Source organism: Mauremys mutica, chromosome 1, assembly GCF_020497125.1.
Source record: "Mauremys mutica isolate MM-2020 ecotype Southern chromosome 1, ASM2049712v1, whole genome shotgun sequence".
Classification (NCBI taxonomy): domain Eukaryota; kingdom Metazoa; phylum Chordata; order Testudines; family Geoemydidae; genus Mauremys; species Mauremys mutica.
Genome location: NC_059072.1, coordinates 136,008,257 through 136,269,621, shown reverse-complemented (window position 1 = coordinate 136,269,621; position 261,365 = coordinate 136,008,257). Strand labels below are relative to the sequence as shown.

The 261,365-nt window shown below is 44.9% G+C and overlaps 1 protein-coding gene across 4 annotated transcripts; it reads right to left on the bottom strand.

Annotated features, from left to right (window-relative positions):
- Window positions 1–17,802: 17,802 nt before the first annotated feature.
- Window positions 17,803–181,817, bottom strand: TSPAN11 (tetraspanin 11). 4 transcript variants are annotated; one of them, XM_045001098.1, is made up of 11 exons: window positions 181,694–181,817; window positions 162,558–162,634; window positions 157,543–157,640; window positions 117,098–117,289; window positions 82,562–82,636; window positions 79,956–80,060; window positions 79,207–79,365; window positions 60,644–60,730; window positions 26,588–26,696; window positions 18,323–22,413; window positions 17,803–18,016 (listed from the first exon to the last, which is right to left on the bottom strand). In XM_045001098.1, exons 3-9 carry the CDS (start codon window positions 157,627–157,629, stop codon window positions 26,616–26,618), a joined length of 786 nt encoding a protein of 261 aa, XP_044857033.1. In that variant the 5' UTR covers window positions 157,630–157,640; window positions 162,558–162,634; window positions 181,694–181,817; the 3' UTR covers window positions 17,803–18,016; window positions 18,323–22,413; window positions 26,588–26,615. The 4 variants fall into 4 exon arrangements, with proteins under 4 accessions (XP_044857033.1, XP_044857032.1, XP_044857036.1 ...); XM_045001097.1 differs by lacking the exon at window positions 181,694–181,817 and adding an exon at window positions 165,939–166,375; XM_045001101.1 differs by lacking the exons at window positions 117,098–117,289; window positions 181,694–181,817 and adding an exon at window positions 165,939–166,375.
- Window positions 181,818–261,365: the final 79,548 nt, after the last annotated feature.

The window sequence follows — 261,365 nt, the reverse complement described above, 5'->3', positions numbered from 1 at the left end:
GAAATCAATTACAAATGCATTTACGTGTTCCCTAAAAGCAATAGCTATGTTATAAAACCAACAACCCTGTACAGTACTGTGTAGTTTAGAATATACTTAATAGTTTTTGCTAATAAAAATCATTTGGAGATAGCTCTATGATTAAAAATGTATGATACAACGGGTGCTAGCATGATGTAACATAATATTACATACAAAATCTACAGGAATGCAGTGTTAAGGGCTCTAAATCTAGGAAATTCAGCTGCTAAAGTTTCACATACAATTTTAATTTGATTCGTGCGTACGTGTTTTGATACTCTCCTTATGGGTCACATACTCTTTCTCTGTTAAAAGAATAGAAAATATTGCCATTTTTCCTGCACAGATGTATATAATAATAGAAATATAAAAATTTTGATGATAATTTATTGTGACAAAATATAACACTTCATATAATCTGTGTTGTCCCTGGATATGTAGCGCACACATTTAAAAAGAGATCATTTCCTTTGGCCACAGGTGCATTGAGGGATAGTCCTATATGGAGTTAAGTTAACATACTGTAATCTCTCATCATATGTTGATAAAATTAACAAATTTGTATTTTCAATGAGACACCATCTCAAATTGTCATAAATAATTGAAACTGTTACTTCCACAGTGTGTTGGCTGGGATTTCTATAAACGTAAATCTTCCCTTATAATCCTTTGGCTATTTGCTGTGGGTCAAATTTGTTCTTGAAGAGATTTGAAAGATAAAACAATATTTCCAACAGAACTCCTGTGTGGCTGTGTTTGTCAGCAGTAATATGTGCTCATTATCCAAGTGGACATCCTCAGCACAGCTCCTCAGCAGACAAACCACTGGGGAGAGTCCAAGGAGAAACATCAGGAAGGCTGCAGGACATCAAGAGTTGAGAAGCATTCGGCATCCACCAATCAACAGTTTGTTGTGGTGTGCTTATACTGAACTCTGAAAGGTACAATGCCAGGTGTTCATAGAGGTTGGAGCAGTCAGTAATATTTTTAGGATGAAGGGCTGATACTGGGATGGTCAAAATGAATCTGGTTAAGGCCCTCCCCCTACCAGTAAGCAGTCTCTCACAACCAATTAGTCCATCATCTGGGCCACTTGTGCCTAAGGGGAAGAGAAGGCTTTGCTAACATCAGTTTACCCTGACACCCTACTAACAGGATAGCAAAATATCCTATAGTATTTGGGTTAACAGTTGGGAACCTTTCTCCCCATCTTTTGCCATTCATGGTCATATGCTGGTACATTAAATGTAACTTCAGAGGCCTCAGCTAAGAAATGGGGCAACACATGAATAAGGATATTGTGGCTACCTGAACTGCAAGACTCACATAACACTGCCCATGAGGATTGGGTTAGTCTCTATGGCGTTATGAAGAGTGCACTCAGAAATATCTTGGTACCACCTCAGAGCATTGGTCCTGCTCGTCTGATGTCCTGACTCCAGCTTTGGACAACCCAGAATATGTCTTATCACCAACTGTGCATCAGGGATAAACATATTTTCCTATCCCCTGTAGGTGACTTGCTGAAGGTATGAAGCATGAGATTTGATTATAGTCATCATTGTCTCAATGCAGAAGTGAAAGTGTTCTGAGCATGCTGAGGGCAATGCAGGCAGACCTGTTCTCCCCATGGCCCGTGAAAGAAGTGGACGAACTGGGGGATTCACAGATGCTAAGGCCAGAAGGGAGCTTAGGTGCTATTAGTAATACAAGTAACGAGATGTTTGTTTACAGCATAGGCCAGATCCTTGACTGGTGTGAACCAGAGCAGCTCCATTGACTTCAGATGAGCTATGCTGATTTACACCAGCTGAGAAGCTGGCTCATGGTTGGCAGTACCCCTATAAAGATTGTATCATCCCAACCACAGGGAGTTAGGCAGAAACTTCCCCTATGGGCAGGGTTATCATGATTGGCCACTCTGAGATTTCACCCACTCACTGTGGTGCCCTCTAGTGGTGAGTGAGACACAGAGTTCATGAGGCTGCTATAGGCTAGGCTAACAGAGAAGGATCTTTTAGCTCAGGCACCAGAGGCGACTGCTTTCAGGTCCAAAGTTCACTCCTCACTGCTGGCGACTCACCCAGGGCTGCGAAAGCTGCTGGGTGATATCTCTTTACGGGCGCAGCAAACTTAATAACTGTTCATTGAGAGGGCTGGACACTATAGGGCAGATGGTTTGGGGGGCAATCTGGGACTGGGAGGGTGTTGGGGGTCATTCTGAGAAAGGAACAGGGTGCTGGAAGCCACGGTGGGACCTGCATGTGCGTGTGCTGGCTGCTGGTGCCATGGCTGTGAGCCACAATGGCACAGCATTTAATAGGCACACAGAGTTGCAGGGCAACACAGTGACACAACCCCTTAATGGCCCGAGTTGAACCCCAAAGCATCACACTGGCATTACACCTAGCCATTGGTCTGCAGCATGTGAGCATTGTCTGAGACAGGATACTGCACTAGATCGACCGCTGGGCTGGGCGGGTAATACTATGTAAAACACAATGAAGTCTAACATTTATTATTAAGCCTCTATCTTTCCCCTGAAAGATGCTCTACAAGTGCTATTACCTGTTACACTGAAATTGTAGGCAGGTGTACATATCAGAGGTTATGTCTTCCATTGCCTGCATACCCCATCACCATGCTGCTGCTGACTGTATGGCTTGTTGCTATAACCATACAACGGGCTCTATGCTGTAAAGGCAGTTCGCTATATATGAAGCCCCAATGGGGGGAGGGATGGATGGATGGATGGATGGCTGGCTCAGTGGTTTGAGCATTGGCCTGCTAAACCCCAGGGTTGTGAGTTCAATCCTTGAGGGGGCCATTTAGGGACCTGGGGCAAAAATTTGTCAGGGATGGTACTTGGTCCTGCTAGTGAAGGCAGGGGGCTGGACTTGATGACTTGTCAAGGTCCTTTCCAGTTCTATGAGACAGGTATATCTCCATATATTATATAACGCTGCTAGCTGCACTGTGGAGACAAACCACCTGTACCCCCCTCCATGGGGGGTAACACACAGATGAGGCTGTTCTGTGTTCCCATCTGTGCCTGATCCACTGGTGACGTGACTCTGTTACAGCTAAGCCTGGCTCTTGGGCGCAAGCTATAGACACTTACACTTTTAGCTGTTGAGGGCCCTGTCTCAATCCTTGGTTTTGGCCAAGAGAGAGGTCGTCACATGACCAGCATGCAGGATCAGGGCCTGGATGGTAGATGTTCCCATTTGCTGGCTAACGCTTTATCCCGTCTGCTGGTGGGTAACGATGAGTGCTGCTGCTCTGTGCTAACTGGCAAAATAGTAATGATCCCGTGTTACTTTTTAAAGCAACCGATGAATTTTTACACCTGGTTACAGATCAACCCCAGCAGCAGGTCATGTGTTTGTCTGACTGTCCCTGCCGACGCACCTCGGCACAAGGTAAGCTTCAAAAGGGAGAGCGAGCAAGCCAAGAGGTGTTTGTCTCTGGGGATGGAGGAGTTAGTGACTCACTTTGCTCCACTTTTCCAGCCACAGTTAATTGTTTGGTTTGGCTGCCTTGGAGGCTCTGTGTTTTCATAAGTTAAAATTGAAACCTGGGGAAAAAAAAAACCTCATTTAAAAAAAACCAACCCACTGCTCAATTAGCTGCTGAAAGTCACTGGCGAAATACCATCCAACATGGTATCACAGTGACTCAAAATTTCTGCACTGCGGCCTCAGGGATGCCAGACTATATTTGGTAATGATTTATATAGTGCCATAGATGCGCCTCTGGTTGTTTGGTAAATAAAAAACCATATGGGCCTCGCCCTGAGAAGCTGATTATGGAAATGAAATCAAGCACATAGGAAAGCTACCAGACCACAGTGGTCAGAAGCTGGGACAAGGGGCTTGGAAAGTAGATGCTATGAACTTTTTGGAGCTGTTATTTCCCCACAAACAACAGGTAATGTGCATCTTCTGTGCTGTAGGTTTCTCACAGTCATAGTTGGAATAATTTCTCACTCTGAAATATGCGTGTGTAGGATTAAGGTCTCCTGGGGTGCTGGGCCAGAGCAAGTGTTGGGGGAGGGCCTTCCCCACCCCTTCTGCCCGTGGTCCCGCCCCCCATTCTGCCCCTGTTTCACCCACAGTCCTGCTCATTCCGCTCCCCCACTGCAGCCCCACAATCTGTTCACTCCTTTCTGCGCGCCCCCTCCCCCTCCCCCCCCCGGGGGCAGCCCCAAGACTGGAGAAGCTCTGCCCTCCCCTCCCACCCCCATGGTCCAGGGTCTGCAGCAGGGAGCAAGAGCTCCTCCAACCCTGAGGCTGCAACAGGGAGCGAGAGCATGTCCAGTCTCGGGCCTGCAACTGGAGTCTGGGTGCTGGGGCTTCCCACGCTGCTCTGCGCTTCTGCCGGGGACTGGGGTCTGGGCACTAGGGCTTACCGTTCCTGCCTGGGACTTCCGCTGGAAATGGGATTGGGGCACTGGGGCTTCCCCTGCCTGCCTCACAGCTTCTGCAAGGGCTCTGGGCTTCTGCTGCCCCATGTTGTATTTCTGCTGGGGTACCCATTTTTCTGGGGCCTCCCAGTTGGCTGGGACCCCTGGGCACAGGCCCTATGGGCCTATTGTATAATCCACCACTGTGTATAACCAGGGCCAGCTCCAAGTGTTTTGCCACCCCAAGCAAAAAAATTTTCCCGCGCCCCCATGGTTGTGCCCCAACTCCGTCCCTTCCCCGCCCTCTTGCAACCCCTTCCCCAAATCTCCGGCCCCACCTCCTCCCCTGGGCATGCTGCATTTCCCCTCCTACCCCCCCCAGGCTTGCATGCTCGGGGGAGGAGGCTGGTGAGGTGAGCTGGTGGGAGGTGAGCTGGTGAGGATGGTTCCTGCGGCCCTTCCCATGTCCCCCACCCCTGCAGCTTACCTCCACTGCACCTGCTCCCCTGAGCACGCTGCCGCCGCTCCGCTTCTCTCCCCCCCCCCGACTTGCTGTGTGAATCGGCAGTTTTGTGGCAAGCCTGGGAAGGAGGGGGGGAGAAGTGGAGCAGCGGCGTGCTCGGGGGAGCAGGCGGCAGTGGAGCGGAGGTGAGCTGGGGGAAGTGGGAGCGGTTCCTCTGCCCCCCGCCCCAGGGTTACTTCCTGCGGCCCTCCCCGCGCCCCCCACTGCCGCAGCTCACCTCCACTCAGGGCCAGCTCCTGGCTTTTTGTGCCCCAAGCCAAAAAAAAAAAAAAAAAAAGGGAGCTGGAGTGCTGCCCTTTGGAAAGTGCCGCCCCAAGCAGATGCTTGGAGCGCTGATGCCTAGAGCCGGCCCTGTGTATAACCATGAGGGGAGCAGGTATAAACAACCCTAAGACTGATAGGATGGATAGATCTTTTACCTTCTGCTGCTGGGAAGGGAGAAAAGCAGGGGGAGGAGAGGAAAAAAAAAAGAAAAAAGACCCCCCCCCACACCCTAACCCCCCCCGAAAATTTATTTTCAGTTTCAAAAAACAAAAACTGTTCAGTTTTCAGTTTTTTTGTCAAAAAATTGGAAAAGTTTCAAGTTTTTCATGCACATTTTTGAGAACCCACATCATTACCAATTTTTTTGAGAATCATACTTACATTTTTTTAACCAACTCCAGGGAAGACTGATTTTTTTTAATATTAAGAGATGATGTTGAAAATGAGACACAGATTTTTTTTCTCCCCTTCTTTCTAATTCTGATGGGTTCAAAATGTCAAAGCTAAACAACATTGTGGCTGTAAACCTGGGCTCTGTCACTTGAACAACGTGTGTGGAGGGGAAAGCCGGTACCAATCATCTTTGTCTCAGTCCCTCCGTAAACCTTTCCTTTGCTGTGATACCTACCAACAAACCTGGCATCAGTTGAAGTTGCTAGTGAGCAAAGACCACTGCCTGTCATGGTGACCAATCTTGTCTCATTGTTTCCTTTTACTCCCACATCGATCTGTAGTCACCTATTTATCTCTTGTCTTACATTTAGATTATTAGCTCTTTGGGGCATGGGCTGCTTTTCGGTCTGTGTTTGTAGAGGGGCTAGCACAACGGGATGCTGCTCCACAGCTAGCACTTCGAGGCATTATGGTAGTAATAATAACAACAATAATGGTGAATTTCATGCTTTGTGGAGGTCTGTTGACAGCAGCTAACATCTGGCTAGCGAATCCACTTAGATAAAAGAAATCTCTTCCTATTTGACAGAAAACGAGAGAACTAGAGACAATCGATAACTGTCCTCCGAAGGGAGGTAATAGAGTTATGTAAAACCGGAGGTAACAGTGCTTAGATACAATTGCAGCCTTAGAAATGGAGTGAGTGAAAGAAACTGAACTTAACATGATTTCTAATTTGTAAGGGTGATGAAAGTAACTGATTCCTAGATTTAAACACCCTGAAAGCAACTTGTATGAAAATTAAGGCTGCCATGATCTTAAAGAATGCAAAGCTATATCATGCCATCAATTCTTAAGCAGAACACCCTCTTGATTTCAATAGGGAGCTTGTTTTAAAAGTCAATAGCATGATACTGCCCACGCTCAATCTTGCATCCCAGCAGAAACTGAGAGAGATCACAGGCTGCAAATTTCTCTTGACCAGCAGATGACTCCACACACTGCACTGCTAAGAAAATGGTCTTGGTTTTGATAGTGGAAAGACACAAAACAGATGTCACCATTTAGATCATTTAGACGATAGGAAAGGAAAAATGGGGACTCGCTATGTCTACAAAATGTTTTGCTGAGGACTCATGGACTATTGTGTCATGCTGGGGCTAAGCACAAATAGAACCACTGCAACAGCTGGCATCAGAAATTCCAAGATTTAAAGGAGAGCAATAAAACCTTGTTCAACATTCATTGCTTAGGCCACATTGCACCATTATGTGCTGCTGATCAGGGAGCTGGAACAATTTTTATAGTGGGGGAGCTAAAAGCCACTTACCTAACTGTATACCCTGTATACAATGGAAACCACTTCAAGTGGGGGGTGGGTCAGCACTGCCCACCCCCAGTTCCAGCACCTATGCTGCTGATGTATATGTGGTTTGACCATAAATTGTAGAGAAGTTATGCAATGATTTTCGCCACCATTTTGAAATAGCTGTAAGAGGATATGACTTTCTCAATTCAAAGCATTTGAAGAGGCCAAACACTCTGGTGGTTAAGTTTGCAAGATTGTGTTGACAGGGTAGTAAACCAATACAATGCATTTCTCAGCTAGAGCCACAGCATGGGAAGAAGCTGTTGATTTGTCTGATAACTGTTGAAAGAAACAACTGTAGAGCCCTTCTGGCAAAAAAAAAAAAAAGTCATTTCAATTTTTGAAAGCCACTCATCCTCTTTTAATACATTTCAAAGTGGTTCTCCAGTGCACAGTCGCAATCTGCCTGTATTGCAAACCAGAATGAGAATGCTAGAGAAATCTCTGGTGGCTCCTGTTATATTTCTCTGTACACAAGAGCAACAAAGACCATGAATCTAAATAACTTTCGTTTAGATTAAAGGAACAACAAATCAAAAAAGAACAAACCAAGAAAAAGTCCCCTGGAGAGAGAGAGAGCATCCACAACGAGTTGTGTCTCTCAGATCGTTAGCAGTCTGACCAGAACTGAACAAAAAATGGTTGCCAGCAACAGCATAGTATCACCTTAGAGATTGCAGTATCATCTTAGAGATTGCAGTATCACCAAGCACAAGCTTTGAGAAATCATGTGTCAGGCCCCCAGATCATGAGATTGGCTTAAAATCATGATTAAAAAAAAAATAAAGGTTGGGTTGTTTTCCTTTTCCTTCTGGTTTCTGAGCCTTTAGGGTGTACTTATTGCATATTTATTCTCTGTAACTCGGAGTGCTGAGAATAAATAAATAAAGCTGAGATTCTCATGAAATCTCATTCCAGCAGTCTGGGCTTTTATAAAACCCCTAAACATCATGGCTATTAGTCAAGATGATCCAGGGCGCAACTCCATGCTCTGGGTGTCCCCTAAGCAGCTGACTGCCAGAAGCTGGGACTGGATGACAGGGGATGAATCACTTGATATTTGCCCTGTTCTGTTCATTTTCTCTGAAGCATCTGGCACCAGTCACTGGTGGAAGAACAGATACTGGGCTAGATGGATCATTGGTCTGCCCCAGTTTGGCCATTCTTATGTTCTTGTGAGAATCATGATAAAAGCATGAGACTTAAGAGGTTTACTTACCTTTCCATAACTTGAGTTCTTTGAGATGTTTTGTCCCGATAGGTGCTCCACCATAGGATGTGCACATGCCTATGTTATCTTGATGAGAGATTTGAATCACCAACCTCATGTTCCAGAGTGAGGGTATATAGGGAGAAGCGGACCAAGCCACTCCAGTTTCTTCTCAAATACAGAGCCAAAAGACTCCACAGCAGAGAGGAAGACAGGCAGGAGGTGGAGCAGCTAGAGGGACAAAACACCTCAAAAACCTGAAGTTACTGAAAGGTAAGTAACCTCTCCTCCCTCTTTGAATATATGTCCCTGTGGGTGCTCCACTACAGAAGCCTGTCAAGCAATAACTCAATGTGGAGGTGGGTGCTGTGGAGGGAGATCCCTGGAAGTTTGGAGGACGGCATTGCCAAAGATCATGTGTATCCTGGATGCAGGTAGGATAGTGTAATGCTTGGAAAATGTCTGAACTGAGGACCAGGTTGCAGCCCTGCACATTGCCGCCATGAGAATGTCTTCAGAAGGGCTATAAAAATGGACGTCGCCATGGTGGAGTTGGCTGTCACCCTGGGGATGGGGGGAGCACTCCAGCTGTCTCTAGCAGGCTATAATGCAACACAAAACCCATTTCAATAGTCTGTGTGTGGAAATCCACTTTCCATTCATTCTTTCAGAGGAGACAAGCCGCCTGGGGTAAATCCTAAAGGTTCTTGTCTTGTCCAGAAGGCAAACTCCCTCAAAACACCTAAGGTGTGGAGCCTGGCTGCTTCGGTCGAGGAGTGAGGTTTGGGAAAAAACACTGGAAAATGGATATCTTGATTGATATGAAAATCTGATGACACCTTTGAAAGAAACTGAGGATGGGGGTGCAGCATGATTTTTTTCATGGTAGAAGGTACTATATGGCAGGTAAGCCATGGACACCCCAAGGTCTCCCACCCTTCTAGTTGAAGTGCTGGCTACCGGGAATGAAGTCTTAAGGGAGAGATATAGGAACGAACAGGCGATCCTAAGCTTGAACAGGGGGTTCCTTAAGGTGTTGAGGACCAAACTGCGGTCGCAAGGAGGTGTGGGGTTTTGGATATGAGGAAACAAATTAGATAAACCCTTATGGAATCTGGCTGTGGTATGATGGGCGAAGACTAAAAGGCCCTCAATAGACAAATGGAAGGTTGTAATGGCTGCCATGTGTACTTTAACAGAGCTCTTTGATAGTCCCTGTGTTTTCAATTCCAACAGGTAATCGAGGATTCTTAAGAGAGGAGCTCCAGAAGCGTACACAGAGTGACAGGAACACCATGAAAGGCAGCGTTTCCACTTTTGCAAGTAAGTGTTACATATGGTAGGCTTCCTACTATTCAGAAGTACAAACCGACCCTCAGCCAATCAGTCCAATTATAAATTCAAGAACCATCAAGGAGCCAGACCTTGAGGTTCAGAGATATGAGGCTGGGGAGGTTCATGGTGCCTGAGTTTTGTGTCAGAAGGTCCAAGCTAAATAGGAGGCATCAAGGCAATACTATAGAAAGGTGAAGAATATCTGAGTACCAGATCTGTCTGGGCCAAGAAGGTGCTATTAAGATGAAACTGTTCCTGCTCAGTTTGAGTAATGTTTTGAAGATGAGCACTGTTGGAAGATAGGCACAAAGGCGAGCACGGGGCAGGGAACTTGGGAGGGTGTCTCTTAAAGAACTGCAGCCTCATCCCCCCTGGGAACAGAAGATTTGGCATTTTGTATTGTTCGGGGTTGCAAATAGCTTTACCATGGTGAGGCTCCGTGCTTTCAAGACGCTGTGAAAGATCAGGTTGTTGAGCTCCCAGTCGTGGTCCTGATAGAAGTTTCTGCCACTGTGTTCTGGAGGCCTGGCAAGTAAACCATGGAGATCTCTGTGTGGGGGGGAAGTGTACCAGTTCCTATCGTTTTAGGGACTCTGCGCATAAAGACTAGGATCTTGCTCTCCCTTTACAATGTATACAGCACATCACTGCCCTGTGGCCTATCATTACTCTGACATCATGGCCCTGAATGTCATGGAGAAAGTGCTGGGAGCCGTAACGAATTGGTCTTAGTTCTGAGATGTTGATTTGAAGCAATGTTTCCTGTCGGGACCACTTGCACTGTGCAGCTGAACTTTGTAGTTGAGTCCCCCAGCCCAGAGGAGAGGAATCTGTTGTGATGGTGGTGGATGTGAGAGAGGGGCTCCCACACAGACCATCAGGGGGTCTCTCCACCAGCTGAGGGAGTCTAGTACCCATGGGAGTATGGAAACTCATTTGGCAAGGCTGTGTCTGTTTGGCATGTACATGGTTTTGAGACAGACTTGAAGACATCAGAGATGTAATCTCGCATGTGGTGTAACAAATGTCAAGGCCAACATGTGACCTAGGAGCTGGAGGCAGGTCCTTACTGTTGTCTGAGGACTCTCCTGTGTAAGAATGTAGGTGTTCAGCTTCCTGAGGTTTAAAATTGAATACCATTTCTTTTGGGAAACAGGAAATATTTGAAATAAAACTTTCTTCCCAACATTTCTAGGGGAAACCAGTTCTATTGCCTCCAGATGCAGAAGGGATCGAACCTCTTGCTTTAAAAGATCCTCATGAGAGGGGTCCCTGAAGAGGGAGAGGGGTTGGAGTATTTGTGTTCATAGAGTCTGGGGCATCTTCTGGGTACACCACAAGGGGTGTAGAATGGTATAGGGAAGGACCTTGCACTGAAATCTTAGAGTCTGAGGTGTCATCCCCAGAGTCCAAAGACAGGGCTCTAGGTATTGGTGCCAGGGTCAGTTCTGGGGGGCCAAGAAGGTGCTAGAGGAAGCAGAAGATGGGTCAATACTGGGATCCCAGCTTCTGCTGTCAGATGGAAGGAGGTGGTAAGTGTGGGACATAACAGTATCAATGAGGAGCTTCTCTAGGTGTCCCTTTAGAGGGGAGACTCTGATTCCTCTCAGATGAGCAGATCCTCCTGTGAGAAGAACCTGGAGAGTGCCAGAGGACTAAAGTAATAGACAACTGGGACCAGGGGTGGTACTGGAGCTTTAGCTGGGGATGGGAAGCAAGTTGAAGTTGACAACGCTGCTGAAGTGGCAGCAGAAATGGTATCTCTGTGCTCAAAGCACATGCAAACCAAGGATGATGGTACCGGTGAGAGCAGAGGCTAGAAAGGATTCTGTGTTGTTCTGAGAGGATGTGTGTACCACTGCCTTAGACTTTCTTGAGTCTTTAGATTCAGATGAGTCTTGATGCCTGGATGGTGCCTCTGAGCACTGTTTGCTGGCAGGTTGATCTTGGGATGTCTGCTTAGGCAGTACTGATGCCTTGGTCCCGATGTCTGTTGGAGCCTCGGAGGAGTTTCAATCTTACCGCCCTTTCTTTGAGAGACCTGCTTTTAAACCCAGTGCACTTGGACAGGATTTGAGTGTGTCCAAGCCACCTGAAACAGTCGAATGCCTGTCACTCCAGGGGAAAAATCTTCTGCAGGTCTGCCAAGGAATCAGTCCTGGAGAACAGGGAGGGTAAGAGTGAGAAACCCCCCTTGAGCAGAAACTTATGCAAAATTAAAAGAAGATGACGATGACCAACTACTGAAGGAGAATACAATAAATAAAACAACATGAAAAAAGCTTCTAAGAGGCAGCAGACATGGAGTTGCTCTGTTTCAAGGTGCAGGTGGTTGAGATGGAATTGGGATGGCGGGTTCGCTCCTTTACATTCCCTGGTTCTGGAGCACGAGGTTGTGTAGTGCACAGGCATGGACCAAAGATGTTGCTGATTCAAATCTCCGGTCAAGAGCCCAGGGGCGCGCGCAAACCCTACACTGGAGCACCTATAGGGCCATATACTCGAAGAAGTCTGTAACATTAAAACATGAGTAAGTTACAGAGCAGTTGTACAGTACATCATAAGCCTTACAGTCCGGGTATTAGCTCATATATTGGAAGAAGAGCTTTGACCATAATAATAAGCAGTGTTTCAATGCATCTGATGACATTTACTGTGGCTTTAGCTTGAGGTGGTAGAAGATTCATTAATGCAAAAAAAAAAAGGCATGCTTCTTGAGACTGTAAATTGTCTGTTATGTTAATGCGGTTGGTGCCATTACCAAGAGAATGCCAATAATCCTTCAGCATATGCAAGCAATCATGCAGTGCTCCCAGCTCATTAAGCTAGCAAGGTGTCTCTCGCTGCTAGCCCTGCATTCGCAGTCGGGTGACTCTGAGGCAGAGTTTATGTAATAGCCAAGGCTAGCACTAGATACTCTGGGGTGCACTGCTGCTGCTGCCTGGTAGAGTTGAGATGATGCCCATTGTGTTATTCCTAGGTGTATGACTTTACATTTGGCCACATTAAAATGCATATGGTTTGATTGCACCCGCCACTTTTACCTGCACCCCAAGTGTATTTATGACAGGGTGGATACCCTGCCTCTTTACTGGGAGGCTCACACCTGGCCACATGAACGGTCAGGTGTATTGTCCCCACCAGCTTTCTGAAGCTGGATCTCTCCTTGCCTGCAGGAAATGGGTGAAGGATCTCATCCACAGCATGGTCCCTCTCCTGGGGGCACTGTGAATGTCCTGCTGCTGGAGGTTCCTGACTCAGTGCTGTTTTGGAGGTGGGTGGAAAGGGCTAGAGCAGGGTACCACTGACCCCTAGGAAGGAGGAGGAGGGGATCGTTTTGCTAGACAGAGGGACAGGGCCATGCTGGTGGCTCCGGTCTCTGAACGCGACAATATCTTCAGGGCTGAGAGGCCACAGTGATCCAAACACCTTTCCATGGAGACGATGGTTTGTAGGTGAACCATGCTGTGATGAGGTATTCAAATCTCACATTGGGCCTAAAGGGTTAAAAGGCAATACTGGGCCAGGGTAGCCCCACCTCCTCCAGGCCTGCCAAGAATGCTCCCGCTGGAGGAGTGGGTCAAAAGGGGCTCAGAAGCCAGGCAAAGGGTGGTGGACAGGCTGCAGGAGAGAGGAAGCCAGATGAAAGGTTGAGCCTGCGAGGGGACCACAGAGCAGGTAAGATCCACAGGCAGAGCCTTCTCCTACCACCACCCCCTTTGAGAACCGGCAGGTCCTTCAGGGTCCTGATCCTTTGGACTCATTTGGTGTAAGGTGGTTGACTGTTTGGACTATAAGGGATACATCCTGAAGTGAAGGGATCTATAGGTAGGAAGTAACCCAGGGAAGCAAATTAGTCTCACATGGCAGACCCTGCTGGTGATGCCCACAGGGCCCTGGGCTGTGACTTGGTGGAGTGAGTGGCTCTGGGTCCCCCTACCACACTGCCTCAAGGGCCTAGATCCAGATGTGGGTGGAAAGCTGAAGATCCCCAGTTTAAGGTCAGGAACAGTTACTTCTATCACCTTGACCTAGGGCCAGAAGTTGGGTGCTCTAACCACAGGCCACCCAACCCTCTGAACTCCCTATCACACATGCAATTTCTCTGCCCACCTGTCCTGGGGGATTATTCCATCCAGGCCTTTAGAGCTCAGGAGCCAGATTCCCCTGCTGGTCACATGAAGACCATCCAGCAGAACGTTTGTTCTGCAAAGGGGCAGAGCAGTGCTCTGTGGTCCCAGGAGAGACTGTTACTCCGATTGTCACTTGCTGCCTCTACCACCCATTCCATAAAGAATTTAAACTGGTGTGTTAACTGTAAAGAAGATAGGACACTGGAGAAAATCAATTTCTCTGTGAAAAGGCTCTGATAGTCCTTAAATGGCTGAAGATTATAAATGCCTCCAGGTGCTCAGGCAAAGTTTTAGCACTTTCACCCCTCTCCATAAGACTATGAAAGTTTCCATGGCCAAAGGGATAAGACTGCATGTAATATGACAACTGGAGTGCACGTTTGCTCCAAGAAAACTCATATACTTAGGAATGCATGGATAATTTTTGTACTTAAGGCTGGCTTAGTGCCTTTAAGCAAATGCCAGCCATGCAAATAAAAGTACAGTTGATGGACATACACTGTACTCCACACCAGAAATGTGTAATAGCATCTAGAAACTTTTTGAACTGACCGTAATTTTGATGGGAACCAGACTGTCCTGTAGCAGAAATACATTGAGCACAACTGAGGTAAGGAAGGGAAACGTTTTTTAAAAATTGACCTTTTCTTGAAATCATAGAAATCAGTGATTACTGTGAAATATGTAAATAGGCTCTAGTGCCCCCTGGCACAGCCTACACACTAGTGTGTAAGGAAGGCATTCACAGTGTGCTTTTCTTGGAACCGTAGTGGTTAATACTAGAAGCACAAGCTCTGGCCTGATGAGGAGCATTTGATTGCATATAATAGCATTATGAGTTGCCTGGGAGATGCCAGGAGGTGTTTGAGCAAAAATGATACTCAGCGAATACTGAAGCTGCACAGCAATGCTTAGCTGCTACATAGCACTTGTCATCCCTAGATTTCAAAGCATTATGTAAAGGTCATTAGCCCTATTTTATAGATGGAAAAACTGAGGCACAGACAAGTTAAGGCCCCAGTCTTCTAATCCTGGGTGCCTCCAGTTCTGGGTGTCCAACTTCAGACACCGAGGATGAATCCTGGTCCTACTGAAGTCAATAGGAGTTTTGCTTCAGTGGGGTCAGGATTTCATCCCAAGAGCCTGATTTTTCAATTCCAACTATTGGTCAGAGCAGACAATGTTGAGCACCTCTGAAAATTAGAATTAGAAAAGAAGTGAATTGAAAACTCATGAATTTCAAATATTGGGGGGGGGATACATGTTTCATGAACATCTACTCAAAAATGTCCCTATTTATTTTAACCATGTCTAGTAAGTTTGAGGCTAATTGTCCCCTCACACCCATGTAAATCAAGAGTAAATCCATGGATTACAGTGGTGCTACCATTAGATTTTAGCAGTGTAACTGAGAAGAGACCCAGGTCCCATATGTCAAAAAGTTGCATGGGTGTAAAACTGGTGTAAGTGTGAGACTCCAGTCCGACAGGCACCTAAAGAACTTTATGTCCACCTGCTCTAGTGCCTAAGGGGAAGGTAGGCGCATACGTGACTTTCAAATGTGGGAATGGTGTGATAAGCATACACAGGACCTCTATGAAACCAGCATTAGCTGCACCCAAATTCTGAGCATTGTGGGTGGGCCCCAGGGACAAAGTGGGACTTTCAGTATGGACGGGTGGGGGAGAGCAGTGCTTGGCTAGACCTGGGCACCCTGGATTTTGGCATGATCAGGAGATGCCTAATGCATAAAGCACAATTGGAGGTGAACCCAGCATGCAGCACAGGAACAAAAGAGGCAGCAGCTGGGACAGGAAGACCTCCAGTCACCCTGAGAGAGAGAGGACAGGATGGATGGGGGAAGGGGAAGCTTAATGACAGGAAATGTGTGTCAGGCTCCCAGTGGGTTGGGGAGATAGAGAAGGGACACAGGCAGGGTTTGGATGGAGGAAGGAAGCAGGAGACTAGCTGGCCACAGGAAGGCGGGTTGGGTTAGGGACGAAGGGAGACTGGGGAGTTCTACATCCCTGAGGCAGCCGTGAGAGAGGCGTATGCTCTTCACCTTCTATCAGTGCACAGCAGTTATGGTTGTGTTTCCTGGGGCTCACCAAGCTGGAGGACAGACATAGAAACACAGGCTCCACTAGGATGGCATCCGAACCCTCTGTGGTGAGCTTAAAGACAACCTGGAGACCAGGAGCCAGCAGAACCCATAAATTATCCATGGCTGAGAATGTCACCATGGTCCTGGGCATCATGGCAACTGGTTCTTTGCAGTGAACAATTGGCCAGACTATGGCCATCAGCGAGTCTGTGGTCTCTAAGGGTAACGAGCTGCTTCAGTCATAAGCTGATGCTCACTTTCCTGTCTCTCATGAATTTTTTTGTTTCACTTCACAGCTAAACCCCATTTATCTCCTTTATTCTTTTATTGTTGGAGGAGGCAGTTTCCACTCCTGATAACACACTGAGCTGCCAGTCACCATGCAGTCACTAATATTTCCTTATCACAAAGCCATCACTGCTGTCTTGACAAATTACCCAGTGTATTTTGGATAAGCCTTGTTTTTTAAATAGATGCTGCTGGTAAAAAATACTATGGACTTAACTGGGCAGAAAATTGGGGTGTTGAGAGAAATGATTTGCAGCAGTAGCACCCAAAAAAATGAAACCACAAAAGTTTTAGTAGTAAGGCTCTTAAGCTGCAGTCCATTAGGAGTGGAACTTTCTTGAAAAAAAATCACTATGAAACACACTGTAGGCCACTTCGATAAGACACAGATTATCTGGGGAAAATCTGGTCACTGAACCCAACGAGGGAGAGCTTAAATTCTGGTTGATGGGCAGCTCTGCCTTCTGCACACTGGGAGGCTATTCCTGCCTTAAACTCAAAGTCAGTGCAAAGGGACCATTGCTGATTCTATTCTACTAGGTCTCAGCATTGCTAGTGTCTCACACTGAAGCGCTGTGCATCCCAGATGAATAAATGAAAGGTTCAGTGCTAAAGAAAAGGGGACCTGAAGGATATCCCTCAGGGAAGGGAACAGGCAGGACTAGAATTGGTTAGTTAAGCCCAACCAATTGTCCTCATGTACCATGACCAACATTTTTCAAATTGAGGTATCCCAAATCACAAACCTAAATTCCATATACAGTGTCACCTAAATAAGAAGCCTTTTTAAAAAAAAAAAAAAAAAGGTTTTTGCACAGCTGGAAATCAAGTCACTTTTAATAGATAGCTAAAAATATATTTACGAGCCTAACTTTAGGAACCTACACTTGAATATTTTGACCTATATGTTTTGAATGAAAGAATGGAAATGCAAATATATATATTAAAAACACAAAACTAACTAAGAAGCAATAGCAGCACCATAAAAATCAAAGTGTGCAGTGATTTCTTTTGCCTACACATCTGTCAAAGTGATATGTCTCCATGGACCTGTCTTAGCATCTCCATCACCATGTCAAACAGCAGATTGTTTCTAGTCAAGGAAACAAAATGAGACTGCACTGGAACAGATGTGCCATAAATCTACTTAGGGCTGGTAGTGTCCCCACAAAATGAGAAAGTGCTTAGGCAGAGAAATGAGGAATAGCGTATGTTACAACATCAGACACCCTGCCTGCAGCTACTTTAGGTGCACACTCTTGCTTTACTTATAGTACAATAAGCACAGAAAAAACATCTATTTGTTAATAATAGTTAGCTGCTTTTTAACTGACAGTTTTCAAAATACTGTACTCTGGTGAGTAATTAGCATTATCCCCATTTCCCAGAGAGGGGAAACTAAGGCACAGAGACGTAACATGCTCAACACTGCATAGTGAATTGGTGGCAAACCTGAGATTTTCCCATCTGCCAGTCCAACGCCCAATCCCCCAGACTTTGTTCTCAACCCTTAAAGTCCTTTAGCATTTAACAGAGATGAAATCATTAGAATTCTTTAGAAATTGCTGACTAACCTACTGATTTTAATAGAGTGAAGAGCCATACCACAGCAGGGATATAATTTCTATTAGATAAAATTCCATAGGATTTTTGATAAAGGAAATGTTTACCATCCAGGGACTAAAAAAAAACAAAACAAAAAAAACACATTGTTTCACTGAAATGAAATAAAATGTGCTTATGGGACTTAGTTCTGATTTACATTCTATGCCTTTATTCACTGAAAGATTATAGTACCACATAGAACAGCATAACAATCAGTCAAATATGGCAAGAAATAGGAACCATGAGATACATTAGGGTTGTTTGAGAAGGCAAAAGTTGGTGTAACAGCTGTTATACTGGAGTTCTGGACTCAGCTATTAACTTAATGCAGCATTTTTACGTTACTCTAACTCAGGGGTCGGCAACCTCTGGCATGCGGCTCGACAGGGTAAGTACCCTGGCGGGCCACACCTGTTTGTTTATCTGCTGCATCGGCAGGTTCAGCCGATTGTGGCTTCCACTGGCCAATGGGGGTGGTGGTGGGAAGCTGCAGCCAGCACATCCCGCAGTGCTTCCCACCGCCCCCATGGGCCTGGGACAGTGAACCGCGGCCAGTGGAATCCGTGATCGGCCGAACCTGCCGACGCGGCAGATAAACAAACTGGCATGGCCCGCTAGGGTGCTTACCCTGGCGAGCTGCATGCCAGAGGTTGCCGACCCCTGCTCTATAACTGATGGACTGTTTACATTACAATTCCAAACAAGCTGATAATGTGTATATTATAAAAGTACAATAGGGCAGAAGTGCTTTTCCTCCACTACATTTTATGTCTGACTGGAGGGCATATTTGTGTCCACTGCTTTAGACTGTATACAAGTTTGAGGCTTAGTTCTTTATATTGTTTAATATCCTCTCCAGCTGTACTTTCGATTGTGCAGTACCTTTTTGAGAGCTAGCGGGACTCTAACACAAAATGAAAGCCACTGTGCAAAGTTACATTTTCCACTTTGAATTTTTTTTAAAGCAGTCAGTTAATATCCTGATGAATTCTAAAACACCTTTACACAAAAGTTACTTTATCAACAGAAAAGCTAGTTGCTGTCTGTAAGCAGGTGATGTTCACAATTTGGCCTGGGCAGAGTATACTCACATTTTATAAAGTCCAAATTTAGGCCTCAATCCTACAATTGACAGTCTGTCCACATGATGTCAGTTCCCAGATCTGAGTCTTACCTCCTTCCTGGAATGTAACTTTATGGGTAACAAATATCAGTGAAAAACACACTTCAATCTATGCTGCTTTCATCCCCAAACTGGCTGTTCTTGGGGTTTGCCCTGCAGATCTCCTCTGTCTCATTCACTCATTTCTTCTATCTCAGGGAGAGGCTCCCACCCATCTTATATTTCTTGAATGGAGAGAGAGACTCAGTAAAAACATCTTGACAGATATATGTAGGGTCTAAGCATCTGAATCAAGATAATGCAGCAGAAAAGCCCTGGAATCTGTCACCCTATTATGTCTCCTTTCGTTAGCCCTTCCTTTGCAGCTGTCACATGATTTAGCATGGATAACATAGACAGTAGCCTATGACATAGCGGAAAGCTGCTTGAGTATCTGTTTGCACTGCTATAAAAGAAAACTAACAGGTTCTACTTACCATAGCAACAAACATACGCCTTCTCAGCCTAGCCCTTCCTATCATTTCTCAGTCAGCATCGAGATGTTGACTCCCACCGCCATTCAGCCCAGGATACCAGCCTCAATTGCTCACTTGTTACATTTTTGAACAAGCACCTTTGTGCTTTCTCCCATGCTGCCTCTCATGCTTTGGAGGCGCTCCCCATAAACATCCACCGAGCCAACTCCTTCTCCTCCTTCAAAACCCTCCTTAAATCTCTCCTTTGCTGAGATGACTATAAGAAACTTCACAACAGTTTAGGCTGCAGGTATGCTGAGATCACTTCCTATCATGCTGACCAGCATTGTCTCATTGTGTCCTTGTACTCCCCCATTGGTCTGTCTCTATCTGTTATCTCTTGTCTAGTACTTTCATTGTAAGCTCTTTGGGCAGGGATAGGATTTTTTTTCGTTTTGTTTTGGGTTTTTTTGTTCTGCATTTATATTGTGCCTAGCATAATGGGGTTCTGGTCCATGACTAGAGTGCTTAGGCCCTATGGTAATACAAATAATACAAAAATAGTAAGTTCAGGTCAAGTAATGGGTTGTATCAATAGAGTTTTATCTCAAGCAGGTTAAAAATAAAAGTAACCGGGACTCTTCAGCTCGTTGTGGATGGAGGTGCACACACAGGATCACCAAGTCATAAATGACTCTTTACCTCAAATGCATGCATTGCCTCCTGCCTTTCCCTCACCAGTGCTGTTTGGCAGTCCTAGCCTCAACCAGAAACTTACTGGTGTTAAACTGTAAAACAAGGAGGTGGTAACTAGCAAACAACTGCTGGTAAAAACCTGACAAGCTGAGTTAGAGACAGCCTGTGATTTAAAAGACCCCAAACGTAACTTGGGCTATGCCTACACTACATCATTTACAGGGGCACTGCTGTATCGATGCAGCTGTGCTGCTGTAGTGCTTCTGGTAAAGATGCTCTAAGCCGATGGGAGAGAGCTCTCCCCTCGGCATAATAACTCCTGCCTCCTTTAGAGGTGGTAGCTATGTCGGCAGGAGAAGTTCTCCTGTTGCCATAGTGCTGTCTACACCAGCACTTAGGTCGGTGTAAATTATGTTGCTAGGGGGTGTGGCTTATTCGCACCCCTGAGCGAGGTAAGTTATATTGAACTAATTTGAGGTGTAGACGTAGCCTCAGTGAAGTAGCTTACAAGGCTATGAGAATCTGAAAATCATTAATATTACACACAAAACAACACCTAGAGAGTTGTCCTTAAATAAAGTATCTTTTCTTACAGTTTCTCTTAAAACAAGTCTCAGAGGTATCACTGGCAATAGAAAAATGACCGTTCTTACACGTATTTAAGTAATAGTAATCAAGTGTTGAGTAACACACCTAAGTGTAATTTGTGAAACTATCTACTTTGGGTTCACTTGTATTTTGCAAAACTGTTGAATCTCTCATAAAATTACAAGTGTTTTTTTTTAATTATATATAAAGTGGGGGTTTCCTTCTATTTTGCAACTACGTAATCAAGAACTAACTATGTGGCAGCAGAATCATTTGTTACTGAAAGAATTTCACTGTCCTGAAAGAGAGGATCGGAAAGAAAATTGATTGCACCTCTAGCCATCCTGTTCCATTCTGTCTAGCCATCTGTTCCATCTAGGTACCCATTCCACCTATCTAATCATTTATCCATCCTGTGCTCGTCAAAGTGGTTTCTGAGCAATTTGGCAGTCACAGCAAAGTGACAGCAATTCAGATTTGTTTTTAATGCTATTTCTTTTTATTTGTTCTTAGTAACTGTAGGGCTCATTAGCAAAATAACCCTTATACCTAAGTGGAGTTAATATAATGCATTCTGATGACAGAAAACAGTTGAATGATGTAGTGTAGCATTTCAAAATCTTTTTAAAAAGAGGTTTTTCTCCTCTGAATCAGGATCCCTAAGCTGGGCACAAAATCTCCTCTTTGATCAGTTAGGTTTGTGCTGGTAGTGGGCAGTAAAGCTAAAAGTCCTAATGGAGGCACTTCAGATAAATATGGAACTGCACCAAGAGCAATGCAAAAGCGGATCCTCTCCCACTGTTGTCCCCTACTCACAATCTTCCCAGAGGCCCTAAATTATAATTGAACATACTTCTAAAGCAGGGTTTTTCACACTTCATTGCACCACGACCCCAATCTGATAACAAAAACTACTGCACGACCCCAGGTGGTGGGGCCGAAGCCCGAGCCCAAGCCCCACCACCCCAGGCGGGAGGACCAAAGCCAAATCCCGAGGGCTTGAGCCCCAGGCAGGGGGCCTGTAACCTGAGCCCCACCACCCAGGCTTCAGCCCCACCTCAGGCTTCAGCCCCAAGCCCCAGAAAGTCTAAGCCAGCCCTGGCAACCCCATAAAAACGAGGTCATGACCCACTCTGGGGTCCCAACCTCCAGTTTGAGAACCGCTGTTCTAAATCAAATCTAGCTGAAATGCATCCAGTCTACTCATAAAGTACCCTCTGCTGGGCTGTTCCTGGTGCAGCTCTGGCAGCAGGGCCAGTCTGTTACCCTCTGTCTGAAACAAAAGGTGCTGGGACTGAAGTGCAGCTTCAATTGGACCTGAGGGAGGGGGAGACAGACACAGATTGAAAAAAAATACTAAACAGAAAAAAGTTGACCTAGTTCTGAAATCTAAAAAATCCCTTCATTTAAAAAAATACAGCTAGTTGCTCGAGTTAAAATATCCTATAGTCATGGAGATATTTCTGTTAAACTAAGAAAATCTGGGATGAATATGCAGAGGATGCACTGTTACCGCACAATACAGATTGTGGAGCTACAAAAGAATGTCTTTACAAATCATACTGCATAAGAGTAGTAACGTTTTTACCAAAAAAAATCTTGTACAAAAAAAAATAGAAAATATTTTTCTCTTCTCAGTTAAGAATTATTTCAAGGTGGATTGGAAAGTGTTCCAGGCAGTGACCTTGCTAAAATTCATCTCAATTTAAGGCATATCAACATGAACAGAGAAGGAGGCTATAAATATGGCCCATTAAGCATCCACAGTAATACTGATACACGTTGAAATGTTGCTTCTCTAGATTGTGCATTAAGGAAAAGAGAGCGGAGACTTTTAGTCTTCAGTAAGAGTCCATTTTAATTCTTCTGTGTAGACAGCAGGTAAAAATCATCCCACAGCTCTGTGTTTAAAACAAAACAAAAATAAATTATTGTACCACGTCAGTAGTGGATGGAAAACACTAATGCATAGTTGCAGAGCTAATCCAATTTCATTGAACCAAAAGAAAATTTTTTAAAAGGCCTTTTTATTTGCATAGTAATCAAATTTCCATTCAGTCAGATATGGATTGTGTTTTTCCATTAATACCGTATTGACAAACAGAACTCTAAAAGGTCAACAACAAAGATTTCTTATACAGAACAACACAAGCTCTTATGATGCCTGATTTCTGTGCCCACCACAAGGGTGGACTTTAGGCCCAAGCTCACTGCACATCCAGGGGCCCTTCTTCCTGCTGCCAGACAATTGATGGCTCTGGTAAAGGTACGGCTTGTTGAGATGCACCCCTGCGAGGTGCCAAGCACATTCTGGGAGGCTCTGAACGCTACTACTCCCACTGAAGTCAGTAAGTCTGATCCTGCTGCCACTGGATGGTCCTGTTTGACCATCTGCTCTCCCAGCACTCTTAGGGCCATGTTCCCTTCTCAGCTTCTTCCCATCCATCTGCACTCGGGCTTGACACACTGTGCTGGAGACCAGCTCTTCCCCCTGCACTTTGCTCACTGCACTCTGCATTGGATCAGCCTTTGCCATTGCTTGGCAACTGGGGGAATATTGTTGGTGTACGGAGGCTAGGCGTCCAGTCACAGGTAGGATGAGGCTGGATGGTGTCCTGCCTGTCCTACTTTGCACAAAACATAGGTGCTGTCCTGCCCCCAACACATCATCATGTCAGCTATTTCCTTTCAAAGTGGGACCAGAGAAGCACCAACCACCTAATCCTTGTCCCTCAACATATGATTTCCATTGGTGTTGGGGGAGCAGGGGGAGGCTTGTGGGATCAGGCCCTGTCAAGGAGAGCCATGTTGACAGATCTCTCAAAGACAGCATCTGTGTCCTGACTGGAGTCCTTTGCATCCATCTCCTCAGCTGTTTTTTTTCTTATCTTTGTCTTGTTTGTTACAGTAGGTTAATTTCTGGCAGCTATTTTTCCATGCTCCAGAATGTTAATATCACCATTCTATTTATAGTTCCCGTGCTGACACTTGGTAATGAAAATATATTTTCATGACTTGTATGCGCTCCTCTGGCTTTCTCCTTTTCACCCCCCTGACCCTACTGCTTTCTTCTTGGATGACTGAGACTTTTCATGCTGCCGGGCAAAATTAGTTGAAAAGAGGAGTATTTCCAAAGTTGAAAATGATTTAACCCCCCCCAAAATCAGTCTCATTTAATTTATGAGAACAATCTGATTGTTCCTTGAGCACTGACCATATTGTCAGAACTCTGGATATCTCCAGAGATGTAGATTAATGAAGAACTGCAGAGATTAGGCAAACAAAATCCCGACTGGTTCAAATCAAGATCTTGCCTGTGTTTAGGCAGAACATATACAGAAGCCTAACCAGAGCTAGGTTAGGTAGTTGGAACGTCATTAAGAGGAAAGTAGAGGCAGAATCTTGCTCTTGGAGCTTGGCAAACAAGCAAAGGTGCAAATGACATTTTACGCTTTACTGCATTTCTGAGCTGTAAATCAGCCCAACGCAGAGGACCCAGGCCAGGCCACACCCACCACTTAAACCCATGGGGCCAAATCTTGATCCTGCTGACATCGATGACAAATTTTCATTGACTTTGAGAATGGGATTTGGTGCGAAAGCACAAATCCGGGTCCCAGCACCTGTTCTCTGCAGCTAGGCCAGGCACAGGGCAGATTTGGGATAGGGAAGAATATTCTTCCCCAAACTAAGGGGCAGTTGAGGAGATGCTCCACAAAAGTTGCTTCAGTCATGGTAGCCACCATTGGGCCTTATGCAGTCCTCTGTGGGGCAAAGGACGAGAGGACCTGACCTGGGTGGGACTTTCTGGCCAGCCCATGCCTCACCCCTTCCTGCCCGCTGCAGGTGGACCCTGCAGCGATGAGCACTGTGCTGAGCATGAAATCTGCTCCTCTGGCATGGCTCACTCTCCTAGTCCCTCCCTTCCCAACAGGACTCCATTAGTCCCACTGCATGTGGCCCAGATCTCTACTCCATTATGCAGCACTTCAGTGATGTGGGGGCCCTGAAGTGGCTGCCTCTGCTCTGGGGCAGATTTCATCTTGAATGCTAGAGAATCTCATCGAGTTTGCTCATTTGCTAAAGCAGGGCATTCACCCTCTGAATGTGCGTGCGGTGCATGTGGCTCTGCTGTCACGTCCATTTTCTGCCTCAGCTGCTTCTACTAATAAGGCTTTGATGCACTGGGTCACATCTTGACTTAATTGCAGTCAGACTCTCTTGGCAGGTCATTTAAACAGAACATCTCCATGAAGCTGAAGCAGGTGCTTGTTTTCCAGTTCCATGACAAGGGGGGCCTGTCAACAGAGCAAGGGAGGGAGCTGCAAAAGCTCTACCACCAACTCACAGACAAGACAGCTTATTACTAGTCTGACAGTGCACAGTAAACACACTGGGCCTCATTCTCATTTACACCAAAGCCACTTTATACAGCTCTAGGAGCGGAAAAGGGCCTTAGAGTGAGAGTAAATCTCATTTATTCCCCCTTTAAGGTCTCTCTGCGCTGCAGAGCAGCCTTCGTGTATATGAAAATCAGGCCCGCAAACCTGAAAGTGCTGCTGGACTCCACACAGAGGCTTGGCTCTAAACAGAAATAACAAAAAGACCTGTTTGTTGCAGGAGAGATTTCAGACTGAGGTCCAGTCCTGGCAATCAGAGATGGCTCCACTCACCGCTGGGTTGAAAAATAGCACACAACTGATTACTGCTGGTGCCATGGCTTTGTTGTTATTTGTGTTACTAAAACTCTTGTGTTGGGACAGGAGTCTTCTGAATTGGGTGGATTTTATTCTTTGAATACCTCACTTTTTTCCTTTCCTCCTCTGAGTTTTATGTATGATTCCTACCCATATTTCTAGTATCCCTGCCCAACTGATCAAGATCAATCAGTAGGATACAACACTTAGAATTATCTGAAAAATATCAAGCCATTATATTTATATTACTACTGACATTTCCAACTGGACCATGTCACTAAGGATGATTACAGGCCCTATTATTATTATTATTTACTCCCACTTTAAGGTCCTTTTACCCAGCCAGAGGGGTGTGAAGGGGCCTTAGTGTTAATAAAAATCAGGCCTTATGGCAATTGCATATAAAACAAATATTGAACTCCTAGTAAAAGTTAGACAATTCTAGAAAATCTATTCCAGTTCTACTGGCACCAATAACATTGTTTTGATCAAATTAATTTTGCTGTTAGTTGAAGAGATTTTGTCTTTGTTTAGGGCCTGATCCTGCAATGAGTAATCCCTACTTAAAAGAGTACAGTGGCCTTCAACATTTGTATGAACATAAGGTTGTGTCCAGACCCCACTGAAGTCAATGCGTGCTTTGTCTCTGACTTCAGTGGGATCAGGATTTCTCCCATATGAACTGGGATAGAAAATAAGACCAGTGGTGCATCTAGCCCAATATTCTGCCACTGACAGTAATTCCAAGGAAGATACAAGAAACTCTGTAAAGGACAATTAAGGAATAACCAGCCCATAGGGAAAATTTCTAAGCATGAAGGTTTATATCCCTTGTAATTTATTTTATCCTATCTAATGTAACTGTGGTTCTTCTCATTATCTGTATAAACATCCAATCCTTTTTTTGGAATCCTGCTAAGCTCTTGGCCTTTGCAATTAGGTAACTTTACTGCCGTATTCCCTATAGCAAAAGGAATACTTGGAGAATTCTACTAACATTGCTGTACTGTTAGTTAGCTACAAAAGCTATTAAAAAGTAAAAGGGAGCCACTGTAGACCCATTGACTTCAGTGGAACTGCTCATGTAAGGGTTGGTCTTGGAAGAGTGGGTTTGCAAGATTAGGCCCTATGTTATGTTTTACAAACATTTAATCATCCTGAGTGCTTATTTGCTCTTACACAACTCCACAAAGGCAGGCAAATCACATGCAAAGCCGCTGCAAGCCCACCTTTCAGTTACAGGTTGTGCTGTGCCGAAAGAGCTGACAGCTTTTTACCAAACACCCAAGAAAAAACAAAAAGAATCATGCAAGATGGTCACAAGCCACAAGAGCATTCCCAGGCATGCATTTAAAAGAATACCACACACACACCATACCATAGTAGGGGTAAAGAAGGCTAATCAGTCACATTACAGAATACGCATCTTCTTCCTCTTCCTTATAGAGAATATAGTTAAAATAGGCAGTCAGGCCTGCACCAAGCAGCTGGTACACCATAAACAAAAACAGTCAGGAAAACAAGTTAGATTGGCTTGAACAGATTAGCTCAGTACAATAATGTCGAAGGATTGAACTAGCTGCCCCCATTCATTCCAAATTAGCACATGACACAATCTCTAATTTCCTCATGACAAGAATTGGAGCTGACCACAGAAAAGTAACAATTTGGGCTTTTCCTTCACATATCTGTATGTTTGAAAACAGCGGGATTGTCTAAAGTTTTCACCCTCTGATGATAAAATAAGGAAATTAAAATAGTGAGCAGCTGTTTCTATAGTTTAAATCATTCAGTCTTCAAAATCAATACAAATTCATTTGCAGTACGGCAGAACCACACAAAGGTTCCCATCCAACAAAGCATTTGAACACACGCTTAACTTTAAGCACATGAATCACTGAATTGACTTCAATGGGACTGCTTGAGCAGTAAGCTGCTAGTCAATGTGAGTAAGGGTATCAGAGAGGCTGGTTCTAATTTGCACAAGTCAGTTATTCCCAACAGTGCAGTCATTGGCACAAATGAGCAAGGCTCTACTGCAGGGGTTCTTAAACCGGGGGTCAGGACCCCTCAGGCAGTAGTGAGGTTTTTACATGGGGGGGGGGTTTTGCAAGCTGTCAACCTCCACCCCAAACCCCGCTTTGCCTCCAGCATTTAAATATATTTAACACCGTTATAAAAGTGTTATTATTTTGTAAGGGGGGGGTCACACTCAGAGGCTTGCTGTGTGACAGGGATCACCAGTACAAACGTTTGAGTGGCCACTGCTCTACTGTAACTGGGTTTTTGAAGCTGTACAATATTATTTTCTTAAATCCTACTGCTTTCTCTGGAGATAAACTACTCCTCAGAGAGAACAGTGGGAACCTAAACTGCCTAGGAGTTTTCTCTCACTTGACTACCCAAGATACAACCTTTGGCTTCTTTCTGCCACTTGAAAAATTAAAAAAAAAAATCAATCAATTAAATTTTATTTAATATGAAGAAAATAATTCCCTACTTGAGCAGAAGCCAGACAATGTTGAGATTTATGAAATCAAGTGCTGTCTTTCTTGCAAGTTGTCTGGATAGAACCCATTTCTCCACCCCTCACTGGGTCTATTTAGTGCCACTTTTCATGGTTGCAATGCCTGCTATAGGTGAGGTAGGTATATAGGCCTCATTTGAAGCCCATCGTAATTGATGGAAGGACTCCTATTAACATCAGTGGACTATAATGAGGTACCATAGTGCATGCACCATTAAAGCAGCAACTGTCCTTGGAAAAGAGAGCTATGGTTGATTCATAAAAAATACCACACAAGTGCATTCACGTTCAGCTTTGGCATCAAATGAGGATAGAGCTTGTTTCTTCCACACGAAAAAACTCTTCCAGATTAATAGACTAGCGCTGTATTTAGGCAGCTGGAAAGAAAGCATGAGAAAACATCATGTGCTGCAAACCAAGTGTTTTGTGGGGACAAAGTGTAACCTTTTAAAATGAATATTAAAATTTCATGAGAATTAAAACAGCATGGAATGCACCATCCTCCTAAACGATTGTTAGACATGCAGAATAAAAGAAACGTGCACATCAGTGATGTAAGAGGACCTGCCTCCTTTTAAGCTACAGCCCTGATTTTGGATGTGAGCTTGAACTTGAGAGGTCAACAACAGGAAGGCAGAAGCAGAGTGACGCTGTATTATACAAGGCATTAAGCCTTTATTTAGACTTCGGTGGAGGCAAAAATAAGGGATAAGTAAAGGTCCTACTGAGCTTGATTGTGCTTTGTATGCTTCCTTGTCTGTTGTTCATTCTTATCAGTTTGAACACTCGTTTGTTGATTGGATTAGAAAAGCCATGGGAGTGCAGAGTGCATGGTAGCAGATATCAAGCTGTGAAAGACCTTATCCATGATGCGTGACAAATCAGAAGAGCTCCTGAAACTCCCTGGGTTGCTATCCATTGCCATTTCTGGATGATAAGCCACTGGAGGGCAAGAGTGAGGTGGTTGAACTGAATTAGAATAAGCGCTAGACTATGACTTTCCCATATAACTAGAGCGCTGCAAAATATTTGAAACAAGAAATGAGAAACATTAGCAGTTTACAGGGTTGGTTTTTTTTTTTAAAAAGAACTTGCTAGAAGTAGAGTGAGACTTATTTAATGGAGAAAAAGACAGTTTTTGAGGTTCACAATGAAGCAGTGGGAAATGGTGGCCAACGCTAACAACCAGTGTTTATACGGAGAATTTAAGCTATGCCTCTCACCCCAGTATGTGAGTAGAGCATATGCTCAGTGCAGCATATAATTGAGCATACAGGGCACATGCAGTAATACTTTGCCTGCACATATTCAGCACTGAAAAGTGAGCTTGGTTGCAAATCAGCTCAGAAGGTCTGCAACTTTGCCACTACGTGAATTTATTCTTTTGTTTTAGTCACACCTCTCACTGTGCATGTGCTGGGCCTAAGGCATGAGGACATTGTGGCGTCCTGGTAAGGAAGGGGCCAGATTTGCTGCTGTTGCAGATGCTCTTCTGTAAGTGCAATTGTGAATACACTTCCGCATCTGAACACTCACTGCTCTTTTACTCCGCCTGCTCCTGAGGTAAGCTCACCTCTTCTGATCTAGTCCCTGCTTGGCATAAACTCCATTGTAAACACTTCATGGCCTTCTTGCTTAAATGAAAAGTTGGTTAAAAACAAACAATGGCACTTGATTTATTGCTGTTCTCAATGGACACAGAACACAACTTGTTAAGGGCTCAACATGGCTATGCAAGCAAGTAAGGGGTGGTGGTGCATTTGGGTGGACTACCCATAGCACTAATTGAAGCATGAGAGGGCAATCAAACTTCACAGAATGGCTACCTCTCCCCCTGCACAGGTGGGTAAGAGGGGCTGGGGACTGTACATAGCTTTGGCTCTAATGCTAATGTGCTTGCCTGTGTAGCTGGCCAGCATGCCAAGTATAGGCCTGATGCAATGTCTTTCTTCCTCGAAGCAGAGGGGAGTCTGGGAGACAGATTGTGACTCTTTGAGTCATACTTTTTCCCAGGTTGCTTGTGGGGCAGCAGAATAATATGCTGCAGGTCATGAAGTGACAATCTAGCTCTAAATCTCAACAGGCATGTGGCCCAGGGGTCAAACCACTGGCTATTTATATATGAGCATTGCTGGGTCAGCTTTGACAGAAAAAACTTGGGGCAGAAGGAAGGGAGATGGGAGAGTCAGCAGTAGTAGCGCCGTATATTTCACTCTCTTTCCTGCCCTCTTCCCCCACTTACAATGTACAAAAGAAAAAAATCAGACAGCTACTATTCCACGGCTGCTGAAATTTCTGAGCATGCAAACCAGATGCTCAATATTTTGCAGAGAAATGAATTTTCAGTTACACAAAACTGCCTGTAATGAAAATGGTGAAATTTTTAAACCGAAGCACCCCACCCAACTCTACTTTTGCACAGCTCTAGTTATCACCAAGGAAGGTAGGAGAAAACGAAGTTTGCCTTAGTGTAACGGAGTAAGCAGGTGAATGGTACTGATTTTTTTTTTTTTGCCTCCAGTGCATAGCAGGAAGGGAAGCACCCATTAAAGCTGAAAATGAGTGGATGAGTTATATAGTGATAAACAGGAAGAAACGAGCACACAGATGGTCATACCGGAACAGATCCCAAATGGACTCCTATGTTAACAGGACTGATTCCTAAAAATAAAAGTAAATCCAAAACATAGGAGCATTAGCAGAGTGCTGTATTGACAGGAAACAATACACAAAAAGTGCAGCAAACACATATTCAGTCCAACTAATACCTGATGAGCCCAAAGAGATAATAAAGAAGGTACATATACAAGGTAAAAGTCTCAAAAGCACTTAAGTCAAAGTTCCATTTTTAAAAGTGACCTAGGGTATGTCTACACTGCAATTAAAAACCTGTGGCTGGCAAATGCCAGCTGACTTGAGCTCGTGAAGCTCAGGCTAAGGGGCTGTTTAATTGCAGGGTAGACATTTGGGCTTGGGCTGCAGACCAAGCTCTAGGACCCTGCAGCGTTAACCAAACCCTTTGCTCAAGCCCTGTGAGCCCGAGTGAGTTGGCACAGGCCAGCTGCGGGATTTTAATTGCAATTATCCCCATTTTACTGAGCAAACAGAGGACAGAGATGTTACGTGACTTGCCCAAAGTCACACAAGCACAACCGTGGCAGAGGCAGGGATGGAATTCTGGAGTTCCACTTCCTGCTTCTTTGCTCTAGCTGCCTATTAGCATGCTGCTGTATGTCAGGCACGCAAAAAAATACTTGTACAGAATGGACAGGACAGCTGACAGTGGAGAGGCATAAATAAGAAGAGGAAACAAAGGCAGTGTGAAAGGGTTAAGTGGAATGATCAGTATTTTAAATTATGGTGATTGGAAATCCCTCCAAGCTGCACACCCACTGAATTAAAAAGACTGAAGGCACTTCCTATGTGCAGGGCAGATTGTGGTTAGGCTGAGAGTGTGCAGAAGACTCTTCCATCCACATGTTCTAGCGTCTCCTCCCATTTGTCCCAGTGGCCTGTCTACAATCACCAAGAACACTGATGAAGCTGTGACAAGATGGCCAATGTAGTATGGTGGGTCCTGCGCTTTTCTTGGTGGGGGCTAAGATGCCACCCCTTGCCCCTGCTCTTGGGGTCCCAAGGGCCTCACTAGTGGCCCAGGAAGGTGGTAAAGGAGGGAAGCAGAAGAGGGGTCTGGGTTTACTCCTTACTCTGAGCCCCAGCCCCTCTCAACCCCTGTAGGTTCTTACCCTCTTCCCCCTTGGATGGGGTATCTTCAGTCCTTAAACACTGGGGCGAGGGAGTCTCCCTCCCCTGCTTGGGCAGGGTCTCCCTTACTCCAGTTTCCTGATCTTTCAAGTCTCACAATACACCTCCAAACTCTAGTCCTCTTTCCTTCTTCCCTGACCGCCTGAAGCAGGGGGGGTTTATTAGGTTGCTAACAGGGCCTTAATTGACTACAGGTGCACCAATTAACCTGTAGCAACCCTCCCTAGTTTACAGGGAACCACACCTTAATTAGCCTAGGGTTTATATACTTCCCCTCTACCACTGCTCCCTGGCCCTCCTGTATCACAGTGCACAGAGCTGAAGTTCAGAGGAAGCTCCTGGGGGAATTTCACTGCCTAATTGTGTCTGAAACCTAACTGTTTCAAAAGAAGAAAAACTAAAATTGGTTAATGGAGCAAGAACAAGATTGAGAACCACAATCTCCATCATGCTGGTCTCTTCCACCTGCATGTGGGAGACGGATGCCCCAGATCACACATTCAGCTGCTCCAACCAGGTTCAAGCTAAGGAAAGTAAGGAGACTTGTGAGTAAGACCCAGGAGTGGGACTCAGGAACGAGGCTGTCTGGAAAACGATTTCTGTTTCAGGGCACTCACTTAGGCTGTAGAGAACTCAGGTTGAAGCCCCTGCTCCAAATCAGGCAGAGTAGGGCATAAAGCCTGGGTCTCCCACATCGCAGGTGAGTTCAGGTACCAGCTCTGCCTGACTTGAACCTGGGCCCCTACATTCCAAGTGAGTGCCTTACCTATAGGTCCGAGGTTCCAAATTTTTTTCTTATCATGTTCCCTTTTCCAGATCTACAAGCTGCATGCATACTCCTACCCTTCTCATCATGATACTCTGGGTGTTCTTCTTAACACTACCTGCGTTTAGCCATTCGTCCATATTTCACTGTTACATACAGATATAATTACAGTGCAATGTATACAACCAACCCCCCCACCCCCGCTAAGTTCTGAGCTCAGTTAGACTGGACAGTTGGTGGGCAACCGAACCCACTCTGCATGGAGACTGGAGGTGAGGGCTCTCTACGTCAGCGTCTCTGTGTGTCTGTTTTCATTGGTACATCTTGACGTAAATGAACTACCATTTTTAAATAAGTAATTCCCACAGTTTTATAGCTTCATCGGAGTAGCCTATTATGAAAATGCAATAAATAAAATAATAAATAAAATCCACCATTACACAATTTTGCTTGCGTACCCCCCAGAGATGTCACGCACACTACAGTGTGGGAACCCCGTTAGGTTCTTCAGGGGTCTGTTTCCATCTCTCTTCTCCTCCATTCCCTCCATCTTTCTCCCTCCTTCTGCAGTCTGGACTTGAGACACCTTCCCAATGAAGTTTTCATCAAAACTTGTTTCCACGAAACAGTTTGGTTTAGACAAATTGGCAATTTTTGACAGAAAAAAGTTTTGCTGGACATTTTTCAACCAGCTCCACCCAAAAGAACAGGACTCTCTTTGTGGCTCTGGTCAAACGCCATGCTTCAGTTCCCCATCTGTAAAAGGAGGTGTGTGATGCTTCCCTTTCTCACAGAGGTGCTGTGGGGATAAATCCATTGTCTGTGAGGGGCTCCAAAACTGAACTGATGGGGCCACAGAAGCAGGTACACAGTAAGGAGCACTAGATCAAACATAGAGCCTCAGAGGGGCATAAGCAGCATTTTATTTAATAATGATTGATTCTTATTAGAAGGCCTCTGTAGTTAATGCATTGGAGTGTAAGGAGGTGCTGTGAGACGTGTCTCATGGAAATGGAATTGAAATAAGATCACATAATTAACCTTCCTCTTAATCATCACCCCCTAATGGACTACACCTGATAATGCTTTCTTGGCACAATACCACAGGCCCTGTCTGACTGAGTTAAGGTGTTTGTCAGCTGTAGGGCTATGCAGAGTGTAGCACAGCATGTCAAAGGCCCGCAGGCAGAGTCAGGGTTTATGTTATTTTATTTTTATCTGGGGTTAAAAGAAACCTGGGGAAATAATAAAGTAGCAATTTCAGCTTAAAGCGTTTATTTTTATTTTAAGATGTAAGCCTGGCCGTTAGCTGCCCAAATCCCATTGAAAGTCCTTTAGAAATCCCAAGGGATTTCAGTGGGATTTAGTCATCTCACTCATTTCAGTTCCTTTGAAAATCCCAGCCTCTGTATTCAGGGGTTTATGTGTAAACTGCTCAATACAAAGAATCTAGTAAATTCCTAGCTCCAAGGCCCATTGCATCATCAAAGCACGTTTCTTCACGCAGGGCCATGACCTTCCACGAAAACATTTATTTTCGAACCATGGATGAGAGCGCTCCAACCGCCCCTCCCTGTGAGGTGGCAGGAGCTCACATAGCTCCAATGGCTGTTTATTGCAAGTTAGCTGAGAGCCAGCCTTGAAATTTAAGCATCTAGCCTCCTGGTTAGTCAGTGGTGCACCATCACTTTCCAAAATGACAATATGGCACGTGTGTCATGGTGAGCACATGGAAAGTATCAGTGGGGTCGTGGCGTTAGGCACAAGAAGGGCTTGGCAGCCAGGGAGTAAGGGAAAGGGAAAAGGATGTGGCCATTCCTCCTTCACCTTACCCTGTGTATTTGACTCTGGGGGATGGGATTTTAAAAAGTGCTCAGCGTTGGCGTAACTCTTGCTCAATGGTAATCAATGAGAGCAGAGTTAGGCCAACACTGAGTGCTTTTAGAAAATCCCATACTACGTGTATCGGGAGGACTGACTTGAGAACTTGTGCAGAGTAACTGACTGGGAGGCATCATGGCAGGTGGGAATGGGAAGACGCCAACACATGACAGAGTTGGGGTGGAGTTTTTCTAATTTTAAAAGAAAAAAAGAAAACGTTAATAGGGAAGTGAAAATGTATGTCCAAGCAAAACACTGAAAGGCATGAGAAACTGATGTAAAGTCATGGTGGCTGGCCAGGAGCTTGAAAATTCTGAGTATGGGGCCACCCAGAGCAGAGGGATTATAGTAGCTAATCAAGAGTACAGAGATGTTCATGTTTCCACTATGGGAGAAAAATCTCCTCCAAATCTCTGATTGTCACCCAATCAGAGTGAAGGAATCTGCATACTGTAAAATGATGGAAATATAATTGTAAATGATTATGCAAAATCAGCTACATATACCAATGAGAGTGAAGGAAACTGCCTAACTGAGAAAAACAACAGCTGTGCATCCATAAATGTGTAAAATCCCTGAACTCTGACTGAGTCAATCCCATGTCAGTACCAGTTTTCATAATATATTTTTATGAAGAGAGAGTAATATGAGAGCTCTATGCAAATAAATGATAAAAAAGAGATAGAAAGGAGGGGTAAGTCTCAGTCTGAGAGTAACCACAACTGTATTATAAAAAGTAATGGCCTTTAGATAGAAAGGAACAAGTTTCACTTAGTGAGAAAAAAAAGCTCTCTGAAAAAGCAATTTGACAGTGGAACAGCTGCCATGAGAGGGCATTGAGGCTCCATCAGTGGAAATATTGAAAAACTGAACTCACTCTAGGCAACAGTGATACTAAAAAAGGGAGAGCTATATAAAATAGACTATATTGGTGAGTAAAATCAAATGTTGTAAGGGAAGCCAGTTATGTTCTTAAAAGAAGATAGTGCCCTGCAGTGCCTAGATGGTGCAACAAACTAGCAGAGGGAAGAGACAGTCTGCCTGTCTGTCTGTCTAAAGGCTTGTCTACATATGGAGTTATTCAGGAAGAGTGTAGACAAGTCCTAAGAAAGACTCTGTTGTCCAGGCTCTAGCACAGGGCTAGGCAACCTATGGTACGTGAGCCGAAGGCGGCACGCGAGCTGATTTTCAGTGGCACTCACACTGCCTGGGTCCTGGTCACCGGTCCAGGGGGCTCTGCATTTTAATTTAATTTTAAATGAAGCTTCTTAAACATTTTAAAAACCTTATTTACTTTACATACAACAATAGTTTAGTTATATATTATAGACTTAGAGAAAGAGACCATCTAAAAACATTAAAATGTATTACCGGCACGCGAAACCTTAAATTAGAGTGAATAAACGAAGACTCGGCACATCACTTTCTGAAAGGTTGCCGACCCCTGCTCTAGCATATCGATAAGGACCCATGTTCTTGTCAAGATATATAGAGATCTGACATTAAAGGGCAGCAAAACCCATCTGTCAGTCTTCTACGTTGCCTTACTGCTATTTATTATGAGATTTTATTACTTTGGGACCTGAAAACCTGTGGAGAGGGACTCGTGTGGATTCAGTGTAGTAGAAAAATTCCCAGTCCTTGTATTGGAAAGCCCTGTTGCAAAGCCGACATGCAAGAAGAAAGAATTAAAATTGTTTTGAGAATTCAGCCCCTTGACTTTTATACAACTAAATCCTCACCTTCTGTGGTGCAGTAACACAATATTTGTCTACAGTGACATTCCTTAAAAGGAAAATGGGGATTTGCATGAAACCACTTCATAAGCTGAGTGTCCCTGCATTGTCCCACCTGCTGCCTCTCAACTCTCCCAAGCCAGAGGAGCAGCTCCACCATCTTTTCTCCATAGCCTTGACCCTTCAGAAGCACCAGCAGCTCTCTCCTCCCCTTCACTCTGTTGCTTTACCCTTCCTGCAGCGACTAGAGGAAGGTGGAAAGTGTCCCGCCAATGTCCCTAAATGCTGTGAAAGCCACAAGGTTGACTTTTACAAGATGTCCCTCCGTAAGAACTGCACTTGCACATCTTGGAAAATGTTCATTCTCTTAGATGGAGGCAGCAACTGGCTAGATCGCCTCTCTCCACTGATTACAACTGTGATTACATCCATCCTTCCCAACTGTGAGACGCAAATGGCCAGTGGACTATGTGAAGGATAAGTTGGGGTAGATAACTTCTGATGAAGCACTCATAACCTACCTGAAAAGTGCTGAACTTAACAATGTAACCCACTTACATGGCAGGTGGAGGAAAACTTCACTCTGGGCCAAAATAATCATGCAGTTTTTAGTTAGGGAAAATGCCCATAAAAGTCAAGTCCTACTCATTATCCCCTTTGCACTTTTAGCAATGGAAGGATTTTAGATCCCAGTATCCTGGCTAAATTCTAGCATGGGTAATTGCATTCTGCCTATTGAAAATTCCCAATAGTTGCTTTTTCTTGGTAATGTAATCTTCATTTCTTATCTTAAAGCTTAGTTTATTACGTTGGAAATGCTAACTCCTGGTTGCAGAATTCCACCCCAGAGGAATTTGCAGTTTGGTGGTGGGTGAAGCAATGGCTACCTGTATATACAGATGGTTGCAATTCTGTAAAGTGCTTTGAGGCTTGTGACTCTTATAATAACAACATTCAGACATGGATTGGCTAAGAGGAAAATGAGCCCTTTCGATTTGAGGGAGGAGGGGAAGATCTCAACTAGCCAACATTACTAGTAAACAATCTATTAGTGCTAGGCAACGCCGACTGATTCTTTGGAACCACCTGTTTCCTCAGCTTGTACTTGTAAGAATACCCTCAGATAACCTGTTTTTGTTTGCAAGTCTCCAGAATTGACATATTTTTCATTATTAACTAATAAACTAAGAATTGAAATACTGAGCACTTTCATCCAAAGTGCTTCATAAACACCAATTAAGTGAAGCCCAGTCAGGACAGTGTTCACTTTACAGATCTGTAAACCAAGGTACTGAGAGGCTAAGAGACTTACCCAAGTCCATACAGTGAGACAGTGGCACAGCTCACGCTAGAACCCATGGTTAAGATATCCAGAAATGGTTACCTAGAGTTAGGCTCCTAAATCCTTTTCTCAGTGCCTAAATATCTTGCCTGATTATCCAAGAGGCAGAGCACCCAGCAGCTCCCACAGAATTCATGGAGGAGCTGTTGTGTTCAGCACTTCTGAAAAATCAGGCAAGATATTTAGGTAGTGAAAAATGGATGCAGGAGCCTAACTGGAGGTATTTTTTAAAGTCTTGCCCAGGTGTCTTGACTCAAAGTTTCCTTCTTATAACCACTAGACAACGTTCCCTCTTTTCATACATCTCCTCTGTGTTTACTGCACCAAAAGTCAGAAAGAACTCCTTTAAAGGAGCAATGACAAATCAATTCAATTTAGATGTGGGGGAAGATTATGAAGTAGCAATAGACTCCAATACAAGAAAAGCCATTTCACACAATTTGTTACCAAACTTACGGTTTCAGATTTATTTTTACAAGTAGAGAGTGGGATGACTTGAGAGAGCGAGTTAAAAATATCACATGGGGAAAAAATCACGTGGAGTGAGGAGATAAAGTGAAAATAAAATGCTGTTTTCTTTTTTTTAGCATCTGTGTGAAGTGTTTGTCTTTGGGTTACATGTTTATACGATTATATTGACATCTCCTGTCCTCCAGAATTGAATTTCAGGTTTAAATCTGTGAACCGTTCCCTCTATTACACAGCAAATCAGTGTCTGAAAAGTGTCTGTGAAGCACTTATAAAATACAAGATGTGCAACTTTCTGATCATTTGGATTATAATACACCTTGCTCTATAGGGTCTCATGCCCTAGCATGACAGGATTTGACCTGAGATGAACAACTAAATAGAACAGTGAATTCAATAAACCACATTAATGGAACATTACATTAGATTTCAAACACACAGGAGTCGGGCAACTGAGATTTAAGGTTCCTATGGCAACCCAAACTCTCCTCTGTGCATGTACCGTGTGCACTATGCTTGTCTTTTCTTACAAGACTGACCAACACAGGGCAATGGGACATATTACTAGGCAAACGTTAATAATGAAAAAAAACCGGTTACCTACCTTTCATAACCGTTGTTCTTCAAGGTGTGTTGCTCAGGTCCATTCCATTCTAAGTGTGCGTGCACCCACATGCGCGGCCATTGGAGATTTTTGCCTTAGCGGTACCTATAGGGTTGTCTGTGGCGCCCTCTGGAGTGCCGCATTCATGCTGCGGTATATCAGACGCCGCCAGCCCTGTGCCCTCTCAGTTCCTTCTTGCTGACAACTCCGACAGAGAGGTAGGAGGGCAGGTAATGGAATGGACATGATCAACACATCCTGAAGAACAACAGTTACGAAGGGTAGGTAATAGTTTTTTCTTCTTCGAATACTTGCTCATGTCAATTCCACTCTAGGTGACTCATAAGCAGAATCAATGGAGGTGGGCTTGGAGTTCACAGCCTCACAACTTGCAGCACTGCTCTGCCAAAGTCAGCATCATCTTGAGCCTGCTGGGTCAGCGCATAGTAGGACGTGAACGGGTGGACGGACGACCAGGTCGCAGCCCAACAGATCTCTTGGATTGGGACCTGTGCCAAGAAGGCAGCTGATGACACCTGCACCCTAGTTGAATGAGCCATCATGATCGCTGGCGAGGGCAACCATGCCAGCTCGTATCAGTAGCAGATGCAGGCCGTGATCCAAGACGAGATTCTCTGGGCTGACACTGGGAAACCTTTCATCCTGTCAGCTACAGCAATGAACAACTGTGTTGACTTACAGAAAGGCTTTGTTCTATCAATGTAGAAGGCCAGTGCCCATCTGACGTCCAAGGTATGCAGGTATGCCCCTCTGCGCCAGGCACCGTAGGTAAGAAAATTATGGTTCTGAAGCAGGGGTCCCCAAGCTGGCTGGGTGAGGTGAATTGCTTGGAGTTCCAGGAGGCTGATGCTGACACTGTGTTCCCAAGAGGAGCGGAAACCCTGGACGGGAAGATGACCATCCCAAGATACTAGCAATAATCAGGACACAGATTGGGTTGCAGGGAGGAAAAAGCTGCAACAGCTGTTGCAACATGGGGTGAATGGCACCACTATGCTTTCAATGCCAAGAGAAGGAATATTTGGCAGAAGAGAGGGAACTTTCTGGAGAGGATAGAGAGGTGTTGAAAGAGGACCCTGACTGGGACAGAGGAAGAAAAATGAGTCACAGCAAGTGATCCCTGAATCTTCTAGCAGGGACAAAAAATGGGATTTCTACCAGATGATTAGACAAGTTACTGTAGTCCTTGTCCACTCACCACAAGCATTTTAGCAGGGAGGCCCGAGGAAGAGAAGGCAGGTGCCAGCCTAGGATGAGAAAAGTGAGATGCATAGAGGGAAATGAGGTGCAGGCCTGAGGAAAAGGGGCCACAGATTTCCACGTGGGGCCTAGATAAAACCCTGTAAATCCTGTCTGAGAAGACTGGTCCCCAGAAGGGATGGAAGAGAAAGGCAGACCCATTTCCCCTGAGAAAGTTACAGCAATGGAGAAGGCAGAAGTTTTCCCTTTGTGATGCAAGCCACACTGATTGAGGCAGCACCAATAGAAACACCACCAGAGGGAAAGGAGCTGCTTAGAGCCTTCTGGAGAAGGGGCTGAGGCTGAGGAAGCCGGAGGATGTCTACAGAAAGAGATGTGCCCATTATAGCAGGGCTTCCCTGACTCACTGGGAGCCAGGAAGCATCAAGGAGCTGCATCATCATCATCTTTCTTGCCACTTCCCTATTTGGGGTCAGCGACTTCTATAACCTTCTTCCAAAACTCATGATCATATGACAAGCTGCCATACAGATTGATCTCTCTGAGGTCCACTGATATGCTATCTGTGTACCAAGTCTTCGGTCTTCCTCTTGGTCATCTTCCGTTCACAGTCATTGCAAGTGCCATCCGACTGATGTAGCTTCATAGAATTCAAGATCAGAAGGGACCATTATGATCATCTAGTCTGACCTCCTGCAAGATGCAGGCCACATAAGCCGATCTACCCACTCCTTTAGCAAGGGACCCCTGCCCCATGCTTCGGAGGAAGGCGAAAAACCTCCAGGGCCACTGCCAATCTGCCCTGGAGGAAAATTCCTTCCCGACCCCAAATATGGCGGTCAGCTGAACCCCGAGCATGCGGGCAAGTCTCTCCAGCCATACCCTCTGGAAAAAGGTTAAGAATATCATATCATTGACCCATTGTACTATTTACCAGTGTGGCACTTAATTGACCTATTGACTAAGCCCGTTATCCTATTATACCATCTCCTCCATAAACTTATCTAGCTTAATCTTAAAGTCATGGAGGTCCTTCGCCCCTACTGTTTCCCTCGGTAGGCTGTTCCAGTATTGCACTCCCCTGATGGTTAGAAACCTTCGTCTAATTTCAAGCCTAAATTTCCTGACTGACAATTTATATCCGTTTGTCCTCGTGTCTACATTAGCACTGAGCTGAAATAATTCCTCTCCTTCCCTGGTATTTATCCCTCTGATATATTTAAAGAGTGCAATCATATCTCCCCTTATCCTTCTTTTGGTTAAGGAAAACAGACCGAGCTCCTCAAGTCTCCTTTCATACGACAGGCCTTCCATATCTCGGATCATTCTAGTGGCCCTTCTTTGTACCCGTTCCAGTTTTAATTCATCCTTCTTAAACATGGGAGACCAAAACTGCACACAATACTCCAAATGAGGTCTCACCAACGCCTTATATAACGGGACTAGCACTTCCTTATCCCTACTAGAAATACCTCGCCTAATGCAACCCAAGACCGCATTAGCTTTTTTAACGGCCACATCACATTGCCTACTCATAGTCATCCTACGATCAACCAGGACTCCCAGGTCCTTCTCCTCCTCCGTTACTTCCAACTGGTGCGTCCCTAGCTTATAACTAAAATTCTTGTTAGTCATCCCTAAATGCATAACCTTACACTTCTCACTATTGAATTTCATCCTGTTACTAATACTCCAGTTTACAAGGTCATCCAAATCTCCCTGGAGGATATCCCGATCCTTCTCCGAATTGGCAATACCTCCCAACTTGGTGTCATCCGCAAACTTTATCAGCCCACTCCTACTCTTGGTTCCCAGGTCAGCAATAAATAGATTGAATAAAATCGGACCCAAAACCGAACCTTGAGGAACTCCACTTGTAATCCCCCTCCAACCCGACAGTTCCCCTTTCAGTACTACCCTCTGCAGTCTCCCCTTTAACCAGCTCCTTATCCACCTCTGGATTTTCATTTCGATCCCCATCTTTTCCAATTTAACCAATAATTCCTCATGCGGTACCGTATCAAACGCCTTACTGAAATCCAGATATATTAGATCCACCGCATTTCCCTTGTCTAAAAAATCTGTTACTTTCTCAAAGAAGGAGATCAGGTTGGTTTGGCACGATCTACCTTTCGTAAATCCATGCTGTAATCTATCCCAGTTGCCATCGGCCTCCTGCTCCGTAACCACTCTCTCTTTTAAAATTTTTTCCATTACTTTGCATACTACAGATGTTAAACTAACAGGCCTGTAGTTACCCGGTCACTTTTTTTCCCCTTCTTGAATATAGGAACTACATTAGCTAATCTCCAGTCAAACGGTACAATCCCCGAATTTAGAGATTTATTAAAAATCATCGCTAACGGGCTAGCAATATCACTCGCCAATTCCCTTAATATTCTAGGATGAAGATTATCCGGGCCCCCCGATTTACTTCCGTTAAGCTGTTCAAGTTTGGCCTCCACCTCAGATACCATAATGTCTACCCCCATATCTTCATTCCCATCGGTCCCTCTATCACTATTCCTTAGCCCTTCATTAGCCTCATTAAAGACCGAGGCAAAATATTCATTCAGATATTGTGCCATTCCAAGATTATCCCTAATCTCCACTCCGTTTAAAGTTTTAAGCGGTCCCACTTCTTCCTTCTTGGTTTTCTTCCTATTTATATGGCTAAAAAACCTTTTGCTATTGGTTTTAATCCCCTTCGCTAGGTCCATCTCCACCCGTCGCTTTGCCTTTCTCACTGCATCCCTACACCCTCTGACCTCAATAAGGTAGGTTTCTTTGCTGATCCCTCCCATTTTCCAATCCTGGTACGCTTTCTGTTTTTTCTTAATGACCCCTCTAAGACGCTTGGTCATCCAGCTCGGTCTAAAACTGCTACCTACGAGCCGTTTTCCCTTTCTCGGGATACATGCCTCTGACAACTCCTGCAATTTTAACCTGAAGTAACCCCAGGCGTCATCTGCCTTTAGATCCCTAAATATGTTGGTCCAGTCTGGTCTCCACTGGATATTGGCCATACCCACATAGCCTAGAATCACTCGACTTGTCTTCAGTTGGACCAACCTGCGTTAGGCCCCTTAGAACCTCATTTTGTTTCCTATCACGGGCTTGGGCAGAGGACTGGGATGTGGTGGGGGTGTGGGGTCTGGGGTGGGACTGGGTACGAGAGGCTCAGGGATGGGGCAGAAGGTTTGGGGGTGTATGTGGGGGGGTGAGGGCTCTGGCTAGGGGTTCAGGCTCTGGGGTGGGGCCAGGGATGAGGGGTTTGGGGGCTATGGCGGGGAGAGAGGACTCCCTCCATTTGACCATCTCAACATCTTCATTTCTGTGGTGGAGACCAGCCTGATTTCCTTTATTGTGGTTGGCAAGTCTGTTCGGTACATTAAGATGGGTCGAATGACAATTTTATACACTACCTTTTAACTGTATTGGCATCTTTTTGCCAGAGAACAGAGTTCAGCTTCCACATTTGTTCCACACAGCTTTAATACGACGTTGGTCATCACTCAGGAGGGCACTGATCTAAGGTATTTACATTTTTTTACTCTTGTAAATTCTCTGACTGTGATATCCATTATGGTAAATCTTTCTCCCTCAGTTATCCTAGCCTCATCTTACTAATGTTCACTCTTGGCCCAACCCACTCAAAACTATGGTGCCACTGCTCAAAGCTGGCTGGCAGGGTCTCACAGTCTTCCACTTATTGCTCTGTGCGAACAGCATGTTCTGAGGTGGCTTCTTTTGTATATTCTCACGTATCATATCCATGACAACTGTAAACAAAAAGGGGCTGAACACTGACCCCTGATGCAGGCTAGTGTGCACTGGAAACTCTCTCTTGTAGCTCCATTTATTTTGGGCTTTGGTAGTCATTCGGTCATACGTCCCCCAGATAAGACAGACATATCCTTCTGGCACTCCTCTCTCATAAACTACACTAAACTAGTTCTGTTGGTACGTGCCCATGCATCTTTTTCAGGGCCACAAAAACCACTCAGTTGCCATCTCTTTTCTCTGAACTTCTTTATGAGGATTCATAGTGCAAATATGGCATCAATCCTGCTCCTTCCTGGCATGAATCCATACCGACCCGTCCAAATTTCAACCATTCTGTGCAGATGCTTTTCAATAAACTTCTCTCACACTTTCAGACATGTCCCATTAGCTTAACTGGGTGATAATTAGTACACAGCGTACTAGCTCCTTTATGTTTAAAAATAGGCACCACAAAGCTTTACACCATTCACATGGCATTTTTTTCTTAAAAATATAATTGAACAAACTTGTAAGGCACGTAATGCCTTTCCTTCCCAATGACTTCACAACACCCACTGGTACTTCATCGGGCCCAGGTGCCTCTGCAACCTCTGTCTTGTGTATGTAATCTGTCATGCTCTGGTTTGGCTTACATGTTCTTAATTCCTCCCTTGGGTTCTTCTGATTCATCACTCTTTCAAAATAATCACACCAAACTTTGTTGATTGATTCAACATTCGTTTGTAATATAAGCAAACACATTCACATCCCTTGTCATTTTCTCTCTTGCATTGGCAAATCTATAGATGATAGTCTCGCCTTCATGTCCTCCACCTACTTGGTTATATAGAAGGCCGTATTTTTAGCTGTTGCAACACTTCCTTTGGACTCCTTTTTTGCCTCTGTATGTGCCATCTTATCACTGCTCAAACCAATCGCCTGCCATTTTTTGAACGTTATCTTTTTTCCTCCTCAATGGATTCTTTAACTTGAAGGTTCCACCACCAGGTTTCCCTTCATATCCTTTTTGGCACTGCTTTCATCAGTCCTAGGACTTCATGTGCTGTTTCCAGAAAAGACGACTTGAGTTTGGACCAACTGTCCTCCACACATCTCTGTCTGGCATCAAGAAGTCTACACATTATTCCTGGTTTGAAGTGTTTTTAATTCCCGTCTTTACATTTCCCCAACCTAGTCCTTTCTGGTGCCCAGGAGTTCAGGAGCTTCCAAGGTCTCTGCATTCTGAAGGCAGAAAGAAGAGGTCTCTGCTGTCTCCCAATGCACTCACAGGGTGTTACCTTACAACTGATTATTCATGATCGCTCTTTTCTTATTAAAGGGAAATAGATTTCAGTCTTGCCACCAGTGTTCCCTCAAATTTTTCCCACGCATGTGCGGAATGAATTTTGTTATGTGCACCAATATGGAGGTCATGTGTGACACATCACCACCATATTGATGCACATAACAAAATTCATGTGCTGAGGGTGGGGTTTGGAGTATGGGAGGGGGGCTCAGGGCTTGGGAAGAGGATTGGGATGTGGTGGGAGTGTGGGGTCGGGGGTGGGACTGGGGATGAGAGGCTCAGGGATGGGGCAGAAGGTTTGGGTGTGTGTGTGGGGGGGTGAGGGCTCTGGCTAGGGATGCAGGCTCTGGGGTGGGGCAAGGGATGAGGGGTTTGGGGTGAACACTGCCCAGGGGCTATGGCGGGGAGAGAGGACTCCCTCCAGCAGCACTTGGGCGGGGGGTGGGGTGGGGAGAGACACATTTCCCCTGGCTGCGGCAGGTCCATGCTGGGGCTGGGTTGGGGCCGGAAGAGGAGCGCTTTTTCCCCAGCCGTGGCAAGTCCGGGACAGGTCTGTGTTGGGGCCGGTGGGGAGAGGTGTCTCTCCCCAGCATGGCAGATCTGGGATCGGGGAGAGGCATCTCTCCCCACTGCAGCCTGAGCCCCTGCACGGGACTTAATAGGTGGCTGCACAGCTTAGGGGGAACTTAGGTCTTGTGTCCTTCACTGACATAAGTTATGATATGGATTTCCTTCTTCTGAAAGTATGTTCACTTTATGATCACTAAGTCCAGTGCCAGAAAAGTCTGTAGGGCCTTTCCCTCCCCTCCCACACTTCGAGTTTCTGGTTCCAATGTCATGCTCTCCATGGACTATTTCATATCCAGCCTTCACAGTTACATCTGATCTGTGTGCATTTAGATCTCTTCTAGATAATTATCTTCTTGTTGGATGGTATGTTTCCAATAAGGCACAGCAACTCATCCAAAAAACCGCCTCTTATAACCCTCTCATACCTGTGATGCATAATCACTCACTATATGGATGTTACCTCTTCCCAGCAGATTTGAACACATCATTTGGCCCAAATGTCTGGTAACCTCTACCACGTGACTCTGCCGGGTTTCATCTAGAATAACTCCAACACTGTTGGGGGGCAAGGAGGGTGTTTGAATTCCCTGAGTAGTAGATTTTGTAACCCTCCTCCAGCACCTCAGCTTTTCAGCCTTTCCATTTGGTCTCTTAGGCCTTGTCTACACTACAGGACTATTTCGAATCTACTTAAGTCGAATTTGTGGATTCGACCTTATGAAGTCGAATTTGTGTATCCATACTAAATACACAAATTCGAACTTCTGAGTCCACATTCACGGGGCCAGCGTCGACTTTGGAAGCGGTGCACTGTGGGAAGCTATCCCACAGTTCCCGCAGTCCCCGCTGCCCATTGGAATGCTGGGTAGAGCTCGCAATGCCTGCTGGGTGAAAAAATGTGTCGAGGGTGGTTTTGGGTAACTGTCATCATTCAACCATCACTCACAACAGCCCTCCCTCACTGAAAGCGCCGGCGGGAAATCTGATCGCGCCCTTCTCTGGTCAGTTACAGCGCGGACGCCACAGCACTGTGAGCATGGAGCCCGCTGCGATCATCGCTGCACTTATGGCCGTTGTCAACTCCTCGCACCTTATCGTCCACCTCTTCCACAGCCAGCTGATGAGAAATCGGGCGAGGAGGCTCCGGCAGCGCGGTGAGGAGAGTGGCGCAGGCCTCTCACAAAGCAGGGTACGCCGCGCCGTGGAGATCATGGTGGCAATGGGTCAAGTTCATGGTGTGGAACGGCGATTCTGGGCCCGGGAAACAAGCACGGAGTGGTGGGACCGCATAGTGCTGCAGGTCTGGGACGAATCACAGTGGCTGCGAAACTTCAGGATGCGTAAGCGTACTTTCCTTGAACTCTGTGACTTGCTGTCCCCTGCCCTGAAGCGCCAGGACACCCGGATGCGAGCAGCCCTGACTGTGCAGAAGCGAGTGGCCATAGCCCTCTGGAAACTTGCCACGCCAGACAGCTACCGGTCAGTAGCGAACCACTTTGGCGTGGGCAAATCTACCGTGGGGGTTGCTGTGATTCAAGTAGCCCACGCAATCGTTGAGCAACTACTCTCAAAGGTAGTGAACCTGGGAAACGTTCAGGTCATCATAGATGGCTTCGCCGCGATGGGATTCCCAAACTGCGGTGGGGCTATAGATGGGACTCACATCCCTATCCTGGCACCAGCCCACCAGGCCAGAGAGTACATTAACCAAAAGGGCTACTTTTCCATGGTGCTGCAAGGACTGGTGGACCATAGGGGACGTTTTACCAACATCAACGTCGGGTGGGCGGGCAAGGTTCATGACGCGCGTGTGTTCAGGAGCTCTGGTCTCTTTAGACGCCTCCAGGCAGGAACTTTCTTCCCGGACCACAAAATAACGGTTGGGGATGTGCAGATGCCTACAGTGATCCTCGGGGACCCAGCCTACCCGCTAATGCCCTGGCTCATGAAGCCCTATACAGGCGCCCTGGACAGAGAGAAGGAACTCTTCAACTACCGGCTGAGCAACTGCAGAATGGTCGTGGAGTGTGCTTTCGGACGTCTCAAGGGGAGATGGCGGAGCTTACTCACTCGCTCGGACATCAGCAAAAAGAATATCCCCGTAGTTATTGCTGCTTGCTGTGTGCTCCACAATCTCTGTGAGAGCAAGGGCGAGACCTTTTTGGCCGCTTGGGAGGTTGAGGCAAATCGCCTGGCTGCTGTTTACGATCAGCCAGACACCCGTGCTGAGAGAATATCCCAGCGGGAAGCGATATGCATCAGGGAGGCTTTGAAAGCGAGTTTCCTCGCAGAGCAGGGTAACCTGTGACTGTCCACTTGATTTTAAGAGAGCCTGATCATAAACCAAGTTTCGCCCACTTCCGAAGGACGTTTTAAAACTAAGGACATGTTTTAGTAATTAATAATAAATCTTTCGTTGACTTTGCATTTCTGTTTCCTGGTTGAAACATGGAAGCATTCTGTGCTGGGTAAGGTGTGCACTGATGGGTGGGTTTGCAGGAAGGGGCGAGGGGTGCCGTCTTTGGATAGGGGTTAACATGACGGCTGTGGGTTTGGGCGTTGGAAGGGGTGAGGGGTGTGGGGGAAGGGTGAGTATCTGCCCCTGGATGAGGTCTCTTTTTGGGGCTCAGGGCACCGGGGAGGATCGTGACTACGGTCCAAGTGCATGTGAAGGGAAGCCTGCCTTTACATTCGGGGACGGCAGGCACCAGGACCCTGCACAAGCATACACATCAAGGAAAGACCCGGGGCAGCATACACCACACAGACTGTCCCTGGTGCCTAGTGACTGCAGTCTGTGTGTGCCCTGCAGTTGACCCTGCACCCAAGTCTGTAGCATGGCACTGTGGGCTATGCACTGAAATTACAATTCCCCCCCCCCCCACAACAACAGAAAGTCTTCTGACACCAAACCGCTTTTAGTAATGTAGTACACAGTGGGGGGTTTGAACTTGGAGTTGGGACTGGTTGATGCTGTAAGGAAAGAGCTTGTACAAATTTACAGCGCGAGAGTTGTCTCGAACATTATCGGTGTGCTGCGGTGCAGGGACAGTTCTCACGGCCCCTACCGCCCCTCCTTCTTGTAACTTTGGGTGAGGGGGGGACAGGACTTCCTGGCGTTGGAGGGCGGTTGCAGATGCACTGCAGGGGGGCTCTCTCCTCCTGCCTGCGGTCTTGCAGAACATCTACAAGGCGCCGGAGCGTGTCCGTTTGCTCCCTCATTAGACCAAGCAGCGTTTGAGTCGCCTGCTGGTCTTCCTGCCGCCACCTATCCTCCCGTTGACACAGGCTCTCCCTCCACTGTCTCTGCTCTGCCGCCTCCGCTCTGGAGCTGGCCATCAGTTCCTGGAACATGTCGTCCCTAGTCTTTTTCTTTCGGCGTCTAATCTGAGCCAGCCTCTGCGAGGGGGATGCCGGGGCAGTCCGGGAAGGAGCCGAAGCTGTGTGATGCGAAAAAGTAGGTGATTTCCTTGAACAAATACATGTTTGCCAACAGTAAACACAGTCTAGTCAGTTTCAGTTAAGAAGACCAAAGAGGGAACCAAGTCTCATGAGATCTCAGAACTAGTCCGAGATTTCGGAATACGCTCTCATTGGCGGCGTCATTGCACTGGATAGCGCACAAGCGAGGAAAGACAGCTGCATCCCTCTTGCACAAAGTCCTGGTAAGCCTTACAGTACAGAGTGCTTATCAGTTAGTGCTTAGCTGTGCTCTCCTGCTGGAGGCAATGTGCAAAGCAGAAAAGATGACCGTTTTGCGGCCCCTCCCGCCAGTGCACGGGAAAGATCACTGTATGCTTTTCCTCTGTGGCCTCCAACACGTGGCTGTTAAGCGAGGGTCATTCTTATGCAAAGTAAAACTCTGTTAAGCGAGGGTCATTCTTATGCAAAGTAAAAGTCTACCATTCACAATAGTAACAGTACACTAATTCCACTAATTAGATGCAGCACTTCCACAACGACATCACCCTGAGGCGTGTCAGGCGGACTGAGAGAGAGCGGATGCTAACAGAAGCCCTGCACAGACCAGGACCATACGCTGCCATGCTCGTCGAGGCGATGGTTCCCCTTTACCTGAGGATGGCCTGGCGCAGAAGAGTGTGCTTCAACGGAGCACCCAACAAGGCACCTCTACCAAGGAACCTCCTGCTGAGGCTTTTCCAGCTGCTCTCTGAGAGCTTTTTTGAACTGTCCCCAGAGGACTATTGCTCCATTCCTGTATGTGTAGACCTGCTGTTTGTATAGCTCCTATATGTGTAGACCTGCTGTTTGTATAGTTTCATATTTAAAATTTTTTGTATAGTATAGTATAGTATAATTTTTGTATAGTATTTCTATTTTTTCTATTTTTTATATAGTATTTCTATTTTTTATATATATCCCTGTTTCTTAAAAAAATAAATGTTTCCCTGTTTGTAGCACTTACCGCCTGATCCTTCCCCTGATTCCGAGTCCGGGTTAACGGGCGGGGACGGTTGGTAGGGGATCTCTGTGAGGGTGATGAAGAGATCCTGGCTGTCAGGGAAAGCGGGAGTGGGTTCGATGTCGCCTGCGCCGTCCTCAAAAGACCCTTCCTCATCTTCCCCATCGGCGAACAGGCAGGAGGAACTGTCCCGGTACACTATTCCGTCCTCGGAGTCCACCATCACTGGTGGGGCACTGGTGGCAGACCCACCTAGAATGGCATGCAGTGCCTCGTAGAAGCGGCATGTCTGGGGCTGGGCTCCGGAGCGTCCGTTTGCCGCTCTGACTTTTTGATACCCTTGTCTTAGGTCCTTCACTTTCACGCGGCACTGCATCGCATCCCGGCTGTATCCTTTCTCTTTCATGGCTTTAGAGACCTTCTCGAAGGTCTTCGCGTTCCGCTTGTTGGAGCGCAGCTCCGAGAGCACAGACTCCTTGCCCCACACAGCGATCAGATCCTGGACTTCCCGGTCACTCCATGCTGGGGACCTCTTTCTATTCTGGGATTGGCCGGACTCCTCTGCTGGAGAGCTCTGCATCGTTGCAGGTGCTGCGGAGCTCGCCCCGATGTGCAACCAGAACGTCAGATTCAAACCGCCCAGACAGGAAAATGAATTCAAATTTTCGCGGGTCATTTCCTGTGTGGCTGGCCAGAGAATCCAAGCTCGGACTGCTGTCCAGAGCGTCAACAGAGTGGTGCACTGTGGGATAGCTCCCGGAGCTGCTAAGTTCGATTAGCATCCACACCTAGCCTAATTCGAGCTAGCCATGTCGAATTTAGCGTTACTCCACCTGCCGGGGTGGAGTACCAAATTCGAACTAAAGAGCCCTCTAGTTCGAATTAAATGGCTTCCTGGTGTGGACGGTTGAGCGGTTAGTTCGAATTAACGCTGATAAATTCGAATTAAAGTCCTAGTGTAGACCAGGCCTTATACACAGGCCACATTTACTCCTTCTCTTTAGGATCTCGGATAGCTCCTTCTTCTTCCAGTCAGTGTGTGTATGCTCCACATCTGAGCTTCATCCGCTCACTCACTTGCTGCTTTAACTTCAGCGGCCCTTGCCCAGTTACCACAGTCAGGCCAGCATGGTATATGTTGTTTGCAGGGAACGCCCTACCCCTCTGGGATATATGTGACATGGCCACCAATTCACAGGAGTATACCTGTTGGATGAGCTTTACAGGTCGGCTGTCCAAATTGGAGTTTCCCCTCTCCTGAGTGAGCTGCCTGCCAAAGCTGACAAGCCCCACCTGCTCCAGCAAGACTTATTTTAAGGCATTCTTTATTTGGCTTGACATCCTCATCACAGGGCGTAAGTGGTATTTTAGAGCAGGATCTGCACCACCAGCTACTCCATCCCACTTTACTGAGAGATGTTGATAGTGAGGGGCTGCAGGTATTTGCATAGGGGAGCCAGCTGTCTGAGTGTAAGGGAAACCGGTGTCACTCTCAGAAACAGAACCCACTCTCCAAGGCCTGGTCTACACTACAGGGTTAGGTTGAATTTAGCTGTGTTAGGTCGATTTTAAAATGAATGCTTCTACACCAGTGGTTCTCAAACTAGGGCTGCAGGAAGGTCCCTCAGCCCGTGCCACTTCCCGCAGCCCCCATTGGCCTGGAGCGGCAAACTGCAGCCAGTGGGAACCGCGATTGACCGAACCTGTGGACGTGGCAGGTAAACAAACCAGCCCGGCCCACAAGGGGCTTTCCCTGAACAAGGGGTGGCCCTAGTTTGAGAACCACTGCTCCACACAACCAACCCCATTCCGTCGACCTAAAGGGCTCTTAAAATTAACTTCTGTACTCCTCCCCGGCGAGGGGAGTAGCGCTAAAATCAACCTTGCTGGGTCAAATTTGGGGTAGTGCAGACGCAATTCGATTGTATTGGCCTCCAAGGGCTATCCCAGAGTGTGCCAATGTGACCGGTCTGGACAGCACTAGCCAAGTACACAGGAAAACCCCGGAAAATTTTGAATTTCATTTCCTGTTTGGTCAGTGAGGTGAGCTCAGCAGGACAGGTGACCATGCAGTCCCCCCAGAATCGCAACTGAGCTCCAGCATGGACCGAAAGGGAGACACTGGATCTCATTGCTGTATGGGGAGAAGAATCTGTGCTGGCCGAAATCTGATCCAGCAGAAGAAATGCTAATATCTATGCCAAAATTGCATAGGGCATGGTGGACAGAGGCTACAACAGGGACACACAGCAGTGCCGCGTGAAAGTTAAGTAGCTCAGGCAAGCCTACCAAAAGACAAAGGAGGCAAATGGTCGCTCCGGGTCAGAGCCCCACACATACCGCTTCTATGATCAGCTGCATGGCATTCTAGGGGGAGATCCTACCACTACCCCACCACTGTCTGTGGACACCTGCAAGGGAGGAGTCTCATGCAACAAGGAGGAGGATTTTGTGGATGTGGATGAGGAAGAGGAGGAGGAGAATGCACAGCAGGCAAGCGGAGAATCTGTTCTCCCTGGCAGCCAGGACTTTTTCATCACCCTGGAGCCAATACCCTCCCAGGGCGAATTGTTCCCCGACCCTGAAGGTGGAGAAGGCACCTCTGTTGAATGCACATTTGTAACTACACTACAGGGTGGTCCCCTGCTCCTGCCCTTCGGGGCTTGGAACAGCCCTGGGAGAGGGCTGAGGCTGGGAAGGAAAGCCTGGGCTGATTAGGGAAGGTAGACTCAGCTGTGGCCAATCCCCAATCAGGCCCAGCTGGTCCCTATAAAAGGCTGTGAGCCAGAGGCCCAGGGGAGTCTCCCTCTGGCTGTAGAGGGAGATGGGCCTGGCTGCAGGGAGCTAGTCACAGGGTACCTGAGTGGAGCAGGGCTGGGGAAAGGCAGAGGAGCTGGGGAGCTCCAGCCTGGAAAGCCCCAGGCTATGGCCTAGCAGAAGGCCAATAGGTACTGGGGGTTGCAGAGGGCAGCCCAGGGATAGGCAAAGGCAGCAGGTCCAAACCCAACCTTGCCAGTGATGAGTAGGCTGATACTGCAGTCTACCCCAGGGCATAGGGCTAAACAATGACTGGCAGTAGCCATATACTGAGGCGAGGTGGGGATAGTGGGTGGGGGTTCCCCGGGGAGGGGAGACCCTAAGACTGAGGGGTTACTGCCAGGGGGCAGCACCCCATGTAAAAGGGCACCAGATCCAGAGAGGGGCAGAGGGGCCAGAGGACAGGTGGATCACTGGCCTGCAGAGGGTGCTCCGGAGCTAGAATGGCCTAATTCCCAGAACAGACCAGCAGGAGGCGCCACAGGGGTGAGCCCGCTCCTCTACAAGGGGTTAAAAGCAATTGTGTTTAATGTTTGATTTGCCCTGAAGAATTGGGATGCATTCACGGCCAGTACAGTTACTGGAAAAGTCTAACGTGTCTGGGGATGGAGCAGGAATCTTCCAGGGACATCTCCATGAAGCTCTCCTGGAGGTACTCTGAAAGCCTTTCCAGAAGGTTTCTGGAGAGGGTGCCTTATTTTGTCCTTCACGGTAGGACACTTTACCACACCAAGCCAGTAGCAAGTAGTCTGGAATCATTCCAGCACACAGCATGGCAGCGAATGATCCTGGATTTTGGTCACATTCATGCAACATTTAGTCGTTATCTTTCTGTGTCAGCCTCAGGAGAGTGATATCATTCATGGTCACGTGCTTGAAATAGGGGAATTTTTGTAAGGGAACAGTAATCCCCTGTTTGGTGATCCCCGGTCGTGCTGGGCTGTTTGCGCTTGACTAAAAGGGATCACCCGGAGAATAGCCACATGGGGGTATGTGTGCTGCATCTCCACCCAAAAACGCAACCCCTCCTTTTAAACGGAAAACCCAACCGGCAATGGTTGTTATGGGAAAGGAAGGCGCTGCAGTTTGAAACCATGTTATGAACGCAGAAGAAGCCAACCCTGTGTACCCTTTGGCTTACCATGGCTGCCTGGAAACCAAATTCTGTTGCCCAGACGTGTGTGATGTCACCATACCAGCAGGCACTCAATATAAAAGGCAAAATGTGACCTAAAACACATGTGCTGTTAGCTGTGAATTGCTTGATTCACTGTGAAAGTCTCCCTTTTGTTCTCAGAAATGTATCATCTTAAATTTTACTCTCCCTTTTTATCACCCAGCAAGTGAAAATGTTTCTATGCTCCCCATATCATCTCTGTTCCTGAGGTTATCGCAGATTAGAAGGCCAAAAAAAAAATGCACTTGCAATGACATGTTTTCTGAGCTCATGCAGTCCACCCGCACTGATAGGGCACAGCTTAATGCATGGAAGCATTCAGTGGCAGAGGCCAGGAAAGCATACAGTGAGTGTGATCAGAACATGCAGGAGGAGATGCTGAGGCTAATGGGGGAGTAAACGGACATGATGAGGCATCTGGTGGAGCTGCAGGAAAGCCAACACGAGCACAGACCACCCGCCCTGCATCCACTGTATATCTGCCTGCCCTCCTCTCCAAGTTCCATATCCTCCTCATCCAGACACCCAAGAACATGGCGGGGGGGAGGCTTTGGGCAACCAGCCACTCAACTCCAGGGGATGACCCAAGAGAAGGCTGTCATTCACACAGTTTTGATTTGTAGTGTGGCTACAATAAGCAATGTGGCCTTATCCTTCCCTCCTCCTCCACCCCACCCAAGCTATCTTTTACTAGTCAGGGTTTTCAGTGATCTCTAATAAATAAAGAATGAATGGATTCAGAACAATAGGGACTTTATTTCCTGTGCCAGCTGTGGTTGAAGGAGGAGTAGGGGGATTGGCTTACAAGGAAGTACATTCACCAAAGGGGGTGGCTTTGCGTCAAGGACAAACACACGCAATTGTCACACTGTAGCTTGGTCAGTCATAACACTGTTTTTCAAAGCCTCTCTGATGTGCAGTGTGTCTCGGTGTGCTCTTTGAATTGCCATGGTGTCAGGCTGTTCAAAACTGGCCACCAGGCGATTTGTCTCAACCTCCCACCCCACCATAAATGTCTCCCCCTTACTGTCACAGATATTATGGAGCACACAGCAAGCAGAAATAACAATGGGAATACTGGTTGTGCTGAGGTCTAATCTACTCAGCAAACAGCACCAGCGCCCCTTTAAACGTCCAAAGGCACATTCTACCACCATTCTGCACTTGCTCAGCCTGTAGTTGAACTGCTCCTTACTGCTGTCCACGCTGCCAGTGTACTGCTTCATGAGCCATGGGAGCAAGGGGCAGGATGGATCCCCAAGAATAACTAAACTATTGGCATCTCAACATCCCCAACAGTAATTTTCTGATCTGGGAAGAAAGTCCCTTCTTGTAGCTTTTCGAACAGCCTGGAGTGCCAAAAGATGTGAGCGTCGTGCACCTTTCCTGACCATCCCACGTTGATGTCGGTGAAACGTCCCTTGTGATCCACCAGTGTTTGCAGCACCATTGAGAAGTACCTCTTGTGGTTTATGTACTGGCTGCCAAGGTGGTCCAGTCCTAAAATAGGGATATGTGTTCTGTCTATTGCCCCACCACAGTTAGGGAACCCTATTGCAGCAAAGCCATCCACTATGACCTGCACATTTCCAGGAGTCACTACCCTTGTTAGCAGAAGGTTATTGATTGCCTTGGCTACTTGGATCACAGCAGCCCACACGGTAGATCTGCCCAAGCTTCCACATAGCCACTCACTTCTCAACTGTCAGGGCAGGTCTTATTTTGGTATTCCTGCACTTCAGGGAGGGGGAAAGCAACTCACAAAGTTCAAGGAAAGTGGCCTTATGCATACGAAAGTTTTGCAGCCACTGTGAATCATCCCCTACCTGCAACACTATGCGGTCCCACCAGTCTGTGCTTGTTTGCCGGGCCCAGAATTGGCATTCCACTGTATCAACATGCCCCAATGCCGCCATGATATCCCAATTGCCACATCCCGTGCTTTCAGGAACGTCTGTGTCTATGTCCTCCTCACAATCGTCCTCATGCTGGCAGCTCCTAACTAGGCTCTGCACATACTGAAGGATAATGCGTGAGGTGTTTACAATGCTCACAAAAGCAGTGTGCACCTGAGATGACTCCATGCTTGCTGTGCTATGGTGTCTGCACTGATAATCCAGGACAAAAGGCACGAAAGAATTGTTTGCCGTTGCTTTCAAGGAGGGAGAGGGGGTGGGGAGACTGACGACATGTACCCAAAACCACCTGTGACAATGTTTTTGCCCCATCAGGCACTGGGCGCTTAACCCAGAATTCCAAGGGGCAGTGGGAATGTGGGATAGCTACCTACAGTGCACCACTCCGTGAGTCGATGCTAGCCACGGTACTGAGGACTCACTCGGCTGACCTAATGCGCTTAGTGGGGACACGCACAATCCACTGTATAAAATCAGTTGCTAAAGATTGACGACCTAGTGGAGACATGCCCTTAGAAGACGTCAAGAGGCCGGATGACCGTTGGTGACAAGAAACTCAGGTGTTTACAGCAGGCCAGAAGGTATGGCTTGCTGCCAAGCCCCTCCAGACCAGGCAACCCTCCTGTAAATTGGACCACCAATTCCTGGGAACCTACCTAATATGCCAGCATATGAATCTGGTTACCGTCAAACTTCAGCTTCTACCATCTCACAAAATACATCCCATTTTCCATGTTTCCCTTCTGAAGCCCTATACGGAGAACCCCTTCTCTGACCAAACCACACCACTGCCTCCACCAGTTAAAATCCAGGGTCATGGGAATATGAAGTGCATGACATTCTTGATGGACATGTGGCCACCTGTACTAGCTGGTAGATTGGGTAGGTTACAGCCCTGAAGAGGGCACACTTGGGAACCAGACTCGTGTCCATGCCCCTGACCTGGCAGAGGAATTCTATGCGGCTCACCTGGACAAGCACTATCCCGAAGGGTGGTCTGAAGGAATAGATGATGTAAGAACCTGCAGGGCTAGAATCTGGGACCCGAGGGGAGTTCTGGGCCACTGACCCCTTCACATCACCACAGGAGCATTAGGCTAGGTTCCTGCAGGTACCAGTCGGGTGGTACCAGTACTTAAGCCAGGAAGCCATGACAGGGAGCTGGCTCAGCAACAACCCAGACTGCCTGCCTGCCTCTGCTTCAGACCCTACATGTCAGAGACTCCAGACTGCGTCTTCTGACTCTGCCTGCCTCCTGGCGTCTGGCTCTTGGTCTGCCCTCTGGCTTGTCTTGGAGCCTGGCCTTCTGACACCCAACTGAGCCCAACTTCCACTAGGTCTGACCACCTATGTCCCAATCGTGACACCAGTTACTCCCCATTTTGCATTTATGCATATTAATGAAAAAAAATGTGATGCTCCCCCATCACGCTATGGGAGACACACAAAGATCTCAAACACATAAAGAGGCAGAAGAGGGTTTGGGTTTTTTTAATGTTATGCATGTTTATTAATTCTGTGCTTGGGAAGCTGCTGCATCTTTCCCTCAAGTCTTAGGGTGCAGGCTTCTTTTGGCAGTGTGTAGTGTACATACACATGTAGCTCCCCTAGCACAGGTATAAAGAGCAATGTAGGTCATGAGGCACAGCTTAGGTGAGTAAAGACATGCCTGAAGGGTGTAGGTACATGCCTGAATATACACCCTACCTGGCTTTCCTCTTGCCCAAGCCAGGCCTCCCCATCTACACCTGCTATTTTTAGCAGTGTAATGTCCTGCCGTCTCCTTGCTGCTGGAACCTTTCCTTACTAAAGGAAAAGTCTTCAGCAGTGGGGAAAGGCTCCAGCAGCTCCCTGCTGCTGGAGCTCCCTGCTGCTGGATCCGTTCTCCTGTCTCAGGGACAGATGTCAGCAACAGGGAAAGGCTCTGCCAACTCCCTGTTGCTGGAGTCTTTCTCTGCAGCTGGGTAAGACTCTGGCAGGGAGGAAAGGCTCTGGTATGGGGGGCACTGAGCCTTCCCTGCTGCCTCCCCCCTGCCAGAGCCTTTCACTAGCATGTTGCTATGCACCGCAGTATGGCCACAGCCTGCTTTTCGCTGTGGCATGAGACTACACATACCCTACACGGTGCCACCAGTGGTGTGTAGTGTAGCCATAGTCTTAGGGGAATAGTACCATAGCAACTACTTTAAAAGCATGAGCTTGAATGTAGCCACCATATGTTATTTAAAATGTGTTTGAGGAATCAGTGGATACCTTCCTTTCTCCCATTACCCACCCCTACCTAAAGACAACCAAATGCATAGCTCCCCTCTCTTTGACTTCAACACAGGGCCCAGCAGGCTACATCTTCTGAAGAATATATGCAACCAGAACACACTGGTCAGTCTGGTCACAGAGAGACAGAGAGCTGCTGGAGCCTTCTGTAAAATACTCTGGGAGGCTGAAAAGGGAAAGGATGGTTGTGGAGCGTGAATGCCAGTTGAGATTCAAGACCAAGCTAAACTCAAAAGCCAGACTCTCTGTAGGTCCTTCCCACCTGACTAGGATATGACAGACACATTTATTTTCTTGGAGAGAAAACGTTTGGGGTTTTTTTTTTGCTGGACTCTCAAATCTATTGTAATTTTACTGTAATTTTTTTTTTCTGGCGACCACTATTCAGTATGAAATACTTTTAATCTTAGTTCCAAATGAAGAGAATCATGCTGAGCTATGGTGCAATTCCTTGTCAGTTATGGAATCTGAAAGATTTCCAGGGACAAGCTGTAATAACCCAGATTCTTCCTCTCTCTTTTCCATTCATTACAGTGCCCACATTGGAAGGGGACTGTGCAGTTGTTTAGCTGGCATTAGGAGTACATCCTCCCATCTCTGCCAATAACGAGTAATCAGAATTACTTCCCTTAACACAGTTGCTAAAATGACTACGGATAGGGCAGGACCATGCACCATTTCCTGAGGTGTATTGGGAGACACCAGCAGTACCTATTAGTAACCACTGAAGGAGGGAAACAAGCAAGCGTATTTCCCGTTGTGACAAAGTCACAACGAGTGGACAAGAGATGTCCACATCCGAAATCATTTCTACATCAAAAGTGCTGAGATCAGCTCCATAAATTCTGAGAAGACTTCTGCATATTTAACGCCACAGGATCAGTAAAACCTTGTGCTGAACAAAGAACCAAAGGGAAAAAATTACCCTCAGGTGTCCCTGCTTAGTAGCCACAGGCCTCTATACTGCAACAGATACTAAATTAGCTGTTCCAGGGTTCACATGGAATTTCTGATATTTCCCCTGAACTCTACAAATATCTCAGATCTAAGATAGACCTAAAACTCCCTGGCTTTTTTTTCTCTGCTGAGTTTCCAGCTTGTGAAACATAAAAGGGAGGCTTTACTAGACCTTTGAGCAGAAAAGTACATGTTGCTCTGCTATAAGAACCTGAGAGAAATGGAGTCTAACACCAATGTTCCAGAACGGAAAAAACTTTTTCAAAGGGAGCAGCATTGCCTAGTGGTTAAAACACAGGACAGCGAGACGGAAAACCATGCCTTATGGTGACTGACTCAAGGAGTTCCATCTAGTTAGCTGAAGAGTATTAAGGGGTGACCCGATCACAGTCTAAAATTACCTACATAGGAAACACATATTTGATAATGGGCTTCTCAGTCTAGCAGACAGAGGTATAATATGACCCACTGGCTTGAAGTTGAAGCTAGACACATTCAGACTGAAAATAAGGCATAGATTTTTAACAGGGAGGGTCATTAACCATTGGAACAATGTATAGAGGGTTTTGGTAGATCATCATTACTGGAAATTTGAAAAGGGAGTTGGAATTGGTTTTATTTTTTAATGATATGCTCCAGTTCAAAAGGAATTCTGTTAGGGAAGTCCTATGGCCTGTGTTATACAGGAGGTCAGACTAGAGGATCACAATGGTCCCCTTCTGGCCTCGCAATATGCATCCATGAAAAAAACAAAAGTCTGGGTTCTGTTCCCAGGAGTCAGTGACTTACTGTGTGACCTTGGGGCAAGTTGTGAGGAAAAAGGTAAATTAAGAGGATAAAAGAACATTGCTGTCTCATTTCCACTATAGCTGATCCCAGACAGCTTTCTTATTTTTTAAGATAATACAGCTACTTGCCACTTGAATAGTGTAAACTGGTGCTATCCCTAGAGGTCTGAAATGATGTTATTCTCCCTCTGTTTCACTTAATTGTTCCATTCACAGAGAAGGCTGGGGAAGCTTGTTTTCCAAACAAACTTTCCCATCCAGAGACAGGAAATGCGCTCACCAAGGAACCTCCCATCTATAAAAATGATATTTTGTTCAAGACTGTCATCCATCCATCCATCCAAACACATGGAGACTGAAGGAACTGTCTGTCATATTGACCTGTTCTCTGGTAGTCACCCATACATGCTTCTTTTCATAGAGAAATCTCTGCTACTGTATCTGCTCACTCTTTAAAAAAAACCAAACAAACCTGGAAGTGGCTTAAGCTGGCCTCAAAAGCCACTCAGTCAGAAAATTTCTGTTCTAAGCTCACTGCCTGATTTATCATTTAATAAAACAAAAAACCAAGCAAACACTGTTAGAAGAAAGTATGGGCCAGATCAGCATCGGGAGAAGCCTATGTTGCATCAGCCAGAGGTCCCAAATTTGAAATCCTTGTATCTCCTATTTATGTCAAGCTCAGCTGTAGATATCAGCTATTAGACTAAGATCACACAATTTAAAGAAGTGAGCTTTACATGTAAATCCAGATGAGCTCAGGTGTAAGTGAAACAACAGCACTGGTTCCAAGGAACAAATGACAGAAAAGCACACTCAGGCCTTGTATATGCTAGACTTATTTTCCTCAAATTTCCTGCTGCTGCTGCCACCAGTTCAGCTTCACCAGTGGTAACACAAAGTGCAGACAACATGCTGGTGCTGCTGGGATTCCAATCAATGGTGTCAAAGACCTGCTTTGACCATGGAAGATGGCACATTGGTTAAAACACTGGCTGGTCTACACTAGTGCTTCTCCTGGGGCCACTGCTAGTACGGCTATAGAGATGGTAGGAAACTTTAGTTAAAAAGGTACCCCTTAGAGATTGGAGGGTCCAGTGAGTTGGGACAATAACCCAGCATGGGACTTACCTGAAGGCAAGCTACTCCGATGCCAACAGCTCCCATTATCAAAAGGTGATCTGCCAGGAACTGTTCCAGTTTAGTAATGCATCCTCCCTGCAAGCAAAATCATTGTGTTTACTATGAGGGCTAATTCAGCGATGTTGGCAAGATTTATTCCCCATTTCCTCCCTCTCACACATAGCTTTTATAGTTGTTACAGACAGGAAATTAAAGCTCTTTAATGTGTATAGAGTTACAGCCTATAGCCTTAAAATCAAGAGGAATGACAACCGGGGGAGGGGGGGAGGGATTCTACACTGACAGTAAAGCCAGGGAGAGTCAGTTCTGTTTATTGTGATGGTTTTTAACTCTGCAAACAGTCAACAGCACACTCAAACCTGAATCCCCTTGGGATTTGCAGATTGCTACCTGCCTAGTGGTCACAGCATCTTTGTGACTCAGTGTGTGCTTTATAGGGAGTTTACTATTTTGTATGGTTTTGTGTGTGTGTGTGTGATATCTACACACATGTGAATAATCACATGCTAGGCTCTAAGCAAAGCGTCTGTGTGTGTTACAGGTTTTGCACTTATCAGGCAGAGGTGGATTTACAGTAAAACACAGGGTGCCCTGGCATGGGGCCTGCAAACGACAGGGGGCCCCAGGTAGAAGCTTGGTCCTGCTGGCTCCTGGGGCTCCTGCTGCAGGCTCTGCCCCCACCAGCAGCCAAGCTCCCCCCTCTCCCGCCTCTTCCCCGAGCGTACCACGTTCCCACCCCTCCCTCCCAGCGCTTCCCCTGCTGCCAAACAGCTGTTTGCCAGCACTCAGGTCGCTTCGGGGGGGAGAAGAAGGGGGAGGGAGCGGGGCCACAGCATGCTAGGGGAAGGAGGAGAAGGAGACGGCGGCAGCTGGGCCTTGGCGAAGGGGGTGGAATCGGGGCAGGGCAGAGCAAAGGCGAAGCCCCTGCACTCCCCCTACACATACCCTGCCCAGCCCCCTGCTGGGAGCCACTCAGGACAGGGGGCAGAGAGCATCCCCATGACCCCAGCCCACATCCCCAGCCCCCTGCTCTGACTCCTGCACCCCCCTCAAACATCTCCAGCCCCCTGCCATCCCTTACTCCTGCACCCCCCCCCAGATACCCAGCACACCCACACCCTATGCCCTGACTCCTGCATCCCCCCCACATCCCCACCCCCACCCAGAGCACCGAACGGTAGCTCCTGCACACACACACCCACATTCCCACTTGCACCCCTCGCACCAAATGGGAGCTGCCCCAGCTAAGCTCTCCACACCCCAACCTCCTCCCCCGACCCTGAGCGCCCTCCTCTAACCTAACTCCTGGCCAGACCCTGCACCCCAATCCCCAGTCTGATCCTGCACCCTAACTCCCTCCCAGACCCTGCACCCCCAGCCCTGAGCCCCCTCCTGCACCCCTCTCACGTATTCCCAGCCCTGATTCTTGCACCCCCCTCACACACCCCCAACCCCCTGCCCTCCCTGACTCCTGCACCCCCTCACACCCCCCAGCCCTGACTCGTGCACCCCTTCACACACTCCCAGCCATGACTCCTGCATCCCTCCCCCACATCCCCACCTGCACCCCTCGCACCAAACGGGAACTGCCCCAGGTAAGTGCTCCACACCCCAATTCCCTGTCCCAGCCCTAAGCCCCCTCCCACACCCTAACTCCTGGTCAGACCCTGCACCCCAACCTGCCCCTGCACCCTAACATCCTCTCAGACCCTGCACCACCAGCCCTGAGCCCCTTCCTGCATCCTAATGATTTTTTACATTTTTTTAATAAAGCTCTCTTATCCAAAATGCTTTACAATAGTTTTCAAGTGCTCTGTGGAAAAATATTAGACAACAAAAAACAATCAAGGTACCGCACTTTATTTTCATTTACTTCCTATTACTTATAGGAGGAGGATGAAGAAAAAAGAATGAAAAATGGAGCAGGGGGGGGAGATAAGATAGAATGTTCTTTTTCTTGGCTGGGTCCCAAGGAGGGCCCGCCAAAATGAAGCTGAGCACAGGTCCCCACTAACTTTAAATCTGCCAGGGGCATCCTGAGGGAGTTAAATGGCTCATGTCTTTGTGGGTGTCTAGGAGAGGGTGTGCTTAAGCTATGGGGGAGTCTGAAGCGTCATTACTGGGTCCAGCAGGGCAGCAGCTGGACAGCAGGTTCCAGCTTTTAGGAAGGGGTGCTAGACAGAGGGTCTTCACCCTGAGAATGGGCCTAGGGATCCCAAGAGTGGGGCAGTGGCTGGGCTCTCTTCAGGCTCCAGATTTAAAACACTTGGGGACCCAGCAGTTGAATTCCCTACAGCAGTCGGGGGGGGGGGGGAGGGGCACTCAACTGAGATTTCTGACAGATTTGTACAGATTGAGACAGATAAAGAAAAAGGGTTGATAGGAGTGGTAGTCCACAGAAGCACAGGCATCTGCAAGAGCCTGGACCAAATGTGTGGAAAACCCCACCCATGATGTTCACCAGAGAACTACGCACTGACAAGAATCTCTGGGGAGGCACAACACTACTGAAAGAAGGATCAAAACCCCAGTGAAGCCATTTTTGGCTTGTTTAGAGGTCATAGGCTTTTTGATGCCTTTCCACAGGGAGAGGCAAAATATTGCCAATTACTCTATTAGCAACGTGTCACAAATCTACTCACTTTTCCCTACAACATCTCTGCATGCATATTGAATACAAATATTGCAGGCATGTCATGAACTTGTTCCAAATACTTTAACTGGGGCAAACACACTTTCATTCCACACTGGATGTCATTTTCACTATTTAAAATGGTCAGAATGGACAGCTTCTTGCTAAAGCTACGATGCTAGCGGTTGCCAGATAGAGCCAGCAACTGGTTGGAATTCTCCCTGCCGTGGAGATTATGCTATTTTGTACCTTCAAACCCACTTTCTCGTTAGTGAAGTTCCAGTAAGCTTATTTGGCACATCCACTGCAAGCAGAGCTGTGGCATTCCATGCTAGTAACAACAGAACAAAGGCTGAGAGCTGAATGTTCCCCAGCAACTGTGTGATAATAAAAACTGGGAACAGCAGAGCTCATTTTACAGCATACACGCTGGAGAGAAAAAGAGAAGAATGAATGCGTAAAAATGACACTTTCCTAATTAACAGATCTCCTCTAAGTGTATATTTAGAATAATTTTTCACTCAAGTCAGCAGATGTTAGGAATTTACTGCATTTTTATTTGCATTAGTTCCTGCACAGCCAACACAGCATGGAGAGAGGGAGCTGGAGTCTATTCTTTCCCATCAACTCAATTCCAATCAGTGACACCTGTGTAAACCCACTGAAGCTAATGGATTTGCACTGGTGTCGCTGAGGGCATGCTTTGACTGGCAGAACCTTCATTTATTATTATTTGCACTGAGACAGCACTTACGGGACCCAGGCATGGCCCAGGACTCCACTGTGCTAGGCTTTGTACAAACCCAAAACACAAAGTCCCTGCCCTGAGGTGCTTACAATCTACATGGTCACATAATAGACTTGATGCTTTTCTCACTTTCAATAGTATAAATCAGGAGTAATTCCACTGAATGCAATGGAGTTACACCAGTGTAAGAGGAGGAGGACAGTCAAACATAGCACAGGCAGCAGCATGAAAGCTTTCCACACTTCTGCCCACCAGTGTGCCTCAGTCCCCTCCCCATACAGTCCCCCGGCTTTCTGTTTTACTTATGTAAAAGCAGCAGAGAGTCCTGTGGCACCTTATAGACTAACAGACGTATCGGAGCATGAGCTTTCGTGGGTGAATACCCACTTCGTCGGATGCAATTACTTATGGTTATTTCATTCAACAGCATTGTGTAAATCACAATGATGTCAATGCTGTTAAGAGGTTAGAGTAATCTCTAATACTTTTGGAACGTCTGTGTTACATAAAAACTCTCTTTTTTAGACTGCATGAAATTAAACTAGTAACTAGTCACAAATCACAGAATATTTTGGGTTCAAGTGGATTTTTAATAGGTCTTCTGTCTACCCCCCTGCACTGTGGCAGGATTGATTTTATTTTCCCTAACACATGCTTATTGTCCAGATTAGAAAAATCTCAATGACACACATGCGAAGAACAGAGAGTAATCTGTACACGTCAAAGTGCACTCTGAAAAGTGACTCTAATAATGGCATTGGGGGCGGGAGCGGGGAGGTTTCAATATTATTGCCAATCAGACTCCTGCTTAGTCATGCTTTGTCTGCAAGTAAAAAGCTGTCAGCCCTTCAAACTCCACCTGGGCTCTGAGAGGCAAGCTGGATGCTTTCATTCACACAAATCAGCAACTGTAACCGAGGATTTTACTAGCCAGGGCTGTCAATCCAACCCTTTTCACTGGCAGTATATTCACTTTAAAGGTGACTTACAAAGGAAAAGAAGGTTGGTCTGTTGCCTTTTTGGCTTCATTATGATGGAGAGAGAAGGCCTAAAAGGCTTTAAATTTATTTTTTCTGTTTGTTGTTTAAATGAGTAATGCGGGTCTTGTCTATCAAATTTATCCTAGAAGACTCGGTGAATGCCTGAAGACCAAGTAGAATTAAGGCATAAAAGACACCAAGAATGTGAAACCTAAGCGCTTCAGCAGAGAAGTGACTTTTACTCAAGCTGTTTTATATTCTATGGTTTGTTCATTTTAAATTCATTTAACTCAAATGCCTGAAAAACAGTTGAGAGAAAAGTTCTCTTCAGTAAAGATTTAATATACCCACAATATACCCACCCTATTGATTAAAGGCTGAGCTAGATCCCAACCTACCAGTCCAATTCTCTGATTCCTTGAAGAAGCCCTCCAGCAAGAAACAGGGAAGAGCAGACTTGATGTTCCTGATATTTCTGAGACAAAAAATTAGCAGAAATATCCCCTTTCTATTTATATTTTTTTTGTAAAAACCCATGAGTCCTTCTTTATACATCATAGTGAACTGAAACATAGGCACATGTAATGTGAATGATTGACAACTGCTGTGATACCAAATCTAGAACTGACACCATCTCTATGATTGGGCGGGACAGTCTTAAAGCAGCTTCTGGATATAAACTAATGAGAACTGAATTTTGAGTGGCCAACTCTCCACACCCAGAGAAGCACATCCATTATGGTAACTTTTTAAAGTGCTTATCTGTCAGTGTCAACCAGTATGCTATGGACTTCCATTTTTTTCTCCTCCAGTGTTTTGGAAATAGGTTTTCATCCATTAGTTCTGGAAGCAAGTATAAACTGAATGTGTATTAAAAGGAATGTTTATAAAGTGACATGGTACTTTGTAGAATGCACAGTATTCTATTTTTCTGTTGCCACTTGTAATGCAAAACCAATATAAAATATTTATACACAAGGAGATAAAATATATGATCAGTGCAATACACTGAAGCAGAGAAAAGCTTAGGAAGAATGATGCCTTCAGAGTTTTAAAGGGCTTCTGAGCAAAGAATCAAGTTTTAAAATTAGTTTCTGCTGTTGGATGTAACACACACTGTGCCAGAGAAAGCAGCAGTGTGAAACAGAGAGTGCTTTTGGTGTTAAAAGAAAGAGAGAAACCCTACCCCAGGAGGTAGTTATGTAATTTTCTTTGCTTCCGTCAATGCAAAGTACAGCAGGGACTTTAAAAAAAAAAAACCAAAGCAGCCTAGACTTTAATACTTTCAAGTCCCTTTATTGCCTCTCTCATGTTTATCATTAAACAACTGCAAATATTGGCACTGAATCTAAGATCAGTTGAATTTCTAGCCTGCAAGCAAAGACTGAAGCATGAATATCTCTGAAGCATCTGGCCAACATTCATAAAAAGACTTCTAAGGAGATGCTTTAAAAAGATCTGTAGCTAGGTTTCTTTAATATCACTTCAAGAAGCCCAAGTCTGATCCACAAGGTGGTTTCTCGGTACTTGTTCATTGGCTAGTCAGTGCTGTTTAGCTGGGGAGGATGTGTGGACTAATGGGCAGAGCGCAGGACTAGGAGTGAACTCTTTCTCAGAATTTTCAAAGCCACGTGCCTAAAGTTAGACTCCCAAACCCATGCTTAGAATCCTAAATATAAAGTGGCCTGATTTTCAGAATTGCCGATTAAGGTAATGGGAGATGCAAGTGCTAAGCATGCCTGAAAATCAGGACATTTTTATTTGGGAGCCTAAATATGGATTTGGGAGTCCAACATTTTGCACATTGGTATGAAAATTTTGGCCTATGGGCTCTATCCCTATCCCCTCAACTGACACACTGAGTGGCACTGGGGAAGCCACTGATCCTCACCATGCCATCTATTCTCCATCTCTAAACCGTGTAGAATCATGCCTTGAAAAATCTTCCAGCTAGTGTAAGAAGTTTCCTCTGGGAAGTAGGGAGGAGGTAAGCCATCAATTGCTGTATTTGAGTTTTTATTAAGAAAAGATGTTTCTAACCCTTACAGTTTTTATGGTAACCTATAACCCAATGCAGCGGGCTCTTCATTGGTTCACTGACAGACAGCCCCAGTGTCTCTCCTGTTGCTCGCCACCGAGTGAAAGGAACGTGACTGGTTAAGTTCACATCAGCTGTTCGAGACTCCTGTGGGCAGAACTAACAAAAAGCATGACCATTTCACACTGCTGCTTGGCTAAACTACAGGCAGCAACAGAGGCAGGGACTGGAGTTACACCTGAGGCAAGTTGAAAGGGGAAAAAAATGAGTATGTGATGAGAGCGGGGAGGGGAGAGTAGTATAGACCCAAGTCAGCAGTGAGGAGGTTCTGACGACAGGACAAAGAACTGCATCTCTCTTCTTGCAGATAGGAGCTCCAAATTTAGCAGACATCTACTAGGCAGAGGCTGAGGGAGCCCGGTAGAAGATTCCAGAACCTGCTAGCAGGAATCCAAGCACCCTTCCCCTGTCTAGCAACTGCAGGGATGAGCTTCTCACCAGGCTGTTATCCCTGGACTTTGCTAGTGGCCTCTCCCATACCCAGCTTTCGGATCAGCCCCTTGCCTATAGGTTTAATCTTTTGGCTAGTAGGTAACCAGTACATTTTCCAGTTCCTGGGGATAATCATACTTATTATGGATGGGAAGTAGCATCTCCATAGTTAAGTTTGCAACCAACTGCCATTATAAAATCCAGTTTTTGTCCCCTCCCTCCCATCAGAATGGCTTGGGAAATGGGTTTGGCCTGAAAATGGCCAGATTGACTCTGAAAGCAAAGACGAACATTAGTACAAAGTTTGAACGAAATCCAACACAACATTTGAGTTACAGTTCAGTAACAAAAGTCCCCAATTTGAAATGTTGACCTGTTTCCTGTTTCTTTTCTTCCCTCTGATGTGAAAAGAAGCAATTTACTATTTCTTCAAAGCTCCTTGAGAACTCATGCACCAGCAATTTGAGAAGAAGATGGATTGTTAGTTACAGTTTTTGTTGCAGCCATGGGCCAAATTTTGCCCCCATTGATGGCAATGGGACTTTTTTCCTCCACTGAGCAGGACCATGTACTATGTCAGAATTGTCAACAGTGGACACTGATTGTGGGTGCCTCCACTTTTGGGTACTCAGACTGAAATGCCTTGGACTGACTATAGCAGACCTTTTATGTATCATCTCTTGATCTCTATTAACTGTTATTTCCCTATTAGCCATATCCTGATGTGACCGATTTTGGGGATTTATCTGTATTACTTGTGAATCCGGTCTATACTATGTTGTTCTTATGGAATTGTTGTACCATGGAATAACTATATGCAGATGTGGAATCCACCATTTGCTGACAAGACTGAATCACTACAATGGTGAATTGTTAGAGGTTAATGGCCACCTACTCAATGGGTCAGCTCAAGAGCTCAAGCTTTCCTCTTCATTATCTGCAGGGAGTTGGCATTGGGTGAGTGGAAAACACCAACAGCAGAACAAAAGAACCACATGTTGGTAGGGAGATACATAAACTCAAAAGACTCACTGAGATAGGAATAGGAAGCTTTGGGCAGAAGGGGGAAAAGATGGGCAGGCTTTTGTAGAGAGGGTGGGGTAGGATGACCTGATCTACACTGCTGACCAGCAAAAGTCCAAGAGACAAAGCTTGGGTAGAGAAAGCGCCGTGTTTTTGAAGAGAAGTCATGCAGCTGCAGGCGAAGGATCCTGGGCATCCCAAGGACTGTGACCAAGCCCAAAGAACTCACCAGAATGGCAAGGAACTGAGACAGGGAATTGCATACAGAAGCATGTATGCCATGTTGTTAAGTAAAGAGCCATGGTATTTTAGAATCCTGTGCAAAGTCTGTCTGTGCTCTCCTGAAGAAGTAAACTGTACAACCAGAGCACCCACATGTCTGGAGTTCTGGGAGAGGTGTATTTAAGCTACAAGAGAGTTTGAGGGGTCAACACTGGTCCCAAGGGTTAGGCAGTTGGACCGCAGGGTCTTAGCTCTCAGAGGGATCTGCACCCTAAGAGTGTGCCTAGAGATTCCAAGTCTTGGACAATGCCTGGACTCTGTTCAGACTATGGAAGCTTAAAGCAGATGGTTCCAGTGAGGTGCATCACCTCAGAGCCGTCCGGTGAGTGTCCAAGAGGGTAGCTCAACTAGATATGTGACACTTCTAAAAGAACATATTTTAATATCAAAATCAAGATTGCAAAGATAGGAAATAAAATTCTCAACAATCCATAGGTCAAGGTTAAGATTGTGATAAATGTATATTGTCGTTGTTAAGAATAACGTGTTTATTACGTGGGCAATGTAAGATTTATGAGGACCTTAGCTATGCTTTTAGGTGCTCTGGTTTTGCAAGTGGTGTGGCAGGTATGTACTACACATTGTTGACAGTTAGCAACATTAGCTCATTTAAAACCCATTTTTATTGTTTTAGACTAATAATTTATTTAGAGATGCTCCAACACTCCATTAATTGCTGTTTGCAATTCCATTTGAGATCTTCAGATGGAAGTTGTGGTAAGCTCTAGGGCTGAGCTTCCCAAGACAGAGTGTGGGTGAGGTGCTGTGAAGCTCTTGTGTTATGCACGGCCAGATGGAACCGGTCACAGAATAAAGCAGATCTTTTGCAAGCACCTGAAGCACTGAACATAACAGTCCTTGTATACTTCTGGTACTCTAAGAAATACCCTGTGTAGAAGAATGGAGCACTTAAAAACCCCATCGGAGTGAAACTCCTTCAAAATGTGGGAAACAACTGGAAAAGGTTTACACAATGCTTCACTCTGAATCTGCAAAGTAATGGATGCTAGCAAAAGAGAAAACAGTCAGAAGATAGCTATTGTCAGAAATGAGGGCATCCCTGAAGCACTTTATGCGTTTAACAGTTTTCAGTTAACTCAGGCAGAGGAGGTTAATTATGAAATTGTATTACAGAAATGTGAGGAGTACTGCACTCCACTGAAAAATGAATCACATGAGAGAGAGGTTTTTATGCAGTGTTGTTGTAGCTTTATTGGCCCCAGGATATAAGAGAGACAAGGTGGGTGAGGTAATATCTTTTATTGGAACAACTTCTGTTGGTGAGAGAGATAAACCTTCAAGAAGAAGAGCTCTGTGTAAGCTTTAAACTTGTCTCTCTCATCAACAGAAGCTGGTCCAATAAAATATATTACTTCTCCCACCTTGTCTCTCAAGAGATGTTTTTAAACAATAGTGTAGAACAAATGTGAAACCATAGCAGACTCTGTAAATGATCTAAGGCTGAAGAGCCAATCCTGCAATTTCTTGAGGGGTGGAGGGCGGGGTCTGAGCCCCTGATTAAAAAAACACCAGATTGCAATTGGGATTTAGAACAAAAAAAACCCAGAGAGAGACTATTGGGAAATCCAGAATTAACCCTTGACAAAACAACTATAATTGACCAAGCAACAGAAGTCACCCGAACTGGAATGAAGCTTGTAGAGCGTGGACGGTGCTTTGACACTACAGACATGATAGAGAATCCAAAATACAGCAAGAAAAGTAACCTGAGGCAGAAAGGCACATGGAGCACAAGTCAGAATCAAGCAAAAATAGCACATGAAGCTGCACATTCTGTGACATTTACCACAAGTCAGGACAATGCCTGACATATAGGAAAAGATGCAAGAAATGCAATGCATTACATCACTTTGCAAGAACCAGCAGTTTGTGCACCTGCTGCTAGCTCAGGTGAATTCGTCATTGGAGTGATGGACAATACTGTAGCAGCAGATGAATGGACTGCCAGCCTGTAAACAAATGGGATGTATATTAATTTTAAGTTGGACACTGGTGCACAAGCCAATGCATTACCAGAAACAGTGATATTAACACTACACAAAAGCCACTGGTAGTGGAGAGTAAATGGGTAAAACTCAGGGATTATAGTGGTGAGTTTATCCCCACTAAAAGCATGTGAACTAGATGTATGGGTAAATAAATTAGAAAAGTTACAATTTATAATAATACCAGGGAAAAGAGCCCCTGTTACTGAGTTAAAAGCATGTCAAATGCTTGGTCTTTTCAAGAGGGAGCACTCTGAGAGACAGAGAAACAAAACAATTGAGGAAGAGTTTGAGGAGGTCTTCCAGAGGACAGAGAAGCTCCCAGAAGAGTACAGCAGAAACCTGAAAAAGCCCAACTATCCAACAATTCACATCCCTAGGAAAGTTTCCCTTGCCTTAGGGAAGAGGTTAAAATAGGACCTGGATTGGTTCGTTGCTCTGGGAATCATAGAACAAGTAGAGGAACCAACAGAGGGGTATGCTCATTGGTCACTGTAAAAAAAACAAACACAAAAACCTTCAATGTACAAACCCAAAAGAATTAAATAATTACACGAAAAGGGAATTTTCCCCACTACCTACAAGGGGAGAATTTTTGGAGGAGACGGCTGGTGCCAAATATTTTTCTCTGCTTGACATATCAGCAGGATTCTGGCAAGTGCTCTTAGAAAAACAGCACGTTTGTGCACTATCAACACCTGGTTGGGGAGACATTGTTTCTACAGACTGCCATTTGGGTTGTGTTCAGCATCCAAAGTGTTTCACTGGAAAATATAGCACAATTTTGATGGTCTAGAGGCTTACATAGATAATATTTTGATCTGGGGAAAAGCAGTAGAAGAACATGACCATAGCCCCCCAGTAGCTTTGGAAAGAACCAGAGCGGCTGGCCTAAAGCTAAAAACAAACAAAAAACCGGTTACCTACCTTTAGTAACTGTTGTCCTTCGAATGCATTGCTCACGTCCATTCCATTGTAGGTGTGCGTGCCCCCACGTGAGCGGTCGTCAGAGGCTTTTGCCTTAGGGAGTGCTGTACCCATGGCACGGTATATCAGGTGCCGCCGTCCCCACACCCCTCTCAATTCCTTCTTGCCAACAACTCTGGCAGAGGGGCACGAGGGCAGGTAATGGAATGGATATGGGCAACACATCTCGAAGAACAACTGTTACGAAAGGTAGGAAACCATTTTTTCTTCCAGTGCTTGCTCATTCAATTCCATTCTAGGTAACTCACAAACAGAATCCTTGGAGGTGGGCTCGGAGTTCACAGCTTTACAGACTCTGCCGAAGCCAGCGTTATTTCAAGCCCACTGGGTCAGCACATAATGTGAAGCGAATGTGTGGACAGATGGCCAGGTCGCAGCTTGACAAATTTCTCGGATCAGCACCTGAGTGCAGAAGGCTGCCAAGGAAGTTTGCGCCCTAGTTGAGTGAGCCGTCTCGACTGCTGGCGAGGGCACCTTTGCCAGCTTGCAGCATTAGTGGATGGAGGCCGTGATCCAGAATGAGAGTCTCTGGGCTAACACCACGCAACCTTTCATCCTGTCAGCAACAGCTTTGTTCTATCAATCTAGAAGGCCAGTGCCCACCTGACATCCAGGGCATTGCAGCCTGTGCTCCTCATCCGTCCCATGAGGTTTTGGATATAGGACCAGTAAGTCGATATCTTGGCTCAAGTGGAATTGGGAAATGGCCTTGGGCAGAAAGGCTGGGTGAGGATGCAATTGAACCTTGTCCTTATAGAAGACTAAAAGAGGGCTCCAATGTGAGCACCTTGATCTCAGACACCCAACAGGACAAAGTTATAGCGACTAAGAGGGTGACCTTCCAGGAGAGAAGCAAAAGGGAGCAGGAAGCCAAGGGCTCGAAGGGAGGGCCCTGGAGCTTTGACAGCACGAGACTGAGGTCCCAAGGTGGGCTGGGTCCCTGACATGCGAGTAAAGGTGCTCCAGCCCTTTCAGGAACCATGCCATCATGGGATGGGTGAAGACTGACCTGCCTTGAAATGGAGGGTGGAATGCGGAAATGGCTGCCAGGCGAACCTTGACCAAAGACAATGACAAGCCCTGGAGCTTGAGGTGGAGCAGATAGTCCAGGACATCCTGCAGTGAAGCCTCCTCTGCACAAATGAGCTGATCTGAGGCCCAACCTGTGAAGCATTTCCACTTCACCACATAGGTAGCCCTGGTGGAGGGTTTCCTGATGCCCAGCAGAACCTGCTGGACACCAGGAGCACTGCTGCTCCTCCCCATTCAGTCACACAGCAGCCAGGATGTCAAGTGCAGCGCTGTGAGGTTCAGATGCAGTAGGCTGCTGTGGTTCTGGGACAGCAGACCTGGTCGAAGAGGCAGCTGCAGAGGGGCGGCTGCTGACAGGCTCAGCAGCATGCTGAACCAGGGTTGCCAAGGCCATGCTGGGGCAACAAGGATGATCATCGCATTGTCTTCACCTCAGGGCCGGTGCAAGAATGTTTCGTGCACTAGGTGAAACTTCTATCTTGCGCCCCCCCGCACCCCACCATGAGGCCCCCTCCCAGTGTGCCACTCCCCCCTCCACTTGCTGCAGGCAGCCCTCCCTGTGCTCCAGTGCCCCAGCTCCCCCCACCTAAATGCCGGTGGCGACCGGGGCGGCTGAAGATCCAGCTGCCACGGTCGCTGCTGAAGCAAATGGCGCCCCCCAAATCCCAGTGCCCTAGGCGACCGCCTAGGTCTCCTAAATGGTTGCACCACCCCTGCTTCACCTTGAGCAGGACCCAGGGGATTAACGGCACCAGTGGAAAGGCGTACATTAATACTCCCAACCGTAGAAGAAGGCATCTGACAAGCAGCCCTGGTCCCTGCCCAGTGGAGAGCAGAACACGTGGTGCTTCCTGTTCTGCCAAGACGCAAACAGGTTCACCTGGGGAGTCCCCCACCAGCGGAAGATTAGGCTGGCCACTTCTGGATGGAGTGACCACTTGTGGCGAGACGAGAAGGACCTGCTGAGGTAATCTGCCAGGACATTCCTAGTTCCAGGCAGATGGGCTGCTACCCGGAAGATGATGTGTAGCCCTAAGGATTAATCTGCTGGTCTGTATAAATATATCTTTCTTATAAATTTGAGTATTTGATGTAATAGGCTTATAGATTTATATTAAGAATAAGTTTGGCTGTAATGCAAGAGACCTACAGGCCAAAACCCTGTATGTTAAGCTAATGCGAAGTTAACACATTTTGGGACCCTTACCCAGAAAAGTAAAATTAGACAAAACACCCACGCAGATGTCTAGAGACCTTTGCCTGAACCAATAACAATAAAGGGTGGAAAAAGGGGATTTTCGCCCACAAATCTAACAAGTACACCACAAATGTGTACATACCTGTCATCCACACGCACATACATACTAGCCTATGGGGTAAGTGTACCCTAACATTTCCGTGGGGGAAGGATGAAATTTGGCCATAAGAGGAAGGATTTCCTACCAATGCCCTATAAAAAGGCAAGGCAGCTCGCCATTAGGCAGACAATCTACTCCTGTATACTCTTCATTGCCTCCACCGTCAACAATGTATCGATGCTACCCATCTACGACGGCTATGAATTATTAATAGGCCGTACTTTATTTCTTTTCAAACTGTAAGTCTAAAGGTACTTAATTTCCCTTATATTTTATTTTAGTAAAGCTTACAGAGTTAAATTAAAGAGAGTAAACAGCTCTGCAGTATCTTCCTCTGCCAGAGGTGTGAAAACGGAAATTGCCACAGGCGTGGTCTTGTATTTTCCAACACCAGGTTATTTAAAAAGAGTGTGAGTATTAACCACGTTTGCAGCTTGTAAAATTGTATTATCATCTGTATCGCTCCAATAACAGTAAGACAATTGTAACTCTGTAATTCTAACTGTTTTGCCACTTGCTTACTATTTCATTGATTTTAATAAAGGGTCTTTATGACTATATCTGTCTCAGTGTAAAATTCCTGTCATACCCCCGAAGTTCCTTCTATAAACTCTGTGAAGCCTGATTTAGGACAAGCTTTATCTTCTGATCAAACAAATTGGCGAGCCAAAACCCATACTATTTAATAGTCAATGAATATTATTAATATTATTATTAATATTATTAATAAATCAAGAAAATAATTAAATAAAATTAAAATTAAGTGGATAAATTAAATCAACACTATTAACACACTCCAAATCAGGCTACGGATGTGCTGTACAAAGAAGTTTCAGAGGCTGAGAGCTTCCTGACAAAGGGTGGAGGACATGGCACCGCCCTGCCTGTTGACGTAATACCTTGCAGCTGTATTGTCCGTCAGGACCTGCATGATCTTGTCTTTCAGATGGGGTAAGAAAGCCTGGCAAGCCAGGTGAACCGCTCCGAGTTCCCTGACTTGATGTGCAGGACTAGGTCATGTTGCAGCCAATGCCTTTGGCTGTTGCGCTCACCCAGGTGGGCCCCCCACCCTAGATCCGCTGCGTCCGAGACCAGGGTGAGCAAAGGGGATGGGGTCATGAAGGGAACTCCTTGCAGCATCAACTCGGGGTCCCGCCACCAGCCCAAAGACTGTAGGACATGGCTCGGCACCGTGACCATTCGGTCCAGGAGGTGCCTGCTGGGAATGCAAACCACGGCCAGCCATGTTAGCAGGGGCCTTATATGGAGCCGGGCAAGGCTGACCATATGTACATGCAGCCATGTGGCCCAGTCACAGGCACATATGGGCCGTGATGGGCCCTTGTGTGGGAGATTAAGTCTGCCATGGCCTGAAACCGTGCCTCTGGACGGAAGGCCTTAGCTTGCGCGGAGTCAAGGACTGCCTCTATAAACTCTACGCGTTGCACTGGTGTTAACATGGACTTCTCCAAGTTTATCAACAGGCCCAGGCTGAGACAGGTGGAGCAAACCAGATCGAAGCTTCTTTGCACCCACTCTGGAGACCTGACTTTGATGAGCCAGTCTTCGAGATATGGGACCAGGGGACCCCACGCCGCCTGAGGTAAGCCGCTACTGGCGCCATGCACTTGGTGAACACTCTTGGGGCTGATGATAGGCCAAAAGGGAGCACTGTGAACTGGAAATGCCGTCCTCCCACTATAAAACAGAGGAAACGCCTGTGTCCGGGGATTATGGAAACATGGAAATATGCATCCTTCAAGTTGAAAGTGGTGTACCAGTCTCCCGGATCCAGGGAAGGGATGATGGAGGCCAGGGAAACCATGCAGAGCCTAAACTTCGTGAGAGACTTGTTGAGGCGACGCAGGTCCAGAATGGGTCTGAGGCCCCCTTTTGCCTTTGAGATTAGGAAATAATGGAAGTAGAAACCTCTTCTGTGCATGTCCTGAGGAACCTTTTCCACTGCCCACAGGCACAGGAGCTTTCTGACCTCCTGAATGAGGATTTGCTCATGAGAGGGGTCCCTGAAGAGGGACGGGGAAGGGGGGTGTGTGAGGGAGGGGCAGCCATGAACTGTAGAGTAGAGCCTCGGGATACTGTATCCAGGACCCAGCTGTCTGAAATTACCCTTGACCAGGCCAAGTGGAAAGATCGAAGGCGATCCAAGAAGGGGCGGGAAGGATCCGGGGAACTGACTGGGGCATTGCTCCTGGGAGGAGCCTCAAAACACAAGCTTCTGGCCCCCCAGGGTGTTTAGAGGGCCCAGGCTGTGCAGGTGAGCGGGAAGAATAGGGGAGATGTTGACTGAAGCTACTGTCACGTCTTTTTACAGAATGTTGGTGGGGGGCTTCCAAGCAGGCTGCGGCGTATGTATGCTCAGCGAATGAAGGGTGTCCTGTGTGTCCTTCACCCCATGCAGTCTGGCGTCTCTCTGCTCAGAGAAGAGACCAACCCTCAGGTCTTGGATTGAAGTCTGCATCTCCTGCAAGAGGCCCACCGTTTGGATTGACGAGGCGAGAACAACCGCTAACCCCATGCAAAGCAAGGGAGAGAGGTGCTCCGACTAACCACCATGGGCGGTAAGAAGGAACTGAGGGTACGTCCATACTACCCGCCCGGGTCGGCGGGTAGCGATCGACTTCTCGGAGTTCGATATATCGCGTCTCATCTAGACGCGATATATCGAACTCCGAACGCGCTCCCGTCGACTCTGGAACTCCACCACCGCGAATTGCGGTGGCGGAGTCGACGGGGGAGCCGCGGACTTCGATCCCGCGCCGTGAGGACGGGTAAGTACTTCGAACTAAGGTACTTCGAGTTCAGCTACGCTATTCGCGTAGCTGAACTTGCGTACCTTAGTTCGACCCCCCCCCCCAGTGTAGACCAGACCTGAGAGTGTGCAGGGATGGCGGCGCCTGATATACCGCGCCATGAGCGTGGCACTCCAGGGGGTGCCACAGCTTTCCCTATGGATACCGCTAAGGCAAAAGTCTCTGACTACCGCACACGTGGGCACGTGCACACCTACAATGGAATTGACATGAGCAAGCACTCAAGGAAGAAATATAAATGTCATGTAACATATATAACATACCTGGGAGAGAAGTTAACACAGCAAGGTGTAAAGGTAGAGGCCATCACCTACACACCTGCCCCAGCAGAAAAGGAAGGCTACAAAGATTTCTTGGAGTGGTGAACTATGTAGAGAAATATATGCCTAATCTAGTTGTGCAAGACAGCAACCTAGGAGAGGAACTGTCCAATGGACATGGGATGCAACTCTTAACAAAGAATTTGAGAAACTGAAGGCGTTAATTAAAGAGGCCCCAGTCCTGAGGTACTAGGAGAGTAAGCGTAAAAGTAAGCTGTCCACAGACACCTCCAAGGAGGGTATTGGTGTGGTTGTCTTACAACGGTAAGATCAAAACTGAAGACAAGTGGCATAAGCATCACAGCACTACCAAAAACAGTGGGTCAAGATGCCCAAATAGAGAAGGAGGCTAAGGCCTTAGTCCATGGCTGTAAAAAGTTTCATGGCTTTATTTATGGGAGACTGATGTTAGCTGAAACTGACTACAAACCATTTATTGCCATTGCCAAGAGGGGCCTGGCAAACACCCTCCGCCCCCCTCAGAGATTGTTTTTTCAGCTATAAAGGTAGTATTTGCAAATTGAATGGGAGAGATTTGCTGGTTGCAGACACACTCCCTACAGCATTTGACAAAAGTTCAGTGGACCTAAGTAGGCATAGACTTGTTCATGTTGGCTGCAGAAAAGCTATGTACTTGTCCTAGACTACTATTCTCACTTCCCTGAGATGGCTTTACTAGAAAATACGACAGCTAAATAGATGATTAGATCTGACATGCACATTTATGCTAGACATGGTACACCTGATAAAGGGCCACAGTTTAGTGGGCATGAGTTTAAGCAGTGAACTACAGATTTAGACATGTAACTATTAGTTCCCATTAACCCCCATCTAATGAGTTGGTGAAAAATGGTGTCACAATAATGAAGTGCTTACTGAAAAACGATGAAGAGTCAGACTTTGATCCATATTAAGCATTGTTAAATTACAGAATGGCACCAACTGTCCAACTAAAACAAGAATGTCTGCACTGTTAGAAACTGATGTCTGACTCACTGGGGACTTGCAGATATATAAAGAGACAAATAAGGCAAAACAAAAAAAAACCCAATATGATCTGGGGTACCCAGAGCTGCCACTTCATGAAAATGATGCTGTAAATATCTATGATGGAAACAAGAGTCACAAACAGCAGTGGTGTCTAGAGATGTAGCCCCACGGTTGTATGAGGTCATCAGCCCATTCGGACACATCCTACAGAGGAATAAGTGACGCCTTCTTCAAATCCCAGAAGGGAGGGAGATAAGAGGCACAGAGCCTGACATTTGAATTGAGAGGGTCTCAGACAGGCAACAACCACAGTAGGTTGAGATCACGGAGTCCCAGGACTTGGAACAACCTGCCACCTTCTGACAGCAGTAGTGCTGATGTTACAGGGGAGCCGTGTAGGTACAAGTGACTGCCGAGAACCTCCAAGTCTAACTGAGCATTCTTTGCAGTTTATTAGGTTGGTTAAAAAGTATTTGTGTGTTGTGTTACTGTTGGTTTTTAAGTGTTCTAGTTATTAAGTTTTGGAAGGGAAAAATGTACCATTGAGGACTGTGCCTTTAAGGGATGGGTTCAACAGAGTCTGAGCTGGGCACTGGGAAGCTCTTATGGTTATGCACAGGCCGTTGGAACCGAACACAAAATAGAGCACAACTCTTGCAGGCACCTTAAGGACTGAGTGATCACAGACCACCACACAAATCATCATAAAAGTGCAACGATTACTGATACGTCCATCAGTTTCCATCCCTTCCTTTTTCTGTAAGATAACGTCATTTATGCTTTGTTCAACAAACAATAGGAAAAAACCCAGACTGTCAAAATGACATTTTACCTCCACCTTGTAAATATTAGATGGATGATCCCTCTTCCCACATTTGAAGGTGATTGTTTTACAGCAGCTATCTGGTACCACTCGGCCACTGGACTCTACAGACAGGATATAGACACTGTGCTGCCAATCAGCTGAGCTATTGCTGCCACAGCATTTGAACTGAAATGGAAAGGAAATGCTGACATTCAGTGGAGGGCATGACATTATTCTCATGAGAAGAAAACAAAGTAACGTTGAGCCACTTATCAATGAAAGCATACATCCCTTTCAGTTTGTAGATACGTCAAGGGGATGGATGTGTTAGCAACTCAGTTTCGTCTCCGGCCATGTCAGTTATCACCCTCCGGGGGCACACACTCAATCATGGGGCCCAATTCTGATCTCACACTGGTTTTACAATAGTTAAACTCCACTGGCTCCAACAGTTACTCCTGATTTATACCAGTGTAAATGAGATCAGAATCAGGCTCAGTGACCGTAACTGTTGCAAAAGCCAATGCAGTCAAATTTACAGAAGTAATCACTGATTTGGAGTCGCCTCTGTTTTTGCATCTCAACTTTGAGAACAGTGAGGGTAGCTATCTGAAGAATCAGACTTTCAGAAAAGCTTCTTTCAGAGGTTTGCCTGAACTTCCTTGGTCTGGTAATTAGGTAAGCTCAGGTCATCTCATGAGATTTCCAGCAACTAGTAATCTTAAATGAAACATGAGCTAGGCAGCAGCAGTGTGAGTGACAGAAGATTTCCTTACGTCTTGCTGCAGGCGATCGATGGAATGTGTGATGTGTGTTTTCCCAGGAAGAGCATAATTCTCAGTCAGGGTCTGGGTCAGGTGCTGTTTCAGCTCCTCGCTTAGCTGTATACCAATGAGAAAAGTCATAATGAATACATTCTAGAAGGAAATGTGCATTTTTGCTTTAGATTTTAGGTCCCTCCAAGGCATGATTCAGATCTTTCTTATTTCAGTGTAAATCAGGAATAAGTCCCCAGTGTCAGTGGAGTTACACTGGTGTAAAACTGGCATGAAGTTGGAATCAGGCCTGATATATTTATATATTAAAATCCTAAATTGGCGAAATCTTCTTTTAAAATGTGCTTAAAGTGACATACGCCCTAAACAAACAGAACATTCAAAGGCCCAGATGGCCCTACATCTTAAGTGTCCATAGATAGAAAACAAAACAAAAAACAAGAAACGTCAGACACCAAACCTTCTGTTCCCTGAACTATTGTTCTGTATCTTATCGTGTGTTTGCTTGTTTCGTTAGGTTGCATAAGCTCTTCAGAGGAGAGATCACATATTAATCTAGATTTGCAAAATGCAGTGTTAAATTACAGTGCTATGTAAAATGATAATATAATAAACAGGAAATGAAAAATATAATTGATATTAAGACCAGATCATTAACTGCAATCTAAATTATTAAAATAAATTAAAGGCATGGGGGATGAGCAACATTATGAGGCTGATGATAACTTCATAGAGTATTAATCTGATTGATGGAACTCTGGGTTCATACTACAGGCCTTTGATTATTGTTTACTCAAAGTCAGTGTGAGCTGGCTCCTTATCTATGATTAGGCTACTGGGATTTAAAATGTGAATAAAATAAAGTGTTCCAGAAAAGACAGTGAGCCTGATTCCAATCTCAGTAATGCTGGTTTAAAATAAGAGGTAACTCCTTTGTAGTCAGTGAAGTTGCACTGGTGTGAGATCAGAATCAGGCCCGAGATTTCCAAGAGAGAAAAAATATATAGGGCGCATGGAGGGATTCTGCAGGCTGGAACAGCAAAAGAACCCAAAAGAATCTTTCAAAGCAGAAAAAGAACAGCTTCACTGTTGTATAACATGTGCAACACTGGCCAAAATATAATATTCCCTTCATCGTTTATGTGGGAGTATTTCTGGTGAGCGAATGATGTTTTTTGGAAAGGCATCCACAATTAAAAGTCAGCAAGTGCAACATTATATAATTCTACAAAATTAAACCCAATTCCCATTCATACATTTACTGATCGAATATACCAGCTAGTGGGAGGGAGAGCAGAAGATCAGGGCTTGGGAACTGGTCCCACACAATTCGGGCCCCAGTCTAACGTTGCCTCTGTTCTAAACCAGAGTAAAGCTGTCGGCTTCAGAGATATTCCAGGATAAATGAGATTAGAATCTTTAACTTTCTGAGGGCTTGTCTACACTTACAGCACTGCAGTACTTAGTGAAGATGCTACCTGTGCTGAACAGGAAAGAGCTTCTTCGGTTGCCATAGCACTGTCTACACTGGGGGTTGGGTCGCTGTGGATTTGCAGAGGTGATGAGACCATGGAAATTCCTCTCACATTTCACCACTACCAGTTCTTGGGGATGTAGGTTTCTCAACTGTCTGCTAGGAGCCACGCAGTTCAGAGAGTTCGAGAAACTACCTCATGGGGAGAGGGGCAGAGGAGCTTGAACCCAGCCTTTGATCTATGTTTCTTTTGTTTTAAATGCAGTTCCCTGGGGCTAGCAGTGGAGATGGGGAGCTCAGCTGGATTGCTGAAACTGTGCTAAGGGGCATCCCTCTCCAGTTGATACAGGGCTTCTAGGGGAGGAGGGAGCTTTCCTTCATGTTGGAAGAGATGAGAGGTTTTCTATCCAACAGTAACATTTTGTGTGTGTTGGTGGGGCTCCGACTGTCATAGGCAGGACACTGGACTAGATGGACCAATGTTCTGAACTGGCTTATTTTCCAATTTATGCTCTGAATGTGTAGGAACAACAAGTTACAAACTTACCCAGCCTCAAGCACACTCCTTTGCACTGTTACAGTCTGCAGTATTCTCAAGGGGTTCCCCCTTTTGCGCTCAGATGAGGGCTCAAACCCAGCAGAAATGCCCAGAGCAGTCAGGCAGCAGCAACATCTGAAGGGTCGCCACACACCCCTTTGTGCTGAGCTCTGCAACACCTGTCTGCACAGGGTCACATGGAGGGAAGGTGGAATGGCCAATCAAGGTGTACATTGTACAAGTTGGCTTGTGCCAGAACTTGGGGAAAGGAAGAACCTGGGGTTGTATCTGTTGCTCTTCTCCCATATCCTTTGGGAGAGGCAAAGCTAAGCTGGATGGGACTGGGATTTGTGTTCCTCAGCCCAGCAACGTTTTCCTGTGGTTTAGACCCATATTATGTGGCCTTGCTTTGTGCAACGGTATTTGGCTCTATGAATTTAAGAAAATACTTCGGGTAACTTTTACAAAACACTAATATTTTCAATTAATTTCTACTGAGCTCTTATAAGAAGTGACTTTCTTAACCCAACCTTGCCGACAGATATTTAGTGCTGTAACATTAAAAATATACATAAAACAAACCTTCCAACTTACCCTTTGATAGTAAACGTAGGCAAGAACTCCAGCAACCAGCTCGATAAGGAAGATCAAGAGGAGCATGGAGAAATACTGCAAGGGGGAAAACAAAAAATAACCCCGGTTGTATCTGATTAGAAAAACAGGACAACATAGATTCCAAAAGGAAGTGAAAACACGTTCCTACAATGTCAGGAACTCTGACGCTCTTATGTTTGAGAGATGGTAATTCCCTGAAGTTCTGAAGTAACTTTTACATGAAGAAGCAAGTAGAGAAAAATGGTTTAAGGGTTAGGGGGGTAGCCTAGGACTTGGGAGATTTGGGTTCAATTCCGTACTCAGCCACAGACTTCACGTGTGACCCTGGTCTCCCTGTGCCTCAACTCCTCATCTGTAAAATGGGGAGAATAGTGCTTCTCTACCTCCTAGGGGTGCTGAGAGCTACTCAGATACTATGGTAATGGGGGCCACTTAAGTAGCTAACACAGGTCGGCAGAAACATGCTGAGCAGGAAATGAAGGAGTTAGGAAACGAAGAGAAGACTACCAAAAAAAGAGCAAGTGGGGATGAAAGGAAAAGATGGGAAGGCCGTGGCCAGTGGGGAGAACAAGGAGCAGGAGGATGCTAATGGGTTCCTTTATCAGAGACAGGTTTCAGAGTAGCAGCCAATTGGTTAGTCTCTAAGGTGCCACACGTACTCCTGTTCTTTTTAGCAGAGACAGTGGCTTTAACAAACATTTGTCTCCCTTGTAAAGAAATCATGGCTGGGTTGGAGCAATTCATGCGACTAGTGCATCTAAGGATAACATCATAGTTTGGACCCTGCTTCAGCAAAGCACATAAACATATGCTTACATCCATACTTACTTAGCAAAGCAATTATGCACATACCTAATAGCCAATGTGCTTAAGTGCTTTGCTGAATTGGGGCCTTAAACATTAATGGCTTTTCGCACTAAGCATGGCCCAAAGCAGATTTTATAAGTTCATAAGCCTATTTTGCAGCCATTTAGAAACAAAACCATAACAACAAAAACAACCTGGCAAAGCAAATGTACAGCGTAATCTGCACATGGAAAACTTCAAGTTCAAGGATTTGGCTGGTTTCATGCTCTCTCTCCTGCACTCTATTCGTGAGGGGAAAAAAAACAACAACAACTTTTTTTAACAGTGGCAAAACTGCACTTTGTGTCTCACCCTTTCACAAATTAAAAGCAGCGATTTCCAGAAAGATTCATATTGAGGCATCAGCCAACCATATGAAATTTCAGCCCCAAAGTTGAAAAAAAAAATCACTAAAAATTATGAGCATCTACAAATTGGGATTAGAATGTAAACTGTTTTACAACCTTAATTAATGTATAATGGTCAACATCTGAGCCCACTGTAAAGATCCCAACTCTGGTCATTTATTGAAGTTTCATTTCTCAGTTTATTCCATTGCCTTTTTTTTTTTATCTGTAAATAATAATCCTGAGAGAGGTATTTTCCCATTAGCCAGTATAGAACATAGGAATTAGAGGATCTCAGAACCTGGGCTCCAGCCTGAGTGGGAAAACCTACCCTGCTATTTTTAGTTCTGGAGTGAGAGCTCTGCAAGGCTGAGTCCTGTAAGTGTCAATGATGCTATTAATAGACATAAAATTAGGCATGCCGATAAGTGTTTGCAGGATCAGGACCCAAAGTCTTAGCTTTGAGAATCAAGCTGGGTTCTCTCCTTGCACGCCAACTGTAATAGGGATTCTGCAGGCCAAAGTATGTGCTCAGAGACACGTGGGTAAACATCGTCTTCAGTAAGTTTGCAAAAGTGCAACTAATTGGCCCTGTAACTGGAACCTAAAACAGTTTTGTTGATAATGCTCAAGAAGTAATACAATCCAGCTCCCTCTCTGTGAGCTGTGCTGGCTTTGCAGGGCTAACATAATGACCATCTGTTTGGCTCATCAGCAGGCTCTGAACCTGGGATCTTCAGCATTGCTTGAGCTAAAGGAGAAACTCCTCTAGGTGGCAGCCGTAATAGAGTCTTATCCTCTTATGAGGACCAGCCGCTAGGGCAGGGGTAGTCAGCAAGCAAATTGCAATCTCGACTGCCAGATGCTTCAGAACAGACCCCCAATTTTTTTTTATTTACTTATTATTATTATTATTGTTTTTTTTTAAACTTTCTCTGGAGTCTGGACCCTGGACCTTTACTATACCTTGACCAAGAAATTTGGACCTTCATAAAAAAATAACTGACTACCTCTGCCCTGGGGGCACAAAAACCACCATTGTACAAGTCAGGGTTACACTGACAAGAGTAAAAAGGAAAAAGAAATAATTTGTCACTATATGGCTCTGAATATACATAGGCGGCAGATTTACAAAGGGTTGTTTTCAAGGTAGAACCAAAGTACAAAGAATTAATTGCTTTTATACCTTTGGATATTTGTTCTTCAAATTTACCTCTTTGTATACAAGTGTATGTGCTGTTCTATTACCAGCCGCAAGGCTAGATACCCACTTTTGAAAGGATGATTGTTAGGGTCAAAAGAATGTTTGTACCTTACTCTCTACCATACTGGGGTCTTCCCCTCCACCCCTGGGGTATGCATTCTAGCCATGACTCTAATATGGCATCCTTAGGAGTATTATTATTCATTTTAGGTTGTTGCTAACAAGGTGACCTCCTGTGTTTTTCTTGCATATCTCCTATTCAAGTATTGACCAAACACAACTCTGCTTGACATACAAGGAAGGAAAACAGCTCACCAAGAAACGTGACCACTGCAGACTAAGTCAAACCTGACTCTATGACTGCCATCAGTGGCAGACTTGGAAACAGGGGAAACTTGTGTAAATTGACTTTAGTGGAGCTATGCTGAGTTATACCATCAAAGCATCTCGCCCTCCAACTGCAATTAAAGAGACCTAGGCCCTGATTTCCCTCTTACTCTGGTGTAACTCCATTGACTCCAATGGAGATCATTCTGATTTACTCTAGTGTAAAATGGAGAATGGGGACTTTGTTTTCAAAACATCACCCAGTTCATTCCTATTGTCACCTTCTTCACTTGCAGAGGACTGAGATGAGCAAAATTGCATACACTTTGCTCTTAATGATACTATGTGAAAGGAACCCCCTGCAGGTTTTTTCACAGCTATTGAAAGAACTCTCAGAGTCAGAGCCATATCAATATCAGCATTTTACCATGACTGCATTCTTTTTCTTAGTACATAGAATCCCAGTCAAAGAAAACTCTCAGCTTGATTCTCCTCACCTGTACGCTGTAGTAAACCAGGAGTAACTCTGTTGAAGTCAATAGAGCAGTATCAGTGTAAAATCATAATCAGGCAATCTAAATGCTCACCCATTATTAACGGAATGCTACAGTACACAAAGCACCACTGAAACTGTCTTATAGCATAGTATCTATAGGAGGTCCATACCCATGGTTTGACATTATGCATATTAAAAATTCTGGTTAAATGTAAATACTGTACATACACTTACATTGATTATACTAGTGCTTTCTAGAACATAAAAGGACCAGTACTACATTATAAACCCATGGAGAGAAAATTTTCATTTTACAGTAAATAATACTCCTGTATCAAGTATCAGAGGGGTAGCTGTGTTAGTCTGGATCTGTAAAAGCAGCAAAGAGCAAAGGTGCTACACAGGACTCTTTAATACTCCTGTATGTTTATGCAGCTCCTGTCAACCCAGAGAAATCCCAGAGTGCTTTACCAGCTACCTACCACTGAAACATACGTGCTTCTGAGGAGGAGAAACACAGCAGCTGTTTTAACAGAACAAAGCACAGAACGCACACAGAGTCCGAGAGATACCAAGTGAAGTGTACCATATCTGGTTAAAACTGCAAGGACAGCTTAAGAAGGCAGAATGTAATTAACAGAACTGAAACAAATCCAAGGTGAGAAGGGTTAACAAATAACCCTACTTACGTTAAGGATCCCATTCAGGACCTTGGTTTTATGACTCATTAAGTAAGCTCTCTGGAGCAGGGACCATCTCAGTGTTATATGTCTGTATAGTACCTAGCACAATGGGGCCCTGGCCTCTAGGTGTTACCATAATTAAAATTAATTAATTAAATAATAAATATGTTGGCTAGAGAAATGCCAAGGAAGCCTGGAACCTTTCAATTGCTTTCTTTTGGAATTGGGCAGCAACAAGGTGGCCAGAGATTCTTTAAGTTTTGGGGTGTCAATCCTGACTGCATCTGTGGAGGCAAGGATGAAAGGGCAGAATCCAACCCTATGGAAGTATAAGAAGGAAACTCCTCAAGTTAAAACTCATGGAATTTCTTCTCCCCTTTGTGGATTATTCCAGCACACGATGGACCCCTATAGTAACAAAAGTTAGAATAGTGGAACTAAATATAACCATGGCATTAAAGAGCTGTTCCGCTTTAGAAAGCACATGGAAAAAGGGCTGGGATGCTTCATTTTAATACAGCTATTTTACCCTTAAGAATACAAAGCAGCTTGCCAAAATCTGGGAAAATGTTAAAAAATTATTCCTTTCCATTAATCTTTTTTTTTCTTTGAGCTCTGGAGGTGGATCATTATGCTGGTAATTTTACAGTTGATGCATTTGTTACATGGGATTCTAAGAACAGTGATTAGAATGCTTGCCTCATTAACTTGTCACTTCTCCTGCTAATCTCCTCCACACCTGCATGTCTTACATATTGAAAAATAGTACTGTTCCAAGAGTATTGTGAGAAATTAACATCCAATAAAATCTAGGTCAAACGACGAGAATTAAACTTTCAGGCAGGATTTTTTGGAAAATCACAAGCTTACCAAAACCCATCTAGTTGATGTGTCTCAGTCCGCAATTCATTTCTGATACCACCTGGGACACCAAATACTTATTACATTTTTTTTTTTGAAGGGGAATGTTAACAAAAGGATGGCTTCATTTTGTCAGCACCAATTCATGTGTCACTGAAACAGCATTACAAATACAACTCCAGGGTTCTCCTAAAAGAATATAATTGCTATGGTTGCTATTGAAGAGAAAAATTATACCTTCTTTTAATGGCAGTCTAAATTAGTACATGCCACCACCTCACAGGGATTTTTTAAAAATCAAGTCTTCTATTAATACTTAGTCAAGTCATCAGAAATCATTCTAGAAATGTAAAGAGTAAAAGAAATATCAGACAAAAGTGTCTTTTAAACGCCTCTTTCTTTCCTAGTAAATAAATGTGCCGAGGAAGCTAGGGGCACACTCAGAATAAATACACTTGTCTCATGAGAAATGCTGTTTGTTTGGTGGTGAAAATAAAGCCAGGCTATTTTTTTTCCAGCAACTCTTGAAGGTTCTTCCCCCCATCAACATAGAGTTCTGATTCATTAGTTAAATGAGGATGACAATTATGGCTCAAACCCCAAGCTCAGTATCCAGTCTGATTAGTTTGGCTAGACTCTGAGTAGATATGCAGGGAGGTGGGGAGAGAAAATTCTGCTACAGAGCTGCTCACTAGACCTACTTCACCACTACGGAGGCCCACCTGGAGACCTACTGAAGCCCACTCCTGCCTGAGAGTGGAGAAAAGGTGATGGTTGTGGGAAAGGACCATTACATCAGCCTTGCACCTGACTCATGCCCACGCATGCTGCCACAAAGGGGCCTCACGCAGAGTGGGGTAGTAAACAGCACAGGTTCCATTGCAGAAGGACCCTCTGTCTATGGAGGAAGTGACTGGATTGCATCCAACTGATAAAGTACAAGAAAAGCCAGTGCTGAACCAAGGCCTGATCTGCACGTAGCCTTGTCTCAACCTAGTTGCACGTATACCTACACTTAAACATGTTTCCCACCACCATAAGTGACCTGTTACAGAGACACAGTAACACCACTTCCCCAAGTGGTGCTGAGCCATGATCAAGGTACTGAGATCGATGCAGCATGAGTGTAGACACTACATTATCGATGTTGACCTTTACAGTCCTCCAACAGCTTTCCCACAATGCCTGACACTGACCATTCTGGTCACAACTGTAAAATTTACTGCCAAGGGGTCATGGAGAGCAGAAAGCCTCCCTCTCCTTTAAAGCCCTGCGAATTTTGGAAATGCCTTTTCCTGATTGTGAATCTTTGCAAGCGCAGCTAGAAGTGCTCCACTGTTGCGTACAACTGCTCATGCTCACTACATGCTCCAGACTAGCTCTGGCTTGTGACAGGAGATGTTGAATCTCCTGAGCCTGTGGGGAGTAGAGGCTGTGCAGGCACAGTTACTGACCAGCCATAGAAATGTGGACAACTACAAGCAGATTGCCTAGGGGAGTCAGGAGAAGGGGGTATGACAGGGACCAACCGCTGTGCGGCATGAAAGCGAAGGAACTGTGCTAAGTCTCCCTGGCCTTCCGATATGCCTAACAGTCAATCCAGAGCCAAGCCACAGATTGGCCATTTTTACAAAGAGTTGTGCTGTGAGCCAGGATCAGTTTGAGACTCCATCGCAGTCCAGTCAGTCCCAGCAGTTGAGCATGGGCGAGCTCGGTGCAAACGAAGGATCCTTGGGCAAGTGTGTAAATTTATTTCCCATTACAGTGATGGCACCCCCGACTTAACAGGACACAGCTACCGACTTTGCATGAATTTACTCGTACTACAGGAGGCAGTGGTACAACAAAGAGAGGTAGCGTTGTTGTTTGTATTTCATTTCCCTGTAGAGTCAGCCAAAGGACGCCATGCAGACCAGTTTGTTTATGTACACAGGGATGTCTCTTAAATCCTCCTGGGAGATCTGGATGACACTTTCATGGAGGCACTGTGCAATCCTCCCCCAAAAGCTTCTAGAGATGGCAACCGTATTTCTTTCTCTGCAGGAGGACACTTTCCCACAGCAGTCAGCGATAACTTCAGCAGGCACCACTGCAGTACAGAGGCTAGCAGCATATGGGCCTGGGCTGCTTCAGGACGCCAGCTGCAGCTGTATTCTCTCTGCCTTTGTTACCCTCACAAATGAAGTATCAGCGAAAACAACCACCACCTGTGGAAAATGGTGCCAGTATTCAGAGCCATTGCCTAAAATAATCATAGCTTCATGCAACTGAGCAATTCCCTCTTCACTTCCCTCATCCCTGGTGGGCCAGGCTCAGAATGGCTGGTGCTGCGAGTGGCACCATGCACACAACTCCAAAGCAGAAGTGTCAATAAGCATGTCTTGTGCAAAACGTTAGGGTAGCAAGGGAGGGAGTTCTGAACCTTAACGTTTGATTTCTGTTGCAACTATACTGACAATGGTACCTCTGTGTGTTTTATCTGCAGCTGCAGCAGTCTTGACGGCTCCCCCTACACACCCATGGAATGCCAGAGCCAGATAAGGAGGAGAAAGAAGAGGACTTGGGAATGACATGTTCAGTGAGATCCCGCAAGCTGGTGCTGCATCAGACTGTGAGCAGAGGGCTTGGAGGGTGAACCCCGAACACAGCCTGGAGAAGGAAAGAGCAGACTGGAGCAAGGCCCAGGACTCCCAGCAGGGAAAGGAGACGGAGATGCACAAGGACACAAGGGGGTTTCTCTGGCAGCAAACTCAGATGCTGCAGACTCTTGTGGACCTACAGGTTCAACAATCATGGGCTCGCCTCTCTTTGCAGTCCATGGAGAGCTCCACTGCAGCACCTCCTTACGCCCCCCTCAACATTCCATGTTGCACCAGGGATCACAGACCTACCCCTACCACTTCCAACCGGGGGACATTAAGGACAACTACAGCTCCACATACATGACATGCGAAAACTACGGTTGCTGTATGTGTATGTAACTAAACTGGACATAAGTGTTCTTTCCCTTTGTTAAATTCTGTTCCATTAATATATTCAATTTTTAATGTATTTGCTTTTAAATTGCACAGAGTTTTTTTGCATTTATTTTATTACTAAATAAAATTCTATTATTTGGAACGTAATTCACGTTCATTAGTTCACACGTGCTGTAGAGTGTCCAGCAGTTCTGGAAGCGCCTGTTTACTTGTTACTGTACAGTGTGACACAACTCACAGGATCAGTGACAAACAGTTTAATAATCACAAATGTACAAGCGCTGCACAATTCCTAACAGGCCCCAAAACAGCAGGGCCAGGCAGAGCACGGTACACTACAACGCATTACCGTGGCTCATGGTAAAACTGCTCTTTCAAAGCTTCCCTGAGCAGCATAGCCCTGCATTGAACTCTTCTCATAGCCCTTGTGGCTGTTTGCTGAGTTTAAACAGTCAGACACTCCCCACTCCACCCTAGCGGCAGCTTTTTCCCTTTGGTTCACAAATATTATGCAGGACATAACAGGCAGCTATAACCACTGGGGTATTTTTTCCACTGAGATCAGATTTTGTGAGTAAGCATCCTTTCAATCTACCAAACACACTCTCAATTGTCATTCTGCACCTGCTGAGCCAGTAGTTGAATCCTTCCATGGCACTGCCCAGCTGGCTGGCATACAGCTTCATGAGGCAGAGGAGCAAGAAACAGGCTGGGTTCCCCATGATTACTACTGGCTTTTATGCATTGCCATTGGTAAACCACCATTTGGGGAAGAAAGGCCCTGTTTATAGCTTTCTGAACGGTCCTGTGTTCTTAAAAGATGTAAGCATCATTCATGTTCCCTGGTCAGCCCATATTGATGTCAGTGAAGTGTTACCAGTCACCCAACAATGCTTGCATAATGATAGAAAAGTAGCCCTTTCTGTAGATGTACTCTGTGGCAAGATGGTCTGGTGTCAAAATAGGTATGTGTGCTGTCTACTGCTCCACCACAGTTCAGGAACCCCACTGCTGAAAATCCATCCACATTGTGCAGAGTCAGTCTTGCTTAGCCGGAGACAATTAATGGCCTTGCACACTTGCATGACAACAGCCCCCACAGTGAATTTTCCAATTCCAAAATGATTTTCCACTGACTCAGCAATCCAGCACTGCAAGTTTCCACAGTGTGATCGCCACTTGCTTCTCCACTTTCAGTGCAGCTCTCACTTTGGTGTCCCTTGTGCAAGAGCGAGCTAGGCACACAGATCCAGGAATAAGAACAGGAGTACTTGTGGCACCTTAAAGACTAACAAATTTATTTTAGCATGAGCTTTTGTGAGCTGTAACCTTGTGCATCTGAAAGTTCTGCAGCCACTGCTTGTCATCCCAAACCTGCATTTTGATGTGAACCCACCAGTCAATGCTCATTTCTTGGGCCCATAAGCAGCACTGAATGATTTGCAGCTGCTTTGTGAATGCCACCTGCAACCTTGAACTAGTTTGCGCAGTGTCCCACGGTGATCTGTCCTCTGGGAAATCATCATGTGCCACATGGCTGTGTGACCTCACAGTCCTGTAGGAGATTAACTTCTTCATAACCAGACAAAGGGCGGGTACAATTTGGAGGCTGGTGTGGAGCCATGGAGATAGACTGCTGCTACAGAGTCTCTGTGCATACAGACACGCCAGCATGTGAAAGGTGAAGTTCACCTGGTCAGCACCACCTGCATCATCTGGTGGCGTGGCAGTTTGTATAAGTCCTACAGTTGTCTAAGTGTGCAACACATTGCACAGGACCGACTGAAGATGCCGCAGAGCTTCCTGGCCATTGTCAGTAGTGTCTTCACCGGGGCATCATGATCTAGAAATTCCTTCACAGACAGAGTGAGGCAGTGAACAAGGCAAGGGACATGCTGGAAACTGCTATCTTGCATTATTTTGTGATGTCTGCTCCAACATCCATTGGCACAAACCCAGCAGAGATGGTGTGGAGCTCCAGCCACTCCTCCATGAGAGCACACACTTTATCCAAGATGTCACCAGGGTCTGCTCTTTTTCACTCCCACACATGGAGAGTGGTGTGATGTTGAATGAGGGTGTACATGTTGCCAGTGCTGTTGCTAACCCAGTGGGCTGTAACAGACAGAGACCACATGTCCGTGGTCAGGTACACATTCCCGCCTTCACACTACTCAGCCCACACTGTACTGCGCTTCTCACAGCAGCACACAGATCTGGCACTGCCTTTTTAGCAAAATAGGAGAAGCTGCCTAGGGATCTGCCACCTGGCACAGCTGCAGCCACAAAGCATCTGAAGCCCTCACCTTCCACCAGGGAGAAAGGAAGCGTGTCCATGGCCAGCATCCTCACGCGTTCTGTGGCCAGTTTCATGGCCATAAGGGGCTTGCAATGATATTTTTGCCTGCTTCTGAAAAGACTCCACTGTGGTCCGTGGAGTGATGCTGCCTGATTTAGCAGATGAGATCATGGAAAGTGTTGGTGGTGTCAACCTCTCTGACCCAGTAGACCCAGGGCTTGTTTGCTTTCCTCCTGAGCTAACCTTTTGCGGCATGTTTGTGTTCCATACATTTTAGCAGGCCCAGTGTCACCAGTCTTTTGGTGTCATGGACCAGACTGACTCTGTCTGTACAGGTGGCAAATCGCAGAGGTACTGTCCCCAGCATCAGGCTGGGAATGGTTCCAAACCCAGAATCTTGACTGTTTGCCTTTGGCAGGAAGGGATTGGGGGCTTATAGCTGGTGATGGTTGCTGCTGATTTAAATGCAGTGTGGAAGCATCGCCTAGTTCCCCCTAAACAATGTCCAGCAGAGATGGAGACTGTTCCCCACCTATGGGCTGTGACTAATAATCACATCCTTTCCAGAACTGACTGAGCTGATCGTCTCTGGACAGTAGCCTGCTGCTGTGCTGGCTCAAGAAAAGAAACCTCATGTAGTGCTGGACTAACGGGAGATGCGCTAACCTCTTTTTTCTTCTCACCAGTAGTATCACCATCACCTGAAGTGGTCAATTCGGCCCCAGGATCCTCTTCAGAGGAGCCATATGCCTCTGGGAAAGTCATATCAATTGGTTCCCCATCTTCACTTCCTGGAGCTCACACTGCAGCACTAACACAACAGCTTCTCCACTGAGCAAGATTCCAGAAGCAAAGGTCTTCTTTCTTCCTCCCCTTCTGAAGTGCTCCACAAAAGAATCCTGCTTGTGAGAAGCCTCAAGCTAGGGTCTCCTGGATCAACTAACACAGCTCTCAGACTGCGGCTGTTCGAGCAATGGGGAGACATTACGGCTTGAACTGGCAGCGCTGTCAGAGACTGATCTTTTTCTTTAATGAGACTGAAATAACTGCCTCTTTACAGTCCCTGTTTTCATCTTGCAAAAAAGTGAGGGGAAGGCAGGCTTCATGGAAGTGAGGTGAAATCAAGGAATAGTTGCTGCTCTACATAACAGTAGACCCATCAGTCAGCGCAGGTATAGGGTCAGAGAAAGAATACCTTAATGACCTGCACTGCTGGGAGAATCCTCTCCAAAAGCTGCGGCTTTCTCCAAAGATGCAGTCTGCTCTGCTGTTGAGCTCCAGGCAGAGCTTCAAACAAATTTCAGGTGGCTACACTGAACCAATTGGAGATAATGTGCCCTCATTCTATGAAAGCATACCCATGGTAACACGTGACAGACTACACAGAAGTGGAATTTTCCAACATCAACTCGAAACAAAATGGGAAACTCAGAACAAAAAGCTAACATCAAAGTGAAATAGAAACTCAGAACAGAATGTTAAAGCCGGAATGAAACAAATGAAAAATTCAGAATGAAAATCTAAAGTTGGAACAAAACAAAATGGTAACGTCAAAACAAAATAAGACAGTTTACAAATTTCTCCAATTGCTCCAAAAATATCTTGTTGAAAGTTTAGCTGAAGCCGATTCAATATTGCAAAAAATATTCCTTTGATGAATAGGTATTTTCTAATGTAAAATGCTTTCATCAGAAAATTCTCAACCAGCTCTCCCTACCTCACAGAAATCAATGGGGCTCTGTAGCGATGCAGGAATCCGAGGGCATGGAACAGCTTATAAGATAAGGGCCTAAAACATGATGATGTATATTAAAGAAAACTAGTAAGAGAAAACAGAACCCTATCCTGTATGTAATAATAATGGCCTCAGGTCAGGTTTTTCCTGGCCATTAATAACCAGCTGGAGGAGTTGAGGCTAGAGGCAGGACAGGTCTTGATATCTTTTTCTTGTGGATTATGGCATGTAAAATGGGAGATGTTGGTTGTTAAATAAACTGCTATTACACTATTCATTAAAAGATAAATAAAAAGAAGACCATTCCTCTCCAAAACTCATTAAAGTAAATTCCCTCTGCAAGAATGATGAAACACCAGATCTTAATAAATAAAGCCAAGAAGTCACTGTTTCTTTTGGCAGACCAGAGATGAAGCAATGGGAAGGTCTAAAGAGACAAAGCTCAGTTAAACGTGACCCCAGACGTAAATTCTGTTTAAATAAATAAATAAATAAATAGCTGTAATAAACTCTAGGAAAACTGCATCAATGTTTCCATGACATTAAACAACAAAAACGGAAACAGTTTAAAAATAAAATAGACATGGAGCTCTGGCATTTGCAATGCATCTATCGCAACATAATGCAAGTGAATAACAACCTGAAAATGTAAATGTCAGGACTGTTTTCGGTGACCAGGTAAAGAGAAATGATCAAAATAAACTCAGTCTAATCAGTGAAAACTAAATTACTTTTTAAAAAGTAATTCGGTTTTAACTTCCAAAGGCCGTGGCAGTAAAATAGATATGGGAACTTTAAAAAAAATATATAATACTTAACTAAAAACAAAAAGCCACACTTGCAGTATAATAATCCTCTGCATTTACACAACACCTTTCATTGAAAAAAATAATAATCACAAAGCACACACGTCACTATCATTTTGATGCCCTATCTTGATGTATCCTGTACAGACACCTAATGAGAGATAGTCTTTGCCCTAAAGCATTTACAATATAAATAGACAGGACAGACAAAGGGTGGGAGAGGAAACAGAGACACAGAGAAATGAGGTGACCCGCCCAAGGTGATACATGGCCAGGAACAGAACTCAAGTCTCCCAACTCCCAAAGCAATGTCCTATGCACTACATGTGCTGCCTCTCAGATTAACTGATTCAGTTCCACGGTATTCCTGAGATGTATAATAAGTATTTATTATACACATTTTACAGTGGAGACACCTGAGACAGATGCTAGAATACGTGTTCAAGCTTACACAGTGGGGCAGTGGCAGAACTGGGAATAGAATCCAGATGTTCTGGATTTCAGTCATCTGTTGCAGTCACTAGATACACTGCTCTCAAGTAAAAGATGATTTACTGAGAATATTCTTCAGCGTAAAATCTGTGCTGGCAAATGAGGAGCTGAGCTAAGTTGGGAGCAGCACCCCTCCAGAGGGAAAGATCCAAACCCAATGCACAGCATGGAAAATTCACTCCCTTCGTTAGTTAGAGACCACCAGAGTTGCACACAAAAATAGGAACTTGCTGCAGTGGTGGAGATAAGAATTCAACCAATAACTATTACCAATAAGTTTTAAAATGTCTCATCACTCACTTCCCAACACAAACGTCCTACTATCCGATTCTTTTTTGTAGCCATGAAAGGTAGTTAATGACAGAAAAACCCCATCCAACCTTTCTCTTAAGCAAAAATTGAAAAGTCATTTCCTTTTTCTTCTGTAGTGAAACAATGCTTATGAAAATTGTGAACTCTGTTCCACCTAGCTGATTTGCAGGCCTCTATAGAGACAAGCTTGTTCTTGGTCCAGAATTTTGCCACTCCTTTGGCTGACATCAAAACAGAGCTGGAGAATGGGAATCCAGATGTTTGGCTTCACAGGTTTCTGTAATTCAGCACTTAACCCACAAGGTCAGAACTCTTCATGAGCTTGAATCTACATTTGTGAGGTAGCAAGATAAATAAAGTAACCCAGGTTATAGAATCCCTCCTGTTTCTTAAAATCCTATGGTTAAGGACTCCGGGCCGGAGTCTCATTTACAGAAAAGCTCTGGAAGTGTAAAGGGGTGTTAAAATGGCCACAAAATAGCTTTACACTGTGACATATCACCTCCTTCACCTGCTGAGCTCAGCATTTCTCCCTCTGGTGGTGGTGGTGGGGACCTGGAGTAAATCAGTCCCACTCTGAAGAGTTTCTATTCCTTGCTTGGCTTTTATTTGGGGCTTTTACCATTCTAGGGCTGACATACCTGCCTCCCACCACTCTCTTAGAGCTGTCCGGCCGGACTTTGTCTCAACACCCACTTTAATGTTTTTGTTCTCAGCCCAGCCACTGAACCAATAGTGATGAACAAGTCATGTAACCTCAGGCTCCTCATATGTAACTTAGGTACAATAAGGCCAGAACAGTGTAATGGGCCCTCAGTACAAATGAGGATCAAACAATCTGGGTCTGATTCTCATGTGGGGTGATCTTACTATACTGGTAAAAGTGCAGTTTTGCCAGTACAGCTGTGTTCACACTACAGTGCTCCAGTACAGTGATATTCTTATACACCTCTACCCCGATATAACACTGTCCTCGGGAGCCAAAAACTCTTACTGCGTTACAGGTGAAACGGCGTTATATCGAACTTGTTTTGATCCGCCAGAGTGCGCAGCCCCGCCCCCCCCCCCGAGCACTGCTTTACCGCGTTATATCCAAATACATGTTATATCGGGTCGCGTTATATCGGGGTAGAGGTGTACCAGTAAAGTGCTCCTAGTGCAGACACGGTCTTACGGACACGTGAAAAGGATGAAAGGGCTTGTAGAGCTAAGCAGAGATGTGCAAGGGTCTTAGGCAGTGGTGAGCTGGAGCCGGTTCCCACAGGTTCCCAAGAACCGGTTGCTAAAATTAGACCTCCGTGGAGAACCGGTTGTTAAAGGGTCAGGGGGTGGGCAAAGAACTCTGGTCCGCGGGCTGGACCATCCTGTTGCTCCCAGGATTCCCAGCTGGGGAGGCTGAGGCTCCCCCGGCCCTTCCCCCGCTTCCCCCCAGCTGCAGCGGGGCCAGCTGCCGGCACTAGCTGGGCAGCTCAGCTGAGCTCCTGAGTCGTCCTGCTGCTTTGAGCTGCCAGCAAGGTAAGAGGGGAGGGGGGTACAAGCTCTAGGGTTGCCGGGGGGGGCAAGTGGGGCAATTTTCCCCAGGCTTTGCAGGGGCCCCCGGCCCTACGGGTATGTCTCCCCCGCCCCAGCCCCTCCCCCGCTCCCCCCCTTAAATCAGAACTTTTTATAGGGAACCGGTTGTTAAGATTTTGGCAGCTCATCACTGGTCTTAGGGCAGGAATTGGGGCAATTTCAGGACTGGGGCCTATTGCAAAATTGGGACTCATCTAAATCACCTTTGGTTCACCTTTCTGTCCCTCACCGCAGCATACTAAAGAAAGAGGAGAGGGTCTGGTGCCTTAGACAGGTTCCTAGGGCTACGTGCAGACCGCATTCCAAAATGTTACAGATTTTATGTCATTTGAGACTTTACTTGAATTCCTGATCACTGAGGAATTCATGCTTTGCCCTAATGAGAGTCAATCAACCCTCACAAAAATATTTCTGGGGGACATTTTGCAACAGAATGTGTCCCTGCTTTCTTTAGCACTTGGTCAGGTCTATTGTCAGCATGGGTAGTTTAAGAACAGCACTCCGGCAATTCTGCCTATTCTCACCAGTCTAGTTTGCTTATTCTCACCAGTCTAGTTTGCCTAGTCTTAAGAGTCTTGGCAAGCACATGGAAGCTTTTAAGGAAAGACTTCTACTGGAAAATACCCCAAATAAATATTCTCATGAGGGTCGAACTGACTTTTGCAAGGGCACGTCCCAAGCTTCCTTGGGAACAATTTCAATGTTACGGAGACATCTGGGAATTTGATCAAAGAACATAATCTTTGGGCCCATAAATGATCCTAGTACTATTTAAAGGGCTTATAAGAGAAACTACACCCAGTCTCTTCTGGAACTCAAATAGGGCCTAATTCTATTCTCACAATAGTTCTAAATCCAAGCAACTCTTATACCAGTATAAGTGAGAAGGACAATCATACCCATTGATTGTAGAAAAGAGCATATGCTGGAAAATTATATTAGGCACACACCAATACCTGGGGTAGCCCATATAGTAAAAATATATATACACCTCTACCCTGATATAACGTGACCTGATAGAACGCAGGTTCGCATACAACACGGTAAAGCTCTGATACGCTGCTCTGAGCAGCGTGTTAAGGGTGTCGGGCCAGGCCAGGGCTGAGGTGTTTGATAAGGGGCAGAGGTCTTGGGGGCGTCAGGGGCTCCCCCCCAGGATCTGGGGGGCAGGAGCTGCGGGAGGGCACTTTTGGGGGCCCCGCAGTCCCAGAGTGGCCCGGGGGATTAGCAGGGGGCCAGGAGCAGCCTGCTCTGCTTCCCTCGCTCCGGCCCCAGCCCTGTCACTTGGGGGAGGAGGCTTGGGGGAAGGGATCCCCCTTGCACTCACCAGCAGCAGCGGAAGCAGAGCAGCCCGGCCCCAGCCCGCTCCACTCTGCCAGCTCCCAGCTGCAGCGCTCTGCTTCCCGCCACAGGTGAGTATGGGGGGGCGTCCTTTTCCCAACCTCCCTGCACTCACCTGTGGCGGGAAGCGGAGCGCCACGGCTGGGAGGTGGCAGAGTGGAGTGCGCTGGGGCCGCGTCGCTCTGCTTCCCGCCGCCGGTGAGTGCGGGGGGCGTCCTTTCCCCAACCTCCCTGCACTCACCGGCAGTGGAGGGAAGTGGAGCAGCCCAGCCCCAGCTAGCTCCACTCTGCCAGCTCCCAGCCGTGGCGCTCCGCTTCCCGCCACAGGTGAGTGCAGGACCTTTCCCCAGCTGCCCCCCAGCAACACGGCTGAGGCCGGGGCAAGGAAAGCGGAGCGGGCTGGGGCCACGTCGCTCTGCTTCCCGCCGCAGGTGAGTGCGGGGGCGGGGGCATCCTTTCCCCAACCTCTCCGCACTTACCGACGGTGGGAAGCAGAGTGCCGTGGCTGGGAGCTGGCAGGGTGGAGCGGACTGGGGCCGTGCTGGTCCGCTTCCCACTGCTGCTGGTGAGTGCCTGTCAGGGGGCAGGGAGGGGTGGATAGGGATCAGAGCAGTCAGGGGACAGGGGGGTTGGGTAGGGGGTGGGATCCTGGAGGTGATTAGGGACGGGGGTCTCTGGAGGGGGCGGTCAGGGAACAAGGAACGGGGGAGGCAAAGCAAGTTTGATATAATGCGGTCTCACCTATAACACGGTGAGATTTTTTGTCTCCCGAGGACCACGTTATATCGGGGTAGAGGTGTATTTCCACATTTCTTGCTATTTTCATCAAATATGACTTTTTCTAAAAACTTGAAAAAAATCACAGCCTTGATTATCTTACATTTTATCTAGATACTAGAGCAATTAATCAATGTCTGATAATAAGAACTTTAATTTCACTTAACAGAATGAGATCCAGAAAGCTGACATCCAAGGAAGTGATACTCTACTAAAAATATAACACTATCTCATCACTCTCTCATAAACAATAGAGTCATCATGCTTCAGTTCTGTCAGTTTGTATTATCAGTTCTTCCTTGCATGCTCCCAGCAGAAAGTTCTTCCTTTAATAATTTACATTCCATTGTCTCTTTCAACTTGTATATTTCATAAGTCGATAGTGGTGTTTGCACTGGCTTAGATATATTATTATTGTCTAATAATTTTTAAATGCACATTATTTTTCAAAACCTATATTCATTGTCAAAAAATTATTTTTGGAATATAGCCCATAAAACTCTTGTAGATGAGAAGATGGTAAAATAAAATGATTTCCCAGAGAATTGTCTCTTAAGTACAGTTTTCTCTGTTTATTTCCCTCTGAATTTCCTCTCATTTTTTTAAAGTGGAGTTGGACTCAAAGTTCTTATCTTTCATCATGTTTACTTCTTTTACTGGAATCCTGTCTTTGCTGGACTTATTTTATCACATTGTGGGAAATATTCTCGATAGATTTTCTTACAATTCCCTTAAGTTTTGATACTGAGGATTAAGAATAATTAAGATAGTACTTCAGAGTAAAAAATCTAATATGAATGCAATGGTAGCTTAAACAAAATCTACAGTGCAAATTTACCATCACTCAGGGCCAGGTGTTCAAAGGAGATCAGTAACCACAACTGGGGCCAGATTTTCAAAGACCCCCGGCTCTCAGTGAGGCACAAAAGTAAATGGCACATTTTCAGAAGAGCTCAGCCTGTGGTGTTGTCATAAACAGATAGTTAAGGGTTAAGGTCTGTTTTACCTGTAAAGGGTTAACATGTAGTACCTGGTGACCACCTGACCAGAGGACCAATCAGAGATAAGATTTTTTCAAATCTCTGTGGAGGGAAGCCTTTGTCTGAGTGAGAACTGTTTTTGGATCTAACAGAGGACAGTCATGTCTCCAAGTTCTCCTGGAGTAGTTTCTACTAATTAATAGTGAGTATTAATTAGAAAGGCGAATTAGTCTTATGATTTGATTTCTATATTTGCAATTGTGTGTTTGCTAAAGGAAATGCTTTATCCCTGTTTGCTGATATTGCTTTTACTGAGAAAAAGGGGGAGGGGGAATTCTCTCCAGAGATTGATAAGGTTATCCCCTATGAGTGTCCAGCTTGGGCTCATAGAGATTCTGTATTTTCTTTTTATTCCTTAATAAATTCTTTCCTATTAAGGACTTGTTGGTCTTTCCTTGGGTGGATTCTCAGGGAAAGGGGAGGGGGAGGTATCCCTCTGTAGTTGGATCCCGGTATCTCTCCTAGGAAAAGGGAGGGGGGAGGAAGCAGGGGGAATGGTTTGTTTCTCCTGGGTGTGAGAACTCCATGGATTTGGGGCTCTTGGAATCCCCTAGGATTTTGGGGAAGGACTGTGTCTCAATCCACATTTCTTGATTGAGTGGTGGCAGCGAGAAGGAACCCCACCCTAAGGGTTAGGGTGGTGGCAGAATACCTGCGGGTCCCCATCTTTGAACCCACAAGCTCAAAGTGGGGGTGAGATCCCATAGGACATGGTGGCAGAATACATGCGGGTCCCCATCTTTGAACCCACAAGCTCAAAGTGGGGGTGAGATCCCATGACAGGTGTACTGAGCACTTTTTGAAATGTGACCCTTATTTAGATGCCTAAAAGGGAGATGAGCTCTTTGAAAAGTATGGCCCTAAGCATGTCAGCTCACTAGCTATACAAAGGTCGAGGCTTCCTAGTACTTCACTAGGAGATCACCAAGGAAAATTCAGGATGCTGTACGAAGTACTGTTTGCTATTTAAAAAGAGGGATTCTTCACTTTGAGTCAATACAGGCACAACACCCCAACATAGTATTAGGGGACATTATGCATCCTTGGTCATTAAACATTCCAGGGCACTTTTTCTGAGAGCACGGGTGTCAGCCAGCATATCCTAGACGGATTCCAATTTGGGTTACTACAGTCTCCATACCTACATTACCCCTGCAGCATTCTAAATTAACCATACTAACTTGGACAGCAAGGACAAACAAATAATACCAACTGAGAGAGATTAGAAATGTGAGATGTTTCCCAGGTGGTCTTGAGGCTAAAGCACAGGACTTGGGAGTCCAGAGATCACTGTTCTATTCCACAGATTCATTGTGTGGCCTTGGTAATCTCCTCTGTCTGTGCCTAAGTTTCTTTATCTCTGAAATCAGTAGAATGATTTAGGGAGGCGGTGGAATCTCCATCCTTAGAAGTTTTTAAGGCCCACAGAGCAGTAAAAGGGAACTCCTTATACCCCATTTTCCTCCCCCCATGGGCACACCGGAGCACTCACAATTGTGCCCTAGACAGGGAGAAGAATTATTTAGTGCAGTACAGCTGTGTAAAACACGGAGCAATGGGATGAGGTGAAGAAAGGAAATGTTTGAGTATCAGAAAGAAGTTCCCAACTGAAATGCAAGGCAGCAGGGGAAACACCAGCATTTGGGCTTTCCAAAGTACACTGGCCAAAACATTAGAAAATGCATAGGAAACACATTGCCCTGGATCCAGGCAAAGGGCAAGGTGACCCACTATGTCTTTTCTATCTCTAACACCAAGGATTGAATGAGAAGGACACTCTGCAGAAGCCCAGCAATAACAGAAATTCCTTTCTCTGCAACAAACCCTTCCCCAGTTACTCAATCAAAGGCCCAGTTATGGAACACAAATCCATGCCAAAGTTGTATCAACATGATTAAAAACCAATAAATTTAACTTGAAGCATATGCTTCAATCTCTGTGACTTGATGCACTTAAGAATCCTTCCTGGGCAAGGCTTTTCTGAACTGGAGCTTATAAAAGAACTGTGCTAGTGCATATGCACCAGACATTGGGCCTGATTCTCCTCTGGCCCACACTAGTGTAAATCCAGAGCAACTTCATTACAGTCATTAGAATAACATTGGAATAAAACCAGTGTGAGTAGAGCATCTGATCCACCAACTAGATATAAAAGTGAAATAGATTAGTTACACTGTCCATCATGAATGTAGCACAGAATGTAAGCAAGCAGCATAGACAGTGGAAAGTAAATTATATTTCTTAAAACTGTTTCACTATTCTAAAATATTATTAGTAAACAGCAGGAAGGATATTTGTTAAACTATGATTAAGTGTCCACTTAACTACACTTGATCTTCATTTGGGCCTGGGGAGGGGAGTGCTTTAAAATTTTGCCTAATTCAGAAGACATCAGTTTCAAAGGTTTCCAAATAAAAAGCCCAGAGAAAGAGGAGAGAGTTCCACTGAGTGTGTAATGTACCACCAGTCTTGCCATTTTGATAGAGGGGGTAAATTTTCTCTTCCAAGTTGCAACTGATGATCCAGGTGATGCTGTCCTAAAGCTTCGTATTTGCTTTAGTGCACATTGTATGGTTAATGCATGTTAAGTGACTCAATAATGTAGCTATCTATTCTCTTCATGGAAAAAATACCAGAATTAGTGTGACTGGGTTAAATCAAGGAAATGCTGACAGGTCACTTTCCACAATAATAAGATAACATCATATTCCAAGAAGCAGCGGAAAAATGCTCCCCTAGTGAACCCACACATGCTGCAACACGGCCAAATTTTATATGCAATTACTGAGGTTTATACACAGTTTGCCTGGAATTAAGTATTTCCGTGGTTGTACATATGGATCGTGATTCTCCGGTCCCTGTGTCTTATGCTGCCTCTCATCAAGACGCTACCCCACCTGACCCTGACCCCCAGGGAGGGACAACTGAAGAGTAGTGAGCTCTCTAGAGATGCTGGGTCCAGAGCAGTAGGCTCCCCTCCACCACACAGAGCTACAAAGGAGCAGCGGTGCAAGGGGTAGGAGCAAATTTTTCCATGCCTATGGCTCCAGATTGTAGGTGTGGCCCTGGGCAGAGTGAGATATTAGTCAGTTATGAGAATCAGGAAGCTTGTCTGATATGGGAGATAAAGGAGTCTCCACTTGTTTTAAAATGATTAATGTATTTTTGCTTTTTTTGGACCAATATTATTTGTATATTGCAGGGAATCTATCCATCTAATCTGTTTATAAAGTGCCCAATCATGGTAGCATCTAGGCTAGGGAATACAGACTGACTGATGTTGCCATTAGAGATATTAGATCTCTGTGCTTGCAGTTATTAATGGTTTTCAATTCAGGGTGGATTTTTTTCCTACTCCCATAACTGTGTAAAGGCGTTTAAGTGAGAGAACTAATCATAAATTTAGGACTTGTTTACTTACAAACAAACAGTAGACTGTTATCCTGTCTCCCTTCAGCCCCCTCCTCCCGCCCTTCCACTTAGTGGCAGCCAAGCTAGACATATTTATAATCACTCATTTATAATCTGATTTAGAAAATTAATCCCTCCAGCCCTGTAATAATTGTTGCTGTCTTTGTCAAAATCCTTTCTGGATGACAATATCTGCCTTGCAGTGAAACCAGAAAACAATATTCCAGGTATAGTTTTACCAGAACCATAGAAAGGAACTATAGCATCCCTGCAATGGCATGTGACACTTCTGTTTACATAACCCCACATGGCGTTGGCCCTTTTTGCTGCCATCCTGCACTGCAAACTTGTCTGCTTTGTCACTTCTTGGCCTCTTTCACCATTACTGAGAACTGATATAGCTTCCCAAGTGTCTCCCAAAGTATCTGGCTTTCAGATCATTTCCTAACTTCTCACGTTCATTTTGTATTATTTTTCTGTCTCCATGGCATTTGCAGCAACTCAATTTATATTCACCTGTGAATTTAACGGAGGTTCTGCTCACCCTGTTTTCAGAGATCAGATATCAAGAAAGGAAACAGCTTGGATTATGGGGCACCATATTTTGGAGTTCTTGTTTTAGTGCCTAATTGTGACAGGGTGTCTGTTCTCTTTAAACGAGGCAGGTCCAGCTTACCTGTGCTAGAACTGGTGCTCTCAGGCTGGCCAAATAAGTGGGCAGGGCAATATCTGGGGCTATAAAGAGCCAGGCCCTCAGTAAGGAAGGGGAAGCAGGAGTTTCCCTAGGAGAGACCTCCAGAGTCCCCGGGGGGTGGGGAGGAGGCAAAGCAGTGGAAATCTGCTGCAGAAAAGGGGCCTCCAGGGAGAAAGTCCAGGGAGCTGGTGCTCAGTTAAAAGAGCACGGAAGAATCCTGCACTTGGCCCTGAAGCAGGAAGGACTGAGAGAGGCAAAGGGGAAAATCCCCTGGGAGCTGTAGCCCAGGGTGGGCTGAAGAACTGTTTTGCTTATGTTTAGGAAATAAAACTGTACCTGGAAAGAGAATCTGGGTGTGGCAGTTGGGACCTTTCTGGGTTGGGGACAAGCCAGTACCTTACACTCCTGGATTTTCTTCCCATGCTGGGAGGTAAGGCCAGTTCTAGGGCAAGCAGGCTGGTTACCCTGGGCACTGTACTGCTTGGGGGGTTTGGGGTGGGAGGTTCTTTGCACTCTGATTGGTTGGCTTTTTTTTTTTTTTTTTGCTCAGACACTGGGAGTGGAGTTGAGGGTGCTGAAAATTGTTTCCATGCTGGCTGGCAAAGGCTAGAGCTGCTCCTGTGGGCAAGGTGTCCCCTAACCCAGTGGTTCTCAACCAGGAGTACATGTACCCCTGGGGATACGCAGAGGTCTTCCAGGGGTTACATCAACTCATCTAGGTATTTGCCTAGTTTTACAACAGGCTACATAAAAAGCACTAGCAAAGTCAGTACAAACTAAAATTTCATACTTGTTTATACTGCTCTGTTATGCTATACAATGACATCTAAGTACAATATTTATACTCCATTGATTTATTTTATAATGATGTGGCAAAAATGAGAAAGTGAGCAATTTTTTGGTAACAACGTGGTGTGACGCTTTTGTATTTTTAGGTCTGATTCTATATGCATTTAATTTAAGTGAAGTGAAACTTGGGGCTTCGCAAGACAAATCACACTCCTGAAAGGGGTACAGTAGTCTGGCAAGGTTGAGAACCAGTGCCCTAACCTGTCTTAATAAATGAATAGGGCTAAGAAAACTGAGGAAAAGTATGCCACCACCCGGAGAGCCTAGGCCTTTTGCTCAAGGAAAATGTTTTCCTCTGTTGGCCCTGGGTTCTACTGTTAGGGATATATTTGTAGCCCCAACTCTGGTTCAGCTGGATAAAGAGGTGTGAGCACAGCTTCCACCTCAGACTATAGTTTTACAAGAGTCACATGATGTATTTGTGGCTGTTGTTCCCAAGTTACTGAACCTCATGATTTATAAGTCTGACTTTCCTTATGACCTCATAGGAGGTCATTTTACCAACAGACTTCCCTCTGGGCTATGAAATGAAAAGAGTACCTAGTCTCCAGGCTTTAAACACTTGCACTGCAGATAGCTTGTATCTGCTTGTGTGCTCTTGTTGAGCACCAAGTAATTTCTCCCATACAGAGTCCCCAGGAGTGTCTAACCTCTCTCACAGTTTAAGCACATTCTATAAAAATCTACTCTCCCACCCTTACCGTAACAATGGAAAGAAAATCATTTTGCTTATATGTCAAAAAACATTACTCATTCGAGGTGGGTGGGTGAATAGGAATTTTTAAGGCTGTGTTGAAGTACTGTATGCTTCTGCTCTGAAAATGGTTATGTAAAAATAGCACTTTAATACTCAACATCTGCTTCCTGAGTATGTTGAGAGTAGCACTTATTCACTTTAGAGACCCTAATAAATTTTCACTCCTGATAGCCCTTCAGAGAAAACACAGCTCAGAGAGATGGAGTTGGATTTTATTCTGTCATCACAAACAGATTTGGTAACCAAATTCCAATTCTAGTGCCAAATTCTGCCCTCAAAGTCATTTACATCCGCAAATCCTATTAAAAATAATGGGGTTACACAGGTATAACTGAAGATAGAATTTGAAGATAACTAAGATTGTAAAGCGACTCCAGCATCTGGTCTGCAGAATCTTTTATGAATAGTGATGATGCATAAGTCAGAAAGAACCCAGGCTTGACTTTCAGGGCTCAGGCTTGGGCTTCAGTTCTGGCTGCTTTGCACTGTACCCAGAAAGCCCTAAAGAGGGCAGTTGAGATTTCCTCCTGTCATCTTGGCATAGAAGGCTTATCTGAGATGGGAAGGGATAGGGACAGGTGTGCCCATGTGGGGACAGGCAAGGTGAGCACACAGCAAGCTGCCAGATCCTCAGTCCATATAGTTTCTGGAGCAGGCAGCATAATTTACAGCAGCCCTGAAGCTGCTCTAAGTCAAGGTTTCTCAACCCATGGGTCAGGAGCCAAAATTGAGTTGCGAGAATGTTTCTAAGGGGTGCATGGCAGCTCTTGTCCCATGGCTGGGCTCACCTGCCTACTCCAGGCACTGCAATCTGTGGGGTCCCAGCGCACTTTGGTTTGGCCCAGCTCTCATGATGACAGGAGTCCAGATAAGCCAGATTTGAGTAAGTGGCTCTGCCACCGCATGAGCCAGCTTACAACTCCACTCATGCAAATTTGGTTCAGTAAGGGAGGCGGAGCCAAACCTGAGTGGCGCTGCAACCCTGGAGGTTGCAACTCCTGGACTGGAGAGCCAAGCCCAGCCAGCCCCGCAGCACAGCAGCTGCAGGAGCTGCCACTGTGGGGTGAATGCTGAGCAGGACCCAAACCGCTTGGGGTCAGGACCCAAGCAAAACCACCTCAGTGCATCCACTCCCTGTTGGTTCACAGCAGGCCATAAACATTTATAAATGGGCTCTGATCCCCAAAAGGTTGGGAACCACTGCTCTAGGTTACATGTGGGCCATTTTGGTCCCCAGCCACCCCTCTTTGCCAGTGTAAACTCAACATAGTGGAGGATTGAGCCCTCAAATTTCAAGCAGAAAATGCTGGGGCTTGGAAAAAAGTATTTGTGTTTGTAATCTGAGCAAATCTGATGAGGAATCAGTGAGATACAAAATACTCAGAATTGCACAAAGCCATTTTTCACAACACAGCCACCCTTTTGGAGCCTGCCTAGAGACGGCTATACAATTAGTTTGTGTGTACAGCTAGCTGATGGGCGTTGATGTACTAGCTTCCTGCATCTAGCGATGAAACACAGTCTTCACTGTGAGAGTACAACTCATTAAAGCCGTTGTCAAGTGTGCAAAACTCAAACAGATCACTCCATAACAGAAGCACATCATGCCAAAGAAAGAGCAATTTTCTTACCCATTTCAAATAAGCTAATCAAATTAGACAATTTGACACGTAGGCTTTCCGGCGACATTTTCACACTCCTGAGGGATTAATTAATCTTTAAAGCCCCAAAACTCCTGTGCACATCCATTACTGGAAAAAAACATGTCACTTACTCCTAATTTGATTAACATGACCAATAAGCTAATTTTATATTGCTTCCAAATGGTTAGAGATGCACATGCTACTTTATCATACAAAAGTAAGTGTTTGAACAATCTTTGGGATTGAGAGATAGCATAGCCACTGGCTTTGGATTCACTGATCATGGGCTTGTTTTAAACATCGAGTACATCATATAATTAATAAGCTACACACAAAGCATTAACTGGAGGAAATGGAAAACCAGATTAAGTCACAACAGACACTTAGGGTGTGATTTTTAAAGGCACCTAAAGATGCAGAGAGGTTTCTAATGGGATTCAATAGGGTCTTAGGCACTTTTGAAAATCCCATAAGCACTTCCGTGCATCTAAAATGAACATAAGAACGGCCACACTGGGTCAGACCAATGGTCTAATCTAGCCCAGTATCCTGTCTTCTGACAGTGGCCAATGCTAGATGCTTCAAGGGGACTGAACTGACCAGGGTAATTATCAAGTGAGTCATCCCCTGTCATCCAATCCCAGCATCTGTCAGTCAGAGGCTTAGGGATATCCAGAGCATGGGATTGCATCTCTGACCATCTTGGCTAATAGCCACTGATGGACCTATCCTCCATGAACTTATCTAATGCTTTTTTGAACCCAGTTATACTTTTGGACTTCACTAAAACCCCTGGTAACGAGTTCCATAGGTTGACTGTGCACTGTGTGAAGAAATACTTCCTTTTGTTTGTTTTAAAGCTGCCACCTATTAATTTTATTGGGTGACCTCTGGTTCTTGTGTTATGAGAAGGAGTAAATAACACTTCCTTATTCACTTTCTCCATGCCAGTCATGCTTTTATAGACCTCTATCATATCCCCTCTTATTCATCTCTTTTCCAAGCTGAACAGTCCCAGTCTTTTTAATCTCTCCTCATACGGAAGCCGTTCCATACCCCAATAACTTTTGTTGCCCTTTTCTAAACCATTTCCAATTCCAATATATCTTTTTCAGGATGGGGTGACCGGAACTGCACACGGTATTCAAGATGTGGGTGTACACAGATTTATGTAGTGGCATTATAATATTTACTTCCTTATTATCTATCCCTTTCCTAATGGTTCCTAAACACTGTTAGCGTTTTTGACCACTGCTGCATATTGACTGGATGTTTTCAGAGAACTATCCACAATGACTCCAAGATCTCTTTTTTTGAATGGTAACAGCTAATTTAGACTTCATCATTTTGTATATCTAGTTGGGATTATGTTTTCCAATGTGCATTACTTCACATTTATCAACACCGAATTTCATCTGCCATTTTGTTGCCCAGTCACCCAGTTCTGTGAGATCCCTTTGTAACTCTTCACAGTCTGCTTCGTACTTAACTATCTTGAGTAATTTTGTACCATCTGCATTCTTTGCCACCTTGATGTTTACCCTTTTTCCAGATCATTTAAGAATAATGTTGAACAACACTGGTCACAGTAGAGATTCCTGGAGGAAACCACTATTTACCACCCTCCATTCTGAAAACAAACTTACCCTTTGTTTTCTGTATTTAAACCAGTTACTGATCCATGAGAGGACTTTCCGTCTTATCCCATTAAAACTTTCTTTGCTTTAAAAGAGCTTTTGGTGAGGGACCTTGTTAAAGGCTTTCTGAAAATCCAAGTACCCTATATCTACTGGATCACCCTTCTCCACATGTTTGTTGACCCCCTCAAAGAATTCTAGTAGATTGGTGAAGCACAATTTTCCTTGCCTAAATAGCTTTAAAATCTGGCCCCTATTACCCACAAAGAGGAGGTTCAAAAGCCTGCAGACATTTCATGTTAAAACCTCCAGCCAAAGAACCAGAATGTGCAGAAACAAGCTTGTGGAGTTTTGTTTTGTAGGGTAGACACCCTCTGCTACCTTACATAGGCAGCATGCACTCCATGACTCATCCTGTCCATCTCTACAAGCACACTGCCACAAATAAGTGAATAAAAAACAAAACAGTGAAGACTCAAAAAGAAATCAATCTAAGGGAAACCTTTCCAAAACTTTAACATGAATTGGTGAAAGAAACGTTACTAAGACACTGCCAAGCAATGAGATTTAAACTCCTATAATAATTTTATTGGGCTATGAAAATGCTGCTGTAACATAAGTTACTAACAATTTCTCCTATTATTCACCAGGTGGTTTAACCATGTATTCCTAACAGTGGCTAAACATCGGTAAACAAAGAAATAGTGCGATATAACTGGATTAAAAATTCTTAATATTTGTTATTGGACTGTCTTAAGATAGAAGAAGCCACTTAAGGAGCTAAGTAACTAATTTACATATATCTTCTTCAATTTCATGGGATTTTGTTAAGATTACTTACTTTGCCCAAACATAAATTGTTTAGATTTATTACTACTGACTAGACAAGTTTCACTTGCCCTTAAACAAATTATTTTTCCCATCCCTAAACACTTTTAAAAGTATCTAATAAGTAAGGCTATGATTTTGTCACAGATATTTTTAGTAAAAGTCACGGACAGGTCACAGGCAATAAAAAAAAATTCATGGAAGCCCATGACCTATCCGTGACTTTTACTAAAAATATCTGTGACAAAATGGAGAGCTGCCCCCACACCAACCGTAGCGACTGGGCAGCTGTGGGGGCCCCGGCTCGGAGCTCCAGGGGCCTCCACCTTCCGCAGCAGCTAGGAGCTGTGGGGTTCTCTTGCAGCTCAGGCAGCTGAGAGCTCGGGGCCTCCCTGTGGGTGGCAGGGGTACCCTGCAGCTGCCAACCACTGCAGCCTGAAGTCCCTGAGGTCTCTGGTGACTTCTGCGACCTCCATGACAAAATCATAGCTTTACTATAAGATATTAAAAATGAACTCACAATAATTTTGGAAAACAATATATTTTTGGTTTTATCTTACCAAGGAGAAAAAAAGTCCCTGAGAGGTGATTCACACTCAAAATGTGTAATCTCCTTAAAGGTCTCCACAGAAAGGTATACAAAATAAACTGTAATATAAGTAACCAGTTTATCATTTGTATTTAGTTGTGTGTTGTTTTGTCTAATATTTTATTTTCCTTTCTTTAATAAAATAGCCATGGTTAATAATTGTGCTCCTTTTACTTTGTCTTAACTATGGTCCCTGTAACTAAGTAGTGAGAGCCATACCTCTGAGTTGGCAGTAAGAGGAACAAATAGTACAGCTGGCCTGACATTTCTTGTTTCTCGAAACATTTTAAAAACAAAATTACTTGGTGACCAACTATTTAAAACTAGCCCTTTCCATCTCACGGATTTCATCTCAGATATTACAAAGCTCTGCTAATTTCCAAAATGGGTGGACTCCCATTCATGTCTGCATTTTGTCCTAGTAACATCTGACCGTCCTGCAAAACTGAGTTCTTACACCTCTTCACAACAGGATTGTTTGTGCACTAGAGGTACACATATACTTCTATTTGTGCCTCCAAATTAATTCCAAATGCAAATATGAAGGTACTAATTAGGGCTGGTAAAAATTTTCAATGGGAAAATTGTGTTTTTGACAAAATTAGTTTTGTGAAAGTTTGTGCTTTCCAAAAAAAAAAATAAAGCTTAAATGGAAACATTTTTACCAGCCCTAATTAGTACCTTCATGTTTGCACCTGCAATTCATTTGGAGGCAAACAGGCTAGCACTTCACACCAGCCCTAAACTCATTAACAACAGTTAGATGATGTTGGTGTAACCATCCTCTTGTTTGATTCACCAGAAGATTTGAGTCAGTCTTGCATAGCTTAAAGGTGCAATTTATCTATCGGAAAAAGCTTCCTATTTTTTTTGACAATCATTATGTGATGTTTGTCCGCTAGAGAAAACCCAGTGAAGGCAATTTGCTTTTATGTTCATTATGACTTTAGTTTAATAGTTATTTAGTGTAGTCTTGCAATAGGCTGAAATATAATTTGGCTCATTTAAAGCGAGTACCCATCTCTCTCCCTGTTATAACAAATGCATAGGGATAATGAATGGCTCCATATGGCAGCCTTTTTGTACGATGCATTACTCATATTAGTTATAGATTTTATCTTGGCTCAGAACATTCCTGTGCAGCCAAGGTTTGTTCATCAGTTCATTTGCCTTTATAATATGCAGAGTGTCAGTAGTATGTCAATGCTCAAATTTGAAACAAGAGTGATGGAAAAGAAAATGAAATGAAAGACGATGACTTTTCTGTTGAAGGATTTTTTGTGTTTTTTTAGGGCTGGTCAATTACTATTTAACTAAATAACTGTTCCATACTGTGAAACATCTCTGCTCTTGTTTGTACGTTTAAGAGAGTCACTTACACATACATTTTTGATTTTTTAACTGATATAGTTCCTGATTGCTTCAGGGGTTTCAATACCTGTAAATAACACTTTAAATATCTTTGTGGGGTGGAGAGAAATCTCAGCTTCGTGATTATATAGGGCACATGATTAGGAGTCAAAAAACTTTGGATCTATTCCCAGCTCTGACATTGACTTGCTGTGAAATCTTAGGAAAGTCAGTTCACTGTTCTGTTCCTCGGTTGCTCCACCTTAAAAATGGGGATAATATATTCTGCCCTCCACCCCCACTTTGTGTTGCACTTGGAGTTCTATGAATGAAAATTGCTAAAGAAGTATTAATGAATAAACTTTTATAAATAAAATAGTTTGCTGAAAATCCAGTTTGAGTGCAGTCAATTAGGAAAAAAGCATAATCTAAATCTTCCCTTAAGCACTTTCATCATTTTAGCACACAAAATGTTTCAGATTTAGATTCAGTTGTGTATCCCTAAGCAGTGACTGTACAAATTCTTGGGCCGCTGCTGCTATACAATCCTTCTTATTAAGATAACCATATGTAATCAAGCATGACTAATGGCCTTACAGTTAAAATAGTCACAGTATGACATATTTGGCTCCTCTTTTCCAATGCACCATGCTTATTTTCAAGCTGTTATAGTGGGTCCCCCTGTATCTAACTGAAGCCATTTCATGGGCATAAGCACAGGTCATGAGTGTCTTCTCCAACAGTCTCTGGCTGGGGTAGATAGGGGAATCCAGAACCACACCTCTGCTGGGTTCCAGCTCAGGCCCTTTTTTGGAATACCCAGAGCCAGCCCTTCTCAGTCCCTTGCTGTTCCCTGATTTACTTCCTACCTCTGTAGTCTTCCCCAGCCTCCTGCCCTGTTTCTCCCTCTTTACAGAATCAGGGTATGTCTACACTTAAGGACTACAGTGACCCAGTTGCAGAAGCACCGTCTACCTCGGGGTTAGGTCAGCCTAACTACATCTCTCAAGGCTGTAGATTTTTCACACCCACCAGAGAGACAGGTATGCCAATGTAATTTCCCGTGTAGACCAGCTCTGAGTTTGCCTGGAACATTCTCACCCATCTGTGGCAGGGTCCTCGCTCTACAGTCCCTTGTCTCTCCATCAGCCCCCTGTCTCCTCAGAAGCTTTTCCTCTAACTGAGGTCCTTACCTTTTTATGCTTCCTTGCCTAATTAACAGCCTCCCAGTTAATCAGTGAGTTAACTACTCCCAGGTGAGCCTGAGCTGCCTCATTCTCCCTTCTGGAGCCTTGTCAGAGGTAGTTGGGCCCTTCCCTGATTCCTTCAGTGGGCCGCTACCCTCTGACATACCTAATGAAAATTCCCATATTCATTTCTTAAAATTGTATTTGCTCCTGCTATTTGTTGCCGCCCTGAAGTCACAACACTCTTTGTTATAACACAAATGGTTACTCTGGAAATAAGAAATTTGTCCCCCAAGCCTGTAAATGCCTCCTCTGGAGATAATGGATCTGATTCTCATTTACACTAAGGCCCCTTCACACTGCTTTGGCAGTGAAAAGGGGTTGTGAAGCAAATGTAAGTGTAAAGGGGCCTTAGTGGAAATGAGAAGGAGATCCAACATGTCTGGCAGCCCTGGGATGTGGGAGTGAGAAGAGGGAAACTGAAAAGGAAGGATGGTGGGGGAAGAGAAAGGCTCACTGCAATCCCAAGGAACTTCAGAAAATGGCAGAATGCTTAGGGGAAAACCCCTCTCAGCCACTGTAGAGGCAGGACTTTTGATGGTATTCCAGAAGACAGGGCCTTAAGAGGGGAGAGGGCTCTGTGCTGGATTCATCTCTGAATGTACATGTGCAATGTCTTGACTTTAGTAAGGCTTTTGACAATGTTTCGCATGACCATCTCATAAACAAACTAGGGAATACAACCTAGATGGAGCTAGTATAAGGTGGATGCACAAAAAAACGTCCCTGAAGAGCAGTTATCAGTGGTTCACGGTCAAACTGGAAGGGCAAATCAAGTGGGAACCTGCAGGGATCAGTTCTGGGTCTGGTTCTGTTCAACATCTGCATCAATGATTTAGATAATGGCATAGAGAGTACATTTACAAAGTTTGCGGATGATACCAAGGTGGGAGGGGTTGCAAGTGCTTTAGAGGATAGGATTATAATTCAAAATGATCAGGACTAATTGGAGAAATTCAACAACAAAAAATACAAAGTACTCCAGTTAGGAAGGAACTATCAGTTGCATACATACAAACTGGGAAATGACTGCCTAGGAAGGAGTACTGAGAAAAGGGATCTGGGAGTTACAGTGGATCACAAGGTAAATATGAGTCAGCAGTGTAACTCTGTTGAAAAAAAAAGTGAACATCATTCTGGGATATATCAACAGGAATGTTGTAAGCAAGACACAAAAAGTAATTCTGCTCTACTCTGCACTGATAAGGCCTCAGCAGGAGTATTGTGTCCAGTTCTGGGCACCACATTTCAGGAAAGATGTGAACAAACTGGAGAAAGTCTAGAGAGGAGCAACAAAATGATTAAAGGTCTAGAAAACATGACCTATGAGGAAAGATTGAAACAACTGCGTTTCTTTAATCTGGAGAAGAAATACCGAGGAGGGAGGAACACGATAACAAGTTTCAAGTACATAAAAGGTTGTTACAAGAAGGAGGGAGAAAAACTATTCTCTTCAGCCTCTGAGGATAGGACAAGAAGCACTGGGCTTAAATTGTAGCAAGGAAGATTTAGGTTGGACATTAGGAAAAACTTCATATCAGGGTAGTTAAGCACTGGAACAAATTGCCTAGGGTGGTTGTGGAATCTTCGTCATTGTAAGTTTTTAAGAACAGGTTAGATAAACACCTGTCAGAAATGGTCTACTTATTACTTAGTCCTGCCATGAGTGCAGGGGACTGGACTAAATGGCCTCTCGGGTCCTTTCCAGTCCTACACTTCTATGATACTACTTCGCAAACTGAATGGAGACTGCTGGACAAACTTCTTTACTATAGAATTTTTCTTCTAGGTTGACATTCATCCTGTGCTTACAACCAGCCCAAGGTCTATGAACCACTCAAGTCTGACTTGGTGTTTAATCATGTATATAAACTGATAATTTCCTTTTACACTCCTCCACCAGGAACATCAGCTCTTAAGCCATGGTTTATCTCTAAAAACTGACACTGTGACAATACCATTGCAGGGTGTCACGTTTCTGGTCTTTCAGTGACTCCAGGCAAATGTGCTCAGTTTGCAAGTAAAAAGTATTTTTTCTAACTACCAGTCCTGCAAACTCAGCCTGGGGTCTGACAGTCAAGGTGGGATTTTTGTTTCTTGCACAGAATCAGTAATAAAGATTCTGGTGGCCTAATTATGACATCAATCAGGAGTGGCAGAACTGGGGGGTGAGGGGACAGCAAGCACTAGCCCACCATCAATGGAAATATCATGGGGGCTGATCTATGTTTCCTTTCCCCGTGAGTTGTTTTGCTTCACATTCTGGGAAACAGCACTCCCTGTAAACTGCATGTGTGTGCGGCAATCTTCCATACACTGCACATGCTCAGGCTGCTTAGGCAGGGTAGGGCTTTGCAGCTTCTTGGAGTGGAGGAAAGACCAGGATCCCGAGGGACTGGATTGGCCACTGCAGTATCTGGGATCAGGCCAGGTAGAAATTGGGGTGATGTGACTGGGCCAGGAGCAGCTACCCTGGCAAGAGGGACACGAACCACTGGGAACTCTCTTCCCAGCCTGGAGCTGGCTGATCTCCCTCCATCAAGTCCCAGGAGCTCCCCTTGCTTAGCATGCAGAGCTCTAACCCTTCCTTCCCTTCTCTGCCCCGATTCTCCCCACTAGCTATGCTGGTACAGTGCTTTGTTTAGGTTTCCTTATGCACCTCTGTTCCCCACTCAAAGAGAGTTTCCGCTGCCTCTGACTTCAGTGAACATGTGCAACTCATTGTCTTCAGATCATGCCCTCAGTGAAACCTGTGCAATTCCCTCTGTCACCAATGGGTTTGCCCAGATGTAACTGAGCAGCCATTTAATTGGCATTTAGTAAATAATTTGATCAATAACGCACAAGTCAGAATAGATTCCCACTTCCCCTCCCTGTGAGCTATATTGGCTCTGCAGGGTGAACCGAAGTAAAAAGCAATACAAACATTTTTGTTACGGAAGTTTTGGATAGAAATAGGGAGCAAAACAGATGAGAAAGAAGTTGCAATTTTTCTGCTGTCATTTAACACTGAGTTTGGATGTGGCAGTCAGCACTTTTCTGAAGGCCTTGGGTGTCCATTTTCACCAGTAAGTTTAGAGCTTTTCTGAATCCAACCTGGATTGGATAAAATTGCTAAAAGTTGCTTTAGCTGATTTTATTTCATGGGTATCCAGCAATAGTTTCTCAATAGCATCACAAATACAAAAGAAAATGCTTGGCATAGTGGGAAGCTGCCCTCAAAAGATGCTGCTTGTTTGATAAAGGATACAGTTCCTCATGCCATATTCCACCTCCAGGCCAAGTAAAGGCACTAGCAGAATGTTGTACCTGCCCTTCTTGCTTCAACAGAGGGATTATTAGATCCTTATTAGTAAGAGTCTGCTTCCATTAAAGATAAAATCCAGTTACTTACTGCGGAAAGACAGCTCCTTTGTTCCCTGATGATTGCACAGAATCCCAGAAAACCTGTAATCATCACAAGACCTCCTGCAAAGATCAGGATGTATGCAGACACGGCAAATGTACTAGATGCCAGGATATTCAGATAGTCGCTTTTTTCAACTAGGGTCCATATGCCAACAGCCATCACTGCAGCACCACCCACCTGTGGCACACAAGGAGAAGGAAATGTACACGGTGAAGCCACACTTTGAAATATTTTAATCTGGCATTCAGAACTTGTATCTTGCTTAATCTCTTTTTCAGCTATCTGGGCAGCTCTAATAAATAATTAGGAGTCATCAGGTGGTGCTGTTACAGTCTTCCACTTTTAGTGTGCAAGCAAGTTTTGACACTTAGGAAGACATTATGTGTTGCTATTAGTTTTCAGTTGTACAATGTTTTGTGCAGAGGCAATTTTGGGAGAGGGAGCTGTATGAGTAACAGGAGAGTTCGCTCTGTGCCCTGGGTTCTAATCAGAGGCAATTCTTGAGGCAGAGTTGCTCCCTGGGAATTGGCCATTGGTGTTATGCTAAAATTCCTGGAAGAGGGGATTGACTGGCACACAGTTTGACTATATAATTTCAGGGAAGGTGTACATGTGTAAGTAAAGTAAGTTAAGTTTAGTATATAACCAGATTCCACGTCGCTGATTTCTTCTCCACCGCAAAGCTGACCTGCAAGGCCCTGGATTTCTGCTACTGATTAGCACAAGGGTGACACTTTCAGAATGGGACACTGATGTCAGAAAATGGCAACATCAAAAACACCACAACCAGATTAGAAGCCAGTCCATTATTTCAATTCCTGCGTTGTTGGTAACAGCAATGCAGGAACTGACATAATGGCCCAGCACCTAATGTTATTTTTATTATTAGAGCTGGTCAAAGAATTAAAAAGATTAATTAATAGATTTATTCTAATAATCTAATCTTGTTTTTAAATCCTGAATCCATATTGTGGTACCAGAGCACCTATCTATGGTATAGTTATGAATAAACAGATGTCTTCACTCTGCTGCTGTTCTTTGGGTCATATAATAATATTCAAAGGACAACCAGCTCAGTCTAAGGCCTGGTCTACACTAGGACTTTAATTCGAATTTAGCATCGTTAATTCGAATTAACCGTGCACCCGTCCACACCAGGAAGCCATTTAATTCGACATAGAGGGCTCTTTAGTTCGAATTCTGTACTCCTCCCCGACGAGGGGAGTAGCGCTAAATTCGACATGGCTATGTCGAATTAGGCTAGGTGTGGATGCAAATCGAACTTAGTAGCTCCAGGAGCTATCCCACAGTGCACCACTCTGTTGACGCTCTGGACAGCAGTCCGAGCTTGGATGTTCTGACCAGCCACACAGGAAAAGCCCCGGGAAAAATTGAATTCCTTTTCCTGTCCGGACAGTTAGAATCTCATTTCGTGGTTGGACATCGTGGCGAGCTCAGCAGCACCGGCAGCAATGCAGAGCTCTCCAGCAGAGGAGTTCATGTAATCTCTGAATAGAAAGAGGGACCCAGCATAGACTGACCGGGAAGTCTTGGATCTGATCGGTGTGTGGGGCGAGGAGTCTGTGCTTTCGGAGCTGCGCTCCAAAAAACGGAATGCAAAGATCTACGAGAAGGTCTCCAAAGCCATGAGAGACAGAGGATACAGGCGGGATGCAACGCAGCGCCGCGTGAAAATCAAGGACCCCAGACAAGGCTACCAAAAAATCAAAGCAAACGGACGCTACGGAGCCTGCCACCACTGCCCCACCAGTGACCGTGGACTCTGACGATGGGACAGTGTCGACGGCCAGTTCCTCGGCGATGTTCGCGGACGGGGAAGATGAGGAAGGGTTTGTGGAGGACAAGGCAGGCGACAGCGCTTACAACGCTGGTTTCCCCGACAGCCAGGATCTCTTCATCACCCTCACGGAGATCCCCTACCAACCCTCCCCGGCCGTTAACCCGGACCCTGAATCAGGGGAAGGAGCAGTCGGTAAGTGCTTTAAACATGTAAACTTTTATTCTTAATATTACAGGAATCTGAAGTATGTGAAAAGGAGGTCTCTATATATATGGGGATAGAACAGAAATCTTCCTGGGAGATCTCCACGAAGCTCTCCAGGAGGGAATCAAAAAGCCTCCACAGGAGGTTCCTGGGGAGAGCTGCCTTATTGGGTGCTCCGTGGTAGCACACTTTTCCGCGCCAGGCTTTCATGAGGTACTCAGGGAGCATTGCCTCCCCAAGCATGGCTGCATAGGCCCCTGGTTTGTGCTGGCTTTCATGCAGCATGCGCTCTCTATCTCCTTCAGTGACCGTCCTCAGGGTGATCTCGCTCGGAGACTCTTGCATCTAATTAGGGGAATTACTGTAATGTTACACCTGGTCCAAAGTATTTTTAAAAAATCTCCAGACAGACGGCATAGCAGAGACTCAGCACGCTGCTGCGTGACAAGCGTAACGGAAAGCCAAAGAATCAAATGGACGCTCATGGAGGGAGGGGGGACTGAGGACGCAAGGTATCCCACAGTTCCTGCTGTCTCCGAAAAGCATTTGCATTCTTGGCTGAGCTCCAAATGCTTCTAGGGTCAAACACAGTGTCCGCGGTGGGTCAGGGCATAGCTCGGCAATTTACGCACCCCCCTCCCCACCCCCAGAAGTGAAAGGGAAAAACAATCCTCTGTTGACTCTTTTACATGTCACCCTATCTTTACTGAATGCTGCAGATAGATGCGATGCTGCAGCACTCAACACCAATATCCTTGCTCCCCCCCCACCGCCATGGGTGGCTGACGGTACAATATGACTGATACCCATCGTCATCATCAGCCTATTGGCACATGGGGCAGTGCAAAAGGACTGGTAACCATGCCGACTAGCATTCAGTGAGGTCAATCAAGGGCGCCTGCTCCTAATTTTTCCTGGTAGATGGTGCAGTATGGCTGGTAACCGTCCTCATCATAGCAACAGGGGGCTGAGCTCCATCAGCCCCCACCCTTCATGTGTAAAGAAAAGATTCAGTTGCCCCTGGACTAGCAGAGGGATGCTGGGCTCCTCTCCTCCACACTCCTTAATGTCCTGTCTGGACTATCATAGCAGCTGGAGGCTGCCTTCCACTCATTTCTCACTAACAAGTCACTGTGTCTTATTCCTGCATTCTTTATTACTTCATCACAAAAGTGGGGGGACAATGCTATGGTAGCCCAGGAAGGCTGGGGGAAGAACGGAATGAACAGGTGGGGTTGTTGCAGGAGCAACCCTTGTGAATAGCATACAGCTCATAATTTATGCAGGATCTGACACAGAGCAGCTGTGCTCTCTGGTTCTCTGATACAGTGGTTCTCTAGTACACTTGCCCATATTCTAGGCAGGACTGATTCTATTTTTAGATACCAAAAAGGAGGGATTGACTCAGGGAGTCATTCCCAATTTTGGCTTTTGCGCCCCTTGCTGATCTCAGCCAGGGGCACTTATGACAGCAGCAAATGGTGCAGTACAAAAGGACTGGTAACCATGATCATCTTATTACCAATTTATGGTATGGTAGATGGTACAGTATGGCTGGTAACCATCTCTGCTGTCATGCAAAAGCAAAAGCATGCTGCTGTGTAGCGCTGCTGGACTGCCTCTGTCAGCGGCATCTAGTACACATACGGTGACAGGCACAAAAGGCAAAACAGGCTCCATGGTTGCCACGCTGTGGCGTCTGCCAGGGCAATCCAGGGAAAACGGGCTCGAAATGATTGTCTGCCGTTGCTTTCCCTGAGGAAGGGATGACTGACGACATTTACCCAGAACCACCCGCGAAAATGGTTTTTGCCCCATCAGGCACTGGGATCTCAACCCAGAATTCACAGAGACAGACTAGACTGTGTTCATTGTTCGCAAAAATGTATCTTTGCAAGGAATTCACTCCCTTTTTCCCATCACACAGCTCCAGACCTGCCACAGCATCCCCCTCACAGAGGCTGGCAAAGATTAGGCGGCGAAAGAAAAAGACACGGGACGAGATGTTCGCTGAACTTATGGGGTGCTCCTGAGCCGAGGCGGACCAGCAGAGCCAGTGGAGGGAGACCCTCTCTTTGTACCAGTGCTCACACAGCGAACGGGAGGACAGGTGGCGTGAGGAAGACAAGCAGGCGACTCAAACGCTGCTTGGACTAATGAGGGAGCAAACGGACACGCTCCGGCGCCTTGTGCATGTTCTGCAGGACCTCAGGCAGGAGGACAGAGCCCCCCTGCAGTGTATCTGCAACTGCCCTCCCCCGCCACAAAGTCCCATACCCCCCTCACCCAAAATAACCAGAAGGAGGGGCGCCAGGGGCCGTGAAAACTGTCACTGCACCCCAGCAGAGTGCTCAAGTACCCAAAAGCTCTCATACCCTAAGTTTTGAGAAGTCCTTTCCTTCCCGCCTCACCCAAGCCCCCGTCCCAGTTTCATCCCCTAACTGTCTAGTTGATAATAAAAAATACGTTTCTGTTAATTACTGTTTCCGTCATGTTCTTTTAGAGGAAACTGTGTTTGAAGGGGGGGAAGGGGGTTGGTAATTGGACAGGACAATCACCTTTACCAGGGTACAGACACGGGGGCAGGATCAGCAGCAGGTCACACACACAGTGCAGTCAGTAGGCACCCTGGTCGGTATGGGAGGTGGTTTGCAGCTTCTGTGTGGGTGGGGGGGGTACGTGACTTTGTAGCGGGGGAGGGGGGTTACAGATCTCATGCAACGGTCCCTGTCCTGGACCACAGAGCCACGCAGCAGAGGAATCTGTATCCGTCCTCCCCCGCCAAAAGGCCACATAGCCCCCGCACACAGAGTCCTAAAAAGGAGGGATGGCAGGCTCCGTTGAAACAACCAGTCCAGCACTGCAGACCGCTCTGGGAGCAGGAGCCTGTCATTCCTCGAGTTTAGAGGTGGTCTTTACATCACCGCATACCCTACCCAGCACAGTCCGCGTCCCAGTTTTAACCCTTTAACGCAAAGTCATCAATAAAGAAACCTTTGTAAAGTTACAGTGGAACATGTATTTTATTTTTAAACGTGTGTTGGAAGTGGGGGAAGCGGGGTGGATTGGATATGTAACTGCAGATGCTAGTCAACAGTAACTTGGTAAAGAAACAGGGGCAGGTTCAGCTTCTCTGTAAAGAAACTGAACAGTCACAGGTCACGCTGCTCGCTGCTACTTGAAGAGTTCCTTGTCGCTGTGCAAGGCGCCTGCATAGGGCTTCACGAGCCAGGGCATTAGCGGGTAGGCTGGGTCCCCGACAATCACTATAGGCATCTGCACATCCCCAAGAGTTATTTTGTGGTCCGGGAAGAAACTAACTTCCTGCAGGCATCTAAGCAGAGCAGAGTTCCTGAAAACACGCGCATCATGAACTTTGCCTGGCCACCCGACATTGATGTTGGTAAAACGTCCCCCATGGTCCACCAGTGCTCGCAGCACCATTGAAAAGTAGCCCTATTTCTCAGCAGCTGACTGTGGAAGAGGTGGACGATAAGGTGCGAGGAGTTGACAACGGCCATAACTGCAGCGGGCTCCGTGCTCGCAGTGCTGTGGCGCCCGCGCTGTCACTGAGCAGAAAAGTGCACGAACAGATTGCCCGCAGGCGCTTTCGGGGAGGGAGAGAGGGCGTGATTGACGGTTCAATGATGACAGTTACCCAAAACCACCCTCGACACATTTTTCCCCCAGCAGGCATTGGGGGGAAATCCCAGAATTCCAATGGGCAGCGGGGAGTGCGGGAACTGTGGGATAGCTTCCCACAGTGCACCGCTTCAAAAGTCGACGCTGGCCCCGTTACTGTGGCCCCGTTACTCACACAGTCGAATTAGTGTATTTAGTGTGGATACACAACTTCGACTTCATAAGGTCGATTCCTCAAATTCGAATTAAGTTGATTCGAAATAGTCTTGTAGTGTAGACATATCCTAAGAGTCCCTAACTGACCCATCCTCACTTTGCTACAGAACCTCATTTTTTCCCCAGTACGATACCCTCTAGCCCAAATATGTGCTTCCTCGCCAAGTTCAAGAAACTGGTTAGTCCCAATGATGTTTACTTACCAATCCACTAAAAATTATGCAGTTTGTTTTCCAAGCCACTTAAAACTGTACAGTGCAGGTTTGACAACTGAGCGATTAAGATAATTAGAACAGTGTTTATCACGAAATAGTACTTGGGTTTTCTTTATCATGGCACCCTAACAACTGGGGAAACTATTCCATGAAACCCTGCACCTCCGAAGACTGAAGTTCTACAAGACAAGCATGTCTTACACATGTAGCTCTAAGAAGCACAGTGCTGGCTAAAATTCATAAGCAACAACACAGTATATTTTGTTTTAATAATGCCAACTATCCACTCTCTCCACTGCAAATGTATTGTCTTTCCTAGTGTATCTTAGCATTTTGCTATCTGAAAATGCATCTATTCAATCCCAGATAGAGAACAAGGTGCTAAAACAAATATCCTTGTTACCCTCAACCCTCCACAGTTCCAATCAACTCTACCTGTTCCTCTTCCCCTCTCCATGTCCCATTCTCCCAGCAGCAGAAATCCAGGTCCCACATCCACACCCTTCTCAGTCTCCTTCTCCTAAAGTCTGGTGACATTTGCCCTATTCCTGTCTCTCCCTCTATCCCCACCCTCTCCTCCTCCTACACCCATCCTTGCCACCACCTCCAGTCATCTTATGGCACCATTCCTAACCTCACACCCATTCCCCCACTTCTTTTCCTTCTCTTGCTGTCTCTGGAACTCACACTCGATACCCAAAAACATCACAACAATCCATGATGTCCTCATAGCTCACTCCCTCCAGCTCCTGGCTCTCACAGAAACTTGAATCCCTTCGGCTGAGACTGCCTTTGCAGCTGCACTCTTTTATGGAGTCCTTTCCTTCTCCACTCTCTGCCCTGGATGAGGCCATGACGGGGTGTTGGGCTTATCTTCTGTTCCTCCCCTTTCTCCCTCTTTCGAACAGCACTGTATCTGACTCTTCTCTCCTCTCCCCACTCCATGTCCATCTCTACATTCTGCCCAGCTCCTCCTCATCAGCCTTCCGCTCTGATTTTGACTCCTGGCTCTCTGTCTTCCTCTCCTCACAGTGTCCCACGCTCATCCTTGCCATTGTTTTTGCAAAACAACTGTACTTCTCCAATTTAACTGAATCCCATGCCCACAATCCCAGCTGCCTTTTCACCACCCTTAATTCAAGCCTTCCCCTCCTCCTGCCTCCAATTCTCTCTCTGCACAGGATCTCGGTGATTTCTTCCAAGAGAAAATTGACCAGTTTGTCTTCCCTTATCCTGGCCCTCCTACAACTCTCTCCTCCTTATCCTGTCACAGAAGCAGAAGTGTCTCGTCTGCTGTCCTCCTTTAATCTCTCCATTTGCCCCAGTGACCACCATCCCGATCTCCCTCATACGTACTCTCATTCCCCCATGATTCTTTTCCTTAACCTCTCATGCTTCTTTGGCTCTTTCCCCTCACAATACAAACATGCTTTAGTCTCTTCTATTTTAAAAAACGCCACCCTTTACCCCATATGCTTCTTCACCTACTGCTATATCTCCCCTTTCCTCTCAAAGTTCATTGAATGTGCTGTTTATATTCACTATCTGGAGTTCCTCTTCTCCAGTTCTATTCTAGACTCTCTCCAATCCAGCTTTCACCTCTTCCACTCCACTGAAACTGCTTTTCCCAAAGTCTCTAATGACCTCTTCCTAGCTAAGCTCAAAAGCAGAACCCCCCTCATCCTCCTTGACCTGTCAGCTGCCTTCAATACCACTGACCATATTCTTCTTCCAAAAAAAAATATATATATATAAAAATAATCGTCCTTCCTTGGCATCCATTACTCTTTTAGTTTCCTGGTTCTTCTCCTACCTCTGTAATCCTCCTCATTCCCCCACTCAGCTTACTGTGCATGTTCCACAGGGCTTTGTCTTGGTCCCCTTCTCTTCTCCCTTTACATCTTATCTCTGCATAATTTCAGCTACATACACAAATTCACCTACAATCTCTGTGCTGATGACACACAGATTTCCAGACCTGCCTTCTTCTGTCCAAAAGAACATCTCAGCCTGTCTCTCTGATAGCTTCTTGTCAGCTCAAGCTCAACATGGGTAAAGCAGAGCTCAATCTTCCCCTTCAAGCCCTTCTCATACCTCTTATCTCAACCACTACGGACACCATCCTGCCTGTCACTCAGGCTCACAACCTGGGTGTTATTTTCAACTCGGATCTCTCTCTAGGTCTGCATCCAAGTTATGTCTAAATCTTGCAGATTCTTTCTACAAAACATCTCTAAAATACGGCCTTTTCTGGCCATCCACACAGCTAGAACTCTTGTCCAAGTCCTCATCATCTAATGTCTCCGTTACGGAAACATCCTTTTATCTGGCCTCAACAAATGCAATCTTGTCCCACTCATATCTATTCAGGATGATGCTGCAAAGATGATATCCCTAGCCCATGTCACCCCTTCCTTTGCATCCCATCATAACATACTTGTCTTCATTTTAAGGGCCCTTTATGGTTATCCCCCATCCTACTTATCATCTCTCATTCATTACCAAAATGTCAGCTCCTGCCTCCAATAGACCCATGATGCCAGCCTCCACTGACCACTTGTAAAATTCTGAAACAAGTATCTTCGTGCCTTCTCCCATGCTGCCCCTCACGCTTGGGAGGAGCTCCTTGTAAACATCTGCAAAGCAATATCATTATTCACCTTCAAATCCACCCTCAAAATTCTCCTTTGCCATGTTGGTAACAAAAAAAGCCTGATAATGGTTAGGCTGCTGGTGTGCTGAGACCACTGTTTGTCATGCTGACTAATATTGTCTCCTTGTGCTCCCCCGTCTGCCTGTATCCATCTCTTGTCTACTGTATGATACTTAGATTATAAGCGCTTGGGGGCAGGGACTGTTTTTTTGTTCTCTGTTTGCACAGTGCCTAGCACAATAGGGTTCTGGTCCATGGCTAGGGCTACTAGGTGCTAAAATAAGCACAGACAACAAATTAAAAACTGTGCAACTGTGATGATGTTACCAATTCTACTCTGGACCATAGGTGCTGGAACTAGGGGTGCTACCGCACCCTCTGGCTTGAAGGTGCAATAACAACCCAAATACATGGTTTCACCCTTCACCTCTCTACAAAAATTGTTCCAGCTCCCCTGCTCTGGACAGTTACATTCTGCTTCTCTAAACTCCCTCTGCAGTTTCAACTGCACACAATAATTGGGCCTGATTCTTCTCTCACATCAATTTTATGCTAGTTTAATTCCATGTACTTAAATGGATACGTGCAGACAATAAATGGACATGTGAGGTTTCCACAGAGGAGAAGAAACAAATCCCACCCGTTGATGGAAGGAGAGGGGAGGGATCTGTCGGAAGAAAATAATCCAGCAAGTTCCTCCTCTTCAGCCCCTCCTGTGACTGAGTTCATAGTCATTAATAAGCATTTGTAGAAGCCTAGAGCAAAGCTGTCATGAAAATGAACTAGTCCAGGAACAAAATCAACCTGCCTATCCTTTGCCAGGTTGAGTGGCGTGATATGAATGAGAAAAATCAGATATCTTACTCACCCACTCCCAAAAATAATTATCCCTCATCAAAAACAAAACCTCAGAATGACTCATTCCGATCAAGTAGAATTGTGCAAGATTGATCAATGTAGCACCATAGCTTTGCACATTCCTTTACACTACAGAGATTAATAAAAGACACATTCCCTTCCACAAAGGCCTTCCAATGTAATTAAGATAACACACAAAGAAAGGGGCTAGGGAAAGGAGGGATGAGGGATAAAACAAAAAATAGTGAGAGCCATATCATAGAGCAAGTTTTGTAAATTCTCATCTTTAAGGAGGGGAGGAGTAGATAGCCCAGGAGTGGCTTTCTAGAGTGGAACGCAAGACCGAGGGAGTGAGTTTTGAGCAGCAATTTGCAAGATGGGGCACAGGAAGAAGTTATTGTATAGCTACCTCATGGCTATTATTCACTTTTGTTTTTGTTACTTGGGTCTGGTTGAACTTGGGAGCAGCACTTTGGCAGAAATAGAGGCTATTGGTTTTCCTGCCTCCTGAGGAGGACATTTTAATTATTATTTGTACTGCTTGAGGCACCAAGCAGAGATTAGGGCCCATTCTGCTTGGCACTGTACGCACTTGTAACAAAAAGTTGGTCCCTGCCCCAAAGATCTTACAATCCAGCTATAAAACAAGACAATAAGTAGACAAGAATCAGAAGGGAGAAGCCCGAGGTAACCATGAGATAGATGTGAACAGCAAAATAAGCTGCAATCACCTGCCTCCCCTCCCTCAGCTGCCTAGCCATTCTCAAGTGTTTTGTAGGCAACATGCCTTCGGTGGGTTTTAAGGAGAGATTTAAAGGAGGACAATGTAATTGTCTACAGAGGTAGCACATGAGATTGGGAAGGCTATACCCAGGTGTTGCATTATTCGGGGTTATTTAAAGGGAAACTTTAATATTTAACAAGGGCTGTAGAAACGGATGAATTTGTAGTAAAAACCAGAAGATATTAACATTCAAAAGAAGAAAAAGATTAGCTTAAGCACCTGTGGGATTGTAGCCTTTATTACTAATTTTAATTATTGTTTATTTGTATTGCTGTAGCACCTGGGTGCCCCAGTCACGGTTCAGCCTCCCTTTGTGCCCGGTGCTGTACAAACAAGAAGACAGCCCTCCCCTCCCCACCAACCCCAAGAGTTTCCAATATAACAGGTGGCTACAACTTCCTGGTGGCTGCTATCTTTCAAGAAGGAGAGCAAACTGCGCTGTTTCTTATTCTCCCTTCTTTGCACTGGCCTGGACACCACTCTCTCTTCCACTCCACTTTGGCAGCCGGTTAAGTACAGTAAAACCCCGCCATAATGCGAAATCGCATATAACGCGATCGCAGGTTGGCTCCCCTTTAAGGTACAGTATTATACAGTATGATACTGTACCAATGGTCCCCAACACCATGGCAGGGGAGAGAAGCTGCAGCCCCGCACCTGCTGGGGACAGAGAATTCCGAGGCTGCTGGCGCTGGTGCTCTTTTGAAGCGGGAGGGAAGCCGCGGCCCCGCACCTGCCGGGACAGAGAGCACCGGCGCCCGCAGCCCTGGAGTTCTCTGTCCCCGGCAGGCGGGGAGCTGCGGCTCCTCTTGTAGTCGGAGGGAAGCCATGGCCCCGCACCTGCCGGGGACAGGGAGCACCGGCACCCGCAGCCCTGGAGTTCTCTGTCCCCGGCAGGTGGGGAGCTGCGGCTCCTCTTGTAGTCGGAGGGAAGCCATGGCCCCGCACCTGCCAGGGACAGAATCATAGAATCATAGAATCTCAGGGTTGGAAGGGACCTCAGGAGGTCATCTAGTCCAACCCCCTGCTCAAAGCAGGACCAAACCCAACTAAATCATCCCAGCCAGGGCTTTGTCAAGCCTGACCTTAAAAACCTCTAAGGAAGGAGATTCCACTGCCTCCCTAGGTAACCCATTCCAGTTCTTCACCACCCTACTAGTGAAAAAGTTTTTCCTAATATCCAGCCTAAACCTCCCCCTCTGCAACTTGAGACCATTACTCCTTGTTCTGTCATCTTCTACCACTGAGAACAGTCTAGATCCATCCTCTTTGGAACCCCCTTTCAGGTAGTTGAAAGCAGCTATCAAATCCCCCCTTAAAAAAAATAAGGTAATAATTGGAGATATACCAATCTCCTAGAACTGGAAGGGACCTCGAAAGGTCATTGAGTCCAGCCCCCTGCCTTCACTAGCAGGACCAATTTTTGCCCCAGATCCCTAAGTGGCCTCCTCAAGGATTGAACTCACAACGCTGGGTTTAGCAGGCCAATGCTCAAACCACTGAGCTATCCCTCCCCCCGGCAGCCCCGGAATTCTCTGTCCCCGGCAGGCGGGGGGCCACAGCTCCTCTCCCCTGCTGGGCACTAGGGGCGCTAGGTGGTGCACCTCAATGCACCACTTTGGGGACCATCTGACTGATTTGAAACCCTGCTATACCGCGACCCTGCATTTAGCGCGATGGGATATTTTGGACTCCAAAGGTCGCGTTATAGTGGGGTTTCACTGTATCACAGCTGATGCCTCCCCTTATAAGCTGAAAATGTCTCTGCTGCTGCCTGAACTAGAATCCCAGCTAACTTCTCCCTGAGGGCCTGATCCTCCCACTGATTTCCATGGGAGTTGCTTATACCCTGTGGCTGCAAAGGAAGACCTTTTGATTCTGTTAAGCAATCTCTCCCCTGGGAACCCTGCACGTACTTCAAGCAATGACTAGTATTCTAAGTGCTTTACTAACTATAGCTCAGCTCAATTTCCTGAGAGAGCCCTATGCAAACTCCAGTAGCTTTAGCTAAAACTGACCTCTCACACCAAGCATTCAGAGCAGATTTCCCTCAAGCACTGGAAACGTTATGTTGTTTTCTCTGTAAACAGCATATTTGAGAATATTTGCCATGCTTCGCCCATACAAGAATTTTCATGGTCTCAAGTCTTACATCTCCCTGGATCTCTGTAATGCCGCTCTCAGTAATACAATCCCAGATTTGCTGATGGTGCTCTTTCAGTGAGTCTCCTTTTCTGTTTGAAGTCTTAAGGATTTTTAGCTATATGCGTTCATGTCATAGATCTCTCCTCTGAGCCTCCTGGGGAGATGCTATGTCAAACCTACTGAAGGCCAAAACTTAAAATGTTGCCTATGTATGGCTGATAAAAGCTTCCATAATGACCCACAGTTTCTAAAATGCACTGGTATGAGAGGGCATGATAAGTCAAATCCGCAGCAACTGGCATGAGTATCTGGACTGGGCAGATGGGGTGAGGAGGGAGTCTCCCTGCCAGGATGTGGCATGGCTCCATGGAGATGCTTTAGCCCAAGAGCTGAAATAGTCTTCTGTATCCTCAATGTGCTATCCTCCCCATGCACTTTCCAGAAGCAAGGATCTGAGGATCCACAATGCGCTGAATCTCCTGGCCCCACACTTTTCCCACCCCATATGCCTTTGTGTGATGCTGCATAAGGAGTCCCCAAGGAATAGGGCTTCACAATTTGCACCCCTGGACAGCCTCCCAAAACTTATCCTCACCCACTGCACAATGGATCGGCACCTGGCATCCTTTTCATCTGCTGAGGAAGGGGATAATTTACTCTATAGGCAGCAAGTTTAAAAACTGCATTGTGATCCACTGTAGTTATTCCACAAAGGCAAGGGATGGTCCTGAACTATGTTATTGGGCCAGATCCTCAGCTGGTATAAACCTCAGAGAAATCAATGTAATTGTTCACAGGGTTGAAGTTATGCACTTGCTTAAGTAACTGGCTATGTTAGGGCCATAGTCCATTGAGTATAAAGATGTACATTCTACAAAATAGCCCAATCATTTAACACAATATCAACTGCAACTCTATTTAACCTTTATGAATGCAGGCCAAAAGGGTGCACTTTTTCATTGACAGATTAACTTTTTTACATAAACAGTCAATCTGAAGAGAAAATAATTGGCAAGGCTTAATAGGAGAATGCAAGATACTTTCATGACACTCTGAAACAGATGGAACCCAGTGTGAATAGAAAAGAGCTATTGATTATGTTAACACCACAAAATCCCAGCACTTTGCCAAAGCACTTTCAGGTAGATTAAAACTAATTAAATAAAGACCCCTGAAATGCACCAAAAATTTGAAAAACATCTGCAGCTAGTTTTGAAATCATTGAAGTTGCTACCAAACTATTACTCAAGTACTTGTAACCCAACATATAAATTGATACCCTGAAGTTCTTCTTCACACAGCGCACAATCAACTTGTGGAACTCCTTACCTGAGGAGGTTGTGAAGGCTAGGACTATAACCGGGTTTAAAAGAGAACTGGATACATTCATGGAGGTTAAATCCATTAATGGCTATTAGCCAGGATGGGTAAGGAATGGTGTCCCTAGCCTCTGTTTGTCAGAAGGTGGTGATGGACGGCAGGAGAGAGATCACTTGATCATTACCTGTTAGGTTCACTCCCTCTGGAACACCTGGCATTGGACACGGTCGGCAGACAGGATAGTGGGCTGGATGGACCTTTGGTCCGACCCATTACAGCCATTCTTATGTTCTTATATTTTCTAGGATGTGTTACTTAGATGGTAACTTGAGGGTGTGTCCAGATAATGAAGTAGTAATGGGAACCTGAGATAATCAAAATCTGAGACTGAAGCCCAAGGTATTTATAAATTTCAACTCGAACGAATCCTGTGGGCCAGGTAATCTATGAGAGTCACACATTTGGGGACAACGTATACCTTCAAGTCAGCGGCACTGCTATGGGTACCCACATGGCCCCACAGTATGCCAACATTTTTATGGCTGACTTGGAACAATGCCTCCTCAGCTCTCGTCCCTTAACGCCCCTACTCTACTTGTGCTACATTGATAACACCTTCATCATCTGGACCCATGGAAAAGAAGCCCTTGAGGAATTCCACCAGGATTTCAACAGTTTCCATCCCACCATCAACCTCAGCCTGGACCAGTCCACACAAGAGATCCACTTCCGGGACACTACAGTGCTAATAAGCGATGGTCACATAACCATCACACTATTCCTGAAACCTACTGACTGCCTCCAGCTTTCATCCAGACCACATCACACCATCCATTGTCTACAGCCAAGCTCTAAGATACAACCACATTTGCTCCAGTCCCTCAGACAGAGACAAACACCTACAAGATCTCTAACAAGCTCTCTTAAAACTACAATACCCACCTGCTGAAGTGAAAAAAACAGATTGACAGAGCCAGAAGAGTACCCAGAAGTCGCCTACTACATGACAGGCCCAACAAATAAAGTAACGGAATGCCACTAGCCGTCACCTTCAGTCCCAACTAAAACCTCTCCAGAGCATCATCAAGGATCTACAACCTATCCTGAAGGATGATCCCTCACTCTCACAGACCTTGGGAGACAGGCCAGTCCTCACTTACAGACAGCCCCCCAACCTGAAGCACATACTCACCAGCAACCAAACACCACACAACAAAAACACTAACCCAGGAACCTACCCTTGCAACAAAGCCCGTTGCCAACTCTGTCCACATATCTATTCAAGGGACACCATCATAGGGCCTAATCACATCAGCCACGCCATCAGGGGCTCATTCACCTGCACATCTACCAATGTGATATATGCCATCGTGTGCCCGCAATGCCCCTCTGCCATGTACATTGGCCAAACTGGACAGTGTCTACGCAAAAGAATAAATGGACACAAACTTTCCCTCCCCTCTCTCCCACATTCCCTTCCCCCTCCCCTATTCCACCCCCCTTCCTTCCCTACTGCCTCTTCTCCCCACCCCCCCACCTCCTTCCCTCATTCCCCCACCCCCGTTACTCAGCCTCACGGCAGGCACTTACTGTTGCACAGGAAACAGGAAGGCTCCTAGCACACAGAAGGGGAGCACGACTGGCACTAGGACCCAGGAGGTGGCGTTCAGCTTCAGAGTCAGCAGAGCCAAGACCCAGCCTCCTTCAGCTGGGCAGCTCTGCCCTTGCTTAAATTGGGGTGGGGGCAGTGGAATGTAACTCCGTGTGCCCCCTCACCTCTGTTTGGGGGGGGCAATACCCATGCCCCCCTTCCCTCCCCTCTTGCATGGCTTCCCTTTGCTTCCCTGTCATTTTCTGCAGGGAAGCAATGAAATTCTGTGGGGGGTGGGGGGAGGCGGCATTTTCTGCGGGTGCGCAGTACCGCAGAATTCCCCCAGGAGTAAAACAAACTATTTTCATCTGTACCTCAAATGCAAACCTTGACATTTGGTGAAGGGATGGATTTCCGCTTTTGCAAAAGTGAACATTTGTTGTGTGAAGGAATGATAGTTTCTGTGGGTTGATGAGGGCCAGCATGACCTGTGTTAGCCCCAATACAAGTACTGTAGTCCTTAATGCTATATTTGCATTCAAAGTAAGGTTCTGGTGCATGTGTAATGCCGACCCCAGTTGTTGTCAGCCGGGATCAAATCTGGGACCTCTGGAGCCTTTACTGCATGAGCCAAAAGACACATGTCTCTTAGCCAAGGCTGTAAGGCCTGGGCTACACTAGTGGGGGGTGGGTTGAACTAAGATATGCAACTTCAGCTACACTATTCACGTAGCTGAAGTCGAAGTATCTTAATTCGATTTACCTGGCTGTCCTCACGGTGGCGAGTCGACTGCTGCGGCTCCCCTGTCGACTTCGCTTACTCCTCCTGCGGATGTGGAGTATAGGCGTCGATTCAGGGATCGATTTATCGTGTCTAGATGAGACATGATAAATCGATCCCCGATACATCTAACACTACCCACCAATCCAGCGGGTAGTATAGACGTACCCTAGCAAACACATAAATCTCTAGCTGGTCTAGCTGCCACTTGGGGAGCGGGGAGGGCAGGACACAGTGCCACACCAAGCAGGTGTGGGTTACCTATGCATACCTTCAGAAGCTCCACAACTCCTCCACACTTTCAGCTCATCACCTCTTTTAACGTTCACTTTAAGTTAAGTGTAAAAGAGTTCAGTACATCCGGAGCCAGATCTGATGCTCACTGAAGTCATCAATGGGAGTCTTTCCATTGACTTCAGTAAGTAATGGATCAGGCCCCATGTCTAAGTTTTTGTTAAACGAAATGGAAATAAAGTATGTTGCGAGCTGTTAGATATTACTTCCAATAGTGTTCCCCAGGCAGGTCTCCATTTTACAAGGCTCCTTTCAGAAGTCTTTGTGAAGTCTCAGTACAAAACTGAGATGATCTGGAAGACGGGTTGGATTGCACCCTCAGCAAGTTTGCAGATGACACTAAGCTGAGAGGAGAGGTAGATACGCTGCAGGGTAGGGATAGGGTTCAGAGTGACCTAGACAAATTGGAGGATTGGGCTAAAAGAAATCTGATGAGGTTCAACAAAGACAAGTGCAGAGTCCTGCACTTAGGACGGAAGAATCCCATGCACCACTACAGGCTGGGGACCGACTGGCTAAGTGGCAGTTCTGCAGAAAAGGACCTGGGAATTATAGTGGACAAGAAGCTGGATATGAGTCAACCCTCTGCTGGCTGATGTTTGGCCTGCCGCTGGCCCCCGTGTTCCTCCCGGATCCCGGTGCCCTTTTACGTCAGGGTTCTGCCCCAGCAGTAACCCACAATCTGGGGCTTCCAAACCCAGGGGAACCCCCAACCCCCTATCCCCACTTTGCCTCAATGGCTACTGCCAGCCACCATCTAGCCCCCACTCATTGGGGCTGACTGCAGTCTATAAACCACTCATCATCGGCAAGGGGGGGTTGGACCAGCTGCCTCTGCCTAAATCTGGGCTGCCCCTCTGCAGCCCTAGTACCCTTTTGTGGGCCCTTAGCTTGGCCTGCAGCCTGGGGCTTTGCTAGGCTGGAGCTCCCCTTCCCTCTGCCCTTCCCTAGTACTGCTCCACTTCAGTTACCCTGCTAGTACCCTTTGTGGGCCCTTAACTAGACCTGCAGCCTGGGGTTTTGCCAGGCTGGAGTTCCCTCTGCCCTTCCCCAGCACTGCTCCACCTCAGGTGCCCTGCTCAGCTCCCAGGCAGCCAAGTCCTTCCTCTCTCTGAAGCGAGAGAGAGAGCGCACATCTCTTCGAGCCTCTGGCCCTCAGCCCTCTTACAAGGCCAGCTGTAGCCTGATTGGGGCGTTGCCCCAGCTGTGGCTGCTTCCCCCAATCAGCCTAGGTTTTCCCTGCCACAGCCCTTTCCAGGGCTGCTTTTAACCCCTTCAGGGCCAGAGCGGGATGACCACCCCGCTACAGGCTGCATTAGTAGGAGCACTGCCAGCAGATCGAGGGAGGTGATTATTCTCCTCTATTTGACACTGGTGAAGCCACATCTGGAGTATTGTGTCCAGTTTTGGGCTCCCCACTACAGAAAGGATGTGGACAAATTCGAGAGAGTCCAGTGGAGGGCAACAGATATTATTAGAGGGCTGGGGCACATGACTTATGGGGAAAGGCTGAGAGAACTGGGCTTATTTAGTCTGCAGAAGAGAAAAGTGAGGGGGGATTTGATAGCAGCCTTCAACTATCTGAAGGGGGGTTCCAAAGAGGATGGAGCTAGGCTGTTCTCAGGGGTGGCAGATGACAGAACAAGGAGCAATGGTCTCAGTTGCAGTGGGGGAGGTCTAGGTTGGATATTAGGAAAAACTATTTCACTAGGGGGTTAGTGAAGCACTGGAATGGGTTACCTAGGAAGGGGGTGGAATCTCCATCCTTACAGTTTTTAAGGCCTGGCTTGACAAAGCCCTGGCTGGGATGATTTAGTTGGTGTTGCTCCTGCTTTGAGCAGGGGGTTGGACTAGATGACCTCCTGAGGTCTCTTCCAATCCTAATCTTCTATGAAAACTGCTGCTAATCTAGCATAATTGCCAACTCTTACTCATAATACATTTAATAAGGCCTGGACCTTCAGGTATTGCAGGGGAACTGGTATTTTAGCAGATGTTTCAACAGTGGATACAGCGAAAAGTGTGATTTTTTTAGACCACCTGGACCAGGCAGTTCACCAGGTGATTTATTAATATGTTCATGGATTCTCTGTGATCAGGAAAAGGTTCTTCTCTCAATCCACTTTTCCCATCATGTGCATCTATTCCTGAAAAAGAGATTACAGCTGCCCCACAGGATAGAGTCTTCTTGTAACTGGGAGAGTAACTGAAGTTTCGTTGGTAAATAAATGTAAATTTCCTAGAAGCAATGACCAGAGGGAATGATGTCTGAGAATATATAATAAGTAGATTCTAAACAAAATGATAATGGAAGAGATATAGCAGCTCCTGCTCAGTGCGAAGTAAGACTGGAGTATTAACAGTTACATTTTGGTGCCAAAGTGCTGTCTGTCTGAGAAGGAATGAATAAGGCACTTACTAACAGAAATGGGGAGGATGGGCGGGGAGGAGAAAGACTTGCCTCTTCTAAGCCTTTAAGAAAGCTTTTGACTCAGTCTGGTACCTAGGGCTATACTTTAAACTGTGACAAAACTGAATTGGAGGGGGAAGACAAAACACATGACATGATTAAACCTACGTCCCTAGCCATCAGCCCTGCAGGTCAAAACCAAATAAGCAACCAAGAAAAAGGAATAAGACACTGGAGGCATGAATGCAGCAGGCGTAGACATACCTGAGCAACCTTTAATCTAGTAGCTCGGGTACCAATAGCAGTGAAGCCATAGCAGCACAGACTACAGTGTGGGCTAGTCGCCCACGTAAGTACCCTTGATCCTAGGCAGACTTGTACAGCCTGCACTGAAGCCCATGATGCTGCAACTTCGCTGCTATTGGTCCTCATGCTAGCTAGATCAAAGCTAGCTTGGGTATGTCTCCATGTGCCGCAATCACACCTCCAACTGCAGTATAGATATACCCACAGACGAAGCCCCAATCACACCCTGTGAAATGTACACATCAATGACCCTTCCTGTAAACAGTTCCCAAAGGCAGGACTAACATGAGACGATCTCAAAGTACAGTGCTTGCTAAGTGCACATTACCCTGTAGTACCACTGCTCATCTATTTGGCTGAGACATACTGCAGAACGTCGGTCTTAAAATCAAGGAAAAAGCAATATAATGATCTTATGAAACAAGCTTCATAACAATCAGAAGTCAAACCAAATATTCCATTGCACACACAGGACTAGACCATATTGTAAACTATACAGGTATCAGCCTCACTATAAAACATTAGGAAGCTTCAGAAGATCAACAAGATCACTCGGAGAAAGAGCACTGCATGCTTCCTACACCATGAACATCCCTCAAGATGCTCATTACTCTCCTATTACATTCCCGCAATAACTATTCAACAGTACAATCAAACTCACTTTGCTATATATGAGGGGAAACTCTGGGCCTAGCAATAATTACAAACTACATGGGATGTGTCAGAATCACAACAGAAATGCTGCATCTGCAATTCTGTATACAAACACTACACATACACAGGAATTTCCCACCAGCAGCTATAGGGCACGGGAATGAGAGGACAGCAAGAATGTAAGATTACAATAATAATTACTTAAGGATGGTCTCTGTTAACTGAGTACTAAATGTATCCCAGGCTAATAAAGTTCTTAGCTAATGAATACTTCTGCCTCCAAGTTTATTTAGCCCAGGACAAGATTATTACCTTGCAAAGAGGAAGCACACTCAAGTTGTTATTAAAATATTGTATAGATTATGATGCATGTACACAAACAACACATGTATATACATAAACCCAGATCCAGACACATGTCAGGACAGAAATATAGAGAACCCAGAAAATTGTTAGTATGAAGGCAAGTAAATATACATTTTGAAAGAAAACTGGAACACAATAGCTCTGCAAGGAAAGAAGTACTGATGAATTACTTCAGTTAGGATTTGTACTTTTAGTGATTAGGCATCCATTATCATCCCACATCTGAATGCCTGCAGAAAAATCTCACTATTAAAGACCACCTAGCCTATCAACAAAGCTAACTCCTCTCCTCTCCTCCCAATGACAACATCATATTTGATTCAACATAGCTTGACTTTTATAAAAGACTCTGGAATATTAACTACAGATTTCAAGTGCATTACCTACAGCTAATTTTTATGTGTGGTGTGCAACTGAAGTGAAAGAGAGCAGTTATGCATTAATTCATGTAAATGAGTTAGCAAGACAATTTTAGCAATACCAAAGGTGTCAGAAAGCCCAGAGATATAACCTAGATTTGAAAGATTTGCAAAAAAATGAGAATTAAACTCATTCCACATTTTGTCCTACAATTATTTTACTATAACCATCGGGGTACATTGGCCAGTGATCCAAGTTGCAGACTGAGTGTGTATTGATCAGAAAATTAGCATAAGTAGGGCCATGATGGTCTAAACTGCACCAATCTGGAAATCATTTGGCTGTGCAAAATGAATGTAACTCCATCAAGTCACTCCAAATTTGGAAATAAGTATGCATGAGTGTGCACATTGGGGGAAAGAGGAGAATTATAGTTGAAAGTATGGCTAGTCAAAGAGGATATGCCAGGGGTATGTGAAGGGGAAAGACCTACTGTGGTTGCTCGGAGATGGTGTAAGCAGTTGAACAGTGGCTCATTGGAGGGATCAAGACACAACAAAACCTCTGCCTCTAATAATTCTTGCAATACGAAGTCCACGCAGCCTCCCTTCTGACAGTGTTGTACAAAAATGCTGTCTGTCCAAAGAGCTTTCAACATTGGCAAAGCCTGGATGGGGTCAAAATTAGGTTTAGAAAGGCAAGCTAGCTTATTATTATTATAAAATATGCTCAAAGAGGTTTTCCCTATTGAAACAAGTAAGATTACAACTTGTCCAATAAAGTGATTAACATTGAGGTCAGTGGCTCCCATGCAGTGAGAACAGTGGACTGCTAATGATATGTGGAACATTTGGTGGTGATCCTTACAACTGCCAGATCACATGGCACTACCTCCTCCTCCTTGCTTCCATATGCTTGTGCAAGCATCCAGGTTTCTTAGTGCAACTTTTATTTTTAGAGGGTAAACAATGCTTCACACTGAAGTTAAAATTCAGGCCAGATACTGATTTCAGTTACTCTAGTGTAAATTGAGAGTAACCCCATGGACTTCAGTGGACTAAATCTGACGTAACAGAAATCAGAAACTGGCTCATCGGGTTTTATAAGTATTACTGCTGCCAGTGCCACAGAGATGTTGCACAGTTGGAAATGGGAGAAGTCCATGTGATTGCACATGAAAGGGGATATGCCAGCAGGCAATCTCTGTCAAGATGTGCTCCAAACGCTATTAATATGTGTTTCAAAATATGTGGTTCAATAAAAATAAAACTAAAAATCCCTGAGCTATGTGGATGGGACTAACGATCTTCTCTCTTTCCCATCCCCTAATACAGCAGCCCCCAAGCTTTTAATGGTCACACCTCCTCTTACCCTGAGCCGGGGCCACGACTGGGGGGTGGGTCTGGGGCTGGGAGCAGGTCTGCAGCCAGAGGCTGGGGGTGGGGGTGGGGAATGGAGCTATGCCAGGGCTGGTGACAGAGCCAGGCATGATGCAAGGAGCCAGGGATGCGGCTGGGGGCAGGACCGGAGCACAGCTGGGGCAGGGACTGAGTGGCGCTCCCTCTCCACCCCTGTAGGGGCTAGCCCAGGCTTGCCATGCCCCCGAGCGACATTCCTCGATGCCCTCCTAGGGGGGGTCCACCCCACACTTTGGGAACCTCTGCCCTAATAAAGGAGAACACACTTAGAATGCTGAAAAAGTCATTGAGCTAAAAAGTTCAGCCACATAATTTATTTACTCTAGTGTTATTCATATCGATGGAGTGTTGTTTAAGGGATGGATAAATTATAATATCACTGCCAATTATTCTTACCACACAAAAGTCCCATTAAAATCAATGTAAGTACTCTATGCATTTCAAAGCGAATCCGTAAATATAATACATAGTAAAACTTCTGTGCTACACTAGCTGCTTAGTCAGTCATATTTTTATCTCATAAGAAGCAGCAACAGCAGCCATATTAGTCTTACTTTATAGTACGTTTTAACTTAGCACATCAGAACACAAAGGGGGAGCAATCATCAGTATGATGAACTACTTTGAAAGGCACATCATGACCTTCATATGGAGCAGCAAGGACATACAATGAATTCCTTCCTCAAGAGGAAACCTGATGGAACATGCTGCTCTAATAACAGAACAGACATTCCCCAGTCTCATATTGATTAAAAAGTGAAGATCAGAAGGGCTGTGTTTTAAACCATAAGTGCCTAAATTACACTAAAAAAATGTGTGCACCCATGCACACCCAGACAACTCTGCACATATAACATAACTTTGCACGTACAGAATTCTTACCTATATGCATACATGTTTTACGGTTTTGCACACACCTTTACTAGTTTGCATGTGAGTGAAGGAATAATTTGCTGATGAAATTGAAATTGGAGGTGCTGGATTTTGAACATTTTAGCCCTAAATTGCTCAGATCCGTTTGTGACGCCAGAAATATTATATAGAAGAAATATGAATTTAAAAATTCTGCATTTAAGACTATTTTGTATATGTACTTCACAATCGTTGTACTGTTCTCCAGATGTTTAAGGCAAAAATTTCAAAGCAGTATCTAAATTTGTGCATTCAAAGCTGTTGTGCTCCTCCATTCCCTAGCACAAAAACACATATTCCCGGAAGCCAGTCAGGCATTTGCAAATCAGAATAATAGTGTGTCTGTCTATCCACTCTGTGCAGCAAATGGACGCTCCAGATGCTGGTGCAAGTGTTGAGGTTGTTTTGAAAACCTCTCCCTTTCGAATACAGGAGATTTAAACAGCATAAAGAAAATCAAGACTAATCCTCTTTTATTTATCTGTTACCCATAAAGAAATTTAACTATTCCATTATTATCAACCCCAAGTGTTCAAAAATCGTAAGTCAGGACCCACAAAAATTGTGATACTGGCTCACAAATCATGAGATTTCAAAAATATATAAATAAATTGGGGTTCTTTTTGTATACCTCTGTTTTGTATACCTGTAGGGTGCACTTGGTTCATGTTTTCAACCTATTCTTCACAACAAGGGCTAGAGAAACTTTCATTTTGGGGGTGGGGAACTAATTGTGCTTCTCTTGCAATCTCATGAATCCAGCAGCTGGGGCTTTAAGAAAGAACGCCAAACTTGTGATAAAAATAGCCTCTTAAATGGGGCACAAGCACTCAAAAGGGATGACAGGCCTTTTATAAATAATGATCTTATCCTGGCACAGGGAGGCAGAATAGCTTCAGAAGCATCTTGGCGCATAAGTGGACTGCTCACATTGCCTCCCCTTCTATGGAGTGGAGCATATTTCAGCTCCACTGGCCAGTACAATAGGGGATTGAGTCATAGCTCCACATACCCTCTGTCCCTCCCTGCCCATCCCCACATTCTGGGGGGGAGGTATGAGGGAAGGAGTGAGGGAGCACACTGACCTGAGCACACACTGCAATTCTCTCCAGCCTTTTCATGGGGCACAGAAAGTTGGGGTGGAGAGAAAGGCTCCGTATTGCCCCCTCATTGTGCACCTAATGTAAGGGACTAGGTGAATCCATTCAAAAGTGAGCAGGTTACAAATATTAGAACCGGACAAAATTATTCTATTTTTAAAATAACATTCATATACAGCAAACATTACTCAGCCATCTCTAACATTAGTTGTCCAAGAGCAGACGTTAGCCATGCAGCAGCGCCTCACAAAAAGCGACAGTATACATTTCTGTCACCCCCCACACCCAGGTACTTTGTTTTTACTTGACCCAGGAACTTTGGAAACACAAAGGGTCTAATATAAGCATGCGGCATTTTAGCAGGAAAACACAAAGAAAAGCCGTGTTACGAATGAGAGGAACACCAGATTGAACAGAGACACTGATTTAGATGGTCAAAATGTTGTGCTGCCAAAAAATTAAGCAAATGTCTCAATAAAACACTTCACTAGGTACAGAGTGTACAGCGCAATCTAATCAAAGGGCATATTAGAAAAAGGCTGGCCATGAGAGGGCTCTGCATCAGGAAGAAGAAACAGCAAGCAGAATATACAGATCTAAAGTAAATCACACTGAATGGAAACACTCATCTTCTGTAAGTGCCAAACAGGTGGCAAAGCAGAATCGAGGGCAGCGATGAATTACTCAGGGCTAGAAAAGAAATAACCAATTAATTTTTCCTTGAAGTTGATTAGACTGAAGTGAGTTTTAGCTAATGGATTTAAAAGTTCAGTGAGGAATTCATACATGCCTCAGTGCCATATTTATAATGCATTCTACAGCCTGAGTAATGTTTTTTCTAAATGTTTCTTCCCACTGCATGGCTGTGAGATTCTGCCCTTCAACGTATCCTCAATAGTTCATCTCTTGCTTGATATCACACTAAGTTTCTATTCAAAGGTCATTTCCCTAGGTAAATAGGTTCTCAAGGCAATGCAGTACTACAAACTTTATCTCCTAGCATGTGCCAATAAGATCTTATAGTCCACACTTACTATGAACACTTACTACCAGGCTCAGGACCTGATCCAAAGCCTACTGAAGTCAATGGGAGTGTTTCCATTGCTGTCAATGGCCTTTGGATCAGTTCCACTTCTGAAATCCCAATAGCTGCTTATCTGCATCTTTATGCACTTAAATACCTTTGAAAATCTGGCACATCATGCTTACTATAAAACACATCATTTTTAACCTGGTCTTTTAAGCACTGAAATACGCTGCAGCAATCAAAATATTTTGTGTTATTAAATTTGAAGAATTTTCTTAACAGGAAGAATTAAAAGCTGAGATTTTTACCCTGCTTCTTGTTAGTCATTCTTACCTCAGCAGGTTAATTAACTGTCAAAACATCAGCAGAAAGGCTTTTGCAAACCTTTTCCCTGTCCCAGGAAAATCTGCATTTGCACTGGATATAGAGACCATGCTAACACTTTGTTGTGTATTTGGTTGTCATGGGTTTTGTTACTATGGCAACTGAGTTAGACTATTAAGAGATAGCTCAGCCGGTTTCAACCGGCTGAGTGAGCTCTCTGTATCTGTAAATAAAATGGAGGTTTTGGTTAGCTGTCTGCTCTCTGGCCTCAAGTGACTGCTTCCTACACCGGCTGCCCCAAGGATATAACACTGGCGACGAGGGTGGGATCCTGGTGCTGCTCCAGTAACAGAAGGAAGTAGAAGTCAAGGTAAAGACCAAACAAAGAAAAAAAGCTGCTTGTTTGCACTGACTGTGAAAGTGAAACTAAAAATCATGGCTACTCTGACCAGGCCCCTGGAGCCTTTTGATGAGAATACAGAGCAGTGGCATGTGTATACTGAGCGTTTTGAGCTTTTTGGTATTGCAAATGACATTACAGAAGCGAAGAAGGTGCCAATATTCTTAACTGTTGTAGGGGCTAAAACCTACTCTCTGCTACACAGCTTACTACACCCTGTTAAGCCTGAGACTAAATCTTACAGTGACATTGTGGAAATCCTGGGGTCTCATTTCTCCCCAAAACCACTGGTAATTGCTGAAAGATATAGGTTCCACAAAAGAGACCAAAAGGAAGATGAAACAGTTGTACAATTTGTAGCCATTTTAAAAAAGCTAGCAGAACACTGTGAATTTAAAGAGATGTTAAATGATGCCCTGCGTGACAGGTTAGTGTGTGGCCTCTGCAGTGAAGCTATACGGAAGCGCCTACTGACAGAGGCTCAGCTTACATTACAGAAGGCTGTTGATATTGCTGTCTCCATGGAACTGGCTACAAGGGAGGCACAATACATCGGTGCATCCCCTAGGGTGCAAAAAGTGTCACAAGAACTGACCCACAAAACGGTGCAGAGTCAAGAATGTTACCGCTGTGGTAAGCTGGGTCACCAGGCATCAGAATGCTGGTGTAAGGACCTGGTGTGTCGACACTGTGGCAAAAAGGGACACATTGAGTATGCCTGTAAACAAAAGAAAAAGAGGCCTGTGGTCTGGCCGACAAAAAGAGGAACCTTGCATACCCTAGAGCAGACCCAGGATGATCAAGGTGACACCTCCTCACAAGAGGAAGTGCCTCTGCATGTTTTGTCTTTGGCAGCGGGCTCACATGAATACTGGGTAACCCCCTTATTGGAGGGCAAACCTATACGCATGGAACTAGACACCGGTGCAGCTGTCTCGCTGGTTCCTGAGACTGTGTATAAGGAAAAGCTACAGCATCTTCCGCTTAAGGCAACAAAAACTGTTCTGAAGATGTATACAGGTGAAGCTGTGCCCATGTTGGGCACTATTGATGTTAAGGTGGAGCTCAATGGACAGGCGGCTAAATTGCCACTGTTTGTGGTGAGAGGTAACTACCAAGCCTTAATGGGTAGGTCTTGGCTTGGGAAGATTCAGCTGAACTGGGCAGAAGTGCACCGGATGACTAAAGAAGAAACCAGTCTAACCCCTATACTAAGGAAACATGCTGCTGTTTTTGGAGATGATTTGGGAAGTATGAAGGGAATCACTGTGACGTTGAACATTAAACCTGGCAGTCCACCAAAATATCTGAAAGCCCGAACTGTGCCATATGTCATCAGGCCAAAAGTTGAAGCAGACTGGAGCGCCTGGTCACCAATGGAGTCCTAATACCAGTTACCCATAGCTCATGGGCCACTCCTATCGTTCCAATAGTGAAGAAAGATGGCTCTCTCCGGATTTGCGGTGATTTTAAAGTCACTGTCAACCCAGTGTTGTGTGCAGAGCAATACCCGCTTCCCCGCATCGATGACCTCTTCGCAGGCCTGGCTGGGGGACAAAAGTTCAGTAAGATTGATCTGAGTCAAGCATATTTACAGATGCACGTCGATGAAAAGTCCCAAGAGCTGTTGACTATTGTGACTCATAAGGGGCTTTATCGATACTGTCGCCTACCCTTCGGAATTATACTTCCAGAGCTAAATGGGTCCCAGCCACAGTCATCACTCAAACAGGACCTGTTTCCTATACAGTCCGGACTGCAGAGAATCTTACCTGGCGGCGACATGTAGATCAGCTGTTGCCAGGTCATGCCAGTCTTCAGGACCCATCTGCAGTTGAGGGGTCTGACTTCACCCCTCCTGGTGAGACACCGAATCATGAGTCACCTGTTCCTGACTGTTCTCCTCCACTACTGCCGGCAGCTGAGATACCCCTTTGCCCAGCACGAGCTGATACCACCTCCTCACCTATTCGTGCTGCGGACCCTGAGCCCCTAGTACTTTCAGGTGCAACAACACCAGAAGTTCACCGTAATCCACCTAGAGACAGAAGGCCTCCTCATCGGCTGGATCTTTAGTTAGGGCGAACCCACGGTTATGGGGCAAAATAATCCCCAGGGTTTAGCCGGGAATGGAGGCAGTCTACCCTCCTTCTCTAGTTTAGTGTGTGTTTTATTTAGGGGATGTTCTTATTAGGGGGGGAGGAATATGTTGTGTATTTGGTTGTCATGGGTTTTGTTACTATGGCAACTGAGTTAGACTATTAAGGGATAGCTCAGCCGGTTTCAACCGGCTGAGTGAACTCTCTTTATCTGTAAATAAAATGGAGGTTTTGGTTAGCTGTCTGCTCTCTGGCCTCAAGTGATTGCTTCCTACACCGGCTGCCCCAAGGATATAACACACTTGAAGTTCATCCCGCTGCATTTTGCAACAAAACTTGATCTGCCCTAGGCTTTTACCAGACTTCATAATTAAGAAGAAAGGCCAGTAACTATAAATGTCAGCTACAGCGTCGGTATTACAACAGCATCCACTCTGTGGAAACAATCTGCTGGTCTCTGATCCATTCTGACATGCTGTGGTTTGTTTCAAAATCATAATTGGTACTGTAGTAAACAAACATGAGCTTGTAAAAGCTACCGACATTGTGCTTTGATTCACTGATAAATTTTCCATCCTGTACACCAAGGATGACCAACACTGAAACTGGGTTGGAAACAAGCTTTGACACACAGATCAAAAATTGCCTGAAGGATCAATTACTTCATACAGTGGACTGGAGAGCAAGAATGACCCTGGTCCAAAGGATAAGGAAGTGGACTGGGACTCAGGAGAGGTGGGTTTTATTCTAGGCTCTGCCAGGGAACTGCTCTGTGACCGTGGGCAAATCACTTCACCTCTCTGTTTCCTCACCCATCCTTGTCTTGTCCATTTTAATTGTAAGCTTTTCCAGGCAGAGATTGTACAGTGTCTAGTGCAATGGGGCTTTGATCTCATGTGGAGTCTCTACATGCGACTGTAATACAAGTAACAGCAACAAGCATACGCAGCAAAAAGTGTAAGGTGCTCAGACACTAGCATGATGAGCATGTTATCAAAACGATATCTGCCCAGACAGAGATGAGGTACTGAGTGATCAACAGCAATGCATCATATCACGGGCTAATGTCTCTAATGGCGTGCTCCAGAGATTGCTATTGGGTCCTGTTTTATTTAACATTCATTCATGATTTGGGGAAAAAAGTGGATTATCAGACCATAAATGAAATCCACAAAGGATGGGGGTCTTAAAAATAAATGAGAACAGAACAATACACAATAGCTGAAAAAAGCTGGACATTAGGGGAGCAAAATAAGCTTCAGACCTGAAAAATGCAAGTTGGGGAAAACATCTGAAAAAAAGAGATATTTAGCTGGTTTTATTTGCTTCAATTTTAATGAGGGTTGCTCTTGTGTTTTTATTTTACCATAATTATTCCCTTTAATATGTTGTTCAGCTCCCTGAGCACCTTGACAGCATTTGGAAGGAATTTGAAGAAACTCAGAAAGTAATAATACCAAAGGACATCTAATGGGGACAGCAAATTAGATGCAAACTTAAAATATGATGTGGCAGGTAGGGCGGAAACCAGTGTGGTTTTGAGCTACATATTCCAAAGCATCATTTCATAGACCTAGGTTTTTCTACTCCTCTATGGTCCTTATCCTGGCAAAGTACTTTAGTGCATGTCTGACTTTAAGCACCAGAGTAGCTCCATTGATGAATCACATGCTTAAAGTTAAGCACACACTTAAATACTTTGCTGGATCAGGCCTACATAGTCTTGTGTGATTATACCTAGAATACTGAGCTTCACTCTCTTTTCACATTAGTTTTAAAACTGGTGTAAGTGAGATCAGAATCAAGACCAGCATGTACAGCCCAGTGAATGATGCCCATGCACTCACATTCTGCTGTGGGAGACAGAGAAACACAGCAGTCAGAACCAACTGTGATCCTGAGCAGACCTGTCACAAAGCTGATAAAGCTTTTAGCTGGGGCTGCTGTGCCACCTGCTGCTGTTCTCATCCCAGTTCCTGTTTCAAAGGAGGGCAAAAATCAAACAGACATGTAGATACCAGGTTTGAAAGCAGACTCTCTACACTAGCCTGAGGACTAATGTTCTTGTTCTGGAGTTCTGACACCAGGATAAACAGACAAGCAAATTACTCACTATAGTTGTTAACACTCATTGTAGTAGTCAGACCCGGGTTGTTTGGGTATTGAGATATCTGAAAAATGCTGGAAGACAGAAAGTCTCTCATTAGAATATGCAAATGACTTACTAGGTACTAAGATGGCTAGGAAAACTTTATAACCACAACATTTTCAGTCAAGAAAAAAGTGGACAACATTAGATGTGTCATTCTGGAAAAGTCCAATGGTCTAGCTAGTCCAATATCCTGCCTAGGACAATGACCAAACTAAAGAGGCTCATTCATATAAAAATGTATGCTTTTTTTTTTGTCTTACTCACCTGTTTACCACAATTATATCTGGTGGCAGAGAGTTCCACAGATTAAAAGTTACACAAAAAGTATTTCCTTGTATCCCTTGTCAGTTTTGCCTTTACATTCTGGAATAGGGCGAGTGGCAGAGTTGGGCAATCTCTTTGTAGAAAACAATTTATTTGAGGCCTGATCCAAATACCACTGAAGTTAATTGAACAGCTCTGTTTAACTTCAATGGACACTGAATAGCTAATGGTGAATTTAGCCTCATATTCTTCCTATGCCAGCAAACTGTAGCATGACTGTTAGGAACGTCCATCATTTGGAGGTGTTTATTATTTTTACAAGCTATTCATGAAAGAGCTTTTATTTAAAAAAAACAAACAAACCCTGTAAGAGCATTTCCATTTCTAGATAAAAGCACCCATGTGTATTTATTTTCACTATTGTTCGCAATGGTTTTGCTTTTTGCAAATGTTCCTGCACTAAATATTCATGAACAAAAAGGGTCACCAGCAAATGGAATCAGTGGTCTTTTTATATATATTAATTATAGTAAATACTGCAACTAGCTAATCTACTTTTATTCCTCCCACATAGAACTTGTCTACACAGTGGGGTAATGCACAGTACAGGGGGGTGATTTCTAAAGCGCACTAACATGTTGCACATTAATTGGTCCATGTAGACCCTGTTGGTGCCCACTAAAGATTCCCTAGTGTGCTTTAATGTAGTACAAACAGCAGCATATTAAACCGCATTAGGGAACCTTTAGTGTGCACCCGAAGGGTCTAAACCAGGGGTTCTCAAACTGGGGGCCGGGGCCCCTCAGGGGGTCACGAGATTATTACCTGAGGGGTCACGAGCTGTCAGCCTCCACCGCAAATCCCGCTTTGCCTTCAGCATTTGTAATGGTGTTAAATATATATATGAAACTGATTTTAATTTATATGGAGCGGGTCGCACTCAGAGGTTTGCTATGTGAAAGGGGTCACCAGTACAAAAGTTTGAGAACCACTTGTCTAAACAGACCAATGAACATGGAACTCATTAGTGAGCCTTAGAAATCACATCTCCGTGGTGTGCATTACCCCACTATGTAGACAAGTCCCTAGTGTTTTAATCACTTGTTGTATAGAAGAGCCCTTTACACTTCTACTCATTTTGGAGGCATGCCTCTGGAACTCTTTTATATCTGCTATGTCTTGTATGAGATGACCAGAGCACTGAAGGTTGGGACATACATTCCAGCTACGTATATTGCGACATAGTATTTTCTGTGTTACTCAGCTCAAAACAGGGCAACATAAGGAATATTATAAGGTACAGGTCTACATTTAATTTCATCTCCCATTGGGTTACCCAATTACCTAGTTGTGGTATGAATTTGAATGACTTAATTTTTTTCCAGAAAACTTTGCTACCTCATGATTCATCCCTGTTTCAGATCATAAATATAATGAAAAGTACAGATCCTAGTATTTATCCCTACATTTATATTCCTATCTTTTAACCCACTTTAAAAAAAAACCCATGGCAGGTCTTTAATTTTTACCTGGTGGTTACCGATTCTCTGAAGGATTCTGTCAAAAGCCTCTTGAAAGTCTAAATAAATCATTTGCTTATTATTTTAGTGCATTTAAAACGCTTTTCATCTAGCCATTAGTTAGTTAATTCCAATAAGGCAGAGAAGCACGATTTAGTAAAAGCTGGAATGGTTTGATCCTACCAACTTTTACTCACCAACATGCTTTATAATTAGTAATCTTCTCAACTATATTTCCAGATACTGATTTGTAACGGCCTATATTGTTCACTGGTCTATAATGGCCAAGATGCCACTTGAGAGGCAGCGTGGTCTGGCGCCTAGGGTACTAGACTGGCACTCAGGGTCTCAGGAATGGACCTGAGTTCTGGTTTTGCTCTGCCACTTGCCTGCTGGGTGCCCTCGATACTTACCTCCTTTGTGAAGCATTTTGAGATCTAGAGAATGAAGAGCGCTATATTAAAACTATGCATTATTGTTACTGTCACCTCTTTTGAAGCTTGTTTCCTGAGATACTGAACCCCTCAACTCCAGCCTACATTAGTGGGAGTTGAGGCAGCTCAGCACCTCATAGGATTAAGCCCTTAGAGATAGATATAAAGTGGACCACACTCCTAGCCTCTTGCATAGTAGCTGTTTAAATATTACAGTATATATTTGTTAGCAGCTGAGATGCTTCATTCTTTATTTCCTTAAGAATGTTCAGATGAATAGAATCCAGTCTTGATGATTTAATGCAATTTAATTTCCAGAGTTGTTTCATCACTTCTTTCAACTTGTAAAGAATAACCCTAGGGAAAGTACTTCCCCATCATGCTGTGTTCTGAAGACCAATGCAAAGAAATCATTTAGCTTCTCTGTAATCTATTCTCTGATTTTCCCTCTGGCAGTCTAGTGAATCCACTGCCTCTCCTGCAGGCTTCTGAATCTTGATGTACTTAAAATGTCTAATTATTGTCTTTATATCTTTTGCTACTTCTTCTGGTCCAAAGTTCCCTTTGCTCTCAGTGTTACATCTCACCTGTCAGAGTTTGTGTTCTGTTTTACCTTAGCACGGGCTGAATTTTACATTTTAAAAACACTACTCTAGGGTGCCAAGTACACTTTTACACCTTGCTATTTATCCATACTTTTCCCCCTACAGACAAAACACTGTCACACAATTTTTTTGTTCTGTGCTATGCATAACTTCTGTGATACTAATGAGGTATTCTTAATTAGCTGTCACGGTAAGTTTATGGGGTTTAATTTTCTAGCTTTTTCCTTTCAGATTATTGATGATATCCTGAATTCTTTAAAAATCTCCTTTCCTTTCCGTCTGTTAATGTCACTGTGACAGCCTACAGTCAATCAGAAAATTTAATGGCAAGATTAGTCTACATTATTCTCTGCATTAGCTCCTCCTCCTCTTGCTTGAATCATCTGCGGCACTGCCCCAACTCAGAACAAAAAATAAATAAATAAATCAAAATGAAATACATTTACTTCCTCTAAATGAATCCTCCATTCACAGCTGTTAATTAAAGGGAATTTCTCATCCAACTGAAGGAGCCACGCAAAGCAACTGTGTAGTGCCAATGTGTACGTGTGTATCCATTTTTGGCTGTTCAATTTGAAACACCTAGGGCCCGATTTTCAGACGCACTGAGCGCCCACAATTCCAAATGAAGTCAATAGCAGTTGTAGGTACTCAGCCCTTCAACTAGAAACACCTAGGGCCTGGTTGTTTTTTTTTGGAACCCACAAAAATGGAGGTACCCAAGAGTAGGTGCCCCTTGAGACAATGTTGGTCTAAATGATTTGCCCAACTTTGCATGCAGTTCAGTGGCAGAACTGAAAATGGAACCCAGATCTCTCAGGAGCCATCTCCAACTCGAACCAGTAGACACAGATCCTTCAGGGAGCCATTCTGGGGCAAGCAGAAGTGTGTCCACACCAGTGCCTTGAAACCATTCACACTAACAATATATCACCATTTGAGCCCTGTCTAAAACAAAACATGAATTTCTAATCCCACATGAGACTTTTAAAACCAGCTGCAAACAAGATCTTACTCTTCAGAACTGCAAATCTAAGATGCAAGGATGTCGGCAAGAGTGGAGAGATATTGAGGCTCATGTAACGCAGACTCCTGTGGGAATGAATATAGGATGACCCACACTTTTAGAAAATGGCATTGTATCTGCTTTACAAATCCCACAGCTATACTCCCTCCTTGCATCCTTATTCCTTCCTCAGGAAGGAGTCACTAATCTATCAAATGAACTTTTACTTTAGAAAGCAGGGTCTGTTTATTTATGGGCAGGGTCTGTGTTCTGCTGTGGTTCTGTTTTTATACAGTGCCTAGCACAATGGGGGTCCTGATCCATGACTGGTCCCCTATGTGCTACTGCAATACAAATAACAATGTGAAAAGAGTTTAAATGCAGTTACTTTCTCTATGTCCTAAATGACAAACCATTTCCCCCCTTTCTGAAAGATGGAGGTTTTCTCCTTTTCTCTAGGTTTCGTCAATTAGAAATTGGACTTTGAAAGCAAAGGCCTCTTAAGTGAGCCCGTGCTACCATCTGTACTGACCTTAATCAAGTCTCACGCCTCTTTTTTTTGTATTTATTCAGTCATCCCATATGCTGAAATCTGAACAGACTGAATGCAGCATTGTTAAAATTCCAACAAGGTTTGTGATTAATCCTTTTTTTTATTTTAAATAATTGCATACCAAATTCCTGCTCTGAAAATCCAGTGGGGTCCAAAAAAATGTTTTGTGGGAAATCAATATAAAATTTATTTTAGCAGTGCTTTAAAAGCAAATTCTATTTAAAAATGTTACCACATAGCCCATCTGTGCCAACTACTTCATAGTTTGCAATTTCAAAAAACAAACAAACAGAAAAACCACTGTAGAGATATATATTTGAGAAAAACTATATTAACAGCACAATTGCATTAATGTAGTGGGCCAAACCTGACATCCTTATTCAGTGTTTACTCAGGAAAAGCTCCCATTGATTAAAAATAGAAACTGAAAAGAGACCCCAGGGTTTGACCTCTGAGAGTATGAAGCTACAACTTTGCCATTATCGAAAAGCAGTTTGGTCTAGTGGATAGATCTGGGTTCTACTCCAAGCTCTATTACTTACCTACTGTGCGTGACCTCTCACTCTTTGTCATCGCTATTGAAACTGCAAGCTCTATGGGCTAGGGATTGTTTCTTACTAAGTATCTATACCATTTAGCATAACCTTTCTCGGTTGGGGGCCTATAGATAGTTCACAAATACAAATTTATAATACTTGTGATGTTAATCGTGAGGCCAAGTTTCCAAATTCATCCCTTGTGTAAAAACAAGAATTTGACCCGTGGTCTCTAAACAATAGTATTATAAATATGTCTTATCATTCAGTATGAAGGAGACGTAAAGTACATTATGTGCTTGAACTTCTGCACATAAGTTCCATGTTTAAAAATAAAATAGCCTTTGTGTGTTTTCTGGCAGCAGCCTGGATGTGTGTGCAGATGGCTCTGCACAGCCAAAACAGTTCTCTGTAATATAGATGGTTGTCGTGGGGAATACACTCTGAAGAATATGGTGCTTCTTCTGATCTCCTCCATGGTATGCTTCCTAGTATTCTACCTGCATATACCATCCTAGCTTTAACATTGCCTCAGCATGAAAGATGATCACTGTTCATCTGCTCCCACTATGTGGAATCCCAGACCTGTAAAGAATGGCTGACTCCTCTCCCCATTCTTCATGCAAAAGGGGGAGATCTGTGCATATAAAAGTATCCCCCACATGCAGATTAAGTGGGCATGACCAGACCTTTAAGACCCTGTGGGGCAAGATTTTACTTACTGTGGTGAACACTTACTCACTCAAGTAGTCTCTCTGACTTCGGTGGGCTTACTCAACTCAGTCCCCTTGATGAGTACTTACTAAGGGTAGCACAACTGGTCACAGTGATTAAGGTGACACAGTGTAATAAATGGTAATAGTACCTAAATCTTATGTAGCACTTTGCATCAGTAGATCTGAAAGCACTTTACCAAAGAGGTCTGCATTAGGGCTGTCAAGTGATTAAAAAAAATTAACCACAATTAATCGCGTGATTCATCGCACTGTTAAACAATAATAGAATACCATTTATTTAAGTAGTTTGGGATATTTTCCACATTTTCAAATATATTGATTTCAATTTCAACATAGAATACAAAGTGTACAGTGCTCACTTTTTATTTATTTTTTATTACAAATATTTGCACTGTAAAAAACAAAAGAAATAGTATTTTTCTATTCACCTCATACAAGTACTGTAGTGTAATCTCTATCATGAAAGTTGAACTTACAAACATAGAATTATGTACAAAAAAATAACTGCATTCAAAAATAAAACAACGTAAAACTCTAGAGCCTACAAGTCCACTCAGTCCTACTTCTTCTTCAGCCAATTGCTCAGACAAACAAGTTTGTTTACATTTGCAGGAGATAATGCTGCCCGTTTCTTGTCTACAATGTCACCTGAAAGTGATAACAGGTGTTTGCATGGCACTGTCTTAGCCAGTGTTGCAAGATATTTATGTGCCAGATGCACTAAAGATTCATATGTCCCTTCATGCTTCAACCACCATTCCAGAGGACACACGCCATGCTGATGACGGGTTCTGCTCTATAACAATCCAAAGCAGTGCAGATCGACGCATGTTCATTTTCATCATCTGAGTCAGATGCCACCAGCAGAAAGGTTGATTTTCTTTTTTGGTGGTTCAGGTTCTGTAGTTTCTGCATCGTAGTGTTGCTCTTTTAAGACTTCCGAAAGCATGCTCCATACCTCATCCCTCTCAGATTTTGGAAGGCACTTCAGATTCTTAAATCTTGGTTCAGTGCTGTAGCTATCTTCAGAAATCTCACATTGGTACCTTCTTTGTGTTCTGTCAAATCTGCAGTGAAAGTGTTCTTCAAATGAATAACATGTGCTGGGTCATCATCCAAGACTGTTATAACATGAAATAAATGGCAGAATGCATGTAAAACACAGTAGGAGACATACAATTCTCCCCCAAGGAGTTCAGTCACAAATGTAATTAATGCATTATTTTTTTAATGAGCACCATCGGCATGGAAGCATGTCCTCTGGAATGGTGGCCGAAGCATGAAGGGGGATACAAATGTTTAGCATATCTGGCACGTAAATACCTTGCAATGCCGTCTACAAAAGTGCCAGGCGAACGCCTATTCTCACTTCCAGGTGACATTGGAAATAAGAAGTGGGCAGCATTATCTCCCATAAATGTAAACAAACTTGTTTCTCTTGGTGATTGGCTGAACAAGAAGTAGGACTGAGTTTTATATTCTTGTGTTTTTGAGTGCAGTTATGTAACAAAAAAAATATCTACATTTGTAAGTTGCACTTACACGATAAAGAGATTCCATTATGGTACTTGTCTGAGGTGTATTGAAAAATATCATTTCTTTGGTTTATCATTTTTACTGTGCAAATATTTGTAATAAAAAATAATATAAAGTGAGCACTGTCAACTTTGTATACTGTGTTGTAATTGAAATAAATAGATTTAAAAATGTAGAAAAACATCCAAAAATATTTAATAAATTTCAATTAGTATTCTATTGTTTAACACTGTGATTAATTTTTAATCACGATTAATATTTTTGAGTTAATTGTGTGAGTTAACTGCAATTAATCGACAGTCCTAGTCCATATCATTATCTCCATTTTATAGATGGGGACACTGAGGTGAACGGAGGGAGAGGTGAAGAGACTTGCCCTAGGTCACTCAGCAGGCAAATTTCAAAGAGAAAATTTTCAAAGAGAGAAAAATAAAACAAACAACAAAACCGACAAATTCTTCAGACACAGCTCTCAAAACATTTTCAGCCAGTTCAGAATGCTCCATACCAATAAAGTCTGAAGAGAGAAAAAAAGTGACAGGAGAAGAATGCTGTCCATGCTGGCTAAAAAGCAGTGATTAGTTAATACACCTGAAATGGTACAGCAAAGCCTAGCATACTACTGAAATCCAGAGGTATACAAGCTATTGTAGAATTGTTTTCTAGCCCATCTAGACTTTCATTACTAGGTATTTCTATTTCAGCAGGTGAGACATTTAAAGGTTTACTTATCATTGCAGTAAAAAAATCAGAAGTTTCTTTCCATTTGTACCCGACGTTTGCATGCACTCTAAATTATGCAGAAAGAGGCACTGATATAAACAAACTGATGCAAACTCAGATTTTTAACACCAGTAGCTGCTTTTTTGTGATTCTATGGAGCATCATCAGGAGAGATGTTAAAAAGTGGCCTTTCATTAGAGGTGACTTCATTTTGGCATGCCCAACTTGAAGCGCCTTACTCTCTCCCCATCAACTAGTGGCATAAAAGTTGTTCTCTAAGTACAACATAAAACTGAATTAAAATGAGAAGTCTGAAAGGATCGAGAAGGCATCGGGAAAACGATTAGTAATCTGCAATGATGTCTCAAATGTCTTCTCCAACATTGTTTCCAGAAATAAGAGGAACCTAACATGAACATCCAAACTATTTAAGTCTTGTACAAAACTATCCTTCTAATACTAAAAGCTTAAATATGACTTTCAAAAACTTCTTTCATGTGTAGTGGATTTTCCTTCAAACGATCAGATATAATTTGCAGTTCATTAGTTTTTGCACACAGCTTTTTAACATCATTTCCCAAAGAAATTGATATAAGAACCATCAAGTTCTATTTGGAGTCAAGTAGATCAAAAGAAGATTCTAAAGCTTGAACAGCTGTTAAGATTAAATATAATGATGTACTAAGGGATAGAGTGAACAGAGGCAATATGTGAGCGGCATGAAAAGCCTCCAAGTAAGCTGTGGCTAAAAGTGATTCTTAAAATAGTGAGGAAGCAAGGAAAGCCCTTCATTTAACCCATAGCTTTCAGGTCCTGTGGAATCAGGAACTATATGCTTTTCTACACGCTCGCCTTCCTTTCTCAACCACCTGTTAGAAGGCATTTTTATGGAGATGAACAGAGCACAAAGAAATCAAATGTTCTCTTTTAAACACAGCCCAATAGAATTAGGAATAGTTTTTAGAAAATCTAAAGATATTAATTATGTAAAGTGGGCCTTGGTACTATTTAAGAAAAGGCAAACTATATATGTGGCAAATTTACCCTACATAAAATAACATCAAAAATATAAATACAGCTGAAAGAACAATTCATCTATTGCAACCATAAATAAAAAGTGTAAAGTCTCCTATAAATAGGGCTTAAGAAAAAAACCCAAAACCACATATTCCTGTTCAGCCACTGTCATTCTGGGTAAGCGAAGAAATAAAAGTCCAAGCAGCAACAGTAGCTCCCTACCCTGATAAGGGGATTTTAAGGGTATGTCTATACTGCAATTATGGATTGCGGCTCATGTAGATATACGTGAGCTAGCTTTAATTTAGCCAACTTGGGTCTCAGAGCAATGAAGCCACAGCAGTGTGTGCTTCAGCACGGGCTAGCCCCGTGAGTGACTATCCAGGGTTCCAAGTGGGCTTGTACAGCCTGCACTGAAGCATGCACTGCTGCAGTTTCACTGCTTCAGGACCCGAGCTAGCTAGATGAAAGCTAGCTAAGGTATGTCTACTCCTGCAAGCTACCGTACCCCTGATTGCAGAGTAGGCAGACTCAGACTCTTTGTTCACTCAGTGCACACACAGGACTGTGAATGGATGAGGGGTTTATTTGCTTAGGGCCAGACTGTGAACTTTTTGGTCACACTGGTGAGTAATTATTTATGTGAGGAGTCAGTGCTCACCAATATGAGCAAGGGGCTCACAATCTGACCCAGAGGGTAGATCTACACCGCAATTAAACACTGCGGCTGGCCTGAGTCAGCCGACTTGGGCTCACGCTTTGGGTTTGTTTAACTGTGGTGTAGCTATTCGGGCTCAAGCTGGAACCCAGGCTTTGGGACCCCATGATGGGGAGGCCCCCAGAGCCAGGGCTCAAGCCCAAGCGTCTACATGGCAACTAAACAGCCCTGTAGCCTGAGCTCTGCGAGCCCGAGTCAACTGACACAGGATAGCCACAGGTGTTTAACAGCACTGTAGCCGTACCCTGAGCAGCTTTGCCACTAAAATGCTGAGTGCCTGTGGGAAAGTCACTTAGGATTAATGGGATTTTCTTAAGTGCCTAAGCATATTAGGAGCCTAACTCCCACTGATATCAATGCTTTGAGTTAAGTCCATATCTATTCAGCAAAGTACTTTAAGCATTTGTTTAAGTCCCACTGTAGTCAATGATTAAGCACCTGCCTAAAGTTAAGGATGCTTTGCTGAATAGAGATGACCTGCTGAATCAGGGTCTCAGATGTTACCAGAAACATATGCTGCCTAACCACCTCCCCCACCCAGTTTATCATGATCCCTTGGGGCTACGAAGCATCACTGAACACAACTGTCAGGCACCCACCTAGCCAGCTCCATACCTTCTTCCAGTTCCACTATGCAGAACACAACAAATTTAATCCGAAATAAGTAATTTCAAGTTAGACAAGTGAGCAAACAAAAGGTGTCTTTATAACAAGTTTATTCCGTAGAATTACCAAGAAGTCACACTTACCCAGAAGAAGAAATTAAACACAAACAAGAGATACTTCAGATAAACAGTCATCCAGTCATCTTGCTCGGCTTTATTGAAATGGGACATTGTTGGAGTCTCTAGAAACAAAAAACATATACATAATATATACATACATAAACATATATACCTTAAATTTTCAAACAGATTATTCCTCCCCTAAAAACCCTGAGACACACCCTTTTCTCCTAGAACAAAATTAAAAGTGAGGTTCTACTCTGAAAAGTGACTTTAAAATGGCATTATGAGGCCCCAAGTTTCGAGGATTTCTGTATCAAATATGCTCAATTTGCAAATAAATAAATAAATAAGGTGGGGGAATTTTTTGTAACTCCCAGCCCTGCAAACTCACATTGAGCTCTTAGCATCGAGTTGGGTTCTTTTCTTTTTGTGCAGTTCATCACCAAGAATAAATTCTGCATGCAAACTTTTAGTGACCCCCATTGTCCTCAGCCACATATGTAAAACCCCCATTGCCTTCAGTGGGTTAAAACAACTGTAATTACAGTATAATTCTAATTATCCAGCCTTCCTTTACTAAAAATCCTAGTTATCTCAATCTACACCGTGGTCCCCCCATGTAGCCCTATGTTAGTTAATAGGGCTTCTGGTTAGCCAAACACCCAGTTATGCAGAAGGTTTGGATGTCTCCAAGGCAATTCAGATAACGGGAGTGTATTGTAATTGGAATTCAGTCATCAATTTTGTTGATGATACACAGGAAGGACTAGAATCCAGCTCCTTCTCTCTAAGCATGTTGGCTCTGCAGGGTGAATTGGGTGTAAAATGCAATAAAATATATAATTGAAATCAGAAGATTGAAATTAAAGAAGAATTTGTGAAAGATCAATCATGTTAAATATAGCTATTAATCTAGATCAGTGGTTCCCAAACTTGTTCCGCAGCTTGTGCAGGGAAAGCCCCTGGCAGGTCGGGCTGGTTTGTTTACCTGCCGCATCTGCAGGTTCGGCCGATCGCGGCTCCCAGTGGCTGCAGTTCACTGCTCCAAGCCAATGGGAGCTGCTGGAAGTGGTGCAGGCCAGGGGACGTACTGGGCACCGCTTCCAGCAGCTCCCCTTGGCATGGAGCAGCAAACTGCGGCCACTGGGAGCCACCATCGGCTGAACCTACAGACGTGGCAGGTAAACAAACCGGCCTGGCCCACCAGGGGCTTTCCCTGCACAAGCGGTGGAACAAGTCTGGGAACCACTGGTCTAGATAGACAGGAAGTATTAATGTTCCCAGTAAAAACTTTGCTAACCAGAAGTTAAGGATTAAATTAAATGACGGATTCTTTCAATCACAAGAAATACCCTTAAGAGAACTCAGAAACCATGCATGCAAATGTCAAGTTAAAGTTCATCTTTATAAACTACACAGAACATTCCAAGTATGGAAATGCTTGAATTAAAATTATCCAAGTAACCCATTGCACCATGTTAGAAACACAAATTCTGAGCCAACCTTATCTATTCCTTATACAGTTTAATCTATCTCAGGAATATCTCTAGCCTAAAAAATGTGAATGACAGGGACATTTAAAAAGCTTGGTATCTCTGAAACGTTGTATGATTTGGTCCAAGCTTTCTAGAAACATTCTTTCCCAGGATAAGATGTGCCATTGGAACTCTGAGAAGGATTGGTTTCATTCTGATGAGGTCAAGAAGTGATAAAATTAGGTTTACAAGAAGAAGGTAACTGACCAGAATAATAGGAGGAATTTTCACTTCTCCATAATGTCTAAATTTTCAGAAGTTTTACACAATGTATTAGTTTGTATACCAACAAAATATGGGTTAGGCCAGTGGTTCTGAACCAGGGGTACAGTAGTCTGAGAGCCACTGGGTTAGGTAATACATTATTAAAATGAATTGGGGACTGATTGGTAGGTAGAAAACAGAATGGGAATTAAAGATCTGTATTCTTTGTGGAATTTGGTGAGGCAGAGCACCATGGGGTTCTGTACTGGAACACGTATTGCCAACTGACCACCAGGAACTGGTCTGGTATTTTTATCACTAATTCAGACAAAGATACAATATGCAGATAATATCAAAATAGAGAAAATAGTTAAGACTTAGAGGGATGGATTAGACAAACAGACTCAGAGGTGCAATATGAAATGTAATGTAAAATGATGCCCTTAGGTAGAGATAATGCCCAAAGTAAATACAGTTTTAAATTACATCAAATGAATTAACGTGGCAGAGGAAAAGGCGCTGGGCGTACTGGTAGACTCAAACATTACATTTTTGGTTGACTGTATTTAGTAGTAAAGAAGGCAACAAAGAAGGACATATTATATAAATCCAAGGATACTGTGCTATCATGGATAGCATGTCATTTTACACAGCACTGATTAGATTGTATTTGAAATACAGTGTCCACTTCTGACCATCAAAGCAGAAGACAGTAAGCATAGGCCAAATAAATTGATAAATTGAAAGGATGGATTTACGGATTAGACGAGATTGTTTAAAAAAAATTGGGGATACTTTGTTTTAAGAGAGGAAGGATTGAAGTAGTTACACTCTCAAAAGATTCTAAAATTGAACTTGATGGTCTGAGGACATTGAGGAGACCAGAATTAGAGGAAACACAGGTTTAAGTGAAGAGGCACTGTAGGTAAGCAGAAATTAAAATTGTATTATTTTAACGAGAACAGCTGGAATGAACATCCTACTTAGGTAGTCCAATGGTACTAATGTATTTAAGCAAAAATTAGATGGCTATATGGAATTTGATAACTTCTATTTTGAAAGTGATTATGTAAAAATTGCACCTTCCTACTCAACAGATCTGCTCTGTGTGTATTCAGAGTCAGATCTATTTACATGGAACATAAAAATAAGTTTTTACTACTTTTTATTCCTGTTATCCCTACAGAGCCCACACAATTCAGAAAGGGAGCTGGATTCTATTCCTTCTTGTGCATCATCACCAAAGTCGTTTAGTAAATTTTAATCAGTTACACCTGTGCTACAGATTGGAACTTAGGCTACTGGGTAAAATTATATGGCCTGTGCTATGCAAGAGGTCAGAAAAGATTATCATAATGGTTCCTTCCAGCCTTAAAATGCGTAGGTGAATCCTGGCCCCTTTGAAGTCAATGATTTTTGCCACTGACTTCAATGGGGCCAGGATTTCATGCTATGAATCTACGAAACTCCTTTAAAACATCATACATAGGTGTCACAAAAGGGAAATGACCCAAGACAATGGAGTTGCATAGGTGTAACCAACAGCAGAATTTGGCCTCCAAAGCTTTTATTTACTGGTGACAGTTGGGAAATAACCTAAACTTAGACTCAGCACTTAGGCTGAATGGGCAGGGCTGATAATTAAAATCCTCCCACAACCACCACCCACCAGTTAATAGATGGGAAAACTGGATTCAGAAAGTTGCTATGGTCACAGTCACACACTATCAGAACCAGGATTAGAACTCAGTCCTAACTGATTTAATTTGCTTCTATTTGTGTCCAAAAATCGCTTCCAACAGCTGAAATTTGAAACCACATTAGAGTATGAGCCTATTTAGATCACTACTCAGATTGTAAGTTATTTGGGGCAGGGCCTGTCTGTTTTGCTTTGTGTTTGTACAGCACCTAGTACAATGTACAGCACCTGGTCCATGACTGAGGCTCCTAGGCACTAACACAATACAGATAAATTCCCAAATGACAGTACCCTTTATAATTTCTTCCCTTACTATACATTCTTTACAGGAGCGGAGATTCTAAAACGTAACCCTCACCAGTTGTCCCTAACACACAGGAATATAAAAACTGATCTTCTATTAAAATTAACACAATCTCATCCCTTTTCATCATTCAGTGCTTGAATATTCCAATTGATCTGTGGCAACTGAAAATTAAAATCCTTGGTTATTACTGAAGTTGCTAATGACACATCCTCTAGCATCTCTGAAAATGCTAATTACCCTTATCTGGAGGTAAATATTTCCTATAAAGACACTTCAATGGCTTAGGTACTTGAACTGATTAAACACTTCTATCATTTTTAAATCTTGGCTATCTGCAAATTGGCGTTTATCACTTCACTGCAAAGTTTCCTGAACCTCAACAACAGTTGGCTTGGGTTCGATTTGCATCATATAAAATAAAACAAAACAAACCGCCCCTACCTATCCAGTCCAAATGCTGCAGAAAAGTCCAAGCTTGCTGAGTTCTGAGACATCAGATACCCACCCCGCCAGCCACAAGAAAAGAGAAAAGATTCTATTAAAAGTGATACTTTTCAAAGGCCTGGTCTACGCTGGGGGGGGGGGGGGGATCAACCTAAGTTACGCAACTTCCCAAACACTTGATAAGGAAGGGGATGGTGGGCATGGAAAAGGCTTCTCTTGACAAAAATTAGTGCATTTACAAAGTGTATTTTAATGCTATGTAAAGCTCAGCCTGTGAATTTCTCTTGCTTTCTGGGTCATCCCTCGTTTAAACGAAGAATCTCCTACTCTGTATTAAATATTTAGTACTGTCTTCTACATTTTCTAAATCCCCAGCCAAAAAAAAAAAGGATTACAATGGAACATTTTTATAGTGGTTTTGGACTTTCACTTCCCTTCACTGCATTTCAGCTCCACTTATAGGCACCGACTGAGCAGTCCACACCTATTCAACAATGACCTTTCGCACATGTTTAACTTTGGGCATGTTTGAGTCCCATTGACTACAATGGGACTTAAGCATATGTTTAAAATTAAGGTGGCGTGACAGGGTAGTCTCAAAAAGATTACAGATTACTCTGCGTGGGCTAGTGTATGGTATCATGGTATAATGGCTGGAGGAGAGTAGAAATTGCATAAATCAGACAAAGTTGCCACTACATAAGGCTTTGAACAGGAAAGACTAAATTTTACCTTCATTTTGCACATGGAATTCCCACTAATATCAAAAGGATATAGTCCTGATCCGGGTTACAGCAAGTTTACACCATATAATTCTATTTTCAATTGAGTCACTGTTGATACACACCTGTGTGAGATCAGGACCCAGGTCAAAGATGGCAAAGAAGTTGTTCCTGAAGATGTTGCCCCGAGGGCTTAGAAGAGCTGCAAAAAGATGTAAGTGTTACAGGTTTGGTCACAGAGACCCCCTTGGGACTGTCATCTGATGTGCTGAAATTACCTCTGAGCCTATTTTCCCTGCTAGCTTAGGACTCCAGAACCCTGCCTTGTTGAGCCAGACACGCTAGCCTGCTGCAACACAGACCCAGGGTTTGGGCCAAGCCCCCAAAGCAGCATGTTAGAGAGCTCAGCACATTTACCTGTCTCCAGCACCCAGATACCCAGCTCCCAATGGGTCCAAATCCCAAATAAATCCATTTTACTCTGTATAAAGCTTATACAGGGTAAACTCATAAATCGTCTGCCCTCTATAACACTGATAGAGAGATGCACACAGCTGTTTGCTCCCCCAGGTATTAATCACTTACTCTGGGTTAATTAATAAACAAAAGTGATTTTATTAAGTATAAAAAGTAGGATTTAAGTGGTTTCAAATAATAACAGACAGAACAAAGTAAGTCGCCAAGCAAAATAAAGCAAAAACACACAAGTCTAAGCCTAATACATTAAGAAACTGATTACAGGTAATATTTCACCCTCAGAGATGTTCCAATAAGCTTCTTTTCACAGACTAGACTCCTTCCTAGTCTGGGCCCAGTCCTTTCCCCGATACAGTCCTTGTTAGTTCCAGCAGACATCTTAGATGGTAACTAGGGGTTTTCACATGACTGGCAGCCCTTTGTCCTGCTCCAACCCCTTTTATAGCTTTGGCACAAAGCGGAAATATTTTGTCTCTCTGGGTCCCCACCCCTTCTTCTAAATGGAAAAGGACCAGATTTAAGATGGATTTCATTATTAGGTGACGTCATCACATTTCCTGTGAGACTCCAGCCTCCATTCTTCCTAGGCTGGCCCACACATATACAGGAAGGTTTTCATGTAAACGGAGCCATTTACAGTTCATTGATTCTGAAGCACCCTTAAGGGCTTCCACTTAATATGTTTACATTAGTAAACAATGTTATAGCTTATTCGCCTAACTCCAGACATAGAAATAATACATGCAAACAAATAGGATGAACACACTTGGTAGGTTATGAGCTTTGTAATGATACCTTACAAGAGACCTTTTGCATACAGGCCCAGCTCCAGACCCCAGCGCGCCAAGCGCGCGCTTGGGGTGGCATTTTGCCGGGAGGGCGGCAGGCGGCTCCGGCAGACCTCCCGCAGGCATGACTGCGGAGGGTCCACTGGTCCCGCAGCTCCGGTGGACTTCCCGCAGAAATGCCTGCGGAGGGTCCGCTGGTCCCGTGGCTCTGGTGGAGCATCCGCAGGCATGCCTGTGGGAGGTCCACCAGCGCCGCGGGACCAGCGGACCCTCCGCAGGCACGTCTGCAAGAGGTCCCCCGGAGCCGCGGGACCGGTGACCGCCAGAGCGCGCCCCGCGGCGCACCGCCCTGCTTGGGGCGGCAGAATTCCTAGAGCCGCCCGTTTGCATAAAGCATATTCCAGTTACATCATATTCACATTCATAAGCATATTTTCATAAAGCATATGAAGTGCAACGTCACAGTAAGTTCTGGGTCAGACGCTGAAAATTAAATGGAGATGGGGGGGGGGAAATGTGTGTTTAAGCGTTGCTGTGAGTTCTGCGTAAAGGCCAGCAGTGCAGATTAATGTCAGAATAAGAAGTAGACTTGAGGGGTGAATCTTGTTAAAATGATTCCTGCTAGCAGGTGTCAACGTGATTTCTTTGTCCAACACAGATAAGGCCTGAACCATTTTTACAAATACTATAGACTAGGGAAACCAATTTAAAACTGGTTCTTGCTAATGTAGTCCCAGCAGCAGCATAGACAAGACCATAATATAAGATTTTAATGTTAATTAGTCAAAAGGAAATACAAAACTTACAGGTATGTTTACAGCAAAAAGGAAAGAACTGAAGTTTTTCCAAGTGACGGTCATGAGTTTGCTCTAAGATGGTAAAGGGTTTTCGCAAGGACATTAAATAAAAGATAATTCCACACAGATATTTTTGGATTGGCACAGAAGGGATAGCTCAGTGGTTTGAGCATTGGCCTGCTAAACCCAGGGTTGCGAGTTCAATCCTTGAGGAGGCCACTTAGGGATCTGGGGCAAAAATTGGTCCTGCTAGTGAAGGCAGGGGGCTGGAGTCAATGACCTTTTGAGGTCCCTTCCAGTTCTAGGAGATTGGTATATCTCCAATTATTACCTTTTTTATTTCCAACAATTAAATTTAATTTCTTGACTTGTTTCCAGCACCACTATCTCTAAAAAAAGCTTTCCTACCCCACAACCAAATAGTCACAATAGGCATATTTTTAAAGAAGACTGGAACTTTTGTTAAGTATCATTCAGGACTCAGACTTTAAGGCCAGAAGGGACCATCATGATCATCTAGTCTGACCTCCTTCATATTGCAGACCACAGAACCTCACCCATGCACTCCTGTAATAGACCCCTAACCTCTGGCTGAGTTACTGAAGTCCTCAAATCATGATTTAAAGATTTCAAGTTACAGAGAATAGTCCATCTACTCAATTTAAACCTTCTGTATTTCCAAAAACTTTGCATTTAGAATGTTTTTGAAAAATTAGAGTACCTTAAAAACAAAGAGTCCAAAAATTCCAACCAGATTTCTGGATCATCCATCATCTGCTAGCAAGGAAGTTCTATTTTCTGGAGCAAAGCTAACAGCTATGTCAGTAACTCTAGGGCAGGTGGTATGCATCTGGGAAGTTCTATTTACTAGTGGGTCACAAATCAGGAGACAAGTCCTGAGCCTGTAGACAGGGCCAGCCCTAGAACAAATGTTGCCCTGGCCTCCATTTGTTAAATTTTTTGAATACCTTATTTTTTATTGCATTTGTAGCCCAGTTCATGACTTTGATGCATGATTTGCATGCATGATTTATCACTGTCATACAAGACGATAAATTTGCATGCTAGAATCTGTAAATCTTCATTTATTCATGGCATACATAAGCAAATAAAAAAATTGTTTCCTCTAAACTTACAGAAACTTTTAAATTAAGAATAACTGAAATGTACTAACATCAAGAAATTGAACTGTGCACTAACATTGGGTGGACCAGTATTAAATAGTGTTACTGTAGGTGACAGCCGTAGAATGTTAACCCCAGTCCTTTAGTTCAAAAGGTCGCTTTTCTTGCCTTTGCCCTCACAAACTGAAGCACAGCATCAGAGAGATCCAAAGACTGGCCAGTGATAAAGAGATAAAATAGCAACAATGTGAGTTTCTCGTCGGCCATCATCAATCAAAGATATGTTTTAATGAGCCTGAGCTTCGAAAAGCTGCACTCACCATTCGCAACTGGGACCAGCAGTATGAGCAGAATCCTCAAAGCTATCCACACATTAGGAAAAGTGTCTTTCAGTTCTGCATCATGAATGAACTGGAATACGTGGAGTGGAAAGTGCTTCCCATGTCACAAAATTTGATGGATGTTGTCCAATTTGACATAGAGGTCTTTATCATTGACGTCCGAACATCAGCATCTGGTGAAGTCTGCAAAATTGTTCAAGAGTGTTTTCCTGTCTGCAGCTTACTAAGGTCATGCAAAAACCTCTAGGTCTTCTTGTGGTATTTGTCTGAACCTTTCTTTGATGGACACTTAAGAAGCGTCAACGAGGGAGCAAAAAAACTCCATTTTAAATTTTTCTTCCAAGCTTCCCATCACCTCATCTCTACCCTCAAAACCGATGCCCCACCCTTATGTACCCACTAGGACAGTGCTTCTGAAAGCCAGTCCGCCGCTTGTTCAGAGAAAGCCCCTGGCGGTCCGGGCCGGTTTGTTTACCTGCCACGTCTGCAAGTTCGGCCGATCGCGGCGCCCACTGGCCGCCGTTCGCCACTCCAGGCCAATGGGGGCTGTAGGAAGCAGCGACCAGCACATCCCTCGGCCCGCGCCGCTTCCCGCAGCCCCCACTGGCCTGGGGCAGCGAACCACGGCCAGTGGGAGCCGCGATCAGCTGACCCTGCGAACGCGGCAGGTAAACAAACCAGCCCAGACTGCCAGGGGCTTTCCCTGAACAAGCGGCGGCCCAACTTTGAGAAGCACTGGTCTAGGAGGTTCGAGGAAAATGTAGTTCTCAGAAAGTCTGGAATGTTCCACGAGATTCCACGAAGGTCCAGAGCATTCTAGGAGGTTAGTGAAAAATGGATCCACATATGGAATACCTGAAACAAACATTTTATTTTCCCTTTTGTTGCTAACAACAAAAACAGCACCCTGAGCCTGGCACCCCCGCAAGCCTGGCATCCCAAGTGGCTGCCTGGGTTACCTGACCCTAAATTAGGCCCTGCCTGCAGAAGTGGTTCTGCATTCATACCTTTGCACCAAAAAGGAGGAGATGGCCTTGGTCTGCTCTTTTTACAATTTAGCAGAAGGAGCAGAGTGTGTAATCCATATTTCTTGAAGAGCAGCCTGAACTGTTGATGCCAATCTACAGCAGCGTAACCACAGCTCTGAAGAAGGAACTTCTGGGGAAGCTCTTAAGAGGCTAGTTGGCTAGAGAGCAACCACAGTCCTTATTAACAGTCTGGTCAGTCAGCTCGCTCTACAACTGCTCAGACTTCTGGACACATCTAGTTCAGATATTCAGGCACACTCCGAGACTTAACACAATTATTAACGTAATCACTTCCATATTAAGAATATGTCACCTCATGAGCATAGTCACTCAGATTTGTTCTCTGTCCTTACAGATCTCAGTTAATGTCTCCTGGCCAGAAAAAAATCTTCACAAGGATATTTAGAGAAGTAAAATAAAGCTCTCATGAAAGTGCAGACCCACCAAGAATATGACACTGTCTCATTCCTGTTCTTCATGCACAGATGGGTTCATACTATCTGGAATGATCTTAGTCTGGGCTGAATAAGGGGAAAGGCAAGTTCACTTATAGCATGGAATACTGATAGACAGTATCTGTGAGGTGTTGGGAAATTTTATGGTAATAGGGAGGAAGGTGTTCAAGGGTTTGAAAAGAAAAATAGCAGCATATTTTGGGGCCGTCCTGTGATGCAGCAAGCAATTTTTTACTGAGCCAAATTCTGCTGTCCCTTAAATGCGGGCAGAATTTAGCATGCTCTGACTCTTCCTCTCGTTTTTAAGGGCTCATTGAGAGAGACCGAGCACCCTACTTTCTTGATGCATGCAGTTTTACAAGTCAGTTAGAAAACCAAGATGTGGGCCTTGATTCAACAGAACACTTCAGGAAGTGTGCTTAAAGTTAAATAAGTGCTTTGCTCAATTATTGGGGCACACTGGGCAAAGAGGTGCTTCTTGCAACTCTTTCTGAAAGAAGCCAGGCTCATGCCTAATGGCATTTCCAGTAGCACAGACTGGCTACCAAAAAAGCTCATCTAATGACTTAAATAAGGGATTCTACAATGGAAGAAAAGTAACTTTCAAATCAGTTTTATGCCTTTTTACTCTTAGTTTTTGAGACATAACCCCACAACAGCCTAAGTATTTAAACAGGTTTTACAGAGCCTCATTGAGATGTTTTATTATAAGGGTAGCCTTGCCTCAAAATGATGGGCCTGATTCTCCTCTCACTTCAGTCAGAATCAGGATCAAATCCATTGAAGTCAATTGAGTTACAATGGTATGCGGAAAATCTGGCCAATGCAGTTCTGCTGCCAGTGAATCTTGATGACAAAAGCTTTTCCAAACGTAAGATCGTCTCTTTTCTTGTCAGGTAATACTATTCAGTTGTAATTGACTACACGATACATCTGACATTTCACTCCTAAAAGCTCCTAAATTATGCATAAACTTGGTGCTAGCTCATTGCTTAGTGTTACATAAGAACTTAAGAAAGGCCATACTGGGTCAGACCAAAGGTCCATTTAGCCCAGTATTCTGTCTACCGACAGTGGCCAAGGCCAGGTGCCCCAGAGGCAATGAACAGAACTGGTAATCATCAAGTGATCCATCCCGTCACCCATTCCCAGCTTCTGGCAAACAGAGGCTAGGGACACAATTGTTGTGAATTACAAAACTTTAACTATGTGAATGAAATGAACCTCAAATCTTTTAAAAATTCCATTCTCCATTATTTTTGTTTTGCTGCATAACTCATTCTAAGAGAAGAAGTGTCAGGAATTTGGGTCTTGATCAAGTGTAGATGAAAGCTCCTAACTATTCATTTTGGGACAGAGTGTCATGCATTTGCACTTGGTAGTTTAAGATCACAGAGTTTTATACCATATTAACAATGAGATTTAAAATAGCCTCATAGACTTTAAGGCCAGAAGGGACCATCATGATCATCTAGTGTGACCTCCTGTACACTGCAGGCCACAGAACCGCATGCACCCACTCCTGTAATAGACTCCTAACCTCTGGCTGAGTTACTGAAGTCCTCAAATCATGATTTAAAGATTTCAAATGTCAGAGAGTCCACCATTTACACTAGTTTGACCTGCAAGTGACCCATGACACAGGCTGCAGAGGAAGGCGAAAACCCCCCACAGTCTTTGCCAATCTGACCAAGGGGAAAATTCCTTCCTAACTCCAAATATGATAATTATTTAGATCCTAAGCTTGTGGACAAGACCCACCAGCCAGATACCTCGGAAAAGAATTCTCTGTAGTAACTCAGAACCCTTCTCCTCTAGTGTCCCAGTCACTTCTTTCATTTTTTTTTCCTATTGTTCATCTACTGACACAACACTGGTCAGCCTTCGCCAGCCACTTTGCTGACCCTAAGCTAGATAAAAAAACAGCTCTTTACTAGCAATACAGCACTTACATTTTAATTAAGCACATGTAAATGAAAATCTAGAAGATAAAAATAAATCAAGTTTCCTTATCTGTAGATTTCTATATGCAGACTATCCAACGGATCGGGGATAATTAAAGGGCCCTCTTTTATTCTCTGGAAGAAATAAAGCTCTTCATTCCCTGCTCTGGGAAATAAAACAAATTTAGCAAGCTCTATTTTAAGCTTACATCTTTAGAGACACCAGGCAAACCAATCCTATTGGCATGGATTTTCACTGGCGTAAGTGATTAAACTTTAACCTGGAATTTAGTAAACCATTTATCTGATATATGAAAGATCAGAGAAAGCTCTGGACGGTGAACAGGTGTGAAAAGTAGTAAAAATGTATTTTAGTCACTAAAGTGAGGAGATGTGCCTCTGAACACACAAGGGGAACAGGAGGTCTGTTTGGTAACAAGATGCTATTTTTACATACTCACTAGTCAGAACAGAATCATGCTTTAAAAATCTAGAAAAGCTCAACTATTACAAAATTAGGAAATCAATTAGAGATATTAATAACTCACATCCAATAAAATGCATAGCTCATAAAAAAACGGTCCTCAGAGCAATGAGTTTAACAACTGACAGACAATTCTGTGCCATGATTTATAATTTCAAATGTATTACAGCATTTGGAATGATGTGAAGATTTCGGTATTTTTGATCAGCAGTTCTTCAATGGTGAAATCACAGGTTTTAAAGGGGCAAAATATCCCTGTCTGTGAATTAAGAGTTGCATGTGTGCATGATAGTATGAAAGGATGGGCAGTTATAAGAGTCTGAAATAAAACAGGCAGCCTATTACAAAAGCCACTCGATTCACCTTTCCAAAGGAAGCTCAGTTAGAAAATGTACCTTTCAATCATGTTTAGCAAAGCAAGAATCATGGGATTCTGTTATATCAAGATTTATGGCCCAAGCCCAGGCAGTGATAATTAGCCAAAAGGTTAATTCCTGGATGAGCTCATTCAAAGATGGCCAATAGTTGGACTACTGGCTTTTGTCAGAAGATGAAACTATATACTGACTAGACAGTGCATGGGAGATTAAACAAGTATAATCAAAAGAGTCAAAAAAGTTACATTGGCAGCTGAGATACTGCAGTATAGAGAGGTCAGTTTGCTGAGATAATACAGATTTCCTTTTAAATTAAAAAAAAACACAACAACAAAGACTTTAGATTAGATTTTGCTTATCACAAATGTATCTTGTGATTCTCTGTCCATTGATCACTACTGATTCTGTGTGACTAACCTGATGTTATTGTCAAATTTAAAAGTGAACAGAGAATTCTTTCTAATATTTTGCAGTATAAACATTTTTTCTTTGTAAAAAGAGATGTTGAAACAACATATAGAACTGCATTGGGGCAAATAATGAATACTCATGGGGCAGGAATACAAACAGGTCAAAACACATAGGTATATGCACTGGGCCAAACAGTTAATATATGCAGAACGGTGTTGTTTTTATTAGTGCACAGAGTGGTATTAATTTCACATTTAACAGAAATCACGGGGGGGAGAAATGTGTTCCCTCTTTCAGAGCACCAGAAAACAATCAATAGTTATTTATATGGCTTTCTGCCAACTGATCCCTTTAAATCAACAGATACTCAAGGCAGGACATTACAGTACTGCATATAGAGCCCCATATTCTGTTTTAGGGAGCTGCATGCTTTACAGATGCTGTAAAACTTGCAGTGTGGTTTTTTTAATTACCTTATAGAACATTAGGTTTTATAAACCCCTAAAAGCAAACATCCCAGTTAAGACTTTATGCACCTCTAACTATTAAGAATCATAACCACAACAAATATGAAGTGCTTCACGTCAAGAAGAAATAAAAACAAAATGTTTACACACTTTATAATAGAAACAGGTTGCTGGATTATTACAGAGGACAGTCTGGCTTGGTATAACACTAATAGTAAATATCAAAACACTCTAATCTGTATTGTCTTTCATGTGTGGCTCTCTAAGCTTTTAAAAAACCTTGACTAAGTAAGCTTTTCAGAAACACTTGTGAAGTATTGCAAGTCATTTTACAGATGGGCAAACTGAGGCACAAATTAGTTAAGTGGCTTGACCAAAATCAAATATTGAGTTAGTGGCAGAGGAAGAGAAAGAACCTGTGAGTCCTAAATCCCACACCTCTGCTAATCAGGAGACTACAGTCCTTCCCCTACCGGGCAAAATAGATGGCATGACAAAAGGGAGAAAGTCAAATTCAATTTTTATTAAAAGACTCCACTGCAAACTATTTAAAAAGAGCTTGTCTTTTTAATGGAGTTTGTTTAGTCAGTATCTCTCCAGTGATTGAAAAGAAAAGCTATCTTTCCCTAATCACATTTTAATTTTTCATGTAGAAAACATGTATTCCTGTAGAGCAGAAACCAACGTGGTTTTCCTTTCTTTATGCCCTTCTGCTGGCCGTAAGTGTAAGTGGAGCCTGGTTGAGTACACCTGATTATCCAAAGCCTTGTTCTGATTGACTGATGGTGCATGGCTGTAACATTACCAGGAAAGCCATAACACCCAGTGGTGTATAATGGACTTCACCACAAAAAATATGTATCTTCATCTCTAGGTCCATTATTTTATATCATTTGAAAGGAAATAGGATGGAGACATTTTTTGTGTGTTTCTCATAATATCATTTTAACCCATTTTCCATCATTTTCTGTTTTATTAAAATATTATCCCCCTGACATTCAAGAAATTGAACCAGAAGCCTTAATGCAGGAACAGTAACTCTGTTTATACAGTGCCTAGCATGGCCCTGACTTGGCTAAGGTCTCTAGATGTTATTGCAATATATATTCCTGGGGGAATTCTGCACCAAAAAAATATTATGTGCAGAATTTTAATTTAAAATTCTGCAAATTTTATTTGTCAAAATAACACTACATAATAATGCCAGTTTCATTTATTTTGATAATGTATTTGAAAATTCCTGTCAGCAAGTATGTCTGTAACAATACAGACACACACAAAAATTCCCCCAGGAATAGAAAGTTAAAGAAACCCCGATGACAACCGAGTTCCTGTTTCTCTGCCCCCTTTCCCCCCAGAGCCTAGCCGGGGGGCCAGACACCCACAACCCCTCTCCCTGAGAGCCCAGTTGCGGGTCCCCCTCTGGCCCAGATACCCGCACCCCTTCCTCCCCAGAGCCCAGGGATCCAGAGGGAGAAACAGGCTGATGCTCAGTCCCAGGCTTGCGGAGTTTCCTGTCCATCACTATCTCCTTCCCTCAGGGCATGTGGGAAATAGCAGCTGACAAGAACCCTCTAGCTCCCTCCTCTTCTCCCTGGCAGTGTCTTCTATGGCAGGGCCAGGTAGGCAGGCAGAGCTTCAGAGTCTCAATGCGTGGATGAGACAATGGTGTAGAGAGGAGGGGTTCACGTTCATTAGGAATTGGGGAAACTTCTGGGATGGGAGGAGCAAGGAGCCTATACAGGAGAGACGGGCTCCACCTAAACCAAAGTGGAACCAGACCGCTGGCACTAAACATTAAAAAGGTTGTAGAGCAGTTTTTAAACTAGGAGATGGGGGAAAGCCGACTGCTGCAGAGGAGCGTGTGGATCGGACACAGACTTCTCTTAGGGGAGAGTCTGATGATAGAGAATCTCCAGGTTATAGTCAGGAGCAGAGGACTGAGAAGTATAATGTAAGGGCCGGATCAGATGATAAACAGTCACATAAAAAAGAATCTGGCACATCAGAAAAAGGCAGGCTAATAAACAGGGACAAGTTTTTAAAGTGCTTGTACACAAATGCCAGAAGTCTAAATAATAAGATGGGTGAACTAGAGTGCCTTGTGATAAAGGAGGATATAGATATAATAGGCATCACAGAAACCTGGTGGACTGAGAGCAATCAATGGGACACAATCATTCCGGGGTACAAAATATATCGGAAGGACAGAACAGGCCGTGCAGGGGGAGGGGTGGCACTATATGTGAAAGAAAGTGTAGATTCAAATGAAGTAAAAATCTTAAGCGAATCCACATGTTCCATAGAGTCTCTATGGATAGAAATTTCATGCTCTAGTAAAAATATAACATTAGGGATCTATTATCGACCACCTGACCAGGACAGTAATAGTGATGATGAAATGCTAAGGGAAATTAGAGAGGCTATCAAAATTAAGAACCCAATAATAATGGGGGATTTCAATTATCCCCATATTGACTGGGAACATTTCACTTCAGGACGAAATGCAGAGATAAAATTTCTCGATACTTTAAATGACTGCTTCATGGAGCAGCTGGTACGGGAACCCACAAGGGGTGAGGCAACTCTAGATTTAATCCTGAGTGGAGCGCAGGAGCTGGTCCAAGAGGTAACTGTAGCAGGACCGCTTGGAAATAATGACCATAATACAATAGCATTCAACATCCCTGTGGTGGGAAGAACACCTCAACTGCCCAACACTGTGGCATTTAATTTCAAAAGGGGGAACTATACAAAAATGAGGGGGTTAGTTAGACAAAAGTTAAAAGGTACAGTGACTAAAGTGAAATCCCTGCAAGTTGCATGGGCCCTTTTTAAAGACACCATAATAGAGGCCCAACTTCAATGTATACCCCAAATTAAGAAAAACAGTAAAAGAACTAAAAAAGAGCCACTGTGGCTTAACAACCATGTAAAAGAAGCAGTGAGAGATAAAAAGACTTCCTTTAAAAAGTGGAAGTCAAATCCTAGTGAGGCAAATAGAAAGGAGCACAAACACTGCCAACTTAAGTGCAAGAGTGTAATAAGAAAAGCCAAAGAGGAGTTTGAAGAACGGCTAGCCAAAAACTCCAAAGGTAATAACAAAATGTTTTTTAAGTACATCAGAAGCAGGAAGCCTGCTAAACAACCAGTGGGGCCCCTTGATGATCAAAATACAAAAGGGGCGCTTAAAGACGATAAAGTCATTGCGGAGAAACTAAATGGATTCTTTGCTTCAGTCTTCACGGCTGAGGATGTTAGGGAGATTCCCAAACCTGAGCTGGCTTTTGTAGGTGACAAATCTGAGGAACTGTCACAGATTGAAGTGTCACTAGAGGAGGTTTTGGAATTAATTGATAAACTCAACATTAACAAGTCACCGGGACCAGATGGCATTCACTCAAGAGTTCTGAAAGAACTCAAATGTGAAGTTGCGGAACTATTAACTAAGGTTTGTAACCTGTCCTTTAAATCGGCTTTGGTACCCAATGACTGGAAGTTAGCTAATGTAACGCCAATATTTAAAAAGGGCTCCAGAGGTGATCCCGGCAATTACAGACCGGTAAGTCTAACGTCGGTACCGGGCAAATTAGTCGAAACAATAGTAAAAAATAAAATTGTCAGACACATAGAAAAACAAACTCTTGAGCAATAGTCAACATGGTTTCTGTAAAGGGAAATCGTGTCTTACTAAACTATTAGAGTTCTTTGAAGGGGTCAACAAACATGTGGACAAGGGGGATCCGGTGGACATAGTGTACTTAGATTTCCAGAAAGCCTTTGACAAGGTCCCTCACCAAAGGCTCTTACGTAAATTAAGCTGTCATGGGATAAAAGGGAAGGTCCTTTCATGGATCGAGAACTGGTTAAAGGACAGGGAACAAAGGGTAGGAATTAATGGTAAATTCTCAGAATGGAGAGGGGTAACTAGTGGTGTTCCCCAAGGGTCAGTCCTAGGACCAATCCTATTCAATTTATTCATAAATGATCTGGAAAAAGGGGTAAACAGTGAGGTGGCAAAGTTTGCAGATGATACTAAACTACTCAAGATAGTTAAGACCAAAGCAGATTGTGAAGAACTTCAAAAAGATCTCTCAAAACTAAGTGATTGGGCAACAAAATGGCAAATGAAATTTAATGTGGATAAATGTAAAGTAATGCACATTGGAAAAAATAACCCCAACTATACATACAACATGATGGGGGCTAATTTAGCTACAACGAGTCAGGAAAAAGATCTTGGCGTCATCGTGGATAGTTCTCTAAAGATGTCCACGCAGTGTGCAGAGGCGGTCAAAAAAGCAAACAGGATGTTAGGAATCATTAAAAAGGGGATAGAGAATAAGACTGAGAATATATTATTGCCCTTATATAAATCCATGGTACGCCCACATCTCAAATACTGTGTACAGATGTGGTCTCCTCACCTCAAAAAAGATATTCTAGCACTAGAAAAGGTTCAGAAAAGGGCAACTAAAATGATTAGGGGTTTAGAGAGGGTCCCATACGAGGAAAGATTAAAGAGGCTAGGACTCTTCAGCTTGGAAAAGAGAAGACTAAGGGGGGGACATGATAGAGGTATATAAAATCATGAGTGATGTTGAGAAAGTGGATAAGGAAAAGTTATTTACTTATTCCCATAATACAAGAACTAGGGGTCACCAAATGAAATTAATAGGCAGCAGGTTTAAAACAAATAAAAGGAAGTTCTTCTTCACGCAGCGCACAGTCAACTTGTGGAACTCCTTACCTGAGGAGGTTGTGAAGGCTAGGACTATAACAATGTTTAAAAGGGGACTGGATAAATTCATGGTGGCTAAGTCCATAAATGGCTATTAGCCAGGATGGGTAAGAATGGTGTCCCTAGCCTCTGTTCGTCAGAGGATGGAGATGGATGGCAGAAGAGAGATCACTTGATCATTGCCTGTTAGGTTCACTCCCTCTGGGGCACCTGGCATTGGCTACTGTCGGTAGACAGATACTGGGCTAGATGGACCTTTGGTCTGACCCGGTACGGCCTTTCTTATGTTCCTTTCTTATGTGCGAGCTGGGCTCTGCCAGGTCCAGTGGCCCCTAGTGGCAGCTAGGAGCACTGCAGCCCATTTCTGTGGGGGAAAGGAAATTCTGCACGCACAACGTTCATTTCTGCAAGATTCTGCATTGTGCACTGGTGCAGAATTCCTCCCGGAGTAAATATAGATGTTAAATAATGACAATAGGGCTTAAAGCAAGTTGAAAAGGGCCAGAAAAGGCAGCTGCAGATATAAGTTGCAAATATGTTAAAAAAAGGATTCCACAAAAATGCCCCCTTATTAGCCTGTGCTGTGTTGTGGCAGAGATGTGTCTCTGAGGGCCTTGGGAATCGATTTCTTTTCCCATTTAAACACAGAGAGTGATAGCCTGACTCCACTGATGTCAGTGGAGCCCGAGTTTCACCTAAACACTGTCTCAAAGGCAGAACTAAGAAGCAAGGCAACACTACCTGGAAAACAACCCAAAATAACTGTCTATTCAGGGCACTTTGCTGGAAATGGTTACCACCACTGAACAGCACCGGCATGTACGTGAAGAGCGAGATCAGGTGTTGCAAGGGAAATCCAGGCAGCATGTTCCACTGGGACATCTTTTTTTTTTTTTTAAAAACACCAACTACCTGATATCCGATGCATTCAAAGGCAAAAGCAGCAAAGTGTCTTGTGGCACCTTATAGACTAACAGACGTTTGGGAGCATGAGCTTTCGTGGGTGAATACCCACTTCATCGGATGCAACAACAAAACATTGGCTTTTCAGAATCAGTGTTAAGTTCCCTTTGGCAGGGAAGATCTAGTGATGCCCAGAAATGGGGTGATTCCACTGGAAGTGGGGGAATCACCCAATCTTCCCTTCCTTCTGAAGGTGGAGTATTAGAAAGAAGCTCTTGCAAGTCTTCCCTTCCCACTCCCTCACCCCAGAGCTCTCTCCAGCACATCATGAGAGGGCTGGACTAATAGGAATAGAGGTTAAAAGGAAAAAAAGCACTTTAAAACTGCCACTCATCTTTCACACAAGCCTTTCCTTGCTGCCTCCTCCTTCTCATCCGCCCCCTAAATTTGCCCTTTTCAATCAAGAAACTCAATTCAGAGCCTTAATACAGCTCCTAGTTCAGCTTCCTACACTTAAGCAGCCCAGCAGATTGTCTAGTGGGGTGGCCTGGGCTGGAAAGCACCAGTTTGTCTTTTGAAGTGCTGCTGCAGAAGTGCTAGCAAGCAGGACTTCAAACAGAAATGGCTCTTCCCCACGCAGCTCGGCTGCTGCACTGAGAGGAATTGACTGGAGAGCTCTATAGGGGATCCTTACTGGAAGCTGAACTGCAGACTTCATCAAGTCTCATTCCAAGTTCAGTGTCTTGCTTGAAAAGGGCAGGTTTAGGTGGATGAAGGTGGGCAGGAAGCAACAGAATGGAATGGAAGGAGAGGACTTGGTTTTGGGTGTCCCAGTTTTTCATTGCCTTTTCCCTCCTTCTCCAATTTTATTCCACAAGCCCAGCTGCCCTTTCTAGCCATGACGGTGCAAGACAAAAGGCAATGCTGGAGTCAAAGGGTGAGGTGGTGCAGGGCTCTTTATGGGGAGGCGTTTCTATCAACACTTTAAGGAACCTCATGAAATTTACGGGCTGAGGTTCACAAGTGTGGCAAACCCCAAATCCACATCTGGCTTGAATGGGTTCAGTGCAAATGTTTCACACACTCTACCACGAACTGATCAACTAAATCTGGTTGCAGGTTATGGATTCCCACAAACAAAGCAGAGATGTATTTCTCTAGCTAGATCCATTTTATTTCAGATTAAGGAAAACAGTGATAAAAGAAAGAACAAATATGAAGTCAGCTGGAGAGAGAGAGTCTCACTCTGTAACACTCTATATCTGAAATTTAATGCAAAATGGCAGCTGCTTTATAGCAGCCCTTGCAATAGGCAGTGGCAAGGAGAGGGTGGAGCGGAGACACTCCTCTATGTTTAAAGGAGCAGTAGACAGAAAACAGAACGACACTGCTTTTCATTTGCATAACTCCATAAATCAAAGTATCCAGCTGGAACACCAATGATGACAAAATTAAAATTTTACTCACAGACTCACTGAGCTCTCTATTGGGTATAGAATAGTTTATTATTAAACGCCACCTGTCAAAATTTTTACAGTACACACAATTGCATTTCTAAATAGATGCTCAGTTGCCACTTTTCCACAGGCCAGATGACTACATCTTTTTGAAAATGTAACCCTAAAATGAAGAGCCTGTGGGTTCAGAAAGATTTTTTTTAAAAAGCACATTGGATAAATGGGTTTTGTACTGTACCTTCAACTTCCTTCCTACTGCTGAAGAAATTTCTGTACAATAGCTGATACATATGCATCTTAAGTTTTAACACACTGTCAGATCATAGCTTGTTCCATAAGGGTGAAATTTACCCCCAAACTGCGTTGGCTTGTAAGGCCCCAATTCAGCAGACAAAATACTTGAGCACATGCTTAACTTTGGGCAAGTCAACTGCTTAATGAATTCAATGTGCCTATTTACATGCTTAAAATGAAGCATGGGTTTAAGTAATTTGAGTCAGAAAGTAGGAGTTAAAGTGATATAGAGGGGTCCATGCAGCCTGTCTGCATTGAGAGGTATTTCACCTTAAATTGGCACACAGGGACAGCCAATATTTAAAATGGTTTTGATAAATCACTCATTTTCTCTGCTGACAGCCCAGACACACAGCTCTAATTTTAATCCATGGAGCCTCAGAAACAGCATTTACGGTTCTTAACAAAACAAGATTCATTTACAGCAAGTCCTACCATCTACAATCTTTTTTACACTCAGTTATTTTATTTTAAATCATTCTGATTTAACTGCGAACGGGCTGGGGAAGGAATTTCCAGAGGCAACAGAAGCTCACAGGAAGCAGGCAAGCACAGCTGACTGAGCCTGCCACCCATCGCTTGCAAGCCACTCTTAGTGCTATACAGGGTTCCTCTGTGCTTATCCCCCATCCCTTTTTGTTATTCCTGTGCTCCTGCAACACTGCTGATGTGAATTCTCCCATTACTGAGAAACATCTGATAACTGCATTGCAACATACAGTGGAAAACTAAGAAGTACTTTATCATGATTTTATTAGCGTTCTGCCACTGACATCCAAATTGACTGCTTTGGCCAGGAACACACAAGTATCAAGTTGACATCAAATACACCTGTGGTGTGTCCTAGAGCTATAGATTTGAGAATGCCAGAAAGATTTAACTGCCATCAACAAGCTTAACGTATAGGATTGGGGGGGGGGGGAATAGCAGAGGAAGCCAACCTTCTTTTATGGTAAAATGACCTTATTTTCTTAATTCAAAGAGGCACCATCAATTTGAAAGTCACATTTCAGCCTGAACATTGTCTACCTTCTATAATTCCAAGTAACACCTAAAATGTCTCTAACTGAAAAAGGTAGCAAAAATCATCATTTTAACACCCCTTCCCCTCATTTGTTCACTTGACAGCACTCCATGCACTGTCAAAATCACTGTTCTCTTGAATGGCCAGTTATTTAGAATCTAATCCTGCAACTTTCGCTGCACATATACAGAGACTGACCGGAATAGATACATTTGCAGGATCAGGACCTTAGTCAGTTTCTCCCTTGCATTGGCAAGGAAACAGAAAAACTTGTATAAAGGACATTTCTTTTAACTGAAAAACAATTGGTTATGTAAAAGAAGCTTAAAAGTCGTTATTTAAAAGAACACAGATTTAACAAAAAAATTCTATTTATAAAAACATGTTGGCAGTGTCCCCTTAAAAAATACATTTCAGATGAAGCAGTCGCTGATGTTAAAGGGAGGTACTTGCTCCCTTCTCAGTGTACCCCTACCTAAATCTAGTCTAAATCTATATTTTTATACTGCTGTCATCATCATGGTACCCTATGAGCATATGTGTGGGTGGAGGAGGGGGGGAACAAAACACTCTCTCCTCTTCCTCTCCCAGCCCCCCACCAAACCCTACAGGCACAGCACCAATAGAATTGCTCTGGATTCACATCAGGATAAATGAGAGCCTACCCCTTAAAAAGGGTATGGGCCAAATGCAGGGGTTCTCAAACTGGAGGGTTGGGACACCTCAGGGGGTTGTGAGGTTATTACATGGGGGGGTCACGAGCTGTCAACCTCTACCCCAAACCCTGCTTTGCCTCCAGCATTTGTAATAGTGTTAAATATATAAACAAGTGTTTTTAATTTATAAAGGGGGTCATACTCAAAGGCTTGCTGTGTGAAAGGGGTCACCAGTACAAAAGTTTGAGAACCCCTGGCCTAATGATCATGCCAGGTGTGTGACTCTACTGAAGTTAGTGGAGTCACATCAGTGCAAGTGAGAAGACGTAATACTTTTATTTGGACATGCAGAAAGCTGAGCGTGTAAAACCCTGCAGACGGAGAGGAGAAGCTAGCATCTCATATAGCCTCTAACTTCTAACAGAGCCTTGTGGTCTGTAATATTTAAAATGCTTCTATTAAGACATCAATGAATGTCAGTTTTTAATGGCATTTTGAAGTCAGCCACTACCAACTGGTGCTGAGGTACTGCCAGGATATCGACACCCTTTGGCTTTTCAAAGCCAGTCAGATTTAAGGATTCCTTCTAGACTTTTATCATAGAAAATATACATCTAAAGCATCAGCAGGTTACTAGGACTGTATGGAAACAGGAGCTGTATCCCCAAAGGAACATTAGACAGATAACTGGTGATCTCACTTTCTAGCTGTACACATGAGAACTGCCAACTAACATCTCACTTACTGTTGGCACAATATTCAAAGTATGAAGAAAAATACAAGAGGATGAAGTGTTATACGGCTGAAGTGCATTCTGAGGGGAGTAGAGGAGAAAGGTGGGGAATGCTTATAATGCGCCAAGACAGGGTACCGGAGTTTGGGAGCAGATCGCAGGGGAAGCTGGAGAACCAGGGGAACCGTTGTACTGCCTGCAAGGCAGGCTGGAGCTGGGGTGCGGAGCTTGGAGAGGGACAGGGGGAGCTGGGAAGAGCCTGTATTGGCAGCACTCGTCTGCAGGAGCAGAAGAGAGGGGATAAGGGAGAGCCAGGGGAACTCCTGTAATGCTGGGGAGCAGAGACTCCATGAGCGAGCAGGGAGCTCATTCAAGGCTGCAGAGTTCAGCTTTAGGTTGGGGCAGGGGGGCTGAGGCAGGCAGGCAGAGGTGGGGGAGTAAGGATACCACAGTACCGCTGCAGCCCAGGGAAGGGAGAGGGGAGCAGAGCACGGGGGGGGGGGGGTGTCGCTGAAGCAGGAGCGGGCACCGCACCGCCGGTGTCGGCAGCCCTGGCCGCTAGCTGCTCACACTTGCCTTCCTCCGGTTTATTCCCACCTGTCAGTCTTCCCTTTCCGCCCCCCGGCGAACTGGAAAGAAACTTCAGTCGCTCCCGGGGCGCTGCTGATAAGATGGCCGCAGAGCAGCCTCTGCTCTCCTCCGGCCACCTCTGGGCTCACCCGGCTGCTGCCCCTCCGCCCTGCACCACGCCCCCCACTTACCCCGGCGCGGACCCCAACAACTACAGCCCCGGAGGCGCTGACTCCCCCCGGGCAGGGATGCGATGGTTCCGGGAGCCCCCAGCAGCAGCCCAGGGCGCCCCCTTCCCCTCCCCTCTGAGGCCACGTGTATGCAGCCGGGGCAGGAGCGTCTTAAAGAGGCAAAGCACCTTAGCGCTGGGGCGCTCCGCTAATACTGCAGGAGGGTCCCGCTTCTCCATCCCCGTCCCCCCACGCGCCTTGTCTCCTCAGTCACCCCCCTTCCCGTCTGAGTGGGCAGCCCGCGCTCTGCCCCGACTGCACAAGGGTGAATCAGGCCCAGTGTGTCCCGGCTAAAAGATGCAATTTCAGATCTATGTGGGGTAGGGTGACCAGACAGCAAGGGTGAAAAATCTGGCCCCGGGGGGGGGGGGAGAGATTAGGCATCTATATAAGGCAAAATCCCAAATATTGGGACTGTCCCTATAAAATCGAGACATCTGCTCAGATGAAGGAAGCAGAACAACGTTCAGGAGAGGAGGAAAGCAGTGAGATAGAATAGAATAGAATAGAATATTAGGGTTGGAAGAGACCTCAGGATGTCATCTAGTCCAATCCCCTGCTCAAAGTAGGACCAACACCAACTAAATCATCCCAGCCAGGGCTTTATCAAGCCTGACCTTAAAAACCTCTAAGGATGGAGATTCTACCACCTCCCTCGGTAACCCATTCCAGTGCTTCACTGCCCTCCTAGTGAAATAGTGTTTCCTAATATCCAACCTAGACCTCCCCCACTGCAACTTGAGACCATTACTTATTGTTCTGTCATCTGCCACCACTGAGAACAGCCTAGCTCCAACCACTTTGGAACCCCCCCTTCAGATAGTTGAAAGCTGCTATCAAATCCCCCCTCACTCTTCTCTTTTGCAGACTAAATAACCCCAGTTCCCTCAGCCTCTCCTCGTAAGTCATGTGCCCCAGCCCCCTAATCATTTTCGTTGCCCTCTGCTGGACTCTCTTCAATTTGTCCACATTCTTTCTGTAGTGGAGGGACCAAAACTGGACGCAATACTCCAGGTGTGGCCTCACCAATGCCGAATAGAGGGAAATAATCACTTTCCTCGATCTGCTGACAATGCTCCTACTAATACAGCCCAATATGCCGTTGGCCTTCTTGGCAACAAGAACACACTGCTGACTCATATCCAGCTTCTTATCCACTGTAATACCCATGTCCTGTTCTGCAGAACTGCTGCTTAGCCAGTCAGTCCCCAGCCTGTAGCGGTGCATGGGATCCTTCTTTCCTAAGTGCAGGACTCTGCACTTGTCCTTGTTGAACCTCATCAGATTTCTAACTGTGAGCCCTAATTCTCTTCTAACTAACCCCAGGGTAATTCTTCGAGTTCCTCCTGATTTATAGCAGTGTAAGTGAGAGAGGAATCAAGCCCAAGTGCCTCCAATTCCTGTTGGGAAAAGGGCTTGTGAAGAGCTTGAAGGAAGATCCCATGTGACATATTCTCAGTATACCAGCGAATGAGGGAAATATGGTTGCGTCGTTCCCCTTTGCTGTTATCTGGATTGGTGATCTGCTAGGTCACTCCAATCCTTGACTCTGGGAGCCAGCCTTACCCTGCTCTGCTGTGAGAACCCCCACTCCTGGGCTGTTCACGCACAGCCTCTGGCATGTAAGCTGCTCCCAGCTACTTGCAATCGAATGACACTAGCCAGTATCTCCGGTCCCAGACACAACCCTAGGAACCTCCATCTTGAAGTGTCCAGTTATGCCTGCTGGATGCTGAAAGCTTGTATAAATTCATCAATTTAACAAAGAAACTGATATGTACCAGGCTTGTTATCCCAAAGGGAGTCTCTGTCACGCTTCAAACCAAACACACTGCTTCAGCTAGAATAAACAAACAGATTTATTTACTATAAAGATAGATTTTAAGTGATTATAAGTCAAAACATAAGTCAGATTTGGTCAAATGAAATAAAAGCAAAACTCATTCTAAGCTGATCTTAACATGGGCCCTTGCAAACTTAGATGCTTCTCACCATAGGCTGGCCGGTTGCTCTTCAGCCAGGCTTTCCCCTTTGATCATCGCTTCAGTCACTTGGTGTGGTGTCTGCAGATGTAGGGGGAAGAGAGAGAGAGCATGGCAAATGTCTCTCCCTTTTATAATCTCCTTTCTTCCCTCTTGGCTTCCCCCTCCCCCCGCCTTTCAGAGTCAGGTGAGCATTACCTCATTGCAGTCCCAAACTGACCAAAGGGCTGGCGCTAACTTTTTTGCCGCCCCAAGCAAAAAAAAAAAAAGTGCCGCTCCGCCGTAACAACCCCCCCGAGCGCTGCCTTGCCCTGCTGAAACAACCCCCCGAGCGCCGCCCCGCTGAAACAACTCCCCGAGCACTGCACCGCCGCGCTGTAACAACCCCCCCGAGCGCCACCCTGCCCCGCCAAACCCCACGAGCGCCGCCCTGCCCCGCCAAAACAACCCCCCCGAGCACCGCGCCGCCCCACTGTAACAACCCCCCCGAGCGCCACCCTGCCCCGCCGAACCCCACGAGTGCCGCCCTGCCCCGCCAAAACAACCCCCCCGAGCACCGCGCCGCCCCACTGTAACAGCCCCCCGAGCGCCATCCCACCCCACTGTAACAACCCCCCCGACCGCCTCCCTGCCCCACCGAAACAACCCCCCCGAGCGCCGCGCCGCCGAAACAATCCCTCCCCCGAAGCGCCTCACCACCCTGCCGAAACAAACAATCACCGAGTGCCGCCTGGCCGACACAAAAAAACCCCAAAACCCCGAGCGCCACCCCGCCACTCGAAGATTGGCCACCTTTACAAGGTGCCGCCCCAAGCATATGCTTGGTCGGCTGGTGCCTACAGCCGGCCCTGTCTAAGAGATCCTTTTGTTGTTGCCTAGGCCAGCGTCCTTTGTTCCTGTGAGGCAGGTCTGGGTTTGTCCCATCCTTGCCCTGACGAGGTATGAACTGCCTCTCTGTTTTTGGAGAGTTTTTGCATGGGCTTGTTTTAAGCCCTGAGGATACATTTTCAGCCTCATAACTATATACATGAAATTATAACCTATAACCTTATTATAACGTCACTGTAACAATTACTATAACATCACTATAACAACCATGCTCAGTGCATCATCAGCCTTCCAAGGACATCCAACATGACAAACTTTGCATTGAATACCACACAGTCAGGTGTAGGGTGTTCCCCCGAGGTACAGTGCGTCACAGAGGCACATCAGCTTTCATAGGCTCACTACTAAATACAATAAACCCTGCGTTTGGGACTGAAATACCCCACTTGCAGTGTGCCGAATGTGTAATTTAAGGTATTGTGGGACCCCTTTATTCCACCACCAAATGGAGATGAAGGCTGGGATGATTTTCTGCTTCTGACAAAGGCATTCACCCTCTGTCTGGATGCTGCCTGATCTCCCCTGCTAGAGATGATTTATCCCTGGGTTTCATAGAAATACCACTAAACAGCAGAATGTTGGGCTTTTCAGTGGACTGTATGGAACCAAAGAACAGGTGCTTTGCAAACATTTCCTGGGGAGGAAGATCCCTAACACTCATACACTCACCCACACTTCAAGATGGACACTGCACATCCATTTACTCAGTACGTATTTCAGGAACAAAATATACTTCCTCCCCAACAAAACACACTTAATATAAGATTGTTTGTCCAGTGATTCTGCTTGCCTTCTTAATGCCGATTATGAGATAATCTTTTTGTTTAGCGGGTGAATACCTTTGTTTTAAATAGGAAAACACATTAATACAATGCCCATTTCTTCTCCCCCACAACACATGCTCCTGAGGGACATGGAGTTCATCCAGGGTCAGCTCCAGGCACCAGCTGTCCAAGCACGTGCTTGGGGCGGCACCTTATAAGGGGCGGCCAATCTTGGTTCGGTGAGGCGGCGCTCAGGAGGTTTTTTTTTTGGTTCGGCGAGGTGGGGGGGGTGTTGATTTTCTTTTTGGTTCGGTGGGGCGGTGCTTGGAGGGGTGTTTTTGGTTCGGCGGAGCGGCGCTCAGGTTTTGTTGGTGGTGGTGGTGGTGGTTTTGGTTCAGCAGGGCGGCGCTTTTTTTTTTTTTTTGGCTTGGGATGGCAAAAAAGTTAGAGCCGGCTCTGAGTTCATCACAGGCTAATAGGAACATAGAATTCCCATACTTGATTCACCCCGCCCAATATCAGATGCTTCAGAGGAAGATGCAAGAAACCCCAGAGTAACAATTATGGAATAACTTGCCCACAGGGGAAATTTCTGCCTCACCTACATCAATTAGTGCAAGGATTTGGCCTTGATGCATAATTTATCTCATTTTTTTAACCCTATCAAATGTGAATGTTCTAATAATCAGTAGAGAATGGAGAATTTTTCCACAATTGAACAATCAAACTACTTATAAATTAGATGGTTTGTTTTTGTTTTTTAAAAAGGTGTTCTTCACAGTTATCAACTTCTAACACCTTTCTGCAAGATACTAGCTAGTTAATGGAAACTAGAAGACAATTCAGATTAAGTGTAAAGGATTCATTTAGCCAAATAGTAGGGCACAGCTCTGAATTTCTGAACTTTACAGTCAAATTTAGAATCATAATTAAATGTTGAACTAGGAACATTAGGTTGGCAGGTTGGGCTAGGACAGGGGTGGGAAAACTTTTTGGCCTGAGGGCCACATATGCGTATGGAAATTGTATGGTGGGCCATGAATGCTCAAGAAATTGGGGGTTGGGATGCAGGAGGGCGTGAGGGCTCCAGCTGGGGGTGTGGGCTCTGGGGTGGGGCTGGGGTGAGGAGTTGGGGGTGCAGGAGGGTGCTCCGGGATGGAACCAAGAGTTTGGAGGACAGGAGGGGGATCAGGGCATGGGAAGGGTCAGGGGGCAGGCTCTGGGTGGCGCTTACCTCAAGCAGCTCCCAGAAACAGCAGCATATCCCGTCTCCGGCTCCTATGCAGAGGCGCGGCCAGGCGGCTCTACGCACTGCCCTCTGCACAGGCACTGGCCCTGCAGCTCTCATTGGGTGTGATTCCTGACCAACGGGAGCTGCAGGGGTGGCACTTGGGGTGGGGGCAGCATGCGGAGCCCCCTGGCTATCCCTACGCATAAGAGCTGGAGTAGGGATGTGCCGCTGCTTCGGGGAGCCGTGCAGAGTGGGGCAAGACCCTGACCTCGCTCCCCAGCTAGAGCTCCAGAGTGGGGCAAGCCCCAGACCCTGCTTCCTGGTGGGAGCTCAAGGGCTGGATTAAAATGTCTGGAGGGCCATATGTGGCCTCTGGGCCATAGTATGCCAACCTCTGGGCTAGGATAACCTTCCTAAGGTTTTCTGGAGGCTCTGATGAGGCTTAAGAAATTTGTCAAGGTCCTGGTGAGACTTACTAGCTTTGCCAGACCATTGACACTACACGCATGAGTGAGTACAATACTACTACTCATTGTGAGTGGCAGAATCCTAGCCTCAGAGGATGACAAAACGAGAAAGAACAAAAGTCAAGTCTCCAAAGGATATCACAGGATGTGTGTGTGTGTGTGTGTGTGTATAGAGTCTGAGTGCACTGAGCTCTAGGAGCAAAATGATTGCTGAACACTGCACTCAGGAGTTCCCTTGTTCTGTGTCATTCTTATTATTTATTTGTATTATTGTAGCACTGCCCTGTGCCTGCATTCTGCGCAGGCATGTCTATTTGTAAGAACATAACAAAGGAAGCTTTAAGCTACTTTTTGCCATCCATAGTCTAGGGCTTTTCAGGACCCTGCTTCTCCCCCCCGCATATAAATTAAAGCAGCCTGATGACTGCTCTAAATTATGCTCTACTTCTTATGCCTCCTACGGGCTGGGGGAAGTAGAGAAGAGCCAGAGTGCAGATTGCTCCAGCCACTCTCCCTCTCTCCACTCTGAACATCTCTTCCTGGCCTTTGCTTGCCCCCAATGCACCTCTCTACACCAGGAGTAGGGCTGATGTAGGGCCACTCAAGGAGCTCTAAATGGGAGGGGGAGGCCATTACAAAGGGGATAGTCCTTAGGGTCATTTACAACCCATCTAGGCCACTGGAGCAGCGTAAACAGGCTGCAGCACAAGACAGAATCAGGCCCAGGGAGAGTTGCTTAAAAAATATAAGGTGCAATACACAGAAAATAAAAGACATCACAATTTCATAGCTACATACATCACAGTTCCATGTCATGCTTCCCTGCATCCCAGCCTGGGTCAGTTGAGGAGAGAAAGCTCTGCTCTCAGAGAAGTTGCCTGCGCCATCCCCTCCCTACAGATGACACTTGCGTTTGCAGGCAGCCTTTTCACTCCTGGCTCAGGAAAGTGCATGGACAAAACTTCTGTAAGGGCACCCACAACCGCTGAATGTGCTTTGAAGCCTGAGCAGGAGAAGGTAGCTCTGCTGCTTCACCCCAGGTTCCCTGAGGGAGGGGGAATAAAGCCTCCTTTTGCCTGCCACTTCAGTCACCATAAGTGACCCACCGGGCTATTGCACGTACGGTGGTTCCAAACTGTGCTGAGTGGGCAGCAGGGAAGGAGCAAGCCCTAAACAGTGTCTCATCCGCTGCACTGCACACACCCTGAGAGGTCACTGCAGGGGCAGCAGAACTAGGAGAAGAAATTCTCCAGCCAAACAGACTCCTCTCCTCACATTCTAGGGTGTGAGAGTGAAGGCAGCAAATGGAGAGGGAGGCTGGGAATAACCAAATTTAGGAATGTATGGAAGTTATAATCAGCACGTGGAGAGCCTTTTATCAAACCTGTTCCTTGTAGCCTGCAAGCCAGCGACTTACATGGGATGAGTGTTGGAGTGAAATCCCTCCTTTAAGCTCTCTGTTCCTTGGCACCTATATTTATTGATTTTCCAAAGCAAAAGAATGGCTTTTACCCTTGTCTGTGCATGTGTCTCTGCAGCCCTGTTTCCCTCCCTCTGTCATTCCTCTTCCAATTTAATATAATACGTCATCACAATTTACCTGCATTTCTGACATCAAGACCTTTGTGTGGCTCCGCCTTTCCCAGGGGAGGAGAGTAAGTCATCCTCTCCAGTCCCTGAACTAGCCCTACACCACTCCAGACCTGCCACGTCTCACTTTCTTTGGAAGAGGGAGGCTCCCTCGTTTCCCATGCATTTTAAAGGATTTGGGCCACACTCCTGCCCACTGGTGCAGGTGATGTAATTTGCAGCCCGGGGAGGAATCACCCTGGGGATTCCACCCAGAGAGGGCAAGCTTTCAGATCCAGCTGGGGCTCTGATGGAGTTCCATCAGCAAAAGCTGCTGATGAGGTGTCACGTTCTGGCCTGCAATCCAGGCCAGTGAGGGGTTGTGTCATTGCCTCCTCTATAATCCTGGGTGCCTTAAATGCTCTGCTGTTGTAGCTCACAGCCTGGATGCTAACAGGCAGAAGACAAGCATGCACTGACTATTTGTGTTCAGCACTGTGATTCCAGGACCCTGCTTTTTCCACCCCAACCACACTCTGGTGTCTACTAGCCTTGGTTACTACTAGCCAAGTGACTCCAACATACTCCCAGTCCCATATTTTCCCCAAACCACATGCACTGCAATTTCCAGCCCTTTCCTGGACCATTCAGAAGAATATGAAGCTTGTTTGCACCTTTAAAGAATCAGTACCCAGCATCTTGCCCCATTAACTGGAGTTAACAATCACTTCAATTCAACTACAGCCCTGGGTTGGTTCTCTCATCAATCACTCTTTGTCCAACAAGGCTGACTGTCTCTGAGTCAGGACCTTCCACAGAAGTACAGAGTGCTGGTTCCCCTTGTCTTCCTGCATGAAAGATAACCCGGGGGTCCTTGCCCCTCTCTTTTATAGTCCAGTGAACCTTTGAAATGGATTCTTCTGAAGGTTACACCCCAAAATAAAGTTCATTCAGACTGTGAGAAAGAAGACCTGGGGTCTTCTGGTAAAGGAAGTTCCACACTGGTTTCAGCACCCACTGGTGTTTGCTAAAATGCTCTCTTCCTGCCCTCCATGATGCAAATGAATGGCCACTTGACATGTGATTGCTAACTGATTCTGATGATGCCTGACTGGAGCTGTCAGCTTGTCTTTTGTCTGAGAGAAACCTGATTACCCACTCTTCAGACTGGTCTGGTAAACACATTTTAGTTACACATTTCCTTCCTATTTGTATGGTCTCTGGCGTGTTTATTGTGTGTACATCACACAAGAATATTAATGATCAGTGTGTTATTTGTTTTTCAATGACACCTTACATGATATATCAGATACAGTTTGTAACATTTATAAATTGGGGTACACTGAACTGGTCAAGCCAGATGAAACTCACTACCAGATACCAGTGAGTCACTTTCCCTCTTGCATTGCGATATAGTTAGGGTTACATGAGGGACACTGAATCAGCACATCTCCTGGCTGTCTGGGTCTTATTGTTCCCATGGCCAGCCCAGTTCACTTACTGGCAGGCAGGGCTGATGAGGGTGGGGGGAAGCTGGTACAAATTACCGGGGCCTGGCGGTCCAGAAGGGGGCCCGGGGACCAGCTTCATCGGCCCTGTTTAGCTGGTTCACCCTTGCTGGGGGGGCCTGAAAAAAATTTTTCACCGGGGCCCGAACCCGCCCTTGGCAGCCCTGCTGGCAGGGCTGGCTGGGTCTTGGTCCCCCAGCAGAGCAAGGACTGCAGCTGGTAACCCTGCTTCTTACTGCTCCTGGGGTCTGCAACCCTGTCCCTTTCATGCTTAAGAGGTGAGTTTAAAGCTTCGTTACAGCTATGCAGCTTCCTTATAGCTGTGAATACTGTGGGCCACATTCTCCTCACATTTACCCCAGCTTTACACCACTGTAATTCCACTCACCTCAAAAGAGTTACTCCAATTTTACACCAAGGTGAAAGAATCATCAGAGCCTACCTATCTAAGCCCCATATTGAAAAGAGAAACACAGCAAACATTAGGAGAGAGGTGAAGGAAGCTAGCTTCTAGGCGGAGTTTCTTTACCATGCATAAAGCTTGCTATGGCATTAGTCTGAAGAGTTCACATTTGTAATGGCAATATTTTATACCAAGCAGTAACTAGACAACACCAGGCTTGTGAGGGATGGAGGTAAATGTGGATCTGAAATCCCTGGTGATGAAAGAATCGGTGTGATGACTGCATCACTTCCATATGGCTGAGCTTTTTGTAAGGTTGGGGGTGGGGAGAATCTTCTTTTTCACCTCACTAAGATTGTCCTCATCTTTTGTATTTTAGTCCTTTTGGAGTGTGGGAAGTTAAGGTGCTTTTTAAAAGGCCTTTCTTTTGAAGTGAAGATTCTTAAAAGTGGGATTCTGCAATCACTCCTAATAATTATAAAACACAAAATGCCAGATTATGCAGGTGAACTAGAAGGTGGAAGGTGCAAGGATCCATGCCAGGACTCGGTACAGAGGTAGGCCCTATGATCTCATGAGTGCAGGAATTGCTCCCTGGTAGCATCACAGGAGATAAAGAGATGCAGTTTACCTTTCCCACAGCCACAGAGTGATAATAGAAAGTAGGAGAAGGGAGGAAAGGAAGAGAGAGAAAGAAGAAAAAAAAACTCAAGAAGGGAAACAATAAAAGAAAATTCTCCAAGCTGCCTTGGGAGAAAAAAGGGAATAAGCTGTGGTGATAGTTTCTTGTAGGTGCTTAGATACTACAGTGATGGACATGCTAGAAATGCCATTAGATAGAAAGGGGAGTGTGGGAGACTGACAGGGCCCCACCCTTACACCCTCACTGGGTCGCCTTCTGCCTGGCCACAGATGGAGGCACATACTGTGTCTTCCTAAGAGACAGCGCAGTGGGAAGCTCTAGCAGGCAGTAAGCTGCTCCCTGAGGCACAGTGCCTCCTAGACTTCCCCCTTGGGTACTGCAGCACCACACTGCTCCCAGTGTGGGCCTGTGCCTAATATAGGCACAATCTGGCTCTTAGTACAAAGCTCCCTTGTTATCACTGTGGATGCTGTCTCTGGGATCATATACATTTTAAAAATAATCAAGTGTGGGAATAAATTCTGCATTCCCTCTCAAAACCATGCTCTGCCCTGGCATTGACGTCAGCCTGTCAACTCAACTTGACTGCCCACCTGAACCATAGAAGGGGAAGGAACAATTTATTCAGTTGGAGAAAGGGATTCAAGGATGCCATCCGCCTCACTGCCAGATCCTCCTGCCAGAGCCATCTGTTCGAGAGACATCACAAGTTGTTCCATTCTGCTCCAGTTTTACATATTAAAGTGACAGGAATATACATCTTTTGCGGAGCAGGGTATTTTATTGGTGCTTCTGTTGTACGAGATGTCGAGCGTTTTAACTTTAGTAAAAGCTAATTTTGTAAAAGAGAGATTCCCAGGGTTTCAGGAATCTGATTAGAATTCAACTCTATCACTGGAAAAATGAAACAAGGATTTCAATGCTTCCCTCATTGCTAAAGAACTGAACCAAAGCCCATAACTTTCAGCTATTACTCTGAGCTAAATTCTGCTTGCCTTTTTCACATGAGCAGTCTCATGGAAGTCTCCTCTTACATACACCAGTGTAGTTACACTAGGTTGATTTCAGTGGAGAGGTTCTTGAATTAGACCCATGTCAGTGGAAAGTGTTTCAGTCCCAGTTTGACTGTTGGCTTCAGTAAATGGACAGGATTTGGGCCAGTATATGGGTCAAGATCTTTGGCCTTGGTTAAGTCCTCTTTGTATCACTCCAGCAGTACAAAGGGGACTTAAAGCTGCCTTAATCAAGCAGCTGAGGATTTTCTCAGTGTGGGATTGCCCCAGAATGCTAACTGGACTGATTTCAAGGCAAGGGACTTTGTAGTGTCTTTGACGCCTCACTTCTATCCTTCTGGGCTGATTTGGAGGCAAAGGCCTTGGTAGGGGTCAGCACTCTTGATTACTCAGTTTATGTCAAGGCTGTTTGCAAGTCATGGGCCTCTGCGAGCTCACTGGTTCAGCACGTCTAGTTTGCAGGTCTGAAATGAGGGCACAGGTCTTTGTGAGGTTACAGCAAATGGAGGAAGGGAAGGGAGACAAATTAGTTATTGTTTTAAGAAAGGGGAAGGAGGAGAGGTGCACAAGGGAAGCATAGCCTATCCTGAGAGAAGAGAAAACTAGGACAGAAAATACTCTTTTAAGGAATGTCTCTAAGTATCTCTTTGTATCCTTGACGTTGTGGATGCAAGTACTGAAATGAATTCTGCACAAACTAATCACTGGGAAAGGGAAATAATTGTGTATATCATTTCACTTAATGGGCCAATGTGTTGTCTCAGTTATACACATGTGACATGATTTTCATGGGTTGCTGTCGCAGTATATCTAATAAAAGCATTTTTAAAAATAATACTGAGTACTTCTATGGTCTTTTTCATCTAAAGACCTCAGAGAGCTTTACAAAGTTGGGGATCAGTATCCCCATTGTACAGGTCAGGCAGCAGAGACACACAGCGATTTGCCCAAAGGCACAGCAAGCCTGCAGAACAGCCAGGATTAGAACATAGACATTGTTTTCCACTCCACTAACCTGCAATGCTCCCTCTAGGTGGAGAATATTCAAAATCAATCAGAACTGCCATTCAAAGAGAATTTTATCTGCAGTGGTAAAAAGGAACAGTTACCTCATCTAAAAATAGGAAAAGCAACATGAAGTAGCAGAAATAAAACAACCCAAAGAGTTATACATTTATAAAACATTATCACATGTAATGACCACTACAACAAAACAAGGTGCAACTGCACAATCTCCTTCACCTTACCCAAGAGCTGCAGGCTGCTTTACAATAAAATATTTTAAACATGTCAATGCTTACTTTAAAAAAAGTCTAAAGCAACAGCAAATAAAAGTCCAAACAGTGAGAATTCTGCAATCATTGGGCACAATACAAAGGTTCCTAACTACCAAGGATTTAAGATTATAGCTCAAAGAGATTAAATATTACCTGCTCCAGTTGATCTCAGTGAATGTGCAGGAACATATGGTGACAAAAGATCTATCAGGCATGTAAGACTGTGACCACTGAATGCCTTAAAACTAAGTGGTAAAACCCTTAAACTCAAAACAGAATTTTACTGGGTCATTGTAAAGATTGTAAAATAGAAGTGATATGGCCAAGCAGATGAATGCTGGCACTAAATATAGCACTAAAACACTACAGATAGGGTAAATACTCCTAGACTTCATACCGCTGGTAAGCATGGCTAACATTCACTGCAGTACAAATGGAACTTTTTTACCTTTCTTGAACAGTTTGCTTCCATGCATGCATTCCTTCCATTTCCCTTTTAATTGACTGGTAAGGTACCTGTTTATAACTCACCTATTTGGATAGGTTGCCTAACCTTAAAGCACTGGTTTGCAACCATTAGTACATGTGCTAATACTGATACAGCCTTTGTGACTTAAAATTCCATCTACCCTGCAGGAAGAATTCCATTGAATAACCCTGAGTTCCTGTAAAAAAAAAAAAAAGACCCCCCTCATATAGGTCAGGTGAAATTTCAAAGTTCCATGTGTCCAAACCTGCACCCATTGAAGATAATGGTGATACTATCACACTCTTCAACAAGTTAAGGATTGAGGCCCAGGACTGTAAATCAGACTTCTTAAATTGGTACTCCAGACTTTCTCTCCCTTCTGTGGGGCCAGATCCAGCAAGAGCACCTCTTACAAGTCGTGGGCCCATAACTTCCACTGAATTCAATGGGAACTGAGCACACTCAATATCTTGCAGGATTGGGGCTCTGTGATGGGCCCAAGTGTGCTGCTGATGGCCATCTCACAATCATTGGTGAAGACTGAACTGCTCTCACAATCAGACCACAGGGGCTGGAGCAGCCCAAGTTACATTACAGGCGAGTGCAGGTACAAATTGAAATAGATTGTACAAATTGTGGGGTTGGTCACACAGCTGTTGAATCATTTTTCCTGGGTCATTATTTCTGAAGATTTTAGGCAATGATATTAGCAAAAAGCTGCCAGAAGCTCAGTTCTGGCAGGGACTGTCCCAGGTTTTGGAAACCCATGCCAGATATCCTGTCCTAGCCAGTCTTGCTAACTTTGCCTCTGCAGCCGGAGGCTTTGCTGTTGTTATTGTTGTTGCAATAGTGTCATCCTGCCATGAGAGGCTGCTGTGCTCAGCACTTCCTCTGCCTCCCTCAGCTGCTTTTCCATGCTGAACTTCCTGCTGTACAGACTAGCTGCCTTCAATTCCCCATCCCTGGAGCTGAGAGTGAGTGGCACAAAGGATGGAGCCATATTTCATCACCTCCTAGGATCTGGGGAAATCAGTGAATTTAATGGGGAGCAATCCTTTTTGGGGAGATGCAGAGAATCAGTGGGGGACAGCATTACTGGGGGAAGGGGCAGGGAATCATGAAGATAGCTACAGGCAGTGTGTAACTGGGGGAGGAGGTGGGCCTGTGGGAAATATCCTTTGGTTCAGATAAGCATTCAGATTTCTTATTCAACCCCAAGCCATTTTTTCACTGGTGTTCAGGTATTTTTATAATATCACTTAGTGGTTCAATATGGGTGGGGTCAGCTTTGATCCCCCAGTAATTAAGATTTGTATTTAAAAAGATAACTTAAAGTTTGCCAGGATGCATGACGGTGACCAGATGGTAAATATGAAAAATCGGGATGGGGGTGGGGGCTAATCAGTGCCTATATAAGAAAAAGACCCAAATATCAGGACTGTCTCTATAAAATTGGGGCATCTGGTCACCCTCGATGCACATATAACTAATGGCTCCCAGAATTTCAGCCTATTAGGTGAATAGTCCCTAGAACACTCTCTCCTCCTCCCCCTGCCCCAAATCCTGGCAACTGCACAAATAGCTTTGCAGTGATCTGCAGGACTGATTTATATTATAAGCAGACAGTGAAAATATCAGATGACAGCAAAAATCCCCCCCACACACACTAGATTTGGTTCCTAGATCTGTTTCCATCAAACCTCCTCTTGCCCCTCTCCGATTTCTTCCCCAGCTATTGAGACTTTCTCCTGCAAACCCTCCTGCTCTTGCTAGTCTGTACTTGTGATAGCAAAATTGTCCCCATTATTTTTCTTCTTCTTCAGGTGTTTTGATCAACCCTCACAAGGGTAACAAGAAAATGGAAGGACAAAAAAGAAAGGGGAAAGAGGACTGAACAACTTCTGGAATTGGTAATGGGATACAGGACCCTTTAGGTTGCTGGTTAGAATTCATTTTCGCTTGCTAGCAACCAAACATTGGTGGCGGTTGAATGGACCATGTAAAACAAATTGCTGTTCATTTTGGGAAGAGTGTTGACATGAGAGAAGTCACCATCGTAGCGGCACCCTTGTGTTCAGTCTCTCTTCAGAGCAGCCAAAGGAGGAATGGGCCTAGAGGTGGCCTCTCAAGGTCAAGGTGGAGGCACATTAACTTGAGGCAAGCGTGCACTACTGCTTGCGTTCAAGTGATTCTGTGAATGAATGGATGGTTCTAGCTCGTAGCACTGTAAATATGACATCTTTCACAGCACTAAGAGAAAGAGAGAAATGAAAGAGCGCCATTAAATAGGCTTCAGTCTATGACAAAGAAAGAAAAAATAAGTACATCTGGAGATTCCTATAGCAGAAACAAACCCATCTGAACCTAAGACTGCCCGCTGCAATGGAGATTTTATACCCCATATGTCACTAAGTGGAGCTTGTGCTGCAATGAAACTCACTAGATAAAGTAAAGGCTGCTATGGGATTAGCACTGGGTTTTGCCCCCTTATAGGGTTTTATCGAATAACAGTATTCAGAGAGTAAAGTGCTGAGGAGCCCAATCAAAACTCTCTGAAGTTAATGGGAGGTTTTCCATTGATGTGAGTGGGCTTTGGATCAGGCCCTGGAAGAGAGCAGATCACGGGGCTGCATGAAACAAATGAGATTTAATGCTAATAAATGAGGACTGATATATCTCCTCTAGTATAGGGGAGTTCATTTGGCTCCTCTCTGGGCCAGTGAAGGCCACTGCTCCCAAGGATGGGGTGGAGGGGGTGGGAATCTATTTGTCTGAGTGCCTCACAAGTACTCTGTGTCTTAAGTGTCTCTCCCGCACCCGTTGTGAAACAGTGAGATACCTGGTCACGCTGATGTGCTGCGAGACCAAGTTCCATGGTTGGGAGGCAGCTGCAAGAAAGCTCTGTCCCCCATACTTGTGAGCGTAAGCAGGAACGTAGCTTCCATAGACACTCATGGTTCTTTGGCCAATCCAGTGGAGAGCACTGAATGGTGAACCGAGACCTTGGATTTTATTCTGTATTTCATGTGGAGTCCATGTATAACGTGGAGCACTGGATTGTCATGCCCTTGGAGGTTGAATAGGAAGCTTCAGCATTCTGAACTAAATGGAGCTTTTCCAAGATTGGGCAATTGACTTTCATTCACAGATACTGTATAATGAACTGCAATAATCCAGGGCAGGGAAGCTTTTATCTCTGCTGCAAACTCCATGGTAGCTCCACAGCTAGAAGCTTTCAGGGATGTGTCTCGTGGCCATGCAGCTCCCTCAGTCAGCATCATCCACTCTGGGGTTGCATTGGCCAATCCCAGTAGAAGGGGAGGTTACAGGCACCTTGCTCTACCACAGCCCCACCTTCCACTAGACTTTCTGCCACGAGGTCTGCACAAGTGGCTCTGGTCATAAAATCATGTGCCTATATAATACTCATCACTGGAGTCTCCGAGAGCCACCTATCAGCCCTCTGAGGTTAGGAGGTACACAGATGGGGAATCAAGACACAGAGGTGTCAGTGGCTTCCCTGAGGTCACACAAGAAGCCTCTCACTGAGCCAGGTGGTGAATGCAGGTCACCCTAGTCTCAGGCCAGTTTCCTATTCACTAGATCGTCCTCTATTTGCCAGAAGCTGGGAATGGGCAACAGGGGATGGATCACTTGATGATTGAGTGTTCTGTTCATTCCCTCTATTAATTAATGCATTGGCCACTGTCAGAAGACGGGATACTGGGCTAGATGGACCTTTGACCTGACCCAGTAGGGCCATTCTTATGTTGTGTTCTTTCTACCTTGGGAAGGGAAATAAACAGCACAAATACAAGGTGGGGAAGGGCTATCATGAAATCATTGAGTTTGGAAAAGAGCTAGAGGTAAACAGATCTTTGATGAAATGTAAGCTTGCCGGTGTGAAAATATGGAGGAAAAATAAGCAAATGCTATTTTTGGATCCACAGACCCAGAGGGCGGTAGTACAAGGAAGCAATGGTCTGATGCTGGGGGGGAAGGAAAAGCTTAGGCTAGACAGCAGGAAAAAGTTCCTAACAGCAATAGTGGCTAGACAGCAGAACCAAGACCAAGGGAAGAGACTGAGGCTGCAGGATTTCAGAGAGGTGAGAATCCATTAGATAAGACATTAGCGGGAATGACAGAGTGAACAGTCTTGAAAAATGCAGGGCTTCTCAGTGACTGATGAAAGAAGCAGCCTTTTGGGGCCCTGCTGTCTATGATCACTTCATCACAAAGAACAGCAGTGCTTAATGGCTGTTATAATTAAGTTCAAGGAAAAGGGCTGGGTCAAGGAGAAAGCTGGACACTAAAGAAACAGCAGAGTAAACAGAAAAGTGGGGAAAGAAAGAGCTGTGAGGAGGGACAGAGACATACATGAAAGAATCAAACACGCAAAGGAGCTGCGACAGATAGGGAGCCTGCGAAGGAGGGCTCCAGTTTACAGAACATCTAAAATAAGAGCAGGGCCTGTGATGGGGGTGAAATCCTGTGACTGGGAAATCAGACTGATCTACGAACCTCTATAAGGAGCCAAGGAATTCACTCAGAGGCCTGGGGAATTCCTGTGCAGGCCCAGAGGCTCCCTAGCACTCCTTGTCAACTGTGGCAGTGTTACTTCTTCATGAGGGTTTGCAGGGCAATGCTGATGTGGCCAGCACCTTTTTCTCATATTTGCCCTCTCCCTGCCTGCCACATGTTTCTGAAGCTACATAGCTCCAGATGTGTGGAGTTTACCCAGAGGGGGTGTCTGTGGCCTGGAAGGGAGGGATGGTACTGTGTTGGCTCAAACCCTGGTAGAGAAATATTTACTGAATACCGGTACTGTATTTGAAAAGAAGCAGGATGATATATATCTGTCTTATAGCAATCATGAAATACTTTCTATTCTTTCAGAAACTAGAGAGAATGTTAAACAGCAGATCCAGAAAACTTGCAATCAAGAGTAGGGGCATATGAATGTTTACCCTGTCTGGCACGTAAATACCTTGCAATGCTGGCTACAACAGTGCCTTTAGAATGCCTGTTCTTACTTTCAGGTGACATTGTAAATAAGAAGTGGGCAGCATTATCTCCCGGAAGTATAAACAAACTTCTTTGTCTTAGTACAGTGGTTCTCAAACTATTGTTCTGGTGACCCCTTTCACATAGCAAGCCTTTAAGTGTGACCCCGCCCCATAAATTAAAAACACTTGTTTATCTATTTAACACCATTATAAATGTTGGAGGCAAAGCGGGGTTGGAGGTGGAAGCTGACAGCTCGCAACCCCCCGTGTAAAATCTCATGACCTCCTGAAGGGTCCTGGCCCCCAATTTGAGAACCCCTGTCTTAGCGATTGGCTGAACAAGAAGTAGGACTGAGTGGACTTGTAGGCTCTAAAGCTTTTGATTGTTTTACTTTTGAGTGCAGTTATGTAAAAAATAATAATTCTACATTTGTAAGTTTCACTTTCATGATAAAGAGATTGCACTACAATACTTTTATGAGGTGAACTGAAAATACTATTTCTTTTGTTTATCTTTTTTACAGTGCATATATTTGTAATCATAAATACAACATGAGCACTGTACACTTTGTATTCTGTGTTGTAACTGAAATCAATATATTTGAAAATGTAGAAAACATCCAAAAATATTTAAATAAATGGAATTCTATGATTGTTTAACAGTACAATTAAAACTATGATTAATCATGACTATTTTTAAAAATCACATGATTAATCACGATTAAGTTTTTAATTGACAGCCATAATCTATCATTAGGTATCTAAGTAGCCTTATTTTCAGTTCTGATGAGTAATCACAGGTTCAGATTCTGTCAGTTTGAAAAATATTAGCCTTAAATTCCCTGAGTCTCAGTTTCCCTATCAGTAAAATGGGAATAATACCTCCCTCTTTGACAAGGGAGCTGTGAGGATTACTTATTATAAAGCATTGAGATCCTTTTTCTGTGAAATCCCATAGAAAAGCAAAGTGTAATATTAATACTCTGAATAAGTTGTGTTGTCACTGTGTTGCAAGGGAAGCTTCAAATTACAGACATCGGCCTCAAACCATCCCTTTCAACAAAGAACTTAAATACATGCTTAACTTTAAGGGCATGCTAAAATCCCATTGTAGTTAAGTATATGCTAAATGCTTTGCTGCATTGGGGCCTTCATTTAGAAGTCTGTAGCTCTAACTAAACATAGTATCTCTTTGTTTAGAGTCAATGTATTATTGTTTCAGAACACAATGTTATATCATGCTATCATAAGCATATTAGTTTCACAACCTTTTGCATATAGTACCATCACTTTTAACACATTACTATGATTAATGAGTTCTGTCTTCCTATGCTGGTCAGGGGTGTGAAAAATCCACAACCTTGAGCGATGCAGTTAAACTGACCTAACCCTGGGTGTAGACAACTCTCCCATCAACCTAGAGACCACCTCTTGGGTTGGTGAATTACCTACATCGATGGGAGAAGCCCTTCTATCAGCATAAGTAGTGTCTTCACTGAAGTGCTACAGCAGAGCAGCTGTGTCATTGCAGCATTTTAAATGTAGAAAAGCCCTTACACACTGTGCTGTCGTCTTCTGGAGACTTTGCTTTTGTTCTTTCTTGCTCAGATATGTTCCTTAATCTAAAATAAATTTATTCGTTTATAATTTATTGTTTGTATTGTGATAGCATCTAGGGCAGGGGTGAGCGAACTTCGGCCCATGGGCCACATCTGGTCCGCCAGCCAATTTAATCCGGCCCTCAAGCTCCTGCAGGGGAGTGGGGTTTGGGGTTTGCCCTGCTCCCACGCTCCAGCTGGGGATCGCTCCGCATGTGGGCCGGGCTCACAGAACCAGTGGCATGTCCCCGCTCCAGCTCCTAAGCATAGGGGGCAGCCAGTGGGCTCTGTACACTGCCCGGGCCCCAAGCACCACCCCTGCAGCTCCTATTGGCCACAGTTCCCGGCCAATGGGAGCTGTGGTGGCAGCGCCTGCGGACAGGGAAGCATGCAGAGCCACCTGGTCTTGCCTCTGCATAGGAGCTGGAGAGGGGGACGTGTCGCTGCTTCCAGGAGTTGCTTGAGGTAAACGCCACCTGGAACCTGCACCTCTGACCTCCTCCCATGCCCCAATCCGCTGCCCCAGCCTGGAGCCCCCTCCCACACTCCAAACCCCTTGGTTCTAGCCTGGAGCATCCTCCTACTCTCCAAACCCCTCATCCCCAGCCCCACCCCAGAGCCTGTACCTCCAGCTAGAGCCCTCACCCACCCCAGCCCCCAACCCATCCCCAACCCTCTGACCCAGCCCAGAGCCCCCTCCCATACCCTGAACGCCTCATTTCTGGCCCCATCCCAGGGCCAGCACCCCCAGCCAGAGCCCTCACCCCCTCCTGCACCCCACTCCCAATTTAGTGCGCATTCATGGCCCATCATAGAATTTCCATACCCAGATGTGGCCCTCAGGCCAAAAAGTTTGCCCACCCCGTTCTAGGGCCTCATTCACAGAACATGGCTCCATTCTGTAGCTGTTATACAAGCACATAACAGAAAATCAGTCCCTATCCCAAGGTGCTTACCAGCTAAGGATGCCTTTAGAAAGGTCATTCAGACTATGCTATTGCTGTTTGTGTCTAGAAAAATGTAACAGAAGCATCCTCTGAAAATAGCATTCTCCCATTTCACAAGGATTTTCAGTAGCTTCCTTTCAGAATAGGAAGGATTTCTGAAAAACAAGGAGTTCTTTAAATTATCCAGTGTTCTGGCACATTATCTCTGGCTCTGAAAAACTCTAGCTCTGATCTAAGGTTTAGAGGAAAGGGGGGAGGGGGTGGAAATCTGTAAGGACATTTTTCCTTTTATAAACTGAAAGAAGCCACTTGTCAAAGCTCTTTCACAAGTTGAAAGTGGTAGGATCTCACTTTGAGAAATCTCCCATTGTGTGCTAGGGGGCTTTGGACCAATATATAAAATACATGTGGACTATATTGCTTTGCTCTGTTTTTTTAATTCCCTAGCTTTGCAGAGAAATGTACTCTGCTGAAAGGAAATGACTGTGCCCGAAACTTATATTAAACATACAAAAGCATCAGGCTTTGTCTTCCAAATGCCCTTGTGGCACCTCCACATCCTCTTTGGACAGAAGGGTTCAGAGTCCCTCTTGCTGATGCAGGGAGATATAATTTATATAATCTTAACCCTGCATGGTCACCAGTGCCAAATAACATTGCAGCCACCTTCTTTGGCATTTCTGCTTTAGACTACAGAGGGGTTCTATAGGAGCCCCAACGACAGAGGCTGCACAAGAGATGTACTGAATCAAAATATCCCCTGATTGCCCTGGCCATGTATCATTCCTAGCCAGGACCACCCATTTGTAGGGCTGAGCTGGTTCCAGCAAGCCCAACTTGTGGGCAAGAGCAGGGCCGGCTCCAGGGTTTTTGCCACCCCAAGTGGGGAAAAAAAAAGCCACGATTGCGATCGGCGCCTGCTCCACCGCGCCACTTTCTTCTTCGGTGGCAACTTGGCAGCAGGTCCTTCCCTCCAAGAGGGACTGAGGGACCCGCTGCCGAATTGCCGCTGAAGAGCCCGACGTGCCACCCTGTAACGGGGTGGGACTCACCACCTGGCGCCTCCTCCTGGTGACTCTGGGAATTAGCTCTGTCCAGTGGAGCGCCCCCTCCTGGTGGTGTCCCATCCGTCATTCTGCCCTCTGTTGCTGTCTCTGGACCCGCGTTGCTACCTGCTCGGCGGCATCCTCCTCGAGGCCACTGCCCTGCGGCAGTGCCCCTTAGTCCATCTGCACCCCCTTCCAAGGGTCAGTGATCAGCAGTCCCACACCCCAGCCACTATGTCCAACCACCCTCTGAGTCCAATCCCTTCTTGTCACAGATCTGGCGTAGTATAATGGCTGCTCCCTACAGCCATTGGCTGGGTGTACTGCAAGAAGTGAAGGGGGGGACCCAGGCCCACCCACTACTCTGGGTCCCGGTCCAGGGACCCTCTGGCAGCAGCCTCGCTGTCCTCCTTCTCTCCCCTCATCTGTCTGCTTCCCTGGGCCGCTTCCCCTATGGCCCCTTGCACCCACTAGGCCCTTTCCTTCAGGGTCTGCAGCCTGGCAGCTATGGGCTCAAGCTCTCTAGCCTCCCGAAGCCCTGGCCAGCACTGCGCTGTCCGCAGTGCTAGTCTCCACCCTTGGAGACTGACCTTCCCCTCTTAAAGGCCTGGGACAGACTGACTGCTCCCTTCCTGAGCAGTCTTTATCTATGTCTGAGCCCGGCCCTGATTGGCTGTCTCGAAACTGGGCCCTGATTGGCTCCCCATAAGCCCTTTTTTGATTGGCTCCCTGTCTGCACAGGCGCCCTGGCCTGCCACAGCCCATTCTCACAGGGAGTGGGGCAGTCCGCCCCACTACATGCCCCTTCCCCTTGGCCGTCCCAAGCACCTGCTTGCTGAGCTGGTGCCTGGAGCCAGCCCTGGGCAAGAGGTTGTGACTACTTTGCTTCATTGCAGCCTTGCACTCAGAACAACTTTCTGCCACTGTGGGGCCTCCTTCCAGGATCTTAGTCTGCTCCTGCTGGTGTACACTGGGCTGAATTTAGCTGAAGAAATTATTTTGTGAAAACATGGACTCCCCTATAAAGAGTCTGAACCTACTCCCATTGAAGAGAACGTCTCTGATTTCAAAGGGAATTAAGATTAGGGCTATAGTAAGGTGATGGACACCTTCAAAATGTGTGTAATAAATAATAATGTTAGTAATTGATAATTAGTATGTTGCTGTTAAATACACTCACTGGGCTTCCGTCTCCTCTCCACGCCAGCTGTGCTCCCACATGACTCTCTAACACATCTTTCTGGTCACTCAGGAATTGAATGTGCCAATAAAATTCTCAGCTTTTGTGAGACTTGAAGTTAACAGTGCCAAGTTTAAGTTAGGTTAGAAGTACTGAGGGAAAAACTAATGGGGGGAGGAGAATGGAGGGAGCAAGATATGCTGGGTGCAAAGCCCTCTGATGCTCTGGTGAGGGATTTTCAAAGGAGTCTAAGTGAAACAAACCATGGCCACATACGTGCAGACACTACTGAGATGAGGATATAAAACCTGGGACCTCCAGTGCCAAAACACAGGCCTCTGTCACTTGAGGCAAAGCAAGAACAGTGGGCTGGTCTTGTTGCTGCAGCCAGCCATGAAAGGGAGACAAGCTCAGACCATTTAGCTAATGGTTATATAATCAACTTTATAAGAAGCCCTGGCCCCTCATGTATCACTAGGGATTGACCCCAAGACCTTCAGCACAAACAACACAGGCGGCCTCTTCCATTTGAGCTATAGAGGAACTCCTTTGGTACTGTGTAAATAGCAAGCTGGAGCAAGCCACTTAAAGAGATAGCATCATCACCACCACCACATATGGTCAAAAGATCCCAAGTTAATAATGTCTGGAGAATTGTAGATGATGTTTGAGATGGTTCGTGTAATATGAGATTCCCTGTCCCTGGTCTTTAGCTGGTTTCTCTCTGAACATCAGGTGAATGTGGCTGGCGAATGTAGCTGGTGAATGTCATGGTAAAGATCTTAACCACCCAGTTTCTTCCAAAATCACGAGAGGGTGGAATGTTTTGACAATTGACATTCTCACATGTTCCCCTGCACTCTTCACAAAATCATCATGGTCCCGTAACAGCAGGTTACCTCGCCTCAGTGTGGCGATGTGGCCGCTGCTTCAGTTTTTTCCCTTGACAATGGCCTTCTTGGTCTGGAAGAGTGATATAGGCCCCCAAAAGTCCTTCCTTTTGAGAGTAAACAAAAAACAACCACCAGCCCGTCTCCAGGATCACTACTTCTTCATCCCTCCCTGGCGCTGGTAGTCTCCCCCCTTGTCCTCCCCAAACTAATCAATAGTCCTTTCCTCCATGGGGTCTACCCTCTGTTTACACAGGGATTGAAGACAAGCTTCCTCCCCCTTAAGGAGAAGGCCCAGCTTGGGTCTAGTACTAATACAGGGCCTCTAGCCCACATAGTATTGCATTGCCCTAGCCCTTTTCCTTCTCTTGCTTCACAACTTTTTGGGGCCCTTCTATGTCCTGCCTCCTTACAGATCTTTTCTTCAGCCCATCCTGGGCTGAGTGCTTCCCCAGCTCTTTTGGTGGTGAGCCCCACAACAGGTCTGGCCTTTCCCTGATCTCTCCAGAGACCCTGCCCTTCCCCCATCAAGCAGCTGTTCTCCTTCAGATCTCCAGCCACTTTGAAGGAAGGCAGCTTTTTATATCTCCCAGCAGGCCCGTCTGTCAGTCACCTTCTCTCTCAGTTGTGTGATCAGGGAGAATACCAGGCCTGGGTAAGAGCTGGGACTTGCATCTCTTAAAGGTCCAGCTCATCCTGTGACAATCCAGAGCAGGGCAGATAACATAATGATGTGTTCTTAAGTGAGAGTCTGAAATGTTTCCTTTCAGCTTTTGCAATGGTCCTGTGGCCATTCTCTCTGCAACAACATACAGGTGTGGCATGGCTAATAGCTCTACAGTTGACCAAACCCCCCATGTATATAAAGCATTGAATGGAGAAAAGTGGAACAGCAACCAACCACCTGAGGAGAGAGAATTCCATTCCCTCCAGACCAGTGGTTCTCAAACTTTTGTACTGGTGACCCCTTTCACACAGCAAGTCTCTGAGTGCGACCCCCTCCCTTATAAATTAAAAACATTTTAATATATTTAACACCATTATAAATGCTGGAGGCAAAGCACAGTTTGCACTGGAGGCTGACAGCTTGCACTGGAGGCTGACAGCTCGCAATGGGGGGATTTGATAGCTGCTTTCAACTACCTGAAAGGGGGTTCCAAAGAGGATGGATCTAGACTGTTCTCAGTGGTAGAAGATGACAGAACAAGGAGTAATGGTCTCAAGTTGCAGAGGGGGAGGTTTAGGTTGGACATTAGGAAAAACTTTTTCACTAGTAGAGTGGTGAAGAACTGGAATGGGTTACCTAGGGAGGTGGTGGAATCTCCTTCCTTAGAGGTTTTTAAGGTCAGGCTTGACAAAGCCCTGGCTGGGATGATTTAGTTGGGTTTGGTCCTGCTTTGAGCAGGGGGTTGGACTAGATGACCTCCTGAGGTCCCTTCCAACCCTGAGATTCTATGATTCTATGATTCTAACCCCCCATGTAATAAACTTGCGACCCCCTCAGGGGTCCCGACCTCCAGTTTGAGAACCCCTGCTCCAGACACTTGTGAATATCTCCTATTCAAGGCCAAGACATTCAGGCCTCATGCAAAGATCTTCAATTTAGTGCTTATAGAAAATAATTGCCACCAGTGTCTTCCTAAATGCAGCTGTCTCTGCAGCTGTGTAGTCTTCTTTACATTTTCCCAATGAATGTTTTTAAATGTATGATTTATATTTCATATAACATATGACTATCAACAAAACAACTACAGAAAAATCTCACCTAACAGTCCCTAAAAAGCACAAGCAACGCAGTGCCTAGGTTTTTTCTAGAAAGTATTCACTTTTAGGAAAATATTAACACATGAATGAAAGAATCCGTTAGCTATATTAGCGAGCAGAGGACGTCCATAGAAAACACAGGAAATATTCAGTTACAGGCCATTTGAAAGAAGCACCATCAGAAAGACTTATTCAGGCAGATATTAACTTTATCTTTCATAGTTATTTCAGTTAGTAGTGCCAAGCACATTTGCACTCAGTGAAGTTTTGATGATATATTTCCAGCCTGTAATGCAGACAAGTTTGTCTTTCATGGGCAGTATCAGAATCCATTCCATACAACTGCTTTACTTCTCTTATAGTAACTTGTATTTTTTTCAATGCCAAGTTGAATATAGGGTCTTTTTAAAAAGAGACTTGACCTGAGATCTCACCGAGGTATGAATCAGGAGTAGCTCCACTGAAGTCAATGGTGTTACACCGGTGTAAAGGAGAGAAGGATCAGGCTCCATAGGCCAGTTCGCTACACCAGGGTACTGCAAATCTAGAGTAATGCCACTGACTCCGTTGGAATTATTGTACTCCAGATTTACAGCAGTGTGAACAAAAGCAGAATTTGGTCCAAAGTCTTTCATAATTATGTTTTTTTTCTGGTAACAATCCTTTTAGATTTAATTTCCATAAAATGTTTTTTAAAAATGCTTAAAGATGCCATGAATTTCACCTCAGATCTCTTAAGGCAATGGCTTGTCAGCTTAGTTTTCTGCACCGCAGATTGTGGTTGCTTGGTTGGTATGTAGAGCAACTGCAGCAGTTGTTCTTCCCTCCCCCGTCATTTTTTAATATAGTAATTTCTTTTTCTAGTAATGCTTAACTCAAATTACGGCTTGATTGAGTGAGGCACACCAAGGTCAATTGGCTTTGCTGAGGTCACCTAATGATTGAGTGGCTAATTCGAGCGATGAAGCCAGAATCCTGCTGATCCCTAACACTTTGCTGCAATCACTAGACTACGTTACCTCCCTCATAGTCAGGACAAAAGTATTAGGTGAAAAACAGAACCAGCAACATTTTCTTTCAAGTTAACAGCATTTTAGGTCACTTGGTGGCAACTTCATGAGGTAAGGGGCATGGGAGTAAATAACCACTGCTAGCTAAATTCTAACAGTGAATAGCACTAATGTAGACCTTCACTTCCAAGGATCTTCCACTTTCACTTCCACTTCCTTAAGGGGAAAATCCTGTCCCTGTCTCCACAGCTGTGGAGAGTCCCCCGGCAGTGCAATCTGTGTGGTTCCAGTGTGTGGGGCATTCAGGGGTGGCTTTGGTGTGGTGTAGTGCTTAACGCCAGATTGGCTCCTTGCAAGCCAGCGCCCAGGAATCGATTGGGTTTGAGGCAGTCCAGGTGTGGCTCTGTAGGATCTGCTACCACACAAATCCTCTTATCTTTTCTGCAATTCCTACAGGAGGTGCAGGAGAATCCTTCCTCTCCTCTTCCTTTCACACATTGGCCTAGAACAGAGGTGGGAAAACAACAGCTCATGGGCCACATCCTGCCCACAGGACCATCCTGCCAAGCCCTTGAGCTCCCGGCCAGGGAGGCTAGCCCCTGGCCCCTCCCCTGCTCTCCCCCCTCCCCTGCAGCCTCAGCTCGCCATGCCGCCAGCGCTCTGTGTGGCAGGGCTGTGAGCTCCTGCTGGGCAGCACGGCTGCGAGAGCCGCTGGCCTGCCCCAGTGCTCTAGACTGCACGGTGGCGTGGCTGGCTCTGGCCGGGCGGCTGCCAGTCCTGGTGCTCTGAGTGGCATGGTAAGGGGGTAGGGAGCAGGGGGGTTGGATAAGGGGCAGGGGTTTCCAGGGGGCAATCAGGGGACAGGGAGTGGTTGGATAGGTGTGGGAGTCCCGGGGGAGCCTGTCTGGGGGTGGGGTGTGGGGTCTCGGGACGGGGCAATCAGGGTACAAGGAGCGGGGGGGTTGGATGGATGGGTTGGGGGTTCTGAGGGGGGCAGTCAGTGGACAGGAAGTGGGAGGGGGTGGATGGGGGCAGTGGCCAGCCTTCCCTACCTGACCCTCCATACAGTTTCGGAACTCTGATATGTCCCTCAGGCCAAAACATTTGCCCACCCCGGCCTAGAAACTAGCCCAACAGAGCACCGAGGAGTAGATTTGCTCCTAACTAAATCACTCTTCTGAAGTATTTTTGCACATACACACTACAGATGGGTAAACTGAGGCACAGAGAAGGGCAGAATACTTAGCTTGTGTCTAGGATTGCATGGCTGTGCAGAGGAGGTGAGCACAAGGAGCCTTCTTTGCCTCTGACATGCAAAGAAGAGGGCGTTTTGCACTGACAGCCGTGCTAGAAATCTCCTAGTAGTGGGATGAGTATGGGACCAGCAGTATTGCCAATGCCAAAAGTTCAGAAATTATGAGATTGACTTAAATATCAGGAATTTAAAAAAATTGGGTTCTTTTTCTTATCCTTTAGTCACATTTTCAATCTTATCTCCACAACCTTGAGGGCCAGAAATTTAATTTAAAAAAAAAAGCAGCTAAGGTTCTTATGTAATCACTTGATTCCAGGAGCTGGCACTTTAAGCAAAATACCAAATATTGTGAAACTCATGATAAAATCATGGAAGTTGGCAACACTGAGCCAATGGAGCTGACCTAGCAAGAATAACTCATATTGAACCATATTAAAGTGTGTAGTACATGCCACACAGCTGTGTGGAGTAGCTGTTTAAGGGCATGGGAAGGACTGCATAGGCCAAAAGGTCTCGGTCCCGTTTGGACAGTGGGGTTCTGACTGCCATGTGTGTGTGTGCACGTGTGTGTGTGTGAACAAACTGCCGCTTACAGCAGACTCGTTGTTGCATTATGGAATGTTTAAATAAAAATAATGTAGTTGTTAAATACAAATTCTCTTTGCTTTATTAAGAACAAAACCACTGTATATGTCTCTCTCTGTCTTGGGCACAATGACTCGAGGAGATGATGTGCCTCCCCTCCAAACCCCCATCCATACAGGCAGTGACTCTCACTGGTGGTCCAAGTGTGGGGGCCATAGGCATGGCCCATGGGACAATTCCATCTGACCCTGGTATGCTCCCTCAGCAGACCTGCTCTACAAAATGGTGTCCTCTGCACAGTGTGACCTCGCACATGCCACACATGTGAGGTCAGGTCACATGGAGGACACCACTTTGTGGAGCACATGTTTCTGTATGTGACCCGTGGAGGTGCCCCAAAACTACCAGCCAGTCCACAGCACTGAAACCATTGGACCACTCGTTGTGGTTAGTGATGTTTTCCCCAAATGATTTTTAAAGCCATGAGACAATTTCCCTTTCCAAGCATCAGGCTGTGAGCATGCATGCAAATGAACCTTGTTAATTCAGTTTCCTTGGCTGGATAGTGCAGGTAACATTTATTATGAACTGACATTGTCAAAGTTCAGTAGCTCTCTATTAATAGAACAAAGATGTAATGCCACAAGTGATTTGCTGAATGGGAGGACTAATGCAGACAGACCGGCTTCATCTGAATCAGTCTGCAAACCTCATTTTTCTGTGAATTAAGAAACTTTAGCTTCACCAGTAATTGCATTACTGCACTGTAAGGCCAACAGTGGGAAATGCTGAGGAGTGCCACACGCATGGAAGATTCAAAAGCCATGCTTGAAGGTGAAAAACAAGGTTATTTTATCTACACTGAATCTGCTGTAATGTCCCAGAATGATACCCATTCAATACAAATGCACTCTGTGACGGCGGCCGTCATCAGGACTAACAGAGAGATTCTCCCTGTAGTGGGGAGAGAAATGCATTTCCTTCAGGCTAGGGTTTATCTGAGGGCATCCAGGAGCCAGGGCAAAGCCTGACAATTGAAACCCTGGCTGCAAGATCATGGATTCATTGGGTGACTAAGGGTATGTCCACACTGCAAGTAGACACCAGTGGCTGGTGTGTGCCAGCTGATTTGGGCTCATATGGCTCAGGCTAAGGACCTGTTTAATTGTGGTGTAGAGTTTGGGTTCGGCCTACAGCCTGAGCTCTGGGTCCACAGGGTCCACCTCGCAGGGTCCTTGAGCCTGGGCTACAGGATCATCTGAGGTGAGAAGGTTGCAGAGCTTGGCCTACGGCCTAAGCTCAGATGTCTACACAGCAATTAAACAGCTCCTTGGTCCGAGCCCCGCAAGCCCAAGTCAGCTGACACAGGCCAGCCGCAGCTTTTTCGTTGCAGTGTAGACATACCTTAAGTATTAGTGCAGACAGTGTTTTTACCATCATATGAGCACCAGTTTAAAGCAGATGTAATCCTCCCAAGCTCTGTCTAGACAAGCACGTAGCACCATTGCACCACTCATGAAGCTGCCCCCATGATGTAGTATGGCCTGCTTTGAGCAGGGGGTTGAACTAGATGATCTCCTGAGGTCCCTTCCAACCCTGATAATAATCTATGATTCTATGGTTATTAATTTTTCTAGAGCAGGGAATGCCTCAGAGTGGTGAGCAGTGCCATTCAGAGTGCTTTGTGACCCTGGAGTATGTTCTCTCTGGTGGTATGCAGTGGAAAGTTCAGTAGCTGCAGGTCCTGAGGCTGTGGTAGCACTGTGGCAGCCAAGGAGCCAGGATTACTTTACGGCCCTAGCTTTTCTGGGAACTCCCCTGCACACAGCCCATTTACTTGGACTGCATGCAGAGGCCAGGATTTATCCTTTCCAGCATGGTTCTGTTCTCAGAGCTGCACTTATTGGTGCTAGAGCTAGGGGTGCTGGGGGTGCTGCTGCATCCCTTGGCTTAAACTGGTTTCCATTATGTACTGGGTTTCCAGTTTGGTTCAAGTATCAGAGGGGTAGCCGTGTTAGTCTGGTTCTGTAGAAGCAGCAAAGAATCCTGTGGCACCTTATAGACTAACAGACGTTTTGCAGCATGAGCTTTCGTGGGTGAATGCCCACTTCTTCGGATGCAAGTCACTTTGGTTCAATGGCTCTCAGCACCCCTGGCTGCACTTACGTGTCTTGCAAATAAATCAAATAAATACATTTTTAAAAACAACAGAATAATGTCTGCCTTAGAGATGCTGCCAAAAGCTCATGCATTAAAATGCAGATCCACTGGTTTTCTGCCTTCTTCCTGGGAACATATATCCCCAGATCTATAACTGTGAAGGCAGGTCTCCCCTCCCCCCAAAAAGCCTCAGTTTAGCCAAAAGCAAAAGACTTCAGCTGATTATACAAGTTATACATCCATCTGAAATGAGCAAAATTCTTAAGCCTAATTTTCTTGAATACCTTTGCTTGAATATAACTAGTGCTCCTGAGCTTCTTCAGATACAATGAGTCCGATTTTTAGAGGTGCTGGATCCTCACAGCTACAATTTAAAAGTGAATTTAATGCTGGTGAAAGGTGCTGCATTGACCGCACTAAAGAATGATGTTCTCTGTTTAGTCACAGGACAAGAACAGCATGAGCAGCAGCAGTCAAAGTTTGCTCTAACTCCCTCCCCCGCACCTTTAAAGAGGTAGCTATAGATAGTGCACTGGCCTGGGAGTCAGGCAAGCTCTTGAAAATACAGACCACTGGATTGGAAAACAACAAATGCAGTTTCCTTGTAGCTGTTTTAGGAGAACTCAGCAGAGAGAAAGCTGCTTTTTCTACATGTAAGAGAGGACCTCATGCCCTCCACTTGGTACACACCACAGCAAGGACTCTGCAATGTTGTTAGCCAAAAGGGCTCGTTTCCCCCTGGAGCTTACCTAATTACACCAAGGAGGCACGGAGACAGGAAGACGAGTACCACACCCTTTATTGATCGGTCAGCTGAGCAGGTGCTCTGATCGGCTAGTGCCAGAAGAGAGACACACCCCACAAGCCCGAATGGGCCTTTTTATAATCAGTAACAAACAACTTAGCCTACGTTTGTCTACGTCATTTGGTTGACCTGTAGAACCTGTATATGCATCTATTAGGGGATAATTGGATACGCAGGATACATATATCATTTTGTGGGGGCTACAAGATACATACAGCTGTTGAGGATACATTTGTCATTCTGAAGAGGAAACAAGATACACCCGTCGACCCTTTGTGCTATATACTTTGGATGCATACATGGAAAAACAGCTGCATACACTTGAGGAGCCAAAATGGCTCATAAGCTATCCAAACAAGCTAATAAGCAATTAGCTGACATAGGTAGATGTATGTCCCTTGTTCCTGTTAGGTCGATCAAAGTTTCAGGCCTACTACAGAAAAGCTTCATTGACACTGGTTTTCACCAACAACTCCCCCCTTTGAGAATACTCACCAAATCTTTTGGCTGAGTTTTCTCACACTTTGAGGCCAAAAAGCAATTAAGCTCTAGGGAGCTGGGGTTAATGAGGGGGTATTTAGTTCCACATTCATCCTTCCCATGGACCCAGCAGGGTTTGGTATGTGGGAGCCCACACCCACCCTAACTGGTCCAAAATGCTTGGAAGGAGCACTGTAAATGTTCACACTTCCATTTAGAAAGTGTCCAAGTATGTCTCCATGACCACAGATCAGATGGTACTTCTGATGTGTCTGTAAGGGCAGTGGGCCAAGTCTGGTGCTCAAGATCACTCTGAATGGCCATCAGCTGGTCATTCAGGAAATCCTGAATTTCTAAACATACTAGATCCCACTGCAATGCCTTCCCAGCCTCAGTGATATTCAACGCCATCTCTGTCAGTAACTTCTGGGTCATAGAACTAAGGGTGGAAATGACATGTAACTCACCAGCTCCAGCCTGTACTTGGGATAGCTGAGCTTTAAAAATAAGGCTAGTGGCCTTTTCTAGTTGGCCCAATTTTTTATCATATTCTCAGCTTTAAAAAAATATTTCAAATGACTGTTGTACTATTGGCCCCAGCCCACAGGGATCTGGTCAATTCCCCTTTCTCCAGAGGAAATAACCCAGGCTCTTTATTGTGCTAATCTAATGGCAGCCCCTTGTGAGCAATCTGGGTATATAAAAGTGATCTGAAAACTGGATAAAGGCAATGTCATTTAAAATCCAATTAGGGAGGGCAATACATACAAAAAGATTTATCCAAAACACAGGGCGCAGCCTGTAGAATAAACCCCAAAATCCAATCAATACCACATTCCCAAGCAGGGGTCTCACAAATTTTTCCTGCCAGTGTAGAATTTTTGTTTCTTCACCAGGATCAGTTCTCAATGTCCTTTTTAGTCAGGAATTCCTGGACTTTGGCAATGTCAGTGGAGTGAGTGTTCCTTCTCCTTTCCCGAAACAATTGTAGTTTAGCATTCTACAGGGGAGAGATTATCAGCACATCACCCTGTAATGGTTTTTGATTCTTCTAGAAAAGTTCAAAGGCACAGTAGGTCTGTCAGCGGACAAGGGAGAGGTTAGCTAGCACGTCACCTTGTCCTTTTTCCCTGCTGTCCAGAAGCACAGTTGAACTAGAAGAAAGAATAGGCTAATTATCAGTAGGAGAATTCTCCTGATGTGGAGGGGTCTTTTTGCAGTGAGAATCCTGGGTCCAGTCAGACAGTCTTTGGCACTTCACAGCGGTGTCGGTAGTCAGCAGGACTCAATAAGGGCCTTTCCAGTGTGGAGCCAAAGCAGTCTTTCGCTGGTGGACCTATACATTGATCCGGTCTCCAGGTTCCATGGAGTGGCAGGGCTGCTAGGGTCTTCGGGTAGTGCGTCTTTACCTGTGTAAAAAGGAAACCTAACACATTGCATTAGTGTCTTTGCAGATTTTACAGCTGGTTGGGCATATTCAAGCCCCCCTTTTCTGGTTGTTAGCCAAGTTTTAACTGTGAACAGTGTCCTTGAACGAAGTCAGTGTATCTCTTTTTTTTTTTTTTTTGGACTGAGCTTGCTAATTAAAGTTTTTCTCAGTTAACTCGTTCTTTTTCCTTTTCCCCTTTTTGGCTTCTTTTTTAACCTACAAAGGAAACTTTTACTTTTTACTTATACACCTTTTGTTAACAATGAACACATACACATTGCTGTTATACAGTACATTAGTCTTATTATTTAATGTATGCCACATATACCCTTCTACTCAAATAACCTTATTACAGAGCTTTGGAACAAAAAGTCAGGACAAGCACACCAACTTTGATGAGTTCATTTAATACAACCTCTAGTTCAATAGCTTCCCACCATCCCCAGTTCTCTGGCTAGAAGTCTGAAGCAGCCAGAAGGATTCCATGTACAATATGGGGAGTGAGTTAACTTTTCATGTCCTCGCTTCCAAAGACTGTTAGTATGCAAATTTTAACAACAATTTTCAGTTAAAAGATTTGGCCAATGTAGTTTCTTTCTCTTACTTAAGAAAATATATTAGACTTTAATAGATCACATTTTTCTGATGTATCCAAACACTTTGTATTCTAAGTTGAACAAAACAAGTATCTGCATTTCAATCCAACACTTCCGCTTGATTTCAAATCAGACCATCCCATAAAAATATTAAACACAACAATTCTGGCCACAAGACAAACACCACAAGACAGAACATAGAACACAAAACATAATTTTTACTGTGTCAATAAATCATGGTACGTTGAATGCTGTTTAGCTGGCATTAGTTTTCTTTGATTATCTGAAAGACAAAAACAAAGGTCTACCCCTTCTGGGCAGTCAATCATTGCTTAAAATATACAAATACCCTTGTTGATTTCAGGCAAAACAGGGGAATTACCCCATATTTTCTTATATGTGTTTCATAGACAGCCCAGATTTCAGTGGCCTCTACCTTATCAGTTAGATAATTTGCATTAATACAGATGCTTTCTGGTTTGCTTTTTACTTTTAACTCCTGCTTTTAAACACTGAAAAAAAACATCACCACTTATAGTGCCTTAGAGCCTAATAAATTTTCATTTACATAGCACTGTATACATTCTTCAGCTAATTTAACAAAATTGTTTATAGCCAAATGATTGCAATCTAATAATTTCTTTGGCTGAATTTATTTACAAACATTTTAAAGATACCAAAAACTTTTCTTTTTAGCATTTTTACAAAGTTCAACTGCTGTTCCCTCCAGCAACTACAGAGTTAACTCCTCACTCTCCTTTAAATCACTTGCTCTTCCCTTAAATCACTTGCTTATCTCCCTTAAATCACCATTCCAAATATCCTCCTGAGTATTTGAAATCCCCATGCTTATGCTTATACTTACTCCTTCCTTCCACTACACCCTCAAAAGTTTCCAACCTGTTTTCCAAGCTCTCTGTCTGTTGCCTGCCCGCCTGGGCCCAATCCTTTTTTTTTCTCTCTCTCTCTCTCGCTGAACCGTCCCTTTCATGGACACCAACTTGTTCCACTACCAGTTTAGCTAGGAGGGTGGGCTTCTTAACTAGCCCCCACCCTTCTGGTCTTTTCCCTAAAACATTTGACTCACAAGACTACCTGAGTCCTCCCGTGTGAGGCTCGCCACTTGGGCAAAACACATGGCCCATTGGCGTTTAACTATTTAATTTTTTTCTTGTAGCAAACACACTGCTGTTACGGCGTATGCTGAGCACAAATGGTTAAATTTTAACAAGTCCCTAAAGGACTGGTACTTGCTTAGCCAGGGCTTCCTTTTGTAACTGGAAGTCCTGTCTCAAGACCTGCAACTTGGCCTGGCGCAGGTTTGAGTTGCTGCCTGGTTCATGATCTATGCTCTTAATTGCTCAATTCTAGTTATCAAATACACATTTTTTTCCTTTTCTCCAACTACTCTATTGCCCAGTCCTGCTACGACTGGGGGTAGATCCTTTCACCTGCCACCCTTCCTGGTCAACCAGGGTGGAGAGAGGAATGCTAAACCCTTCTCCAGTTCTCAGACTTACTGCAGCTGAGAGTGGGCACACCTTTAATTATGCAATCCTTAACATATAACACCAACAGTACCAAACAGAACAAACATAAAATAACAAGGGTAAAACAAATAGATGGTGTAAATTCTGCAGGGCTCCCCCATTCTCTATTGCTCACCAAACTGTGACAAATTTCTGTTACCAATTTATCCCTCATGTCAGGTGATCAGACTGACACTGCAGGACATTGTGGGAGGATAGAGAAAACACACCATATAACCAAATTTTAAAGCTTCATTACAAATAATAAAACAACAATGGAGAGTGTTGGGAACGCTTCCACATCACTCATAAAAAAATATGAATGTGCCATACTTACACATATCCAGACTGGCCACGTCTGTATATAACATTCAGAAAAGGGGAATAGGTGGACGGGAGATTATCCTGTATACAGCTTGTTCAGAATTTCCAACATGCTTCCGCTCTTGGGAGGGTTGTTCTTTTACACTCTGGAATCTCCTGCGGTGTCTCTTTCAGAGATTCCAGTCCAGGTCAGCTACCTGTGGCTTCTCCAGTGTCACCAAGCCACACCAGCACCAGCATCTGTCACAAAGTCAGACTGTTGGATCTCACCGAACAGTTAAGCTTTGCAAATGTAATCTCAGTTCTGTAACTTGTACTGCCTTTGGTTTGCCTGTCTCTATTTTTCCACAGCCAGCTGGGGCTGAAAGCAGTTTTTCTTTATACTTAGCATAGTCTGCGCTGATTCTTGACCTTGAGCATAAAGCAACTTTCTTTTTATCTCTGGGCGAAGCTGAGTTTTAAATTAACCCGTTCCTAGACAAATTGCTCACACTGTGTCAGAGGCTTTTCTTTAGTGACTAAAAGCTCCTCTGAGATATATGATCTTATCTAGATTAAAGGTACCTTTTAATGGGCATTGTTTAGATGGATCTTCATGCGTGTGAAGATTCCAATCCTCTAAATACCTGCAGGTTTTAGGACCATAATGTACGTACGTATAATATGCTGGGTACCCTTAGGGGGTGAGGTGGAATGTTTAAACTGTCCCTTACCCATTTTCTACTTACACACGCAGAGAGGGTGCCCTGTCCGCGCTAGCGGCTCATAAACTAAGGATCTCTCCCTACAGGGCACTTACACAGGAGAGACTAACGAGGAAGACCACGACTCTCCTACACCTCCCTTCAGCAAAGAGCGTTGGCTAGTCTCTGGGAGACGGCGCCGCTTACTCTGATTGCATCCAGTGAGATGATCAGACTGTCAGTAGCCCACAGGGAAAGGAAGGGGGGGGGAGAGAAGATGGGTTCACACACTCCTAGACCCGGTTACAGTTTTGGCTTCCAGCATGCCAATAGAATAAAAAACAAAAATACCCCTACCAGGAATAAAAACAACAGCGTAGTAGTCACATTCCCATAGTCGTTCGGCACGGCCCCCGAACTAGTGGAGTTAACAGAATTATTCATTAGCTGTGGCTGTACCTAGGTATCTTAACCAAAAACCTGTTAGGGGCCCAAGGTCCAACCCGCACTTTGGGGGCGTTAATCCTCAAAACCCAGGAGGTAATGCACTTACCACGCCCGGAGTGGCCGCGTCCGGCAGGTGGACTCCCCTCTTCTGGTACCGTCTTGTCTCCGTGTCGGTTGGAGTTCTCTATAGAGGGGGCGCAGCCGTCCCAGTCGATTGCGGCGACCTGGAGCTCGAGCAAACCAACAGCCCGAGGTGGCCACTCTCCAGAGTCGTCTTCGACCGCCGGTCAGCGCCCTCTACAGGGAGAGAAGTCCCGGCGGAGTCGCCATTTGTTAGCCAAAAGGGCTCGTTTCCCCCTGGAGCTTACCTAATTACACCAAGGAGGCACGGAGACAGGAAGACGAGTACCACACCCTTTATTGATCGGTCAGCTGAGCGGGTGCTCTGATCGGCTAGTGCCAGAAGAGAGAGACACCCCACAAGCCCAAACGGGCCTTTTTATAATCAGTAACAAACAACTTAGCCTACGTTTGTCTACATCATTTGGTTGACCTGTAGAACCTGTACATGCATCTATTAGGGGATAATTGGATACGCAGGATACATATATCATTTTGTGGGGGCTACAAGATACATACAGCTGTTGAGGATACATTTGTCATTCTGAAGGGGAAACAAGATACACCCGTCGACCCTTTGTGCTATATACTTTGGATGCATACATGGAAAAACAGCTGCATACACTTGAGGAGCCAAAATGGCTCATAAGCTATCCAAACAAGCTAATAAGCAATTAGCTGACATAGGTAGATGTACGTCCCTTGTTCCTGTTAGGTCGATCAAAGTTTCAGGCCTACTACAGAAAAGCTTCATTGACACTGGTTTTCACCAACAATGTGATGGTCTAGAAGCTTGAACCCTACTGAAATCAGGGCTGGGATGGCTACCAGCCACAGACTCCAACCCAGGTCCATGAAGCATTCAGCACATTACGACTTATGCTATTCACAGAGCCCCCTCTTTCTTCCTGCCCAACCAGTCCCTAATCAGTAAGTCACTTCACCTTCTGTTTCTCCATTTAGGTATGTATAAAATTTCATTTCTTGGCTGTACAAGATATTTGGATTGGTGATCTGTTTCTGGTAGGGAAATAGCAAGGAAGTGCTGCAATGAGAGAGACATGCTAACCGTGTGCTACCTCATAGCCATGTAAGCAGAGAGATTTTGGGGAAAGAGTTTTTCATTATTTTCCCAAAGTTACTGTTCCTGATTTTACAAGGTGTGTGGACTTATAGGTCAGAAAACAGTTGTCTTCAACATGATCCTGAAGGGTCTTGTTAATTGATGTTTGGCAAAGCTTACTGTATATATTGTGTAATCTTGAGTAAGCAGCTATAAATGAATAAAGTGTTATCAAACAGATATCCCAGTTCAATATGTGCCTGCTGCAGACAAGCAGCTCCCAGTGAGCTCCCTGGGAGCTCCTCAAGGCATATAGTTTGGGTGCAACTTGAAAACTTGCATGCAATGGCAGCAGAATCACACCTATAGTATCCAGTGCTATTAAAGAGCCTTACTGTAAACAAACAGTACATTGGACTGTATTATGTCCTCTACCTCCATTCTCTGCTCTTGTTTTATTTCTAAGCTTCCTCTTGATTAAGAAACCAGTTGCCCTATCATCTCCCAGCAGGATAATGAGTAGTGGGAATCACTTGGATCTCGCAGAGAAAGAACTGGGTTCCTGGACTGGAGACTGCAGACTTTTCAACTAGGTCTTGTAGCTCTGGTTTATTCATTCAGTGGGAGTCCTGGCTAGCAGAAGCTGCGCAGGAGGTGACCTGGTCCTTTTCTGATCTTGCCCCATTCCAGGGACTCTAGCAAAAGTTGGGTTTACAGGTGGCTTGACCTGAAAGTTCAGCACTGTAAGTGGATTGTCTGTGGCCAGTTCTCACGGCCATGGTTTTGCTGTCAAAATGAATTAGGCCCAAAGACTAAAGCTAAAAGTCCTGCTATTTTCATGAGCTAACAACTCAACTGCCTGTAAGTGTTGCTGCAGAAATAGTAAATGTGAGCATTACTCAAAGGCTACAGTGACTGCATTTGTTAGTCCTGTCAATACCTGTGAGACCTGCTGTCTGGGTGGTGGCAAAGAGGAGCAGGAAGAATGAGATGGAGAGTGAAGGAAGCAGTTGACAGACAACCAGAGATGGAGTTGAGTTACTTATTCTTACTTTTTGCTTTTTCTTTGCTTCCTGTTTCTCTTTTATAAAAGAATTGTAACATCAGTAAGTGGTTTGAATGAAGGAAGGGGACTCTAAATTGTGTTTTCAATCTTCTGTACCAAATTTTAAAGAGAGAGTTCTTAATATCAGAATAAACTACAGCCATTGTACAGTACAATCCATGCTAGTTATTTGGTTCAAACGGAGCCTATTATGAATGAAGCCTGCACTGCTTTCAACAGCTAGGAGGAGGCACATTGAGATGACAACAGCCCCAAGATCTGAGTTATTAACCTAGGCTTATCCAAGCGTTAATGTTTTTCAGCAGAGGAATGATAAGCCATGAAAATTAGTGAAACCAAACACCAACAGCACAAAGATTCACAGTGAAACTTGGAATTACAGGCAGGAGGCTTACTAACCACACATTCCAGCCCTGTCTATGAAAGACTAGCATCCTTTCTATTTTGCAATAGGATTTCAGGGCCTGAGTCAAAGAAGGGAACTGATTCAAATTTCAGAATAACTCTAGAGAGAGTTAAGGGCTGTAAAAGCTTTAATCAGAGTCACGAATCATGAGTGCCTACAATAGCTAGAGTTTTGATGTTTTTCAGCTAATGCATGATTTGCTAATGGAAAGCTTTTGGACAAAGGCTTCAACACAATAATACTCATGCAGTGTCAAAGCCTAGAAACCTGAACCAGCTGGCACAAATCCAACCAGGTAACACTATCTTACTTATCTAGGCTATTCCCTTCTTTATTTAGATATACTTTAGCTGAACTGGAATTAAAAAGCTTATAGATTGCTGGCTACCTCATGTATTGTATTGTTTGCATTGGAAGTTGTAGTCTAAGTGCAAGGACATGATTGCAGTGAGAGGTTTTTTAACTGAAATCCAATGTCCAATGCATCAAACAGCTCTTGGGGAACACCACATATTTCATAAGGGCCTTTTCAGTTTTTCCATTAATTTTTCTTTGCATAAGATAAAACTATTAACTTGGTATTAGATTTTTGTGAACTATATGTGAACTGGAAACCTGTACCCAAAGGAAAGAATACTGTTTTCATAGTCAACTAAGTGAATACGCCAAGTACCAAGGATTACTCATTTCAAATGCTAATTTCTAAATCTTGATGGGAAATGAATCACAGATTTCAATAAAAGCCCATGTCAGACTAATTCTAACAAAATGAAGAAGTTGATTTTAACAAACAGCAAAGACAGTCATTTGTTGCTTGGCATTATAATAGAGAGGAAGAAAAATGGATTGGGTAAAAATAGAGATCTGACACTTTGTAACAGAGAGAAGTGAAAGATAGGAATATAACAACTATTAGTAATGATTATTCACCTATCCCACCAAGGAAGTGTGTGTGTGGGAATGTTACATCTATTAATCAGGAATAAAAAGCTCCATTAAAGGAAAAACGTGGCTAAAGTATTAAAAGAGGGATGGCTAAAATTAGGCTTCTAAGTCCTTATTTAGGCATCTAAAGGAATGGTCTGATTTTTCTACCCCACAGCTCCTATTGACTTAAATGGGAGCAGTAGAGTGCTCAGCACTTTCAAAAGTCAGCCTAAAAGTGGACTTCATGCTTCTACTTTTGAAAATCTTGGCTATAGTTTAATAACAATGGGGAACCAGGGTTATTTAACCTCTCCTGTCTCTGCTGCTTGTGCAAATCTAAATCTCTCACAGTACATTTCGATATAGAAATAAACACACAAACAAAAACTCTCCAAAACAATTCAAAGGGAAAGCAGATGCTAGCACTCTGATTTTTAAACCAAGGAATCAAAAGCTGGGAACAATTTAATTCTGCCACAAGACAATTCAAAGGGCCATTAAATTACCTCTTATGTTTTTGTAAATGATGGTTGCAGCTGTTGCTGGCTACTTCTCCAGTACATTGCCGAGATATCTGGAACCCAAAACAAGTGTTTCCTACTTGGGCCGCAAAAGTACTGACAGAGCAAAACTGATCTGGGCTAGATTCTAACTGGCAAACCAGGGAGGATAAATTTACAGTTCATTAACAATCCCTCTGTCATTAAAACTCTTGTAATTTAAAATATTTGTTCAACACCAAGGCAGACAAAAATCAAATAATTCAAGGGACTACATTTTTAGGGGCAACTTCTGAAAATTTGGCTTTAATAGTAGATTTCTATTTTATGTTACACTTATGTTAATCTGGAGCAACTTCATTAACTTCAGCGGAGCAGTTCCAGGTTTAACTTAGTGTAACTGAGAACAGAATTTAGTCTTAAGGTCCTATTGAATGCTAAAAAGAGCTAAGGAATTAAGTGCTAACACTAAACCCTTTCCCCGAATTCCTACACTGTGCTCAGGTATTACAACATATAAAGGCCTGCCAGTGAGAGGCACATTGCGCAACAGCATAATAGATGCTCAAATTAAATATATCCCCCACATTAAAAAACATAGTAAGAGAACCCAAAAAGTGCCATCATGCCTAAACAGAGTAAAAAAAGTGGTTGAGAGATAACACTACATGCAGTATTCTACAAGCATTTTATGAAACATTAACCACATTCTTATCAACTTAACATCGAATATGTATTTTGATAATGCTAACACATAGGTAAGCAAGACTGGTTTCCAGCTATGCATTTGTATGGGTTCAGTTGGCATCTGGTCTGCCAGCGTCACAGGGTGGATTTACTACAGCAATGGAAGAATCCGTCCATTGGTGCAGTAAGTGTCAATGCTAATGACTCTTGAAAATGGGACTTCTTGAAAGTTTTACCCTTAATTTTGTTTGGAGCAAAACTGTGGGAAGCTCCACAACTGGCCAGAAATAAAATGTCATAAGCAACCGTTGATCCATTGGATCATGGTATATGTGTAATAGGTCTAATCAGGTGACCCTACTGGGCAAGCAGGAAGCAGTTTTTGATAGCTAGGGGCTGTGCCTTGAACAGAGTTGCCTATTGTGATAGCACCAGGCTAGCAAAAATCAGCATTACAAAGACCTGGTCTCTTGTTCTAATATGATTGTCTTACTGCATCAAGCCCTCATCAAGACAACAGAAAAACTGGGCGTTTATCTTCCTTCCTGTAAAGGAAAAGTGTGTGTAAAGGGTTTGTCTACACATGTGGTTATTCCGGTACAGCTGTTGAGCTTTAAATTCACACCCTACCTTAATCTGAATTAACTTTCAAATGTAGACAAGCCCAATATTTTTCCCTCCCAGTTTGTGTTTTCCTGTTGTCAGTCTTCCTCATTTCATATTTTTCTGGGTTTCTGGTTTTAATCAGAACACCCTGTTTCTGACAGGACCCATGAGCTCATTTGAAGAGCTCAACCTAATACCTCCTTGGTTTAAATTCAGAAGGGCATTTTCTGGGAAGAATCTTGGTCTGTGAAATTCACTTGTCTCCTGAGTTCATAGAACCCAAAACTTCAGGTCGTGTTGCAAGACCTATCTGTTCTCAGAAACTTATTCTGTGGTGAAAAGCAGTATGAGTTGGTAGAAAGAGCTCTGGTGGGATCTGGAAGAGTTTGACTTTTTTTAGCATCATTCTTAGTCTGATTTGTTGTTTTAATTTTGTAAGATTTGTTCATGCATCTAGAGAATAGGCTGGTAACTTTAAAAAAAATGCATAGAAATACATAATTTATAAAATGTACTACTGCCTGCTCTTAACTGTTTCTTCTGAGTCACTTCATTGTCTAAATCTCAGTTTAGATATGTTTGTTAAGTGTGGCATTTATTCACTAAGATGGAATATTTCTAAAGATGCCTATTATTTACCCTCCATAGAGCATGATTTTCATTTGAGCAAGGCATTGCTGTTTGCATTGCTGAAGGCCATTCACCAAAAGTACAAGAAATTCATGATGGGAAGCCTTGATCAACATTTTCCAGCTATATGAACTGCAAGTTATTTTTGTTCCGGAGCAGAAAGAAAACAACACTGAAAGGAATGCAATTCAGATGTGCTTATTGAACGTGACAATGGAACAGAAGAAAATGATACAGACAAAAGCCTCCATTTCTTCCCCAGATATGTTGACCAGTAAAAAGCACCCACCTGCTGAGATGGCAATTGGTGCAATTTTCTCTGGTTCATGGTTACTTCAGAGTATTGGCTGAAAATATCTTCACTGAAAAGAAGTTGCGTTGCCATAGGTCTGTTTCTTCGATTTTGCCATTTATGTCATGAGTTAGCCCTATTTTTAGCCTCATGCCTAACTTCTACATTGAATATTTGAGAGCTCAAGTAACTGACACTTTTTAGGGTCCGTACAATTCTATTCGTCTTTTGACATATACATGTAAATTGGATTACCATAATGTATTAGCACAGGTATGCATGAGACTAGGCTTCCACATTAGTTTATCCCTTTGACCCAGCAAGGTTCAAACACTACTGAAAGCTCTCACTGTTACCTCTGCAGTTTGTTTAAATATAACCTGGGAGCAAAAACTTCCACATAAGACAATAAATAGCTGCTCCAAATATTCTGTGCCTACCTGTTCAGGCAAAATCTTGCTACTTTGAGCCTATTAGTCAGCTCATGTGAGTTATTGTGGGCTCTCTAAGCTCAGAAGTAATACTTCAGAACCAAGAATCTGATTTCTCAGTGTGATTTTCGATTCATGTTTCTTGCTCTATTAAGGAGCATTCCACTTGAGGTAACTGGCATGGCTTACCCCAGATTGGGCCATTCTTGATTGCTTTACCGGTTGAGTCCTGAGGGGAATTATATGGTCACCTTTTCACCTATGGCGATATATTTCATGCCCTAACCAATGGGCTCTGAGGTAGGTCTCGCTCGATCTCTCCTGTTGAAGCTGTGTGTCTGTGTCATTAGACTAGAGCTTGAGCAAGTGACTCTATAGCCTGTTGGTTAGGGCACCCACCTGGGAGTGGGGAGAGCCAGGTCCCAGTTCCCCTGCTCCCATGAATATTGAAGTATTTATAGGATACCTTATATCCCAGTGGCTAGGACACTCTCCTGGGATGTGGGACACCCATTTAGGAAGAGCCCTGTTCCATATCAGGCAGACCGGAGAACTGAACCCAGGTCTTCCATCGCTTGAGTGAGTGGGTTAACCACTGGGCTAAAGTTATAGGAGAGTTCACTGCCATGAATCCCAAGTGGAGATAAGTGCCTAAGTCCATGTGAGGGGGCAGGGTTTAGGCCATACCCCTCTCCTCAGCATTTCCTATTGGCTAGCTTAGGCAGCTCCCTCAGGTATGTCTACACTGCAATTAAAACCCCACAAATAGCCCATGCCATCTGACTCAGGCTCTCAGGGCTCGGGCTAAAGGACTGTTTAACGGTGGCGTACATGCTCAGGCTGCAGCCCAGGCTCTAGGACCCTGCAAGCCCCAGCCCAAACATCTACACCACAATTAAACAGCCCCTTAACCCAAGCCACACGAGCCTGAGTCAGCTGACACAGGCGAGCTGTGGGTGTCTAACTGCAGTGTAGACATACCCTCAGAGTGCTGGCATTTGTGAATCCCATTTCTAGGTGCCTAACTCTTCCCATGCATTGCATAGGGAGCCTGGCTGTCCAACCCAGGGTTGTGAATTCCACTAGGTGGCAGGGCACCTAAATCTCCCTTGTGAATTCCACCCTAATACAGTACAACATTGGCATTGGTAATTCATGAGATATCAGATCTTATTCAGACTACACACTTGCATGGCCACTGTCCTGGAGCCGTAGACCACCATCCTCAGCTATGATTCTGCCAGTCCACTCTTGGCTACCAGGACAATGAGATTGCTCCATACTGTTTGCTTTACTATTGCGGCACACTTGGAGAAGAATAAAGAGTTGCCATTATATCCCCAAAATTCATCAAGTTTAGGATTCTGAAAAATAACAACTTGCAGGAGTCAGAAAAAGGAATTCCAAAGAGAAAGAGGTTGCAGAAGTCTGTGCAAAATATGACTCTGCATTGGACAGAAAAGCGGCAGAGACAATGGAGAGAGAAAGACAGATTTTCAAGATATTGTAGTGGGAAAAACTAATAAGACTGAGCAGCAGGCAACTATTCAGTGAAAGGAGAAGTTGAAAATAACCCTGAGGTTAAATGCAAGTTTTTTTGTGCAATTGCAAGTGTCAAACTGCTGTGAACAGCTTATTTTTCATTGGGAAAATTATGCTGTTTCCCTGCCAAAAAGAAAAAAAGAAAGTGAATTCCTGCTGTAGGATAATTTGCAATTTCACCGATAAAATAGAACTTCAGTATTTTCATTGCAAAAAGAGGATTTCATTGCTAGAAATGGCAATATTGAAGTGCTAAATCAAATTTTAAAACATAAGAAAATAAGTCTCATATCATTGCTCACAAACCAAACATTATTTGATTTCACACAACTCTGTCTCAACATAATGGCCAAATTTTGCAAACTTGCATGCCTAAAATTAGGCATCTACTTCCATATTTAGGCACCTAAATAAGTGGCCTAGTTTTCAGAGGTGCTGAAGTGAACTCAGTAGGAGGTGCTGGGTGCTCAACACTTTTGAAAATCAGGACACTTATTTAGGTGCCTAAACACAACCTCAGGAGCCTAACTTTAAGCACCCATTTAAAAAAACATGGGCCTAGATAACATACCTTCAGCACCCAAGTTTGGTCCATGTGCTTTGAAAATACAGCTCCATTGTTCAGAAGTGGCTTCCATTCATGCAGTGAAACAGTCTGTATGAGAGGTGATTGAAATGAATTGCAGTAATTTCCATGACCTATTAAGCCAAAAAGAACATTGTAAAAATAGGGTAAAACTAATGCTCAAGTAAGTATAGAATACATCAGTTTTTGCTCCCAGGTTATATTTAAACAAACTGCAGGGGTGACAGTGAGAGCTTTCAGTAGTGTTTGAACCTTGCTGGGCCAAAGGGATAAAACAGTGTGGAAGCCTAGTCTCATGCATACCTGTGCTAATACATTATGGTAATCCGATTTACATGTATATGTCAAAAGACGAATAGAATTGTACAGACCTTAAAAAGTATCAGTTACTTGAGCTCTCAAATATTCAATGTAGAAGTTAGGCATGACTGTTTTTGACTATTTAAGGTGTCTAGGGAGAATGGAACCATCACACTGAGGAATTATGGAACAGTAACAACCGGGACTTAATATAAATAACCATGGAGGCTTTTGTAAAGAGCATGCTTTTTATACAGTAACATATGCAAGAGATACCTTACCAATTTTGTGAGTAAATGGCTCAATATTAAAATCAACCAAAAGTGATAACAGGGAATAAGCCTTGCCTGGTTCCTTTTGCCAAAGAATGCACCTATCTAATGCCATTAACACTGGCAAATGTCAGAACATAAAGGAGCTGAATTAGAGAGGAGTGAGTAATACACAGTGAATCATTTACTGTACGAATTTAGCCTCTTTTTCTGCTCACATAATATCCACAAGCAGATTGCTGTTATTCAAGGCCATATTTGTGCATAGAGTGTGCCCTCTGTAGGCAGATCACACACTCCCATTTTAAGTATGTGATGGGGATGGTCAGTTAACTCCTAGCACTGATTCATTTCTTGCCTGGGACACAAGGTCAGTCGGGGCAGGTGTGTGTGTCAGAATCTATGAGAGGAGAGCATATGGGTGAGTCTAGAGCTGCACACCTCCCTCCCCCTTTGCCAGCCACATGGAGTTTCTTGAGGAAAATCAGGTAACCTGGGGATATTATCTGTTCTGCAGCCCCTTCCATGTTATAAGAGTCCAAAGAGCAACTCCAGCCAGGGAGAACATCAGGGTGTCAGTTGCTGCTCTCTGAATTTCTGCCGAGCCATGGGCAACGGGCTAGAGCAACCTTGGATCTGCTTTAAATTGTGCCAGTTGGCTTTGGTTACCAAGGGGGCATATGCCTCATGGGGACTTCCTCACGCAGGTGTTATCTCAATTAGCTGCTTGTGGGCAGTCTCCAGGCCTTTTACACTACCTGAACACCATCAAGTGAGCAGAGTAGGTCCAAGAATCTGGCCCATAAAGTACTATTACGGTTGATCTCATATTTGGCTGGATTTTTACATCGTATGTAGCACATCAACAACACTTTTCATGTGATTGTCGACAGACTGTTAGAATAACTTTCAAATATTATTTTCTTGAATACTATGAACTCTCTCTAAAATACTATATAAAGTTTGTCTAGTGACTGAGAATCTGAGCATAGAATTTATACTGGTAAGCAAATCCATAGATTTCTAACTAGGCAAGTAGAACAAAACTGAATTTTTCATAAGGGGACATAAAGGCAAAATTCCCCCTCCCCCTAAAGTTAAACATGAATATTGGAGCCTAGGCAGCTGCCAGAGCTTTAAAACTGCTGGGCACTGAGCAGTTCCCACTGATTCTTGTTTCTGAAAATCTTGGCCAAAAATATTAGATGCTAAATAGGTAGCTGAGTTAAGTAGTGAAAATGTAAATACTTTACTTGGAATAGCTCAGTGGTTTGAGCATTGGCCTACTAAACCCAGGGTTGTGAGTTCAATCCTTGAGGGGGCCATTTGGGGATTGGTACTGCTTTGAGCAGGGGGTTGGACTAGATGACCTCCTGAGGTCCCTTCCAACCCTAATAATAATCTATGATCAGGTAAGAACTTTATCACTCCCTGGCACTACAGGCCATAGAAGTCCTTGGCTGCTCTCACAATTTGCTCCCCTTTCTTTTAGTCAAGGGCATACTGTTCTCACTGATGATAATTCACCTTAAGAACTCTCAGGTCTTTCTAGGAGATGCTTAGCTGGCCTGGCTTCCATCTTCCTAATCACATGCCCTGCCCCCTGAAGGATTTAGGATGTGAAATCATGAGTGGGACAGGAGAGAAAATCGATAATAGCTAGGGTATGGCATCTGTTATAAAGCCATGTATAAACAAATACTCAGCATATTGGTGTGTCTACTGAAAGTTAAAACATCTCTAGTAACCCATATTGTCTCACTGTTTCTTTGTACTCTCCCATCAGTCTGTTTGTATCTACCTTTTTGTCTCTTGGATTATATTTAGATTGTGAGCTCTTTGAGGCAGGGACCGTCTCTTTGTTCTTTGTTTGACCAGTGCCCAGCACGATGGGGTCTGTGACCAGGGTCCTAGATGCTTGCACAAGACTAATAATAATAATGACTTAACTTTTAAAAAAGTTATTTCTATTTAATCATTCATTAATGATTACACACACATCTGTAAATGGTGTTTGGATTTTTCTCCAAGACTTTTTCCACTCAGTTCCCAAGAAATTAGCTTGAATCTGGACTTGTCACTGAGGTTTTTTATTATAGGCATACAGCAACACTCCACTGAGGCGATCAAGCTCAAATGCAGTGGGGTGGGTATAAGCGTTTGCCACAACTCCAAAAAGCACATAATAAATCAGATTTTATATATATAGATAGATAGATAGATAGATAGATATTAATGCCTGCACATTACATAAACAAATCCTGAACTATTCACAGGCTGCAAAAATATTCTATAAAAGCAGCAAAGAATCCTGTGGCACCTTATAGACTAACAGACGTTTTGCAGCATGAGCTTTCGTGGGTGAATGCCCACTTCGTCGGATGCAAGAGTGGAAATTTCCAGGGGCAGGTAAATATAAGCAAGCAGGAAGCAAGCTAGAGATAACGAGGTTAGATCAATCAGGGAGGATGAGGCCCTGTTCTAGCAGTTGAGGTGTGAAAACCAAGGGAGGAGAAAAGAACCAGTTTCTCCTCCCTTGGTTTTCACACCTCAACTGCTAGAACAGGGCCTCATCCTCCCTGATTGATCTAACCTCGTTATCTCTAGCTTGCTTCCTGCTTGCTTATATTTACCTGCCCCTGGAAATTTCCACTCTTGCATCCGACGAAGTGGGCATTCACCCACGAAAGCTCATGCTGCAAAACGTCTGTTAGTCTATAAGGTGCCACAGGATTCTTTGCTGCTTTTACAGAACCAGACTAACACGGCTACCGCTCTGATAAAAATATTCTAGTAACCAAAGCTGCAGCTGAAAACTTATCACACATTACTCTTCTTACAATTCCTTTATCTAATAATGACATGTTATTTAAAAGGCCACTTGTGAATTTATGCTTTGTCCATTGTTAACCTCTATTTTCTTTCATTGTTGATACAAGGCCCACAGATACTTTTTATTTACAGGAGTACTCAAAAAAGGACAGCAATGTTAAAGTTCTGTATGATTGCTAATAAACCGGTGGCTGCATTCCTCTAGTTTGGGGGCGCTATTTAAGCTGAAACCACTAAAACCCTCCTCAGCAATTCATCACTTGGCACTGACCTCCCTGTGTTGATCCTCAGCCAGGGTATTAGGCAAGCAAGGATTTTGCTTTGCTGATGGGAAGCTGAGAAGGCAGAAGATTTGCTGACATGATATAAATGGACTTTTGAGTATTATACTTGCTGTTGTCCATGGTGATAAGATAATATTGAAACAGATGAGGGCAGATCTTGGCATCAAAAAAGACCTGCAAACTGGGGACTTGTATACATGTTTGTGTTTGCTTTAAAAAAAAAGTGAAAAATGAATGGTGCATTGTGTGCTTAACCAGCAAAAGATGTTACAGCTGGGCAGGAAAAAAACCTGGTTTGTAGTATCATTCACTGTTGTACTGCATGAGAATGGTTTCACTGAACTCAAGGGTGTAGCTGGTCATCTAGCAGAGCCACCACCTTCCACATCCACTCCAAAGGTATATTCTTTTACATCCAATGTAAACACTGCTGCACTGGGTACATTTTGAGATCTGGCACTGTATTAATAAAAGATGGGGTGAAGAATACAAATCCTGTCAGCTGCCAGGACAAATGCTGCTCTCGGGAAATTAAAATGGCATTGGGTAGCATGCAGGGGCCAGATCCTGGTCCCTGTTATAGGCCCCTTCTTGCTGTTCTGGTGGCACATGGGAGCTGTAAAGCTGTCCAAATAGGGCAATTGAGGATTCCTCCCAGTGTGAGGGAACCCTTGGGTGTCAACGTTAGGACAGCATTTTGGCTCCCTGGCATAGAGGATATGTTAGGGTGTGCATGGGAGAGGGGTGTGGCCGGAGCACTGTTGCACTCTGACAATCCCCAGATGGTGTAATAGCCCTTTTAAGACTGTTACCTCCCTGTATAAGTTACAGCAATGCCAGAGCTATTCTAATTAATCCTATGGGCTGTAGGAGCACAAAGATGGAAAACAGCTATCTTTGCCCCTCCCACTCTCCTTCAGGTCCTCTGCTTGATGGAGCTCAGTCAGACTGAGGATCGGGGACCGGGTCTGTGCCTGCCTATATCCTGGTATGAACTCTGTCCCTGTCAATGAAGGGAAATAGCAATGTCTGGTACATTATGGTGTCTTCTGATTTCTGCTGAGTTCACTAACTGCTGAGTCCTAACTTATGCCAATAAACGAGTCACTTTTGAAATAAAGCTGGATCTGAAACAAAGCCCAGGAACTGAGTACCCTGAATGCTGGAGAAATTAAGTTCCAAAAAACTGTAGGTTGGCACTGGCACTGCTTAAGCTTATTGATCTCCCTGCAGAACACTGGCCCACCCAGCTGAGGTGTCAAGTAACAGTGTGTGCTAGTGAAATCTGTTGGAATAGTGGTTATTTCTCCCTTTAAACTCAATTATTCCTAAAGAATCCTAAAGACTTCTCAGGGTCTGGTCACTGACCCCTATATTTTCAAAAACTGTGGTGGGTATTTACAGTATGTGGAAGTATTTGTTGGGGTAAATACTTATTTGGGGAGTATTTACATAGCAGTACTTCCACTTACATGGCAGCACTGTGGGTGAGGTATTTAAATATGCAAGGAGGAAAAAGTTCAGTGTGAGCTAGAGTATGTGGCCAAAACATGTGCAGCTCTGATTCCTTGGGCTAATGGCTCCTTAATGCTCCTACGTTTTCCCCCAAGTGGTGAATTTTATTTGGAATGCCCAAGTACACAACACCTACAGTGATTACCTTTAAAAACTTGCCAGGTGAGTATAAATACTTTCATAAGTAGATAAATATACTTACTATAGGAAATACTGCAGTGATGTTATTTAGTTATATAAAATAAGTGGCAAGTTTTTAAAGTGTGAATGCCATGCGAGTGCTTGACAAACCAATGCTGAATGGCTAAAGAAAATCGGAAGGCTATAAATAAACAATTAGACAAAGCTTGGAGGTCGCTATTGTAGTTTGGTGATGCAGGCATAGGTGCTTATTGTTAAGGTTGCCTGGTGCTTTCAATGATATGACCTTGATTTCAGATACTTATAATTTTGTCAAACCATTTTTGTTCACTGAATGAGGCAGGGGTCCTGGGGAGGGAGTATGTGATCATGTAATTAAAGACGGCATCATTATGCATCTGGGGACAGAATTAAGATTCTACAGGCAACCTAAGTTCAGGCATTTTGTAACTTTTGAGTGCTTGACTTTTTTACATTGAAAGATAGGGGGGTTTAAAATATATTAAATATAAGTGAATTAAACTCTCAATGTAAGAATTAAGCCCTCCGGGTGAGATAGTGGTTTCAATAGTCTCATCTATTAAATGGATCCATGACATACCAAAATTGTTATACAGTGCTTGTTGCCACTGTGCATTAGAGATAACTCATGGGTATTAATGAGTGGAGATGATGTTGGGTTATATAAGGCAGCAATGAACTATATTCTACAGTCACTGCACTTAAATCCCTAGTGAGTCAGCAGTGAGAAACATTCATTCAGTCGTCAAGTGCGTGTGGAATGATCCTGATGCCTTTAAGGAAAAGAGAGGCATCCATTTATCAGCAACAAATGGCCCAGCTGTGCACTGCTTCAAATGCAGAAATGTTTGCTGTGAAGAGTGTATTACAGTAGAATCTGCTTAATAGGAATTCCCTAGTGAACAACTTTCAGTTCTGATTAAAGAGTTCTTTGTTAACTGAGGATGTAATTACAAAAATAATGCTGCTTTCTTGTGGCATTGCAAAGAGCCCATCTCTTTACTTGATAAGCCCAAAAAAATGGGAGGAGGCCTGAATCAATGGTTTTCCAACTAGCCCCTGCTGGTTGCAGAATTGGTGGTGACACTCTGCTTAGTGGCCATAACCAAAGAAGGAGCAGGACAGCTCAATGGTTTGAACATTAGCCTGCTAAACTCAGGGTTGTGAGTTCAGCCCTTGAGGGGGACACTTAAGGATCTGGGGCAAAATCAGTACTTGGTCCTACTAATGAAGGCAGGGGGCTGGACTTGATGACCTTTGAGGGTCCCTTCCAGCTCTGAGATAGGTATATCTCCATTTATTTATAATGGCCTGGAACAGTCAGTGTTGTGTGAACATAAGACAAATTCATTTAATTCTTTGACTTTATTCACTTTCTGCTTATATTGAGGTAGATGAGTAAATATCCCCATTTACTAGATTGAGAAACTGGGACAGAGAGCGGTCAACCAAAGCAACCCATTATGTCAGTGGCCGAGATGGGATTAAAACTCAGCACTCTGGACTCCTAATAAGGGACTGAAAGCTGCTGTTTAAGAGAACACAGTACATATCTGCATATGATGGACAAAGACCTAAGTGACACTCATAAATGTCCCAGTTAAGCTGCACGCAGTGCCAGTTATCTTCATTTAGACTTAGAACAGTTCCCTGGTAGAGATCCGAATTAAGTATAATTCCCAATTAAGCGTGTCTTGATTATGTGAAGTGCACATTAAGGCCAGATCTTCAGCGAGGGTATATCAGATAGCTCCACTGAAATCAATGGACTCTGCCAATTTACACCATTGAATATCTGGCCCAAAGGGATTTATCTCTAGGAAACTACAAGGCCCAGATCCTGATAGGTATTTAGATGATTAACTCATTGAAGCCAATGGGAGTTAGGGGCCTAAATACCTTTGAGGAACTGAACTTTACACAGAACATTATCAATAGCTGCACTATGCACCGTTTCCAAGCAGAAGAATCTATATAAACAGGCACCTCTATTTTCACTGACTGCACAATGTATTGCTGAATCCACCCCTGGCTGCAGACTTGTGCTTCCAAATCTAGGTTTTAATTTTAGAAAGAATTATATTTTTCATTCTTAAAGTTGTCTTTTAAATGGTAACATTTTTGCCTGGTCCAAGGAACCAGTGGCTCTTTCAAGGTCTCACCTCTCATGCACCATCAGTAGGGCCCTATCAAATTCACAGTCCATTTTGGTCAATTTCACGGTCATAGGATTTTAAAAATAGTAAATTTCATTATTTCAGCTATTTAAATCTGAAATTTCATGGTGTTGTAATTGTAGGGGTCATGACCCAAAAAAGAATTGGGGGGAGGTCACAAGGTTATCATGGGGGGGGGGTATGGTACTGCTACCCTAACTTCCGCGCTACTGGTGGTGGCGGCGCTGCCTTCAGAGCTGGGAAGCTGGAGAGCAGTAGCTGCTGGCTGGAAGACCAGCTCCGCAGGCAGAGCCACTGCCAGCAGCGTAGAAATAAGAATGGCATGGTATGGTATTGCCACCCTTGTGCGCTACTGCCTGCAGAGCTGGGCCTTCAATCAGCCGCTGCCACTCTCTGCCCGCCCAGCTCTGGTATTGCCACCCTTACTTCTATGCTGCTGCTAGCGAGATGCTGCCTTCAGAGCTGGGCACCTGGCCAACAGTCACCTCTCTCCAGCTGCCGAGCTCTGAAGGCAGCACAGAAGGATGGCAATACTGCGACTCCCCCCTAAAATAACCTTGTGACCCCGCCTGCAACTCCCTTTTGGGCTAACCCCCCAATTTGAGAAATGCTGGTCTCCCCTGTGAAATCTGTATAGTATAGAGCAAAAACACCCCAAAGTCCAGATTTCACAGGGAGAGACCAGATTTCACAGTCCATGACGTGTTTTTCATGGCTGTGAATTTGGTAGTGCCCTAACCATCAGGCATGGAAACTAAGGACTAGATTCGCAAAGAGGCCAAGCTACCTAAGTCCAACATTTAGGTGCCATTTGCATTCAGAAAACCCCTGCTCAGCTGCTGCCTAACCCTGTATGTGCCTAAGGACTTGTCTGCACTACACAGTTTTGTTGGCAAAAGGCAGCTTTTGCCCACAAAATAGCAGAGGTGTACACACTACAGTGCTACTTTTTTGCAGCAAAACTCTCCTGTTTTGCTGACCAAATAAAATGACTCACTGAAAGGCACAAAGCTTTTTGCAGCAAAATTAAAGCAACAGAGTGTAACCCTTCTGCCGGGCTGAAACGATAGCAGCAAGGGCCAGGTTCCCCACAACATAATGCAAAACCAGCTCGAGCCCCCACCCAGTGACCTGGGAAAATCTTACACCCACCCCTGGGCGCCTTGAGGAGGCAATACTTCCCCTCTCGCAAGCACAGACTCTTGGTGTAGCAGAAAAGGTTTAATTACATGAGATAAACAACAAGCGTTAAACTGGGAAAATACCTCAACTAGAGTTCATAGGTCAAACCGTGAGCAAAGACCCACCCCAGCAAATTGGGCCATGTCGTTCTCTCGGGGCCCCTTGAGTCCAGCAACCCCCAAATCACCCACAGTCCCAAAAGTCCCACAATCCAAAAGTCTCTGTCCCGGGTCAGTGCAGCCCCAGAGTTCAAGAGTCTCTCTGCAGAGGTCCCCCTCCCCAGCCTGGGTAGAAAGGGGCACCTTACGTGGGTTCGAGGCCAACTGCCCTGCCTCTGCGTGGGGTTCTGCTTCCACTAGTCATCCCCGCAAACAGCTCAGCTCCGCTTGCTCTGTGGGCTGCTCCGCTCTGCCAGCTGCTCTGGTCCACCAGCTGTCCTGTGAGCCACTCCAGCCGTCCTCGCGAGCTGCTTGGCTCCACTAACCCAGTGGCTGCACAAACTGCTCCACTCCGCTCTGCCAGCTGTTCGGCTCCACAGTATTGCTTCAGGCTCCCCCACTCATAAGCACAGTACTCAGTGCTCTCAACTCAGCAAGTCCAGCTCTTCAGTGATTTCAGCTCTTAGTGATTCCAGCTCATAGTAGGGGAGCCCCATTGCCAGTGAGTTCAGCTCAGTAACCTGTATCTAGCTTCTTAAGGGAATCAAAAATTAACTCTGACATTCCACAGTGGAGAGAGGCATAGGTGGAACTGGTGCTTCTGGCTCACACAAGAAGCCTGCACCACCCAGTACAGATATCTGTCCCCAGCCTCTCTCCTTTCAATGGGTTTTGGAACCCATGTGCCCCATCTAGTAAGCGCTATCCAGCTGACAATGAAACCCCCCATCACAAGACAATTTTGTAGTTCCCCGTTTACCCAATCAGGGTGACATTTCATTCCTCCTGCCCCAATAACAACGAAATTGGGGCTTCCACAGCTGTGAAAATAACCATCCCATGCTGCTTTGCGGTATGCTAAGTGGGGTGGGAGTGCCCATGCAAATAACCGAAATACCAATGCAACACTTTAAACTTCTTTCCGCACTCCCCATAATTTACCACCAGATGTCAGGGTGGGGCTCATCCTGACTCTGCTTACAAGAGCATTAGTGTAGATGAGGGGTGGGCAAGCTTTTGGGCCGAGGGCCACATCTGGGAATAGAAATTGTATGGCGGGCCATGGATGCTCATAAAATTGGGGTTGGGGTATGGGAGAGGGAGAGAGCTCTGGTTGGGGTCAGAAATGAAGAGTTCAGGGTGTGGGAGGGGACTCTGGGTTGGGGTGGGGGAATGGGGGGGTGAGGACTCTGGCTGGGGCTCGGGGCTCTGGGCTCTGGGGTGGGGCTGGAGATGAGGGGCTAGGGGTATAGGAGGGTGCTCTGGGCTTGGACCAAGGGGTTTGGAGAGTGGGAGGGGGATGAGGGCTGGGGCAGGGGGTTGGGGTGTGGGGAGAGGCTCATGAGTGAAGGCTCCGGGCGGCGCTTACCTCAGGCGGCTCCCGGAAGCAGTGACATACCCCTTCTCTGTTGGAGTGCTGGAGGGGGCCATTAGAACGAGGCTAGGAGCCAGAGGGGGGCTGTGCCACGGCTTCCAGGAGCCGTGTGGAGCGGCCCCCAACCCTGCTCCCTGGCTGGAGCTCCGGAGGGGGCCATGCAGCTGCTTCTGAGAGCCATATGCAGCAGCCCCCAACCCTGCTCTCCAGAGCGATCTTGAGGGCTGGATTAAAATGGATGGCAGGCCGGATCTGGCCCGCGTAGTTTGTCCACCCTTGGTGTAGATGCTGTTCTTAGTTATGTCAATGTAACTGGCTTCCTCCAGTATCTCACAATGCCTGCCATGACCAGTCTGCTCACTGTTTTGAACTCTGCTGCCCTGCAGGCATGCGCTCCTCCCCTTTCAAAGCTCCAGGAAGCTTTGACATTCCTCATCATGGAGAGCTCACATGCTGAGCATGCCAGCAGGAAAACAGCCACCTGCTCTCCTGCCTGGAGTATAGGGGAGGGGTGGAACATTGGTCTGTGGAGGATGTGGGAGAACCCAGAAGGAATCAGAAGAACGAGAAACACAGGGCAGGCAGAGGGGAGGAGACTGCTGTGTTGTGCAGAGCCAGGGAGGGAGGCAGGGACTGGTGTGTGTGTGGGGATGTCCCCCTCCCACTGCCGCAGGATTGCTTGGTTCTGGCTGCTGTCTGAACTTAAAAAGACAGCATGCCAACACACTCACTCCCCCTCCCCCCACACACACTCTGTCACACACACTGTCTCCTCTCACACACACACACTCCCTGTCTCACACTCTCTCCCCCTTTCCCTGACACACTTCAGTTGAAAAGTAGCTGGCAATCTAGTGGGATGCCCATGGAACGATGGGGATTGAGAAACCTGCATCATTGAGAAACCTGCCCCATGAAGCATTGCAAACCCTTCCCAAAGCAACCTGCAGCCAGTTGCACAGTGGGATAGCTACCCACAGTACACTGCTGTCTGTGTTGATGCAAGTGCTGCTAGCGTGGATGTGCTCTGCCGCCACAAGGAGCACAGTGAGGACATGCAACAGCGGTTTAATTATAGTGGCATAACTTTTGTCGACAAAGTTCTGTAGTGTAGACAAGGCCTACGTTTCCACTGTTAAAGTTCCTGGGGTACCTAAATTTTGGCAGCTGGGCATGTGCACAGCTATCTCAGTCCTGACATCACCCAGCAGCTTGGTGCCCCGGCAGGATTCTCAAACTAGGTGTTCACTTGCCCAGCTTGGCTTAGGGGCCTGATCTGTAGGTCAGCTCTGAGCACACCTAAACTTGGGGTGGTGCTCCCCCCTCCACAAGCCCCTCATAATTTTTAGCTCAGTGGTTAGAGCACTCACTCTGGCTGTGGGAGATCTGGGTTCAGTTCCCCCCTCTGTCTGATATGGAGTAGGTATTTGAATATGGGTCTCCTACCCCTCTGGCGGTGATGGCAGTGTATTCATGCTCAAGATAAATAGCCTGTGGACCCTCCAAAATATCACTCAGAGAGGCAATATAATTGACATCTAGTCTAAAGTCACAATGTATTATTTGTAAGGAAGCACAAGCACTTCAAGGCACCTGCCCTCCATTTAAGGAGTATTTTGAATAAGACTTTGTATAGTAAAAGCACTCTACAAACATCAACTAATTAATCTGCATAACACACCTGTGAGGTAGATGAGTAAATATCTCCGTTTACTAGATTGAGAAAGTGGGACAGAGAGCAGTCAACCAAAGCAACCTATTATGTCAGTGGCCGAGATGGGATTAAAACTCAGCACTCCGGACTCCTAAGTATATGCTCATCCCACTAGATCATAAGTTAGACGTTTCAAGAAGCTTTCCAGTTAAAATATCCATCAAAGTTAGATCTCCTATTTGAAAATGCATACTTGCAGGGACCATTTCACATTTCAATAGTGTCTCTTTTAGTTATTATGGCAGCAAAAAAGAGAGAGTGGTTTATGATGTTGTGAGAATGATTAGTTCCTGATCCACCAAGGTGTTTCAGCTGAAGCCACATAAGCCTAATGAACACAATCTCTGACCTTTCATAGCCAGCTTTTCAAAGCTGTGGGGTGCTCACAGCTCAACTCCTGGCTCTGCCACAGGCCCTGCCCCCACTCCACCCCTTCCCTCACCCTCCCCTGAGCCTGCTATGCCCTCCCCAGCCTCCCCCCCAGCCTCCTGCAAGCCAGGAAACAGCTGATCCCACGGATGTGCGGGAGGGAGGGAGAGGTGCTGATTGGCAGGGCTGCCGGTGGGTGGGAGGCGCTGGGAGTGGGGGGGTGCTGGGGAGCTGATGAGGGGCTGCTGACATATTACCGGGGCTCTTTGGCAATGTACGTTGGTAAATTCTGGCTTCTTCTCAGGCTCACGTTGGCCACCCCTGCTCTAAAAGGCAGCACGAATGGAGGGAGGGGAGACAGCATGGCAGACAGAGAAACACAGAGTGGGGGGGGGGCGGGGGGGAAGAGAGAGAGAGATGCACATTGCCCCTTTAAGTATGCTGACCCCACTCTAAGTACATTGCCTTTTTAAGTATATCAGGAAGTTGAGACAGCAGCTGCGGCCAGCAAGCTCCCTCCGTCCTGAGCCCTGTCATGTCCCCACCCTGCTCTATACAGAGAAGGGGTAAGTGGGGGACAGGAGCAGCGTGGAGGGGGACACCCTGACATTAGTCCCCTTCCCCCCTGTACAGCAAGCAGGAGGCTCCTGGGCAGGGCCGGTGCAAGGAAGTTTCGTGCCCTAGGGGAAACTTCCACCTTGTGCCCCCCCCTCCAGCCCTGTGGCAGCTCCCCGCCCCCCCCCTCCACCCTGAGGTGCCCCCACCCCCGCGGCAGCTCCCCCCTGCCCTGAAGCTCCCCCACCGGGAGCCGTGCAGCACCTCCCCACCCCAGCTCACCTCTGCTCCGCGTCCTCCCCGAGCACGCAGCCCTGCTCTAATTCTCCTCCCAGTCTTGCGGTGCCAAACAGCTGATTGGGGCTGCAAGCCTGGGAGGCAGGAGAAGTGGAGCAGTGACCACACGCTCGGGGAGGAACCGGTGTAAAAAAAAAATTGGGGGCACCGCTTTTTGGGGCCCCCAAATCTTGGCGCCCTAGGCAACTGCCTAGTTCGCCTTAATGGTAGCACCAGCCCTGCTCCTGGGAGCAGCTCCAAGGCAGAGGGCAGGAGCAGCACATGGCAGTGGGTGGGAGGGACAGCTGAACTGCTGGCAATTGATAGCCTGCTGGGTGGCTGCCACACAGGGAACTTAGTCCCCGTATCAGCTCCCCACTCCCCTGCCGGTCCACCCTGGTTCCAAGCCCCCAACAGTCAGCTGCAATGGGCTGCTCTTCGTGCAAGCAGTGGACAAAGCAGGTGGCTGCCAAACAATGTTATAAAGGAGCATTGCACAACTTTAAAAGAGCACATTCTCTAATTAATCAGCAACGAAACAACGTTAACCAGGATGACTTTAAGTGAGGAGTTACTGTATCTATATCTGCACCTAGACCTATAGCTACCTATAACTACGCTGCTCAGGGGTGTGAAAAATCCACAGCACTTTCCCCCTCAACATAACTACTGCCTCACAGGGAGGTGGATTAACTATGTTGATGGGAGAAGCTCTCCTGTTGGTGCAGGAGCATCTTCACTGAAGCACTACACCAGTGCAGTGCAGCACTTTTAGTGAAGACAAGGCCTTAGAAACTGACTGAAAAATGGGCCAATTAAATATCATAGAAGAATCATTTTTATCTAATCGGTAATTAAGCTTATCTGCTGCCTAACCCTGTAAATTTAGGGGATTAACAGGTAAATGCCTAGAGGAGTTTACTTCTTTTGGATATCATTATACATATCTTCGTGTAGTGCAAGCTGGATGCAGTGTTTGTGTGTCTGTGTTAAAAAAGGTGCTCATTTTGTGTGCTATCTAGAGATTACTCTGTTACTGGGTACCTGTAATCCCTACGCTCAGCATCTCTCAGGATTGGACCACAAAGCCTGTGGAACAGATGAGTAATGATGTTGTTATTTTAAAAGGTTAATTGGGGTTACAGAGCTTTTTTCACTGCTCCGTCTTCCACATCAACCTCTTCCAAACCTTGTATACCTTCTGTTCTTCCTGTTCATGTAGTCACAATGTTCTCAATTAAAGTGATGCTTACAGAGATCAGTGCAAGTTTTTTGGTGCACTTTTAGTGATAAGAGCACAGGAGCCAGCCAAGGCAGCTGAAAACAGGGGAGTTTGTAAGGGGAGTTTGGGGGAGGGTGTGAGGGGCATGTGGTTTTTTTCCTTGACGGGAGTTTAAGTTGGAAGGCTACAGCGGCACTGGTGGTAGTGACCCAAAGAATGGAAGATGACTGAATACGGAAACTGTGGATACATACTTTATTCTGGAGAGGGTACTTGAATTTATGAGGACGGGTCTCATGGGATGGACTCCACCTGAGTACGGAGGGAAATAGACTTCTGCAATGGCAATTGGCACAATTGATTAAAAGAGCTTTAAACTAGGAATTTGGGGGTGACGGTTGGAAGATGCTCTTGTAATCTCCACACCTGCTTCTAGCGTTGTGCAGGAGGAAAAATCAAGTAAATGAGAATAGAGCAATGGAGAAAAGAACAACAGAGGGTAGGAGAATGGACAGGAGGAAATATAATGCCAATACCAATGACCGTAACAGTCAGGTAGGAAATACCATCAGTAAAGTGACAGTATTTAATCTGGTGAGGAATCTGGGTAACGCCAGGCAGAAACAACTAAGGCTATGGCTACATTAGCGCTTCAAAGCGCTGCCGCGGCAGCGCTCCCGCGGCAGCGCTTTGAAGCGCTAAGTGTAGTCAAAGCCCCAGCGCTGGGAGAAAGCTCTCCCAGCGCTGTCCGTACTCCAGCTCCCTGTGGGGAATAACGGACAGCGCTGGGAGCCGCGCTCCCAGTGCTGGGGCTTTGACTACACTGGCGCTTTGTAGCGCCGCAATTTGCAGCGCTGCAGAGGGTGTTTTTTCACACCCTGCTGCAGCGCTGCAAATTTGCAAGTGTAGCCAGCCTCTAAGATGTCTTTACATCAGTGCAAGGAGCCAGGGTAACAAAACAGAGGAACTAGAACTACTTGCGCAGGAAGTGAAACCTGATATTATAGGGATAATGGAAACATGGTGGAATAGTAGTCATGACTGGAGTACAGGTATTTATGGGTAAGTACTGTTCAGGAAAGACAGAAATAAAGCTAGAGGTTGTGGAGTAGCTTTGTATACTAATTACAAGATAGACTGTAAAGAAATTAGAAGCCATGGAATGGATTAAACGGAATCTGTTTGGGTCGAAAATAGTTTGTGGAAGAAAGGTAAAAGATGCTCCACTGGGATAGTGTTTAGGGTCTGCTACAGACCCCCCGGGTTCAATATGGATATGGATAGAGACTGCTAATATTTTTAATGAAATAAATACTACTGGAATTGCGTGATTATAGAAGACTAACTTCCCAGATATAGACTGCAGAGCAAATGCTACTAATAATGGTAGGTCCCAGGTATTCCTGGATGTGAAAAGATTTCCTTACCAAATGGTCACTAAACCAACAAGAGGTGATGCCATGTTAAATTTAGTATTGGAAAGTAGTGAGGACCTTACAGAAGAACTAGTTGTAGAAGACAACCTTAGTTCAAGTTATCATGAATTAATGCAGTTTAAACTAATTGGAAGGATAAAAAAAAGGTCTGTAACTAGGGGTTGTTTGATTTCAGAAGGGCAAAAATTCCTTTAAAAGTATTAAGGGAATTGGGGGAGTGGACTGGACTGAAGAGCTCCAGGATCTCAAGGTGGAGGAGGCTTGGAATTAGTTTCTGCAACTTTGACTTAAAGTTGCAGAAATTATCTGAAGCCGGCTTCCCAAGCAAGTGAAAAAAATTTGTAGGGAAGGTTGCAGACCAAACTGGATGAACAAGCATCTCAAACAGGTTATTAAGAGAAAGCAGAAGCAAAGGTACCTCTTGCATGTCAGAAAGTGCAGGGGAAAAAGTGAGAACTGCCAAAAACCAAGCAGACCTTGAAACGAAAATTAAAACCAATAGTAAAAGGCTCTGTTGCCTTATAAATAAAAAGAAAACAAGGAAAGAAGATTAAAGATAATCTAGTTATGGCCCAATAGCTGAATGAATACTTTGCCTCTGTTTTTAATAAGGGTTATGAGGAGCTTGGAGGCAGTGGCAGTGTGGCTAATGGGAACAAGGATATGGAAGTAGAAATTACCACATATGAGATGGAAGCAAACTCAAATAACTCAACGAGACCAAACTGGGGGCCTGAATAATCTCCATCCAAGAATATCAAAGGACTGGCACGTGAAATTTCAATCCCAATAGCAAGGATTTTGAATGTATCTATACACTTGAGGGTTGTATCCTTTGACTGAAGAATTGCAATTATATTACCTATGTAACCCCTCTGCTAGGCTGAAATGATAGCAGCAAGGGCCAGGTTCAATACATAGGGGTCCCTTCCCCACCACGTAATGCAAACCAGCTCGAGCCCCCACCCAGTGACCTGGGAAAATCTTACACACACCCCTGGGCACCTCAAGGAGGCAATACTTCCCCTCTCGCAAGCACAGACTCTTGGTGTAGTGGAAAAGGTTTAATCACATAAGATAAACAACAAGCATTAAATTTGGAAAATACCTCAACTAGAGTTCATAGGTCAAACCGTGAGCAAAGACCCACCCCAGCAAATTGGGCCGTGTCCTTCTCTCTGGGCCCTTGAGTCCAGCAACCCCCCAAATCACCCACAGTCCCAAAAGTCCCACAATTCAAAAGTCTCTGTCCTGGGTCAGTGCAGCCCCAGAGTTCAAGAGTCTCTTTGCAGAGGTCCCCCTCCCCAGCCTAGGTAGAAAGGGGCACCTTACGTGGTTCGGGGCCAACTGCCCTGCCTCTTCGTGGGGTTCTGTTTCCACTAGTCATCCCCGCAAACAGCTCAGCTCCGCTTGCTCTGTGGGCTGCTCCGCTCTGCCAGCTGCTCTGGTCCACCAGCTGTCCTGTGATCCGCTCCAGCCATCCTCACGAGCTGCTCAGCTCTACTCACGCAGTGGCTGCACAAACTGCTCCACCCCGCTCTGCCAGTATTGCTTCAGGCTCCCCCACTCATTAGCACAGTGCTCTCAGCTCAGTAAGTCCAGCTCTTCAGTGATTTCAGCTCTTAGTGATTCCAGCTCATAGTAGGGGAGCCCCAGTACCAGTGAATTCAGCTCAGTAACCTGCATCTAGATTCTTAAGGGAATCAAAAATTAACTCTGACATTCCACAGTGGAGAGAGGCATAGGTGGAACTGGTGCTTCTGGCTCACACAAGAAGCCTATACCACCAAGTACAGATACCTGTCCCCAGCCTCTCTCTTTCAATGGGTTTTGGAACCCATGTGCCCCATCTAGCAAGCGCTATCCAGCTGACAATGAAACCCCCCATCACAAGACAATTTTGTAGTTCCCCATTTACCCAATCAGTGTGACAACATTTCATTCCTCCTGCCCCAATAACAACGAAATTGGGGCTCCCACAGCTGTGAAAATAACCATCCCATGCTGCTTTGCGGTATGCTAAGTGGGGTGGGAGTGCCCATGCAAATAACTGAAATGCTAATGCGAATACTTGAAACTTCCACTCTGCACTCCCCATAATCTACCACCAGCTGTCAGGGTAGAGCTCATCCTGACTCTGCTTACACCTATATTTAAGAAAGGAAGAAAAGTGATATAGGAAACTACATGCCTGTTAATTTGGCCTCGATTGTATGCAAGGTCTTGGAACAAATTTCAAAAGAGTAATTAAAGGGAGAGGAAAATGGTAATTAAGATAAAATACTACATGGTTTTACAAAAGGAGATCCTGCCAGACCTATCTGATCTCTTTCTCTGAGATCTACTGCATTTCCTTTGTCTAGAAAATCAGTTATCTAATTTACCTGGATTTCAGTAAAGCACTTATTACAGTTCCATATGGTAAATTATTAGTTAAATTGGAGAAAATGGGGATTAATACAAGAATCAAAAGGTGGTTAAGGAACTGGTTAAAGGGAAGACCTCATGCTGAAAGATGAGCTACCGGTGGAGTTCCTTAAGGATCAGTCTTGGGACCAATCTTAATGTTTTCATTAATGATCTTGGCACAAAAAGTGGGAGTGTAGTAATAAAATTTGCAGATGACATGAAGTTGGGATAGATTGCCAATATGGAGGCGGTTCAGAATATCATAGAAGAAGATTTGGATGACCTTGAAAACTGGAGAAATAGAAATGTGATGAAATGTAATAGTGCATGACCTTGCACTTTGCACTAAGAACAAGAATTTTTGCTATAAGCTGTGAACTTAGTTGGAAATGACAAAGGAAGAGAAAGACCTGATACATTGGTTGATCACATTATGACTATGAGCCACCAACATGATGCAGACGTGAAAAATGCTAACTCAATCCTCGGATGCATCAAGCAAGGTATTTCCTGTAGAGATAGATAAGTTATTACCATTGTACAAGTAATTGATGAGATCACATCTGGAATACTCTGCAATTCTTGTCTCCTGTGTTTCAGATAGATTCAAACTGGAACAAGTGCAGAGAAGGGCTTCTAGGATGGTCAGAAGAGTGGAGAACTTGCCTTAGGAAAGGAGATTTAAGGAGCTTGGCTTGTTTAGCCTAACAAAAGAGAGGCTGAGGACAGGGCTTTGGAGCGGAGCCCGGAGCTGGAGCGCGGAGCAGCTCCGGAGCAGTGGAGCTAGCTGCAGGTTTTTTCCTGGAGCTGGAGTGGAGCCGGAGCATAGCTCCAAAGCCCTGGCTGAGGGGAGTTATGATTGCTCTCTATAAATATATCAGAGGGATAAACACCAGGGAGGGAGAGAAGTTATTTAAATTAAAGGACAGTATTGGCACAAGAACAAATGGATATAAACAAGTTTAGGCCTGAAATTAGATGGTTTCTAACCATCAAAGGAATGAAGTTGTGCAACAGCCTTCCAAGGAAGTAGTGGGGCAAAAAAAATCTAAATTGTTTCAAGACAAAGCTTGATTAATTTATGGAGGGGATGGTATGATGAAACTGTCTATAATGGCATATGGCCCATCCATGACTACTGGTAGCAAATATCTCCCAATGGCCAGAGGTAGGACGCTGGATGGAAAGGACTTACAGTTACTACAGAGTTTCGCAGGTGTCTGGCTGGTGGATCTTGTCCACATACTCAGGATCTAACTGATCAACATATTGGGGTCAGGAAGGAATTTCCCCCAGGTCAGATTGGCAGAGACCCTGATGGGTTTTCTCCTTCCTCTGCAGGAGTCAGTTATTGGTATGAACCCGAGTAAATGATGGAGTCTCTGTAACTTGAAGCCTTTAAAACAGAGGTAGGCAACCTATGGCACGGGTGCCAAAGGCGGCACGCGAGCTGATTTTCAGTGGCACTCACACTGCCCAGGTCCTGGCCACTGGTCCTGCATTTTATTTAATTTTAAATGAAGCTTCTTAAACATTTAAAAAACCTTATTTACTTTCCATACAACAATAGTTTAGTTGTATATTATAGACTTATAGAAAAAGACCTCCTAAAAACATTAAAATGTATTACTGGCATGCAAAACCTTAAATTAGAGTGAATGAATGAAGACTCGGCACACCACTTCTGAAAGGTTGCCGATCCCTGCTTTAAAACAAAATATGAAGACTTCAGTAACTCAACCAGAGGTTATGGCTTGTTACAGGAGTGGGTGAGGTTCTGCGGCCTGCAATGTGCAGGAAATCAGACTAGATGATCATGATGGTCCCTTCCTGCCTTAGTGTATGAAAGTCATCAACAGCACTGTGTAATTCCTTGCCCTCAATTTTCAGAAATGAATCATTTTGATTCAGTAACTTGAAGAAATTCACTCTTGTTTCCATTGGTCTACTGGAAGTTTTTTCATCATATTAGGAGAGAACCTGCTGGTAGTCCATGATTATGAAGGCTGGTCTTGTGGTTAAGATCCTGTCCAGTGCCATAGTAATTGAATCTAGATCTCCTGGTTCTGTCACAGAGTTCATGTGTGATGGCGGGTAAAAGTACTTTTTACAAAAGTAAAAGTAATTATCCTCCTTTTCATTGTCAAAAGAAAATCTGTAACTGCCTTAATTTATGATGCTGGGAGCTTCATCAGTTGCTTATTAGAAGGTAAATGTCCCAAAACACACCTAGCTTCTTTACTGGTTTTTGCATAGAGTTAATTTATGGCAGAAATGCTTCACCGTTGTATTCCTCCTGGAAGGTTTTTGTGATGTCAGGCAACAGATTACTTAACATTGAGAGTAAGAAATTATGCATCACTGTTGGTGAAACTGCACTTCTCATCCAGAGAGCAAAACATGTACATGAAGTATGTATCCCCATTATCCCTCATAATGTTTATTCACCCCATCAGGTACATCAGAAGATAATGACTAAGAATGGACATATGACATGGTAGTTCTTTCAGGAGTTGCTATTATTGCTTTATAAGTTATTGCAAGTATTTCAAAACCAGCCACCACTGTAGTATCTGACCAATCTTAAAGTCAGATTTATACAGGGGAGTTCCCCCAGAGAGAGTATGGCTGTCCTCCCTCAGAGCCTCTTGTTAGAAAGGTCAGACTCCAAGCGGAGTCAGGGAGACTGACAATCCACTTCAAAGATTCCTGTAACATACAGTGTAGTCAGAAAGTGGTAAGGTTCAGGCTGATTCCAGTCTCTTGCAGAGGATGTTTCACCTCAACAAGCCCCATGTTGAGAAAGCTTTAGCGCAACTCCATATAGTGACTCCAGCTTGCCTGAACTCAGCTGCCATTCTAGGGTGTGGAGGCAGACACCATCACCAAGATAGTTAGACCCAAGCAAATTTAGACCTTTGTAGGTCTACCAGGAGCTTGAATTGGACGTTGCACTGGATTGGACTTTGCACTGGATAGGCAGCCTGTGAAGAGCATGAAGCCCTAGAGGGGTATGTTGTCAGAGGTCTGTCTTGCTTAGCAGGTGGGCCTCTGCATACTGTACACAATTTAACTTCTAGGGGGCCTTCATGGTTACACCTAGATGTGGTGTATTATGACAAAATAGACTGGAGTTGGCAAAGATGTGATTGTTGTGGCTAGTTCATCAACCAGCAGAAAAGGGCTCCTGGCCATCTGTAGATGGTAAAAGGCATTTTTGGCCATGGCTGCTCTTCTTTGGAAGTCCAGAAGAAGAGGAGTGCCCCACCTTGACAACTGGGGGGCATATGATCTCAGCTGGAGAGGTGGTTCCAGACTTTCCCTCCCCAGAGTGTTGTTTTTTACTAAGCTGCATCACTTCTCTTTTGCTTGGATTGAATTGAGCCAACCCCCACTCTCTCCCTATTTCTTCCAGACATGGGAACATAAGAATGTCTGCAGCTGACAAGAAAGAATGGTAGTGGTGGATGTCTTTGGCATAAAGATCACAGCATCTTACAATCTCCTTTGGTAGACTAACATACGTTCAATGAAAGAAGTGACAGGACTGAATCCTCTAGCAGTGTTCAGTTAGGGTCCTTGGCGAGGATGGGCAAGCTACCCATTACCACTCTAGAATTCTGAAAGGGGAAAGAATGGAGATAGCTTAACAAAAGACCAGTTTCCTTTGACAGGTCCCACAGATGAGCTAGGAGAGTCTTCTGAGTAGAGGTGTCAAAGGCCACAACGTATCTAAGAGCAATAGCATTAGAGACTGAGCTCTGTTCACAGCCAAGAGTAGATCATCCTGGGTGCCACCAGTGCTGACTCCATACTCTAACTTGGCCTAAAGTCTGATTGGGTTTAAGACATTGAAGAATATTAGGCACTGATGGAATCAAGCTTGCTATGCACGACCTAACTTTTGAAGAGCTCTGGATTGCTTTTGGTTTTGGGAATAACTTTAAGTCGTTTGTAGCCCATTAATTATTTGTGATACTAGGCAAAGCTCTCTCAGCTTTTCATGCTTTTATAGAATGCGACAAAATCTTGACACTTACTGGAAGAAAAAGAAGAAACCCTGTGTGGGAAGAGTAAAATATCAACCCTGAAGTCACAGAAACACTCCTTGACTTGTCATCACGGATTGCTGGAGTCACCTGTACTTGTCAAATGAAAACTCTGCATAAAGGGAAGAGCCATCAGAGACACTGCAAGTTGAAACAGTGTATTAGATAATTCTGGAGAAGCAAGAAATTAGGTGACCAAGTGCAGGTTTAGGTTTTCAAAACAATTTAAGGGGCTTTTCTGTTCAAATTATTCCCCTAGACGGTTTTAAAAATCTCAACCATGCAGCAAAGAAAGATGAGAAGAGAACAAACATCTATGTTGTCTTCCATCTTACTTGTCAGCAATAGATATTCTACTGTTTAAGAGGAAGCAGATAAGAAGCGGGAATAGGCAGAGAATGGGAGTATGGCAGGCTTCACTTCTGGCCAGGAAGTTGCAGCTCAGCAGTCTCCCAGAGACTTGGGATGGCCCTACTGGGCAATCTCAGGGCCTAGCAACTGAGGTATAGTCTGCTATCCCCCAGTGCTCCCTGAGTTCCCCTGGTCAGTTGGAGGAGAGAAAAGCAGGACCTGGGCCCTCCCTCTCCATCAGGTCCCAGCCCAGTGGGGGAAGGGGTGAGAAGAGTAATAGGTAATAATTGGAGATATACCAATCTCCTAGAAATGGAAGGGACCTTGAAAGGTCATTGAGTCCAGCCCCCTGCCTTCACTAGCAGGACCAATTTTTGCCCCAGATCCCTAAGTGGCCTCCTCAAGGATTGAACTCACACCCCTGGGTTTAGCAGACCAATGCTCAAACCACTGAGCTATCCCTCCCCCCAAGTCTCAGTCTCCTCTAGATGGTATCACAGACCAGCCTTCCCTGGACCACTTCCTACCTCCCCTGTTCTCTCCTTAGTTTGGGGCATGGTCCCACACTCAGCTTCCCTCTCAGTGAAGGGTTGCTCACACAGTTTCAATGATTCAGACAGTCTGCTGGGGCTTCTCAGCTCACTCTTTAGTATCCAATTATTCTTCCTTGTCAGGGAGAAGTTGGAAAGAAAAGGGGATCAAGGCCCTTGGCCTCCCAGTCAGGTCTTATCCACAGTCCAGACCCTTGCCCTGTGGATCCCTCTGTCCCAGAAGCTGCTGCCTTCCTGAAGACAGTCTCTCCCTCACTGTCTCCCTGCTTTCCTGTCAGAGTCCCCTTTTAAGCAGGCCTGCCATTTGGAGCAAGCTCTGCTGCTGTTGAGAGACATGGCCTTCTTGGCTCAGTACTGCTCCATCACTCTCTTAGCCTTAGTGCTAAATCTGTAAACCCCATCACAGGGAGGAAGGCAGAAAGTAATCCAAACCAGTGTCCAAGGTGACAGAGAGGAAGGAGCCACTAGACAGAAGAGACACAGGGAGTCATCTGTGGCCCAGATAAAAAAAAAACAAAAACAGGATGGTGTTAGTCTCCTGGTGGGCACACAGCCATCTCTTGCCAATGGGTAACTCATGGATGGGTTATAGTGGGGTTTATCCCTCCAGCCAAACCTGTTAGAATCCTTCCCTTCTTAGGGCACCAGAAAAGTCTAGCAACAATATAGTTGTCCTCCTCATCTCTTGAAGCAGAGATGCCCAACCCCAGGCTGCAGCCACTAATACACCCTGTTGACACAAGGGTGTAAATCCATAGGCTTTTCTCCTCCCCGGGCTCACTCAATAGTCCTTTTGCTATCACCAGACTATACAATGCCTTACCCTAATGATGCATGGCTGAAGTGGGAGGAAACTTTTTTCCCGGCCTGGGAATTGGCCCCAGCACCAGGCCTCCAGCACTATATTGCTGCAAGCTTTTTCCTGGGCTGCATGTTTCTCTTCTCTAGGTCTTACCTCCAGCCCTCCTCTCCTAATGATCCAAGAGAAGTTGTATTTATAATTTGACCATCACATGATACTCTGTCATGTGATCTGGAATGACACCTTCCCTTCATCTCTCCTGGAAAACGACACCTCCCAGAATTCCTCTCCCTTAAAGAACTGAGGCCCAGTAAAAGGCAGGACTTCAGCATACTCTGTTTACAGGTATAATCTAGACACAAGACAAAGAAAGGGAAGCAGCGATGGAGGGTGCTGCTACATGTCAAGTATGTTAACAATGCAAAGGAGTCCCAGTATAACAACAGACTGGGAAAGAAGTTCTTTGGAGTAAGATTACAGGAAATGAAAAACCAAGGAACAACTATCTATGTTCATACAGTGCCTACTACAATGGGGTCCTGGTCCATGACTGGGGTTTCTAGATACTACAATAATACAAATAAATAATAATAAACAACAAACAAACAGACTATAGTCCCCTGGAAAAAAATAAGTACTCAAGGTATGTTTACACTAGAAATGCTACAGCTGCACAGCCGTGCCACTGTAGCGCTGTAGTGTAGTCACTTATGACAGTGAGGGAAGGGGTTCTTCTGATGCTGTAGTAAATCTACCCCTCTGAGAGGAAGTAGCTTGGTTGACAAAAGAAATCTTCTGTTGACCTAGTGCTATCTATGCTGGAGCTTAAATTGGCTTAACTACGCCTCAGGGATATTAAATTTTAGGTGTGGACCAGGCCTAAGAGCAGTCAATGTGGGCTCAAGCTTCTGAAGTTTAAAAATAAAAGCTGCACTGGAAATGAAAAGGGAGAGGCAACCAGAAAGGAATGTTAAAAGCAGGGAAAAGGGCAGGGAGGTAAAGTAACTTAATGCTATAGCTAAAGAGGTTAATGGGAATGCGAAGAGTTTTTTTTATGAACGTGTCAGGGAAGATAGAAGTACAAGGGAGGAGTAGATACTTCAGTAAAACAGTGATGACTCAGAAATTACTGAGACACTGAATGCTTTTAAAATCCAGCTACAGTGCAAAAAAAAAGATAGAAAAGAAGTTTGAGGTCTGAATGAGTAAGGAAGGAGGATCTTGAAATTCTATCTCCTGAAAAAGATGAAGTAAGGGAGCACTAGGAAAATTCAAATGTACACAGCTCAGAGAATGAGGCGGTGCCCAAAGTCGTACATATAGTCCCAATTTTCAGACAGAAAGAACAGATTGTGGCAATTCAATCCCATAATTTTAGTTTCTATCTCTACTAAAGTAATAGAAGAGGGGAAAAAATCACTGGATTACATTTCAATGGAAGCTAGGAGCCTGAATATCGTTGTGGATCTGGGCCTAAATGCTTAGAGGATAATGGAAACATAAACAATCAACGGGCCACTCAATAATTAGTGGGAAGCTTCATGTTTAGGGGCCTGATTGTTAACCTATTGAAATCAATGAGACTCTTTCCACATCAACTTCAAGGGGCTTTGGAACAGGCCCTATAAGCCTGATTTTCAACTGCACCCCACTACTTTCCTATAGGCAAATTGATCCTCCTGAGATCTCACATGGATGAGGGGAACCACATGTTGGTGGCCCTCATAAAATCTGTAAGAGCCGGACTTTCTTCTTGCAGACCTTATCCCCAGTTATAGACCCAACTATAGACCCCAGTTTAAACTTTTAGCATTCATTATAAACAAGGAAGTTAATACACAAAAAACAATGTTGAAAAGGTGATAAAGTTGAAGTAGTGTTTCAGTCCAACCCAGCTAGCCCTTTGCCCAACCTAAATTACAGTTTCTTTACCAAAACAAAAATAAAAATCTATAATTTTCAAAATACGTAAAAGGTCTGGAAATGAATCTTTAAGTGATCTTTCCAGTTCCCCACTGCCACATAATTCAGCATTCATTATTACCATGCATGACATTCATTGCTCACTCAACCCGCTCCTTGATCCCTAAAATTAGCAAAATATACAAATGTCAAAGTAAGGAATTACTAATAGATTATAAAATCATATTAAAATGTTCATGGCACCTACTTCCAATATACAATGCCACTAATATGGACTACAACATTACTCACTATAAACAAAATTCAAATGTTAATTGCTGTACAACACAGCTAGGACACAGTTATAACTAAACCCAAACTAGCAAGGTCAAAGAGGCAATGATAATGTTATATGGGTAGTGTAAATCAGATGAGGAAGATAGCAAATGACAAAGGATTATGTGGCAATAGGGAAATGGCTGATTCCCTTATTTGCCATATTTTTCAATATCTTTTTAATGACCTTTAAATGAAATTAGGATAAAATAGAAATAAATATTGGGAGAGAATAACGATTACAGTCAGAATGGCAAAGGCACAAAATGAGGGTCTATTTGATTGCCCTAGCTGTGAAAAATGTCATACCCTGAGCAGACCTCAGAGTACCAAAGGAACTCACAGAAGAAGTGTCTGTACTATTGATGTTTTTGAGAACACAATGAGGACAGATGAGGTACCAGGGGACTGCAAAGGCAGCCAAATATAATACCTATTAAACGGCAAAAATCTTTGTTAGTGCAGAGTTAAGGTTGCCTAGTAATAGCTCATGCCCTTCCAGAATGTTGAGTTCAGCAAAATACAAACTTCTGAAAACAAGGAAATACAGAGTTAAGGTAAACAGCCACACAACCATAACTCTGTCTCACTGGGAATTATCTGCATGCACTCCAGCTGCAGTCGCTGTGTTAGGTGTAGCTGTACTGAATGGAGCAGGAAGAAGTTGGAGCAGCTTGGAAGAGCTGTGATTGTGATATAGAATCATAGAGTATTAGGGTTGGAAGAGACCTCAGGAGGTCATCTAGTCCAACCCCCTGCTCAAAGCAGGACCAACACCAACTAAATCATCCCAGCCAGGGCTTTGTCAAGGCAGGCCTTAAAAACCTCTAAGGATGGAGATTCCACCACCTCCCTAGGTAACCCATTCCAGTGCTTCACCACCCTCCTAGTGAAATAGTGTTTCCTAATATCCAACCTAGACCTCCCCCACTGCAACTTGAGACCATTGCTCCTTGTTCTATCATCTACCACCACTGAGAAAAGCCTAGCTCCATCCTCTTTGGAACCCCCCTTCAGGTAGTTGAAGGCTAGTAGTATAAGGAGATCTGGGTCTGAATCTCCCTCTATGTGTGTTCTTAGAGGAAAGAGGTGTTTATATACCTTGAGGGTCAAGCCTGAATCATTTGTGTAGGTTGTGTCAGTAGCAGGGCACTGCGGATGGGCATTGTTAATAATAAGTTAGGATATGAGAGCAGTCTGTGGATTTAACGATGAGCAGGGGAAAGTATAGGTTTAGGTGATATCCTGTGTGCAAGTGAAGGGATTGTAAAGGGGTATGAAGTGGATGTTAAATTTTACAACTGTGATAGTCTGTTGGGGGAGTAGGATCAGTGTTTGAGAGTAGGGCTAGCAGGTAGCACCTGCCCATTACAGTGAAAAGGCAGTGTGCAAATGTGTATTAGTAGAGTTGTGGAACATCACTCGAAGAGGGCAGAGTTATTTTCTGTACTTTCTGGTTTTTCAGAAGTTTGAGTTTTGCTGAACTCAACATTCTGGAAGGACATGAGCTATCATTGGGTAACCTGAACTCTGTTAACCAAGGTTTTTGCCATTTAATCTCCTTTTTAAAAAAAAACAATGATAAGAGAATTGTTTGTTGGTAGGAATTAGTGGTCATTTAGGCAGCTGTAGTTCTCACGTTGGTTTGCAGTTGATGTGTTTTTGTGGTAAGTAATAATCAAAAGACCTAGCTTTTATATAGTGCTTTTCATCAGTAGATCTCAAAGAATTTTACATCATTTCCATTTACAGATGGGAAACTGAGGTACAGAGCAATGAGGTGACTGCCCAAAGTCACCCAGCAAGCCAATGGCTGAGCTAGGAATAATCCCAGTCCAGTGGTATTTCCACATGATTGCTATGGGATTTCTGCATGCTCCTTCCCCTTCCTGTACATTTTGTTACAGAGGAATGGGGATAATGGTCATGCTTTGAAATGTGTAGTTGCTACTAGGGCCAGGGAGAGAACTCTCATCCATGGCCTATGGCCCAAATCCTTGCCAGTTTTATTACATGGTTGTTATAGTAACTCTCAGTGTGTGAGAAAAGACTGATATATCTCTCCTTCTCCACCTCTACCCCACCATTCCCTGCAACAACATTTCCTGATCCCCTACCTCTTCCCTTACCATTAAGTCATTAGGTACACTGCATAAGCCATTAACATGTAAGAAGTTGCTCCTTGCTGCTCCTGTCCTGTGCTGCTGGAAACACACATCATAGCAGCAGATCACTGAAGGGCCACACGCCATCTTGGCCATTTCACCCAAGCTGCATACTGAGTTAGACCCCTCACTCACACTACCTACTCCCAGCTGGGTCTCCTGCCCTTGCTTCAGCTAGACTTCCCCAGCCATGCCCCAGGCCAACCAAGTCCACCCCAAACTAGGCTTCTCCCTAAACACATGTTGGCCAGCCCCCTCAACCTACACAAGGTTGACCTCTATTTTAACTATTCATTTCCTGGATTTCAGATGTTTACATTTGTTACCGTCAGTCCTCCCATCCCAGATCCCAGCTCACAAGAAGGGGTAGGGAGACAGGCTCGAACTTCCAAAGAGAAGCATGACCCTCCCTTCCCTGCCCAGATCCCAGAACACAGAGCAAGCAGGGAGGAGAGCTCAGACCCCTGCAGAGGGGTAGGGCCTCCCAATCCCAGAACACACACATAAGGGGAGAATTCAGGGTTGACAGGATCTCCCTATCCCTAAACCACCAACTTCTTGTGCTACCTCATTTATTCTCCAACCCCTCCTGTCTTCTCCCCTTCCCTTTTCCTTTATCCCTTCTCCTTACATGAGTTCCCTGACACCTCTTCTCTCCCCTACCATGCATTATCATGTATACCTTTCCCCATAATACCCACATCCCTTGCTGCAGACCCAAGCCCCACTTCCCCTATTGGCACCTATGCTTGCACTCCCATCACCCTCCCCTCCCACTGCACATTTACAAGTAATGTATTTTCTTTTCAAAAATGGAGTCAGAGCCTTCTGAATAATCGGCTGTACTCAGATTACATCTCAAAAACAAAACAACAAACAAACAAAAAAAACCCCGCTGCCACTACCACAACCACCCACCTTGAGTGACAGATCTTCCCCAAATGTTTACAGTTTATTCTCAGATTCTGCCCAACCTGGATTCAAACTTCAAAGTTGTAGGCTCGGAGAGTTGTTAAGTGGTCCATTCATCTCAATGAGATGTTTTCAGCTGAAAGAGACCACCACCCCATGGATATGAAACAAATCGCTCTGAGATGCACGTACTGCTCCATTCATATCAGTGGCTGTACCCTTCCCACCTTCCCAGTGTTGGAGATTTTCTGATATGTGTCAAGCATACCCATTCTCAGCTCCTCACCCCAGTCTCAGCAGTATGTTCTTGGTGTATGCTCTGAACATATCAGTTCTAATTTCCCCCTTCCCCAACCAGAGAGGTAAGACTTTTCCAGATCCTGGTGGCTCACATGGGGGTAGGGAGAAGGACTCAAATGCCCCAAGTAAAGTAAGCCTCCCAACCTGTCTCACATGAAGGGGGTAGGGATCAGGGGCGGCGCTAGGAATTTGGCTGCCCCAAGCAGGGTGGCATGCCACAGGGGGCGCGCTGCTGGTCCCGCGGCTCCGGGGGACCTCCCGCAGACATGCCTGCGGAGGGGTGCGCTGGGAGGGCGGCAGGCGGCTCCGGCGGACCTTCCGCAGTCATGCCTGCGGGAGGTCCGCTGGTCCTGCGGCTCCGGTGGACCTCCCGCAGGCATGACTGTGGAAGGTCCGCCGGAGCCGCCTGCCGCCCTGCTGGCAAAATGCCGCCCCAAGCGCACGCTTGGCGCGCTGGGGTCTGCAGCCGGCCCTGGTAGGGATGGGTGCCAGAATGCACACAGGGGCCCTCAGGTCCTGCCACACACATGGGGGCAGGGAGTGGGACTCAGACACCCCCAGGGAGCAGTGACCCCCTATGAAGGGATTAGGGTTCAGACATCCCCAGAAAGACTAGACCTTTACAGAATCTGGCTTACATAAAGGAGGCAAGGAAAGGGAACCACAGCCCTATAGATGGGCCAATCTCCACTTCCCCCCATCTTGGCATATTCACAGGGGCAGGAAGCAGAGCTCAGACACCACCAGTGGGGACGGGGACCCGCAGATCACATGGGGGATAGGGAGAGGGGCTTAGACCCCCACAGACCCTGGCACATACAGAGAAGGAAAGAATAGGGGTAGGGGCAGCGGGTCAGTCCCACATTCTTCCCCAGTTCCCCTGCCACAGGGCCACCCAGAGGATTCAGGGGGCTTGGGGTCTTCAGCAGCAGGCCCACCACCAACTTGCTGCCGAAGACCCAGCACTTCGGTGGCGGGTCCCAAGGAGGAAGGACCCCCCCACCGCTGAAGACCCAGAGCGGAAGAAGCTCCAGGGGCCAGGGCCCCGCAAGAGTTTTCTGGGGCCCCCGGAGCAAGTGATAGACCCCACTCCAGGGCCCCCAAAAAACTCTCATGGGGGCCCCTGCAGGGCCCAGGGCCTGGGGCAAATTGCCCCACTTGCCCCCCCCCGGATGGCCCTGCCCTGCATCTCCATGTCCCCTTCCCAGCATTCCACCCCCCCTCAGCTGACTCTCTCAGCCCTTCTTACCCCCCCATACCCATTCCCATTTACCCCTCCCCTTGATGCATCCCCAAAGTCCTCTCAACCCTATTTCCCCCACTCTAAATACCCCTCCCCCACCAGTAAGTATTTGTGGGTCTAACTTTTTTTTACAAAAATACTTTGATTACTCTCCCCCCAAATTAAAAACAAACCAAAAAAACCCCTCTTAACAGAGACAAGTTTTAGCAATATGCCTCCCAACCTTTTCCAGACTTCTGCCCAGGGTAGGACTTGAACCTGGTTGGGTTAGTTCAAAAGGTCTTAAAGTACCCACCTGGTGTTGATTTTTGAGGCTAACAATCCTGTTTAACACCTCTATCTGTGCATGCTGATTGTAATCTATTAGGATTGAGAATAAACCCAGGAAGCTTGTGAGGAGCCTAACTGGAGAAGCAAAATCTTTTTCAAATAATGTTTTAATTTGATTTCTCCCAAAGGGCTAGTGGGTGCCCTTGAGTGTTGGACATGCAGGTGCAATGCTTTGAGCCCTGGTTTGATCTCTATCTATTAACAAAAAAAGTCACCAGGATCTGTCAACTTTGAGAGAAAACAGCACCGTATATCTCAGGAACCTGTTGGTCAAATGGGCTTAAAGTTGGCTCACTAACAAACTCCAATGACCACATGAGGAACACCAAATCTCAAGGCAATCTGATTAACTGTATGGATTTTAGAGCACTAAGAAGAGTCAAGATTTAAACAGAAAGCTGATCTTAACCTTATTTATAGCAGAGCTGTAATTTTTAGGCAGAGGAAATCAAAGGTACTCTGATAATTAGTGACCAGTAATATTAACTTCAGTATCTGGTAAATTATTAGAATCACTTAAAAAACAATCAATTTCTGAATATTCTGGAGGAAAATAAATTGATAAATACTAGTCAGCACAGGTTCATCAAAACTAGATCATGTCAAATGCACTTAGAGGGCAAAATTTTCAGCTTGTATAAATCACTGTAGCTCCACTGACTTTCTGATTTACAAAGACCTGTGTCTTTCCTTGACAAGTAAAGCTGGTCAGGAATTTTTTGATTAAATGACCTTTTCATTGGAAAATGCTGATTTGTAAAACTGAAGCTTTTCATGAGAAAAGGTCATGATTGACAAATTTCCTGTTTTGAAAAACTTTTGGAAATTTTTTGGGGAAATTGTCAACATTTTTAAAATGAAAATAGATCTTTTTGGGGTTGAAATTACTTTTTGTTGAGAAATTTAAGTTCATTTATAGTAAAAAATAAATAATAAAACTGTCAAAATAAAAAAGAGAGAAGGTGGGTGAGGTAATATCTTTTATTGGACCAGCTTCTGTTGGGGAGAGAAACAAGCTTTCGAGCCATACAGAGCTCTTCATGTTTGGGAAACTTGAAGATGAGCTCTGTGTAAACTCAAAAGCTTGTCTCTCCCCAACAGAAGTTGGACCAATAAAAATATTACTTCACCCCACCAATCTCTATTATCCTGGGACCAATATGGCTACAACAATATAGCCTACAATCAATAAGTGTCAGAAATGCCAGAAGCTGCCTGAAAGTGGGGGGGGGGACGGACATGGGCCTGAATTGTGGCTCCACCCCCCATTTCATCCCTTCTCCCCCGAGGTCCCGCCCCCTGCTCGCTCCTCTCTGTCCCCTTTGCCCCATTGCTCACCCTTATGGCTGGTAAAATGTGATGGGGCCACGACCCCCTGACCCACCCTGGTCCAGCGCCCCTGCTTCAAAATTATCAAAAGGAAATGTCTTGGTTGATCTGATCTAATTTTTTTTTCAGATTTTTGGTTCATGAAAAATGTTGAGATTTTGATTCAGGATAAGAAAAAATTGCCAAATCTCGAAAATTCTCACAGAACAGGAAAACTGTTTCTAGCCCAACTCCAATAACAAGCTAAATAGATAAAGAAAATATAATTGATTCTATTTCTCAGCTTTAACCCATCTGTTGTCTCTTGTTTTATATGTAGATTAGGGCAGGGATTGTCTTGTGTTTGTACAGCACCTAGCACAGTGGGGCCCTAGTCTAAGACTGAGGCAGCAACATGTAGGGGGAGCATGTGGGATCAAGTGTCCCCCCCCAGATTTCAGTGACTGCTGAGTTGCCCTTGCAGGGCTTGCTGTATTCTGCCTGCCACTGGGGGAGGGCAGCACTGTCCTCCTCCTGCACTTCCCCCCGGCACTTCCAGTTTACTCGGCCCCTGCCTTGGGCAGCTGAGGGGGTGGGATGGAGCTGCTTCTCACACCACCTGACTCCACTCAGGGTGGCTGTCTGTGAAAAAGCCTGGCTGGGGAGGTGGCGGTGGCCCGCTCCTTGCCCGGCTGCCGGGAACAGGGGCTGAGTGAGCCAGAAACGTATCATCAGGCATGAGTCGGCGCAATACATATAAATAAATAATGCATTAGATTTGATATAGTTTCACGAAATACGGAGAGGAAAACTTAAAAAAAATACGAATTAGCTGCAACTATTACTTTTAACCTTCAACTACTTGTATATCGTGCTTACATAATTGCCTCCAGAATTAAACAAGGAAAATAATTATGAATGCTTTAATGTTAAGCTGAAAGGAGATTTTGAGTTGGGTCCATTTTTGGGAACCAATACCACTGTAAAAAAATAACAAGGAGTCCAGTGGCACCGTTGAAGAAGTGGGATTTTTTACCCATGAAAGCTTATGCCCAAATAAATCTGTTAGTCTTTAAGGTGCCACTGGACTCCTTGTTGTTTTTGTGGATACAGACTAACATGGCTACCCCCTGATACTTAATACCACTGTAATTATTTCATGAACATCTTACAAGTAAGGCTAAGATTATGTCATGGAAGTCACGGAATCCATGACTTCTGTGACATTTTCCACTTCAGCCCTGAGGCTGGAGTTGTCAGCTGACAGGGGTCCTGGAGCTCTGAACTGCCATGGGGGGACCTGGAGCTCCCAGCTGTCATGGGTGACAGCCCCCCCCCCAGTCCCTAGCTGCCATGGGGGGCAGGGGACCTGGAGCTCCCAGCTGTCATGGGTGACAGCCCCCCCCCCAGTCCCTAGCTGGCATGGGGGGCAGGGGACCTGGAGCTCCCAGCTGCCACAGACACGCAGAGGACCTCAGAGCTGTCAGCAGCAGCGATGGCAGATGCCGAGTCCCTCCTCTCCTCCCGCAGCAGGGCTCGGCTGAGCCCCATTTTGTCACAGTTATTTTTATTAAAAGTCAGGGACAGGTCACAGGCTTCTGTGAATTTTTGTTTATTGCCTGTGACCTCTCCATGACTTTTACTAAAAATAACTGTGACAAAATCTTAACCTTAGATATAGGATAGAGCAGAGAATACATTAAATCATATGCACTGAAAATATATGATTGGAAGGGCTCACACACTATTTGGAGGATCAAAAATATCATGATAGTATTATTTGTATTATAATAGTGCCTATATTCCTTAACTAAGATCAGGGTCTCGTTGTGTTAGGCACTGTATGTACACTTAGGCCAGGTAAAATGGCCAACACTTAGAGGAGAGAAACAACGTCCACAGGAGGTATCCTGGCTCCCTTAATATCTCTTTTAGGTGATATCAGAAGGCAGGGGTGGGGGGAGGTTCTTCTCTTCTTTGCCCAACACACTTCCATCCATGGGCAGCAAGAAGACTATGACTCACTACCCCTGTAGTGAAATGTCACCTTTGCACTACCCCTATATAATTCCCCCTCAGAATAATAGACACCATTAAACTATTTGGGGTCCTCCTCCACTGTATATCCAGAACTCCAATATACACATGATGCAGAGACATCCATTCCCACATGGATGCTGCCCCCATGGTGCTCTCTTCCCCATAAGACACAGATAGGTGCCTTTGGCCCATTTTCTCTATTGATGGAGAGAAATGAGGATGGCCTTCCATAGCCTGTGCCCACTCAACACACACATTAAAAAGGGAGTTGTCTCACATGCCGATCATGTTCCTCTCTCATT

Bases quoted from the DNA above. Each gene is read 5' to 3' on its own strand.
- TSPAN11 (XM_045001096.1), bottom strand. From the start codon at position 138,370: ATGTTGAAAGCTCTTTGGACAGACAGCATTTTTGTACAACACTGTCAG. The intron at 82,637-117,097 runs GTAAGTAACTGG...TCCCCCTTGCAG, and splicing joins AAAGGAGCTGTCTTTCCGCA to TATTTCTCCATGCTCCTCTT. The intron at 79,366-79,955 runs GTAAGGAAATCT...TTTCCATTTCAG, and splicing joins TCGATCGCCTGCAGCAAGAC to TTCAAATGCTGTGGCAGCAA.